Source organism: Uloborus diversus, chromosome 1 (genome assembly GCF_026930045.1).
Source record: "Uloborus diversus isolate 005 chromosome 1, Udiv.v.3.1, whole genome shotgun sequence".
Taxonomy (NCBI): domain Eukaryota; kingdom Metazoa; phylum Arthropoda; class Arachnida; order Araneae; family Uloboridae; genus Uloborus; species Uloborus diversus.
The window spans coordinates 17,048,130-17,336,487 of NC_072731.1; the positions used below are offsets into that span (position 1 = coordinate 17,048,130).

General features: G+C 35.5%; 2 protein-coding genes across 3 annotated transcripts; both read left to right on the plus strand.

Moving 5' to 3' along the window:
- Positions 1-10,256: 10,256 nt before the first annotated feature.
- On the plus strand, positions 10,257-152,073 carry LOC129228284 (zinc finger MIZ domain-containing protein 1-like). Of its 2 annotated transcripts, XM_054862959.1 has the most exons (19): positions 10,257-10,295; positions 30,342-30,479; positions 43,897-44,010; positions 50,182-50,287; positions 80,518-80,650; positions 100,598-100,858; positions 101,639-101,840; positions 104,119-104,397; positions 113,014-113,298; positions 114,950-115,088; positions 116,254-116,468; positions 123,394-123,528; positions 124,946-125,206; positions 130,534-130,601; positions 134,487-134,641; positions 135,934-136,095; positions 137,788-137,933; positions 144,192-144,461; positions 146,901-152,073. In XM_054862959.1, the coding sequence occupies exons 1-19, from the start codon at positions 10,293-10,295 to the stop codon at positions 147,060-147,062; spliced, it is 3,234 nt and encodes a 1,077-aa protein (XP_054718934.1). In that variant the 5' UTR covers positions 10,257-10,292; the 3' UTR covers positions 147,063-152,073. The 2 variants fall into 2 exon arrangements, with proteins under 2 accessions (XP_054718934.1, XP_054718942.1); XM_054862967.1 differs by lacking the exons at positions 10,257-10,295; positions 30,342-30,479; positions 43,897-44,010; positions 50,182-50,287; positions 80,518-80,650 and adding an exon at positions 85,344-85,563.
- A 26,817-nt stretch (positions 152,074-178,890) lies between these two features.
- On the plus strand, positions 178,891-222,628 carry LOC129228297 (ras-related protein Rap-1b). Its single transcript, XM_054862977.1, has 8 exons — positions 178,891-178,983; positions 183,074-183,160; positions 186,163-186,231; positions 193,218-193,274; positions 197,029-197,169; positions 202,458-202,601; positions 215,085-215,178; positions 220,332-222,628. Exons 2-7 carry the CDS (start codon positions 183,104-183,106, stop codon positions 215,172-215,174), a joined length of 558 nt encoding a protein of 185 aa, XP_054718952.1. The 5' UTR covers positions 178,891-178,983; positions 183,074-183,103; the 3' UTR covers positions 215,175-215,178; positions 220,332-222,628.
- The last annotated feature ends 65,730 nt before the right edge of the window (positions 222,629-288,358 follow it).

Sequence of the window (288,358 nt, forward strand, 5' to 3'; positions counted from 1 at the left end):
TTTTTAGCGATGCGATGTTTTTAAGATGCAATAGTTAAATTAAGCATGAACAATAGTGTCGTTTCCAATGTTTTAAAAGTTTTTTTCTGAAAGAACATGCTTAAAAACACAGGATCTAACGATTTTTTAAATAATTTGTTCAAGTTTAATATTTTTAAAAAGTTACTTAAATCGGTGATTTTTTATTGTTGCATTTCTTGCCGATGACATCACAAATGATAAAATGCCATTCTGTGTTGCCACTCATAGAGCAAAATATTTAATTCGCATCTTTACTCACGTGTATTGGCAACGATATGGTTGATACTGGATAGCAAGCGTAGAGTGAAATTTTAATTCGCTTCTTGATTACCATAACGTGGAAACGCTGTACAAAGATGCGCCAAAAAGCAACATTTGTGACGTCATCTAAACCACGCCTTGTTTGAAAAATCAAACATTTAAAAAAATTAATTAAAAAATAACTGTTGGAAAATTGAAAGAATTGTCTAGGTCCATGTTATTTTTTTTTTTTACTTATTGTATCAATTTCAGTGACTAAAAGTACTAGTTTTGACTGAAGGAAACAACCCCATTGCCAAATGCATCCTTCATTTTTTTTATTTTTGTTTATATACATAGTGAGTATCGAGCATAATTGTTTTTTGATAATGCTTCTTTTGACTCATATGTTTCTTCTTTTGACTCACATTTTGTTTCATTTCCTCGGGAATAAATTCAAAATCACGTACGCATTCAGTACCAAGTTTTTGGAAAGTCGTTTTTATAAGCATCGTTGTCCTATTTTTGAATCTGAAATCTTCTCCTTCCCATTGAATGTACTACAAGTACTACAGTCAGTAAAACAACATAAGTCCGTTAGTGCATTTACAAAATCCTTACCCAATATTTTTTACTTTAAGTAAAAAATATTGGGTAAAAATTTATACATAAATTGAATCGATCATTTCAGAAAGGGCATAAATCCAACTAATGCAGCTTTTCAGGAATCAATAAGAAGTGATTATTTCATTCAGAAATGGACTAAATTATACGAAAATTTTCATGACTAATCTAGCCACAAGTAGAATCATTACCTCACCTTAAATTACGTTTCATTTTGTCACTGAAATTGATTATTATTTTTTTTTTTACTTGGGGGGATTTGTGCCCTTTCTGCAATAAATATCCTGAAAGACTAGTTTACAGTGATGAAAATGTAAATCAAGTGAAGCAGATTTGTTTCAAACTGATTTATGTTAACAAAAAATAATATTACAAAGTGACAAAAATAATTAGTGAAGTCCGTATTCATTAATTCATTGTTTCAAGAAAATGCATCGTGTATTTTCCTCTTTCTCTCGTCTTGTTTTAGTTAAATAATAAAGTTTGGCATAAAAAAATAAAAGAAAAAAAAGAAACCTAACAAACTGAGATAAAAAAGAAAAGTTTTACATTTGTAAAAAACTATATTCATATTCATCATATACATCCTGCATGGACATTTTTTTTTTCTATCTTTCTCTTGTCTAGATTTGTGTACTAAGTTCGATGTACATATTAGTATGACTATGTTCAAAATTGCACTGAATAATCATCTTGATATTTGTAATTTCTTTCAACAATATGAAAATTTTCCCACTATAATCAATATTGGCAAAGGTAGTTCAACCGACAAACGTTACTTTGCAATATTCTCTTAAAAACCGTCTATGAAATAGCTATCCTGAAATCGTTCATTTGATGTTCTATCGAATATTTAAGCATCATGAATGTTGATAATTTAAAACATTTGTCGCCCAGTAGAATCTTTTTCCAAATTCTCAATTTGGGAGATAAGTCCTTTTAAAAAATGAAGTTACAGATTTCATTGTTTTCAACAAATTTGACGGTGAATTTTGATGTAATTTCAGAATTTCACTTATAAAAGATTGGATTTCACATGGTTATAATTTGTCATATCTGTTGAGCATTCGCTTAACTGTCCCAAGATCCCGGTAGCAAAGGACAAACGAATGTCCTCTCAGAGGAAAGTCATCAGCAATCCTGTTAAATTTCTTCAGTGTTATTACTAGAAACAGTCTCCTGCAGTGTTGTTTTTATTTTGACCAGGGTACATCTCACTGAAAGCATACAGTTTTTACGCAGTTCCTAGAGTGATGTTACTAAAACCCCTGAGAAATTAGCGAATTTCATTCGGATTCCGTGATTTCGAATCCCCCTTCCCCAACCCCCCGAACTGACGAACCTACCGTTACCAAATTATGCTAGATCAAAGGAGTTATTTGTTTTTACTTCATTACGCCATAAAATCTAGTTCTTCTATGACTTGCCATTGCGTCTTACTATTTCTTTCTTCGCGTTTAGTGCAGAAAGAGCCCAAGTCCGGGACTTACGCCCTTTCTGCACTAAACGAAAAATGTGACGTCTAAATAAAGTGCTTTGTTGTACAAGAACGGACTTCCCTGCTACACTAGTCGATGTCTCTTTATACAAGCATTGGAAAACCACAGCTAACTCAATTTTGAAAACAAAAATGTGACTTATGCCCTTTCTGCAATAATCGATTCAATTATGTTTGGATACGTCAAAATATTTGCTCGCTGCAAAGTATAAAATGAAAATATCAGTGTCACAATGCTTCACAAATACAATGATAGTTAACTTTGATACATTAACTGGATAGAGGAGAGTTTTCGTGTCAGATTCTTCGTGTACCGTAATACTGATCACGTCGGATACCGCTTTAGATAGGAGTATACAGTCGGATCGCGCTACAACGCGATCCGACTTACGCGAAATGGCTATAACGCGAGTTTTTCCTCAGTAATGATTTTTTTTTCCCCCAACGCCAACTGCTCGCCTGCAGCGCGAAATTTTTTTAAAAAGAGTCGCGGGGGACGAAGTTTCAATTATTGAAACTTCGAATAGCAATAACCTATGATTGGACCACTTTTGCTAGGACAACCCTATAACATCGGCTTCGTAATATTTTTCCCTAGTTTTTTTATAAGTGGAAACTCGATAAAGGAAAATTATTAATTTTTGAGCCTCTTTCCCCCTCTGACAACCCTGATTAGGGTCCAGAAGAAGGTAGGCAACCTTACTTTAACGTTTTCTTTACAGATTTTACTCTTTATTTATGACAACAATTTTTGGAAACTCGATGAAGGTAACTTACTCCTTTTTGGGCACCTTTTAGCCCCTCGTAACCCTGATTAGTTCACATGCAATAGGTAGGCAACCTTACTTAAGCGATTCGTTTACAACTTTTACTGTTTATTTATGATGATAATTTTTGGAAACTCAATGACGGTAAATGTTTCACTTTTGGGCACCTTTCAACCACTGGTAATTCTGATTAGTTCACGTGAAAGAGGTAGAAATTCTTACGTTCGCGTTTTATTTACAAATTATGCTCTTCATCTATGATAACAATTTTTGGAAACTCGATGAGGGTAGGTCAAGCCTAGTGGGATCTTAGACTAGGACGAGTTGCCTGATGTGCATGCGCTGTCACACGACTGATAACAGTCTGAACGAGCTGCATAAACCTTCTTCATTTTTTAAATTATAAATATATTTACTATATCTACTGTTCAGTGCTATTAAAATGCTGTAGTGCACATACTGTAAGAAACATACTGCTTCATTCTATGCTTCTCTCCCGCATTGATCATTAATTCTGTGTTCCTAAACAGTATTTTATGTTAAATAATAACGTTTTTTCCCCTCAAATACAGAAAAAAGTCAGTTATTTTTAAAAGACACTCTAATATATAGTTAAAAAATGGTTTGAAACAATTTGAGGGCTGTTTACAAATGTCTGAAACAATTAGGTATGCTTTTCAAATATTAGTAAACTAACCTTTTCCACAACGCGAAATTTCAACTTACGCGAGGGGTCCTTGGAACGCATCCCTCGCGTAAGTCGGGACTCGACTGTAAACCCTTTTGAAATCTCTGGAATGGAAGTCATATGCTGCAACGTCATCATTCCCTCACGTATTGAAATAGTTGCTGTACCAAACAAATTTACAGTAGTAGTATATTCTTTCAAATCTATTAATGATGCATGTATTTGTGGCAACATGCGAGAATACAACCTGGACATTGGACAATGAACTTTTAAAACACAAAACTGGTAATTAAAGAATGCTCCAAAGCTAACGCAAGATTTGAATTTGCCGCCATTTTTGCAGTAAATTCTTGGCAACCCTATAAAAAGAACAGTTTGACAGTTAAGATTTTAGGTTTAGCAAACATAGAGCAATTTGCGAACAACGACATGGTTTCTTTATGGAACAATCTTTCGAAAATAATGAAAGTTGAGGCTCGTCAAGAAGCAACTGCACTACTTTATTGCTCAATATCGTGACATGATACATAGTTCCAAATGGAAGCTATTGATGCGGCCAATATGTGGTTTCAACGAGACGGTGCCACATGCCATACGTCAAGTGAAACCGTTCAATTCTGCATGAGACATTTACTGGTTGTGTATTCTCTCGTTTCGGTGATCAGAATTAGCTCCCTAGGTTGCGTGATTTAACATCATTAAATTTATTTTTATGAGGTTATTTGAAGTCAATGGTCTATGTCAACAAGCCCACAACCACCTGAGAGTTTCCGTGTCGCAATATCAAAACCAGTAACGGCTACTGCTAGACCAGCCTCAACTTTTATTTTTTTTGGAAATATTGTTAAATGAAGAACATGTTGTGTCGTATAACTCTTAATTTTCTGCGAACCTTAATCTTTCAGCAGTCAAATTGTTATTATTGGCTGCAAACAATTTACTGCAAAAAATGGCGGCAAATTCAAATCTTGCGTTAATTTTGGGGCAACCTTTATAGTAAAAGCTACGGGCATGTTTCGGCATGTAGGCTCTCTTAAATTACCGAATGGCATTATGGAGTTCCGAGAAGGAACGTATAGTTTGCTTTAAGTCTATTTGTCTATTTGATTGCAAGTTTATTATGTTGTGTTTAAAATATACATTAAAAATATACCTTCAGAACCTGGTATTCCTATGCCATATATTGAAGCAGACTTGTCAGTTTTAGCAAGAGTTCAGTCACTTTTAAGAACTCCGGATTTAGGTGCTAACGTCTCTTTCATTTCTATTGCAGAAGACTGAGCAATTAACATTTTGCAGGTATTATAATTGAAATTGAACATCTTGTAAAGTTTTTAGCTGTTGGAGGTCAAACACAATCAAGCAAAGGGCATTCCTCAATTACTTTTCGCAAAAATTAAGCTCTTGGTTCTAGAACTTTATTTGGAGTTTGGAATTAGAACTTCTCTTCCAACATTACTCAAAACAGTTCTCAATGTTATATAATAAAAATTAAAAAAAAAACCCACACACAAAATTTTATTCGAACGATGCGTAAAATAAAAACTTATCATAAGAGAATGAAAAGCTTTACAAACTCATTACAATCGCTCACGATAATATTTTTAAAAAATAGTAATAATTCAAACTAATTGCCAAAACATGCTTACAAAATATCCTCTGGTAGAATTACGGTAACCGGATCACGGCGATAAATATTTCATTCTGGCAACCCGCTACCTCAACTTGGTGACGGAGCTATTTCGGCAACCCTACAACATAGCTGATTTGCTATTCGTTTGGCCAATCGGCGATACAAAAAATTGTAATTGATTTGACTGAAAAATATATTTTTTCTTTTTATTCCGTATAGAATTATTTTATGAATTTTCTGAAAGGTGATTTTTTTTCTAAAAATTGGCAACATAAACAATAATTTTTCAATTTTTAGATCGTCGAAACATTTTGTAAAATTTTACATCGTGGAATGCTTTTCACCCTTAACTATTTTAAGTTGTAGATTTAAAAATTCGTCATTTGGATACTTTTTTTTTTTTTAAAGATTTTGCACGCCCCGTAAGTACTTTGTTTCATATATTGTTCCATCTTTAATTAAAAAATTTTTAACTATCGTAAAAATTCATTCAGTATGGTTGAATTAAAATTTGCAGTTATGATAACGTTCTCTGAATGGATCCTTTAATGTGGTTTAATTTATCTAATAGATTATTTTAAGTTTTACTGTTTCACTTTTCCTGTACTTAATGGCGTTTAACGTTTACTTTACGAATTATTTAAAAAAAAATTTAGATCCAACTTTTAATGTTTTAAAATTTGGTTAGAAATTTATGTTACGTTTTAACGTTTCTTAGAATGTGTTTTAATGTAGTTTGGTAGGGTAATTTAAATTTTAATGGAAATGTTGAATCATTTATTTAGAATGTTATTTTACATGGTAACAAAACTTTAACGTTATTTTGCAATTATTTCAATTTATTCAGCAAATTTTTTGAATTTTAATTTAATTTTAATGTTGCATAATGTTTCATGTTCTTTATTTCGCTAATGGCTAGTTATGTATATAGTTCGAATAAAATGTGCAAGCTAGCCAAAAACAGCTTAAGTTATTTTTTTGCATTAAATTCTCTTGAAAAATTGTCAATTACCCATTCCTAATTTACACTTACCTCCTTTTTTCAAGTATTTAATTTTATCTCTCTAAAAATAATTGCTAGCTATGCTCTATGATTTCTTATTTTAGGTTTAAAAATATGTTTATTTGCATATTTTGCTATATTATCGTCATTTGAAAAAGGAAAAAGAATTTAAATATATTTTTTCCTTTATCAGAGAAAGAAAAGAATTAACAGATTCTTTGTAACCAAGGTGATAGTTTGAGAAGCTCCGCCCACTTTCTTTGGGTCTTTTCTTATTGGTAGATTTCCAAATTTGACTGTTGTTAAAAAAAAAAAAAAATCCGCCAACGCGATCCGGTTACCGCAATTCTACCTCTCCTCTTATATATAATAGCCGATGATCGAGTAACCCGCGTGTTTCAGCAATGAAACTCGCGCCATGGCATGACAATTTGATAATATGTTTTGGTAATGTTTAACATGCAGGGAAAGGTTTTATTGTTACAAGGCTGAACTCGATCGATAACTGAACTGTTTTACTGGTAAGACTGTGTCATTTCAGGGCAATGAAGAAACGAAAAAAATACTCAACAATGAACGCTACCTACTGCAATTTACGATTAATCCGCTGGAGTTAGGATTACCATTTTAACTGTCAAAATATCGAAAAACAGGAAATGGCTACGTTCAAAGGTAGAAACAATTTTCACCTGTCATACCTTGACGGGCGAATTTCTAGTTGTAAAATAAATGCAAGCAGAAGATGAATTAAAAAATTTGCCTGATTGAACAATTTTATTTCTTTTTACTTGGTTTTAATTTTTCTTTTTTAACACTATTACTTCTTGAAAACAGACGAATTTTTCACAACTGGTATTATCAGTATTTTGTTTACAAATAGAGTTATTTGGAAAAACCATTTCACAGTTCCACTTACTCTAAGTTACACGATATCAAATCTGTAGAGGTTTATCGAATATGAGCTGAGACAGTCCCGTTGTAGCCATCGTTTAAACTTACGGTACTTTATTTTCGCATTTGTATCGCCATGTTCGACATTTTTAAGAGTCATTTTTTAAAGCTGGACAAAGTGAATGGGGATCTGATAGTTAACACCTTCAATTTTAATGAAACTTTTAGGATATTTTACTAGTATTGTAATAAGAAAAAGTGAAGCTTCTTACCTCTCAAATTTCACTTGTTGGCCCTCGAGTGGAGGTCAAAGTTTAAGATCGTGAGAAAAAAAGAGCTAAATATATGATTGCTTTATTTCAAAAGCAATGAGTGAACCATGTCAATTATATTTTAGTGGCTCACTCATGGCTTTGAGGGCAAAGGTCAATTAAAACTGCTACTTTTTTTGCTTTATTTGGGCTCAGATATCTGCTAAAGCCGTGAGTAACCCTCAGAAATAATTATATGATTAACTAGTCACCACAGTATTGTACTAAGAAAACCATAAAGCAGCATTGGTTTCTCTTGGCTTAAATAGTTAAACGATCTCCAAGTCGATGATTTTTTTTTTTTTTTTAATGGCCAAGTTTGGAGGTCAATAATTTTGTTCGGGACGGGCTAACAACTTTGGGACACAGCTGTAGTTATAGTCCAAGTGGTGTAGTTTAAGGTCCAGATCAGAAACCCATGGCAACTAATCAACTTTTTTCATTTCGCGGTCTCAAGTTTGATAATTTGAAACAACAAGAATCAAAGTTTTAGGTCAATTACTTTAAAACGCCTGAGTCAATAACTTTGAGCAAGAGCTGTAATTATGTTCTACGTGGTGTAGTTTTAGACTCGTGTCAGAAAACCATGAGATCAATCATCTTACTCAATTAAACGGTCTCAAATATGATGATTTCAGTATAAACGAGCGTTTTTTCACGAGTTTTTATGCGTGCTACTCAAAATCTTATGAGCTCAAACTCACATAAATACTAGAACGAATCAACAGCCAAATGTACTTCAAGCTCAAGAATTTTCATGCTGCCATTGAAATAAAATTTTCTGTAACCTTGACCAAACATTCATGAGTGAGCCACCAAAATATGTATGCTAGCATGTACCTAGTATGAAGTAGTATCCACATTTAACAGAATTGGTTTTGAAATAAAGCAATCATATATTGAGCTCTTTTTTTTCCACGACCTTAAACTTTGACCCCTACTCAAGGACAAACAAATCAGGTTTTTAAAAAAAGAAACTTCACTTTTTCTTATCATAGTACCAATAACACATCCTGAAATTTTTACGAAAATTGAAGACATCAACTATCAAACGTGTCCAGCTTTAAAGAGAATAATTCTTAAACATTTTCAACAGTTTATTCATTCCAAAATTTTTGAATCAGCAATTATTTGTGTTTGAATGATTTTTGACTAAATTCGCGGGGATATGAGTTTGATAACGCATCCGATATATCATCATAAATATTCTTTGTATTATTAACTCCAGTGTGAAAAATATGATAGCTCTTTTGATCACAATTAGTCAATCTGTTAAATTTTACTTAAGAAAATGTAATCTTGATTGAGAACAACCGTTATTTTCAATAATTTTGTAGCACTTTATGGAAGGCATTGCATTACTTTTTCGCATTTTCCTTTTTAGCTCTAACGTTCCTTAACATATTGTTCTTTTTCACAAATATTAAATATGTATGGAAATTACAAGTGTGAGATAGGGTAAATAAGTGTTTCAGTCTCGGTTCATTCGTTTGAGTGGTGTTATCTTTCTGATTTAACCGCCTTCTGGTTCGATACATCTTTGTTCTGTCAGTAAAACACAAGCATTTTACCGACTGATTCGCGGTAACATGAGTTTCATAACGCATCTGATTTATCATCATAAATATTCTTTGTATTATTAAATCCAGTGTGAAAATATGATTGTTCTTGCGATCACAATGTTTTCCTCAAAAGACTATTATCTTGATTGAAAACAATATTAAGAGTAGAGTTCTTGTTTGAGAATACGATTGAGAGTAGACATCTTGATTGAGAATAAGATTGAGAGTAGAGATCTAGATTGAGAACAAGTTTGAGAGTAGAAATCTTGTTTGATAATAAGATTGAGAGTAGAGATCTTGATTGAGAACAAGATTAAGAGTAGAGATCTTCATTGAGAACAGACACTATCAGTGGCAGCCATAAATCATATGAGATGCTTTTTAATTCATCCCATTTAACGTTTACGCCATCGCTCACATAACACGGTAGTCCGGTCTCGGTCACAATGTACTTTAACTGGTGAATATGTTCTCAATGTTTCAAATGTAGTTAAAAACCAAAAATAAATCTGGTGTAATATTATTACCACCCAGCATTTTTACGTTCTTTAAAACACACATGTCGCAGAATATAGAATGAGAGTGGCGCAAGTCCTCCAAACCTTGTTTCGAGTAACTGCAGGTTTTGTAAAACATCAGCATAAAAATCAAGACTACGTATATTTTGATTTCAAGAAAAGGATGTGGATTTAAACATACTAACTTTTTCCCCTGCATTGTCCCTACCCTCCCCAGTCATGCTTTTTTATGTTCTTAAGTTCCGCAACTCATATTTAAAAAACTATTTTTCCTTTATTTTTTGAAATTCTTTTTGTATGTTTAATATCCAGAAGTCCCTTACCCAAACCACACTTGGTTACAGTTATTACGGGTAAGAGAATTTTACTTTTGTTTTGTTGCCACCCTGCACGTGTTGTTTGTATGAATGCTTGTGTTTGTGCTATGGCCGATTCCTTTAGCCATTTAATGCATTTTGTTTCGTTTTTCTTTTTCTTTTTAGGGAGTGCGTGTTTTCGTTTATTAAAGCAGCAGGAAATGAAGTGCTTGTGTGCAAATGGTATGTAAGTCTTAAGTTTTTTAAGGGGCTTTTTTTATGTCATATCGCCAAGAGCACTTGCAAGTTTATCGAAAAAATAAATTTGAACACTTATCTTCCTTTTAAATGACAAAAATCACCCAAATTATTAGCAAACTAGAAAATCCATAGACTAATAATAAGAGTAGACCGAGCTTTCTCAGACTTGCTGATGAAAAAATTGGTTCATGGATACATCATGTGACTGGTGGGAGGCTTGGCGAAAACTTTAGCAACATGGTTGCTAGATTGAAACATTATCTATAGTTTGGCACTCGACATGTATTTTAAGACGTAATGTGTTTTCATTATAATTTTTTTCCAGGTGCAGAGATTGAACTGTTTTTCTTTTAGTTATGCATTATTTTGACATTAGTAATTAGTTTTTGATCACAGTTTTCAGTAACTTTTATTTCATTTGGAACTGCTACGTCAGCGTTGGCGTGAACGCAATGGCTAAACGTTTTGCGTTAACGCAAAAATGTACTAATCAGGATCTTAAATTGAAATTGTAGGTAAAAATCTTACCGTTTGCCGATTCTTTTTGGGCGCTTGCATCTTTAATTGCTTAGAGAGTTATGGAAGTTGACTAAAGAAAATGCACAGTACTATATCTAAACGGAAAAACTCATTATATTAACAAAATATTTACAACTTAGAATAACAAATTTTAATTTTATTGGGGCGTTGATGTTGATCGTCTGCTACGATCAACGACCGCTGTTGCTAGGATATCCACCAGTCATATGGTTTGGTTTATGAGCAGCAAAAGGGTTACCACAGCTCGGTCTATTCTTATTATTAGTCTATGAGAAAATCGCCCTTCAAGGTATGACGAATGAAAATTGCTTCTACATTTGGGGATATTTTGATAGTTGCAATTTTGACCCTTACTCCAGAGGATGAACCCTAAACTCTAGTAGATAGCGTTCATTGTGACCCCTTTTTCGTTCCTTCATTCTCCTAAAATGACAGTTTAACCAGTAAAATGGTCAAGTTACCGGATCCAGTTCAGCCGTTTCAAAATGAAACACTTCCATGCGTGTCAAACACTACCGAAAAATACTATCAAACTATCTTGACATGTCGCGAGTTTCATTGTTGGTAAAGTCAGCGTTACTCGATCAGTGAATTCGCTATTATATATATAAGGATAATAAATTTGATTATTAAAAAAAGTTCACATGAGCAGAAATTTGCGGCTATATATAAATTTGTTAAGAATTATGTATATATGGAAAGTTCCTAATTTTTCCTTATTGAAAATAAGAAAATAATATAGCATATAATATTATAGCAAAATAACAATTAATGTTTTGACAATTGTCCTAAAATAAGATAAACATGTTTAGTCGGTGAACCGTTTATTTTATCAGCAGATACCATTAATTTTACATCTATTTCATATTCATATTGATTCATTATTTGTCATTTATCAGGGCATTATCTTAATATTTAAAGCCGTATATTTAATTTTTCTCTTCCTGCTACGTCATCCTTCTTCGAAGGTGGATAAATTCCTGAATTACTCTGCATGCTTTTTTTTTTTTTTTTTTTGAGGTAAATAAATGGCATACGTTTGTCAGATTATTACCTCAGTACTCGGTGATACGTGCGCACTAAAATTACAAATAAAATAATACAGAAATCGATCCTAAAGACTATATTCTGTTTCCTTTCTTAATTTTCCCCATTGAAAAATTCGTATCACGCGGTGTTTCCTTAGCTTATCTTATGTAATCCCTGTTCCTAGAACTGGGGGGCTCCGCCCCCGTTCACTTCGCATGCCAAACCACCTTCAAAAGCAAAAACACACAAAAAAAAGAAAAAAAGCCAGCGGTTCTTTCGACTACTCAAGGCTCCGGTCACTTTTCCGCTCTTGCAGTACCTTCCTAGCGATTCTCCTTTACATTTCACTAGCAAAAATACTCGGCGTTGCCTGGGTCAGTAATAATTGTGAGAAACAATCGCTACTTTCTTTTGTTTTCTGTTTTAACTAAAATAATTCAAAACACACCGCTTTGACGTCATTAAAAATTCAGCTTCATCCTTACCCATAAAAGTAAAAAAGCAATAAGTATAAAGAACGAAAGAGCATTCATTTAGAAACGAAAGCGCAAAGTGAAGCATATAAAAATTTGAAGAATTTCCAAAATATATCTAACAGAAACAAAGATCACTAAAAAAAACTGTGCGTTTTATTTACTAAAATATTACACAAACAAACAAAAAAAAAAAAAAAGAAAGAAAAAATGCTCTCTACTATGTTTACCTAAGTGTGCAAAAAGTGAGTTTCCAAATGTTTAAATGACTTTAGACTCATGTTTGCTCCGGAGAAGCCTTGATTCAAAATTTACATTATGATTACTTTTAATGTTGCTGTTGTTAGGCAACGAATTTTCGAAACAATGGGTTTTAATCTTTAAGCATTTGATGTGGAAATTACATGACATTTACTGCTTTCGATCACGACGCTCTTAAACTAAGTTTTTTAGCAATAAATTATAGCCTAAGTTGTTCCCCGATTATGTAGCTATCTATGGTGAAAAAAAGGTTAAAATATCTCCAGTAGTTTTGAAGTTTACCCCGGACATCCGGACAGAGATTAGCCCTTTATGTGTAAAGACGATTATGTAGCTATCTATGGTGAAAAAAAGGTTAAATCCCTCCAGTAGTTTTGAAGTTTACCCCGGACATCCGGACAGAGATTAGCCCTTTATGTATAAAGATTACCGTGCAAATCGGACAAACTGCTAGATCCATTTTCTCTAAATTCTTAGGTAGTTACTCTCATAGAGCTTGTGAATGTGTTACTGCAGTCGCAAGGCCAAAACATAGCTAACAGTTATTCAAAGTAGTCAAGAAGTTCGAAATCTATTTACAGTATGCCCACTACTAAAGTCCCTTGTCACCCTCTTAAGTTCGGAACGGCAACTAAAACCGACTGCGGTACCACCTGTTGAGGAGTTGAATTTCTATCTCAAATACGGATTGAAAGAGAGTGAAAAAATAATTTACAGAGTTGTAGAGCATCATCGATTGAGAACTAAAAAACACCTTGTGAACATCAATGCAAAAAATAGAACGCTAAAACACGCATTTGTTTTTCCGTTATTTCCCACACTGTGGCGCGAGAAAATGATGTAGATAGAAAAAGAATAACAAGCAAGCTGTAACATTGTATCTTTATTTGAAATTTCGGTATCACGTTTTACCCGGAAGATTATTTCTATATTTGTCTAAATCTCGTGACGTCACAGGAGCGTAAATCCGGGACGTTTACGTGAAATCACAAAAACCAAATGCACGTTTTAACCGTACTATTTGTCATGTTCATGTCAATGAGGTGTCTTTCCATACTAAATCGATAACGCTCCACAATTTCGATATTCACTTTTTCCCCTTATCTCAAAGCCTTTTCGAGATACAAAAGCTAACTTCGGAGTTTTCCAATAGGTGGCGCTGTGAGTGGTGCCATTCGGTAGCGCATATACTCGATTTACTATACCTAGACACCACGTTTATAAAGATAGCAGTAGCCGTTCGAAATTAAGGGGGTGACAAGGGACTTTAGTAAGCACACTGTATATAAAGACAGCACCTGGAAGCTAAAAAAAAAGGCCTCATTGCAACGCATTGAATGGCAACGCTTGCGAATTGACCAATGATTGCAGCTGAAAATGTCACGAGTTAGATCTAGCTGATATAGATCAGCTGGTTAAAACACGTTTTCAACACAGTTTCCTATATACTGTATATCTTTCTGTGTGACAATTAACTAATCTCAGGGGCAAACTTTTGCGAAAATTTGTGTCATGTTGAAAGAACTGCTGTTGTTGAAAAAAAAAAAACTGTGTTAGCATAGATGTAATATTAACTAGATACATAACTGGAAACCGGTTCTATGGGCTGCCGACACGAGCTATTGGACGGGCACAAGTCAGGGGCGGCATTTCAGCATTTCATTTGGGGGGTCAAGCTTCTTAAATATGTATTACCACAGTGCTGTCCCAAATACGCATTAGTTAACAGGAAGTGGTCATAAAATCGGTTTAATATGAATAAAAAATAGTGTTTAGGAACAATTAAAATTTTGAATCACCTCCTAATAAGTTATCATACAAAACATCGCGATACTAAAGTTTTATACCTTTTTGAAAAGTTTTAATGCATGATTTTTAGAATTTGAAAAAGGCAGGGAATCGTGTTACTAATCTATCAGTGCCCAGTGTCGTGCTGTTTTTCCGGTACATCTAAACATAAAAGATGGTGAAAAAGCTCATGCTCTTCAGCATGTATGACTTCGTTTGAATTTTTTGCCCATTGTGCTTCGAAAATAATTCTCTAACCTCCTGAGACATAAAAAAATCTTTCTCTACTAGCTGAGCTGATTGGAATAGTTGAAAAATAATTGAAGTAGCAAATTTATGTATGAAAACACTTTTTATATCTTGCTCTTCAAAATCACCCAGGCAACTTCAAAAATTGTGAGGGGCTTAATTTTTCATCATTGAATAATCTGGTCTCTTCGACACTCTCAGCTTCAATGAGATATCATCTGCCTCCAGCTCTATTATTCACTATTCCAGATTGATGAGTCCATAACAAGAACGAAACTGCAGTCTCTGGACATGATAACCTTTCTGTTAGTATATTGCTTGTAATTTTTCTTGCTTCGTGCTAAAAATTTTACTCATAATTGAAACATTTTATTTTTCGTTTCAAAAATCCGATCCAGATAATATACTAACAATACAGAAAAATAATTATCATCAAATCTTGCGTTAATTTCATTCGAAACTAAACCTATTACTTCATGCAAAATTTAAAAAATCAATGTTTGACTCCATATCATCATGTGGATCTTTGTCACTTTTGTTTTTAAAAATTGTCTCGGAAGAAGATTTTTTTGAAAAGTTAAATGGTTGATTGAAATATACATCTACAATATGCAAAATCTATTTTTAATTTCAATTGTAGATTGAACTATGGTAGTATGGTGCACAGATCAGTTGTAGATTGGACTGTGGCTTGAATAGTCCGAAAATTAAGGGTAGCGGATTGAAGATGTTTTGATAGAGTAAAGCATTTTTCAAAAACTTTCCTCAGTACAAACAAATTGAATAAAAATTCAAACGAATTCATCATGCTAAATAAAGGGCATGATCTTTTTCACCATTGAAAGAATCTTTTTGCAATAATTCTTCCAATCGTCAAATCACTGCTTTGAAGTTATAGAGTAATGTTTTTATGGTTTTAACTCTTAAAGACCATTTTTTGTCACTCCGAGATTGCATAATTACAGAGCCACATAACTGGTATTCGTCGATACGTTTTTCTTATTCAATAATCACATGCATTTTTAAGAAGCTTCTAAGAAAGCATATAATGCATTGAACAGATGAAACGTGTTTCTAGCAATACACTTAAAAAATGAGCGTAAAGGTGAATGTAAAATGGGTTGCATGGGGCTCTCATATTGGACATACCATCGTTACACTGGGCACAAAAGTGTGAAATACTTAGCCTATATGAGGCAATGTCTTCTTTAGTTAAAAATTAACCACGGTTCTCTATCAGTTTTCTATGTTCTGAAAAGGCCGGAAAATACTTCATAAAATTTCTAAGTTATCATCCAACAAACGAAAAACACTTTTTATAGTCTGGGAATGTGTCGTGTTTCATCAAATAGCTTCTGAAAACCAGCGAGATTTTTTTTTTTTTTTTTTTTGAACAGTGATTACCGACTTTCATAAATTGAATTCACCCATTTTCTATCATTCTGCGCAAAACATTTGGGGGTGCGACCGCCCCCTCTTGACCCCCTATTTGCCGCCCCTGGCACAAGTCCGAAAAGCGCATGCGCGCAAACAACTTTTGCCGTTGCCCAATAGGATTCGAGGAAAATCTTCAAACATTTACCCGTAAAACCTGTTAATTTTTTAATTGACTAGAGGACCCGACAGACGTTGTTCTGTTCAAACTTTGTAAATTGAAAAGTTGAAAAATTTCAAGAAAGTATCAAGTGTTTAAACCTTTTTGTTGACAAAAATAAGTGAAAAGAAAATGTTTTAAGCCGCTTGGTGTCAGAATGCGTATATTTATTACAACTTGATTTATCTAGTGCCCACTGAACAGCTGTTTTATTAACTATTTTTTCTCGTGTACTTGAAAGATCTTTATAAAATTTACGATTTGTTCCTTCAGTCATACTCAAAGGATAAAAATCGTCCTCAGATATTAAGTGTAAACAACTAACTGCCCATCTAAAACGAACGGCAAGTCCCGCTGCAACATCCCGCATATGAAAAAGAATAAAACAATCGAAAGGATATCATTTGAAAAAATGCTAAAGGTAAAAGCAGTTCCCGAATAAGTGAGAACCACTCACCCTTTCCCCCTCCCGATATAAAATAAACATTCTTCAACTTACATAATTAAACTCTTTAAAAACCAAAAACAATTTTTTGCAATTTAAAATATTTCGTTAAATAAAAAAAAATATAATAAATTACGTTAACATAGTAGCTTTAAAATGCAAACAAATAATCCCGAAACTCTATTGTTTATGGCCCAAGTCGCCAAGCCACCACTTTACTGTAATCCAGCCAATCAGTGAGCGAAGCGAACTCCGATCGATTAGCGGTCTGATCTTTTGAACGAAAACTTTTAAATCCCGCTCTCTCGCTGAGCATTTGTCTCACTTACTATCTTTCCTTGCGTACTTGAATGATCTTCATACATTGCCTAATTTGTCCTTTCCGCCTAAGATAAAAATCTTTCACTGCACTAATCTTTTGTATATAGAACTACCCTGTTGTAATTTATCTGGACGAAAATAAAATTTGTTTCGTCTTCAAATTCCACCGTCTTTCCTTTAATAATGTACTGATTTGTTGGATAATCCTTAAAATATTCTTGCCATTGGTGACAAAACTCAGATGGATTTGAACCGAGAAACAGATGATGTTAGGTACTGTACTTTCTGATCATTTGGTTTGTGAAAGAAACCCGATTTCTTACAGTACTTAACTTTAACATGGTATATCACGGGGCTTAGAATCGTTGCTTTCAAGAAATGAAGGTTTCTCTCTCTCGCTCTCTACGTTTTATCTATTCACAATTGACATAAATCACAGTAGTAAATTTAATTACAAAAAGCAGAGCTGGCTTTCTTATTGTCCTTTGGCAACGAATTAAATATTTATTTCAATTCCCGCTCAACAATAGGCTAAAATAAATATTAATCATCTAGGAGTTATACCCTTAACACAACTTAATTACACAAAAAAATTTGATCAAAATTGGTCCAGCCGTTTAAAAGTCTTATAGTGACAAACATCCGCACAGAAGACATATATATATTAACATATATATTTCTTGTTTTTGATCCTATCTGAAGATTTCGACGAGAAACTTTTTATTGACAAAATTGCGTCGGAAAAGAAGTTTTTTATTTTTTAGCTTTTTGGACTTGGATTTATTTGTCCGATAGAATGATCATTAGTTTTATATACTACTTATCAGGAAAATCCTACTATTGCATTGCCACCTTAGGTTTAGGATCTGTTTTTACTTCCTTTTACGGCTTAAAGGAAGTATTGTATTCGCAAAAAGTTTTCACCCAAAAATCGGTCTTAATTTCTATTTTGCTCACCTCCAAATGAATTTTTTTTTTTTTTTTAACCCGATAACACGTGGTTATATGCCTAAGAACGTATAGACGCCCGAAATATACATTTTGACGATCCCCAAATTAATTACAAGTTTTCTTGTGACGTCCGTATGTTCGTGTGTATTTGCGTATGTGCTTATATATATATCGCATAACTCGAAAACGGTATCCTAGAAAGTTGAAATTTGGTGCGTAAAATTCTGGTGGGGTCTAGTTGTGCACCTCCCTTTTTGGTTGCATTCGGATGTTTCAAAGGGGGTCTTTTACACCTTTTTGAGGGAAAATCATTGTTAATTTCAATGTAAACTCAAGTGGTGTTATAATTTGGCAAACACTTGGTGTTATATCGCCAAGTTTTTTCGTCAACTTGGCGACAAATTTGCGGTGTTTTTTTTTTTCTTTTTTTTTTAAATATATAATCTGGTTTTATTTTGGTCACTATTGGCGATATTTTGAGTTAACTATTGAATCACATTAAAATGTCGAATATTGAGAAAGTTAATCTGTATACAACGTTTTTTTACTTCAGTTCGCAACAAACTTGGGGTAAAAATATTTAAAGTGCTTCTTTGCTTACTCCAAGGCACTATTATCATTAAATTGGCGTAAAAGGAAGTCATGTGATGCACACATCAGCTCGTTTACTTGTGTTAGCTGCTTAAAACAGCGCGACAGTGAAGGATTTAACTAGGTTCTCCTTTCCCCTTTGACTGAAAAAAATGTTTGGCGATATTTCTTCTTTCGTGAAAGGACTAAACATGTTATCAACTCACTCAATAAAAATGCTGCATTCTTATCAACTAAAACTGCTTGGGATATTTTTTTTCCTCCCTCAAAAAGAACAAGCTTGGTATCATCCAATAAGTATGTTTCATTTCATTGTTGCACGAAGTCTAACTGTTTAGTCACTATGATTACATCGTAACTGCCGTTTAAGACTGTTGATTGCTTCGGGATTTCTGTTACGAAAGATCTACGATTCGTGACTTTTGGATCATAATTGCTGCGACAGAGTTTCTCATCGGCAATTTCTGGACCCAAGTTGATGTTTCGGACAGCGATCCGCGCTCACCGCTAAAGAGCTCTCTGCGAATTCGGTAACCGCCCGGTGTTGCCATCGACAGGCTGTTGACATTTTCTCCCCAGGCCATTTTCGGCAGATGGAAGGGAAGCCGTTGGGATCGATCCCCCGTTGCCCCTGGCAACCGGTCGCCTGCTCCCGCGGAAAACAAGTGGTCACCGATGCCCTTTTCGCCGCCCCCCACCCTATCATCCTCCCGCGCCGCCTCTCCGACGACCGCGATAGGGCCCCACATAGCTCTCCCTGGGACGAAAAACTGAGATCTCTCCTCTGCTTTTACCTCGCAGAAACGATTACAGCCAAACCCCCGAATTTCGTGTCCGGTTAAAATGAGATCCCAATATAACCGAACAAATAGATGGTTTAAGAGAAATTTATATGAAGCATCATAACCTTTGTTTGCGAGAAAAACTCTGCATTGGCATTTAGCGAGCAAATACAATGTTATAGTGCCCTGCAAACACGAGTACGGTCAAATCAAGGCCGTAGCAAGAAATTTTCACGTCGGGTGTAGGCGTATGTACAGTCGAACCTCCATATATCGAACTTCCGCATATTGAAATTTTCTATATATCGAAATTTCAGCAAATTTCTATGTTCATTACATAGAAAAATTGTTTCTATATATCGAAAAAATCTCTATACATCGAAAAACATTTCCATACATTCGTAGATTTTTTTTTTCCACTTCAGACTGTTTGTCTCATGAAAAATGAAAGTTACGGGAGAAAATTATGTTCACTTAAGTTTGCTACGAAACTCATAAGGTATCTGGGGTTGAGAGCTGTGTAGATAGGTCGTTGCTCCGTTCTGGAGTTCTTAAATTCTCTCAAGTTTATTTCAAATCTAAGTTGTAACCAGTAACACTGTAAAATCAGTTTCGAGTTATCCCTTTTGTCAGTTGATAATCATTCCTAGTTTTTTAGCTTCAGTAAAAATCATCAAGTGAAGTAGATTGATTTTTTACTTTTCTCTCGATTACACTGTCAAAACGAAAGCCCCCCCCCCCCCTAATGTTGCGAATCAAGTTAATTGCAGAAGAATGAAGATGTATGACGGCGCAAAAATGTAATTTCTGTTATTTTTTTTATTTTTCAACTTTCATTTAATCCGATGCTCGTATAAATTAGAAATTGGGTTTTATACACGAAAATTAGCTTTAATTTTAGTGATTTAGGAGATTTGTACGATAAAATAAGATCGTTTCTATATATCGAAATTTTTACATATCGAATTTTTTATCGGAAATTTGCTACTTCGATATATGGAGGTCCGACTGTATATTGTAACGGATCCGGTGCGACTTCCAACTTTCTTGAAAGGACGACACAGTTCTTGATTAAAAACACAGGAAATTTATTTACACTATGTACAGGAAAGAGCGTCAACAACTGCTAAATTAATCATCAGCAATTAAGCAAATATCACACAACACCGTAAACTCAACGGTTACACACGTATTTACTTCCAAATACGAAAAACAACACAGCGAAATGCCTCGCAATAAACAGAGCTAATACACTCTCAGTACAAATTCTCAATCGAAACTAAACTTTTTATCATGCGTAACGGCTTTTTATAACATCGAAAAGTTTCCACAATTTTCCAAATGCTTCTAGTATCTTCTTTTCATTCACAAACCTTATCAATGAAAAATAGGGGAACGTATACTTAAGCCTAATGTATAGGGTCTGTATATTCATTACAGGAAACTATTTACAGGTTACGTTACTACAATAACGTAACAACATCGTCTGATCTAGCTAGATTACGACAAATTAATCACAAAAATAATTACTATTTACAGAATCTGTAACAATATATTTAATCAGTGGACTTGCGCTACAGTGCGATTCAACTTACATGAAATGGATATTTCAAGCGATTTCTCATGATTAACGTATCTTAGAACTAACGAGAACTCTTCGTCCACAACACGACATTTTTCGAAAGCGAAGAGCGACGCGTAAGAGTAGGCTTCGTTATTGGCTACTAATAAATTTTCAATCCTTTAGCATCACTGAAGGAGGAAGTCTCCACATCCTACTAATCTAAACCTCTCTTTCTTAGTGTGAACGAATAAACACTGTACGGAGAAATGGGGCACAATGGTCCGCTTTTCTGCTTTTAATTTTTTATATCATCAAAAAAGTATATCGAGCAGTTAAATTTTCTACAATAAGTTTCACTAAACATTTTTCTTCATCCCCTCAAAATTTTTTGAAAATACCGAGTTGATTAGCTTTTTTCACATTAATTTTTTAACGGAACCTTGCAAAATGGACCAACGTGCCCCACGTGAGGGTCCGCCTCGTGGGGCACGTTGAACCGCTTTACGAAAACAACTTCTGTTATAATTTCAGTGATAAATATTACCCAATACTGAAACTAATTTATTTTCTTTTGTGCATGGAATGAAAAACAAGGTTTCAAGATCAATATAACATACTAAATTGATTGTAATTGATAAATCATCTTTAATTAAAAACTGCAGTAAGCATTCACCATTAGTACACAATTATTTTTTAAAAATCAAAAGAAAAAATAATTATTGAACATTCATGAGAAAATTAAACGGTTAACACCCGGTTCAGGAATTCGACAGATGTAGCATTTATAGTATTTCTTAATGACATACATAGGACAGACACGATTTTCTTTTAGATTCTGCCTTAAAGAACATGAAATTTATGTCAAGAAACAGGATTTAAAACGCTCCTCTATTGCGCATCATGGTCTTACAATCATATTTTCGATTTTTCTTCTGCCAAAATTATTTATAGGTGTTCTTCGATTTACGATTTAGATTTTTGGGAATCTTATTACATCTGATGGAAAAATTCTGTTTCAGTAGTTTAGGATTTGTCGAGAACGTCCCCTTTCCCTGGTGTTTGGGACGCAAAAAAATTTTCGTCCGCGACGTTTTTCATCTTTATAGGTGTCCTTGCTGTTCTGGTGGCGTAATAGTTTCCGGTTCCTTGTCTACTTCCTTAGCTTCCTTTCATTTTTCGTTCATTTGTCATTTGGTTTGCATTGGTGATCCATTCATTTTTTTAATGCACTGATGAAGGGGCCTTCATTTGATAGTTCCGCAACAGCTGTTTGCTGAATTTTTAACTCTTGAATGCTTTTATGTGTACTTCATACACGTTGTCATTTTACTTACATGAGGTACGTTGGTCAGGTCTAACGTGCCCCGCAAAGAGGTGGACCAACGTATCCCATGTTCTTGGTCCGAAAAAATGGTGTCATATTCGAGAATGGAATGGCCCGCCAGGCCATCGGTGCTCTCCCGCCTGTGCGCCCTCGAACGCCCTCTGTGCACCTTCTCACCTCCGTATATTTTTCTTTTTTTTTGGGGGGGGGGGGTGCGTCCTCGAATTTTTTTTTCTTTCGTTTTAGTTGCGTCTTCAAACGTGTGCCACTTCCTTTTTCTTTTTTTTTCTTTCTTCTTTTTTGCGCCCTCAAACCTGTGCGACTTTGTTTAGTTCTTTCTTTCTTTCATTCTTTTTTTTTTTTTTTTTTTTTTTTTTTTGCCCCCTTGAACCTGGGCGTCTTTGTTTTTCTCTGCCCTAAAGACCTGTGCACATTCGTTTTTTTTTTTTTTTTTTTTTGAACCTCAGTTCTTTTTCTTTTTTTCTTTCTTTTTGCGCTATCAAACTTGGGCGCCTACGGTTTTCTTTGTGCCCTCGAACCTTTGCGTTATCATTTACTTCTTATTATTATTTCTCATTTTATGCCCTCGAACCTTTATTTTTTTTCCATTTTTATTTTATTTGCGCTCTCGAACCTGTACGTTTTCATTTCTTATTGTGCTCTCAAACTTGTACCTCCCCGGTTTATTAGTATTCTTTTTATTTTTTGCTTTTTTAAACCTGTGTGCCTTCGATACCTTTTTTTTTCCCTCACACCTGTGCAACTTCGTTAGTTTCTCTTTTTCTACTTTTTTTTTGACGGGGGGGGGGGGGGGGGGGCTCAAACCTGTGTGCCTTCTGTTTTCTTTTTTTTTCTTTCGCCTCCCTCAAACTTTTATTCTACTTGCGTCCTCGAACTTATGCGCCTTTGCTCCTTATCGCGCCATCAAACCTGTGTGCCTTCGGTGTTTTTTTTTTTTTTTTTTTTTTTTGCGTCCTCAAACTTGTGCACCTCTTTTTTTTGTTGTTGTGCCTTATTAAAAGGAAAAAAAAATGCCGCCATGGTTACAAATCGTGTGCTTTCATTCAAGACTTAACTTAAGCATAAAACTTAACTCCGCGAACTCCACTGTCAACCGAAATCCGTCAGCGGTGCCGAACCTGGGTGATGGCGTCTACGTCCTCCACACGCCCACAAACACATGCCTACACTCATACAAACGCACATGCCTTAAATCATAATTTGAATTAAAAATATCAAAAATTCAATTTTTTTTCTAAAAATTTTATTTTGCATATTTATTTTCTCAAACGTGTTGCGCGCCTTTGTTTTTGTTTTGTTTTTCTTTTGCGCCTTCGTGGGGGTGTTTTTGCTCCTTCGTATTTTTGCGCTCTTTGGTAGTCAAAGTTGGCACCCTTTTGGGGAATCCAGTCCGCCCCTGGTCATATATATATATATATATATATATATATATATATATATATATTTTGATTGCGACAAAAAGTGAAAAAAATGCAAATAACTGTAAGCTAAACAAACTTACTTTAAGAAAGAAGTTCTTTTTTTTTTATCTGAAATCTTTATGAAACCCATTAAAAAAATAAAGATGCAGTTTTCTGAAAATTATTCAGCACTTTCTGGAATAAAATTCGTTCAGTATAATTGGACCATGTGATTTCCCTATAGAATTTGTATAGGGCCATAGGTGCTATTTGTTCATCATAAATTAAAATAAAAAAAATATGAATAGTATTAAAATAGATGAGATCGGTCCAACGTGCCCCTTCAACGTGCCTCATTTCCCCCTGCATTCAGTTTTTTTTTTTTTTTTTTTTTTTTTTTTTTTTCATTCTAAGTGGGAAATTTAACTAAACATCAGCACCTAAGCGCGCTGCTTCATCTAAACCTAGTGAATATGGGAAGAGGAAGAGGAAATTTCTTACAATTAAAGAAAAAACTGTGAATCATAACGATATTTTATGCTGAACGATACAGTTTTTTATTCTCGATGGGGGGGGGGGGCAAAAAGTGGCACACATAACTTTTTTCACAACGCGAAATTTTCGTTCCCATCACTCGCTTAAGTCAAGACTTCAGTAGCACATACTAAAATACCGGTCACACGGCGGGCACCATTAATTTTTTCAAATTGTTATTAAAGAGGTGTAGATAGCAAAAAGAAATACACAGTGAATTTGAAAAAAAGGTCAAGTTAATTTAAAAAAAAAAAAGATTTTTTCAAAAACGTTACATTCAAAATAAGTAAATACTAAATTATGAAAGCAAACTATAAAAAGTCCGAAACATAAAATGTACGAAGTTTAAAGTCAACATGATTTTCGGAACTACATTTTGTTTCTCATTGTTTCGTAATTAGTCTAGCAGGAATATTTTAAGGTAGTAAGCAATCGTCAAAGTGCTCCCCTGTACTGCCGTGGTAGATAAAGCACTGTATCTGCAGAAATAAGTTATGACCTCTTTGAAGAAACGTACTTTGGATTCCATACGAGCAATTGGGAAATGTTTGAATTTTACTGTTTTCTTCGTTCCTAATTTCCAGTAGATACCTAACAAATAAGCAAGCTTGCACAAAAATACAAATAAATAAAAAATGAAAAAATTGCAGTTACTGCGCTTCACCTTCCCAGGGTAGTGTAAGTCGTGATATGTACTTTGATTGTATGTGGCTTACTGTCGAATATTATGATTTTCACAAGTATACTAGAGGACCCGACAGAAGTTGTTCTGTTCAAACTTTGTAAATTGAAAAGTTAAAAAATTTCAATAAACTATCAAGTGTTTGAACCGTTATGTTGAAAAAAAAAGTAAAAAAAAAAAGTTTTAAGCTGCTATGGTGTCAGAATACGTATATTTATTACATCTTGATTTATCTAATGCCCAATGAGCAGTTGTTTTATTAACTCCTTTTTCTCACATACTTAATGGTTTGTTCCCTCAGCCATACTCAAAGGATAAAAAGCGTCCTCAGATATTAAGTGTAAAAATCTAACTACCCACCTAGAACAAACGGGAAATCCCGCTGCAACATTCCCCATACGAAAAAGAATAAAACAATAAAAAGGATATCGTTTAGAAAAATGCTAAAAGTAAAAACAATTGTCTGAATAAGCAAAAATCACTCATCCCCCCCCCTCCCGATTTAAAATAAACATATTCTTCAACTAAAATGATTAAAATCTCTTTAAAAACGAAAAACAGTTCTTTGCAATTTTAAATGTTTCGCCAAATAAACAAGAAATACAATAAATTACATTAACAGTAGCTTTAAAATGTAAACAAATGATAACGCAACTCTAATGTTTAGAGCCAAAGTCGCCAAGCCACCACGTTACTGTTTTCCAGCCGATCAGTGAGCAATGTCAACTCCGACCGATTAGTGGTCCGATCTTTTGAACGAAAACTTTTAAAACTTCATAGATTGCCTAATTTGTTCTTTCCACCAAAGATTTGTTCTTCCACACTGCACTGATCTTTTGTGTACAGAACTACCCTGTTGTAATTTATCTGGACGAAAATAAAATTTGTTCCGTCTTTAAATTCTACCATCTTTTCCTTTAATAATGTACTGATTAGTGTGATAATCCTTAAAGTATTCTTAACATTGGTGCCAAAACTCAGATGGATTTGGGCCGATAAACAAATGTTGCTATGTACTGTACTTTCTGATCATTTGGTTAGGAAAACGCAAAGCACCGATTCTGGTTACATGATTCAACTACGACGACAGAACACACGTTTTGCGTGAAACTTCCAGCAATTTACTTTAAAATATATCACATGACCTAAAATCGTTGCTTTCAGGAAATGAAGGCATCACTCTCTCTCTCTCTACGTTTTACCTATTCTCAATCGACATATCACAGTAGAAATTTCATTGCAAAAAGCAGGCTGGCTTTCTTATTGTCCTTTGGCAACGGGTTAAATATTTATTTCAGTTCTCGCTCAACAATAGGTTAAAATAAATATTAATCATTTGGGATATATAACCATCCAATGTTTAAATTAATTAATTAATTAACAAAAACGTTTCCGATTTGATCCATCGCACTTCAAAACCATGCATGCCACAACTTAATTACACACAAAAAATTTGATCAAAATCCGTCCAGCCTTTAAAAGTCTTATGGTGACAAACGTCCGCACAGAAGATTTTTATATATTAAGATGGGAGATATAACCATCCAATGTTTAAATAAATTAATTAATTAACAAAAACGTTTCCGATTCGATCCATCGCGCTTCAAAACCATGCATGCCACAACTTAATTACACACAAAAAATTTGATCAAAATCGGTCCAGCCGTTTAATAGTCTTACGGTGACAAACGTCTGCACAGAAGATTTTTATATATTAAGATATGAAAACGGAGAACTTTTAAATTTTCTAATTTTCTCTTTATTGTCTTTTAGAAATTACCATTTCATATAATGGATTTTAGGATTTTGCATGGTATTTTATTAAAACTGATTATTATTACTTTTTAAACCCTGATCGCAAGCGACGTGCACACGTGAAACGCTTGGCGGACACTATGGTGCCGGCATGCACAGGGTTGGGGAACCCTGTCTTAGCGCACACAGTCCGTTTCCTTCACAGCTACTACACCGACTCAAAATAATCAAGTCGACATTATTAGTATTCAATCGGGTACTCTTGAACATTAGATGCTTAATTGTTCTGCAAGAATTTCTTTCCATTCAGGGCTGCAGAGTCGGAGTCGAATTCTTTCCTTCAGAGCTCACAACTCTGCCAAGGGCTGCGGAGTCAAGTTAAAGTCGGACTGATTTTAAGATAAATGAATCGGAGAGTCTAAAATTCCCGGAAGCGGAGTTGTAACCGGCATTGGCCCTTTTCTCTCCGACTCCGCAGCCCTGTTTTCATTGTACATACATAGGCTTGCCAGATGTTCTGGTTTGACCGGAACAGTCCCGGTTTTCAGGTAAAATTCCGGCATCCCGGCCGGTTTACTTCACGTGCCGGAAAAAGATAAATTTGATTATAAATGACCAAAAAGGCGTAAAATTATTAAGTGTGAAGGATTATTTAGGGTAATTACTTTATCATTTGTAACATTGACTTATAAAGTTAAAACCGGGTTAGCTTGTGAGGATTTTTGCAACAAGATCAAAAAAGATTCTAGGAAAGTCCTATAAAATTATATCTAAATAGTGTTCAACTTTTTATTCCTAATTCAAAGTGTATTTTCTAACTGAAATAAATTGTAAATATTTCTAAGACGTGAAATGTTCAAAGTTTATCTGCTTATGTCATTTTTTATTACCTCTGTTTTTTGTTCATAGTTAGTAACCATTTATTCATAGCATTGAGTCCCTAAGTCATAACTTCCATATACTCCAAAAATCAGCCACGTGTGTGTACCCTTTTGAATTTTTGAATACTAGCTGGGGGGGGGGGGGTCATTTCGGTGTCCCGGTTGAACATTTCAGAAATCTGGCAAGCCTATCATACACTGTTCGACAGTGAAAATGCAACACCAAGAAGGCGTGGTTAGAAATGTATGCTAAATTTCAGGGTAGACGTAAGTCACTGACTTATGCCAATGATGTGAAACGCGCAGCTCCCCAACGCACGTGAAGTAAGATAAAAAAGAAGGAACTTGTAGAATGGGCAACATTCGTGCCGTTGTTTCTGCCAGACGAATCATCGAAGAAATTTGTTTTTGTCTCGTAGGAGGCGTGTAATAGGAAAGAATGAGAGGCCACCGACAATGGAGGTACGTCCAGCAGAGAGACGATTTTACGAGAGGAATGGTGATCGGACTGGGAAGGGCAGATTGATCCTTACATCAAGTTGCTGCTGAATACCAATATAGAAGCGTCCACGGTGCATCGCCTATAGCGAAAATGGTTGGAGCAAGGAAATGTGGCTAGTGTGATGGAGGACCATCCGTTAGATTGCGTTGTATTCTTTTTTAGTTAAGATGTTATTTCCTGCAATCACGAGTTCAATTACCACTTTAAACACTATTTCTGACGAATAGTTAGTTCATTGAATTCTCAAATACATTACAAGGATCTGTGCAGAGAGCGCAGCGGACTTACCCTAAGTCAACATTTCTCTGCTATCGGAGCTCCATCCACACGCGAGCAGCGCCAATCGTGGTCACGTCCCAACATCGGACTAATATCGCGTTCTCGCTTTAAAGCAAATAAAGCAAAATGATCCCAGTAAGCACAATTTCGGTCTTCTCGCTAATGCCATCTATCGAAGATCGAAAGCATTAGATATTAAAAGTTGCCCATCGTCATAGCAACGCCATCCATGTATTGCCGCTAGGTAGCGTTGTTTGTGTACCGACGGAGGATCACTTTTAAAGCAAATGTAATAGGCAGTTAGTATTTAGGAGGCGTTGCTTTGGACTCACCAGAGACGTTCTGCCTCTGCTCTGATTTGATGTGAGCTCCCTGTGCTGCTGGCGTCATCTAACGGGATGCTCCTGAAACGTACTTTAAATACGGATTTCTCAGCCATTTAAGTCTGAGGGGCGCAGGTGCAGCCAGCGTAATGTCAGATCGCATAGATCGACGCATCTGTCGACAAGCAGTGAAGCGACATGAATCTCCATTCTGATGCATGTGCAAGACACCCTGGATGTTCCCATATCGATCAGAACCATTTCCCGTCGATTGGTTGCAAGTGGCCAGCACTTACGGCGCGGCGTCCGTTAAGAAGACTGCTATTGACCCCATACCATAGACGTCAGACCCCATACCATAGACGCTTGGAATGGTGCCCTGCTAGAGCGACTTGGCTGACGGAATGGCAGAGCGTCGTGCTCTCAGATGAATCGCACTTCTGTTTTTCCAGTGACTGTCTCTGCACACGAGTGTGGCGTCGACGTGGGGAGAGGTGTAATCCGGCAGGAAATGTGGAGCACTGGTCGACGCCATTCTCATTTTGTAATCTGAATATCGGTTCAAAATAAAGATCACTTATTGTTCCTTGCTGTCTCTGTCTTTTTGTCAAATTTCATCCCTTCCGGACCACCCCTTCTTGGTGTTGCATTTTCAATGTCGAGCAGCTTCATTGAGTGACGCTTTCGTAATGGTATGAACCAAAAAGTAAAATGTAGTCTTAGAGTGTAAAGGGTGTTCAATAGCAAGAGAAGGTTCCACAGATTATATATATATATATATATATATATATATTTTTTCAATTTGCTTAATGAAATAGGAGTACAATAATTTAGCAAACAAAAAACTTTAATGTAAAACAAAAGAAAAGAAAAAGCGATGAGTGTTTTCCATTTACATTTTTGCAAGGATTTTGCATCATTGCAAAACGCTAACGACTAAGGGAAGTATACGACATCTGATAAAAGTCCTCCCAGCATTTTTTTTTACATTGAAATTATTTGTTAAGTAAATTATTTTATTTACTAGAAAAGTTACCAATAAATAGTTGTTAAGTAACTTTGAATGACTCACACCACTGTCAATCTACATTTATGAAAAGTTTACCGAAACAAAATCAAAAACATGCAAGGATTGTGAAGAGTTAGAACTACAAAGATTCTTAGGGGATTCTCCAACTTAGAAGAAAATTCTTCCTGCTGATCTAATAAACTAACTTTAATGCAGGAACTAAAGAGGAATACAAATCTATGCTCAATCTATGCTATTTGTATCATGTTTGGCGCATGAAACTATCATTCTATGCCTCCCGCATATCAACAACCTTTACTTTGTCAGAGACCATGCAAAAGTTTCGGGAACTGCTGATTGGCTATCGCGCAAAAACGTCATCCATCTACTTCATAACTTGTTTTGCATAATCAAGTCATTGTTTCAGTTCGGAACAAGACCTTATAGATATTATTCGAAATTGGGGTGGGGATTGAAAATATTCAAACGTGAATTCAAAACTTCTGAGAAACGAGTTTTCCTCACATGCTGTTGGAGAGGTAAAAAACATGGCCGACGCAATATTATCGGCCGGCCAATCAGAAGTCTCAAAACTATTTCAAAGTCCCTAGCTGAGTAAAGGTTGATTATATGCAATCTGTCCATACATTTATTAACTTATATTTAATTTTTTGCTTATTGTTATTGTTTTAAGGAAAGACTTTAGATTTTGCTGTCTGTTTTCTCTCAGTTGCAGTCGGTGAAGCAGGAACCCTTCGATGAGGCCGCCGTCGACCAAGGCGACGGGAACGATGGAGGCGGGGCCGGAGCCACGCCCATGGAGAGGCACGTCCAGCAGACGAACGAACGGCTGCACTGCATCCGGGAGGTAAGTCATAGGGTACCTTGCATCGTGTCGAGTACCTCCACCAAATCTTAGCCATTTATGTAGGGCCGCGTGTCAAGGACATCCCATCAGATTAGTAAACAAAAATTCGACCCTCACAAACACTGAAGCCCGTCAGATTAAAGAAAGATGAGTTAATTACTAGCTAAAATGTGTATATTTAGAAAATATGATGATTTGTGTGTAACTTACGTGTGTGAGAGGGTTACAAAGTTGCAAAAAAAAAAAAAAAAAAAAAGTTGTCTTGACATTCCAAAGCGGGGCTGATTTTTTTTTCTTGTTCTGGAGAAAAAATGCAAGATTCACAAAAATATGTAATCTGCCGATATGTACGAGTTAAAGTAATAAAAATCATCTATCAAGTTTAGAGCGTGCACATGCGCAGTAACTAGGACGGGTCTAGAATTCTTTCAAGAAGGGGGCGGTTGATTTTTAACTTACTACTAAGTGTGTGATGTACCCATTTAGAGGGGAGGTGGTGGCTAACACATCATTTTCCTCAAAAAAAAAATAAAATTTAGAACTTTATCCATGGAGGTTCTCGCACCTATTTGCTTTGCAGTTAAAAGAGGCAATCTAAAATCGTGTTTTAGTATTTCACCCTAACATCATCGAAGGTCGTCTAAAATTGCACTTTTTGAAACCGCAGTTTCGAAAAATTACCGGAGGAAAGTCACTGATTTCCTTTCTTACCCTAATAATATCTGAGATGTCTACAATCGTGTTTTTACAAAATGTCCAAAGGAAAGTCACCAAACTCCTTCTCCTAACATCACCAAGGATCGACTGAAATGCCTTTTCGAAACTTCAATTCCGAAAGTTTTCTGGATGAGATTCGAGCCGCATTTATTTCCTTAACGACATTAAAAATTGGCCTACACTCGAGTTTTAGGACTTTAGTTCGGAAAAATTGTCTATGCAGGTTCCCTCAAAGAAGGGATGATCGCCCGTATCGTCCCTCACTTGTATCCGTCCTTGCGCAGTAAGCGATTACACCTGATCATGAAACAACGGTCCTGTTAAAGCTTGGCCAACGGTAAGAAATGAATTGACAGCTGAAACAGAATACTTCATTGGTTAGTAGGTGTGATCCGCGAGATTTTTTTTTCTTGCGGTCCGATAAATATTATCCCATTAAAGAATCAACACTAAAGAATCAATAACATATCTTGTTTCACATGCAATTAGCCAACAGCTCAGTTATCCCATCCAGAGTTCGTCCTTTTTAATGTTCATCAGTCTGGAATAATGAATAACCGACCTGAAGGCACATGACATCTTATAGGAGCTAAGAATGCCAGCAAACTGGTAGATAAAGTAAGTTTATCGCATTAGCGAGAGTCCGAAGACATGGTGCGGTTCAGCTCGTAAATTGAAGACAAAGCTTGGACAAAATTAGTTAGTTACCGCCCATGAGCCAGGGCTAAAACAGAACTACATTTCCAGACCGATGAGTTAAACAATGACAAAACTGGAGTTTTGGATGGAACTAGCAAAAATACCCGGCGTTGCCTGGGTTAGCAATAATTATGAGAAGCAATCGTTACTTGCATTTGTTTTCTGTTTTAAGTGAAAGAACTTAAAACACACCTTTTTGACGTGATTTAAAATCTAGCTTCTTCCTTACTCATAAAACTAAAGTAGCAGTAAGTAAAAAGAGCAAAATAGTATTCATTTAGAAACGAAAACACGAAATTTAAGCGTATACAAATTTGAAGAATTTCTGAAATATGAAATTAAACTTTACATGTTTAAAAAGATTTATCAGTTAATACTTTTTTTTTTTACATGCAGTCCTACCTTCTCTGTATGTCTATTGAAGAACGAACTGTTTAAAAAAATGTAGCCGCGCGCCAGTGATCCCCTTAAACTTGCTTTAGTTATTTTGGAAAATTTCAATTATTGTGGGTTCTTGGTGCGATTCAAAATGTTACCGAATTTGCGGGAATCGTTTTGGGATACCTTGGATAATGCTCTCCCTCCTTACTTTGTAAAAAGGTATGTTACTAATTTTTGTTAAAGAGATATTGTCGCCATATCCTAAGATACTTTTGGTCACCATAAAATGGCGCTAAACAATTTCATCCGAAATGTTTCCATAATAAGTAGTAAAATTTGGCGATGGTTTGAATTTGTGCACAAAGTCACATTAATGGAAGTTTTTGTGCTGTTTATGGATTTGCCTAATTTAGTTGCTGGATTATTTTACAGTAAAAAAAGCTTTTAAAGATTCTTTGATTGACGATATTTTGTTTACATGGTGAAAGCTGACCAACATTATTACGTAGTCTTTGACTTCAAAAACCGCGACATTTGAAAAAACTGCCAAATGCATCCGCTACTGAAAACTTTCTGCATATATTTTCGCGAGGTTTCTGCTGTTAGATTGGATAATGATTAAAAAATTCAATCAGCACAAATAATTAAAAAATAACCCCATTAATTACACTAAAGTTCCGTTTAAATGGAAAATAATCAACCAAATCTAGTTATTATTAGCCAATCTTGGGGAAAAAACGTTACTTTAAAATTTGACTTGAGAAAAGTCTCAAACAGTCAGACGAAACACAAAAACATTCAACAACTCTATGAACTGGGAGTTGAGATGATACACTAAATAATGAATTGGATGGAGGAAAGCCTTCGAACATGGAACAAAAAAAGCTCATAACTCGTTTTTCATACAACTTAGAACTTTCTAACAGATGACATCTTCAGCAGAAAAATAAGCGCTTTCGATGGACACATAATTTTAATATGTGCACGTATTTTTTCACCGTCATATTGGGGCATTTATGCGAAAATTTGGACATATTAGAATAAAAAAGAAACTAACAATCGGATTTTTTTCGAACTGATCTACAAACCTCCCCAGTACCAAAAAGAACAAACGGTGAAAGTTTCAGCCAAATCTGCCGGGTAGTTTCTGAGATCTTAGGGAACAAATTTACCAAACTCCATTTATATATATATAGATAACCGAGCAGTCGGTACGTTGCATGTAGTGCCTTTTCCCTGGCTCAAAGGCAATAAATTACTGCTTAAGATATTATTTCGTTTTAATTGACAATGGTTATTTTTCTCTGTGGTTAAACATTAAAAAATCATCATAATAATCACAAAACTGAAATCATTTTTAACACGCCTTTATCAGCTTTGCCCGTATGTATTGTATCTTGTAACGGAATTTTGCAACTCAAACTTCGTCCACTTCCTGCAATCAGCTGCTTTTGAAATTTGGTCTGAAACCTCAGATACGAGGACAATGCAATATTCTACAATTAAATTCATTAATTAACTATTAATTATTAGTTTATTAAAATTTTAATAAGTATTTTTGTATAAATCCATTAAAATGAGGACGAAAAATGCTCCCACAAATTGGAATTAAATATAGGTAGAAGCCCTGATTGTTCTGCATCAGATAAAATTTGTTCCGATGTTCCAAGGTAATTAGAACGGGAATTATAATTTTTTAAAACTAATTTCAAGCCAAAGTGTAGGTAAACCTTCAATTGGCATTTCATTGTTAATCACTGTCATTGCTGAACAATGATTTAATTGAAATGTATCTCAAATTTTTAAAGTAATATAAATATGGTTTTGACACAAATGCATTAATGACTGGTATGGATAAGTTGAATTAGACAATTACTCGACAGGATATTTATCCGAGCAATTGTACGTTTTTTAAGTTCGGCTGTTGCACCATAAGGAGTATAAAGGTTCTTTTTGGAGTTCAAAAGATCCCCATTTTGAATGTTGCCTAAGCTTTTTAGTCGTTTTTTGGGAAATTTCTTGAATGTAAAATATTTTGAATCATGTTAAAATACATAGTTTTTCATAAAACAAGAAAAACTAAAAAAATAAATTTACGGTTTAAAAAACTAAAAAAAAACATGATTTTATAAAAATATGAACCAAAAAAATAAAAAAAAATCGCTAGATGTTAAATATGATAAAATAATTGACCAAAGAATTAGCTTTAATGCAAGCGTAAGGTGCTTCATATCAGTAGAGCAAAGTAAGAGATCAGCTCGCGGCGGCCCCGGTCCCATTCTTTGCATGTGCCAAAAAAAAGGTTTTTCCTCCGTCCTGTAAAATTATCATTATGTGACTTACCTCCTTCTAGCTCTGAGATATTTCAGTTGCTTTAGATAAAAATGTTGTGGCATCCCCCCCCACCCCCTCACCAAGTAACTCAGATGCGTAGTAGGATGTTAGGATGTCAGTTAAAAAATCATCACCCGCCTCCTTGAAAACTTTCAGGATGCGCCGTTGCTTCGCTGTATGATCGACAAAATGAAATGCAATTATTGTTTAATAATAGTATTTATAAATATATATGTAGGTGTGTTATTGAATTGTGCTATGAAATTAATTTATATATTTCTGAATACATCGAAATCGCATGCTTAACCGCGTTAAAAATTTATACTATATTGATTTTAACGAACGCCAGGAACAATGACCAAACACTCGTCAGTCGTCATTATTATATACGTCATTCCATAATTTGCTAAATTTAATATCGTTAAATGTGTACAAAGGGATGTCGTATTTTTAATAGAGACTTTTTGACAACATCATTATGTCTATTAAATTACCCCGTCCTCCTACTTAGTCACTGGATGTCATTAATGATTTATTCCATCGTTGAAAATGATTTTAAGCCCATAGGACCGCGGATTGTAGAGTTAGCTCTGACGTAGAAAGGAACAGGACAATTGCCGCTCTTCGTGTTTGCTCCAGCATTTTCTTTGAACATACTATATGACAATATTTTTTGTCGCCGGTGTCAGTTCAGCATTGCATGCTTGTGCCGCGGTTGCCATTGCTAGAGGTTTTGGGGATTAATAGTAGAAACGATGCTTAGAAAATAAAGATAAAGTATGATATGTATATTGCCATGGGCAAGTAAATGGCAGTATCTAGAGAAATGAGTTTTCGACATTTTTGAAGAAACGTGTTTTGGATTCAATGCTATATTAATAGTGAAATGTTGAAATCATAAGTTTTTTTCACGCTTTTTTTTCAGCAGAAACTAGATAAGCAAGTTTCAATAAAGTTAACGTACAATAGTTTACAGAAATGTAAAAAAAAAAAAAAAAAAAACACACACACACACACACACACACACACAAAACTATTGGAGTATCAAAGTAGGTTTGTTTCCAGTTAATAAAACTTTTATTATTATTATTATTATTGTCACAAAAATACATGAGTTTTTAATACTATGCATAAGTTTTTAAAAAACTCATGGCCCCTCAGAAAGATGGGACCCCAGGCCCAGGCGGCCTGCACACATATACAGACGTCACGAGAAAACTCGCGATTAAAAACTCGAATGTGATCAACATGGATATTTCTGTTGTATATAGACACATTCGCACATTTTTATGCACATACAAAGGTGAAGAAAAGGAGTCGACATTCATTCAGGGGTAAGTAAAATGGAAATTCAGGTCTAAATTTGAGTGGAAAATATGCTACGATTACTATTGTTACAAATCCTGTAAATAGTAATTATTGTAGTAACGTAATCTGTAAATAGTTTCCCGTAATGAATATACAACCCCTTTTCATATGGCTAAAGTATACGACCCCCCTATTTCCTTTTTGTTCATTGATAAAATTTGATAACGGTCTACTATTTTCCAGAAGCGTGTGGAATATTTGAGAGACTTCTTTTCGGTGTGTATATAAACCGTTACGCTGGATAAAGATGGGAGTTTCGATTGATATTTCGAACTGAGAGCGTATTTGCTCTGTTTATAGCGAGGCATTTCGCTGTGTTGTTTTCGTATTTGGAAGTAAATACGTGTGTAACCGTTAAGTTTACGGTGTTGAGTGATATTTGCTTAATTGCTGATGATTAATTTAGCAGTTGTTAACGATTTCTCCTGTACATAGTGTAAATAAAGCTCCTGTGTTTTTATCAAGAACTGTGTCTTCATTTTAAGAAAGTGGAAGTCGCGCCGGAATCCGTTACAATTGGCGCCCAACGTGTGGCTACTTCTGGACTTTCTTGGAGTAAGTGTGACTTTGGACATTTTTTTTCATAAAGACTTTTTAAATTTGGACTTTATTTTTATGGTGATTACTCGCGCAATGGATGAATAATTAAAACAACTTCTTGACGCAATCACCTCTGTGAAGAGTGATATGGCGGCTAATCAAGAACAATTGAAAAATGATATGGCGGCTAATCAAGACCAATTAAAAAGTGATTTGACTGCAAGTTTTACTGCAAATCAAGAACAATTAAAAAATGACATTGCGGCTAATCAAGAACAATTGAAAAATAAATTAGCGACTAACCAAGAACTATTAAATAGTGATTTAACTGCTAAAATTGCTACAAGTCACGATGAAATGAAAAGTGACCTAACGTCGATGAAAACCATGATGGAGAATCAACTAACCGCCATGGGAGATAAAGTCGATGCTCTGGAAGAAAAATTTGATACTGTGGAAGAGCGCATCGCCAATATGGAAAATAAGTTGGAAGAAGAAGACAAGAAATTGACTTCATTTAAGGAAGAAATAATTAAGGACGTGGAAAGCAGCTCTGTACAGTTTGGCGTTCCCACATCTGTTGCTCGACCGTCCATTAAACTGGCCACATTTGAAGGGAAAAGTTCGTGGCAGGTGTACAAGACCCAATTCATGATAGTGGCGGAAGCGAACGGATGGGACTCTGCTACCAAGGTCTGTCATCTTGCAGCATCCCTGAGAGGTGACGCAGCGGACATTCTTCAGACCCTTCCGGACAGCCAACGCCTGGATTTCGCCGCTCTCACATCTGCGTTGGAGCTTCGCTTCGGTGAAAAGTGCCAGAAAGATTTCAGCCGACTCCAGTTGAAGTCCCGTTTCCAGAAAACCGGGGAAACCCTGCAAGAGCTTGCAGCGGACGTCGAGAGACTGTCTCATCTTGCTTTTTGCGACTGTCCTGCGGATGTTCGAGACAACCTGGCACTCAACCACTACATCGACGGGGTTCGAGATCCAGAAATCCAGAAAGCTCTACGGATGGCGGATGTCAAAGACCTGAATTCTGCTGTTGTGTATGCGATGAGATACGAGGCCGCCCAAGAAGCAACCCATGTGGATCGCCATCTAATCCGGACTCAGGAAGCTGATGAGTCTGATTCCAGGTCGTCCCACCTCGCTGAACTTGAGAGACAACTCGGTGACTTAACAAGACATCTGAGCAGCATAACAGCCCAAAAGAAACAAGAGCAGAAGTGCTGGAAATGCGGTAGTGAACGACACCTGCGAAGGAGTTATCCGGCTCGCCAAGCTACGCGAGGGAAGGAAATCACCACCACCAGAGCTCTGCAGATTTCCTCTTCTAGTAGTGGCAGTGATGGACTTTTCATTTACGCACATGTAAACGGGAACCCCTGCAGACTGATTGTCGACACTGGAGCCAATGTGACAATCATTAGGACAGATGTGGCTCGTGAATTTGGATTGAAACTCTGTGGACATCGCCACGCGTAATTCTCCAGACTGTGACAGGTGACAAAATCGAGATTGACGGTAAAGTGGACTTGGAAATAGTGTTTGGGAATGCCACCTACCATCATACGGCATTCGTCGCTAATATCACGGACCCCTTCATTCTCGGATTGGACTTTTTGAAGAAATATGACTTCACTCTCGACTTCAAGACTAATGAGCTGCACTCGATGAGAGAAGACATAGCCGTTTTCCCTGCAGAAAGTGATGTAAAATCCGCTCATCAAATAATAGCCCAAACAGATTTATCGATTCCCTCAAGGTCAGAATCATTACTACCTGGCTCCCTTGAAGAAAGCAATAGTTTTCGATTTGGACTCATTGAATACCCTAATCTAAGCAATAACCTAAAAGGAGTGCTGGTAGCATCTACGCTTGTGGACCTTTCTAAGGATGTAATTCCTGTGAGAGTCACCAACGTGAGTGAAAGACTAAGGAATATCCAGAAAAGTGAAGTGTTAGCAACTTGTACTCCAGTAAACTGCATCATTAGAAGAATCAATTCCCCCGAGACTGTGTCTTCTGAGTCCTTGACATCGAAGTTAATTGGGAGTGCACCATTAACGAAAGATCAAAGAACTGCTGCGGAACAATTGGTGGACGACTTCAAGCATCTGTTTTTATCTACATCGGAGGATGTGGGCTGGACGAATTTAACGCAGCATAGGATCTACACTGGAGAACACCCCCCTATTAAACAGCATCCAAGACGACTACCGTTCGCCAAGAAGGAAGAGGTTGAGACCCTCCTGAAAGAGATGAAGGAGAATGATGTAATCGAACCTTCATCCAGTCCTTGGGCCTCTCCCATCGTCTTGGTCCGAAAGAAAGATGGCTATACCAGATTTTGTGTCAATTACCGACGACTGAATGAAATCACCAAGAAAGACAGTTACCCTCTTCCACGGATAGACGACACCTTGGACACTCTTTCCGGACACAAGTGGTTTTCGACCCTGGACTTGAAGAGCGGCTACTGGCAGGTTGAGATACACCCTGATGACCGAGAGAAGACAGCGTTTACAACTGGACAAGGCTTATGGAAGTTCAAAGTGATGCCCTTCGGCCTCTGCAATGCACCAGCTACGTTCGAGCGTCTTATGGAGACAGTGTTAAGAGGACTTTCCTACGAATCCTGTCTGGTCTACTTAGACGATATCATCATCGTGGGACGCAGTTTCGAAGAACATCTGGCAAATCTTAGGAAGGTGCTGCAGAAGCTTAAGGAAGCCAATCTGAAGTTAAGCCCGTCCAAATGTAATTTGTTCCGCCGGGAAGTGAACTACCTTGGTCACATCATCTCTTCTGAAGGTGTACAAACCGATCCAGAAAAGGTATCTGCAGTCAAGAGTTGGAGTCGTCCCGAAAACATCCATCAGCTGCGAAGTTTCCTGGGGCTCTGCACGTACTACAGGGAGTTTGTAAAGGGTTTTTCCAACATTGCACGACCTTTGCATAAGCTGACGGAGAGCAAGCAAAAGTTTGAATGGTCCAAAGAATGCGAAGATGCATTTCTACGACTGAAGGAGCTTTAACATCAACGCCTATCCTCGCCTATCCTCAGCCTGAAAAATCCTTCATCCTGGACACTGATGCGAGCCACGAGGGCATCGGAGCTGTTTTATCCCAAGAAATTGACGGCAATGAACATGTCATCGCTTACTGGAGCAAATGCTTATCAAAGTCGGAGCGAAATTATTGCGTCACCAGAAAGGAGTTACTGGCCATAGTGAAAGCTGTAGAACACTTCCATCATTACCTCTACGGCCGAAAGATTCTGCTTCGAACAGATCATGCCTCGTTAACTTGGCTTTTGAACTTCAGGAATCCAGAAGGCCAGATAGCCAGGTGGATACAGCGGCTCCAGGATTATGACATGGAGATCAAGCATCGAAAAGGGTTATCTCACGGTAATGCTGACGCTTTATCAAGAAGACCCTGTCCTGAGAACTACCACTATTGTTCCCGAATCGAGAAACAGTATGGAACGACTAGCCCTACCGCCTATCAGGTGACAGTGACTCCAACATCATCAGAACCTGATCCGTGGAGTGACGACCAAGTTCGAAAAGATCAACTTGAAGACCCCGACATAAAACCAATTTTGGAGTTCATGGAAAGTGACAGTCGGCGACCTAGCTGGCAGGACGTTTCCATCTTCAGTCCTGCAACAATAAGATACTGGGCTTTATGGAACTCGCTCCATTTACGGAACGGCGTGCTACACCGAAAATGGGAATCTGACGACGGCAAAACATCTAGGTGGCAGTTACTACTTCCCCGATCAAGGATTTCAGATGTTCTGAAAGAAATACATAGTAGTGCGACTGGAGGACGTTTTGGTGTCTTGAAAACCCTCAATAAAGTTCGGGAGCGCTTCTTCTGGAGCAAGGCGAAGGATGACGTGGAGAAGTGGTGCCATTCTTGTGACGCCTGTGCCGCTCGTAAAGGACCGAAGAAGAGAAGCAGAGGGAAGCTACATCTGTACAACGTTGGAGTTCCTTTCGAACGAATTGGGATCGACATCCTGGGTCCTCTACCAAGAACTGCTGATGAGAACAAATACATTCTTGTTTCCATCGACTACTTCCCCAAATGGCCGGAAGCATATTCCATTCCAGATCAAGAAGCTACCACCGTAGCAGAGACTCTAGTCCAACATTGGATCTCGAGATACGGAACACCTTTGCAGATTCATTCCGATCAAGGGAGGAATTTCATCTCTGCTGTGTTTAAGGGCCTATGTCAAATTCTCGGAATTGAGAAAACTAGGACAACACCACTACACCCACAATCGGACGGCATGGTGGAGAGATTTAACCGCACAATCCTGAATAATCTCTCACTTATGGTCTCCAGAAATCAACAGGATTGGGACAAGAAGCTACCTTTGTTCCTGCTGGCCTACCGCAGTGCTGTCCACGAGACTACCGGATATGCCCCATCTCAGATGCTCTTCGGACGAGAGCTTCGGCTACCTTGTGATCTCGTCTTCGGTCGTCCTCCGGATGCGCCTGCATCGCCTGAGGAGTACATCCAGGATCTCCAGGCCCGGTTGGAAGACGTTCATAACTTCGCACGAGAGCGAATCAACATCGCGGCGGAGAAGATGAAGACCCGATACGACACAAGGTCTACTGGACATGAATTCAACGAAGGCGACAAGGTTTGGTTATGGAATCCCATCCGACGGAAAGGTCTGTCACCCAAATTGCAGTCGCACTGGGATGGACCCTACAAAGTCCTTAATCGACTAAATGACGTCGTAGTGAGGATCCAAAAATCACCTAATGCAAAACCTAGGGTTGTACATTATGATCGGTTAGCCCCATACTATGGCCATAGTTCATGAGTATTACGTAAACAACAATGGTTGATAACATAAAAGTTGTAGATAATTTTTGCTTTTAATGTTTAGTAATATTTCTTGTTATTATTGTGTTTCCTTTGCACTATTGGTTATTATTTAATGTGTGTGATTGTGAACTTGTGATAGAAGTTTGGCACCCTTTCTGGGGATTGTACTGCCCGGGACGTGCAGTCCTTAGGAAGGGGGCAATGTTACAAATCCTGTAAATAGTAATTATTGTAGTAACGTAACCTGTAAATAGTTTCCCGTAATGAATATACAATCCTTTTTCAGATGGCTAAAGTATACGAACCCCCTATTTCCTTTTGTTCATTGATAAAATTTGATAACGGTCTACTATTTTCCAGAAGCGTGTGGAATATTTGAGAGATTTCTTTTCGGTGTGTATATAAACCGTTACGCTGGATAAAGAGGGGAGTTTCGATTGATATTTCGAACTGAGAGCGTATTTGCTCTGTTTATAGCGAGGCATTTCGCTGTGTTGTTTTCGTATTTGGAAGTAAATACTTGTGTAACCGTTAAGTTTACGGTGTTGAGTGATATTTGCTTAATTGCTGATGATTAATTTAGCAGTTGTTAACGATTTCTCCTGTACATAGTGTAAATAAAGCTCCTGTGTTTTTATCAAGAACTGTGTCTTCATTTCAAGAAAGTGGAAGTCGCGCCGGAATCCGTTACACTATACTTCCTGTGCTTTGTACAAGGAAGTAAAAAGTAAATGTAGTTAAAGAAATGTACAGGACTTAAGCCTAGCCGTCTATCCGCGCAAAGCACTCTCGCTTGACAGCGGTGTTTCAAATTTTTTTTTTTTTTAACGCGTTGACCGCCAACTACGAGATTGCGTTTTTTTCTAGGATGCCCTCTATAAGTTATCTTGTACTTGTTTATTTACCATTTTTGTACGGCTACGATTAAACTTCGAATATATCAGAGCGAAAATCGACAGATTGCATCTGGGAAAAGAACAAAAAAAAAAAAAAAAAATCAGTTCTGGCTTACGCGAACAGAAAATTTATCTAAAAAACGAACAACAAAAAAAAGAAAATTATGAAAATTAATTCAAATTCAGGAAATAAAATAATATTTTATTATTCGTGGAACTTCTTAAAACAATCTTCTACATAAAGGGCTGGCGTCCAGTCTTTACAGACTGGGCAGAAATAACGTGTTTCTCGCCGTTTTTCTTCTTGGGTACATACATATACGACATGGCTTTGTCGGAAGCTTTTTTTTTTTTTTTTTGTCTCGATAGGTGGTTTTATTTTTTATCCTCTTCAATAAGAACTTTGTTCTAGAATTAAAATTTTTAATATTATAATGTGATTAAATCAAATTGTCATTTTAGGCCAGATTTCTGAAAGTTGCCGTGGCAGTCAAAGTGTTAATAGCATTTTTTCAAAAACAGTCACACTGTGAATTGTTTGTTTATTTTCTTTCAATGGTGGCGAAAAATAAAACTTAATGATGCATTACTTTTGTAATTTTATGAAGCACTTTTAAGGAAGCCCTAAAGACAAAAACAACACCAACAACAACAACAACAACAAAAAAACTCAATAAAATATTATTCATGATACTGCGATTTACCATGACAAAAATAAATATTTTCTTTTCTGATTTCAATAGAACAGTACGACTGAGGTTCACAATCCGGCAGTGAGTTTAGACAGAGCATATATTCTCGGAAACTTGGATCAAGATTAATCCGAGGAAAAAAAGTTATTCAAAAATGGCAAAACCCACGACGGGATCGAACCCATGATGTACCCGTTTCTACCATAACACCCTAACGGCCTGAGCAAGACCGCCTCACTCATTAGGCTCTATGCATACATTAAAGAAATGCTTAGTAAAAATAAAAAAAAAAATAAAAAAAAAAAAAAAAATCCGATTTCTTAAAAAAAAAAATACAATGTGGTTTTTGTTTATTTTTCGCCGAAAGCGGTGAAAAAAATCTTTGAAATGATGCCGTACATTATGAAGTTCGATGAATAATTGACTTAGTTTCGGCGGTATGTCACAAGCTTTGAGAAATAATACACATGATACTCAAATCGTTCTGTCCAATAAAAAAGTTGTGGAAGAGATTAATTATCATTTTTTTACTAGAAAACCGCCCGTCAAGATATGACGGGTGAAAATTGCTTCTACATTTGAACGAATCCATTGCCTGTTTGGTGATATTTTGATAGTTGAAATTTTGACCCTGACTCCAGTGGATTAGCCCAAAACTCCAGTGGATAGCGTTCACTGTTGACCTCCTTTTCGTTTCTTCATTCCCCTGAAATCAGTCTTACCAGTAAAACAGTTAAGTGATCGGATCGAGTTCAGCCTCGTCACAATAAAGCCTTTCCCTGCATGTCAAGCATTACCAAAACATATTATCAAATTATCATGTCGCAACGCGAGTTTCGTTGTTGATGACGTCAGGAGCGTTACTCGATCATTGACTATTATTACTACCATTTGCGTATTTAACTTTGGTTGATAATCTACTTTCAGGCGCTGAGGAGTGCAGGAGCATTCCAAGGGGCCGCCAGGGAGCTCCTGGAATGGTGCGGAGATCACCGAGCCTTCCAGAAGGTCTTTGAAAACAACCTCATTGGATGTCTCACGGTAAGACCCTCCCATTCTTCCTGTGTTTGTCTCAGTTATTTGGATCATAAATTATTTGAAGGCGTTCAATAATTGAAATGTCTATCAGAAATTTACTGAGAAGTTCATCCAGAACTAGAGATGAGTACCAAGAAAAATTTCACGCCAAAATGTCTTTGTTTACGTTCTGCTTCTACGTCAACAGTTCTTTTCAGTAAAATTTGTCCGACCCAGGGAACCATGAGAATAGTCTGATAATGAAAAAAAAAAAAAAAAAAAATACAACGAACTAGTAGTTATCAAAAAAGATTGTTTTCTTTCCTTTGACGCAAAGCTTTTTCCCCCTCCTCCCGTCGTTATTGAGACATGAGGTCTTAAATTCTGCCGAAGTTAAAGAAAAGTACCAAATTTAAAGGTGTGGCGAGAAATTGAAGGTACCACTCGATTTCAGTCTACATGTGGCATTACAACCCGCCTGGAACACATTGCTTATTTTTCTCATTTGACTGTTTTGATGTCTTATGATTTTATTTTCCCACGTCTGCCTCTGCAGCACCACCGTCGATCGGCTGCTGCTCCAGAGAGCAGCGTCTCCAGGTTGCGTTCATATCCTACGCACACACGCACGCATACACACACACACGCACACACTCATACATTCACACAGACACAAATACATATATACATACACACACCTACACACACAGGCCCACACACTCATGCCTGCACACAGACGCATACATACACATACACTCATGCCTAGACACAAACACACACGCTACATACACGCACACACTCGTGATTGTGAAAAACATTATTTGAATTCAAGACGTCAAAATTCACATTAATTCTATTTTTTATTTTATTTTATTTATTTATTTATTTATTTATTTATATTTATTTATTTATTTATTTATTTGATTATAACACTATGGTTGGTTTCTCAGTAAGCAAATCCGCTGTTGGTCAAGATTTGCATTTTTCCCAAATTTCCACATAAAGCCTATAGTTTGGGGCAAACTTAACCTGGCAGCCTCGCAATACTGTGATTAGGATCTGCATAGTAGGGTGGTTCGAAAAAAAATCGATTTCTTTATTTTGGAATCGCGTTACTTCTCAAAAGTTGTAATTTTGGTATCCTCAATTGGAGAAAAAATATAAAAAAATTCTAAGTTGACATCTTCAGTTCGCGCTTGAGGCTGAAAGTTTGAAAAAATATGCTAAAAAATGAATTTTTCAAAAAGTAAAATTAGTTTTTTTTATATTTTCATAAAGCAACATCCATAAATTGTCAGTATATAGCGTTATTTGAACCTAAAAAAATATTTTATATCTTTTACATAAGATCTTCCGTTTTGCGCATACGCCGGAAATTGGGCTAAAATCTCTTGCCTAATCTAAAGGAGTATGAGCGAACTAAAGATCCTGTATAAAAGCTATAAAATATTTTTAGGTTCAAACTACGCTATATACTGACAATTTATGGCTGTTGCATTATGAAACGAGCTAATGTGTGCATCACATGACTTCCTTTTACTCCAATTTACAGATAATAGTGCCTCGGAGTGCGCAAAGAAGCACTTTAAATAATTTTCACCCCAAGTTTTTTACGAGACGAAACAAAGAAAACGTTTTATACAGATAACTTTTCGAAGTACTGGCAGTGATTCAGTGGTTAACTCCCTAAATATGGCTAAATTGCAACCAGATTTTAAAAAAAAGAAAAAAAAAAGGAACGCCAAATTCGTCGCCAAGTTGGCGACAAAACTTGACGACCAAAAGCTTGGCGATATATTGCCAAGTGTTTGCCAAATTATAGCACCGCTTGAGTTTATATTGAAATTAACAATGATTTCACCCCAAAAAGGTGTAAATAACCCCCTTTGGAACATCCGAATGCAACCAAAAGAGAAGGTGCACAACTAGACCCCACCTGGAGTCTATGTACCAAATTTCAGCTTTCTAGGAATTACCGTTCTTGAGTAATGCGAGATACATACACACATACGCTCATACATACGTACTTACGGAAGTCACGAGAAAACTCGTTGTAATTAACTCGGGGATCGTCAAAATGGATTCTTCAGGTGTCGATATGTTCTTAGGCATGTATCCATGTGTGGTCGGGTTGAAAAAAAAAATCAATATTCATTAGGGGAATATATAATTCAAAATGGAAATTAAGGCCGATTTTTGAGTGAAATTTTTTTCTCGAATACAGCAATACTTCCTTTTTTGTAAAAGGAAGAAAAATACAATATATATATATATATATATATATATATATATATATATATATATATATATATATATATATATATATATATATATATAAATAAATAAATAAATAAATAAATAATAATTTTATTATTTTCTGAAAATTTCAATTTTTAGCATATTTTTTCAAACTTTCAGCCTTATGCGCGAGCTGAAGATGTTAACTTAGAACCCTACTGCATAGCCTTCACAATGTTGCGAAGATAGGTTCTAAAACTTTACATAGTTGAAGGAAAATCTGTTGGTATTAAGAATTGAAAAGACTGAGGTGCCCGGTGAAAATCTTTCGTACAAAAAAACTTATTCGAATATTTATTTACTTTTTTTAATTGATTGATTTCTAGAGCAATGAAGATTGCTTATTGTCATTAATTTGCCCAAGGTCTGACGTTTTTCCTGAATCGTTCGTCTTTTTCAATGGTAGATAACTAGCCACATGTTCATTGTTCGCTTTGTGATTGATAGATAGCGATCGGTTACTTTAGCGTTAAGCAGCCCTTATGTTCTGTTCTAAGACACAGTTAGATACTTTAAGTATGAACTATTCTTTAAATCACATCTCTAACTTGATGATTACTTATACCATATTCAAATGAACTCATTTTGAGTGTTTTCCTCCTTTACTTTGTTTTAAAATGAATAGTTTTTTTTTTAAAGAAATTACGCTTTCTCTTTGTTTTTACTAGACCGTTGTTAATGTTTCTTTGATTTTATTCTTATATGCTAATTATGCAAACTCCTCTGTTCCACTGGCCTCCGAAACCAAGATCCTCCTCCTGGGCGATAGCGTCCATGTCGCCGGAATGAATTTTATTCGTACTCGACCCTCTCGACTTTAGACATCATCTCGACAGTCATTTGAATTTTGACGTCTTGTATTCAAATATTTTTTTTCCATTAATGACTACGGTAGTACTCATTTGTAGAAACAAGAAACACAGCGAATAGTGTAGTATCGTAATTCGTAACTGCGAAAGGTATGACTTGTATTCTAAACGTCTAGAATTTTCTATTCAAGACATCAAAATTCAAATGAATGCCAGGGGCCCCGATGTTGGGTGCTGTGTACAGGATGTTTCTTTCTATTTTTATTTTAATTAATTAATTATTTATTTTTAAACATTATCTTTCTTTATCTAATATTACAACTGAGCACACATCTTACAGCAAAGATCATTGATTTTCTTATGATTGCTTCAGGTATTAAGGCATAACTTGCAAAAAAATTAATATTTATTTCTGTTCTTTCAGTATGACACTTCATTTAATATGAATAAAAAAATAGAAAAGAGTAAAAATTAGGCAAAATTACATGTTTTAGAATTACGGAGTAATAAAACTTGGCTATTCTAAAAGAAAAAACAAGAAGGTTTCAAAAATTAAGAAAAAAGTCATGTTTCCCTGCCTAACTGCTACTTTGATTGCAAAAATTTCTATTTTTCAAAAACAAATACCTTTTTTTCCCCTTAATTTACACAGTGAAACCTCTTCGAGTGGCCACCCATCTTAAGCGGTCACCTCTCTTAACGGCCACTCTTTTGCGGCACGGATTTTTTAGCCCATTGACATAATGTTAAAAACACCCCTCTGAACGGCCGCCAAGTGGGTACATAGATCCCATTTTTAAGGAAAATAAAATTACTTCCTGTTTCTAATCTACAGCCTTTCAGTGCAAGGAGGAGAAGTCTTACTGGTTGTTAACGAATTCCGAGAATTTTGAAGTAAAAATGTTACTTACGCTTATTTTATTAGTTGGTCAGTGTGTGTGTGTGATATGGGTTGCAAACAACTGTCGAAGATCATTTCCATGAATTTCGAACAATGTATTGAAGTTCTTAGCAATATAAGCACGATGCATCGGCGAGAGTATTAATTGAGTACGATTTCGAATTCTTTCCAGCACAAAACAGCGATAGAATGCTCTGTTAAAATTACAGTGCCGACTGAGGGAAACATCTCCTGGTTAATGAGTTTGCGAAAAAAAAAAGCGTTTTTTAATAAAATCTATTATTGATTTGAGATTGGTTTAAGTTAACTAATCAGTTTGCTTGTGCATTATTAACGTTTTTAGAACAAATAAACTTTCAGTGTTGCCAACCTTGGAGATACAATTTAAGGAGCATCTGGGGTGATTTTGAGGAGCAATTTAAAATGTTGCGGAGCAGTTCGGTATTTTGTATAAAAACCAATAAAAATAACTAAAACTACTTGTCTAAAATTGTTTTAAAGCTTCAATAAATCATTTTAAGCACGAGTATAACAATAATTATTTTTAAATTAATGAAACAGCTTTGAACACTATTTCAATCTTTTGAGTATAAGCATCTTTAATTTTCCATAATTGCATGTTCGTTATGATAAAATAGCAAAATTTAAGCTTGAAAACTTTCGGCCGCTTAATGCGGGGCAAAAGAACTTTTTTACGGAGCCGCGGACTTTCGCCATTTTTACGGAGCGACTCCGCAAAGTGCGGAGCAGTTGGCAACCCTGAACTTCTGTGCCTTTCAATCACTAATTTGGTATTTGACCATCTATTTACTGTAATACGTTTTGTAATCATCAACAAGCTAAACTTTCAAATAAAGTTCTTTTGGGAATAATAAATAAAGTCATTGGAAATTCGGATGCAATGACAAATAAATTGGTTAAATATTTACCCTTTAAACTGACAAAACGAATTTGCTATCAATTTCTGGAGAAGAGTAAAAACCTAAGTTACAAATTGTAACCAGTCTTCAAAAAATGTAGACAATAATTAAATAAAATTCTATTTCTCCTTTAGAAAAATCTCAAATTTAATTTTATGGATTAGACTTGCTTAAATTATGTACTGTAGAAATTATTTTGCAACTGTAGCAAAAACCCGTTAAAGCGGCCACCCCCTCTGAACGGTTAAAATTTAACGGTACGGAGGGGTGGCCGCTCAAAGAGGTTTCACCGTAATACATTCATTTGCATTTATACTCTTTAACTTGCGTAACGTCTCGCAACACCTTTTGTCCCTCTGAAAACTACATTGTATTTTTAAGTTTATTTTCACGAAAAATTACGATCTTTTAATGAACTCTTCCGGAAACTATCCTTCTGAGACAATAGTTAAGTTTACAATCCGTATTTTGAAAAAAAAATCTCTTCAACTGTCATCGGTTATTGTTTCCAAAAATGTTTTATCTCCTCTTTCCTATCACTCTTAAAATTTTTTTTTTTTCTCTTTTATATTTTTCTACCTTGTAGAAATTATGAGGTTCTCTTCTAGCGTCGTCTTCAATCATAACCCTATACCGTTCAGGATTCAATTCAAACACAAAGTGGGACTGCTTTGCTGCTTTTACACAAAATTCAGTGTTGTAAAATTTACCACTTCATAAAACTATGTACCTTAAAATTAGCCAGTCCTTTGAGAAACTTTGGTAAAAACTAAAAAACTGGCTCCTTCATAATTTTTAAGTTTAACAAACGCGCCTGAAAACAAATTCTACTTTTAGAAAAAAAATTCATCAAAAAATGCGGTGGAAATTCCTAACCGTGTTTTTTCACCTCAAAAATAAAGACAAATCGCAAAAATATTTTTTTTTCTGCTTTTCACAAAATGCGGAGGCGAAAATAAAAACATCCTTCTGCCCTTGCCGGGATAAGCATGGGGTTCATCATGAGAGGAGTACGTGCTACTGAGAAAAGTAAAATTGTAAAGAGAAATAATTAAGGGGCCCAGTGTATTTTTGACTCAGGATTTCATGCATAAAAATGTCACACTCGCTACTATGGATATAGCATGAAATTATGTCTTACGCAATAAAAATTGTTTCGAAGACTTAGAATGCAACAACACAAAGGAAAATATTTTCATTTATTTTAAGAATTCCGTTTTGTGATCAGCTTTCTGAGAGTACTGACTATAGTGTGTCTCCGTTGCAGGTGGTGAGCCAAGTGTCTGCTAAACCCGGGTTCGACCTCGATCTCGGCTACCGGCTGCTTGCGGTGTGCGCAGCTCACAGGGACAAGTTCTCGCCCAACACTGCTTGTGAGTATACCACCTAAACCTTAGTATTTTTAACACCTTTCTTGCCCCCCCCCCCCCGAGAATCGCCCTACTACAGAATAACCACCATATGAAATTACTCAAACTTCCAGTCAACAAATATATATATATATATATATATATATATATATATATATATATATATATATATATATATATATATATACATATGTACAGTTGGCTCTCTGTTTAACGACTTTCAAGGGACCACAAAAAATCGTCCTTAAGTAGAAAACGTCCTTAAATAGAGCGTCGTTAAACAGAGAGCCAACTATATACATATATTAAACAGTCTTTTGGTTCGCCTGTATATTTACAAATAACGTATGGTGAATTTTCTCGCCAACTGGCTTGTGCCCATGTTATGGTTCCACGTTATGATAATTTCGTAATTTACTCGTAAATCTTATGATAATTTTGTTCTTAAAATTGGAATAGAAAAAGAACCACGTCGAATTTTCGAAAAATCGCTTCGAGGTGCACACCCCCATGCTGCAAACTAACTTTGTGCCAAATTTCATGAAAATCGGCCGAACGGTCTAGACGCTATGCGCGTCACAGAGATCCTAACAGACAGACTTTCAGCTTTATTATTAGTAAAGATAAAGATTGCAATATAAAATTGAACAAGAAAGAACGAAAATTTGGAAAAATACTAACATACCCTGAGGCCTCATCAGGGGGTTACTCCCTAAGGGTAGGGGGTAAACATTTAGATGTTTCGTGAGTGCTGCTGGTGAAATTGCCTAAGAAAGCAGTAATAGTCCCCGACATCTCACAAGCAATAGGGATTACCGAAAGTCGAGAATATAAACATGACAAGAAGTAATTAAATTGAACATTTACAAACTAAAAATACAAGCTTTATAGAAAGTTAATTAGAACAGTTTCATAACTAAATTAAACTACAAGAGATAAATTCACAATTGAACTCAATAGCAAAAGAAAGAACATGTAAAATCCAAATCCATGGAATAAACAGAATGACCTACTGCTTCTCTTCCATAAGCTTGCAAATGAAATTTTCCGTACGATGCTCCGGATATTGGTTTTCAGTAGGGTTGCAGTTAAATTTTGAATCACTGACTTCAGATTTGTTTTATTATTTCAGATTTTTTTATATCTAGTAATTTGTGAGATAATTATATTTTTGAACACTTTTTTGCTAACATAACTGTGAAAATGAATTAAAGAATATACTTCAAAATCAAAATCATTACCTTTATCATACAAAGCTATACTGGGATATTTATTATTTAGTTGAATGTTGAGATCTAGGAACTTAACTGACTCATCCTTATTTGTCTGTTTCAACAGTAGTTCCTTTGGGTAAATTTCTTTATATAAATTGTGAAAATCAATGTTGTTAAAGATGATGATGTCATCAATATATCTAAAAGCTTCTATAATGTTGTTTATTAAAAAGACAAAAATTTAAAATTTATATTATATATATATATATATATATATATATATATATATATATATATATATATATATATATATATATATATATATATATATATATATATATATATATATATGTACTTACTGATAAGCCAAAACATTATAACCACCCAGTCAATAACACGTTGTGCCACCTTTGGCCTGCAAAACATTTGCGACACGCCTTGGCATGGATACCACAAGCTCTTGGTAGACGTCTGGAGAAAGGATTGTACCCAATGTTAATGCAGCGGTCACGCAAAAGTGAGATTTCTTGACATCGGGGTGTTTCAGCTCTGAGCTGCGTTCCGTGAAATCCCAAATGTACTCGATAGGATTTAAATCCGGTGAACTTGGTGGCCAGGGCATTAATTGGAATACTTCATCATGCTGCTGGGTCCACTCCAACCCAATTATAGCCTTGTGACACATGACATTGTCCTGCTGGAAAATGCCATCTCCAGTAGTGAAGACCGACGCCATGCAAGGGTGCACCTGATCTGCCACGATGTTCAGACAGTCCACAGCCTTCATGATATGTTCTACTACAACCAAGGGTCCCAGAGCCAACCAGGAAAAGTCCCCCAGACCATAATAACCCTACCATCAGCCTGTTTACGACCAACGGTACAAACCTGGAGCAACTGTTGACGTAAGACGGCCTGACACAACCATCCATGTGATGAACCAGAAATCGTGATTCGTCGGACCAGGCAACTCTCTTCCAATCATCCAAGGATCAGTCTCGGTGTTCTTGCTCCCACTGCAGGCGTAGTAGTCCAGTCAAATTAGGTCATGACCCAGACATTCAAAAAAAAGAATGTGCACCTATACCAAGTTGTTCAGTATCATGAGGAGATAACGTACCAAAAAGTCCCAAGAGTTTGAGCGTCGGGTTTGCGAGTTATGGGGGGGCAAAGAGGGGGCTCAAAATGCAGATTATTGCTTTATTTCAGCTGTATTTCCAACACTATTCGTTTTAATGAAAGGGTGATTGAATAAAAGTTGAATATGGTACATATAACTAATATTACAAGTAATATTTTTTGCAAAGATTTTTGCAGATGGGGGGGGGGAATTCCCCCCCCCCCATTTTTGAGATATGCATTGTACAAATGAAAAAGTTTCCTTGCTCGTGTTTTATTGTTTTTAAAATAACATTTTTTGAGTACATTCCCTTTGCTACCCCTCCTCCTCACCCCCCCCCCCCATGTTAATGAAATAACAGGCTTAATCGGGTCAAAATACAAATTTTTGACGTGTTTCTCAGACATTTCAATGTCTATTTCTGACAAATATTATACCAGATTAAATTGAATGCAGGGAAATTTTTTAAAAACATGATCCAGATTTAGGTTTCATGTGGTTTTTAGCTTTGTCTTGTTCCTCACCATGTGTTTCCGTAGTTTGAACGACTCGTTCAAAAATGTTTAGTTTTGATAATTGAAATACTTTACTTCCTTATTATTCAGTCTTCAAAATTTCATAAAAGGTTTTAATTTCCTGGTTATTTGTTGATAAAACCACGTCTTTAACTCTTCATTGGCCGAGTTTATAAGACGCTGGATTTTGTATGAATGCCGTTTAACTTCTTAGTTAGAATTTCATAATTTAAATAATGGGAATTATATGCTTGTGACAAAAACACATATTTAGTGTGTCACTTTTTTCCCGATTTTATTTCACGTTCTACATTTTCTGCCATTTTAGCTCATTTATCTTTTGCTAACATTATAGTCATACATTCCGGACAAATTTTTCAGGACCACGAAAGAATGTACCGCAATGCGGCTTTTTCAACATTTTAATTTTGCTCTTCAATTTCATTTGTAAGCAAAACTTTCACAGAAATACCTTAATTTGGAGACAAAAAGGTTTTTACATTCTTTTAAAATAGTACGTTAATGGAAATGAAAGTTCAAAAGTGTAAACCTACATTTTTCTTGAAGTAAACAGAAAATATATTTATGTTATGTCCCCAAGAAAAACAGAAGCGGGTCGGATTGAAATGTAAAAAGATAAGAACAGACGTTAAACACACTTTGCCGAACTTTGACTGTACAAGCGATACAAGAATTGATTATTCATCAGCATTCGATTGATTATTAGTCTGAAATACTGAAAGATTATGAACGATCTCAATTAAAAACGTTGAGCGAAAATAGTACACTGAACTTCCGTAAATGATCGAATCCAAGTGTCAAAAATTGATGGCTACTTTTAGAACCGAAGCAGCACCGCTAGGGACATACTTGTTAGTATTTCAACCACAGGAAGGGAGGGGGGTGGAGATTTGCAAGTATAATCTTTGCTCTTGCCAAAAAAAAGGTTTTTAAAAAATCAGAGATTCTTTGTCATTTCCTTTTTTAAATGAAAGTAAAATATTTGTAATTTTTTCTTAAACCTTTTCAGAAATATAACATATTATACATTTGGAAGCAAAAGTCTTTGTTTTTACTTTTGAAAATGTTCCAAGGAAAAAAGCAATTCAAACTTGAAAAATGCCAAAAATTACGTTCGAAAATCAAAACAAACATCGTTTAAATGAGTTCTTTCCTATGGTGCATTTACTTTTTTTTCTGCACTCAACAGAGGTTATAGAAATAGAAGCGGCAAATCTGCAAAGTGAAGAGAAAACATAAATTAATTTTATAGAAGACTTTAAGCAGGCCCCGATTAACCTCTGAAGTGGGAAAGCTCCTTCTCATTTCAGGGCCTCACAAATTCTGTGTTGGAAATTTTTCTAAAAATTCAACGCACATTTAAATAAAATTCACTGTTGCTAGACACAGCAAAATTCAGATCAATGTTTAACCTCTCCTCCTACCCGACTGATAGAATTTTTGTAAATTACATACGTTTTCACTGAAATTCTAAACAATAAAGGGTCGTTAGTTGCTGAAACAGATTTGTCCTGTCACAAAATTGTTATGAAAGTACATTGTAATAGTTCGGCCAAATTTGATAGAACCAGTTCTAATGTTTGCAGTACCTTTAAAAGCTGAATCTGGAATTTTTAAGCAGTTTTTCAGTAATTTTTGGGCTTCCTGAAAGTTCTGAGGGGGAGCTCTAGCTTCCCGAGCCTTTTGGGTAATCAAGCCCTGCGCTTACGGCGCAACGTCTTACCTTTCAGATTTCAGAAACTAACCTTTTCTATACATTCAACATTCATTCCGACATCCGATTCACACTGAGACCCAAAAAACAGACGTACAGAGCAGTACCTACAATGCAAAACTGCAATCGCTAGACCACCAAATTTTCTTCTATTTTTGTCCTTCAAATTTTTAGAACCGATGTGTGTGTGTGTGCTTTCGTTTCTATATTTTAAAACTTTGAGGATTCCTAATAATTATATATATTTCTGTGCATAGTATATTTTATTATTAAAAGGAATTTGTTTCAAATTCACAACTTGGTGACTCCTGTTAAACTATTTTTATTAATTAAGGTTCGCTAAAGTTCATAAGTAATACTATGTGTTGAGTTTCTCTATATATAGTTCCTCAAATTTTCACTAAAAGATTACAAAAACATTTTCAGCTTTTAAATTTGAAGTATTGGTTTTTATTTAGTTTCTTAAAGTTTTTTGGTTTAAAGCCCCCCCCCCTTCACCGCCCTCCCTCCCCAACAGACCCCCGCATTGCTGGGTCTGCGAGTACGTAGATTCGAGCCTGCGTACAGGAGAATTAAATTTCAATGCCATTTTGACGCCATTTTAACTTATAACTGAAAAAAAAAACACTTTAAATACAGGATTACTATTAATATTCTTAGTATAATATCCATCGGCAAAAATAAATCTATGAAATGTCATATTCTATAGCACTTCTTTAAAAAATCCAAAGAGAATGCACTTCGGAATTTTTTTCTTATTCGATGAATAAATAAGTGTCAACGTTATTTGGGATTCAGATACGTATGATTAGGCCCGTCATTTCATTTACTCATGGGAGGGGGGGGGCAAAGGGAATACACTGGAAAATGTCATAAAAAATAATAAAATACCTGCAATGAAACTTTTGCATTTGCACAATGTATATATCTCAAAATCCGAAGGGGAGGGTGCGGGGGGGGGGGGTCAACTCCCCCCTTAATGACGAATGTGTGTAAGAATAGTACTTGCAGTGTTTGTAATTTGTTCCATATTCAACTTTTATTCAATTACCGTTTCAATAAAATGAATAGTGTTGGAAATACAGCTGAAATAAAGCAATAATCTGCATTTTGAGCCCCCTCTTTGCCCCCCCCCATAACTCCCAAACCCGACGCTCAAACTCTTGGGACTTTTTGGTACGTTATCTCCTCATGATACTGAACAATTTGGTATAGGTGCACATTCTTTTTTTTGAATGTCCAGGTTCGGCCCTTTTTCGACCTAATTTGACTGGACTAGTAGTTGGCGATGACGATTGATCAATAGAGGCACACGAGTAGGACGTCTGCTGCGCAGTCCCATATCCAACAGTGTCCGCTGAACTGTGTGTTTGGAAACACTTTCACTCGCAACTGCATTATATTGAGCTGTCATTTGATCAACTGTCTGCCTCCGATTACGGGACGCGGGAGCGTCCCGCCCCGCCAAGGAAACCAAACGTCAGCAGCCAACAGAAGCAAATCCACCGCCAAAGACGAAAGGAAATAAAAGCGACCAAGACCAAGATTACACGACAGAACAAGTTGGGGTTTTTTGGGTTTTTCACCCCTCTGTATCTGGGCCCCATGAAGACCCCCGGAGTTGATTTTTGGTACACTCAGTCTCTAGGGGCCCCTGAGTCCGTAAACCAAAATACAATCCCCTGGACCATCAGGGTTAGGAGGTATTAAAGTTATAAAATCGCTGTTCAAAAAAGTTTTCGCTTTCTTTGACAGGGCTACAGCCCAAACGAAAAAAGGAATCAAGCTGAAATTTCGCACACACATTCCTTGTGCCCTACTGATGTGCCTTTTGATCCCCTCCCCTTCCCCCCTCGTTTTTACCCCCCGAATTGTACCTTCCCGGGGTTCTATCACAGCCTCCCGGGGGGCTACGGTAATGATTTTTTGTATACGTATTCTTGGAGGGCCGTATCAACCCCCAGGGACATCATGGGCCGGAGAAATTGAAGTTTGAAAATCACTAATTTTTCCCTAAATTCTTATGTACTTACTCTCAGCTCATAGGGTTTGTTTATCTCGGACTGCAATTGCAAGGTTAGAACAGATCTAACAGTTATTCCAAAGTTGTCTTAGGAAATGAAATTCAATCAAGACTAAAACATATCCAACAGTTGCAACTAGACGTTAAATCGCGGATGTCACAAATTTGCCACAGCGACTGCGCATGCGCGCACACTTAGAATCTGAAAACAGAAAGCCCAATGAGCTATGTTGTTTGTTTATACTAAAGCAGACATGGGCGTCGGAAGCGGGGGAGCTTGAGCTCCCTCTATAATATTTCAGACCGGCTCAGCTCCCCCGGAAAAATTTTAACTGTATAGCTTTTTTCAGACATTGTCTACCTCAAACCTGATTTCAAAAATGAGTTCTACCTTTTTTTAGGAATTTCCACATAATAACCAACAAAGAAAAGCGAGAGATGGAGTGGTCAGTACGGTCAGTACATTTGGGTTTCCCTCTTTTCAAACCTCTCGATTCCCGAAAGAAAAAGAAAAGTATTAAAGACAAGTTATCTACATAGGGGTGTTTTCCGCCCTCTCCACTTTGAGCTCGTCTTTCTAAGTGTATTACACATTACACTGTAGCTCAGTTTATGTTCTTATTTTTGCATTCCATTTGTATTTCACACTTTCACTAAAAAGAGATAATCGTGAGCCAGTTTTGTATTTAAATATGAAAGTGCTCCAGACACGTATCAAAAAGAAGGTTTCTAAGGTAAACAACTTACTCAGTTTTAGCTTTACAGAGACTTATCTCATTTTAAATAATCTGACCTTCCGGACGCTATCTAAAGAATCTCGGGCGAATCCTTTTAAATTCGTTGATTAAAACAAACTTGCAAAATATGAAACGAAAGTTAAATTAAAATACTGAGTGTTCATATAATATTTTTGTTTATTGCAATTATTAAAAAAAAAGAGAAAAGAAAGAAAGAAAGAAAAAAAACAATGCTGAGGAAGAAAAGTCTTTTATTTTTTTCATTTCTTCGTAAAAAGTTCAGCCCCGACCAAAGAAAAATCTTTGGTCGGGGGGGGGGGGAGGGATTATGATCTTATGTTTCGGGTGTTAAATTGCACGTTTCGATCAAAAGATACGATCAGATTGCGAAAATATCATTATTCGATGGTCTATCGAAACCAAAAGTGATCTTCTGTCAGGGGACATAGACTAAAAGCATGATATACATATTCTTCGAACAAATTTTTAAAATTCTATAAAAATTATATTTATTATTTTTGATTGAAAATATTGTCAGAAGAAACAACCTAAATCAGCAACATACCCAGAAATTACTCTTGCGGATACATATCATTGCTGTGATAAAAAAAAAATAAAAAAAAAAAAAAACCCACACACACACACACACAAAATTTACAGAACTATCCCACGGCAGAAACTAAAAAAAAAAAAAAAACCTTTTTATCCATTATTTTGTTATATTTAAACCGTGAGGGATTGATTTTTTCATGAAGTTAAAAATTTGCAAAGACAAATATAATTTAAAGAATTCTAAGGTACTACGACACAGAAACAAAAATTCTTACTAATCAAAATCGGTGAAATCTCCATTAGAATATTTATGAAGAAAAAAAAAAACTTTAATAACTGTAAACACTGTTACGATGCGGTGCGAGTATATTGAAAACATTTTTTTTTTTTTTTTTAACGTTTAGACTTTATGAAGTTGCATTTCTCCTTCTTTTTTTGTGTTCTCAAAATTAAGCGGTTTTTTTTTTTTTTTTTGTCACAGATATGTTTTCATGCTAAAAAATGCATGTCGAAGAGAGCACTCGAGCACCCCTCAAACTGTTTGAGGTTCTGGGAAACTTTTTCATATCCATTTTCACGATTAAAAATGTTCCTTTTCACTTATCATTCTTAGAAAAAAGCACCAACAATATTTCATAGTTTCTCTGAAGCACTTTTACTAACATTTATCTGAACTATTCAACGAACGTTTTGTTTAAACACATTTCAGGCGCACTGTTTCTCTTCTCCTCTGCTTCTAGTTCTCATAAAAGAAAGTCTTCTAAATGCCACGCTGCAAAAGCGCTCCCCTACATCCTAAATTATTAAAAAGCGTTGCAATGTTCGTTTTTAGAGAGCGATTTCCTGAAAATTCCCAGAAGAAAACCCATGACTGAACACCTTGCCCTCCACAATATGGTAGATTATATAATATTCCGTTCAATTTCAAAACATTGCTATGCCTCTAACGTTAACAAATATGACCTATCTCGAATACTTTTCGGAGAGCGACACCCGAAACTCCTCTCTGATATCAAAAAAGAAGGATGAAAATTCAGTTTTTAAAACTACAATTTCTAAAACTTCAAGGGAAAGGAATCTTTTCCAATAACCTCATTGAGAAACGCTCTCTAAGACTTCAATTTCTAAAAAATTCCAGAGAGCCATAGAACCTCCCCCTTTCCCTGATATTATTGAAGACTGTCTTCAATTGTGTTTTTGGAACTTCAATTTTGAAATATTGGGAAAGAGATGTAAATCGATCGAGGACAATCCTTGAGTCATATCATTTTCCCTAACGTCATAAATATGGTCTGAATTCGCGCTTTAAAGACATAAATTCCGAAAAATATCCAGGGAGAGCATTCGAACATTTTCTCCCCTTAACATTACCAAAGACCGTCTAAACTACGTTTTTAGAACTAAGATTTCGGAAATTTTCCGGGGCTGAAGCCCCAGGACCCCCCTATTGATATGTGCTTATCTTCGAGAACTGACCGACCGCCTTCCAAAAAAACCAGAAGTTTTATCACCTCATTCTCTCCATATACTATATTGAGGCGGTGAGAAGCAAGAGGATGTAAGTAGCAAAATTAAAAATTTGGAGATAACCAGTACAGGGATTTGGAGATAATAATAGAGGAACCTTTCCTCTGTCTTGGGGTGAGAGATAATACTAGTAGCGCTGGTTGGTGCTGCTGTACAGCATGATTTAGAAAAAATATTAATGAATGCTTACCTGAGACGTTATCTTTAAACGCGTTTTACTCAAAACTTGAAGATGTCCACTTACATCCCTTTGTTTCTCACTGCCTCAATTTATATATTAGATATGATTGAAAACATAACTGGGAAAAAGGGAGAAAGACGAAAGGATCGACAATCATTTCAAATAAGAAAATTTTTTCAAGTGCTCCCCGCCCTTTCCCGCCAAAAAAAAAAAAAAAATCTGGTGGCGCTACTGCTACTGTCCCTTGGATCCCTATCATAAGCCCCAGCTCCCCCTACGTTTATATACTTCCTACGCCTCTGAAAGCAGAGAAACAAATTAATGAATGAGATTAGAATGCTGTCCCCCCTCCCCGCTAAAGTTTTGCCGATACAAAATTTCCTTCCCCCTCTTTTTCAGCTTTTATATATTTATGGAGGGAAGAAATTTTAAATGTCGGCGCGAAACTGGGGTTAAACCATTACAATATTTTACGTAACAAATTAAATGAAACTGTACGCATATGAATACGGCACATATAACTTTTTAATTGAAAGCGAAAAATAACACTTTTTTATTGGTTTGCTTATTTTCTAAATTAATGGATTTTTCACAAACAACACATAATGAATTGAAAATATATGAAATACGTGTGTGGATATCCGTGCTTTGTAGTAATTTGTTAGCTGAAAAAAATTTTGCAATTAATTTAAGCAAGACTTTTAATGAGCTTAGTCCGCACGCAACATGCGCATTCGCTATGGCAAATTTGCGATATCCGCGATTTGACATCGAGTAAAGTTGTATAGATCTTCTGACACATTCAAATTTAAAATATTTAATGACTTAGTTTTTTTTTTTTTTTTTTTTTTTTTTTTTTTTTTTGCGCTTGGTAATAACATGTGCTATTTCGTTTTTTAAATGAACTTTTAAACAAAACTAGGTATTAAACAAGACAAAGACTTCTATCAAGAAAAAGGTAAGTCACCAAACAATTAAAATTATCCCATAAAACGTAAAATAATCCACGATTTAAGAAAAAATGTAATTAAACAAGAAAGTGAAAAGCTAGATTAAAATAGCCCTCAAGCTGTAAAACATTTTAAAGAAACCTTCATGAAAATGTTGAATAATCTGTCAGATAAAGAAACTGTAGTAGAATTTATTGCGAAGTTGTAAAATACTCGAAAACAATATAATTTAAAATATAGTATTTTACTATCCAAGAAGTTCTCTTTGTACAGAGAGGATACAAGAATTGCAGTAAAATTTAAACCGTCCAATTCTAGCAAAATGAACATAGAATCTTAATAGTCAGAAAATAACTTAACGTAAAATTAGGCTAGCCATTATTGTTCCTTAAAAACACAAACCAGCGTTGTTTCAATTGAATATTTTCTGACTTGAAGTTCTCAATTCTAAAAATACAGACAAAGTAATAATATCAATGAAAAAGATGTGATATCTCATCAAAAACAACCCTGTTGTAAAAAAGAAAACCTTTAACTTTTCCGCACAAAAAAGAAAACCTGCATCCTAAACCCCAAAACCCTCAGCCATAAAAAGTTATGATATCTAGTTTGCCCGCCAAGTATCTGCCAAACTATCATCCTCCCTCTTCTCCTCTTTCATCACAGCTACTTCCATTAGAACCTCCTCCCACCTTCAACTCCTCAGAAATATGGATCGATCTTTTAAATTGTTTATCTTATTTGGCGGGAAGCTTTTCAAAGTGAAGTGGTTGCTTGGTGAGCAAAAAGCTTTCCGCCAAACAATATAAACAATTTAAAAGATCTATCCATATTTCTGAGGAGTTGAAGGTGGGAGGAGGTTCTAATGGAAGTAGCTGTGCATAGGCGGATTTAGGACTGAGTTCTTGGGGGGGCAGGATTTTTTTTTTTTTTTTTTTGAACAAGATTTTTAATTGCCCTCCCCCTCCGATGCTTTTGCCTGTTTTCTGTGATGCGTAAGGCCATTCTTTACTTTTTTATGTGTCGTTTTCATTACTGTGTGTAATCATGCTGTCCTTTTTAAATTGACCTTAAAAGAGAGGGGGCTGGTATTAAGAGAGTGACGCAGTGCTCCCTTTTAAGTGGGATATAGAATATCTAAAGTTTTAGGGGGGCCCGGGGGTTACTCCCCCGGAGGAAATTCTGCATTTTGAAGTCTTATAAGGGTTAATTGGAAATAATAGGCAAATATATATATATATATATATATATATATATATATATATATATATATATATATATATATATATATATATATATATATATATATATAAAGTATTACGCTTTAAAAGTGCTTCGTGATGCAAGTTAATACTTTAAAGAAATGGTGCCCGATTAAGAGAATAGGTATCAAGAGAGTAACATACTACCCATTTGAACAATTCTTAATTTATACACTTGATAAGAAATAAAATTGAAGCACTCTTTGCTTAGGAGTTTCAAAGACTTGTCTAATAATTTTCAAGGTTTGGTTGGTTAGATTGGGGTTTTGGCTCAAGAGCCCTTGTAGGTTTTACTGCGCCAATTCTTTTCAGGGATTTTAGAACCTATTAATAATTTGCACTTTCCAGTCTCTGAAAATTTCCTATTCAAAAAAGAAAAAAATCATGATATTTTTTTGTTATAAGATTTTGGAAGATAAGTTGTTACTATATAAACTCCTCGCAAAATTGGGGGGCATTGTCCCCTTTGTCCCCCCCTATAAATCCCCCCATGCTCTTCTGAACTATTCAAAAACGAAAAAAATAATGATTTTTTTTTTTTAATTTTTGGAAGATGTGTTGTTGCTACATAAAGTCCACCCAAAACTGGGGGGGCATTGCCCCCCTGTGACCCCCCATAAATCCGCCCATCTAGCTGTGATGAAAAAGGAGAAGAGGGAGGATGATAGTTTGGCAGATACTTGGCGTGCAAACTAGATATCATAACTTTTTATGGCTGAGGGTTTTTGGGTTTAGGATGCAGGTTTTCTTTTTTGTGCGGAAAAGTTAAAGGTTTTCTTGGTGGGGAAATTTTTACAACAGGGTTATTTTTGATGAGATTTTGTTTCACCATGCGGCCTAGTCTGCGACGTCTCTCATCTTTGATGACGCGTTGCCGTCTGACACCTTTACGTCTACTGTTGGTTTCACCGTCGCATAAGTACTAACAATGATTGATCATGTACAACCTATCAGTCTTGCAGTTTCTGAGACACTCGTTTCGAGTCTTCGGACCATCACAATCTGCCCTCTATCAAATTCGCTGAGATCGTTACCCTTTCTCATAATTCACCTGGGTTTTGAGGTGAAATAATGATTGCTGAGACAATATTTTTTTTCTTCCTCATTTTGAAGTTTGAATAAATTAATTAATTTATTTTTTCTTGGCTACGGGAATGATAAGTAAACTCGGATTACTTTATTCTTAACAGAAAAAAATAGCACTGCAACCGATTTGTAATAAAATTATTTATTTAAAAGGACATGTTATTATTTAGTTATTTGTATTATGAAGTATTCCGTTTTTAAAAATTTTTGACAACGGTTGAAGAAGGAAACTCGTGGCGCTTCAATTTACTCAAAAGAAAGAACAAACGTAAATTGAATAAAATTTACTCTTTTTCTGTGCTTTTTATTTTTGATCTTTTTTTAATTCTTTTTCGAAACCGATGAAAAATTTTTTTTCTAAGAAAAAAAATGTAGTGGCTGCATTGTTTGAAAGGAAAAAATACTTTCCTTGTTCTTGTTATTATTATTATTATTATTTTAACGTTTTTATTTCATGTGATGAGAGAGGAATATTTTGTTTGAAATCAACTGTCAATGTAAAAAAGAATGTTTGACATAATTTGCATTTCTTGCTAATTAAGAAAGTAGGCTCGTTTAGTTCTGAACGGAACTTCTTGTTTGTTCTTCCAAGGGTTCATTCCGGCCGTTGTCAGGGGCGTAGAGCGAACTCGGTGTGAGTGGACAAACACAGCGGTGCATCGGCACACAGGCAGCGGTCGGTCGATTCGCTCGCTTTTCCGTCCCGGTATTTTGATACTTCCTCGCGACGCATGTCCTCTCCGTCCATTGCCATGGCAACGGGGGAGTCAAGTTCGTGAAAACGGAAGCTCTCTTACGTCTTCGGATCTCTCTCTTTTCTCACGCGCGGAAAGGTAGAAATGGATTTGCATTTCGACTTAGATTTGAGTATTATAAGTAGTGATGTGGATTGGGTACATACCCAGCGGTTAGGTAAATATTTTTTGGGTATTTACCCAAGGCCTGGGTAAATACCCAAAAACTGGGTATTTTACGAAAAAATGCAAAAAGTGAATGAGAATTTTTTTTTTTCAAAATCTAAATATGAAATAATTGGTAAAACTGATACATACATATGTATTACACAGTTTGTAATATTTTTAATTGAAAGACTTGATGAAATTATGAAAGAAACATATTGTGAACCAAAGAATCTTTCTTTTCAATGTCATAATTGGAGAAGTATAAGCAATTCAATGATGAACTTGGAAGAATAAACAGAGAAGTTATTAAGACTATGATGTTATTTATTTATTTTATTGCTGTTTAAGTGATACAGAGAATATAGCAAATATAGAAACAGTTTTCACATTAATAAGGGAAAAAAAATCAAAATATTGTTTTCTGTTGCCTTGCGCATTTGCTCCCCGGTACTTCATGATGAAAATTTATTCAAACTATTTTTAATACGCCCAATTAGTGATGTAGGATGGGAAGATAAATATTTTTTTTTTCGGTATTTATCCGAAGGCAGGGTAAATCCCCTAGAAATTGCGCATTTTGCAAAAAAAAAAAAAAAAAAAAAATTAAGTGGTATCAAAAGGCGATGATTTTTTTTAAAACATAAACCAAAAAAGGAATGATTAAAAATATAAAACTTTATGTATTATAATTTTTTTAATTAAAGGCTTAATGAAATCTAAGGCTTAATGAAAAAGTGATATGCAGAATACGCGTGAACACTTGAACTAGGTTTGGAGGAAATTTCTGTAAAAGATATACAGTGGCTGCCAAAAGTGTTCGTACACCTTGAAATTTTGTAGTAAAACCAAAATAACGCAAAACTGAATTCGAATATGAAGTCCAATTTTTTTTTTCACATCATTCCTATGCCATTCTGAATAAAACCCAGCAGTTTTTTTCAAAATATTGCCAGATTTTATTTTTGAAATTTTTCAAAAAACAAAGAGACAGAGAAAAAATACGCCACAAAAGTCATCGTACACTGAAATATTTTCGAATAAATTCATGATTAAATTTATCATATGTGGTTTTTTTTATTGTTTTTGCATTGTAATGACACTGTAAAGTCATTTGCCTTTCTTTTTTTGTTTATTTATTCCCCAATATTCTGCTTATTATTTTTAAATGGCAGGTATGCGTAGAAAACAACAAACACGATTCGAAATTTGATTTTTTTCTCATCCCAGTAGACATAAATTGGTTTAAAATGTCTCTAAATTAGTTAATTTATACCATTCTATAGTGAAGTGCTTGATAAAATGATTTAAAGACAAGAATCGGATCGAAAACAAGGAAAGAACAGGTCAACGGGCAAACTTAACAAAGCGTGATCGGAGGTTTACAGTTAAAAAAATTATGAAAGATACACATTTGAGTGCTGAAAAAGTTTCTACAGAATTGAATGAAACATTTTATGTTTAATTTTCACCTAAAATTGCTCCCCAAGTTCTCGGATTAGCTGGATTAAAGAAGACCTCTTCACGCAGAAATTTTCTTGTTCGTGCAAAAAACAGTAAGCTTACGCTATCCATCGTAAAATCAATGATAAATAAGCTCAAAACGTTTTGGAACAACGTCTTACTTATGGATGAAAATAAATTCAATATTTTGGCTTAAATTGTTGTATATCTGTCAATAGAAGAAAAAATGAGGAATTTAATTTTAAGAACTTAGCTGGATCAGTTAATCAGGACGGTGAAAGTGTTCGTGTGAGGGTGCATAACTGCATCAGGACTTAGAAATTTAGAACTTTTAGAGGAAATAATGAATCATGCTGTTCATTTAAATATTTTAAAAAACAATTTTAAACAATTAGCCCAAAATTTGGTAATCGGAAACAACTTTGTTTTTTTATCAATATAACGATAAGAAGTACACGTTTGCGTTTGGTGCCTCAAAAATTGTCCTTAAACTTAGAAATATCTCCTCAATCGCCAGATTTAAACTTAATGGAACATATTTGGAGATATCTGGCGACTAGATTACGAAAATACACCATTGAAACAAAAAGCGAACTAGAAACAGTAAGACTCGAAGAGCGGCTGAACACTTACTCAGAAATTGCAAAAAAAAAAGAAAGAAAAAACAATGAAATCTATTCCCAAACGTTTAAAAGCTGTTGTTGATACTGCATGATATTCTACTCAATAATAACTTTGTAAAAAATTAGATTTTTTACCGATTTTTTGACATTCTTTCAAAGTGTACGAAGACTTTTGTGAGATAAAATTTCCGGCAATTTTTGGTTTTTGTTATTTTAAAAATTATGTTTTAATGATTTATTAAAAATTTTCATGTAGTTTTGTTAAAAATAGATCATAGATCTTATAATAAAATAATTATTCCGAAATATCAATTCTAACCAATGGATAATGGCCAATTTCCTTGAAAGTCGTAGGTGTACAAAAACTTTTGGAAGCCACTGTAGGTAAATAAATAGTAATAATAAATTGAGCGACATTTTGATGTCATGTAGGGACATACATATTACTGGGTTATAAAAGATTAGGACCTTAAAAAAATTGATGTTTTTTTTTTCTAACCAGTTAAGCTTTTTACTTTTTGTAGAATGGCTTTTTATATCTGAAATTTGGCTATCAACGTTGATTAGGCATATCCAACACATTTAATGTGAATATCATATTTGATTGCTAAGTTGTAGGACTCGACCGATGCATCGGCCTGGCCGATGCATCGGCGCCGATGGTTCGACAATTTAGCCATCGGCATCGGCATCGGCGGCCGATGCTAACTTGCATGAAACATCGGCCCATCGGCCTTGAAAAACATCGAAAAGCCGATGGAATTGGCCGATGTTTTTGAAAAAAAAAAGGACCTTTGTTGTTTTACTTGTTAATACAAAGTAAAGGGAGTTATTGTTTTCATCGAAAATTGTTTACTTAAATTTCAGTATGAATTTCTATTTTAATTACCCCTGAAAGAATTTTTAATACTGCATTCAGGTACCAAACAAGTTATTTACTGCGTTGTTTCTTGCGGCTGGATGTACGTATGTATCTCTCATAAGTCGTAACTCAAAAATGGTGAGCTGCAGAAGTCTAAATTTTCGCATATGGGATGTGCGTACGTTCCAGTTGTGCACTTCCCTTTTTGTTTTCGATCGGGTGTTCTAAAAAGCCTATTTACTCATTTTTTGTGGCTATTAATTACTTATTTCAATGGAAAATTAATATAATTTTTAAATATAATTTTTAATTTTTCGATATTTGTAATATGAATCACAGTAATGCAGTCTTTTCTGTATCGCTTCGGCGGAGCTACAAGTTTGAAGCCCGTCGAAATACATTTTGGGGCCCTATTTCTCTATCACAGAAGTCCCTATGGTTATGGGCTTCTCGCGCAATTGCAACGTTTGCTATTTTTTAAATCCGCCACTGCACGTCAAAACAAACTCGGGTGCAAGTTTTAAAAGGGTTTTTCTGCTCAATGTTTATGATTGTTTTGAACTCTATTTTTATGACTATTTTTTGTATTTCCGAGAACACTTGCGTGCCCCTCCTCCCACTCCCTTAATTTCTGAAATTAAACTCTAGGTTGTACTTCTTAGTTGTTTAAAACTAACACCATTTTTAAAATTAGAGATTTTTTTTTCAAACTTTATATATTGTTTAGGAAGAATTTAGAGCATTAATCCCTTCAATCGGAATTATGAAATATTGGACCAAAAAGTTGATATTTCGTACACAGTGTACTATGGTAATGGGTATCTTATTGACAAAATTTTGAGTTTGTAAGAGAAAAATTAAAAAAGTTATGGCACGTCCAATATTCCTGACTTATATTTTTGAAATCAATATTTCATATACAAAAACGATAAAATACCGAACAAACTTCATTATAAAATGTTCTACAAACAATTATGAAACATAATATAAGCGTTTGAAACTATTAATTAAAGATTGCATATTTTTAAAAAAATCAGGAAAAAACCTCGCTTTTCAAATGAAAATTTATTGTTGAAAAAATGAGCCACTCTCTATCTCTCAAATCCTTATATGTCAGTGTTGTCAACCCCAAAACGAAAAATTACTTCAAATTATAATAAGTAGAATGTAAAGAGCCAACTACAAAAAAAATCAACTAATTAAATCAATTATTAAATGATTAGCAGCTGTTTAAAAGTATGTCCGGTATACCGGACACCAGGTCTGAAGGGGTTAATGTAAGAAATTGATTAAAGACGTTTTGAATGGTGACATAATTCGGAAATCAAAGGCACTTTTGAATTTTTTCTTCGGAAGTGCTGAAGTAGATTCAGAAACTCTCCCGAGGCGTTTATGGTAGCGATCGTGTATTAAAAAAATGAGACTAAAGTTGGGGCGTAAGTTTAATGTTGTGAGTTACTCCAAAATCAGAGGGTGTCCCCCCAAACCCACCCTCGTCGTTTCAAGCATTTCTTAAATGTTTAGCGATTGTGCACAGGTCTACGCACACACAAGCCTACATATGCATGCGCGCCTACACACACACACACACACACACACACACACACACACACACACACACACACACAACTATACACACGTAACCGCCAAGGAGAAGGGCAGGTTTGGGGGGTCAGGAGCAGTTTCTGGAAACAATAACTCCAATAAGTAGGGTCCTGTCGCAACTCGTGATTGCAAAAAACATAATTTGAATTAAAAATATCAGAATTCAAATTAATCTTTTAATTTTTTATTTTTTTTTTTTTTTTTTTTGCCATCGGCCATCGGCAATCGGCCATTTGGAGGAAAACTATCGGCCATCGATCATCTTTGAACAATCGGTCAACAATCGGCATCGGCCCATCGGCCAAAAAATGCCATCGGTCGAGCCCTACTAAGTTGTTTCACACAATGACTCTTTAAATATGTGATCAAAATACAATTTTGGGCAAAAATTTATTGTTTTGTATATGGTTGGTTATATATATACATAGTGGAATACATACAGAAAAGTATTTCAGTTGAATATAAATTTTTTTAAAAAATACCCGGGTAAATACCCATTTTGGGTATTTACCCGGGTATATACCCTGGGTATTTACCCCTAAAATTAAATACCCGGGTATTTTACATCACTAATTATAAGTCACCAAAACTCTTGTTTTAAGATAAACTTTTGGATGGTGAGGAAAAATAGTAAAAACTGTGTTTCACAAGCTTAGCCTAAATTGCAGATTTACTGATGTAACCATTATATTCTACAGAAGGACTGGGCAATATAAGAATTTTAATACCGCGATATATCGTTCTCCAGATATCAATATTTTCGTTATATCGATAAATTCACGGAAGAATTCAAAACTTTCCGGGGGGGGGGGGTGCAAAGGTTATAGTTCATTGCATATTTTATCGAAAAACAACAGAAAAACATATCCAAATATAATTAATGCAGTTGTTTTTCTAATTGAAAACTTTCCTTGGGGGGGGGGGTGCAAATGGTATAGTTCTGTGCGTGACAAAAGTGCTTCGCAACGAAAACGTTTTAAACATTCAATTCAATATTTTGTTTAAATATTTTAATTTGAGCAGTCTTAATAATTTGAATATGCGAAGAACTATATTTCGTATTGACGTCTTAAATAGTTTATTTTTAGTGATTCAATAACTCTTGCTTTAAGACTTTTTACTTCTTAGATGAGTAACATTAAAGTAAAATAATAATAATAAATCTTTAAAGAATGCAGCTACGCATTTTGGAAACAATCACAAAATACACCCATTAAGCACACAGAACTATGAAAAATACCTTTACTAATGTATATGTCATTAGCTGCATTAATCGACGTTGCACGGTCTAACTCGAAAATATAAGTTTCGTCTAGTGACACATGTTTAACAATCAGGTTTAAAAAAGAAGGGAAAAAAAAAGTATACATACATTTCTCGTCATTGTGTAGAAAGAAGAATTTTAAGACTCAAAATTTAAATTTAGACATCATTGATTTTTTCGTAATCGTTCCGTTTCACGGATTTTCTGGCGAAACGCCCTGGTGGTCCCTTCCCACACAACCCATTGGGACGAAAAAAACTTATGTGAATTCCTGAGCATGAAAGGACCGTTGTGCCATGTTTGGAAAAAATCCGACGAAAACTGGATTTTTATTAGGAAAAGCCCCCGTATGGTGTATTCGCACCCCCCCCCCCTTTCCTCATAGGTAGGCGAAAAACCCTATGACAAATTTTGACCATCAAAGAACCGATGTGCCAAATTTTGCAACGATCCGACTAAAACAGTGGATTTGTATAAGGAAATCCACTGTGGGAGGGAGGGTTGCTCCAATTGCAAACTAAAAGCACCCTAAGTGAATTCTTGAGTATCAAAGACCCTCTCTGCAAAATTTTGCAAAAATCCGACGTAAACTGAATTTGTTTAAGGAAAACCTCCGTGGGATGTTTTCGCACCCCACCCGCCTCTCTCATAGGTAGGCGAAAACCTTCCTATGAATGAAAACTCCTAAGCATTAAAGGACCGCTGTATCCAATTTGGCAAAGATCCGACGAAAACTGAATTCGTAAAAGGAAACCCCCGCACAGTGGGGCGAAAACGCCAAAAAGCGCTTAAAAATGTTTTTGAATTTCTCTCGCTTGTTTGTTTACACAGGCTTGTTATTATGGAGTTTATTCGATTTGTTTGGGCTCAGGGTTCAAAGTTCGCGGGTTTACGCAGCTAATTCCTTTTCAGGGTCTTTCTACATACCATTTATGACTAATTAATATTAATTTCTAAGAGGACATAAGAAAACATTTTTTTGTAGTGTTTTGAAAAAAAAAAAAAATGAATTCCCAAGTTTTCGGTGCTGATCAAAACCGATTTTCGGTTTGAGAACTCGATGACTCATTTTTTTCGTCTATTACTATCGTTGGGACACGAGAGAAATTAAATATACCCGCCATTAATAAGAAACAAAAATTATAGACTGATTAAAAGCAATTTTTGTAAATTCCCGCACTCATAGTTCTTCAACTTTCTAAAGGCTCCCTTCATCTTTGTAGTGGACGAAGGGCTCTAAAATTCCCGTTCTGATTGCCTAAGAGATAGGCTTGTGCAAATTTATTAATCCTCAATTGGTTTAATATAGGGGAAAAAAACCCATTTATATACGCTTTTTGGCGTTTTCGCCCCATGTGCCCCGGTGGTAGGGGCGTTCCGATTACGAACGAAAGCTGCCCTATTGGAATTCTTGACCATCAAAGGAACTTTGTGCCATATTTGACAAAATCGGACGTAAACTGTGAATTTGCACCAATAAAATCGCTATTTGGTTAGTTATAAAATATATAATGCATTTAAAACTATTGTTTTCCTAATTGTTTTTTAATAATACACACATTTTTTAACATTGATTTTAAAAACGCAATTGATTTTTCTTCAGCAGATCTAATCTAAAATGCATATAATCTGGTAAATCAATTATCCCATCAATGTCATTATTTCACAAGCAGTTTAACCGAAAAATAAATATTCCAAAAATTTCTTCACTTTTTCTATTCCGGTCTTAAACTGAAGTCAAAAAATACCAACAAAAGAGTTGCAATGAACTACCGAAGTAACGCAAAACCGAAAATACTCTCGGATTGGTATCATTACGGCTTCAAATTAGTGATGTTCCGGATATCCGTATCCGTAGATATCCGTGGGAAAATAAAGATCTATATCCGTATCCGTTACTTTTTTGACGGATCTTAAACGGAACTCTTCTATTTTAAAAATTCTTAAATATTTGAATAAAGACTCTTAAATTCTGTTTAAATTAGGTTTCATTCCCTATTTTAATTATAAGGTATCATTTATAATAAAGTATTATTTCAGAAGCCAATTTGTACCACCGGTCGCAAAAAAAGGGGTAACAAGTTTTAAAAGTGTATATCTTTGTGTCTATTTGTGGCATCGTAGCTCCTAAACAGATGAACCGATTTTGATCCTTCTTTTTTCGTTCAAAAGGTGACTTGATCGAAAATGTTCTTAGCGTAGCCTCGTTTTTGTAGAACTTTAATTACCAGAGACATTAATTAAAACCGACTTAACGTTTTTCACAATTATGGTAGCAAAACTTACTCGTATGTTAAAAATATTGGCTCTAATTGAAAGAACGAAGTTTTCTGCGTTTGATATTTGTTTGGAACTTCCAAAATATATACAGTAGGAGCTATAATCTTAAGTAAATTTTAAATTCAATTCTGAGCCTTTATACGCGAGATTGGTAGCGATTTCATAGTCAGAAGATAAGGAGAAAAAGTTCAATAATTGGCAATTTCTATCTGCTGTTAGTTCATATTTGTTAACAAGGTGTATTCTGACGCACGAAATTCATCTTAATATGAGGTTGGCCCGCTGTGATACTTTTTTTTTTTAATTTTTAATTTAATATTAGTTTTTGTTATTGATTTGGGGTTTCTGTTATTCTTCATTTTCGTTTTTCTCGGCATCCTTCAAAAAAAAAAAAAAAGAGAGAGAGAGAGACAAAATTCTCTATTTGTTGTTTGTGAAGGTCTTCCCGGCTTTGTTATTTTGTCGGTCGGAGTAAATTGGGGGAATAGGTCAGCGCTGCGTTTATGCTGAAATAAAACGTGAAAAATGATTTCTATCCTGTCCATCAGTAAGCAGTTTTAACATTTTTGCTCCTGTATCCTACATCTACTGAGCAAGCTAGAAATAATTTTTCATTCTATTTAAGCATTAATGCAGCGCTGACCCATTCCTTCCAACTCTCCCTCAATTTTAACTGAGATTTCTTCAAAGAGTAAATCATAGTCTTGATTATATTTTCACCGTAGATGACATTTTTTGAAGAGACTGTGCCATTATTCTGACAGGAATACCTTCTGTAACAAATTTTACGCTTAGATAGTTGAATTGGGTAAAAAAAAATTTGAGGTCCGTATCCGCGGATCTTGAGACTAATGATCCGGATCCGTATCCGCGGATCTACTTTTTTAACGATCCGGCACATCATTACAGTCGAGTCCCGACATACGCGAGGGATGTGTTCCAAGACCCTTCGCGTAAGTTGAAATTTCGCGTTGTGGAAAAGGGTATGTGTAAAAACTTTTATAAACATAACCATACGATTAAAGACACTTGTAAACACCACCTCAAACTGTCAAAAACCATTTCTTAACTATACATTGCTGTTTCTTAAACAAAAAACGTTTCATTTAACACAAAAAACTGTTACAATGCACAAAATCAATGATCAATGGGAAAGGAAGACGTAAAATAAACCACTACCGTATGTACATTATGTAGTAAGAAAAACAAATGCACTATAGTTGTTGAAACTTTCTCTTTTTCCTTCTATCTTCACGAACTTTACATAAAACAGCGCTCTTAGGTGTCATTATATTTCATCAACTTTCCCATATATAATGAAAAAAATAAATGGAAAATGAGGAGTAGTTATTTGTATAAGCGATGTTTAGACTAGTACGGTGTAGGAACTTCCGCTCTCAGCGATGCCTAAGGGATGAAGGTCCATTCACGAAAAAACCGCGATTCCCTTCGGAAAATTTTCATGTTGCCGGTGAAGAATTCGCGTTTGGAATAAAATTATTTACCGGGGGAAAAATCGCGTTTTAGCCATTTCGCGTAAGTCGGATCGCGTTGTAGCGGGAGTCGACTGTACTTCAAATCCGTTAATGCGTAGATCTTACATAAAAACCCTAGTTTCGCGTGCATGAGTCCATCATTTCCTTCAACTCCGAATATGCCGCTTGCTTGTCTAACGACAAGAGAAGTTAGGAAGTTTCACAGTTTCGTTCAGAGTTCGGGGCTGCCAGCGATAGCGAGTTATCATCGTTTTTCCTCTTAATTTCGGAATTAAAGTCATATTTGTTCAGAACAAAAACTGAAACAAATGAGTTGCGCTCCCTCTAGTGAGATAAATATGCGACAAGAGTAATCTCATTAGGATTTTTTCGTTTTTCATTTTTTTAAATAAAAATATTTGCTTAGTATTTTTCTTAAACCTTTTATTGAGCGCAATATCAATGATTTATATTTAATTTGAACTATGAATCGTGTTGATACCTCAATTGGTTCATTTTTAATTTTTGCATTAAGATGCTTTCTTGACTAACACACATTCACTTTTAAGGACCCACGAGAGGCCATGTCAGCTTTGGCCATAAGCTTGAGGCCATGTCAGAAACTAGGGGTGCGCTCCTTGGAAGGGCCCACTCTGAATCGTAATAGTATAAGTTTTGGAAACTTCGTAGGGGGAGGGGATCCGGAGACCAAACTGACAAAGGGGCCCACATGTACCTTTGGCGGCCTTGTTAATTTTCCCTTTTACTATAATTCAAAATTAAATATGAAGTAACTGTTTGAGGAATGCAGATAATATCTTGAAATTCCAAATTCTCACCCATCACACAGAGCTGTGAAAGATTAAGTATTTTAACTTCACCGTAATTAAGTCCCGTATTTCCTTTTCAAATGATATATCGGACGGATAGAAATCTAAATATCGTTATCGCGGAAGTAGATAATATATCGATATATGAAGGTATATCGGTATATCGCCCAGCTCTATTCTACAGCTGATTAACATCGTGAAATAACTGATTGGCGCTCAAAAATTTATTCAAATGTTTGAAAAATGTATAAAAACAACAAGTACCATAGCAGTAAGATACCGCCCCTATGCCAGGACTAAGACAAAACCACATGCAAGGATGGGATAACCGAACTGTCTGGTGTACTGCATCTATGTATCTGTTGAACAGAATCATCTTCAGATGTTTTCAGAATAAATTTTGAATCATGTTAATTTATCAAACATTTTAGATTTCAGCTCACAGAATGAGATGACCGTTGAGTTTATTACATCTCTGCTAAGCAAACAGCTTTCTTGTATTTATTTGCATTATTCTGCGTTATATATTTGAAGTGAATCGCAATATTTTCAATGATGTCAGAATTAATGACTGCAGAACTTAGATTTCCAGAACCTTTTCCAACACTTATGAATGTGTGTTTCGTGCTTTTCCGTGGGAAAAGCGTCCCCACCCCCCGGTGAGAGTAGAGGTAAAACAAGCGGCGTAAAGCTTTATTTAGCCAAAATTCCCGTAAAAGTAAAACTAAGAAGAAAAAAGCATGATTTATTTAATTTTAATTTACCTCTTTTATTGTTGGAAACATCAAAAGAAAATTCGGGGTGCTTTATTTTTTATTGAAAAGAAAGCTGTGTAGGCGATTTTGACGAAAATTATTTATTCAAGAGGACATTTTATTATTTATTTCCCAACGTATACTTTTTTTCATTTTTGTTAATAGGGTGGCGGGGGGGGGGGGGGGGTAAAACCCGTGGCGTTTTTACACAAAAGAAAGAACAACAAACATTTTTTTTAAACAAAATGTTTTTTTTTTTTTTGATGTGCTGTTTTCTTTTTATTTATTTGAAAGCGATTTTTATAAAAATTACTTTAAAAATTGTACTCTGCATTGTTTAAAAAGTGCTCTTTGTTTCATCAGATGAGAGAGACATATTATGTTTTCAGAAACCAACTTTAAATGTTAAAATGGTATGGTTGAATTTGCATCTTTAACTAATTAAGTGAATATTGACCAGATGCTAGAAAGTCGATGTTGGCATGCGAGAAAGTAGGTTCGTTTAGTTCTGGATTTTTTTTTTTTTTTTGCTCCCTCCCCCTTCAAGCATTTATGTTTTTTTATCACTGAAAATCTCCCACCATGAAATAACATGATTAAATTCCCTCTTCATTTGCTCTGCTGAATTCTTTTACGATGGATTCTTCGTCAATATTCATCGTAAAAAGTATCATAAACTGATTCATGTGTGTAAGATATAATATAAGCAAAATTGTTGTAAATACTAACATTCCAAATTTTACATACGGAGTTCCACAACCATTATCTACACAAACATAGTTCAATGCTTTCTATTCATTGTAATTCAGTAACCATAAAATTCCCAACTTGTCTCATGTAATTCAAAAGATGAAATTCCACAGCAAATATTTTCGAACTTATAATAAAACCAAGCTTATCAACTGCCGCCAAAACAAATTGTCAAATTTTATGAAAACGATTGCAGTAAATAATCAGATGTATCGTCGTAACCTTTGATAAACTACCTGCCCTGTTATTCAGTCTCTTTATGAATAACCGATTGTGTCTCTTTTTAAATTTTCAGTTAATTAAGGGACATCTATTCAATCAAATTCATCATATCGTTCCCAAATTATACTCCCGACATAAAAATTTGGTCATCAAAAAAGAGTTGACAAACTGAAAACAGGGGTGCCCGGTCATGGCACAGACTGCGCAATTGAAATTTTTAGGGAGGGTGTTTTGAGGGGTATATTTCTTATTTTGGGGGGACTCTTGCTTTTGGTTTTGGGTCTTCGGGATATTTAGGAAGGGTGCGCCTTTGCTGTTAGGGAGCTGGGCACCCCTGATGAAAGGAAACTTTACATACAAAATGACTACAAGAAAGGGATAATAGAGAAAATCCTTAATGAATGGATATTTTAGTAACTAGCTGAGCCACCTCCAAGGTGGATACACTAGGCGGTACAAGCAAGCATCGTGGCAAGAAAGTATGATACGATGTCCTGCGTCATCTCTTCCACGGTTACTATAAACGTGCCACTCATTTGATCAAACTCGTTGGCTGGCCAACTTCAAAAGTGATCCCAGATATTAACAATCTGTGACAAATCAGGGAATCGAGCTGGCCACAGAAGGTGACAATCTAGTGGAAGAACTTCTGTGACACACATGCTGTGTGTGAGAGTTGTCCAATTGCAAAACGGCCCCGAAAACCGCAGCATGACACGAATGCATGTAATGGAGTTGTGGATTAATATTAGGGGCGACCGTGCAGGTAATGCAATGGTATCACATAACATCGCACCAGCTGTGCGTAAGGTGGGCCGCTAAAGAGCAAAAAGACCTATTAAGGCGTTCATTGTGTCGGGCTTCGACATACGCCCACAACTGCTTAACGTACACAACTAAATCACTGCTTAAACTGAATATGGATCCGTCAGTGAAGATTGTCTGGTTTCATTCGGTTGTAGTCTTATCCCGTCGAACGCGAAACTACTTCAAAAGAAGTGACAGTTTGTAAGTTCTAACCCTGTCTTGGTTTTCAGCGGTATACCGAACGTACAGCTGGAGTGATGTTATCGGACGCCATCGCGTACGATACAAGGTTCCATCTAATATTAATTCTCAACACCATCGCAGCGCAGTGGTATCCTCGTTACATGCTTCGGTCCCTTGTGTTGGAACTCATGGTCGGGCTCCCTGAAGCCATTTTCAACAGGAAAACGCTCGCTCACGCACAGCATTTGTGTCATATGATTTCCTCCACTGGATGGGCATCTTCTCTAGTCTGCTCTACCCCACGATTTACCACAGATAGAGCATGTTTGGGACCGCTTGGATGCGATAAGCTGGACAGCCTACGAGTTGAACGAATTAGTGGCATGTTTACGGTAACTAAAACGTATGGAGTAGGATATCGTAGAATTCTTTCATGTCTCAATTCTCGCCTCTATCGCCACGTGTATCGACACTAGAGGTGGCCCAAAAGGTACTAAAACCTTCATTCATTTAGGAGGTGGGGGAAGGTTCCCATGATAAATGATTTTTTTTTTACTTTCATTTTGCAATCACTTGTACCACTGTTGTCCTTTTGCGTTTGTAAAATTTCATTTTATTCTGACTACTCTGTTTCTAGCTGCACATTTTTTTAAAGCAAAGGGTACAATTATGATAATAATTATTGTAAATAATAAGATGTATCAGTGACTCCCGCTTATAAACTACCAGTTCTCCTTTTATAAACTACCAGTTCTGTCTCTTTATAATCTGCCAGTTCTGTCCCTTTATAATCTGCCAGTTGCATTGAGATTGTGGCTCAATTCTGCTTGATCAACTCAAAAGTTAAATCAAGCTCAAGAATCCACATCCCTTCAATAAATCATAAATAGGTGAGGCGTAAAAAAAGCCTCCTACTCAAGCCGCAAACTATTCAAGAGGCGATCCGAAGCGTCCTGCTCACCCCGAAGGATTTTCTGACCACTGGCATAGGCAAGACTTCCTTGCGTGTCTGAAACTACTACTGCTACTGATGGTGATTTGATTTCCTCCTCTACCTCCTCTGATGGTGTGTATTCAATCGGCAGACTAAACTAGAGGTTCTAAAACACATTAACTTTTGCACTCAATGGTTACTTGGGGGCTTGCGGGGATGGAGCTGATCAACCTTGATTGGGGGGAGGGGGTCTTGACCCCGGAATCGATCCGCAGTGCGTGCGAAAGCCCCTTTTCCTTCTTTATCCCGCTTTCAAAGCAGAGGAAGGTATCTTCCGGCATCGATTTTTCGACCGGCTGAGTTAGGTTTGACTGCCGGATATGTGATACTCCCTCTACCGGACATTGAAAGGCCAAAATCTGGAGCAACCGACATTTACATCAGATTTGCTGGCGATCTCAGGACTCAGTGGAATGGCTAAGTTAGATGGGGAGATGTGGGAATTTCAGCCCCTGCTATGATAAAAGAAAACTGCACGGAGTTTCAATGAAAATTACTATTGAACCTGTTAACCAGTTATGACGAAATATTTCGACATATCCGGACTACTATTGCAACTGGCATGACGGAGCATTTCATCACACGATGAAGATTCTTTATAATCTCCATTGTGAAACGAGTTGGACAAAGGTCTATTATTGCTTGGTTAACAGGTTAAAAGACCCGGAAGCGTTAAAATAAATATTTCAAAATGTAGAGTATCACCTTAGGGATGCATCAGGACTGTTTATTGGGTGTCGTCTCCCCAGTTTCGCCCCGACACAAAATCTCCCCCCCCCCCTGTTTTTCAGTTTCAATCATACCTTTTGATATAGTAAAGGGGGGGGGGAGAGATTTGAAACACGCAGGGTTTTCTCAACAGGAGCTAATGTCGGATCCAGTCAATCATTTGGGGAAGGGAAAATGATTAATGCATTATATGTTGGGAGGGGTGACTTGCAAAAATAAAACAAAAAAGAGTTAAAGAAAAAAAGCATGTCAGTTTTTCTTTATAAATAATATATATTTGAAGTGATTAAAGAAAAGTTAAACGTGTTTTTAGTGTCGAAAATGAAAATTAAAAAATAAATAAAAATATTTTTTCTGGATCTATTATCGAACTCAAAAACTTTTGATTCGTTCGAGGACTCGGGGATTTTTTTTTTTGCAGTCATTTGAACCTTTAATATGGGTAAACTCCCTATAGTACTTCATTTCCTTGTAAAAGAAAAATTCAATATCAAGATGTCACCTCTTAATACCAATTTCGCATAGAACGTAATGAAATAGGCAGGGAGAATAATTATTACAAAAATTGGAATAGTAAATACAATTTGATGAAAGACATGCATACGACAAGTGATTAACCTGTTTAATACTTGCGCATAGATAGGGTATTCTCCTCCTTTACACGCTAAAGGTTCTTCTCCCCTTTAGTTTCAAAAATGCAACTTCCAGTGGATGTTTGACGATATTGGGGGGAAGGAGGTTCGTTCTCTATATAGTAGTCTTACTATTAGTAGTCTTAAAAACGCTGTTGACCGTCTCTGGAATCGACAAGGAGAAAATGCGGTTCAAGAACTCTCCCCTCCCTTTTTCGATATTGAAGGCAAAAAAAAAAAAAACACACACACACACACACACACACACACAACTTGAGATGGTTTCTAATGACGTTTCGGTAGGGGGAGGGGGGGCCACCCTCTGAATTTTTTTTTTTTTTTTTGGAATTGAAGCCCTAAAAAGGCGTTTGTAGGCTATCTTTGATGACATTAACAGAATGCATGAGGTGTTCATCGCTCTCTACCGGAAATGTTTCCACATTCATGTTGCATAATTGCAATTTTAGACGTCTTTTGTGATTTTAGTTAAAATGAAGGTTCTGTGGCCTTCCGTGAAAATATTTCAAAATTGTAGTCTCAAAAACGTAATCGTTGGCCAACATTGGTAACGTTCCCAGAAAGGATGTTGTCCAGGGACATTCCACTGGTAATTTAACAAAACTGAAGTTCTAAAAACGAAATTTTAGACGATCTTCGATTATGACAGAGAAAAAAGAGTTTGGGGGCACTTCCCCGGAAATTTTTTAGAAATTAAAATCCTAAAAAGCAATTTTAAGCTATTTTCAATGACTTTAGAGCAAAGGTTTTCAACTTTTTTTGGATCTATGCCCCCCCCCCCCCGTTTTAAACTCCTAAATTCTTTCGTGTCTCCCCGCGAATATGAAACGTGTATGTGGGTCGCACGGGCATAAAGAATAATAGCATTGTAGTTGGAGATTGTGATGTTTCATTTAGATTGAATTGTGATTTTATTTTTTTTCTTTTAAAAACTTGCAGCCCTTTTGTCTTCGTGGTGCGAGGAGCTGGGCCGTCTGCTCCTTCTGCGGCACCAGAAAGCTAGAGCTGAAGGTGAAGAGGAGGGGGAAGAGACCGCGTCGATGCAGAAGAACAGGTTACCACAACACCAGAGGTGGGTCATTCAATTTCTCGTCAATATCTACTTGCATTTTGATGAGTATCTTAATGCAAACGACAGTTTAAAGTAGAAGAATGTTGTAGAGAAATAGTTATAGAAATGCCTGTTGTATCTTGATGCAAAATGAGGTTTAAAGTAGAAGAATGTGTGCATACATTTTTGATTGGATTCTTTTTCCTATTCGGTTTTCGCAAAAACTCGTCAATAGTCATTATAATCAGTAGCTCTGACAAAACTACAATGGAGTCCTTTCAGTCTGAATCTCTGTCACCTCACTAAACGAAGGTAGTGAGCAGTCAGCAGTCAAAGAGTTTCCTGTATTTGCAAGTCGGTGGGAATAAGAATTTAAGATCTAAAGCTATTATGGGTGACATCAATGATGTACTTAGTGTTTCCCATTATAGGACGTAGGTTTTCCATCATGGATGAGTTTACGTGAAGAGTCCGAGATGATCACTAGTTCCATGTTCCAGAATGAGTGACAGTTCACCTGGCATATCTGACTTATGCAGAGCAGAAATGATTTCCAAGGAGTAGTTGGTACATACAGTTCTGAATGGATCAAATTTTTTAACTTTTCAATTTACAAAGTTTCAACAGAACAACGTCTGTCGGGTCCTCTAGTGAATAAATAAATAAGTAGGGGTGATGGGAGAAAACAGCGGTTATATTTGGATCAGAGGGAGGGTCGCGTTTTACATAAGAATCAGAAAGAATGGTGTTCCCCTAATTTTTAAAAAAATATATCGAAAACGCTGTATTTTTTATACTAGAGTTTGTTTTCCTTTTTTTTTTTTTTTTCGAAGTAAAACCAGGGTTTTGGACTCCTGTAAGCCCCGTGTCCAAAAAATGTTTTCCGTTGCAAAAAATGTTTTAAATAGGGCATAAAAACACTACATGTTGCATTCGAGCCGCACCACAGATTTTCAATAAAGGGATACACCGCCCCCATCACTATATCAAGAAGTGTTAGCAGGCGGTGATTATTAGTGACGGCGATCCGTGAGCTATGGAAAAGCAGCAATGTTACATTGCAAAAAAACTTAATTTCATTTTTAATCTTAATTATTTGATTAGAATAATTTGATTAAAACATATTTTTTGAACATGGGGCTCATAGGAGTGAGTCCGATACTCAGGTTTTACACCAAAGAATTACTAAGTGAAAGAATTGTAAAACAAACCTCTAGGAAAAAGATATTTTTCATGATCGTTTGAATATTTTTGGGGGAATGCCTACGAGACTCTCACCTTGCTCCAAATACGCGTGCTTTTGAACGTTGCACTTCTCTAAACCCTCATAGAAATGTTTATGGTTATTATAATACTCCCTTCTTGTCCAAATAAAAATTATGGCCATGAAACTGTCCAAAACTGAAAGAAAAGGGGAAGGGGGTGGAGATGGGGCGTTAAAACTAATCCCCCTTCCAAAACCTTACCCTTTTCCAACCTACAATAGTCTAATACCGTACGGAGCTGTAGATTGCGTAGAATGTAAGAATAAAGAAAATGTAAAAATGTATTATTTATGCGTGTGTTACTTTAAAATAATACATGTGTGTATGTAGTTTCAATACGTTTTTTCAATTTCAAAAAATCTCCTAACTTTCTCAAAATGTCTTTTAGCAAAATAAATCTTGCATTTAAATGCTTTTTCCCATCGTTCAGAAATGGTTGAAAACAGTAAAGACAAACTCATTGCAAAACTAAAGTTTCTTTTTGTTTCAAATCGTAATTTCTCTCTCTCTCTGAAAAAAAAAAACTCTTTCCTAACTCAACGAGCCGATTCTGGAAGTTTTCTGTCTTATAGCGAAGCAGAGGGTCTTCCTAAAAGCCCCGGGGTGACCGCAGGCGTAGTAAATAGTAAACAAGTTAAAGCAACAAGGGGAAACCTCAACGCCTGAAGGTTGTCCATTATTGGGATGGCAGCTAATAAATAACATGTGAGGGGATCCTAGATTCAGTGTCAATTCCTTCTCTGATTGGATGCTCGTCTGTCAATCATGTGAGCTTAGCACATGCCTTCTCGCCATGTCGAAAAAGGATCTGAAGTGAAGCGGTGGGCAACTTTCAAATTAGATCTTTATCCCGCGGCACCTTAAAGAAATTCATTAAACAAGCATACTAGGAAAGGAACGGCGTAGATAGCTAATAGCTATTACAGAATGTTCCGCCGCTAGCTGGTTACCAATGGCACTTATTTCCCTATTAGTCGGCCTTTATATGGACCCAATTAGTTCTATTTTTTTAAAAAATAAAAAGCGAGTCAGTGAAAATTAAAGAAAAAAAGAAGCCCGGAGTCAGAGTCGGCATGTTTTCTGACGACTCCGACTCCTCTACTCAGTGAAGTAGCTAGGGTGGAGCGGAGGGGGCGGTCCGCCCCGGGCGGCGCTATTTCGGGGACAGCAATTTGACACATTTGATGCAAAAACAAATTCTGCCTAAAATTGCGTGTTTAGTATGTCATTTTCAAAAACTTTCCAAGAAAAAGCCGTCTGACTGTCCATTTTTTGGTGGGATTTGGCCACTCCTTAACACCCCGAAAAAAATATTCTACAGTTGTGTAATTAAAACTTCGGTATCGAAAAACTTCTAAAGAAAGCCCGTGAACTTTTCTCTTTATTTTGGGGTTACCAAGAGTAGCCAAAAATTGATTTCAATTTTGAAAATACAGTGAAACCTGTGTAAGTTGACCACTTGCGGTGCACTACTTTAGTGGTCAACTTAAACAGACGGTCAACTTATAGAGGTTGAATTATATGATAAGATCTAATTCTGTGCTGAAAATAGCGGTCAACTTATACAAGTGGTCAACTTACAAGGGTGGTCAACTTTACAGGTCTTACTGTCTTTGGGAAGAAGCCCCTGTTTCCTCATGCCTAAAACAGCGCTTTTAACACTTAGGATATTTCGTAAAATTCCTTTGAGGATCCGTCGACCCTTTAACGCCACCAAAGAAGGACTGAAACTGACTTCAGCTTCGAAAATGAAAAGTGGAGGAAACTCTAATCTTCCTTTCCTAATTTGCTAGAAATTTGCATCACTAAAATTTGTCTAAAATTGAGATTTTAGGCTTAACTTTTGAAATTTTCGATGAAGTCACGATTTTTTTTTTTTTTCATCTGTGAGAAAAATATTGCAATAAGTTTTCTTTCGTCTTAAATTTTGTTTCATTTTTATTTAAAAAGTATTAACTTTTTCTCAGCAAAAGAGCGGCAAATTGAGGAACCGCCTTGGGCGGCAAAATCTGTAGCTACGCCGCTGCCTCTACCCCAAAATCAGACTCCGACCATTCGACTCCGACTCCACAGCCCTGCCTTTAAAAACAGAAAACGAATACAGTGAAACCTGTGTAAGTTGACCACTCGCGGTGCAATACTTTGGCGGTCAACTTAGACAGGTGGTCAACTTATAAAGGGCGGTAATGATTGTTTTTATTTTCTGTCATTTCTTGTGTCACCATGTATTCATTTTTTGATGAATTCACCCTTACACTTTCTGTTCAACTCACTTCCATTGTTTAACATTATAAAACACTAATTAAAAATACTATTCAAATATTTTTGTCATTTTTTCCTTGTTTTCAACCATATTCTAGAAATTCCATATGCGCCCAGCTACTTTTCTCTGGTTTTCTTCCTTCTCAATTAATTTTCATATTTCATACTTTTTATTAATCTCAAGTTCAGTTAACTTTCTTTTTGAAGCCTTTTTATAAAACTTATAGCAAAAAGAGCAACAAGTTCGACTCTCCCAGTAAATAAAGGCAAAATTAAAATGTCCTATCTCTTAATCCCTTGCACCAGAAATATGTAACTTTACTCTTCAGCAGGCCCAGATCTGCGTACCCGCAGTGCGGGGTCCACGTCCTTAAGGGGGCTAAGGGCGATAGAAATTGAAAAAAAACGAGCACTAAGACTTGTTAACTTTACAAATAGACACTGCTGGCTACTAGGGAGAAACCCCACACATTTTGTTGCCAGGGGACCCAAAATTTATAGATCCGGGCCTGCTCTTTAGCATAATTCCAGTGTTGTCACAACATATTGCAACTGAAAGAAAAGACTTTGCACTTTTGTACTCACACCTATTTTCTTTGAACAGAGAGTAGGCTATCTTAAATAGAACAACGAAACAACGAATGAAAAACAAGTTTGGATAACAGAATAAAGAATAGCATAAGATTTATGCTGCGGTTTTATTTAGTTAGTAAAATGCTAGTCTGTTAGTAAAAGCATTAAAAATTTTCTTGGAAAGCTATCAGAAAGAAAAAAGATACATAAATAAATAATAAAATATAAAATAATTGCTGAAGAAAGTTTTGAAAAATAAACCAAGTGGTCAACGTACAAAGGGTTTTTTTACAATACTCCAAACCAAATTTGGTGTATATTAGTGGTCAAATAGACAGGTGGTCAAGATAGAGAGGTGGTCAAGTTACAGAGGTTTTCTTTCAATATATAAGATAGGACTAATTCCGTTCTTGACAAAAGCGGTCAACTTAGACATGTGGTTAACTTACAAGGGCGGTCAACTTTACAGGTTTTACTGTACCTGCCAAAGAAACGCGCCAGCTTCGAGATATCGTCGCCATCGTGACAACCCCTCTCCGTCACCGTCATTCGCGTTCCGCGCTTCGCACTCCCAAGCGCAGCACAACACACACACAAGAGCGACGGAGGCCGGCAGCGCCGGAAGCCTCCCATTCCGTCGAAGGGGCGAGGGAGCGGTTATGATGTGATTATGTCCAGCTTCCAGGAGAAGTGGGACCCCCAGGGCCCCGAAGGGGGCCCCCAGCACGGCGAGGTGTCCTGGCAGACCGAATGCAAGGTCGGCTTCGGCGCCGAGCGGGACGGATTCACTTTCAGCGTATACAACAATGCTGGGGAGAAAGAAACACTGTATAGGTTCGTCGCACGCATTTTTTTCCTTCCATTCATTAAATCCCTCTCTTTTCTAATCTCAAAAGCTTTCTTTTCCTCGAAAGTGTTACGTCTCACTTTATTCTCCTGTTGTTGGAACACAACTGCATTATTTGTTTATTTCCTGAAGCCCGGTTAAAGCGTTCTCCCTTTGGAACGGGGAGAAATTTCCAATAACTTATGTCGCATCTGTTTTGAAAGTTTTTAACTATCTGTCCGCAATTTCAAAGATACAAGAAAGAAAGAAATCTGTAAAGCCGAGGGGATAAGGGGGGGGGGAAGATCGGGACGTAAATCAAAATTATCTTTTCCTCTTTATATTTTCTAATAAATTCTCAACATGCTGGATTACTCCCGACGTTTTTATATCGAGTCCGAAAAGAATTGAAATTTATGGAGCAAGGAAAATCTTTTAGTCTCCAGACGAATTGTTTCTCTGAGTTCATATTCATTATTTTTTGTCGTTCTGGTTGGAATTGGTCCCCAATGTAATTTTTTTAGTAGCCCTGGCATTTACGCCTAGGCCAAGTTTTACATAAAATCGTTCATAACTTATATTTGTCTTTTCTATATTAAACAAACTTTAACTTTCGTGAAACCATATGAAAAAAAAAAAGTTGTTTCTGAATAGTGTATAACTGTCTTTTTTTGGGGGGAAGGGGGGAGGACACCACAAGTTGCCGTTCCGGGTGTCACTCGTGATCGGTACGCCACTGTCATAGGTACAAGGAGGGAAAAAATTCTGAGAAGAGATTCCTTAAATCATTTGACCCGATATTCATCGGTCTTTTTATATATTTATTTATTTATTTGTGTACACACATACGTATGTACATGTGTATTTATGTACTCCAAATTAAGCCGAGTACATGCTTCCCTTGACGGGGGGAGGGGGCGCAGTGCACTGTCATCCATGTAAAAATTTAAAAAACGCTCCTCTTTTGTCATGCTTGTTTCACAGTTGTTTATTCAACGAGCATGTACAAATGACAGACCTGGCTGACCGATCACTCAAGGATCGGCCATACAAGTGCTTTCTTCTGAGTCTGAAATTTCCCTTTTACTTTATGAATATTTTTCGGTATCAAGCTCTTGGTCTACTATGAAGTCAAGAGCACAGTCTTTTAACATTACTAATAATAAATGGAATTTTCTTTTCAATTCATTTAACATTAATCTCTGAATGGTTGGAAGGAAAGCTTTTGATAGTGCTTTAACAGCGTCTAAACTCACTGCCGTATTGTGAACCTCAGTCGTACTGTTCTACTGAAATCAGAAAAGATTTTTTTTTTTTTTTTATCATGGTAGATCGCAGGTACCATGAATAATATTTCATAGAAATACTGGTCTATTTTGATCGACGGGTTGCCGACCACTGCTTTAAGCCAATACAATATTTTTTTTATACAGTACTTGAAAACGAACCGCCGGCGCCGAAAAGGTTAGAAATGATAATATCCACCTTAAATGAAAATCCAATGGTAATATATTTGTACCTAATTTGGAGAAAAAACTTAAAATTTTGAAATATTTATTAAAGTTCGTGATTCTAAAGAATTAGGATAAAGTTGTGGGCTGAAAACGAGAAATCCGACCTGAACTTATTCAGTTTTGGAAATTGACAAAAGACTCAATAGTACTACAATTATTTGTCCCCCTCCCCCCCCCCCCCACCGAAAAATTGAAATCTCCTCCAAAGCCAAAGCTTGGGTGAGAGTCCTTTATTTTAAAAAACTGGATTTTCGGTTCTGCTTACACATCACCAATGTCACACTGTTTAGGCAGGGGTACCCACCTAGGGGGTCATGGCGCAGACAGCGCCATTGAAATTTTTAGAGGGGCTGTTTTGAGGGGTATTTTCTCTTTTTAGGGGGTCTTCACCATATTTAGGGGGGAGGGTCGCCCTGTATGTACTAGGCATTTAATTTGTAACAATTACAAGTAATGAACAAAGCTGTAAAGAATTTTCAACAAGAAATTGGACTAATAATGTTTTTTAGTAACACGCATCAAGAATCAGTATGAAAATCAAATCCGAATTAAAATGAAAGGTTCAATAACGTGAACTTCATTTCGACATGAAGGTTATAAAATTCGTTTCAAAGAGTAAAGAATTAAAGTGCGATATTTTGGGTGCCCATATACCATTCATCCAAAATCAGAACGGTTCTTACAGAGACAACACTTCTGAAGACATTATTACTCCATCAGCAAACCTATAAAACGCATTTGGTATTCGACGATACCTTATGGAGCAAATTTTCCTGGCTCAAAATCTTTTTAGTTACACATTTTGCCACACATCGAAGAATGATGCGACTTAACTTGAAACAAGCAATTGATGGTTTTAATGTTCAATTGATTTCAATCAGTCAACAAACAAATATCAGGCATTACGCATATACGTTAGAAAATCTGCCTCAAAATGAACAGACCGAACCTAAATACAGACGGTACAAAAACGCTTTCATTTAATATTCACAAAAAAAAAAAAAAAAAAAAAACTGAAAGGGCAGGCATTGAAGGATAAACAACTTGTTTCCTGGACGTTTAGTTTCGTAGGATATACTTTGATAGCATGGAAAGAAAGAACTGTGAAACCGACAGAAAAAAAAATGCTTTAGTAAATTGTTGCTTTTAATCACAGACATTAATGTATTGTTCTATCGTATGGATTAAAAAAAGATTATCCTAAAATTTCACAAAAGTTCGGGGAAAATCAGGGTAAGATTTCGAATTTCAGGACGAAAACAGGACAAGCTTCTAGAAAAATCAGGGCAATTTTGAGAAAATTGGGAAAATCTAGGCATTCTATTGACATATTACATTGATTTAACTAAGTTTTCTGTATTAACTGAATAAATAAACACTTGCTTACCCCTTATTAGCAGATCCCTGTCAACTTGCACCAACCTTGGCATGTTTACTGGTTGTGTTATAGTGTACTTTAATATATAGTTGGGCTTGAGTATCACGCAGATTCCACTTATTACAGATTCACCCGCTATTGCAAGATAATACCCAATGCGATATACCCAGCTTTTCAAATCTATCTTCTACCCAATGAGCCATCAGCTCAAAAATCAAAAGAGGACTGCGTACTCTTGCGCCTAGCCTCTAACGTTTAAAAAATTTATAATTTGGTCACTAGAGGGTGCGGTGTTGAGACGGCGGAGGGATAAGACGCTTTTCAAATCTATTCTATTCTATTCAAGAGTCACAACTGACTTCAACTGTATTTTTTGTCGAGGACTGCATACTATGTGCCTTGCCTCCATTATTTTATATACCGATAGATGGCAGCACCATCATCGGATCGAACAGTTAGTGAGAATTTTGAACTAGCCCAAGAGCTAATAGCTACCTAGAACTAGCACCCCCAGAGGTATCGTTTCACTTGGAGGACATTGAGACCACGAGCATATTTAACGTCGCCCAGTCCCCATTAATGACGACGGTGGGTCTTCGACCAGCGAGGATCGAACCCGAGGCCCTCCGGTCCCGAGTCCAATGCCTTACCGATCAGGCTACCACGGCCCCTTTTCAAATCTGAATGGATTTGCAATCTCGTCGAAGAGTTGCCAAACGTAAACCATTAAGAGTGTTTGTTGCAGGGAAACGATCATTTTTACCTCGTAATTCATTTTAAATTTCATGCGTGATAATTATTCCGCACCACTTTATTTATTTGTTACTAGAAAACTTTATGTGCTTCTTCTCCCTTGAAAAAAGAAAAAAAAAAAAACTACAGAATTTTTACTCTGCTGTGTGAGTACTACACGAAACAGATGGTTTAAGTCAGAGTGGAATTTGCACCACGAAGAGAAGAATTAACCCACGGCTCCGGTAGAAATCAAACCCACGATCCCCTTAACTGTGCGTAGGCAGCTTTCAGAGCTGGAGCTTTACACCGCTCAACTACGAAGGATCTCACCCAATTAAATGATAATTTTATTTATTTATTTATACAGAAGCTAAACAACTTCACATACATTAGAGGACTGTGTACAATGAGTCTTGCCTCCGAACACACACAGGAAAGATTTACAACTCAAGAGAAGGAAATAACACCCAAGGCACCGGCGGGAATCGACCTCCGGCTTAAAAGAAGAAGCTTCTACCACAAAGCTACGGAGACCCCTTTGGTTGAGAATTAAAATCCAAATTTGGAGCGACTGTGTTTTCACAATATATAGAATTTTGCTAATGTTTTGAATTTTTTCTCCTTTTTTTTAAAAAAAAGTTCAAGTTGCTGAAATGCGCGTATAGTGTTACTGTTACAAGTTCATCATTTACGGTGCTTAGAAGAGTAATACCTCCCACTTCACCGGTTGTGGTGGTGTCTGATTTAGTACATATTTGTGATATGTTTTAACGTGGACGTACTTGAGCTTCAGCATTCGCTCTTGTCAATGGTGCAGAAGTAATGACCATATGTTAAGCGGCACCAACTAGCCGACCATCCCTACCCCTAACACAGTAACTGTTACCGTTTCAAACATCGAGAGATGACAGCACCAGTTGCCTATACAAGCGCAATATGAAAAGAAGATCATTGCTCATCTCCAACACCCCCCCCCCCCGTCCCGTTCCATGAGGGGACGGGGAGAAAAAATAAAAGGTTGCTCACGCTGAGCTGAGCTCTCTAATTTAATAATTACCTTATCATTAAATCTAATACCCGTTTTAAAAAAAAACGGTGGTGTGTTCTGTAATTGCTCCCAAGACCGTTGAAATAGACAGGTGATTTACACGGGGAATGTCTTGGTTTTGAGTAAATACAGCAAAATATATGAACTCAGATCAAAGACAATATGGAGTACGCCTTCCAAATCATATGCAAGGTAGCAGCCGGCATTTTTTATGTGTTGTCATGCTTTATACATTTTATCTCTTTTTTAATTGGTATCGCTAAATCGAAAGAATGAATGTTAATTTTTTACGTAGCAATTTGGTTTGTGCCTTGAATCTCGGTTCTAACTTCTCGATATCCTTATTGCTCCCCCCCCCCTTTTTTTTACTCAGAGTAATTGATTCAAAGACTTGCTTCTTTGTAGTTGGTGTGCTTTGACAATTAAAGCATAACATTTATTCGTTATCATCCAACTCTTTGTGTAAATTTTTGATAAAGTATTTAACACTGTAACACTTTCTAAAGCTTCTTTTCGGAGTAGATACCAGCCCCTCCCCTCTCCCTCCCCCAGACCACGCCACTGGGAAAAAGAAACAAACCCGATTCCAAAGGTCCCCCCTTTTTTCGGGCCAAAATAAAACGACGGCGTGCAAACACCTCTACTCGCTTTTCTCCCTGGCAACCCTGGCGTGAGTGTCGTTACGTCACGTTGCCATGGCAATCAGCTGTTCCGGTTGTCTCCGATATTGACTGGAATGGAATCACCCGGGGGTCATCCAGTCCACGCAGATCTCTCGCTTCTTGGAGATCTCTGAGTATCTCCATAGCTGAATAGCTGACACACTAATAAACTACAAAAAATATTGAGTAGAATTTTAAACAGTAGATTACTAATCAGTTTTTGGAAGATCGCGACTTTTGAATGAGTTCGAGTTGTTTAGTTTTGACGTTGCAGTCCTAAACAGAGATATGGTTAACTTGACATTCTTCCATATTTATTTATTTCTATATTTTTTACAACATTACAAAATTATTTTAATTACAAAGATTTTGTTTGTTAAGTAATAGAAGATGGCAGTAGATAAAAATTTTAAATCATCACGATTTTTCTGATCATTAGCCAACAATTAAATCGCGTCAAAAGCTTTCTTGAGCAGATGACATTTTTATATAAATCATCTTTCGCCTTTGTGTATTAATTAAGGTATTTTTCGAACAAATTAAGCTTTTTATGAAACGATAGCAATGTCAGCCCTCCTTGGAGCGATTAACGCCAAAATTGAATCTGCCCTTCGTTTATGTGTAGGTTCACTTTTTTTTTTTTTTTTTTTCAAATTTCATCTAAAACGAAGCATTACTTCTTGATGAACAAGAAAGAAAGTTCGATAACACCACCTCCTTTTGACCTGTTGTCGCTGAGACCGAATCAGCTCTTGTAACCCCGCTAAAGTCTACCTGTCCATCAATTTTTGCTTGATTCCATTCATTACTTCTCGAGATATAGCAGTCATAAGTAACAAGGAAAAACATTCGATTTCTTAACCCGTTTTTGAGCTATTGGCACCAAAATTGAATCAGCACCTGTACCTAGGCCTATCGACCGCCGCACCCAGCCGTGCGGGGGGCCCGCTACGCGGACCCCCCGGGCGGTGGAACCTAAGGCCTACGGCTAAGAGGTGGGGTGCGTGCGGAGAAATGTACCTAGGCCTGGATTTTTGTACTAGCCAACCAAACTATAGTTTAGGGTCCCCGCTTTGTTAGGGGCCCCCAACTCCCGGAAATTAACATGACTCGTTCCAAAAAAAGGAAAAGTACTTGAAAAAATAAATTTCGTTTTCTAGTGCTTGAAAACATTGAAATTTGGAAAAGTGTGATTGCAACCCACAAATGGTAGGGGGTAGGGAGAAGAAATGTTAATATATGCCACATTCAGCTCCTTGCTATATCCTGCACCAAAAATGTAAAAACCATGGTTCTCACGTTTCTGAAATACATTACAAATTTTTGCGACTCACATTTTTTATATCTTGCTATTTATATAATTCAGTATATTTTGGAAATTCTTTTGTTATTGCTTCCTTTTATCTTACTTCTTCTGCATATTGTCAGTCTGTTTAGCAGCGGGGGGGGGGGGGGACACTATCTCTATTCCTTTTCGTTTTCTCCCCCACTTGCAACTGAAGCATAAAATTGTTGTCATGAGAAATCTATAGTTTCTTTTAAGTTTAAAATAGCTTTTCTTACAAAGTTAGAACTGGACTGTAAAAATTTACAATCACGTACTAAAATATCAGAGACTGGAAAGGACAAATGAAGTGTGTTAAATAATTTTAACTGTTCTATAGTCCTTGAAAATCCTACGTAAAGTACTACTAAGTTAAAGTGGGCTCCAATTTTATTTCTTATCATTATGATTTGTTCGAATGAGCAGTAACTCTTGTTACATATTTTGTAAAACTGTGCACCATTTATTTTAAAGCATTTTTTACTATTGATCATTTTATATTAAATTCATTGTGGTATTTCTCGGGGGGTTGGAAGGGTGATTAAAAACTCATTGTACCGAAAGCTAATGTGAGCAAATAACAAGTCTTTTCTCTTCCCACGCTCTTTCTCACTATCAACTGCTGTCATTGATTTGTCGAATCAAAAACAATTTTTTCTGTGTGTTATTTTAATTTTCGGAAGAGTATATAACTTTAAAAAAGTTTTGTTTGCATATTTTGTAGTTCCAATTACATCTTATACGGCTTCAAAATTCAAAATCTTATATCTATTTTTCAAAATTTCTTGCGAACATTCTATACTCCACTTAAAGGGGCATCCTGCGTCACTCTCTTGATACCATTTCCCCCACTTAAGGTCAATCCAAACAGGACATCGGGAAAAACACATTAAAACACGATCAACTAAGTAAAAGTATTGCTGTATGTATCAGAGTTACGAGACAAACATAGTAAAGGAAAAGAAATAATAAAATGCCTCTTACATCACCGAGAGAAACGTTGTTCAAACTACGAAAGGGGCCCCATACCTGAAATAGCTTAGGGCCCCGTTAAGTCTAAATCCGACCCTGCCTGTACCCTGTAAGATCAACATATGGGTCAAATTTTGTTAGATTTTAGATTCCGCCCATTACTTTTTACGATATAGCAGGCACGCATAACGGAGAAAACGTTCGGTTGTTTCATCCCTTTGGAGGAATTGGCGCAAAAACTAATGAGCACCAATTCATATGGGGGTACATGTGTGTATAAAATTTCGCTCAATTTCATGCTGTAGTGTAGTGTTCGCTCTAGATTGGCTTCAAAAACAGTCACACACAGACAGACAGATATTTTCTGAAAATGGTGAGTGGACTCAGCACAACGTGTGGGTGTAAAAAGGCGAGTTCAACTGTATTTTTCATTCTTCTAAAAGCGCATTTCACGCGTTTAAAATCGGTAACATGCCTCAAAAATGTATTCAAAAGTATTTTCAGGCTTTGCATTTGAAGCAAAATGCAAAGTGGAAAATTGAGGGGGGAAAAGAGGATTTTCAAAATATTGTATTTCAATACATTTTAGAACTTGAATTCTTTATTTTTTACTAGTGGTACCCGCACGGCTTAGCCTGTAATAGAAAAATTAAAAGGTCTTTTGATTTGCCTGTATATTTACAAATAATGCATGGTAAATTTTCTCGCCAATTGACTTGTACCCATGTTACGGTTCCACGTTATGATAATATCGTATCCCGCCAATTGGCTTGTGCCCACGTTATGATAATTTCGTAATTTACTGGTCTATCTTATGATAATTTTGTTCTTAAAATTGGAGTAGATAAAGAACCACATCGAATTTTCGAAAAATCGCTGCGAGGTGCACACCACCATGCTACAAACTATTTCTGTGCCAAATTTCATGGAAATCGGCCGAACGATATAGGCGCTATGCGCGTCACAGAGATCCTGACAGACTGAGATACGGACAGAGAGCCTTCCAGCTTTATTATTAGTAAAGAAAATTGTCATTATTTATTTATTTATTCATTCATCTATGTTTTGATTTTTTGTTGAAGATCAAAACAGGACACACATTTCTTCTTTCCCTGCCATCTTCCATTTCATCGTTAGAAAGTTAGTTTGGTTATGGAATTGATTGCTATTATTGTCTTTAGTTTTCTCACATTTCACATCTCTAAAATGAATTTCGCTTTTGTAAAAAATGTCAAGGGGTCTTTTCACGCCTTGATAGAAACTTCAGTAAAATCCATCATCCTGAAACTTACCGAACTACAAAAATTACATTAAGGAAGTAGAATTGATTTTTTTTTCTTTTTACTTCCTTTTACAAAAAAGGAAGTATTGTATTCGCGAAAAAATTTTCACTCAAAAATCGCCCTTAATTTCCATTTTGCTCACCCCCAAATGAATGTTGAGTTTTTTTTTCGATTCGACCACATGCGGAAAAGTGCCTAAGAATGTATAGACACGCGAAATATCCATTTTGACCATCACCGAGGTAATTACAACGACTTTTCTCGTGACGTCTGTATGTATGTGCGTATGTGTGTATGTGCGTATGTGCGTATGTATCTCGCATAACTCAAAAATGGTATGTCCTAGAAAGTTGAAATTTGGTACATAGACTCGTAGTGGGGTCTAGTTGTGCACCTCCCCTTTTGGTTGCTTTCGGATGTTCCTAAGGGGGTCTTTTGCACCTTTTTGGGGGGAAATCATTGTTAATATCAATGCAAACTTAAGTGGTGTTATAATTTGGTAAACACTTGGTGACGTATCGCCAAGCTTTTGGTCGCCAAGTTTTTTCGCCAACTTGGCGACGATTTTTTTTTCTTCTAAGAGCGAACATCCGGATCTGATTAGCTATTTGGCCTATAAAACCCTCCTTAGGGCCCTCTAGTTTCTGGGGCCCTCGAAAATATTAGACTATGTAGAGAATTATACCAAAATATGACTTCGTTTTTTTTTACTTCCTTTTACAAAAAAGGAAGTATTGTATTCGCGACAAAATTTTTACTCAAAAATCGACCTTAATTTCCATTTTACTCACTCTTGAATGAATATTGAGATTTTAGTTAAAACGAGTTTTCTCGTGACGTCTGTATGTACGTTAGTATGTATGTGCGTATTTATGTCGCATAACTCAAGAACGGTATGTCCTAGAAAGTTGAAATTTGGTACGGAGACTCCTAGTGGAGTCTAGTTGTGCACCTCCCTTTTTGGTAGCATTCGGGTGTTTCTAAAGGGATCTTTTGACCCTTTTGGGGGGGGGGGAATCATTGCTAATTTCGGTGTAAACTCATGCGGTGTTATAATTTGGTGGACATTTGGCGATATATCGCCTGTCTTCTTCGCCAAAAAACTTGGCGATTTTTTTTTTAATTTTTCTATTTGGCCACTGTTGGTGAAAGAGAGGGTAAACTATTGAATCACATTAAAATTGCCAGTAATGGGGAAATGACATTAAATTGGAGTAAAAGGAAGTCATGTGATTCACACATCAGCTCGTTTACAACTGCACCCAAACCTGTTTCTATGCGTGGAGGGACCACATAAAAAAGTCTCACGTACAAAATAACCCAAAACTTACAAAATAATCTTTAAACGAAATCGAAATAAACCAAGTGATGATAATTTTTGCCAAGTTGTCGGACGAAATTTCCCGAAGAAAGAAATTTATGGGAGGTCACAGTGACTACCCCTCGGGATGCCTATGTCATCACTTGAAGATACTACCTCGCACTCGTTTTAAAAATAATTTCATCAATTGAATCGCAATCTGATTGACACTTTAATATACCGCACAAAATAAATAAATAAATAAATATATAAATAAAAAATAAGAAAATCGCACTAAAATAATCGCATAAAAAACACCGCATAAAAACAGGTTTAGGTGTAAATGAATGAATTATTAGATTTATTTCTTTTGCGTGTCTGTTTTGAAAAGTTGGCTCTTTTTCTTTCTTCTCCTTCTTCTTTTTTAAATACTATATAGTATTTATATCTTTATATATTAATACGTGTAGGAAATCCTTTCGATACAATTCCCTCCTCTGTTGGCATCGATTTTTCTTCATTCTCTTTAGCCTACTTTCCCAGTAAAAGTCAGAAAAAGAAGAAAAAAGCATGAAAGAAGGCTTAATGCATCTTAAAAATATCCCGAAAAACAAAAAAAAGTCAAAAATAAATAAAATAATTAAATAAATATCGAAAAATTAAAAATTGGAAAGTAGGGTATTGAGATGGGGAAAAATGTCTGTCGGTCTGTCTGTCGGTCTGTCTGTCCCCCCCCCCCCCCCCCCCCTAATAACTTTTGAATGAATAGTCCGATTCGAACAAACTTTTTTTTGTTCGAAAGATCTCGGCAAGGACACCTCATTCCCATATTTCACTTTTTGGTTTGAACTATTTTTTGTTCAATTTTGAACAGTTCAAAAAAACTTAACATTAGCTCCTACAGGGAAATTCAAGGCAATTCCGAACTGTGAGGCGAATTTGCTTCAAACAAACTTTGTAGGAAAAAGCTTTTGATGAAAAACTTGTATATAAAATATCTTTTTGATTTGAACAATTTTCTGTTCAATTTTGAACAGTTCAAATCCCTTAACATTAGCGCCTACGGGGAAACTGAAAGTCAATGTAGATTCCGTACTTGAAGGCGGATTTACTTCAAACAAATTTTGTTGGAAATAGCTCTTGACGCCGAACTCCAGACTCCGACTCCGAGAATTTAGGGGCACCTGAATCCGAATCCGACTCCTGTGCCCGACAATTAATCGGACTCCGACTCCCCGACTTCGACTATGACTTCCTAGCTTTGGCAAAAATTTATACACGGACAAATGACTGACTCCGATTCCTGGATATTAGACTCCGACTCCTTCATCCCAAAATTAGATTGACTCCGACTCCGACGCTATGGTTTTAACTGTGAAATAATTATTGTTGATGTGATTTGTTTTTATTTTAACGTTAATGTTTTTATTTAGTTATTCAGTTTTCGGTGAATAAACTCGAAGTCATTTATGTTTCTACATAAAGATACGCGCAGACGATTTTTTTTTTTTTTTTTGACAATAAAAAGTATTTCTTTACGTTGACATTTTATTGTTTTTATTTATCTTGATAAGTGCATTAATTCATTTAAAAAATTATTTTTAGCAACAGTTGAAAAATAAACGATTTTTTTTTTTTTTTTTTTTGATAGGATGTATTTATTTTAATAAGCTTATTAATTTTTATTATTATTATTATTTTTTTCGTTTTGAAAGCTGTTGAAGAATTTTTTTTTAATGGAAAAAAGTGTATTAGCTGCTTTGTTTAAAAGTTGCTGCTATTTTATTTGTTCGTTTTTTTTTTTTTTTTTTTTCTTTTTTTTTACGCACCTAATTTTTTTAGATGAGTGAGGAATATTTTATTCCTAGAAAGTAGCTTAAAATATTGGAAAAAATATGTTTGAAACAATTTGCGATTTTAGCTATTTTGAGAACATTGATCAGGTACTAGAAAGTAGTATGGGTATACGGGAAAGTAGGCTCGTCTAGTTCTAGACAGAACTTCTTGTTTTGTTCAGTAATGGGGTTGTTTCCTTCAGTCAAAAGTACTACTTTTAGTCACTGAAATTGATAGAATAAGCAAAAAATAAATAAATAAATAAATTAATTAATTAATAACATGGACCCAAAAAATATTTTTATTTTCCCAACCGTTATTTTTTAATTATTTTTTTAAAATGTCCGATTTTTCTTTATGACGTCACAAATGATGCACTTTGGCGCATCTTTCTTGGATTTTTTTTATTTTTTCAATTTACAAAGTTTGGACAGAACAACGTCTGTCGGGTCCTCTAGTATATATATTATAGTGAGACCTTTTTTTGAGCAATCACGATTGCTTATTGTTCTCACTTGTCCGTCTTTGATGCCAATTCCTTTTTCAGCTTGAACCAGGGGCTTCTGCAGCACCACCGCCCACCGTATTCTGCAGGCGTGGCTCCTCCGGTTCTGAGCAATCCGCTTCTCCTGGTCGCGGGCGTCGATGTCCTACACACACGCACGCTCACATACTCACAAACATACACACACACGCGTTCACACACGCCTACGTGCATACACACAGGTCTACGCACACACACAAGCCTACACATACACACACACAAACTGTACACACGTAACCGCCCGAGAGGAGGGGCAGGCTAGGGGGGGACAGGAACCGTTTCCAGAAACAATAACTCCAATGAGTAGGGTCCTGTCGCAGCTCGTGATTGCGAAAAACAATATTTGAATTCAAAATTTCAGAATTTAAATTAATTTCCTTTTTTAAATTAAATGATTTTGCACAGTACTTCGTCAGTACCTGTAAAGACCTACGACGGTGTTACTTTTAAAACCATGACATTTTGACAACATTTAATTTTCCAGAAAGATAACCAAGATATTAAAAATATGAAAACCTATAAAATCTGTTGAAGGGCTCTTTTGTCAAAGGCACATTTCTCTTAGCACGATTGAAAGTAATTTCAATCTATGAAATTGAGTTGAATCATTTTTTGAGCAATCACGATTGCTTATTGCTTTCATTTGACTGTTTTTGGCGTCCTTTGATTTTATTTTCCCACCGCCACCCTCCGCACCATCACCGTCGACCGGCTCCTCACGATGCTGCTCCTATAGCGAAAGCCGTCTCCAGGTAGCGTCCATGTCCTACACACAGACGCATACATACACAACTACACACACACAAGCACACATATACACCTACACACACAAACACACACATACACCTACACACATACACATACATACACGCACACACATACACCTACACACATACACAAACACACACACATACATACAGACATCTACACATACACACACATACACACAACTACCCACACATTCATGCCTGCACACAGACACAAACACATATGCCTACACACACATACACATACCCCCCCCCCCACATACATTCATACACACAACTACCCACACACTTATGCCAGCACACAGACACAAACACATATGCCTACACACACATACACATACCCCCTACACACGCATACACATACCCCTACACACAAACACACATACCCCCACACACAAACACACACGCCTACATATACACACACAAGTGATTGCGAAAAACGTAATTTGAATTCAAGATGACAAAATTCAAATTAATTTTTTTTTTTTTTTTTTTTGAGCAAGGACATTGTTAATTTCAGGTCCTATCTGTGCCGGCGTCGCAGCGGTTGGAACGCAGCCTGAAAAGGTGTTTCGCTGAAACGATTTGTTCTGTTCGCAGTACTGTAAAAGAAAAGCATCCAGTTCATCTTAACGACTGGTTCCCCACAACTAGCCATGCATGTGAAAATCCCTTCTGCTTGCTTCTTCATCCAGTCTCATTTCCGCCCTATGTTCCAGAATTTTTTTCTTTATGTATATAGTTCCCACTAGTTGAAATATTGCTTGGTTTAGATAATAGAAAAATTATATCTGCTCTTCTAATCCAAAATTTGCGAGTTTTAGGAACAGTAGAATATTAACTAGTTGGGACCACAGTTGGTTGAGATTTTCAAATTATTCGGATTTTTGAAAATATTCAAGAAAATGCCATTTAGAAAGATAGTATGCCTTTTAATCAAATAAAGTGTTTATTTTATATGTATGTACTATGTACATAACATACCATAAAGTTCATAATGCAACGCAATACATTATATAGTCATTACATTTTTTAGCAAAAATCAATTCCCATGATTACTGAACATAAAGGAAAATTAAAAGATATTTACAGTACTACTGTATGTAATCAGTGAGGAAATAATAAACAGTAATTAAACAAAGAAAGTTGGCTTGGACAAAAAGGTAACTTTTGCTGTCTCTCCAAAATACACTACTGAACCTATTCCTCACTCAGAGAGTGATAGGTCTCGTCGTTTTTATCTGGAAAGAACTTTTTTTGTAACTAAAAATTTTCACTGTTGAACTTAATTTATTTTCTGCTTATCCTGATGTCCCATGTGGTGAAATCCGAACCATTTTGCATAGTAAATTCCATCTGCATTTCGTATATGCCTAATATCATTTCTTTAATCGTTGTATATAATTATTTCACGAAATGGATCAGCAACTGTCGAGCAGTTTGATTAACTTCATGGGATTGCATTCAAATTTTTGAGGTTTTAGATTTTTGAGACTCAGCTTTTTAGCGTTCGGATTTTTGACGCTCGATTTTTTGACGTTGTACTCATAACTTCTTCGTCAGACTGGCATTTTCCCAATTTATACTAATTCTGTCTCATTTGGAGGCATTATTTTATGTTAAAATTCTTAATGCTTAAAAATGTATTTCATATTAAAGTTGTCTTATTTCTGTTGCAGTGATACGATGGGTCCTGGTGGCTGGCAGTCTTCGGCCGGGGGCCCACCGGGAGCACCCCCGGCTCCGCAAGGACCCCCTCAGCAACAACTGTCCGTCGTGACTACTGTGTGGGGAGTGGCGACGACCACACAGAGTGGGCCCCCCTTCGGGGCCAACAGCAACACATATGGGGGCGGGGCGACCGGGGGCCCCTACCCCCCGGGTAAGCAAGTATACCCCCCGGCACAGAATCATCCACGGCAGCAGGGGTCCAATTACAAGTAGGTATTCTTTGTGCAATGCAGTGATTTATCGGTCTTTTATTTAAAAAAAAAACCACACACACACACAAAACAAAAACAAAAAACAAAGTGTTTATAAAGTTTTGCACTAATACAAAAACTTTTAAAATATGCATATAAAACTAATTAGATTATAAACAAGATTATTTTTTTTATTTTGATTCTTATCTCAAAATTATTTTTCGACAAAGTCAATACTTACTTCTACGGGTGCACTAGGGTTGTGTTATTTCTTTAAAAAAATTTTAGCCAGTAGTAGAAACGAATGAACTTTTTGCTCCAGAAAAAAGAACTTTGTGTTGTCCATTGATAAAATGAATGCAATAAAAAGCGAGGTATAGTTGAAGAAATTTTAATGTCTGTCGGCGAGTAAATTGGTAGACTTTGCTGTACGCAGGGGCGTGCAAAGGGGGGAGGGAGGCGCATCTGTTCGCCCGAGCCTGAAGGTGGTCCAATATTTTAATATATGAATTAAAAGGCTTGGTCTGTTCCTTGCCTGACTGTATTTTTTATTAGAGAATCTAGTACATGTACTGACTACTAACCTACATTTCCGGTAAAATGCAATTTTCTTTATGAAAAATGTTTTGTTCGAATTATATTTCGCTATAAAAATATATATTTGTTCTATTTCTAACGCTGATAAGTCTTAAGTTTTCTCTCTAGTATCTTGTTTTCTTTGATTATGCTTGAAAAAATCGGTGCTCATATCATTTTTAAATTTGAAAACAAACTGATCTGAAACTATTTTATATCCAGCTACAGTCCGAACCCGGCCGTGGGTGCGGGCCTGGGTCCTAATCCTCAGGCTGGGCCCGAGTTCCAATCTTCGTCGTCAGCACTGAGTGCCGCTGCACTAGTGGCTGCCGCTGCCACAGCCACCGCCACCGCTACGGCCAGCGTGGTGGCGCTGCAAGAGAGGCAACAGCAGGAAGTAGTCATCAACAACCAGTACAACCAGGTGAATTTTTTTTACTTTCTTCTTTATCTAATATATATATAGAAAAAAGTATTGGATTCGTGCAAATTTTCGAATTTTGACGGATTCGAACGTTTTGAGGTGTGCTGAGTCCTTTTCGACCATTTTTGGAAAACATCTGTCTGTCTGTGTGTGTGTCACCTATGTGTGTGACCAGTTTTTTGTGGCCGCTCTACAGCAAAAGCTACTGCATGAAATCGAACGAAATTTTGTACACATATGTGCCCGTATATGAACTTGTGCCTATTGGTTTTTTGGCGTGAATTCCTACAAGGGGTGGAGCAATGGGACGTTTCTTGAGTTATGTGTGCCTGCCATTCCCCCGGAAGTAACTGGTAGAACCAAACAAAATTTGGTCCATATGTTGCCCCTAACACGTACAGGTGCTGATTCAATTTTGGTGCCAATAGCTCAAACGATGGTTGAGCTATTTTTGTCATCCATTGTGATTGCTCTATCTCAAGAAATAGTGAACGGAATCAAACAAAAATTAATTGTGAAGTAGCTCATAGAGGGTATAAGAGCTGATTTTATTTTGGTGTCAACAGCTAAAAAGTGGGTAGGGAAATCGAATGTTTTTTTTTTTTTTTTTTTTTTTTCATTGTTAGCGCCATATCGCAAGAAGTAAATTACGTTCTGGATGAAATTTGGAATAAATGTGATTCCATATGTAAGCAGGCGTTGGTTCAATTTTGGTGCCAATCGCTCTAGTGGGAGGGGAGGCTGTTTTTTTTTTCCTTTGTGTATAAAAGTAGCTTTATAATGGGATCGTTTCCAAAATTTTAAAAGTATTTTTTTCTGAAAGAACATGCTTAAAAACATAGGATCTGGCCATTTTTTAAAATAATTTGACTAAGTTTAATATTTTTTAAAAATTACTTTGATCGGTGCGCTTTCATTGTTTAACGCTTCCGCCGATGACATCACAAATGATGAAATGCCATTTTCACTGTTGCCATTCAGAAGAGCACGATATTTAATTCGCATCTTTACTCACGTGTACTGGCAAAGATACGTTGGCTTAGAGGCAATTTTTAATTCGCTGCTTGATTATCATAACGTGGAAACGCAGTGAAAAATGCGCCAAAGGACATCATTTGTGACGTCATAAAGATCACGCCTTGTTTGAAAAATTGGGCATTTTAAAAAATTAATTAAAAAATAACTGTTGGGAAAATAAAAGTATTTTCTGGGTCCATGTTTTTTTCCCCTTATTCTATCAATTTCTGTGACTAGAAGTAGAACTTTTGACTGAAGGCAACAACGCCATTGCAACAATAAGAAGGATAAATCGTAATAGACTCGTCTGCATATTTCGCGTGATTTCAATTGTTGGAAAAGGACCAGAAAATCGCGATGATTTAAACTTTTTAACTGTTGTCATCTTGTGTTTGTTAACAACTAAATGTTTGTAATTATTTTAAGCAAGGCTTAAAAATAATTTTCATTTTTCATTCTTTGCTTTGTTTCTGAGATAAATCGGGAATTGGTATGGTCGTCAAGTTTTGGCGTGTATAATTTTGTTTTTGTTGGAAATATTGCTTCCCTGTCAACCATGCGGAGGGATCAGAATTATAAGAAGGATATAGAAGGAAGTTTCATGATGACCACATTATACTAGTTTTCGTTTTTTTTTTCCTTTTCATCCACTAAAAAATTAGAAAAAGTCCCTACTTAGAACATACAACAAAATTGCCAATGCGTATATTAAGAAAAATCAGCTGAGCCTACCTATAACTCATTTTACCCCAACCAAAATAAAATGAAATAAGAAGAAAAAAAAATCAATATTTTCTTATCTTCCTGCTTTTAGCGGATGTAATAAACTTCTGATATAAAGAAATATCTTTAGTTTGCCCTGTTATTAAGTAAAATGTAAAATATTTTTAGAAGTTTGTCAACTGCGAATTTTACAAAACAACATCTGGTGCTGTTTTTTGGCTTGTGACGGACCAAAAAACAGCAGGGGACGCTTGGGAATTAGAGAAATGCAAAGAAAGGTTTTTATTTTGTCGTCATGCTCATGAGGGAAACCTCTTTAAGGTTAAATTGTTGCTAATGAACTATGAAATATTATCATAAATGTTGGTTTTTAAAGAAAAATTCATTTTAATTATGTTCTCATTGAGTTAATTACAAACAACTTATTTTACCTCATGACCCATTTTACCTCACCTCACCCTTTCAAATATTTAAAGCCAATAGTTGAATTTGGATTTATTTTAGTGTAATGCTTAGCCTCTCATTTTTTACCGTCTAGGGCATGCCAGGGGGCCCACCTTTCCAACCGTCCTACGATTCTTCTCATCAGAGAATGGGGCCCCACCCGGGCATGGGCATGCCGGTGGGGGGAGGGAAGGTGCAGCACCCCTACCCGGGTAGTCCCCAACCGGGCCGAAATCGGAACGGACCCTACCCGGGCCCCCACGTAGGCCAGAAGAGGCCCTACACCATGATGCATCATCCGCCGCAGCAGCAGTACGGTCCGGGCATGCAGTCCTACAGCCCTGGTCCACAGCAAGCCTATGGTGCCGGACAGGTGAGTTATCTCTCTCCCTCTCTCTCTGTGACTTTGTTTTTAATTTTTTAGGTTTTGTTGAACCGAGAAGTTCTCATCTACTTCACAAGGGTAATCAAATTCATTATACTGAAATTTACAACTGAAGCGTGATACTATATGATCATTGGCTACATTTTTCGGTACTGAGGACGAAATTTGTCTTCATAAGAAAGAAAAAACGCAGGACGCATTTATATCCTTTAATTTTAAGACTATATGTTTTTTCCTGTTTTTTTTTTTTTTTTAATTTTTTTACGGGAAAAACATTTTTTTTATGAAAAAATCCTTTAAAATAGTATAATATTCGAGTGTTCATTAAGATATTTAGAAGAAGAATCTCAGGCGATAATTTTGCATTCTTTCGGTATTGTGGTCATGAACTACTGTTTCCTTCTGTCACACACTGCCATGCCAGCTTAAATGCTGCATGAATAGTTCTGCCACCATACAATAAAGTTGCTGCAATGCCAAAAGATGCTTGGGAATTAGTGAAAAGAGAAATGTTTTCTTTGTTCCACCTGGGGTGCATCCAAATCTTGGGGGACACCTTTGTCTTGCCGAAAATGCCAAGGGTTCCATTACAATGTCTTTATCCAGTTTTTTTTTTCCTTTCTTTTTCTTATATTGACCTTTTTTTTTCGTTTTTTTTTTTTACTTTGGCATTTGAAAATTTTTACCCTCCTACCCGCACTTTCCTTTTTTAATTGCTAAATTCCCAATGATTGTAATTGAAAATCATTGTAAAAGCCTTGCTTAAATTAATTACAAACATTTGTTTTGTTAACAATTAGAGGTAGCAACATCTAAAAATTTTAAATCACTGAGGGTTTTCATTGTTTTACCAGAGGTCATTTTGACATTTGTAACAAATTTCGGATATGAACACCCTAACTACCTAGCGGTATTTAATATACTTTACGACCTATTCTCATACCTACCAAAAATTTCACAAAAATCGATCGAGCCGTTTTTGAGGAGTTCAAACACAAACACTATGAAATGAGATTTTTAAACATTAGATTTAAAAAATTTTTGTTGCCATCTTCGGTTTGTCTACAAATAAAATGTTTGTAATTAATTCAAGCAAGGCTTTTACAATGATTTTCAACAATAGTTTTCACAATGATTTTCAACAATGGTTTTTTCAATTATTTTCAACAATGGTTTTTACAATGATTTTCAACAATGGTTTTTTCAATGATTTTCAAAAACAAAAAATTCTGGATAGGATTACCCTGATTACCTAACGATATGAAATGTACTTTATGTCCTATTTTCATTCCTAACAAATACACATAAAAAATTTCATGAAAATCGGTCGAGCCGTTTCGGAGGAGTTCAAACACTAATACCGCGACAGGAGATTTTGATACATTAGATTTTAACCACTGGGCTATACTGTAACCAGGAGCTATGGGGATCACAGTTTAGCGCCTATTATCCGAATTCCAACTAATCGAACTGTTCAATTACCCGATTTTAAATTCTCTCTCACCTTTACAACTGAGCACGTAAAATCGAAAACATTCCCTCTGTGTATGAGAGAATATGGACTTGGAGGAAGGGGGTCATCAAGGTCAAGAAAATAGACTTCCAACAGCCTAATCTTAGCCTGGATCTCTGCATCAAAAAGATTTGTTTTGACCCCTTTTTATACATTCAAGCATCCCTGAAGTTGCTTGCCCAATTATTGAAACGTTCCTTTGAACTTGATCCGGTCTCATCATGTCAGGAAAACCACAACTCTACAGGGTGCGGAGAAAGTTCCCACAATTTTATTAGATATTTCAATAGGCTGTAACTAACACATAATTCAACAAATCAACAAGTTAAAGCAATAAAAACTCTTTATTGAAACAATAATAATATTAAACAAAAAAAATTATAACAATTGTTCAAAACTGGCTCCTTGGGCTTCAATACATTTACGGAGCCGCAGTCTGAAATTGCCAACAATGCTCGCGCACGCATCCTCCGTTATCTCATTCCAGGCACGCCTCAGAGCCGTTTTGAGTATGTTGACCTTGGCGTATCATTTTCCCGAGATTTTTTCCTCCAAGATTGACCACACGGGCCGTGGTAGCCCGATCGGTAGAGTGTCGGATTCGGGGCCGGAGGGTCCTGAGTTCGAACCTCGATGGTCGAAGACCCACCGTCGTCATTAAAGGGGACTGGGCGACGTTAAATATACTCGTGGTCTCAATGTCCTCCTAGTGAAACGATACCTCTGGGGGTGCTAGCACCAGGTAGCTATTAGCTCTTGGACTAGTTCTAAATTCTCATTAACTGTTCGATCCGGTGATGGTGCTGCCATCTATCGGTATATAAAATAATGGAGGCAAGGTATGCAGTCCTCGACATAAATACAGTTGTAGTCAGTTGTGACTCTGAATAGGAATAGTAATAGGAATTGACCACACCGAGTAATCCATCGGATTGAGTTCCGATGAGTTAGGTAGCCAAACATCCTTGCCTCAAAAACCTGGGAACAAATCTTCGCAGATGGCAATCGTCGGTCAGGCCGAATGCGCAGGAGCCCAGTCTTGTTGGAGAGTGAGTCCATTTGGGCCAAAATGTTCTGTTGCCCATGGCCTCAGTACATCGCATAGAACCCGCTGCTGATAGCTCGCAGCATTAATTTTGACGTTTCTGTCAATGAAAACAAGCGGCGTCTTCCCAGTGGCACAAATGCCAGAGCAGACCATTACGGAGGCTGGAAAGTGACTGTGTCCGATGATTTCTGCAGCAGCGGTCTTCTTCTGACCCACTGAGAGTCTGAAAGATTCGGATCTAATGTTAACCTACGGGGAAAGTTGGAGCTTGTTTTACAAATTCCTGTAAAGTTTTCGGATCCGTTTTTTTTTCTGAGTATTTTTCAAGACCATGTCTGTTTCTTTTAGTTTTTACTTTTTTGATGTGTCCATTCTCCGATTTTTTAAAATTCGAGAAAAAATGAATTTCTTCGAAAACGAGGTACTGTTGGACATTTCGCTCTGTAAAACATCTGCAACTCGTGCTATCGAAATTTTAAGAACGCCCTGACACGCAAAATATTTCCAGCTCTCTTTTGAGATCTTGTTTGAAATAATGCGACCATTTTTTAAACAAATATCATGTTCTAACTATTGAAAAAAATTTCAAAATACGTTCACTTTTTGCATTTGCCCCGCCCTAGAATAGTTACCTCCCCTTTTTGAGGGGTAAAAGCTAATGGGGTGTAAGATTTATTACCCTCTCATTAGTTCCCCTCAATGACCTCCGCTGGACGTCCTTTCTTCTTTCCTCTTTTCCTAAGGCTTTCGTGAAGAATCAAGTGCTTTTGAAAGTGAATCCATGTAGATGCGTGCTATTAGCTGTTAAATTCGCAACATCTGCTTTTTTTCAAATTTGTGGTTTGAAAAGAAATAGATTTGAAAGGAATATTTCTGAGTCAAATTGTTTATTTACAATATAATGAACATTGTTACAATGCTGTCGAATGCGAAAAGTTGACATTTTTCCCTTCCAGTAGAAAAATATTTTTATATATAGATTAAATCGTATTCCAGATACTGGGTATTTTGCATCGTTTTACATGTGTTTTATGTTACTACAAATGGTACACACATAAAGTGCTTTCCACAGCTCAACAAACATTTTTGAAAATTATTTGTGTCTTTAAGAGCCAGACTCGTCAAATTTCTTTAGAAGGTTTGGGAGGTGGAAAATTCAATAGCGGAAAACATTCCGTACACCAACATACTCATTAAATACATAGAAAATCATGAAAAATATATTAGCAATTTAATATGATTCAGTTAATGTAAAAAACACACCGTGGTAGAATTACTAAGCATTGTATGTATTAGTTTTAATGACGTTTTCAGCCTTATGTTGCCGACAAAGCTAACTAAAATGTGAACAATATAGAATGGGGGTTACAAGTTTTCACTGTTTTCTATTTTCATTCTCAGAAGCTAGATCAACATTTTAATACAATGTAGAAAAAATTAATTACAGGCATAAAGGTTTTCAGGTCACATAAGCACCCCCCCCCCTTAAAAAAACATCATTAAAGATCGTCTTAAATTTCGTTTTTATGGCTTTAATTTCAAAAAATTTCGGGAAGGGAGTTTGTGAAAAGTCCTTCTTTGACCATAAAAAAAAAAAAAAAAAAAAAGTCGTCTAAAGTTGCATTTTTGGATTTCAAAAACCTGCATGTCCCCAACGTTAATAAAGATGGCCTACAATCATGTTTATAACACTTTAAAAATTTTGCCTCCCCCCCAACATCACACTAAGACTGCGTTTTTAGACTATTTCGAAAAATTCCGGGGAAAGCTTCCGAACTCCCCGTTTCCTAACAGAATTGAAGAACCTGAAATTGTGTTTTTGGCGTTTCAAGTTCAAAAATTTGCTGGTGGAAGATCACAGGACCTCTTACTTACTTCCAAATACTACCAGAGATCGTCTAAAAGTGCATTTTGAAAATTTTTATTTTCGAGAAAATTAAAAGGCATAGCCCCCAAACAGAGTGCTTGGGAAAATAGGGAGTATTTCTGAGTAAATAGTATGCTTACGATAAAGATCATGTTAATTAAATATAGAAATGGTTCCCTCTCCTAAACAAGAAGCTAAATCCTTTCTCTCGCTGTATTTACATATTATTAGGAGTCAATAGAATAGAAAATGTGGGATCTCAAAAAAGATTTTTGTTCTATACGAATGAAAATTACTTGATAATCATTGGATTAGAACATTCATTTTATTCTGTGACTGAAGACAGGATACGATAATTTTTCGGCACAGAAGTGCGTAACACAGAACTTAAAAGAAAAAGTTTGTCTTGTTTGTTTTTTTTTAATTGTGAACCCTTACTTGTACCTATAATTGCTTTCCTAAATGTAAGCTGTTCATTTTCATTTTTGTTTCAACTTTATGTATTTCCTGCAAATCTGTTTCTTGCCCTTTTTTATATTTTTTATTATTGATTCATTAAATGCAAGATGCATGAAAACGAGGCAGAGCGATAAAAACTTTAAAATCTGGCAGAGCGAGGCGTTGAGATTTTTTTCATCTAAGTATTTCGAGATTTTTTTTTTTTTTTTTTTTTTCAGGCAGATATACATGTAGGTAATATTTTCGTGCCTTCTGAGAAAAAGGACAACCCTTAATATTTATTATGACAACTAACGAGGATCAGACACCAACAAGACTCATTAGAAAATTTTAATAAAAACTCAATGTGTTGAAGTAGAAGCACTATATACACTATATGACCAAAAGCATTGGGACACTTTCAAAAATTCACATGTTTAGGGATTTCTCGAGAAATAATTGACCAATTGCTCTATAATTTGTTTCGCATAAAATGTATACTCTAGTTGTCATTTTCCAATAAAAATTAAGTCTGCTATTCATTTAGGGGACCGACAACAAATTGAGTAAAAAAGTTTTTTGATAATTTTTCATTGCAAATTGCTGGGAATAAGCTATAATTTTCAGAAATGAGTTAAAAATCTATCAAAAACTTATTTTTATATTTTTGTGAAAGTATCTCTTATACCCATGGAAATATAAGCATTTCTTTCAAAAATGCAAAATTTTTTTGAAGGTTTTCGCCTTATATTACGCAGAGTATTTCGTCAAACGTTACTAAACTTTTAAAATATTTGACAGCATTTTAGAGAAACATAATAATAAAATTTGAAGTTAAAATATTGAAAATTTGTTGAAATATGAACAGTTAAAGCTATTAATTTTTCACTGCGCAGACACGAAAGATAGCAATTTATAACGTTCATAATTCAAAGCTCAGATACATCCTACAATCCATGAAAAAAATTCCACCGCAATTTCTTTAAATTTTAAAAAGTTATCAGCAATCTAATGAGCCGAATTTCTATAATTCTAGGATAGGCGACGAATGGTAAGGAATTGTTAGCAAACTGGCAACACTTTCCTGCCATCGTTATAGAGTGATTCATGATAAGAACAGATTATTTGTTGCTGGTCCCCTAAATGAATATCAGACTTAATTGTTATTGGATTTGACGTCTGGAGTATACTTTTCATGAGAAAAAAATTACAGAGCAGAGAGCAATTGGTCTTTTATTTTTTGAGAAATCCGTAAAATTGTGAATTTTTTGAAAGTGTCCCAATACTTTTGGTCATATAATGCATGTAATACCTCATGTATTTTGCCGAATTTAGTAACTGGGAATCTGAGACTCTAAAAGTGCTAGGTTTAGTTTTATTGCAAAATTTCAACGCAAGATAGTTTACAAACATTGAGAGTGGGGGAAGGAGTGATTTTTGCCTTTGAGCTTGGAGCAGGGTGAGCACCCTTGCATACAAAGATCAGAGAAAAATCTTTAATTTTTCAAATTCAGGAAATCCTTATCCGTAGCCGTCCGCGACTTTGCCGTTGTTATGCTCAATTTGAAAGAACTTTCACCATAACAACCCCTTGAGAAATGCTATCGTAGCCTTCTCATCTGCATATAGTACTTAGATAAATAAATAAATATTTTTTCAAAAAGAAAAGGATTCAAAGATAAAGATTAGGGGAATTTTCTGGTCACCAGTGGTGAGAAAAGGCATTTATAGTAGCCACATTTTTTTCTAGTCGCCACTACATTTGTAAAACAGGTAACTAACCAACAAAGTAGTATTTAATTTAGCACTAAAATATAAATATTATCAGTTCAAATAAAGGTTAATGTAAGTAATTAGTGGCATTAATGTTTATTGTACAATCAAGTATTAACTATGCAAAGAGGATCTAGTTTCATTTTTAAGAATGTTTTCTGCTAACTCGGATGGGGTTGGGGAGAGTGGCAAACAGGCAGAGGAAGTGAAAGAATTTCGCCAACCGATAACTAGTTAGTCCCCACTTTTATTCGGCACTCGATTTTTCAGATTTATTAAGTAGGATCATCCATTTTTAAAGAATATTTTTTTGTTAGAATTTGGAGTTCATTTCGTTAAAATTCAGTGTGGTCATGTAGGCTGTCTTTTTTTTTCCTTCCTTTCTTGATATTATCAATTTTCAATAACGAACATTTTTCTAAAAATAAAACGAATTTATAAATTTATTTATTGCAAATATTCATTCATTCGTTAATTTTTCCTAGATGATATCAGGAACCGTATTAATGGGGAAAAAAATCTTCGTTTCAAAAATTAATTTTAGTGCGAATGCAAATAAATTAATATCACAAGCGGGATTGCAAAATGCCGCGCCTTTTACACTGAGTAATTTTTCTTTTACCTATGTAGTCAAGACTCAAGAGGGAAAAAACTAGAATTTCCTTGGAAGGGTCTGTAAAAAGCTGCGGTTTCATTATGTCATTGAGGAAGTGGAGGCGATTGATCTTGTAAGAACGAAGTCCCAATTTGTTTTTCACGATGGTTCGGACGCTTTTTTCGCTGATCTCCAGTTCTTTGGCCATCTTTCGCAATGAGCGCTCTGGATTGCGACGGATGCGACAACGGATCTTCTGCACATTCGCTGCAGTCGTTGCAGTGGTTGGACGACCACTCCGTGGACAGTCGACAGTCCCTCCAGTCTCCTTGTAGCGTTTCACAGCGTCATAGACTGTTTTACTCTTGAATCCAGTCGTTCGAATAACATCGGCTGTTTTCATTCCCTTCTTGTGTAACTCAACGACAGTAATACGCACATATTCACGATTCATAACTCACTAACTCAATGAACTAACAAAGAACAAATGATTAAATCTCAAATACTAATGCCAATAAACAATATGTGCCAAATAAATCGCCAACATACAATTTTAACGCCAAAAAAAAAACGCTTTAAAAAAATTGTGGGAATTTTCTCCGCACCCTGTACTATAAAATAAGAGTGTCTGTCAAAAAGTTAGTCGTACTGCTCAAAACGAAAAAAAAAAAAAAAAATAGAAATTTAGCAATAACTTTATTGGTATTTTAAAGTTCCATTCAAAATCCACTTTTCAACGTAACCACCTCCGTTATTTAAGCATTTGTCGAGGCATGGTACAAATTTTTCGATGACTCCTGCAAAGAAATCCCGTCCGATAACCATTGTTTGGTTAAAGCTTTCACTTCGTCTTCCGGATGATATCGTCACTTTGAAAGTTCTTATTTCATGTGACCAAAAACATGGAAGTCAGGAGGTGAAAGGTCTCTGCTATAAGGAGGGTGATCCCACACATCCTAAACTTGGTCTTCTTCGCGCTTAGCGTCGTCAATATTTGCACGTCCATTCTCAAACATGTTGCACAATTTCCTGATAGCTTAACGTGACATTGCTTTTTCACCATACGCTTCAAGCAACGCATATAATTCTCAGTGAAGTTACATCTTTCTTCCCCACAAAAAATGAATCACTGCACGCATCTCCAATTTGGACGCTACTTGCAGCTGTCGAGATACGTTTCTGACAGATTAAACAGAAAAACTAAACTTGCATCGAGGAAGCCGCTACGTCACATGATAAAGGTACATGTCTGAAGTGTTGCCACACGGTGTCATTAAAATAGTCTTAGATGGAACATATTTACGAAACAGTGCAACTAACTTTCTGGCTGACCTACGTATATATTCATCATGTTTCTTTTTCTACCGCAGGGTTGTGTATGCTGCTCCCAGTATCCCCGTGGTGGCAACCCTGGCCAGTACGGATGTCAAGTTCCAAGGTACGGAGGCTATCCTCCTCAAACGGGCTACTCGCCACCCCAGCAGCAAGTCCGGCCCGGCATGCGACAGCCCGGCCAGCCCTACGGGCCGTCCCCGCCCTACTGCTACCATCCTCAACAGCCGATCAACGGAGCGCCTCCCACGCCAACGCAGTCCCAATACGACCACTACGGCTCGCCCGGACAATTCCCGCCCACTCAGCCCTCCGCCATGCAGGTAAGAATTTTTTTGTTTTCATCAATATTTTAAGTCAGCTGTTATTTGTATTGATACAATTATCCAAAAAAAATTTTATTGATAGTGATTCCATTCAATTACCAGAGCAAATAGTTTTTTTTTTTTAATGAACATGTAATTGTAGTGCCAATTGTTTATTCATTGATATTTTTCATTTCGTCGTCAACAATGACTTTCAAACGGAGAAACATGGCTTATAATGTAGCTTTTGTGATTTAACATAGTCGCACAAAAAGAAATACAGGGTTTGTACGGGTCATGGAAATCCTGGAAAGTCATGGGAAAAAATAAACAAATTTCTCAAACCTGGAAAAGTCATGAAAAATTAATATTTTTATTAAAAGTCATAGAATTTTACGCTACTACAGAATATATTTTATAGTCTGTAGTGCTCTGAAATAACATGTTCTTAATTTTTGCCTCACTCACTCGAAAAGTAATTCAATTGCATCTGAGTTCATTTCAACCATTCCTTAAAAAAAAAAAAAAAAAAAAAAATATTAGAGCATATCTCAATTTGTTGAAGGTTTTAGAAAATCAATACTTTTGTCAGGGGATAGAACACTGAAATAGGGGAATTCTAATACTCTAAAATAGTGGTGCCCAACATACGGCTCGCAAAACCGATTCATGTGGCCAGCTGAAAGATCTGGTTTAGATAAATGACCTGAGATAATAGATAAATTTACTGAAAAACGTGGCTTTACTTTAAAGAACGAAAATACTGTCAAGTTACAAGGATGCTTAGACGCATCACTGTTGACACCTAAGGCACTGTTGACACCTAAGGGCAATATTTTTTTTAAGTAAATTTATTATTCGAAACTTTAATTGCTCATACAAACTGTGTCCCATTCATTACTATTCTGCCTTTTTTAGTAGACATTTAAGCATCAGTATATTACATTTTCTATATTTTTACTTCACTTAAATTTATATGTTAAAGACAAATAAGAAGTTTATAATTAGTTTCTATACTGTGCACTGATATTTTTTTCAATCACAAGCACAAGTAAGCTCTTCGATGAGGTGGTGGCATTCGCGTAAAAGGTTTGCTAAATACGCATTTCCGAAAATTAGAGAATTTGACATCTGAACTTTAAAACTTAATGTTTCATGCTTTTAACGATGAATTTCAACAATGAAAAAGAGTCAAAATTAAAAATTTTGAGTTTCGCTAATTAAACAACGCTAATAATTTCTTTACTAGTGGATTTAGATTATTGGACCTTGAGCGCCTTGACAATTTCTTCGTTTGGAGTACTTTTGAAAGACCTTTCCAACCATATCAAATTCGAAAAATTGTGACCATCCATTCGTGTAGAAAGAGCCATTTAGGACAAAAATGCGTTTTTAATTAATATCTCCGTTAATTAGCTTCTGATTTGAAAAAATAATATTGATGACCCTAAAACTCGGCAATAGATACAGAACAAAATAGGAACGATGAAAGTCGGTTCACAAACAGAGGAGAAAATGGTACTGAAGAAAACTGCTTGCCTATTAGTATATAAAAATTTCATCGTGCTTCGTACACATGAGTATTTTTTTTTTTTTCTTTCTTTCAATGTGTATCGAAATGAGAACTCATTTATCGTTTCTCGTCTGAAATCAAGTCTTTTTCTTCCAGCGTAATATGAACTACCAGCCGCTCCCCATCCCAGGAAATCCCACCCCACCGCTTACCCCCGTGGTGCCACCCTACCTGCCGACCAATGCTGACGTGAAGCCCAATTTTACAGAAAACAAGACGCCTCTGCCTATACCCAGTAAGTAACGTTTTCTTGCCTGCAGTCCCAAGATTTATGGTAAAGTAGGAAATTGCGTCAATTCCTTGAATATATTCGAAAAATAGATTGCGATCAGTTAATATTAAATACAAACAAGACAGTAAGAAAAGAAAAGATTGGCGCACCAACTTGATATCGTCACATGTGCATCTACACTATCATACGTACGACTCTTTCTTCTTTGCAAAGTATGGCAAAGTAATTGAGCATCATTGCAATTCTAGATTCGATAACAGAACCGAGGCCTCATTTTGTTCAGTAAAAGAAGTAAGAATCAATGCTGGGGGAAAAAAAAAGAAGCCACACGACTCAGTTACGTTTGGAGTGTGCAACGGAACTTGTTGATGAACATGGATGTCAGATCAACTGCAGCCGTTACTTTTGTTTGCAGCGCCATTGAAGTAGAAGCAGGACCTGATTACTGGACAGGCCATCTAGACCATCGCTTAGGGCTTCTGCTTTTTAGGAGCCCTCAAATGGTTAAAATTGGTTTTGTCAACGACTAAAATTGTAAGGTTTAACTATAGAAGGGGGAGGGGAGAAAAAATGGCCTAGGGCCTCTCGATATCTTAATCGGACCCGGACCATGAGTAGAAGTGAGCCTTTTCAGTCCACACTACCTGCTAAAGCAATTCATCTTCAAGTCATCCAAACAATGAAAGTCAAAGCAATAATGTTTTCCCCGTCTCATTATCAGCGGAAAACAGTTCGCTGGTTGAGGAATGTTGTCTATTGTCGAGTGGATAAAACTTCAGAGTACTTTCAAATCTTCATGTATATGACATGCCATGTCACGCCTAGCTCATCCGGTATCGCATAGGCACTACAGCTGAGGAGGAAATGTTGGATGTATGGCTCATTTTAATGCGCATTCGGAAGTTTTTCAATCACAAACATATTAGGTGCTCGGCAACTTGCTTCCTTCGATTTTGACACTACAGAAAAATACCGTGCCAAGTAGCCGCAATGTTTGGTCGTCCAAGTAAAAGTACTAGGTTTGCCATATAGATGTATATTACCACACCTTAAGGTTACCGACTTGAAATTTTATCTACAATATTTGGCGCCTCTTCCAAAGTTTTTCAGTTCCCCATATTTATTTTTTAACGTCTTTTTTTTTTTCTTTTTTCTCACCACTGAATAGAAGAAGACGAGCTGCGGTTGACGTTTCCGGTACGGGACGGCATCATCCTGGCGCCCTTCCGGCTGGAGCACAACCTGGCCGTGAGCAATCACGTGTTCCACTTAAAGCCCTCGGTGCAGCAGACGTTGGCCTGGCGCTCAGACCTTGAGCTGCAGCTCAAGTGCTTCCACCACGAAGACCGGCAGATGGCCACCAATTGGCCGCAGTCAGTGCAGGTAATGCGGATTTCACTTAAGAGGAAATATAACGTAGAGTGCGTCTTTCAAGGTTGAAACTGCGTGACAAAAGTAAAGGTTTTGGCCGCGAAATGTGGGGATGAGAGTGCGTTCTTTTCATCCTGACGATGATCTTAAATGACTTGTTTAACTAAATTTGGTGTGATGTCTATTTTAATGTGATTTACAAACTTAAGGCGTATTTAATTTTTTTCACTGAAATATGAAACTGAACGACACAAGTTTCTCCTTTCAAATATCTTCCTTAGTATCCAAATACACTTACCGTCCTTTCGTTCCATTTGCCTTCAGTTTATGAGCTGAGAAACCATTTGGCTCAAAATTAGATTTTTTCGTTATTTAGAGGTAACATAATTGTAATGCAATTGTGGTAAAAAAATCTTTCATAATGAGTGTTAAGCAGATAGTCCGGTAAAACAGTTTTAAAAATCAACAAAATCAAATTCATGAAATACATCGCCAGCTCAGTCAATTCCAGTCGAAGACTGCAATTTCGTGACTTGCCTTGCCTTCAATATTCGAGTTGAACCGAACCATTGTTTCGGTCACTCGTCTGGTCAGTGCTAATTCTGTATTAGCTACCAGTTTGTTTGGCACTCTAGGCTTCCTTAAGAGGTTTTCCACCTCCAGCCCATTCATTCCTATGCCGGGGGGCTGATGAGTGCTAATAAGCACGAAACTGGACTGGAATTGACTGAACTGGCGGTGTATTTCATGTATTTCTGCCTTAGCCCTGGCAATAGCGCGGTAACTTACTGAAAATCAAATATTCCTACCTTATCTATCTATTCTTCTCTCCCAGGCATAACTTGCTTTTCTAAAAAAACTCCAACACGAGCTGCAATTAAATCTGCTCAGTTCTTGCTAATAAATGAAAACTGATATCTTAATTGAATTTAAAAACATTTATACACAGTTCAGTCACATTATAATGACCATCTGTCAAAAGCCAGAATAACCACCTTTCTCAGAGCGGACTGCTGCGAGACGTGCAGGAAGAGAGTCACTTGGGTCCCTGAAGGTGTTCTCTGGGATGTTGAGCCATGCCGACTCTAATGCCGTGGCCAGCTGCGCTAGATTACGCGGTTTAGGATCCATGGCGCGAACAACTCGATCGAGATGGTCCCACAGATGCTCGATTGGGTTTAAGTCAGGTGAGTTTGCTGGCCAGGGGAGGACGGTAAACTCATCCTGGTGCTCTTCGAACCACGCACGTACACTGGCAGCTGTATGGCACCTCGCATTGTCCTGCTGGAAGATGCCATCATCCTGAGGAAAAACAATGCGCATGTAGGGGTGGACATGGTCCGCAAGGACAGATGTGTACTTGTATTGATCCATCGTGCCTTCCACAATGATCAGTGAACCCAGAGAATGCCAGGAAAACATTCCCCAGACCAGAATGCTCCCGCCTCCAGCTTGGACCGTTCCGGCAATGGTTGCAGGGTGGTTCCTTTCAGAGGTTTCACGCCTTATACGCCAACATCCATCTGTCCGATGGAGCATAAAACGCGATTCATCTGAAAACGCTACCTGTCGCCACTCAGTGGACGTCCAGCTGCTGTACTGGCGTGCAAATTCTAGCCTTCGTCGTCGATGAACAGCAGTCAGCACAGGTGCACGAACCAGACGTCTGCTTCGGAGGACCAGACACAGCAATGTTCGCTGAATAGTAGTTTGGGAGACACTTTTGGTAGCCCCTTGGTTCATTTTGGTGGTCAGTTGCTCAACGGTAGCCCGTCTACCTGCCCGAAGCATCTCCGCAACCGTCGTTCGCCTCTGTCATCTATGGCCCGTGGTGCACCACCTTTGCCACGTCGCTGATTTTGGACAGTCCCATTTCGCCATGCACGGTACACTTTTACCACGGCGGCACGCGAACAGTTCACAAACTCAGCCGTTTCGGAAATGCTTCCACCCTTGGCCCGAAAGCCAATGATCATGTCCTTTTGGACGTCGGATAAATCGCTTCGTTTCTGCATTACACCAACGATTGAAATGTTTTCCGAAGCCCTCACACACCCTTTATATACGCTCAACTGCACTGTGCTGTCTTCTGTGATTGGTTATTTAACTCTGACGTGGAAAATACGTGGTGGTCACATTAATATGACTGGACTGTGTATATAAACATCTATACTACATTTCTAATCTCTGAAGTACAACACAGTTTACTTTGTATTACACAGTTTCGTTTTATCACCAATGGCCATTGGCAGAGTCCTGTCCATAGTTCGTTTGAACTAGAGTGCCTTGAATGATCAGAGTGACGACAACACACCCCCCTTGAGAAGCGGGGAAATGCCTCTGTCCGCCGGAGGGCATCTTGACGAAAGTCTCGTAGACTTAACATGGGAAGATTGGATGGGTCTCAGAAAAACGCTTTTTTTGTGAATAATCAGTTTTGTACTGACATTTCACCTTATGTCTCAAGTGCATAAATGTATAGGCTATCACTTTTTATCATTTTTGGAACTCTAAGCGAGAAATTGATTTAATTATAGAGCATTGATCTTGAGATTTTGTATTCCGATAGTATTGGCGGGCTTTTTGGCTTCACTAACGTTGCGGCAACCATTCTCCGCTTCAGGAGCGTTTGATTTTCGGGTCTTAGAAGTTAGTTTTGCTTGTAAATGGGTTTCATCCCGTAATATTTTTGCTCAAATGAAATAATTATCTGAGAATAAAATGCATCTTGTTTGTAAGAAAAAGAAATACATATTAGTTGTTATATGGAAACTATTTAAAGTTTATTCTATGAAGCTGCTTGTTATTTATGATTCATTATAGAGAAAATTGAAAGTGGTGCACATTTTTACTGTTTACACACAGAAACCATAAAGGGGGGGGGATGTGAAACTCAATTCCAATAACTCAGTGTGAATATTCAAAATTAAATAAGTTTAAAGTTAATTTTAAATCATTCATATTTCGGTATATCCTAAAGTACGCAAATTCAACTCGGTATTTCTCATATTGTTTCGAAAAAAATCAAGGGATTAGTATCTTTTCACGAAATTAATATATCATTAAACCACCATTTCGTAAAACATTCAACTTTGCCCAAATTTGCAGTTACCTAGTTGTAGCATTCAGCTGACGATATACTTTTAATTTTTTTCTAATTTCTTCGAAGATAGAAGGGTTTTTTTTTTTTTTTAATATACGTTGCGATAACCATTCGAAGTTAATTGTTTATTTTGTTCAGAATTTGTCTGCATTTATACAGTGAGAAACTATAATTGAATTATTTTATCAAGAATTCTCAATTCAACATTTTTAAAACAGTACATTTCAGTATAGCTAATAGTCTGTTTTGATTTTTTCAATTCTTATTTTCGTAAAAACTGGATATGGTAGAAATTAGTTAAACTTATTCGTATGCATGTATCTGTACCCGGGAGGGAAAGGGAATTTAGTCACAAAAACAAAACCAAGAGACGAGTTAGAAATTTTTCTTTTCTAATAATTTTTATTACTCAATTGGATTGCCGTTTATGAGCTTATAGAATGAAAATTAGTTCATTGAAATCTTCGCATATAATTTTCTTGTACTTCTAAATAGAGTGTAAAATGTTGAGTAAGATAGTGCAAAAGACTCGTGCAAAGATCTTGAATCGGGTGATTTGCCTTGAACCGCCCAGCTATAAATATATTATTTTTCCAAATTTGCTTCAAGAGGAACTTTTTTTTTATTGCACGTTACAATAAGCAATGGAAATTCATTATTTATTTTTCGAATTTTCTCTCGTTGAAAAACAATTATCATAGCTTTTTTTTTCCAAGAAGACTCATTTTTAACACCCGACAAACAATGGAAGGGGGTTATAAGTTTGACGTGTCTGTGTATTTGTGTATCTGTGTGTTTGTCTGTGGCACTCTAGCGCCTAAACGGATGGACTGATTTTGAAAAAAAAAATTTGTTCGAAAGGAGAGCTGATCGATAGTGTTCTTAGCTAGGTGAACATTAATTAACGAAGATATTAATTAAACCCGTCTAAAAGGTTTTTCGCAATTTTTGCAGTGAAATCACTGTTAATTTTTAAAAATTTAATACCAAAATAAAGAGAATTTTCTTTCCGCGTCTGATAGGATGTGTTTGGAACTTCCATATTTCATAGAATTCGGATTATAACGTTTTTCAAAAGCAGATTTTAATAACGACTAAGCCTTTATTCACGCGATTGATAAACGAATTCATTGTTGGCCGACAAGAAAATTAAAAGCAATGATTTAAAATGATATTTTAATATGTTGCCAGTTTCTATTCAATAGCAAATAAAATACTTGACATTGATTTTTAATAATATAAGGCTTTTAAAAGGATTTTCAATTTTCCCTCTTGATTCTACAATTGCGACTCAGTCGGGGGGTTTTAAAATTTTTAAAGTAATGGTCTTTCTTCTCTGATTCGTTTCTCCTGTGAAAGTTAAAATTTGTCATTTATTTTGTTTTCATTCACGCACACATAATATGTGAAGAAAATGATGATGTTGCTTATCATTTTCAATACGTTTTTCTTAGAAATCTTATGTATGTATTTGTTTTTAGCGGATAAGTGAAAAGAAAGAATGGAGAGAAACTCAGTAGCCTCTGCGAATTGCTTCAGAAACTGAAGCCATGTCTGCTGCCAAAACCGCGATAACGATTCACACTTGGTGGCAAATCGCCAATCGGTCAAAATTTTCTCTCGTCGCATCTGGACGAAAGTTGTGGCCGCGCTTGTCCGGGGGGAAAAAACACCGCTGTTGTCGCCACTCTGTTCTCAAGGCACTCTATTTACCCAGGAGACTCGATCCTCATTCTGATGGACACAATTGAGGACTGTTCAGCTAATTTTGAACCTCACTCCCTCCAACTCCCGCGAGTTTTCGTGTTTGTTAAACCAGAACTTAACACATCACATCACGGTCTGTATCTAGATGGCACTAAATCTCGGGGTGACTGGAGATTTAGTGCCATAGGCTGACTGCCTGAAACGTCTTTTTACGGCTGGAGAAGACATGCCGTCGGCCGACACGTCTGCCATTTTGGATCAAAGCACGTGATTGTATTTTCTACATGATATCAATTTTTGGCAATGTTTCACAGCCAGCAATTTTTTCGCGATATGGATTTTTAAATTAAATAAAATATATCAGCTTTTTATACTGTGTTTTGGCGAAAGATTTGATTTAAGCGAAATCCGCTCTCTGTAGTGCTCTAACAGTCAGAGCTTAACAACCCGGCATATTTTACACTATAAGTACGCACACGTACAAAAAATATTAAAAATTTTAAAAAAAGGAAATTCGTTTTGAAACTCAAAAATCTGTTCCATTGAGATGGTTTAAAAGTTTTTCTGACATTTACACTTTAACCAATTTGGCGAGATCAGTCAATGTCCTGAAACTTCACTTTGGTTACTCTAGCTTTTCAACAATGAAAAGTTTGTTCTAAAATGCCTGATGCGGCGCTTTGGCTTGATAATGGCCCTAACCAGGAGTACCCAAAATCGCTTCGGGAACTTCTTGTTTTTAGGCAGATTTTTAGTGTCAGTTTCGCTTTATCGTCGATGATCAAAGACCTGTCAGTAGTCGTTCTGAACGCAGTTCCCCATATGTTTTTTTCCCCAGTCCCACGACGGATTCTCTCAATGACACTTGTAAACAGAATTTCATTTAACACCCCGTTACTAATCCGAAGTTGTTTACCACACTCGACGTCTCATCGTAGTGGGTCTGGAATTTGAGGATTGCCTGTCACAGATGTTCCCAGATAAGTTGCACAGTATTTTCAAGAAGGTATTTCCTCAACCATAAGAATTAGTACTCTTCCACAAAAATGACGCACTTGACGTTTCTTTCAAACTAGCGAGAACGTTAACATTGCACCTTTCAAGCTTGTGTCGCGAAACAACTTTAAACTCTCTTCTGCCACGCGGTTATAACAGATACATGAAACCAATTAACTTATAATATTTTATTGAAGAAAAATTATGAACTAAAATGAACAAACATAAATTAGAATCATAACAGAACTAACAGAACCTGAACATGAATTCACTGGGTATATATGCAAACTGCTTGGCTAATACTGTTGCCATTTTAATTAACATAAAAGTTTTTCCACAGCTTGCAAGCAATTCAGGGCCTAACTTTTGAGCGCTTCATCCTACACACAGTGCTGTAGGAGGCGGGACCCCCTTGGTTTCCCTAAATATTTGGTTTTTTATTGTGAAAATAACGCAAGTGTAAATGCAAATAAGTTTTGAACCACATTTTTTCCTTTATCGAGTCCCCTCAAACATTTTTTTCCACCTACAGCGCTGCCTAAAAGCCTTCCCACCCTCTTTTTAAAGAACCCCTCAGTGCCCTGAACACTAAGAGTCGAGTTGCAAATTTAGCCCTCTCCGTGGAGGCCCTCTGACAAGGAAATTCTTATTCAAGAAATTTTAAGTAGAAAATTTTTAAAGGTAATGTGAAGAACTTTCTATTACTAGAAATGTGACATCCTGGATCAGGAGCAGATCCAAAGGGATGGTCATGCATCCTTTACCTAGGCCCAAAAAGTGACACTTTTAAACCCTCCTTTTGGAAATGAGCACCACCAAAACCAGAAACTGGATCCGTCTTCATCCCAAGATTACCAATTTAAAATGACGGGCCAGAAAATCGACCGACGTACGCTCGGAACTGCTATTTCCCACTTTTATTTCACAGACGAAGATTATTCTTTTCCAAAGTTAAATTAAATTACTTATTTCCAGAAATGTTTTGGAGAGAGGAGAGAGGTTCTTTTGCATTCTGAATAATAATTAAGACATCAGAAAATGTTCGGAAGAAAAATTTTTCAACTTTCAATATTAGTGAAACTTGTAACTTATTGTGGTCAATCTCCCTGACGGTAGATTTGTTCTTTTCAGGTGTCAGTAAATGCATGCCCCCTGACCATCGATCGTGGCGGAGAAGGGGGGAAGACTCACCGGCCTCTGCACCTAAAGGAAGTGTGCCAACCCGGAAGGAACACCATTCAGATTACTGTCACCGCTTGCTGCTGTGTAAGTATAGAAGCTTTTATAACCATTGCAGTCGTCACTGTTATTATTACAGTACAAATGAGCCAGCTGGATGGCGTACTGGTTAGGCAGCCTGTTAAGCCCAAGATCACGGTTTTAAACCCGACTCTAGTCAATGCATCGATCAACGCTATCATGTTTTGATCGATCGTTAATTTCGAACGTAAAAAAGCGGAAGGGCTTTACTTTTGAAAGTCAGGGAGTAGCTGTTGTCTTTCAGGCCGCCTATGGATAGAAACCCATAACATTACTCCTGCTGCAGATGCGGTGTGTCGCTGCTGACGAAGGCAGGATTAGTGCCTTCACACAGTTTCCTGAAGTAGTGTCGGAAATGGAATGCAACTAAATGGATCTAGTTCGTCTTTAGCAAAGAACAGATTCAATTTGAGAAAATTTGTCCAACGTTTACTTGTGTAGAACCCGTTGTAATTACCCTAATAGTGCCTTTGCTTTTCAGCGGCAGACCACACCCACAGCTGGGGTGTGTTATGGGGTGCTATCGTATACGAAACACAGTCACTCCTAACATTGATTCACAACACCACGACAGCGTAATGGTAGATTTGTGGCATGTTTTCAACTCATGAGTTGGCACTATTGGTACACATAGGAGTCATTTTTAACAAGACAATCTTCGATCACCTCCGTAGAGAGGGACTTCCTCTTCTACATTATCACCTTCCCTGGTCTGCTCGATGCCCTGTTAGTCAACCTATGTGGAATTAGCGGCGCGTTTACAGTAACTGTTTTACAAGATGATGTAGGACATCTTAATAGGATGTAATGCCTGAATGTTTACCAGTATTACTTAATACATTCACGATAAAGCTGGGTACTTAAACTTCCATTCATTTGAGGTTTTCCAGTAATAAATAATCATTTTGCTTTCAGTTTGTAAAAATTTTCGAAAATCACTGTTGTCCTTACGTAAGTGAAGTTTTGTTTCATTCTTACAATTCTCTCCAGTGCTTCGATTTATTTATTTTTTTTAAAAATGTATATAGTGAAAAAAAAAAGTTTTTGAAAACGCTTAAACTGACAACTTGACTTAAATCAAAAAAAGCTTCGAAATTTTGTATTATTTGAAAAGTTTCAACTATCCGAAATTCAAATCTATGCTTTGAGTAACCTAAGTGAAGCCTTCAAATTGGTTAAGATTTCAACAACATTAACTTTTTAATTGCTTTTATTTTTCTCTGTTTTTGGCCACGATTAAAAAACGGAATCGACAAAGTAACTAAAACTCTTCTTTCTTTAACGAAAGGCAATGCAATTCTCGTTTTGTTAACATTGTTAATAAATATTTGAAATCATTTATTTTTTAATAATTACCGAAGAAAGCCGAATTTAATAAGATTGTATTTGTTATCTATCTCAAACTCGATGTCTTTCCCCGCAGTCCCACCTGTTCCTGCTGCAACTGGTGCACCGCCCCACCGTGCGCTCCGTGTTGCAGGGCCTGCTGCGCAAGCGCCTGCTTCCCGCGGAGCACTGCGTGGCCAAGGTGAAGCGCCATTTCTCCTCGTCAGGGGGCGCCCCGTCCTCCGGGGGGACCGAAGACGGGGTGGAGCAGACGGCCATCAAGGTGTCCCTCAAGTGCCCCATCACTTTCAAGAGGATCACCCTGCCTGCCAGGGGGCAAGACTGCAAGCATATACAGGTAAGTTCTCTTCCAGTCCCATGAATTAATTTTATCACTTAACTTTATCAACTATATTAAAATTTAACCGTCTTCTATCTATGTATCTATTTATTTATATATTTCACTCGAACTCCTGAAGAACAAAAGCAAGTTGAATCTCAATTAAGGTGCCGAAAGAATGGTAATTTTTCGGGGAAACTCATAAACCCTGTTCCACCTTTGTATGACTTTATTAGCGAAGATCTTAATTAAAAAGTCCATTCTCGCTGATGTTTCATGCTCTTCGAAATCGCAGAACGCGGCTTTCATCTTGCCAATAATTTATTTCTCCGCTTCGAGTGGAAGTGGATTGAGCAGACGCGGAAGGAAATTGGATCATGGCCCAGGGGCCGTGGTAGCCTGATCGGTAGGGCATTGGACTCGGGGCCGGAGGGGCTCGGGTTCGATCCCCGCTGGTCGAAGATCCACCGTCGTCATTAAAGGGGACTGGGCGACGTTAAATATGCTCGTGGTCTCAATGTCCTCCAAGTGAAACGATACCTCTGGGGGTGCTAGTACCAGGTAGCTATTAGCTCTTGGACTAGTTCTAAATTCTCATTAACTGTTCGATCCGGTGATGGTGCTGCCATCTATCGGTATACAAAATAATGGAGGCAAGGCACATAGTATGCAGATCCCTCGACATAATACAGTTGTAGTCCGTTGTGACTCTTGAATAGAAATAGAAATAGATCATGGCCCAATAACTCTTGGATCGAGCGATTAAGTTGGACGCGCATTGCGGCGATGAAGAGGATTAATTAATGTAGTTCTGGTTAAATAATATATCGGCGCTGACGGCAAGTAGGGGGCGAAGCCTCCGAAGTACATCGCCGAAGGCTAGGTACTCCAACTTGCCTCAAGTGGGTTGTACTAGTCGATGTAGGCTGCTAACCTAGCCTCCCTGGAGGATAGTTATTATTTTAGCAAGTATATTTAATCGATACCAGTCGTTTTGAGCAGTTGACGTAAAACCTCGTTTTTGCTTGCCCTTGACCTACAAAAATTCGTCCCCTTTGGAGAGCAGGCCGACTTATTCTATATTTTATTTCCAACAGGCAATTGGATTCAACAAACAGGCCGTCATTTTGAAATTTTCCTGGGGGTGGGGCGGCAAATGGTGTACTCTCTATCTAAATTTTATCGAAAAATAGCCAAAAACAACGTCCGCTTATATGTAAAAATGATAACTTTTCAAAGCCAGGGTGACAATTGACCACTCAGTCCTTTGCAATTTAGAACCGATTTGTCAGGACTTCAGAGCGACTCAAAATTGCGCGATTTTGTTTACGTTTTGGGCTCAGGATGAGCCCCCCCCCCCCGCCCCCCATGAAACGCAAATCATGGGCTTCGTCGGAAAAGTCTATATGTGTATTAAGTTTGTATTAAGTTTCAAGTAAAATTTCACTTTTGTGCTTCTTTCACGAACTACGACGACCCAGGAATCCTTTTCACGACTTTTCTTTGCAAGAGAGAGAGCTTGTGGCCTTTGCTTGCATTCCTATTGGTTCCTTTTCGGTTTATAATTTTCTCATCGGTGTTTGACTAATCCGCTATTTTTATCTTTTAAACTGCATGCTGCTGCTCTTGGCTTTTGTCGGTCGTTTTTCATCCATAAGCTCATTACTTTTTGCATTGAAAAAAGTGTTACCAGTAACGCCGAAACACGTGTCTGCAGTAATCTGCAAATTGTACTTTTTTGACGTTGTTTTTTCTTACTTTATTGTTCAGCACAAAAGTATTTATATATCTTACACCCTTACTTGATTATCGTTTATTGACATACTTTCAATTATTGCATTGTTAAAAATTGTTTTAATGCCGAAGACTAGTGTTGATTCTTCTTTAACGTAGAATGGAAAAAAAAAAGCTATCGTTATTATTGTAAAATCCTCGCTGCAGTCCATACTAACAATGACAGTAACAAACAGTGGCGTAGCTAGACCCGACTTTCGGGGGGGGGGGGGTTACTTCTTATATATATATATATATATATATATTTAATCGCTTGGAATTTTTTCCTTTTCTTCTTTTTTTTTTCTTTCTCTTCTCTCTTCTTTTTCTCTTTTTTTTTGAGACTAACTTTTCGGGGGGGGGGGGGTTGTCCCCCAACCCCCCCCCCCCTTAGCTACGCCCCTGGTAACAAAACGCTTTGTATCTATCCCAGCCAGCATTGAAATAATCCAAGTTCCTACTTTTACAATTATGCATCTCTTGTGTAATAGTTTAGCTCAGGGATTCTCAAACTTTTCCGATTCACGGCAATCTTTAAAGAATACGAATTTTTTCACTGCACCCTGCTCTGTCTCTCTCTACTATTTGTACTATATATTAAACCACGGACACTTCGCGGCACCCCCTCGCCTCTCCGTGCGGAAGCATGGACCCCAGAATGCCGGGACACCTCCCTTGGGAACCCCTGGCTTAGTTATTTGTCTAAGAGTTTTAAATTCAAGTTCTAAATACACTTATGTTTGTGAAAATTACAACACCATGAAGGAAGAAAACAAATGAGATCATGCGTACTTAGAGTGTAAACTAGCATGTGATATGTAAGTAATTAATGTTTCAGAGTGAGTGCTTGCTATTTGACAGAAGGTGCATATAAATATACTTGTATAGAGCAGTATAAGGATGTTTTAAAAATATTTGTGTCTGTTTTGGGTGTAACACTTACTCTTAAGGTAGCACATGGCCTCATCGACGACAAATTGTCCCGTGTTAGTTACTGAATTTGAATGAGGGCGAAAGATTGACCTGAGTGATTTTTATTACCGTGGTATTAGAGCTTGTATTGAGCGTAATGCCTCTACTGTGGTGCGTGTGTATAGAGAAGCAATGGACTGAGGAGCACTGATGAGTGGACAATATGGTTGTGAACACTCAATATTATGTCAGCAGAAGATAGCAGACACTTAACAAGCATGACAGTGGCGGACTGTACAGCATCGTCTCGACAGTTGCCACAAGTGTGTTGCTTTTTGCTTCTACCATTCGCCACCAGTTGCTGCTTAGTAGAATGCAGGTACGGATTCTTTTTGCGAAAGACTCCCCTGATCATCAACAGACACATTGGAGTGTTTATTGGCAACTAATTGTCTTTTCTTTTGAATCTAGATTCAACCTACACTGCAACGATGTTTGAGTTTGCGTCGAATGTCATTGACATGTCCACTGTGATTCAGAATACACTCTCTAGTATTATACCTGACGAACGCCAGCCGCGATAGTCTGGTATACCTGTGGGCATTATGCACGGCTTGGCGTCTAAACTTTGCGGCCAAAACTTCGCCGATCCATTACCTCGCGCAGTCAAAACTTCACGTGGACAAAACTTCGCAGGGTCAAAACTTCGCGTGGACAAAACTTCGCGTGGTCAAAACTTCTTAGCATGGACAAAACTTGCGCAGTCAAAACTTCGCGCGGTCAAAACCTCGCCGATTCATAACTTCGTGTGTCTAAAACTTTGCCGATCCATAACTTTGTGTATCTAAAACTTCGCCTATTCAGAACTTCGCGTGGGTAGAACTTCGGGCATTCATGTAACAATGAACTTCCATAAACATATCATATAAACTTAGCAAACAAGTAAAAATGTTTTTTTTTTTTTTTTTTGGGAGGGGTTGTTATTGTTCAGTGATTTCCAGCAACGATATAAAAAATATAAAAAACTAATTTTTCGTAATGAATTACTTGATTGCAAGTTAACTGAGTAACTCCTAAATGAGTTAAAGTATAGCAAGTTAATGAAGTAATAAATTGACATAAATTTGAAGATTGAATTGATATTAATTGATCACTTTTCTAAAAACGATTAATTGGTTTTATATTAACAATTTGTTGTTCTATAGCTAATTAAATGCAAAATTTTTGATGATTAAAAATTTTGTATTTTATTTTAATTTTTTTTCATCATTTATTCCTGATCCTGTTTTAACACTAGTTTTTCAAAATTTGTCAGTCCGCCTATTAATCAGAGAAATTTCACCGATTATAAATAATTGGCAAAGTGGCCGATTAATCATCACTGTCGATTAATCGGCGCATCCATATTTACAAATAATGTACAATATCATCCACCCCATCCTATTTTTAAAAATATTCTACGATCAGAAGTGTAAATAAGCACTTATTACGTTTTTAAACTTGACAAAAAACTCAAACGAAAACTATTCTTATCTTCCTTCTCATTTCAACTTTCATGCATAGTGCATTGAAGTTCCTGAACATTTAATTTATCATTATAATATTTATTTTTAAATCTAAACTGTAAAGTTAATATACATATAAATATATACATAATTTAAAGATTTTTTTCACATTCAAACTAAAATAATTTTATTTTAAGAAGTTTTATTTTAGATGCGAATACACGGATGAAGTTTTGTTTGTGCAAAGTTTTGAATGCACAAAATTTTGACTACGCGGCGAAGTTTTGACTTCGCCGCGCCTTTTATACAGGCGAAGTTCTGGCCACGCGAAGTTTTGGCCGCGCGAAGTTTTGACCGCGCGAAGTATTGTCCACGCGAAGTTTTGACCACGCGAGGTTTTGACCGTGCGAAGTTTTGTCCATGTGAAGTATTGCCCAACGAGGTTTCGGCCGCGAAGTTTTGACCCATTACTATCATAGACGACTTGTCTTTTAAGAGTTTTAGGTACTCTCAACAGTAAAAGTTATTTAAGGGATCTTGTAAACACCGAAGTCGTGCTATTGTTTTAACGCATTCTTGAAGCTGTATTCCGAAAGAACAATGCCAGTCCACATATTGCTTTGAAGACTACACCTAAGCACAAAAGATTAACTCCTTTCTTGGACTGCATGCATCCAAGAATAGACATCTTGCATTGCCTATTGAAATTGAACATACCTGCGATTTGGCGCATCGATGACTTGCTCGCCACCCTCGTCCAGCTGTCAATAATGTATTTAAGACAGGATGATAGAAGCAACGTGGAATAGCATTCCTCTAACACAAAGTCAAAAGCTATTTAATTTTATTCCACAACGTGTATAAGATATTTTTGCATCGCATGGAGAGGTTTCATCAAATACTGATTTTTATCACTTAATATGGTTATATACAGATGATTCGTTCATGCTGGTGCAAGTTTCTTAAAAATGAGTCTCCAGTTTATTTTAAACTTGAAGAAAAAATCGTGCGTTTGAAATATTATTATTCTGTGTCAAGTTTTAATCAATCAGTCGAGTAGCTGCTTTTTTTCTCCTTTAATTTTAAATGTTAACACAAACTAGAACTAACCTGTGCTATTTGTTGTGATTAAATCACTCTCTTTTTATTTTATAGTGTTTTGACTTGGAATCCTACCTACAGTTGAACTGCGAGAGGGGGGCTTGGCGGTGTCCAGTCTGCAAGTGAGTAGTTTTCCATGCGAACCTTTTTTTTCAGCCTCTTTTGTAAAATACCTCGACTTTCATACATGTTAAAAACCAGGGTCGTGCATAAAAATTTTGAATCCCGTCAGAAATGTCTTTTACGCCCCCCCCCCTCCCATATTGTTTACACCCGCGTACCTGCATATATATCACCCCTCATTTTAAAATCTCGCGGTCGGGCCAACAGGTATGTCTCCCCCTCCCCCTGTGCACGCACGCCCCTGTTAAAAATACTACACTATAAAAAAAATCCGAAACGTTACTGAGTATTTCCGTGTAACGTTCCGGGATTTCAGTGGTTTTTATCCACTTCCTGGAAAAATCAAGTATCATCGTCAAAAAGTTTCCTGAATTGCTACAAGTCACACGAACTTAGATTTCTCACTGCGGTAAAAAATATTTTTAGCTCCCAGTTTAAAGATTAACTAAACGTGTTTATAAAATGTATCGGCTTCAGCTCGATTGCGGCCGGTCCAGACTGATATAGCATCCAAAGGGTGCAAATCAGGATATGGACTACGTTACTTTGCAAGAATTGCAAGCGAGTAAAATTCTTGATACCTGTTTGCAATTCTGGCTTAGCTTTGGCCATGTTTACAATACTGCTTTTGGAGTTATTGCATTACACCAAACTAAGTTTACTCGAAAGTTCCAGAGACACGACTGGCTATTAACAGGACGAAACGTTCCTGGCTTTTATAAGATATGTTACTAAAAGAAAATGGGCACATCAGCTGCCCAATATTTTTCAGAAACGTTTCTGAATCGTTTTTACAGTGTAGCTTTCATCCAAGGTTCAAAATAATTTTGATTTGGGCCAGACGATACGCATTGCGACTTGGCTGCAGGGCCGTGCCAAGCCTGATCGGCCTGTCTTTTGAGCGCTTTTATACTCTGGCGTTCAGGGAAATATAGTTAACACCTGAAAAAAGGTTTTGTAAACAAATATAGAAAAAAATACGTTTGGCATTTAATTTATTTAAAAAATAATGTGTGAATATTTAATTTTGGAACATGGTGTAGGTTTTTACTTCATATCTCGAAATTATTTAGAGTTCAGCAGCTCCTCTGATATGCTAATAATGCATTTTGGAAAAAAGAAAATTTTTGAAATATCGAAGTTCATGCCACTGTTAGTATCTATCTAATCTGTAAGTGATAAATAATTAATAAAACAGTTATGCCTGTTAAAACATGACAAACGGAGCAGTGGAAAAATTAGAAAATAGTTTTAGTGGGGCACATTGAAAAAATAATTCTCTTTTAAAATTTTTAGTTTTCAAAACGCAATTTTAGACAGTCTTTGGCGGTGATATGGGGGAAAACAGTGCATGGGGTTCCGCTGAAATTTGTAGAAGTTGAAGCCTTAAAACTCGATTATAGGCCATATTTATTGACGTTAGAATAAGAGATGAAACTCTAGGATTCTACCCGATTTTATTTTTTTTTTTTTTTTTTTTTTTTTGTGAAGCAAGTAGAAATTAATTCCTTCTCTCCCTTCCAATTTTTTGAAATTGAACTTTGAAAAATGCAATTGTAGACAACTTTGGATATTTTTATGGGAAGGAGATTTTGGAGCTCCTCCTGGAATTTTTTTCAAAATTAAAGCCCTAAAAACGTAAGCAATACTCTATGATATTAGGAGAAGAAGTTTAGAATATATTTAACTTAAATTTTACGTAAGTCATGTTTTAAAAACCTAAATTGTAATGATATTAAAGGTAGGCGGTTCGGAGGGCCTTGTCCGAATGTTTTCTGAAATTGAAGTCTTAAAAACGCGATTGTAAGACCATATTTGGTAACATTAAGGCCGGCAACCTTTCGAAATTGAAGCGCCAAAAACACAATTTTAGGTGATTTTCGAACGCAGTTTCAAGCGACGTTGCTTGGGTTCGAGGACTTTACCTGGAAATTTTGCGAAATTGAAGATCTGGAAACGAAGTTTGAGATGCTCCGTAATGCTTTTGGTGGCGGGAGAGGGAGAGAAACGGAGGAGTAGCATTTTGAAGACAATCTTACTTTCAGACGAACCAGAAAAAAGAAAAATAATAAGGAAAAAAGAAAAGAAATAGGGCGGAGTAGCTGGAACAATTAGCTGTAACTACTGAAATTTTTTAATTCAAAGATTTCTTTTTGAAAGAAACTTAAGTTTTTCCCCCAACATCATTATTTTTTTCTTTTCAAAATCACTTTGTTTTCCTAAGAGACACGTTTTTTTTTTTTTTTTTCTCTTCAATAATAAAGAACATTTTTGAAAAACATCCAACTCATCATTCTGGAGGTGCATAAATTATAATACGAGATATTCACTGCAAGAACCAAAATGGGGAATAGCAAATTTCTTGCGCTTCGTATGCTCAACCTTGTGAAAGTTATAGACATACCAAAATAGCATTCACGGCTCCACATATAAAGAAAAATAATCATGTATGCATAAATTAGCATCATGTGTTTTCAGTGTAAAAGATTACGCTTTTGAATAGCATGTTTGGACTCAACAAGGCAATATTTTTTCTCTTAGAAAGGCAGCGAAGAGAATTGCTTGTTTTAATGAGCAGTATGATTTCACCATTACTACTGGATATAATGAAAAGTTCAATTTTATTATTATTATTATTTTTTTATTTTTTTGGTTGGAGATTTTTTCCACTCATTTGGAGCATTTTTGATTGGTAGAACTCTGCGCCATTTTGACTCTGGCGTTGTTGTGCGTAGCACGACCTTGCATCGGCACGACCCTGCCTGGCTGCGCCACGATATTCGATGCTTATCACCTAAAAATTTCACGAGCTTCCAAATGTTACTAATCCTCATAATACATTGCGAATTTACTCTAATAATTCGAAAGAGACAATTTCCGAAAAACTATGGAGGGTAGACATTCAAAATAATAAAACATTTTCTTCCTTGAAACTTCCCTGTTTTTTTTATAGCATTATTAGATTTCCATAATTTCTTGCATTGCATAGATTATGACAATGTAGAGGAGAGAAAAGTAAAACCACTTTTAATCAGCATTCAAGTGTATTTTCCAAACAATGATTTCAGAATTGGTTGGATTGATAAAATGATCTGTGTACAGTGTTACCAATTCATTTCTTGAAATGAAAAGTAGAACACTGACGTCATAACCTCGCTAGCGTTGGGCTATCGGCCGTTTATTTTGATGGCTAGTAATCTAATGAATTGTGCTCAGTCAGCCCCATGTGGTTCAAAAAAAAAATCCGTAAATGACTGATGTAGTGACTGACAGCTGCTATGTAAGGCAATCTAATGTCTTATGCAATTCAAAGACCCTACGAGGCAGTGAAAAGCAAAGGGATGTAAGTGGACTCTTTAAAGTTTTGAGTAAAATGCGTTTAAAATTCAGATCCTAGGTAGTATTTCATTGATTTTTTTTTTTTTTAATCATGCTGTATAGCAGCCCTTATCAGAGCTACTACGCAATATCAGCTCATGCACCATAATAGAGAAGAGGTTCTCCTAACATTTACCCTAGTTGCCTCGAAATTTTTGGTTTTGGTACTTACACCCCTTTGCTTCTCTCCGCCGCATTCATATGCATTCCCCGAAAAATTCTGGACGCCAGGTTGCCCTGGCGACTAAAAAAATATCTAGTCCCCAATACCTTGGCGTCTAGTTCTTTCAGAACAGAAATTGTTTAGAAGCCGTGTAGAAGCCCACTGACTTCTAAACTGTTCCTGTTCTGAAAAACAGGGTATGGAAGAGGATTTTGCTTGAGAAGTATTTTGTTTGGCACCTAAAATTATTTCCTAGTTCCTAAGAATTTGCAATTCTCATAATGTTTATGCGTGTTTATGTAGAACAGTGATATATTTTAATTTGATGGTTTCGCCCGTGCAGTAAACCCGCCCTGCTAGAGGGCCTAGAAGTGGACCAGTACATCTGGGGCATCTTGACGAACCTAAGCAATTCGGACATCGAAGAAGTAACCATCGATGCGACGGCCAGCTGGAAGCCAGTCTCCATCAAGACTGTCAAGGAAGAGAACGATGGAGGTACTCCCGCTTCCCTTCCCTTTCATTCATTTGTACACTAAGTTATTATCGGAAAGAGAACGATAGAGGTACTCCAGCTTCTCTTCCCTTTCATTCATTTATTTACTTAGTTATTATCGGGAAGAGAACGATGGAGGCACTCCTGATTCCTCTCCCTTTCAATCATTTATTTACTTAGTTATTATCGTGAAGAGAACGAGAGATACACCTGCTTCTCCTCCCTGTCACTTATTTATTTATTTTGTTATTATCGGGAAGAGAACGATGGAAGTTCCTTTTATTCCCTCCAGGACATTTATTTATTTACTTAGTTATTATGAGGAAGAGAACGATAGATGCACCTTCTCTCTCCTCCCAGACATCCATTTATTTACTTAGTTATTATAAGGGACTTTATTTTAATTAGTGTTTGATGAATATTAGAAAATCCATATTAGGTTACGCAGTTGACTACTGGGTAGATCAACAAAACAGTATAGAACCAGTGGTCAATCTGCCATGGGCGACTATTGGAAATGCATAAGAATTCAGTACCAATGGTCGGCCACCCCTCTAAAAATAATTGAGTCGAAGAAGGAGTTTAATTTTTTATTGAAACGTAATGTTATACTATCCATTAAAACAGGGCTGTCCAACTGGCGGACCGAAGGCCGTATGCGGCCCGCCAACACATATTGTGTGGCCCGCATCGATGTTAAAATACATCGATGTTGATATTCCTGCCCTTGTAAAGAATGCGGATGGGCCTCAGTTTTCCCATTAAAATGTAAGCAAATCGTTTTATAATCCTTCTGTTTCATTGTTTCATAATAAAGAATTCAACTATTAATTGTTATTGTACAAGAGGTCAAAGTTTATTGTTCAAATTTTTCAAACTGCGGCCCGCTAGGTGATCAGTGACCGGAATTCTGGCCCGTGGGCTCTTTGCAGTTGGACAGCCCTGCATTAAAACATAAGTAAAAGTGAAATTTACATCAGAACGAAAAAAATAAGGGTACTTAACATTTAAAGATGGTGTGTCTTCTTGAGAAAAAAATAAGCAGAATCAAACTAGGATGATGGGCACACCATTTAAAATAAAATGACTCATTACTACTTAATAAAATGTACTTACAACTTCACTGTTGGATGATAATTGGGGACAGGTAAAGGAATGTAGGAATGCATCATATCCGATTTTGAGTTAAACATATTCTATTTATAAGTAGTTTTATGTCTTGGTGGTTAACTACTGGAGACTAGCCGACTACTGGAGCACTTACCCTATTAATATTTTTTCGCTCTCTTTTCAGTGGAGTCGTGCGGTGCGAAGCGCTTCAAGGCCACCTCTCCAGGCAGCATGACGATGCCGACCACCTCAGCTTGGGAGATGGGGCAGGGGCTTTCCTCCTCCTCCTCCTCCCCCTATCCCGCCACGCCCACTAGCCTCGCCCCCCACTCAGCAGATATGCAAAGTGAGTATAAACTTCCCATAATATCCTCGCTTAGTTGTTACGTCGTCGTAGATGGAGACTTGGGTGGGGGCTTTGACGTTTTTTCACCTCCAACATTTGAGAATCTCGTTAAATTTTTTTTCAGTGAATGTACGAATCTGGTAAGTGCACTGTATAGCCAAAAGTATTAGGACACTTTCAAAATACCGCATTTTTGCTAATTTCTCGAGGCATAAGAGACCCAATCTTTTGCAACTTTTGTCACACAAAAGGATGTTGACGTTCTCCTAAAACAAATTAAATCACCCATGCATTTAGGGGACCGGCAACAATTTGAGGAAACAAAAAAAAAAAAATGTTATTATTATCCTTCATTGTAAACAGTTAAGAATAAGCTGTGAATTTCAGAAGATACTTCCCAAGGACAATTATTTTAAAGATTTTCGTGAAAGTATCATTCCCCTCTTATCCTTTACTACATCTTTGTCATGCGAGGCATGACCAACGACATGAAAAGCGGGCATAACCCCTATCACCAGGGGTGCCAGATTTAAGAACAGTAAATACGGGACAGACTTCTAGGAGTGAAGGGGGGGGGGATATTTTTGAGGTTGTGGGTAATTACTGGATATGGTGTATTTTTAAGCGGTGCTTTCCAACGTAGAACGTCTCTTCGTGATAAATCTGAAATATTCAATCGTGTTTGTAATAAATCATTAAATCTTACAAAATGTCGCCGATCAAAGTATAAAAATTGTTTTCATTGCGATTGACGATATATTTCTAACATTAGTCATGAGCAAAGAGGAAGCAATCATTCGGCTCCTCATAGTCTGCCACCAAAACAAAAACTACATTAAAACAAAATAATTTTTGTGTTTGTTGCCACATGATTTTCTTATTGCTCTTTGTTTCACGTTTTCCGTTTTACTTTATTCTTTTCCCTTAAAATAATGTCTTGTTTTGTTAAATATTGTTATTAGCTAGAATACGGGACTTTAGTTGTCCCGTATGGAAGTTCCCCGGGACGCGGGACAATTTTTCAAAATACGGGACTGTCCCTTGAAATCCGAGACGTCTGGCAACCCTGCCTATCACCTACCCTTTAGATTCGCACATGGCATGTTTGGACGTCATAGGATCGTTATTACTACATTCATTTACCCAAAAAGGTACATGTTTAATTTAACCTGCATTGTATTTTCCGCTCAAAATACTGGCGCCTGGCACGACCCGTTAAAATTGCCATTACACAGCAACACTATTTTGGGCCATGAATCAGGTCATACATTCTGGACGTTTGGACACAACCCTACGCGTACCTTCAGTGATAAAACTCCCGTGAGCAGGTAAACGGCAGTATTTGCAGAAATGAGTTTTCGAAATATTTGAAGAAATGTGTGTTGGATTCAATGCTAACAATCGGGAAATGTTGGAATTAGATGTTATTTTTTTCAACTTTTTTTCAGCGGAATAACCAAATAAGCAAGCTTGTACAGTAAAGCTAACGTGCAAAAGATAGCAAAAATGCAAAAAAATGAAAATTTTGCAGTTACCGCCTTTTATCTGCGCACGGCAAGGGGAGGCATAAACAAACCCCTTTCCACTGCAAAACAATGCAAAGTTAGTGCCACGTTAAATGGTTTAGTTTCTGTTAAAATTAATTTTTAATCAGACACTTTAATGTTATCTTTTTTCTTTCTTTTTTTGCAGCTCCAGCGAACAGCTCTCCCGGCATTCCAAACGGGGGATACGAGTTCCACTCGCAGGCAAGCGATTTCAGCCCACTCTCTCATCTCGGAGAATCCGCCCTCGACCCCCTCGCTGCCATGGAGAAGTCACTCAGCCAACACGAACAGGTAAGTAGGGGAATATGGGGCAAAGTGAATTAGAAGGGCAAAGTGAAAAGGTGAAATGTTTACTCTGTGTTTAGCACCACCTATCTGGTAATATTTTAACAATGTGGTTGCACATATAGTATATTCTAGTCAGGAAAAAAATACCTCCGAAGAATGAAGCTTATGATAATATTTGCAATTTTCAAAAATTGATACGCTTGTTGTAAATCAAAAATTATGTTTGATATTATCTATACTAATATTGAAATGAGAGAGAGTGGATTTTTATGTGTTTTTATATCCGAGGTAATCTCCCGAACCCCTGCACCTATTTGAAATATTCCTTCACTATATGAAAGGTGCTTTCTTACTGACAAGGAGACGGCACGACCGTGGGGTCGGAGATTTGCGTCATTTTTTTTTTTTTTTTTTTGTGGTGAAAAAGAACCCCCTAGTACCTTACATGGTTAAAGTAATACGACGCAATACTCAGAAAATTATGAGAAAAATCGATTTAAGGTCGCCATGGAGTCTCCTAGGCGCCTTATGAGTTTAAATGTCGGTCCCTTTATCAGCCGCCGTCAGCCTAATTGGTTAAGGCGCGATCTTGTTTACTCATGAGATAGCACGATCGAATCCCACTCTGGTACTTTTTCTTTTCTCTTTTTGTTTTGCTACCACAACAATTAGTGGTAACGAAGAAGAGGTAGAGGATGAAAAATATGAATTGTTTTAAATTGTTTTGCTGAAAGAAAAATAAAATAATTTAAAAAAATGATGTAAATAAATTCTTAAAAATTATATAGGGAAGAGAGACTATTTTAATAATTGCTGTGTGATAACCAAAAAAAAAAAAAAAAAAAAGATCCGAATGTCCTATGAGCAGATGTCCCTTATAACCGTAAGGGGACCACAGGTCAAAAACCTTTACTTGGCAAAACAAACCGTACAGAATAACGAGCAAGAATGTTTTTCAGTGAATAGAAAAGTGTGCGATCCTTGGCAAAAAAATATTTCAGAAAGTAATACAGGGGTAAAACGCGTTACCACTAATTGTTGTGATAGCAAAAAAAAAAAAAGAGAAAAGGTCCAGATCGGTATTCGATCGTGCTATCTTTAGAGCACAAGATGGCGCCTTAACCAACTAGGCTAGCGGCGGATGGTCAAGATACTGACATTTTACACTCATAAGGCGCTAGGAAACTCCATGGCGACTTTAAATCGATTTTTCTCATAATTTTCTGAGCATTGCGTCGTATAACTTTAACCACTTAAGGCACCAGGGGTCCTCTTTCACCAAAAAAAAAAAAAAAAAAATTGACGCAAATATCCGACCCCACGGTCGTGCCGTCTCCTTGTGAGTGACATAGGCTATAATTTGAAAAAATCCGATAAATATAGTTCTTTTTTTATTCCAATTTAGGCCCAAATTTCACTTAAATTCCCGAATATGGGAGTGAAAAATTATTGCACTTATTAATATTATATATCGTTGAAAAGGGTAGAATTTTCCGCGATCTAAACAATTTGTTTCAATGCTCTAAATTAATTACGAAGGGAGTAATTTGCGTTTTTAGCTCGAACTGTTTTAGGCTTAGCTGAAACTTAAGCACTACTTCTTCATTAAAAATCTATCAACAAAAAGTGAAGGAATTGTCCCACAATTTTCTTTTTGACACCATTGGAAAGAGCGACATTTTTTACTCCAGATCTCTCTCGACCTGTGGTCGAAAAACTTAGCTTCTATCTTCAAAGGAAAAAAAGTTACAAGCGTTTTTAAATCAATTTCGGAAAATGTCATTTTGATTCAGGTTGTCAACCATTTTATTTTCGCATTTCCACGGTTACGCTTTGTGGATCCATTGTTTCTTTTCTTATTTTGCTTTTAATTTCTTAAACTCATTTTATTTCGTGTTTCCATGGTTACGCTTTTAAAATCCATCTTTCGCATTTTAATTTCTGAAAAGTATTTTAATATCTGTCGTCATAGTTTGGAAGGGTAATTTTGCATGGTGTTTCTTTTTTTTTTCTGATTGTTGAATATATATGCACTTGACACAATTTTTATCCTTAAGGTAGACCGGGCAAAGCCGGGCAACGCAGCTCTTAATATATAAAGATTTGAAAGCTACTGTTAATGTGATTTTATACTTTTTTGTTTGTTTGGCGAAACATTTATTATTGCCAAAGAAAAAACATCCGCTTCACTCTCAAAAGGGCGGGGTTCCGGTAGCGTGGTCACTTGGCGCGTTAGGCGCTAGCAGTTCAGTCTAGGATTATTGTTTTAAAGCAACCGAAAATGTAATTCATTGTTTTAGCGATTTGTTTTGAAAGAAAAGAAACTTTTGATTTGTTTTTATCCGAGTGAAATGTGCGACAGTTTCTTCTTTTTTTTTCTGACGATGATTTTTGAATGATCCACGGAATGGTTTTTTTTTTTTCTTTTCGTTAGACGGATGGATTATGATAGCGTGGTTGCTGGGCGAGTTTGGCGATAAACAATAGAGTTGCGAAGTTATTTTTATATTTGAAAGATATTGTTACAAATCCTGTAAATAGTAATTATTGTAGTAACGTAACCTGTAAATAGTTTCCCGTAATGAATATACAACCCCTTAACATATGGCTAAAGTATACAACCCCCTATTCTTTTTTTTCTTATTTCATTCACTGATTTTATCAATGGAAGTGTAGTTGTAGAACGTTGTAGCATTTTCTGGGATACTTGAGAGATTTCTTTTCGGTGTATTTAAGCCGTTAGCGATGGATAAACAGTTTAGTTTCGATTGATATTTCGAACTGAGAGCATTTCTGCTCTGTTTATAGCGAGGCATTTCGCTGTGTTGTTTTCGTATTTGGAAGTAAATACGTGTGTAAACGTTGAGTTTACGGTGTTGTGTGATAATTGCTTTATTGCTGATGAATAATTTAGCAGTTGTTGAAGATCTTTCCTGTACATAGTGTAAATAAATTTCCTGTGTTTTTATCAAGAACTGTGTCTTCATTTCAAGAAAGTGGAAGTCGCACCGAATCCGTTACAATATTATATGATGTCTTTTTTTGTTTATTTGGCGAAATATTTTAAATTGCAGCAAAAACTGCTTCACTCGCTAAATAGAGTTTTAAAACAACTGTAAATCTAATTTAATGATTTGACGAAAAGTTTTAAATTCCAAAGAAACTTTAATGTACGCATTTTATGCAAAGAAAATTGATCATTTCACATCAGAGGGGGAGGGAGCGTCAATTTTTTTTAATTCAACGGACTTCCATTAAATTTTTTCACTGGCATCGCCGTGCGAGTACTGCTAGTAAAATAATAAAGTTCTTGTTATTGACATCTTAAATATGAATTGAGACCTCCTAAAACGCGGTGCAATATTTATTTAATTAATATTAAGCTATTTGTATTTTAAGTATTTTGCTGAAGTAGTCGAGTACATGCGGGGCAAGGTGAAATAGCTTGTTTCGTTTATTCACTCAATCATTTAAGTATTCATTTATTAATTAATTCACTTGCATTACTTCATTTAGTAAATCACTCTTTATTCATCCATTCAGTTATTTTCTTATTCATTCACTCTTTTATTTACTCATTTATATTTATTTTTATAGTAATTAATCATTTAATTAAATTATTGGTTTATTGTCCCACTTTCTTTTCATTTATTCATTCAAAATTTTATTAACAGATTCGTTTGATCAAAATTACTTTTTATAATCAAATAGAAAATATTTCATTAGAAAAAAATTTCATTTTTCACTTTGTTCCATAAATAAAAAGTGAAAATTTTCCACTTTTTTTTGAAGGCTCAAAACTACTGCCAAAAATAAAAAATAATGTTTCAATGCAAGTCTTATAAAATACAATGTTCTTTCTTTTTGTACTGTAATTTTTAAAACAAATTTCCTACTGGTTCATTTTGGAAAAGCTCAGTCATCTCAGCCATTTCACTTTGCCCCACACTCCCATACTTCCATTTCAATATCATTATTTTTGGAATGGCGTGGTGTCTTATATTGACAAACACTGGTTTATTTTCACCGCCGTGTGAACAAACGCGTTGTCATGATATAGTAACCTATTTCTGAATAGTAGCAATATCAGGTAAATATAATGCCACTGTGGCGTACAAATTGCGTTGTGTGTGTTCTTAAATAGTCGAACATGAGAAACGTAGAGAGAAATGACAGTTGGAGTCATTGTATCACTTTGAACAATTTTATTTACAAGACTAAGATATAGACATTTAAATATTGAATAATCCTTTTAATTCAGTGCATATATAATCCTTCATTTGATTCCATTAATCTTTTTTGATAGATGATCATAATAATCATTTCCAAAAAGCTGTGCATTTGTATGCTTATCCTATTAATTAAAAATATTCTGTCGTTAATTATGTAAAAAATCATGAAACTTTCATAGTTAATTTTGTTTCTAAGGATATAACAAACTCTCAACATATTAGTAAATTAGGAAGTGCTTATCCAATGCAAAATGTTGTTAAATATATTATACTGACTGAAAAATGAGTTACTTTGAAACTGCATCTTCAATATACAAAAATCCTTAGCTATTTCAAAAACATGGAAACACACACACACACACACAAAAAAAAAGTTCGAATTTTGAGATCTTAAATTCAAATTATGTTTTTCGCGAATTGCGATAGAACCCAACTCGTTGGGTTTCTTGTTTCTACTTATAGCTTTTATCGCAACCATAATTTGAATTCAAGACGTCAAAATTCAAATGAATGTCAGAGGCTAGATGTTGTGTGCTGGACACTGTTTTCATGTAAAAAAGATTGAGTAAAGTCGAGAAGGGTCGTTTATAAATAATTCGATACCGAATCACATGGACTCTTGCATTATTAGCACAGAAAATAAAATCAAAGGACTGATGTCTTTCAACGGTCAAGTGAAAACAATAAGCAATTCGTGATTGCTCAAAAAAAAAGTTCATCGAAAAAACGCACACCTAGCGTGAGTGACCTAAAGCCAATAACTTTTTAAATAATTTAGCTAGAACGTTGAAATTCTTTCCATAATGTTTGAAACAATCTGAAGTTTTTAAATAAACAAAAATCAATAGTTTGGTCACTTTTGAGATATGAAGAAATAACATTTCTGGGCTTATTGGCCGTGGTAGAAATGGAAAGGAAAATCTTTAATGTTGCCGCTACGCCTTTAAGGACTTGAAGCGATGTACCGGATCGAACTGAAATAATTCAAGTTTGTTTCGCGATAGAATACTTTAGCATAGAAAATGCATAAATTAAAGCCTATTATACGATTAATACTTATTACTTAAGCTATATCAGAACAAAGAAGAAAATTGAATAGATCTCACCCAACTGAAGCTGTTTTGTAAAAATTTCGGACAAATTCAGAACTTCTACTAGCACCACACTCAAAACCAACTGATCTGTACTGTGTGCTACTCGAAAATAAACTCACCATTCAGAAATTCCACTCATATTAGTTCCAAGCAGAAAAATTAATAAATAAAAATATGCATGAGATGCGATAAAGCGATAAAATTGTAAATCCCTTTAGCCGCTTAAGATTAAAGACAAAAGAGGGACGGAGGAAAATAAACCATTTTTTCAGTCACTTGGGCTCGCAGTGCCCAAGTGCTGCCCCCCTTCGAACTGCTGTTTCGTACAAGTGACGTGCGTAAAATCCATCCCACCTACTTTTGCTCTTCTGCTGCTTTTGGGTGAAGATATTTTTCCAAGAGCCATGAAACTCATGAAACTGGTGCCCTTGCAGGGGGAATCGGGGTGACGCGACTTGCGGTTTTGGTTTGTCTGGTTGAATCATCTTGATTGGTAGGAGCGGAGGTGTGGCAGGGGCCACAGTCGAAATGCCCCAAAGAATCATTCTCAAAGCTTGCAAGCGCGAAATTTAACAGATGGATAACTTTTAATATTTTATTAGCGACATGCAGAGTGCTAGAGATTTAAAATCTGTTTCACGCTCCCAAATCGTTGTTGTTGTTTTTTTAAACTGAAACACAAAAAGTTATTTTTAAATAACCTTTTTAATTGTGCACAATTTATCTGGGCGGGGGGGGGGGAGCAGACCTACCCTGCCCAAAGTGACGAACCGCCCCTGCTTCTTTATGATAACTTGTTAACATAAAAAAAAAGTTTAATTACTTTTGGTGTTTTTTTGTATAGAGTTTTTTTTTTCCTTTTTTTACATGTTTGTCACTATTAAACGTGAAAATTGCTCAAAAGTTCCTCTTTTCCTGATCTCTTCTTCTTGCAGCAAATGGGCCTGTCTAATCTACACGATTCATCCGCCCCTGCCCAGCGCGGCACGACCGTGACGTCATCCGCGACCACGCCCATCCAGGGGCCCCACACGCCCCACTCGATGGGGGGCCCTCCCAGCGTCCCTCCCTCCGAGGGAGGCAACAGTCAGCCCGCGCCCGCCACCCGGGACGCCGCCCTGGCGACCGTACCTGACCTTGGTGACCTTCACTTCGACCCCGCAGCGGTGATTGAGGGCGAAGGTCAAGGCCAAGAAGGGCTGAACGTAAGTATTTTTAATTTAATGTTTTTCTTTTTTTGGTTTAATTACGCGGTTACGCCTTCGTTCCCAGCTTGCTGAACCTTCGAAGATTGATTTGAAACCTTGTTTGGTTCGAGAGGATTTAAATCGTTTGTTAGGAAGAATCAGATTACAATGCGCGTTACGAATAGAACAAAATGAAAATCCCGCTCTCTCACGCGTTGAAAATAGAATTCATGTATAAAGCTCTTTATAATTAGAACAATATTAAAACCCTCTCTGACGCGAAGAAAAAAAAGCCTTGATGAAAATCAGGCCCGGATCTGCAAATTTTGGGTCCCCCTGCAACAAAATCTGTAGTCACCTACCGTCTGGTAAAATTTGTTTGGAACTTCCAAGTTATGTAGAATTGGAATGATATAACCTATTTTAGCAGACATTTAATGCAGTCGAAGCCTTTAGTCACGATATTCCTAACCATATTATTCCAACGCCCCCGTAATACTAAATGCCTATCGCTTTCTCACTTTAAACATAAAGCCAAATTAACTCGAAACTAGGGAACGAGTTCAAGTCAATATTTGTACGGAGGCCACTGCCATCTATCAGAGAGGTTAGAAATTAATAGTGAAGAAATTAACAATTATTTAATTTCTAAATTTAAACTTAGAAATTAACCAGTTTGCAATTTGATTGAATTGTTTGGATCTATCGCCATAACAACGATTTTGTTGGATGGCCGCTGGGTAGAGCTGTTAGCTGTTTAAAGAATTATTACCATATGAGGCAGTGAGAAGCAAAGGGATGTAAGTGGACATTTTCAAGTTTTGAGTGAAACGCGTTTAAAGATAACATGCTAGGTAGACTTTCATTGGATTTTTTTTCTAAATCATGCTGTAGAACAGCACCTACCAGGGCTACTATTGCCATCTCTTGCTCCAAGACAGAAGAGAGGTATCCCAACTATTTGTACAGGTTATCTCCAAATCTTTAATTTTGCCACTTACATCCTTTTGCTTCTCACTGCCTCATATGTGGATCTTCACCAGGCGAATGTTTGAATCCATCGTCATTGGCTGTGCTATGGTTGAATTGCTGCTAGGTAGCGTTGTCCTTCAAACGGAAGTTCACTTTTTGAGGAAAATACGATGGGCATTTAGCATTACGAAGGTGTTGGTTTTTGTTGGAAAAAAGCTCAATGATTTAAAAATTTTATCTGTTGCCAGTTTCTTTCTGTTGATAAATAAAATAGTTGAAATTTATTTAGTACTTCCGGATAAATGTTTTAAAGGGATTATCAATTTTCCCTCTTGATATTACTTTTGCGGCTAGAAAATTTTACTAGGTGTGATTACCTTTCCTTTCCGTGTTTCTCATATCATCTAGAAAAAAAAAATCGCATTTAAATTTATAAGTACATATCAATATAAAATCGTCAACCAGGATCTTTTTTATTTTTTTAATTTAATATAATTACGTATTTTCGAGAATCGGCGCCGCGGCGCATACAAGGAAAAAAAGGAAAACATTACCGGTGCGGCGAATATAACGGGTGCGGTGGATACAATCTTTCTTTTCAAGTAAAAAAAAAACAAGTTTTTAAAAACGTTGAAACTGCTGGAAATAGATGGCACCACATCGTCCTGCTGCCGGCAGTTAGCACATAACAAAACGATTAACGTAGAAAAAGTACGTCAGTCACGTCAAAGTACGTCAGCGTTTCAATATTTTTTTTCTAACATGAAGCAACGTTTTACGGTGTTTTCAATTTTCTCTACTATGCTTCTACAATATTACTATATAAACGCTTTTAAAATTGATTTCAACCGTCGAAACAAGCAGCAAAAATGACTTTTTAAAATCAAATCGGCAAAAATATATTTCGATACAATTCTATATGTTTCAAGAACCTTATCCGTTATTGAAGAACCTTATTGTTAGATATTCAAACGTCGACCTATGAAGTTTCTGCGTCGATCAATATTTTTGTGCTACTTGGGCCAGAGAGTTTGACATTGACGAGGCATTGAGGAGAAGGGTCTGCGTCCCTTACTCTGGATAGCCAACCAATGTCTGATCCCAAGATAAGAAAGTTATATTTACAGCAAAGTATACATAGTTCAGTTAATTAAAAATATTTTTTTCATTTGCATTTCATTCCAGCTTTGATTACTACTAATTGTGCTCTTAAGTTGTTTAATGGCAGGTGCGGCTCTTATACCGGGTGTGGCGAATACATGAATTTTTTCCCCTTGAGAATATATTTCGATACCGCGCCTACTCCTGAAAATACGCTGCTTGTTGTTATGTTATAAAACTGAAAAACCCCTTTGCCTATCGCTTGGCAAGCTAAATGAAAATCAAAATTGCATTTCCTGAGTATTATAAATGAAATAAAATAGTTTATATTCTAACATTTTTCTGGACATTATTTTTTATTGTTATACTTGTATACTATTGCAGCTACTGCCCGAGAGCGTTGTGGACCCGATGGAACTGCTTTCCTACCTCGACCCCCCGGAGATGTCCGGCAGCGGTGCATCCGCAGCGGTGACGCCGGGCGTCGCCTCCGGTGCAACCTCTTCCGCCGGAAACGACGACCTGCTCTCTCTCTTCGAGTCCTGAGTCATGGAAAAAAAAGAACTCCACGAAACTCGGTCTTCACCTTTTAAACAGTGTGATTTTTACCGATCCCCAAAGGAAGCTACAAAATTGTTTATACTAGTCAGGTGATTTCGAAAGGGGGGGGGGCAGTGAAAAACAGAATTCTGTCGAGCTGCAGCAAATTTATCTTACCAGGAAGAAGTAAAGAGCTGATTTAAGGGCACATTCAACTCTAATAGAATTCAATCGAATCGAATACGATCAACTCCATCTACCAATAGCGAAGCCAAAAATTCCCTTTGCCTTATCCATAAAGAAATTTCTCGCTGCGCTACTGGTAGATTGAATTTGATCGAATCGAACAAAATCGAGTTGAGTGAGCCTTTTAATCTGAATCTTAAAAAAAAATTTCTAACATATAAGAATGCATCTTGAATTGATGGAAAACCATACTCCTACGCTGTGAATATAAACTGGGATTTTTTAAAAACATATTTAACAAGTGAGCTTGCATTATGAGTTTGAATACCATTTCCGAAATGTTCAAAGTAATTCAAGAATAAAGTTCGACATCGGATAGTTTCATCTCCGTCGTCTAAATATATAATCTGAAATTGAGAAGCACTTATCAACGTCCAAGAATTTAGTCATAAATAGTCATGTAAAAAAGCTACGGAAAAGAGATCCTTTTATCCCTCCCACAAGTAACTTAATCTATAAATAACAGGTTTATTATTTTATTTATTTAGTTATATTTCCTTTTTACTTGAAAATCAGCAACACATTACAATAAAAGTGAAAAGCAGATCTATGTTTCCAGATTTTATTGCTGCAGCTAAGGACAGTAAAAAAAATCCTGAATTAGAGGTGCTTGTTGGGTACAATTTTGTAGCTTCTAAAAAAAGAAGGGATAAAATTCAAGACGGAGGTGTCATTGTTTGGACATGTTTTTCATCATTGAATCTGAAGCTCTTACAATATGAGTCAACGGTCCGCCATTTTGTTATTCAATGTACACATATAGCTTTTACTATGTGTGTTATGCGATATTTAGTAAGATTTTGTAAATATGAATTTTGTAAAAACGATAGAAAATGGAAAAAGCGTCAAAATTGTTTGTGATGACAAGTAAGCCATTTTAATTGCTCGAAAGGTTGCATTTTTTTAAGGTTGAGAAATAAAGCGTTTTATCTTTAGGCGCAAAACTTATACGATAAAATAATCATTATTTAAGAGTAAAATTGTGAAAATAATCTACATACTTCATTCGGTGAAACAAGGAATTCGCTTTTCTGTGCACAAAAAATTGTTTAAATCCAATTTAAAAGAAATTTTATGCCTTGTTTTCATAAAAGCATACTTGATCTTGATAGGTCATAGAATAATCAAAATACTTTCATTTCTTATGTATTAAAAAAAAAAGGTTCAGAGTTTGTTATCACTTGAAGTCTTTTAAAAATAACTCTTTCAAATAGCGTTAATGTTATCAATTTTTCTTCAATTGTTTAACTGTTACAAAAACTGTAGAAGCTGAAAGATGCCATAAGGTCGGGTGGGTCATTGGCAACCATTATTGTGAGCTTGCTTCTTTGGGCAACAAAATGGCGGACAAAGAAGGCCCATATCCATACAGCTGTTCAATGTGTGATTCGTCATCAGGTTTGGAACGGGACAACGCTAGTCAATATGTATCAAACAACAATACACGTATCCGGGCAGCCTCGCGTGTGTACAGTGTGTACCAGTCTTCATGGAGAGTGCACAAACTTCATACAGATCCTTTTTCCTCTTCACCGTCATGTACAGATTGGATTTCCATGAAAAAAAGAGAGACTTGTTCTATGGAAAAACCTTTACTTCACACCACTTTGGTTCGTGAGGACATGTACAAATTCATGTGTTATTCAATGATAGGTTTTTCCATAGTTTCTTTTAGCAAACTGAAAAAATGAAAGAACTCAGGATCGGGTGACATCGAACATCCTCGGGCCTTTCGAAGTTGGAACTCTTGAAACAAAATCCTTCTTAAACAGTTAAACAATTAGCCCTGTGGTGTAAAGAATCTGACCCAAAAGAAAAGTCGTCGGTCGTAGGTGTTTAGCGGATTATTGGGACAAAAAGTAAAACGAAATTAAGATAGTTTGAACAGCTACTAAAAATTCTTCTGTGCGTGGGGGGTGGGAGCACTTTGTGAATGTACAATATCTTATACGTATAAACAGGTATAAAACATATGTACTCGCGTTCCACGCATACATAATACATATTCACATACGGTACGTGGGAATCGGTTAATACATTAACGACCCGAAATGTTCGATGCATCCGTAAAACTATTGTGACCACCTGAATAAACTACTTTTTAACTTCATAGCTTTCAACCAAAGTTTGTAAACATTTTAAATCTGTGTATACAATCCTCCATTCCAATTTCTGGAAAACATTTTCAGACTTTATGCATAAGGAGAAGGGGGAAAAAAAAATCTGCCAAATAGTATAAGCCCTGATTTTTTAAATGTATTTTTTAAAATGCAAACAACCTCTTTCGTGCTGGAATTTGCTCTTTAACAAAATTTGTTTTTTGTTGGAATATCTCGATTCATCGTTGTTCACTCAGAGTAAAGAAGAGAAATAAAGAGTACAATGCAATCTCTGATAACTTGAACCCCTTTGGACGAAGGATTAAACGATTCCATTTGCTGAAATATTAACCAGTATTAACCCTCCCCCCCCCTCCTTTTTTTTTAAAAATAAACTCACCCAACGTCAGAAGTTTTGTTGTCAGACCAATATCAGAGAGGATTTTTCTGACTACACTTTTCAATCTTACCTGTTTCTTCTTTTTTTTTAATTTTTTTTTCAAATTAAATAAAATCCCGTTTGGATAAAAGTCTCAATTATTTCGTGCGTTCTTAAAGACAGACTTAACATGATTATAGCTGCATAGAATAATATAATAATCATCATCTAATAGAGTAATATACAACATGTTATGGTACCTTAATCCCTTGTGGTATCTTTAAGGTAAAAACGTCTTCTAATTTACAAAACGTTAGGAAAATGATAAAAATTGAAAAATAGACACTATCTACTAGAAGACGGCAATGAATTCAGTAACGTGGGAAAAACTTGTATTCTGTCAAATTGATGTTGCAATAAAATTAATTTGCAACAAGTTTCGCTATATTTTTTTTAACACAACTTGGGACTTTCATTAAAAGAAGGTAGAAAAAAGTTAGCTTTACAGCAAATTTTTACCTTCTGAGCAATTATAGAAGCTCTTTATTTCTCGCCTTTGCTCTGTGCGTGTTTTCTTAATTTTCAACTGCTATATGAAACGTGTAGCATTGTTATGTTCTTTCGTATTTTGGTATGCATTGAGAAATAAATTTACGAAGACAGTTAAAATATGCAATATAATACTTATATGGAGTATACAATATTTACCCGTTTCTGGTTGTATACAGTAATATGAGGTTGGACTGAGCCTTTGTTAGCGAACATTGTTTTGGACGGTGCCTATAGAAAACTTGAAAACCACAGTACGAGTAATATGAAGTTGGACCGAGCCTTTGTTTTTGAGAACTGATTTGAACAGTGCCTACCTGAAAACTTTAGAATCACTGTAATCTGAGGTTGGACTGAGCCTCCGTTTTTAAAAATTGTTTTGAAAGGTGCTTACAGAAAACTTGAGAGTCACAGTATTCTGAGGTTGTACTTTCCCTTTGAAAAATTGATTTGAACGGTTCTTATTGAAAACTAAAGAACCACTGTAATCTGAAGTTGGGCCGAGCATTCGTTTTTCGAAATTGGTTTGAACGGTACTTATCAAAAGTGTACTCCAGCTAGTTAAATAATTCAGTGATTACTTGTTGACGTTTTCGTATTTGTGTCGAGTTTACTGTTTAATGTTTTTTTCTGGAACCTGCCGACGAAAACCCTTTTCACTGAGAAAATTATATCCATTCTTCGCAATTCTGTGACTGTAATGAGCAGGAGTTCATTGAGAGAACGGGTTGATATTGGGCTCAGTCAGAATAGATGTAGAGGAACTCTCGGTTATGACTGTTTTGCTAAGATTGGGAAATTTCAGCGAAGAAGTTTCACTATGACAACTCTACAAAACCGCCAAACGTGGCGGCTGCATAAAACGAATCGGTCTTGGTTGTTGTCTACACTGAAGTAAGCAAGTTACGAATTTCCAAAAAAATATTCGTTTAACTAGCTGCGTAAGTAACTGTAAACTTGACAAGCATACAAGAACTGGCAGCTAAAACTTGTTTTCGACACTACGTGGAACAAGTTTGCTAACTTGAGTTGCTGTTTACATTAACAAGTAGGCCATGATATCCAACGAAATTCTAAATTCAAGCAAACACTTTTTTTCAATTAAAGGGTTAATGGGGAATATTCTATTTGAATTGTAAACATTTTCTTTGAACTGATAATACGAGTAGTATTTGATTTAGAGAATGAAAAGAATTGTTGCTTGTTTAGGCTATACGCTACCTTAGTACATGCGTATCGCTTCGCGTGAGCAAGCGTTGCTGGTTCGACCTTACATACTAAAAATTCAATGTGTCTTCAAACGACTTACACAAATAAAACACTTCGCTCAAAATTAACTTACTGACGCTAAAAATTTGCACGTACATTCGTGCTTGTTAAGCTTACAGTTTTGTCTGTAGCTAGGCCGAAAGTCACCGTGGGATTTGGTTATTCAACAGGTATTTTTATTAGGCATCCAACACACCAGTCCTTCTATAAAATGTGATTTAACATGTAATTATTTTCTATGCAACAGACTCTGGATTCCAGCGATTGAACATTTTTCAGCGGCAAGTCGTTTTTAACTTCAAAGTATTACCGGGGAAAAAATATATAATTTTGCATTTCGTTCATTTTCTTCAAGATATGTATTTTGAACATTGTGAAGTGTATATATGTATATAGGATTGAAAAATGTTGAACTCATGCAAACTGTTATACGAGGTGAGATGAACTGTTATATAAAGTAATAGTCTGCTGTTAATTGTGTTTTCTTTTATTTGCCTGAACATATATGACATCTTTTTATAAAAAACAATTCCAGGAATCCTCCAGGGTTGCTTAACCCAGTTATTCCCAAAACAAGCCTCTATAGATTAGGGTTCTTAAAAATATGATTTGGCATAATGCGGGTGGGCCAATACGTACAGCGTAAACTGACCCATTGATATTTTTGAGAGATCAAGTGTTTTTAGGAGTATTTTCTCTCCTTTTTTTTTTTTTTTTTTTGGAGAGGGGAGGCAAATTTTTGAATTTCGAACGTTTTGAAGTGTGCCGAGTCCATTTCTTCCTCCGAAGGACTTTTGATAACGTCTGTCTGTGTGTGACCGGTTTTCTGTGGCCACTCTTTAGCAAAAACTACTGCATGAAATTGAACGAAATTTGGTACACATATGTGCCCCCATGTCAATTGGTGCCCAATAGATTTTGGCGCCAATTTCTTCAAAAGGGGTGGAACAATCGAATTTTCTTCAGCTACGCGTGCCTGCCATTCCTCATGAAGTAACAGGCGGAATTAAACAAAACTTGGTCCACATATTGACCGTAAAGGGTACAGGTTCTGATTCAATTTTGGTGTCAATAGTTCAAACGGTGGTTGAGTCATCGGATGTTTCTTGTCATTACTTGTGACTGCTGTATCTCAAGAAATAATAAACAGAATTTTAAAAAAAATTGTGGAAAGGTAGCCTTTAGAGCAGGGGTTCTCAAACTTCCTCGACTCGCGGTACCCTTTGTAGAATTAGAATTTTCTCACGGCTCCCTAGTCCGTCTCTATTTCTTAGAAAAGTGCGCTAAATAAGGCTAACCTAAGATTAAAAACCTCTAATATCTTTCTTCTTTATGATTGATTTGCTCCAGCTTTTGCATATTCATTAGATGACTCATAAAGAAAAAGAAAAACCAAATGAAAATTTAAGTTTCGATTGTGTTTCTCCTCAGTTTTTTCAAGGAAAAGCGATTTAACCTTATGTGGAACATAGGCCCTAATAAGGAAACCTCTAGGTAAAGATTACTTCACGCAAAGTTGAAGGCAATAATGCCAAAAAGTATTATAAAACTAAAACGAATTGAATGAGTCATAAATATCGATATATATTAATCCACGTTTGATAACCTCAAAAACGTTACCAAAAAGTTCCACGTTTACTTCCATGGAAAGGGAAAAAAATCCATCGTCATATTCGGGGCAGCTGATAATTCGCTAATTTCTGTCTCTCTCTCTCTCTTTTTTTTTTTTTTTTTGTCACTCATGGACTTATGTCATCACTTAAGGATTGAGATTCCTATTTTTTCCCCTGACACAAGTCATCTACAGTTTAATTTTTCTTTTAAGCTTAAAACAGCTGTTTCTTACAAAGTTAGAACAATACTGCAAAACTGTACAATCTAGTATTAAATTTCAGACTGAAAAGTGTAAATAAGGTACCTTAAAAATTTTTAATTGTGCTGGAATCCTTGAAAATAATTAGATAAGTCTTTGAAACTCATAATAGTACAGTAAAAATAGGGGTCGGACACAAACATCCAAAAAAAAAAAAAAAAACCTAAACCTGGTGCAAATTGTCGATTACCCTCCCAATAAGAACAGGTAAAAAGTCCCACATCATTGTGCGTCGGGTTTTGGAATGGGGGGCATCTAAAAATTGTTGTTTTGAGTATTTTTCCAGGATTTTTAGAGTAAATTTAAAATGAGAATATTATGCCATACTAAATTTAAAAGCATAAAATTAAAGGTGTTTGCCCCCCAAGAGGGATGACATAACCCACCAATGCTACAGAGCCCCCCTATCCCTGTAAAACGAAGCAGTATCCCCGAACCCCCCTCCATAAATTTCATGTGGAAATATTATTTTATGCAAAGTTAAAGTTATTAGAAATCAAGTGTGTCCATCCTCCAAGTGCGATGGTGCATTTCCTCCCCAAAGCTACAACCCCCCCCCGCCAAATAAAATAATACCTCAATTCCCCCCCCCCCTTCCATTTCTAGTAGAAGTATTATTTCATGCAAATCTAAAATTCATTAAATCAGGACTGTCCAACCCATAAGAACAGTAGCTCACCTCCCAAAACGAAGTTACCATACTGAAAGACCCCCCCCCCCCCCCCCCCCCTCTGATGGCGCACACTTGATTAAATGGTCAAAACAATTACACTGAACTGTTTTTTGCTTTTAAATGATTTCTCCTAAGCTTGTAACAAAAAGGCTTCGTTATCAAGATCTTTTTTGGAATCCAGATCCTCAACAAAATCGTTATTGTTGCAACTATGTCTAACACAGTTTGTGCACATAATTGAGCACTTCAGTCCACTTTCAGACATTTCAAACCTTCACTATATCCAATGAACCCCTCAGAGGAAGCACAAGATTTGAGGCGCAGAAAGTCTTCTAGAGCAGAAGGCTTGACTGTTGAAATAGGACGGAGATTATATTTCTATGGTGCTTTCTATGTACCATCAAAAATGACACTAGCTTTCCCATAGTTACCATTGACCTATACACTGTATTGCTGGCATACTTCCTTGAAGCTTGCAGATCATTACCAAAAAGTATGATCGAGCAGGTATCTTCCATCTATTACACATGAGGAGTGAGAAGCAAAGGGATGTATGTGGCAAAATTAAAAATTTGGAAATAACCAGTACAAATGGTAGGTGAACCTCTCCTCTGTCTTGGGGCAAGAGATGGTACTAGTAGACCTGGTAGTTGCTGCTATACAGCATGATTTAAAAAAAAAAATCAATGAAAGCCTGCCTAGGAGCTAATCTTTAAACGCGTTTTACTCAAAACTTGAAAATGTCCACTTACACCCCCTTTGCTTCTCACTGCCTCATATATGACACCAGCTGTTCGTTCTGTGATGGTGGATGAATCTTTTGCTTCAGATAATAGCACTTTAACGATACAGATTTTTTTTTTCCTTCTGAAACCAGATTCATCGAATACTGATGGAGGATCACCGCATAACTCATACTAGAAGTTTTTAGCAATTTGTTATTCCATCTTTACTGTTCATATCATTCGGTTTAAAAAATGGTTGGGGCTTACACATCTTTACAGATAGTAACTACTCTCGTAACAGAAGCTAAAGACATAACGGCTTACCTCCTTTACAAAGAAATGCCACCAAATTGTTTGCCTTCCATATCCTTTAACGTTACTACCCCAACGTTAAAAGTCTCTTCACAACTCACTTTATCATCAGCGACCGACCAGTATCAACGAGCAATACCACTACCAACGAGCAATACCACTACCAACTTGAGTCAATACACATAGAGAGAGAAGAAACTTCTGGTGGCTTTAGAGACGGATTGTGATCTCCAAACCGAGAGACAAAAAGGTGTAAATATTTAGCATTCCACTGTTGTATTGCTCATTGCTCTCCTCAAGACTTGTTCTATCGTTGAATCACTGCAGGTTCTGGATCGCCTGAATATGTTACTTCGTTAGATCGTTGGATAACTGACGTTTTAGCTGATGTTTGATGTGATCAATTTTTTTTTAAATCGCATAATGTACTCAAAAGTTTGAGATAGTGTTGCAAGTATATGTCCGCATATTTAGCATAATTCACATAACCAGCTGTGTAAAAGAGAGGTAGCATGGTGTTTGCAAATGAGAACCCCCACGGACTTAGAGGATGCAGAATTGCAGCATTGCCCGTCTCACTGTTGGCAATTTCGGTTTGTCCCCGCTTACGATGATGGCAAAAGATTGTAGAAAAGTTGAAGTAAGTTAATCAAGAAGAATTAGGGAAACTTTGGTCAGTTTGGGCTTTTTTTATGCTGCACAGGAATTTTGTTTTCCAGCGCTCTAAACAGTTTAACAACTCCAATCACAAATAATTTGGTTACTGAGCTCGCTTAGATCTTTTAGAATTATACTTCTGACATTACTATATCATTGTGTGGCATTTTGTACTTCGGAAAAGTTGAAATCCGGGAAATTTGTTCGTAAACGTAACTGCAATCGTTGATTATAGAATGCAAATTCAGGGTCAGCCCCCCCCCCCTAAAGCGATGGCGCAACCCTTAAGTGTGACGGAGTACCCATCCAGAATAAAAGCCCTCAAAAAAGAAAGAAATACTCCTTGAAAAAACTGCCTTAAAAATTCCAATGACGCAAATCTGCTACATGGATCCCCCTCCCCCCCAACTGTGCAAGTGCACTCCTGTTAATTAGAATTTTTTTCTGTGAGAGTTTATTATCTTACTATTATAGAGTGGTTTCTGCGAGGTTTGAGAATTTTTTTTATAGAATTTTTTTTTTTTTAAATAGAGGATTATTTCGTCTCCCCCCCCCGTTTCCCCCCAAAACCCGACGCGCAAAATGCTGGGACTTTTTACCCCTTCTTGCTGGAAGGGTAAGAAGTAATTTGCAACAGGTTTCACCTTTTTTTTTTGGATGTTTGAGTTTGGCCATTTTTTGGCCTAATTTTACTGTACTATAAGGAAAGTTAGCTTCATTTTTTTTTTCTTACCAAGTGTATAAATTATGAATTGTCTAAATGGGCAGCATGTAACTCTCTTGTTACCCATTTTCTAAATCTGCACACAATTTCTTTTAAAGCATTTTTTACTATTGATCATTTTATATTTAATTCATTGTTGTATTTTTGTCGGTGGGTTGAAGGTATTATCAAAAACCATTGTACCGAAAGTCGATGTAAGCAAGTATAATACATTATCTTTTCTTCTCCCTTGCTCTTTTTTTCGCTCTGAGGACAGCTGTCATTGGTTTGTCGACTCAAAACAATTTTTCTAGCGTATTATCTTACTTTGTAAAAGAGTAAATAAATTTAAAAAAAAATTAATTGCCTATATTTTCGCCAGATTTTTGTCATTCCAATGACCCCTTTTAAGGCTTCAAAGGGCAGAATTTTATGTCTAGTTTACGAAATTTCCCTCGAGGGTTTCTCCCCTGGACCCCTTGAAATTGGAGGTATTCTGCATACTACTTAAAAGGAAGCACTAAATCACTCTCTTGATATCATTCCCCCTCTAATGGTCAATTCAAAAAGGAAAGCGAACAAAACATTAATTAAACGGCACAAAAAATTTAAAGCATGGCTTTATGTGTCACATGCAAAAGAAAAAAAAACTTGGGGGGGGGGGGAGGACATTTTAAAAATGACACCACTAACAGAAAGTTGTTGAGACTACAAAAGGGACCTCACACCTGAAATACTCTATAACAAAAAAATCGGGGAACCAAGAAGGAGTGATCCGACTGAGACGAAAATTGGGGGATAGGAAGACAATGCACAGAATAGTAAATGATTAAATTCTCAGAACAATTGAATACTTTATGTCGGAGTTACACAAACAAGTTCAGTAAGGTATTTACCCGCCTCTAGCCAGGATACAAGCTGAATAAAGGCGTTGCAATGATCAATAAAGCTCCCGGAAGGTGTCCTGCGGTATTTCCTGCCAAATTTGCTCCAATTGTTGACCGAGGTTATCAACATTCCTTGCTAGTTGCAATCGCCATCCCATCATATCCCAGACATGCTCGATGGGAGAGAATTCTGGCTACCTAGCAGGCCACGGAAGAATTTGACAAGCTTACAGACAGTTCACAGCAACAAGTGCCGTATGTTATCTGGCATTGTCTTGCTGAAAACCAACCTAGGGTACTGCAAAAGGAACGGCAGCAAAACAGGTCTTAAGATGTCGTCGACTTACGGCTGTGCAGTAAGTGTACCACCGTTTTGAAGCAATTTTGAACTGTTTCAGTAGATACTATGTTCCATGCATTTAACAGGGTTCATACACTTTTGGTTAAAAAAAGTTCCCTGACTTTTCCAGGTTTTCCAGGTTGTTTTTTTAGAAAATTCCAGGTTACTCGCTTCATTCAAAATTTAAGTTTAAATAGTAATATTTTCAAAATAATTAAAATTGTTTAAAGTAGCAATGCAGAAGAACTGAAACTTCTCCCCTTAGATTTAAAAAAAAAAAACTGAGAATTTTTTTTCCCTTTGTTTTGTCTGTTAAAATTTTAAGTTTTTTTTTTAAACATTTTGTTCAAAATTGTTTTAATTTGTTTACTATTTGTTGAAAACAGAGTACTTTCAACTTATTTTAGCATTTCTTTGATGTCACGCGTAATATTATAGCGTTTTGCTGTAGTCCTGCAGCAACCTTTTAGCATCCACTTTTGATTTACAATACTTCCTTTTATTTTCTTATTAGTAGGTTACACAAAACATATTGAGCAAAATGCAAAGCTAAATTTCAGTATAAAATATGATTAACTTGTTGCATCGATCGGCATACATTATAATGCATAGTAACAAAAATCAACATCCGCCGATCTTTAAGCCAATGCCAATAATCTTTTTTTTTTTTTTTTTTTTTTTTTTCACATATTAAAGGACACTTACATTAAAATTTCAAATTTTCTTTTCCAGAAAGTAATAGTCAATTTTCAAAAATTCATAACTTTTTGCACATTTAATGTTATTTTCAATAGTACACATGATATAAACATCCAATTCTGTTTCTGGAAGTTTAAGTCTACTTCCATTGTGCAAACGATCAAATATGGCGACAAAGTGAAAAATTTAAAATAATAAGTAGATTTTTGGATTTGTAGCATAAAAGTAGTAATAAATAGCTAATAATCCTTAAAAAACTACAATAAAAGCAAAATAGTCAGTATTTAGCACATAAGAGTCTAAATCAATTAAAACAAAAAAATGTTACGAAGATTAAATTTTGCATTTTTCCAGAAAATAATTACAAATTATCCGGAAAAAAAGGCACAATTTGTGTTGTTTTCAATAGTTTACATTGCAATCAACATCCAATGCCGTTTTCGGGAACTTAGGCACTTAAAAAGTCGTGTGTACTTCCATCTTGGGAATGACCAAATATGGCGACTATGCCCAAAAATAAGAAATAACTTTTTTAATTTGTCGCATGAAGACTATTAAAAAATAATAAATCTTCATGAAACTACAATTCATTGAAAATTTTTTATCACATTTGCGTCCGAGGCAGTGAGGATCGATAAGATTAAGTTTTAAGAACAAAATTTTTCATTTCTCAAGAAAATTATTTTAAATAATAATAATAACAGAAAAACAATTTGCAGACCATTTTCTGTTATTTTCATCAGTTTTCAATTAAAGAAAACAACCAATTCTGCTTTTTTTTAGAAACTTAGGCATTTTAGGATCGTATCTACTTCTATCTTGTGAGTGACCAAAGATGGCGACTACGTTTCACACGTAGCTGAAATGATTTTCCGATCAAAGAAGAAAAAAAAACGACTTTTCCCGATCGACCCTCCCATCTACAGGTTGTGCTTCCGAAGCAGTAAATTGTCTTCTCAACTGTTCTTGGGAACTACTGAGAGCCAAAAATGGCGGCTGCTGAAGATTTTTTGGATCGCCACTTTTTTCATTGCTTTAAAATTGTTACAATTTTTTTTTAAATACATCGATAAAAATGAAGATTAGATCTCATAAAACCAAATTCCCTGGGAAAAAATTGGGAAAAGAAAAATTTTGGGGACACATTTGGAAAATTCCCTGACATTTTTGACTATGTCATTTTCCATGATAATTCCAAGTTTTCCCGGAGCGTACGAACCCTGAACCGAATAGAATGTTGTGGCAACCCATCTAAAACTTTAGGCAGTAGAAAGAAATGCGTTCCCCTCACTGACTCCATGTAAGAAAATCTTCGCTTTTTTGGCGCATTTTTCGTTGTGAAAAAAAAACGTTCCTTTTTCGATCGCAGTTTTTAAGTGCCAGCGTCGGTTTAGATAAAAATTTACAATTTTTTTTTGTGAAATCACAATAAAAACGAAGACTAGATCTCATAATACTTAATTCCTTGTGAAAAAAATGGAAAAAAAATTTTTGATGGACAAAATTTGAAAACTCCCTGACTTTTCCCTGACATTTTTGACAGTGTCATTTTCCCTGACAATTCCCGGTTTTCCCGGAGCGTACGAACCCTGTTTAATATCATGTGGAAGGAATCTAGAAAACTAATGGAATTGGCAATATCATTTGCTGTTGCCGCTGCATTATCGTCGATAGACTGAAGGACTTTTAATCTTATATCCTTGCGATAAAGAGTCTTAAAACTGTTTATTATACCCTGATCCAGAGGCTGAATAAGGCTTGTGGTATGGGTAGGAGAAACACAAGTTTTATATTTTTTAGCTTTAAAGTGGGATGAGCAGAGCAGTTGTCGAGTAATACCGCAATTCTTTTCTTACCTTCAAGTTCTTTAACACATTTTTTCATTAATGAACTGAATAAAACACTAGTCATCCAAGCTTTCGAATTATTTGTGTATTCTACCGGAAGATTCTTCACTCCTTTGGAGCAACGTGGGTTTTTGCAGTGTTCAATAACAAAAGGGCATTTTCAAACAGTTCCGAACATATTGCAATAGAGAAGAACGGTTATTCGAGCCTTGATTTTTTTTTCCACCGAAACGAGCTTTGTTTTTTAACCTAGTTCAAAAAAGGAGGTTATAATATCGGCTTGCGGCTTTTTATGTAAGTTTTCGAATTATTCCAACACTACTGGACCGATTTGAAAAATTCTTTCTTTGTTTGGAAGGGTATACTTTTCAGATTGTCAAATGATAATTAGGCCTGGATCTGATAAGGGGTCCCGGAGAAATCCAAGAAACTTTAAATTTCACACGTTGTGGCTACGTACTACAGCTTACGTCGACGGCCGGAACACGTCACGGGTCACGTGGTTTTGCTGTGATCGGTGTGTTTTCGCACCTAAGGTTTCGGCTTCCTCTTGAACGATATTTAATTCTCGCGGCACATGGATGAGCCTGCTTTTATTATATGTGTTACTAATGTATTTATTACTACGTAGTTAAGCAGTAAATGAAATATATTTTGCTACTTTAATAGTTGAATCAATTACCTTAATATTTTATTTACTAATAAATAACTTTATTTAGGCACTAAAATATAAAGTTCTTTATTTAATATTTCAGTTTTTAAATATATTTAGTGTTCAATTGAGGGGAAGAGAATACAGAACACCCCTCCCCCACGATTTAATTAATATTCTTTAATAATATACATTATAACTGGTGTATGATTTCTGACGTTTGACCAATATTCTAGATTTACTATTTCACGATGCCGCCAGTTCAACTTGAAATTAGGTTTATACTAATTAGCAGGCTTCAAAAAAGGAGGAGGTTCTGAATTCGTCTGATTTGTTTTTTCTTTGTACAATGTTCCATAAATACTCGACGACACCTGTACCCAGGGCCGTGCACAGGGAGGGGGAGAGGGACACCTGTTGACCCGGGCCCGAGCTTGAAGGGGACCTAATATTTTTATAACAAGTGGTGAAATATATATGGGTAAACAATATGGAGAGGGGGCCGGAAAAGTCATTTGTGTCGGGCCCCAAAATTTCTGTGCACACTCCTGCCTATACCGATAAGGGAAAATCTTTTTTTGTTTGAAACGGTATACTTCCCCAGGTCTAAAGATAATCAAGTTCAGGTTTGATGAAATTGAGGCAACTCTTCAGACATCATACTCACATTTAAATCAATTTGTACTTCATTAACTTTGTATCTCGTCTTACTTAGTAAATCGGTTTTTATGATTCTTTTGCTTAGTGGTAGTTTTGTTTAGGGGTGGTCTAACTTAGGTTCCAAATCTTTGATTTACCCAATTTGTTCTTTAGGGATAAGTTATGGGTAAAAAACAATAAATTTCATGTAATTTCCCTCACAAACGGTTAAATATAAAACCCATTGATAAAAAAAAGCCATAAAACAAAAGTATATTCTTTCTTTACCTATAGTTAAAGAAAGTATTAAAAAAATTATCATTAAGAGTAATCATTATGAAAATTTTGAATCAAGGATTCTCTGAAGCAAACATCGGTGTTTTATTTAGTTGATTTTTGTACTGGTATTGTAAAATAAATTTCACTTCTAGGTTTGGGTAGGAAATAGTACGTAAGTGTAATCAGTTATTTTTTGCTTTTTAGCTCCTAGGTGTTTTCTGAAGGTTTTTTTTTAATTTTAAAGTAATTTTTTTTTTTAAATCTAAGGGTATATTTGCGAATAAAAAATTGTTTGCTATCTTTTTTTTCTTGAAGAGAAAGGATGAGATTCAGGAATTCTCCCCATTCGTTTAGTGATATTAGAGGTTCAAAAAATAAAATTTTACGTATCTTTAGTGATGCTAAAAAACCAGGGGGTTCGGGGCTATCCCCCGGAAAAAATTTCGGAATTGAAGTCTTAAAAACGCAATTGTAGGCCATTTTTGGTAATGTAGCAGAATACATGGGGTTCAGAACTTTTCCCCAGAGACTTTTCGACGTAGGAGTTCTCCAGAAACGTTGTTTTAGCCGATCTTTGATGATGTTGAAAGATGAGGAAAGAAGGACATGGGGGCTCCTCTCCGGAAACTTTTCGAAACTGTAGTCCTGAAAACGCAGTTGTAAGCCATCTTTTATGACGCAGAGGGAAGGAACGGTGTTTGAAACTTTTCAGCGGACATTGTTCGAAATTGGAGACTTGAAATGCGATGGTTGGTCATCTTCGGTAGGGTTAAGGGAAAGGATGGGTTGAGGAGCTATCCCTCAACTTTTCAATACTGAAGCTTCTAAAACGTGCTGATAGTGGGTCTTTATTGATGTTTTCCCCCGGAATTTTTTCGGAATTGAAGTTCTAAAAATGTAACCGAAGTTCTTCGTTAAACGACGTTTTCGAAAAACTTTTCAATTCCGGCGATTTCTTCCAAATTAAAGATCAAAAAGTTCAAAGTTGTGACGATTTTCAACGACATTAAAGAGAGGGGGTTGACTGGAAAAGTTTTGGAATTAATGTCGTAAAAATATAATTGTAGGCGATTTTTGAGATGTGTTGGGAGGAGGAGGAGGGGGAGAGTTTGGTGATCTTTTCACGGAAATGTTTCGAATTTAAACCTTTTTTTTTACAACCCGCCGTGGATCCGCCACTGATAGCATTCTTACTTTAGGATAGATCTAACTTAATCTTAAGTATTTAACTTATTAGGAGAAATTTTATTTATTTATTTATTTTTTTTAAATCAGCAGCAAATTTCCTGCTTTTTCTGAGAATGACCCATCGATCAGCTGCTTCTGAGTCTGCGTCCTGTTTTTTGTAAACAATGTTCTTTCATTTCTTTCCAGCGTGTCAAACAGCCGTCAGTTGCTTTAAAACCCCTTTATCCCGAATCTATTGACAAATTCATCTGTTTTCAGAACTAAAACTGCTCTAGATATTGGAGCATTTTTTGATCTTGCAGCTTTAAACCATTCAAATAACGCCTCTTCAATATCTTCTGCTTTCAAAACTCTTGATCGCTTCCTGTTTAAATTTTCATTTGAATTTGCTCCTTCTATAAAATGACTTTTTTGTTTTATAAGATGACACAACGTTGGCTAAGTTAATCCCAAAGCTAAAGCTGCATCTCTATGACTACATTTTGCTAAAGGGCAATTCCGTTGTGATGTGTGACATTCAGATGCTATTTTTGATGGTTAAACCAAATTTTGAGCATTAAATCAGTTAACAAATACTAATAAAGTATTTTAATCATGTTTAACTATGCATTTGCTTGAATAATTGAGTTGAAGCAAAACTGTAGGACTTTTCAATTTTTTTAAAAAAAAGTTTAAAATCTTATGACGGGTGTGACGTTTGCGAGACATGAGTTTTCACATGCACTCATATTTCTAGAAATTCCGGTGAATAGTTTAATGTTTCATGACTATAGCATTTTTTTTCTATTAAAAGACATTCAAATGAAACTTAATATGTGACATTTATGATGAATTTAAATTGAAAAAACATTTTCAAAGTAAAAAAACATTTAGGTATTTGTGGCCATGTATACACATTTGGCCTAAATTGTATAATTTTCGTCAAAAAATTGATTTTTTTTCTATTTATATTTTTTAAAAAACGCATATAATTTTTTTTAAATATGTAGATAAAAAAATATTAAACACATTTTCAGATCAACACTTGCAAGTGGATAATAAAAAAATAATGTATTTAAAATTAAAAATTTATCTTAACCTTGAAAAAATCCATATCTTTGAATACTATGTGGGAGAGCAAAAATTTCCGTTTAACGCTAATTACCTACTTTACTGTTAAAATTTTTCAGCTTGATAGTTTTGTAAAATTTACCTAACATTCTTAAAAAATATGCACCGAAAAAAAATCAATTTTTTTTGAAGAAAATTATAAATTTTAGACCAAGTGCGGGATAACTAAACATTTTTTAATTTGAATAAACGTTTTAGTGGTGCGTGTGGGGTATAGGTGCAATGTTTTCCAACAAAAATTATGAGTTTAAAAAAAGTTATATTTATTTGGCCTAGCATTGCAAGTGCTGGTTCACACTTTCAGGCGGGGGGCACTGGTTGCCGTTGTTCAAATTACATGAAACTTTTTTTACAATTGTTTTGACGTAAAAGGAAAAATTTAAGAGGGTGTGTGACTTGAAAAGTAACTTGTTTTTTTGAGACACCATATAATGCACACACGCAACATAGGAGAATTGAACGAAAAAAGGTTTAGATACATAAATTAGCTCATCTGAACTTGGAATATAACAAAGAATTATCTATTATTTCTTTTTCAAAAATGTCCGTTACCATGTCTTATGAAGGTCATTCTCCAAAAAGTAACTTTTTGGTCACACGCCTTTTACAGTACAAACTTAAAGTAACAATTTATTTAACAATGATTTTTAATTTTATCAAAAAAATATCTATTTAAACCTGCCAACATTTTTTTAATAATAATTTATAATTTTTATTTTAGTATATTTTTGGTTCACAACATGTGAATTCTCACCTTCATGACATGTCACACACCTGGGGTGACTGTTTATGTTGCTTAATAATTGCAGAGCCGTGTCCAAGGGGAGGGTTTTAGGGGTTACATCCCTCCCATTGAAAAAAAAATCAATGAATCATTAAACGATTTTCCGAAACGTATTTTAAGTTTTAATTAATTTTAGAGTTAAACTCTGATACGGTATTCACCCTCTTTAATATTTCCCCATCTTTAACAATTAACATTTTCCTCAATTGTAGGATTCCCAAGCACCTTCGCTTCTAAGTGCTTAAAAAAATTAACGATGGAGGAATGGCTAAAGAGTACGGCAATGCTGTAAGCATGCAGGGGAAAAGTATTTAAAAGAATATTAGACAATGATGTAGCCAAAAAAAAAAACATAGGGGCAGGGAAAATGGTTACTTTGCTTACTATTAGGTTTTTTTATGGTACGTCTTTAGTGTTGGATGAATTAGTCGTTTCACACATTAGAAAAATGTTTCTATGCGAAACAGCAATTTTTTTTTATAAAATTTTTATTATCATTAAATTCCTCTTCAATGTTATTTGATGGAAAAACAAAAGAAAAAAAAAAGAAACTAACGTTAGGTGGCATAAAAGGAATATGTGTGCCTTTTTTACCGCTTTTACAAAATGTTCAACTGTACAAATAAGATTTCTTTAAAAAAAACATACACAAAACGTTTAAAAAAAAGCCTAGTTATCGAACTAAAATTAACTAATTAACACGTATAGTTAGTTTTCCTTTGACAACGTAAGTTACAAAGGCAAAAAGTTTCAACATTTCCCTTTATGAAATCCTGGACACGGGCCTGACTTATTTATTCATTCTTCCTTTCACAAGTGTCTCAAATATAATTGTTTAAGTATATTTAATTTTTTTTATAATGTGTTTTAGTTTGTTATAGTAGGACAAGGAGTCATGTCACACAATAAATTCTCACCTCCGTTACATAAACACAAAATGCCATTCCTCATTCACACGTGGCAGTAATGACATCAAATTTTATTTTCCATGATACAAGGGATCCCCTTTGTTTATTTTCAGCCATAGTTGAAGTTGTGAGATATTTGTTGAAAACAAGATAGATTTTTCTTTAAAAAACTTAGTGTGGTTATTCTGATTTCTCACCTCCATAACTTAAATTTCAGGGACGTAAATTAATGTAAAAAAATAAGTGAACACGTTTTCATAAGCTTAACATGTGCAGATTGTGGAAACGAAGGAAAAAATTTTTTCCCTGAAAAATGTAACCATTAGGTAAATATTAATGGAAAATTCCTCACCTCCGTGACAGACCTTATTGATGTCATTATTTCTGAGGTGAAAATAAATGATGGAGGGGAAATACATCAATATTAGGCATTCTACCAAAATTATAAATTGCCTGTATATCCTCAAATTTTCTAAACACTATTTTTTAACATACATTTGAAACTACTACTTAAGACGTACTTTAATTAAGAGAGCTTAATATTATATTCCCATGAATCATTAAAATTGCTGATTGTTTCTACAAGTAATGAAATTACTACTTTGATATTAAATTGGCCTTGACTTTTAAATGTTAAAAGTTTTTTTTTCCGTGAACAAGGCATTTAATGATTTTTTTTTTAAAATTATGAGTAAAATATTTGTAACTTAGCTGGGTCATTGCTCAAGGTTACTTCTAGTAAGTAACACTTTCATGTAAGAATGAAAAAAAAAAGAAAACGATATTGTTAAAAACGAAATTGAAAAATATTTGCATTTAAAAGTAACGTTTTCTGGAGAATGACCCATAAACAACACTGTAATGCTCGTATTTATTGCAAGCCAGCCAAAGCAGTTCAATACGGTCCTCTTCAACAATTCTCTGTTTTCTTCATCAAAAGAAAAGAAAAAAAAAGCTACACCATTGTAAAATACAGTAAAACCCCTCCTAACAGACACCCCTCTTATGCGGACAATTTGTAATTCCCCAGTTCCATTGAAAATAACATTATTAAACCCCTGTCCCGCAGACACCTCGCTATTGCGGACAAAAAAATTTGTCTCGTTAGTGTCCGTATTAGAGGGAAATATACTGTAGTAGTTTTGGGAAATGGTTAGTTGTTTTTGTTTGATTCATATAAGAACCGTTTGTAATTCAAATAAGCGGCAATTTTTTCATGTTAATGCTGTATTTCGTTCTGTTTTTGACAATTTGATTCATGAAAGTGGCTGATTCAATTAACCACTGATTCATTTAACCCGCGCTCACTGCATATCAAAATGTCGTAGCCCGACAAATAGTAGCAAAACAAGAAAATTCTCGAAAAAATACATATTTAATTCATTTAAATTTGCTTTACAAAGCAAAAGTAATTCATTTCTGCATTCATTCTATAATTGAATGATATAAAAAGTAACATGAAATCAAAATCTAGGAAGTAGCTTTTTAAAAATAAATTGACAATTTTTTCTCAAACTACCAAACTTTTCCCCCACCGAATTCATCATTCAAATTGAAGAGAAAATGAGCGATTAATGATATAAGAACTAAATATCAGTTCTTGATTTCAAAAGATCTCTATTATCAATCCTTCGAGTTCTCGATTATCAATCTTTCGGGTTCTCGATTTCAAAAGATCTCTATTGTCAATTGCTGAAGTTCTCGATTTCAAAAGATCTTGATTAACAGAAATACTCGATTCCTGAGATCTCAATTATCAAAAGATCTCGATTATGCTCATCACTATTGCCTACCCTATAAACGGGTTCTTATGGCATGTGTGCACTATGGAAGTCAGACTTCACACCAAATTAAGTTACGGTTGGAAAAGTAAAACAGCACATCCCAAATTACCAGCCTAGCTGGCACATGATAACAATAACATTCTATTACACCATCGTAAATTGTATGAATCAATGGAAACCCACTGGATATTTAATTCATTTTGTACAATTTGTTTAACCGACGCAGACTTCGTACAGAAAAGTGGACGAAATTGCAAACCTGGGCACAATGGCGCAACTTATATTTGCACCACACAGTACAAGCATGCTTGCACCAGTCTCATGGCCGTCAGAGCTCAGCCAGGCTCCACCTCAATTATCCGCATGAGCAGATTATGCACATGAATTTTATTTACTTCTTGACTCTGTAACAGTTTCAAGTCAGGTCCCAAGTTCTGAACATGGGGTCCCTGATGAATATGCACATACTTGGTACTCCTTCTATTCTGCTTGCATGAGCCTGGACAAAATTCCTTACTAATGCTAATTTATGCTTGCCCAAAAATGCACGAGTCAGGAGCGGATTTACAGTCTAAATTCAAGGGGGTGGCGGTTGAAAACAGTAAAAGCCATTCCTCCCCTAAACCGTCATGTGGGGGGGGGGGGGGGGCAGGGAGTCAATTGCCCCCTTACCCTGTCCTTTAAATACCAATTGCCCCTCACGAACTTATCGCCCCCTTGAAGTGCCAAATCTCCCCTTTGGGGGTTATCACCCCCAGGGTTGGAAACCTGTTCCAAATCATAGCAATGTATTATCATCCTAGAATAGTGTTTAGTTGATGGAAGAATAAGGATGGAAGACACATATAGAAAAAAAAAAACTATCAACGTTCAAAAAAGGGGGGAGAAGTGAGGCTAGGTTCAAATTCAAAAATGGGTAACGCCATCCATCCTCGACTACACTACCTGTCTAAGCTTAATTTAAAGCAAATTTGTGGAATGTACTTGATTGAAATTAGTAGCAATTGTTAGTAATTCCTTCAATTCTATATTATTGTTTTTAGAAAATGACATTCACGGACTCACCCCCACTGCCCCCCTAGCAAATCCGCCACTGGCTTGAGTGTATGTATGCACTTAAATATTGTTACAAATCCTGTAAATAGTAATTATTGTAGTAACATAACCTGTGAATAGTTTCCCGTAATGAATATACAACCCCTTTTTCATTTGGCTAAAGTATACGACCCCTATTTTCTTTTCTTTTCATTGATAACGGTCTACGCATTTCGGGAAGCCGAAAGAAGCGTGTGGAATATTTGAGAAATTTCTTTTCGGTGTCTATATAAGCCGTTAGCGATGGATAAACAGTGAGTTTCGATTGATATTTCGAACTGAGAGCATTTTTGCTCTGTTTATTGCGAGGCATTTCGCAGTATTGTTTTCGTATTTGGAAGTAAATACGTGTGTAAACGTTGAGTTTACGGTGTTGTGTGATAATTGCTTAATTGCTGATGAATAATTTAGCAGTTGTTGATGATATTTCCTGTACATAGTGTAAATAAATTTCCTGTGTTTTTATCAAGAACTGTGTCATCCTTTCAAGAAAGTGGAAGTCGCACCGAATCCGTTACAATTTGGCGCCCAACGTGGGGCTACTTCAGGACTTTCTTGCAGTAAGCGTGACTTTGGACATTTTTTCATAAAGACTTTTTAAATTTTGACTTTATTTTTATGGTGATTACTCACGCAATGGATGAACAATTAAAACAACTGCTTGATGCAATCAACTCTGTGAAGAGTGATATGGCGGCTAATCAAGAACAATTAAAAAGTGACTTGACTGCAAGTTTTACAGCTAATCAAGAACAATTAAAAAATGATATGGCAGCTAATCAAGAACAATTAAAAAAATGATATGGCAGCTAATCAAGAACAATTAAAAAATGATATGGCGGCTAATCAAAACCAATTGAAAAGTGATTTAACGGTGCTGAAAAATGACCTAGTTCCTAACCAAGAGGAAATTAAAAACGATCTTACTTCGGTAAAGACCGTGATGGAAAATAAATTTAATGAGATAGAGCATCGAGTTGATGCTATTGAAGGAAAGTTTGAGGCAGTTGAAGGCCGATTCATCGCAGTGGAAAATAAAATCGAAGAGAAATTTGAAGAAAAATTAAGTTCCGTTGAAGGCCGACGCAATGCTGTAGAAAATAAACTGGAAGAAGAAGATAGAAAATTTCATCAACTTAAAGAAGACATCTTTAAAGACCTGGAAAGGAGATTGGCGACCGCGGAAAGCAGCTCTGTACAGTTTGGCGCTCCCACATCGGTTGCTCGACCGTCCATTAAACTTGCCACCTTTGATGGGAAAACTTCGTGGCAGGTTTACAAAACTCAGTTCATGATAGTGGCGGAAGCGAACGGATGGGACTCTGCTACCAAGGCCTGCCATCTTGCAGCATCCCTGAGAGGTGACGCAGCGGACATTCTTCAGACCCTTCCGGACGGCCAGCGCCTGGATTTCGCCGCCCTCACATCTGCGTTGGAGCTTCGCTTCGGTGAGAAGTGCCAGAAAGATTTCAGCCGACTCCAGTTGAAGTCCCGTTTCCAGAAAACCGGGGAAACCCTGCACGAGCTCGCGGCGGACATCGAGAGACTGTCTCATCTTGCTTTTTGTGACTGTCCTGCCGATGTTCGAGACAACCTGGCACTCAACTATTACATCGACGGGGTTCGAGATCCGGAAATCCAGAAAGCTCTACGGATGGCGGATGTCAAAGACCTGAATTCTGCTGTTGTGTATGCGATGAGATACGAAGCCGCCCAAGAAGCAACCCGTGTGGTTAGCCATCGAATCCGGACTCAGGAAGCTGATTAGCCTGATTCCAGGTCGTCCAACCTCGCTGAACTTGAGAGACAACTCGGTGACTTGGAGAGACATCTGAGCAGCATAACAGCCCAAAAGAAACAAGAGCAGAAGTGCTGGAAATGCGGTAGTGAAGGACACCTGCGAAGGAGTTGTCCGGCTTGCCAAGATACGCGAGGGAAGGAAATCACCACCACCAGAGCTCTGCAGATTTCCTCTTCTAGTAGTGGCAGTGATGGACTTTTCATTTACGCACATGTAAATGGGAACCCCTGCAGACTGATTGTCGACACTGGAGCCAATGTGACAATCATTAGGACAGATATGGCTCGTGAATTTGGATTGAAACTGCTGTGGACATCGCCACGCGTAAGTCTCCAGACTGTGACAGGTGACAAAATCGAGATTGACGGTAAAGTGGACTTGGAAATAGTGTTTGGGAATACCACCTACCATCATACGGCATTCGTCGCTAATATCACGGACCCCTTCATTCTCGGATTGGACTTTTTGAAGAAATATGACTTCACTCTCGACTTCAAGACTAATGAGCTGCACTCGATGAGAGAAGACATAGCCTTTTTCCCTGCAGAAAGTGATGTAAAATCCGCTCATCAAATAATAGCCCAAACAGATTTATCGATTCCCTCAAGGTCAGAATCATTAATACCTGGCTCCCTTGAAGAAAGCAATAGTTTTCGATTTGGACTCATTGAATACCCTAACCTAAGCAATAGCCTAAAAGGAGTGCTGGTAGCATCTACGCTTGTGGACCTTTCTAAGGATGTAATTCCTGTGAGAGTCGCCAACGTGAGTGAAAGGCCAAGGAATATCCGAAAAGGTGAAGTGTTGGCAACTTGTACTCCAGTAAACTGCATCATTAGAAGAATCAATTCCCCCGAGACTGTGTCTTCCGAGTCCTTGACATCAAAGTTAATTGGGAGTGGGCCGTTATCGACAGATCAAAGAACTGCTGCGGAACAATTGGTGGATGACTTCAAGCATCTGTTTTCATCTACATCGGAGGATGTTGGCCGTACGAATTTAACGCAGCATAGGATTTACACTGGAGAACACCCCCCTATTAAACAGCATCCAAGACGACTACCGTTCGCCAAGAAAGAAGAGGTTGAGACCCTCCTGAAAGAGATGAATGAGAATGATGTAATCGAACCCTCTTCCAGTCCTTGGGCCTCTCCCATCGTCTTAGTCCGAAAGAAAGATGGCTCCACCAGATTTTGTGTCGATTACCGACGGCTGAATGAAATCACCAAGAAAGACAGCTACCCTCTTCCACGGATAGACGACACCTTGGACGCTCTTTCCGGACACAAGTGGTTTTCGACCCTGGACTTGAAGAGCGGCTACTGGCAGGTTGAGATACACCCTGATGACCGAGAGAAGACAGCGTTTACAACTGGACAAGGCTTATGGCAGTTTAAAGTGATGCCCTTCGGCCTCTGCACTGCACCAGCTACGTTCGAGCGTCTTATGGAGACAGTGTTAAGAGGACTTTCTTACGAATCCTGTCTGGTCTACTTAGACGATATCATCATCGTGGGACGCAGTTTCGAAGAACATCTGGCAAATCTTAGGAAGGTGCTGCAAAAGCTTAAGGAAGCCAATCTGAAGTTAAGCCCGTCCAAATGTAATTTGTTCCGCCGGGAAGTGAACTACCTTGGTCACATCATCTTTTCTGAGGGTGTACAAACCGATCCAGAAAAGGTATCCGCGGTCAAGAGTTGGAGTCGTCCCGAAAACATCCATCAGCTGCGAAGTTTTCTGGGGCTCTGCACGTACTATAGGAAGTTTGTGAAGGGTTTTTCCAACATTGCACGACCTTTGCATAAGCTGACGGAGAGCAAGCAAAAGTTTGAATGGTCCAAAGAATGCGAAGATGCATTTCTACGACTGATGGAGGCTTTAACATCGACGCCTATCCTCGCCTATCCTCAGAATGAAAAATCCTTCATCCTAGACACTGATGCGAGCAACGAAGGCATCGGAGCTGTTTTATCCCAAGAAATTGACGGAAATGAACATGTCATCGCTTACTGGAGCAAATGCTTATCAAAGTCGGAGCGGAATTACTGCGTCACCAGAAAGGAGTTACTGGCCATAGTGAAAGCTGTAGAACACTTCCATCATTACCTCTACGGCCGAAAATTTCTGCTTCGGACAGATCATGCCTCATTAACTTGGCTTTTGAACTTCAAAAATCCGGAAGGTCAGATAGCCAGATGGATACAGCGGCTCCAGGAATATGACATGGAGATCAAGCATCGAAAAGGGTTATCTCACGGTAATGCTGACGCTTTATCAAGGAGACCCTGTCCTGAGAACTGCCACTATTGTTCCCGAATCGAGAAACAGTATGGAACGACTAGCCCTACCGCCTATCAGGTGACTGTGACTCCAATATCATCAGAACCTGATCCATGGAGTGACGACCAAGTTCGAAAAGATCAACTTGAAGACCCCGACATAAAACCAATTTTAGAGTTCATGGAAAGTGACAGTCGACGCCCTAGCTGGCAGGACGTTTCCATCTTCAGTCCTGCAACAAAAAGATACTGGGCTTTATGGAACTCACTCCATTTACGGAACGGCGTGCTACACCGGAAATGGGAATCTGACGACGGCAAAACATCTAGGTGGCAGTTACTACTTCCCCGATCAAGGATTTCAGATGTTCTGAAAGAAATACATAGTAGTGCGACTGGAGGACATTTTGGTGTCTTGAAAACCCTCAATAAAGTTCGGGAACGCTTCTTCTGGAGCAAGGCGAAGGATGACGTGGAGAAGTGGTGCCATTCTTGTGACGCCTGTGCTGCTCGTAAAGGACCAAAGAAGAGAAGCAGAGGGAAGCTACATCTGTACAACGTTGGAGCTCCTTTCGAACGAATTGGGATCGACATCCTGGGTCCTCTACCAAGGACTGCTGATGGGAACAAATACATTCTTGTTTCCATCGACTACTTCACCAAATGGCCGGAAGCATATCCCATTCCAGATCAAGAGGCTACCACCGTAGCAGAGACTCTAGTCCAACATTGGATCTCGAGATATGGAACACCTTTGCAGATTCATTCCGATCAAGGGAGGAATTTCATCTCTGCTGTGTTTAAGGGCCTATGTCAAATTTTCGGAATTGAGAAAACTAGGACAACACCACTACACCCACAATCGGACGGCATGGTGGAGAGATTTAACCGCACAATCCTGAATAATCTCTCACTTATGGTATACAGAAATCAACAGGATTGGGACAAGAAGCTGCCTTTGTTCCTGCTGGCCTACCGCAGTGCTGTCCACGAGACTACCGGATATGCCCCATCTCAGATGCTCTTCGGACGAGAGCTCCGGCTACCTTGTGATCTCGTCTTCGGTCGTCCTCCGGATGCGCCTTCATCGCCTGAGGAGTACATCCAGGATCTCCAGGCCCGGTTGGAAGACGTTCATAACTTCGCACGGGAGCGAATCAACATCGCGACGGAGAAGATGAAGACCCGATACGACACAAGGTCTACTGGACATGAATTCAACGAAGGCGACAAGGTTTGGTTATGGAATCCCATCCGACGGAAAGGTTTGTCACCCAAATTGCAGTCGCATTGGGATGGACCCTACAAAGTCCTTAACCGACTAAATGACGTCGTAGTTAGGATCCAAAAATCACCTAATGCAAAACCTAGGGTTGTACATTATGATCGGTTAGCCCCATACTATGGCCATAGTTCATGAGTATTACGTAAACAACCATGGTTGATAACATAAAAGTTGTAGATAATTTTTTGCTTTTAATGTTTAGTAATATTTCTTGTTATTATTGTGTTTTCTGTATCTGTTAGTTATTAATTAATGTGTATATTTGTAAACTTGTGATAGAAGTTTTGCACCCTTTCTGGGGATTGTACTGCCCGGGACGTGCAGTCCTTAGGAAGGGGGCAATGTTACAAATCCTGTAAATAGTAATTATTGTAGTAACGTAACCTGTAAATAGTTTCCCGTAATGAATATACAACCCCTTTTTCATTCGGCTAAAGTATACGACCCCTATTTTCTTTTCTTTTCATTGATAACGGTCTACGCATTTCGGGAAGCCGAAAGAAGCGTGTGGAATATTTGAGAAATTTCTTTTCGGTGTCTATATAAGCCGTTAGCGATGGATAAACAGTGAGTTTCGATTGATATTTCGAACTGAGAGCATTTTTGCTCTGTTTATTGCGAGGCATTTCGCAGTATTGTTTTCGTATTTGGAAGTAAATACGTGTGTAAACGTTGAGTTTACGGTGTTGTGTGATAATTGCTTAATTGCTGATGAATAATTTAGCAGTTGTTGATGATATTTCCTGTACATAGTGTAAATAAATTTCCTGTGTTTTTATCAAGAACTGTGTCATCCTTTCAAGAAAGTGGAAGTCGCACCGAATCCGTTACAATATTGTTGGGCTGAAGTTAAGAGAACAACCTCCTCGGTTCCCCCCCTTTATCTGGGGAGAAGAACCGACTCTACTAACTACTTGCCACAGTACCAAGGCAACAGTAACACTGGCCGTGTGAGAGAACTGCTGAATACTGTTGTCTTTCACCCGGATGAACCAACAGGGCCGATCCTAGGGTGTCGGCCGCCCGTGTGCAAGGACCTAATATGCTGCCCCTCAAGAGTAATTTGCATATTTTGACTAATCTTTAACGTCTATATAAATCTTTCTTTAAATTTCTACACCAAGTTTGAATTTAAAAAAAGGGGGGGGGGAAGGAACAGAAGAATGATCTTATAAAAAGGGAGAAATTTTTTATAGTAAGAAAATATGTGCAATTTATATCTTTAAAGAAAGTTATATATATACCAAAATTTACTAGTCGTAAAAACGCATTTTATAGTAAGATAAATAAATACCTTTGTGCTTTTGTAAAGAAACGAAAAGTAACAACATATAAAAAGCACAAATTCGCAGATTACCATCTGCGAATTCGTGCTTTTTTTTGTACGTTGTTACTTTTCGCATTTTATAGTATTTCTTCGGTGACATCAGAGAAGGGACGAAGGAAGGGGAAGCGTGGGGAGAGGTGTCAGGGGTTCAGGGGAGGAGGATTGCTCCAAGGAAATTATCGAAATTGGCGTAATATTTTTAGTTGAACTTTAGTTGTGTTTGGTTGCAAGGACAAAAGAGTCAAGTATATTCAAGGTGCATGGAGAAATTTTCAAAATTGAAGTCAAATATCGCAATTACAGGAACTTTTTCGAGATTTTAGGTGAAAGTAATGTTGTAGTTCTTTCCTAAAATTATTTCAAAATTGAAATCAATTTGAAGCTATTTTTTAAGACCGTAGCTTAGGAAGGATCGGCATTCTTCCCGAAAAATCTCCGAAACTGAAATTTTAAACCTGCAATTTTGGGTTATCTTTGTTGACGTTGCAAGAGGATGGGAGATTCAATAGTCTCCCATCGAAAAATGTCGAAATATAAGTTTAAAACGCAAATTTAGGCCGTCTTTGGTGACGGTAGGGGATCTGGCGGCTATCCTCCAATAATTTCTCGGCACTATTTTTTCAAAAACCCGTTTTTGGCTAGATTAGAAAACAATAGGGGAAACGTGAAAATATTCCAAACCAAAATATTTTTTTGGAACTGAAATCCATTATAGGCTATTTTTGGGAAAGAAGGATTTTGGAGCACTTAAGCGGATATTTCTAAAATCGCAATTTTATATTATCTTTGGTGACGTTAACAAAACTGGGAAGTTTTTACAGATCTTCCAGATATTTTTCAACTTTAATATCTGAAAAATATAACTATAGACTTTTGTCCACCTCCCCTCGATGATCGATGGATATGCCCTAGCGCCGTGAAAAGTGACATAAGCCTGGCAGTTCTCCTCCGGAATTCTTTAGAAATAAAAGTCCCAAAATCCTATTTTATACATTGTTTGATAACGATGGGACTAAGAGTGGGCGGGGGTTCAGTGTGCCCTCACGAACTGTGTTTTTGAAACTGAAGTCAATTTCAATTTAGGCAGCCTAGTTTAGCCAGGAAGCTGCGGCTCCAAGGAACCGTCTAAAAACAAAATTTTCAGGTATAGTGATTGCGTTGGAGAAAAGGGGGATCCGGGGTCTTTCCCCAAAAGTTCTTGAAACTGATGTTTGAAAAACGCAATTTTAGTTTCTTTTTCAATACGTTAAATGAGAGGGGGTGGAATTAGGGGCTTCTCTAAAGACGCTAATTGAGACTGTCTTTGGTAGTAATGTTTGCAAATGGATTTCGGGGTCCTCCACTGCAAAAATTTCGAAAAATGCCAAAGCAATTTTATATGACGTTTGATGATAGGAAGGTTGTCATCTGAAAACACGTTTTGGATTTTGGAGTCAACATTTTTAGGCTATGTTTGATTAAGTTAAGGTGGAAGAGGTGAATCAGAGACTTAATTGGATCCTTAGGATCAATGGTTCAACCAGCGAAATTTTCCGAAAGTTAAGTCCTAGAAACGCAATTTTAAGCCTTGTTTAGTTTCGTCAAGGAGGTCATGGCATCCTTTTGGATCTTCGTTTCGGAGCTACATTTAAATTTGCTTCCCGGGGCAAGGGCCCTGTCCTCCTACCTGATCTGAAACCGGGCAGTTCATTCAAGATTTTAATCGGAAAAATTGTCGTAAAAGGGGAAAAGTACAACATCTTGATTTGTCATGCATATAAGTTACTCTCAAGGGAGTCGCAATTTTCCACTTTCTCTCCACGCATCCACGATTGTTAAACACAGAGTTTGTTACGTAGTTTGTTGTTTGAATTGCTTGCGAGAGTATCTAATCAGTATTGCTTTTTTTTAATAAATAAAATATGTCTTCATTGTTTAGGTCTATAAAAATTCCGGCGGTAAACATTAGTGGCCGCCCTAGGTTCTCTTTTTAGACGCCACCATTTCATGCTTCAGAAGGGGGCTTTTCTCCTCCCCTGTATCCATGCCTGATTACAGGTTCTGTCAAACTTTGCAACCAAATGAAGCATATGCGTTAAGAGTACATAGTAATGGACAATAAACCAACACAATGTTCCCTAACATTCTATTTTTTTAAAACTATGCTATGCTGTCGGGAAATCGACACATACTTTGATAGTTGAACATTTAAAAATCAGCATATTTATTCTACTAATTATAAGTTATCATGTGAGAAATTCTTGAGGAATTTTGCTTGATTATAAGAACTATATGATGCGGCCTGCAGCCGCCCTTGTGCGGCGCACACTGGATCGGCCCAGTGAACCAAACTTGATCTCCGGTACAAATCATGGGAGCTACTCACCGCTTTTCCTTCATTATATCGCAAACCTAAGGTTTCAAGTTTAAAGTTGCAAAAATAAGTAGCTTTTTCGGTGGGTTTACACAGATACAGAAGTATGAAACAGCAGCCATTTATATTCTGCTAGTGTAAGTTTTAGCCAAATGCAGTGGTTTTCCAGTGCAAAAGGGCTCACGATCTCTACACTAGTATAATAACTTTTCAATTACTATTGCGGTAAACAATAACACTGATTTCTCGTAGTTTTATCAATGTATTTTATTGAATTATAAAACTTCCCAATTAATGCTTAAAAATAATTAAAAGGGAAACTTTGTTGTTTAAAAACATTGCAATGATGTTTAAATTACACGAAGAGATATAAAACTTGCAGACAGGATAAAATACTTTTCAACTTTTCGCATTTGAGGTAAATGTTTTAATTATAACGTGGTTTGTTGGTCAGGGGCAGAAAAGGATGCCTTACAAGCGAAGCACTAATACTGGTGAGACAAAAAACAATGCAATAACTATTGACATGAAATATTTTCGCTGTCAACTTACTCGAAATAAAATAGAAACATGTTTACCAGTTTACCAGACGCGATCGTTGTGATTCGTGATAAATGCGCATGCGTGTTGTGACATCTTATCGGTCAAAATTACAGTTATATATTGTTATTTATATTTAATGAAATTTCTACTTATCGTTTTTGATTAATTTTAAAATTGAATGATTTATCTTAAAATTTTCAAGAAAAAGCCTTTTTTTCTTGTTACTTCCTCATGTTTAACAAACAAGAAAGAAATATACTATGATATTTCTGTTTTTTCTGATTTCTATTTTGCTAAGTCTGTTCTTGGAAAAAATTTGCAAGAAAATTACCTTTTTTTCATTATGAACATTTTTTCTCCTCTTTCTTCAAAGTTTACGAAATCCTTAGCATACTTTTATAAAAAGTGACTGCAAAATTCAAAATCATGAATATCAAGAAGAAATTTTAGCTCTGTTAATCTGCCTATAATTATAAAAATTCATAAAGAGATGTATTCCAATTTATTTTTCAATTAAACTTTTTTTCATATCCGGAATCTGCCAGTTACGTCACCATTTACGGAAGTGAAGTAGCCATCGCCCATCTACCGTGAGAGTTGATTATCGTATTGACTTTTTTAGGGTATTTTTTCGACTCGTGGGTGAGTTTTATCCCTCTTGCACGAATTAAAATGCTTTAATTAACTGTTCACTTTTCAGTAGAACAGGAATAATATTGGTTTGTGCTTGCTTTTGCTTACGAGTATGCTAGCGGCTAGAATTGAAATTTTAGCAGCTGACAATTACATATGATTGACACCTACAAACCAATTTTTTTTTATGAAATGCATCCGATAATGTAAGCAACCAGCGAATTGAATTGATTCAGCTCTTGCATCGAAACTGGTGGTAGACTCGTTATTTTACACCAGATGTACTAAACACTTTTATAAAACGAAAATTTCCTCGAAGCCTTACTAATACTGCAGATAAAATGCTTTGGAACCTTCTTCGAGCATTTATTATTTAAAAATGAACTTTCGAATGGTTCTGTTGTGCTTTTTAGAGAATTGCATTATCATCTATGTAGTAAATTCATCTTTATCGTTCTAATTAAAGAATTAAGTTTTGTAAAAACCACACCTACTTGACTGAGGATCTAATTATTTCTTTAGTTTGAAGGTGTTTGTCACGCGATCTCTAGTGCATTGCAAATTACTTTAGTATTAAATTTTTTCTAACTGATTGTATTATCAAGTGAAGCATTTTAGCTAAGGATTGCATTTTTTACATAAAGGCTTTGCATTTTTAATAAATCTGTTATTTTAATGCAGTTTTGTATTTTTGCTTAAACTTTGTCATTGTACAAAAGGATATATAACAGTATATGTTTTATTCTTCGAAAAAGTAAATGTAACATGATCTTTGTTTTTTTATTCATGCATGGCATGGTGTTTTTCTTTCGTTCCTGTAGCTTAATATAGTATGAACTTACTGAATTGTTACTTAAAGAGATTGGTGAAGTGTTTCCATTTTTTCAAAGGATATTGGGAATAAGCAGTTGTTAATCTTATTTTAAGACCAAAACCTCTGATTTGACGCCTAGATTTCTGAACCTAGTTCCCAAATTTGTGTTTAAGTTTTTGATTGCATTGAAGTTTTTTTTTTGTTCCTGACTCATTATGATTGAGAACCTCAACTTGCATGTCGAAATCGATTTCTGCATATTTTAGATTAAAAAATATATATATGCTACTGGCAATTATAGTATTTTTCTTAGTTAATGATTTTTTAGACTGATATGTAACTAATGTCATATACTCCACCCTTGGCAACTTTTTCCTGTTGGTGCCAAGAAAGCGTCGCCAAGAAAACGATGTATGACGACATATGTCATACATCGTTTTTAGCGATGCTTTTTTATCAACAAGAGGAAAAATTCAGATAAAAAACATACTCAAAGCTCTTCAGACAATAATATATGTAAAAACAACATAAAACCACAGCAAAAAAACATTGTGAATATTTGTTTCAAAAATACCCGAAACTAGAAAGTTTTTGCACACACAATTACTATTAGGTATTTAAAATCTTAAATTAACGAATTATTATCACAGCTCACCAAAGAAATATGTTCCAATAGAAATAAAACCTATTTTCCAACATGCATTTCGTCGGACAAAAACAATTCCCATACTCTACTAAAAAAGAGCAAAGCGATTCATTATGCAATGTTTAAAGCAGAAAACATCCCCAAAATATAACTATTTCAGCCAAAAAAAAAAATGCTTAGTTATTCAAATTTTGATGTATGAAAAGTAAAAATGTCTCGACAGAACATCCCAAACATAAACAATACAAAAATACCGTACATTAATTTGCTATCCAAAAATACTTTCAAAATACCTACTAAAAATATCTACTATATTTTACATAAAACAACACCTTCACATTTTTATAAAATCGTAGAGTCAACTTATTTTCAGAAATTCAGCACCTAAAGGAGGTACGTTTACAGAATATGCTTCAATAGTTCTTGGCATCAATAAAAATTAACTTTTAGAATAAAATAACTGTATTTTTTTGTAAAATAAATTTACATGCAGTAAATATAAAGTTAAAAACTACAAGAAACCCTCAAGATTTTTTAAAAACATAAAGAATTTCGGAAGTGAGTTTTTTTTAAATTATAAAATAATGACTTACGATTTTGTTGTATAAATCCTCACACTCAGTCTGAAACAACATGTGAAACAATGCGCCTTACCGATACACACCCCAAGTTGGATTTTACTCTTATTTAACCATAGAGTTTAAAGAAACTGGCATTTTCTAATATTTGTTCATAAAAACACAACATCTGAATCTAAACCAACGTAAAATAAGCTTTCCTATAAGGTATATTGCACAAAAAAACAAGAATCTATCCAACATGGACCGCTAACAAGTAAACAAGTTTGAACAGATCTAAGATTGCCTTCTGGTTGCCAAGCACAGGTTAGTTTAGCCAGGGATACCATGCTTTAAAAGTTATCGCCTCATTGGAGAGGAAAATATTTTCAGTTTTGTGTAAAAAATCGGATGTCACCAAATGGGGGGGGGGGGGGGGGTATATCATATCTGGTACCACTGATCATTAAAAAAGCACCTAGCTTGGTCATTTTCAAGCTTAGAAACATTTCTTTTAGCACTATTGTAACATTTTAATTTAATTTCTTGTCGTATTTCTCCGCATCAGCCCACATGCCAGAAATAGGTGAGGTTGACCAGTGTATAGGAAAATTCCAATTTTTATGTCAGATAATTTGGAGTTCATTTTTCAAAAAAAAAAAAAAAAAGGCTGAAATAATTTATTTAGAAGAATAATATTTATGTGAGAAAAAGATATTGCTAATATGTGTTTGTAATTGATGCATAGCATTATGGATTTAGTATTATGCCAGTGAAATGATAAGACTTGGTAGCAATGAACGTAAGTGTAATTTTCTAAAAAGTTTCTTTATAAATCATTTCAAGTTCCATTTAAAAGTGTTAATTTATTTTTTATTCATTGAGTAACTATTTAATTCTCTGTTTAATTGTGAAATATTTTAATATTTGCTTCATTTTAATTAATTAAAAAAAGAAAACTAAGTTTCCTTCGTAAAAGATCTTTTCCATAAAGTTTGTTCTAGGCAAATCTGTCTGTAAGAAGATGATTTATATAGAAACTTGAAGTGTCACATTGGCTCTAACATTGGCCTTTTTTTAATTGTGCAAATTTTGTATGAAAAATTGTCCCATGTGAGAAAAGTGAATGTGAAATGTAAGAATCTCATGTCCAGGGCGCAAACTTGTATGCATAAAAGCAAATTGATTCAAGTAGAACTATTCCCTCAAAAAATATTAGACATCTTGTTTCAAATTTTCTATTTTTAATGTATATGAATGAGAAATATTTATTGTTTACTTACATTAGTACTTAGCCATATTTTGAAAAGATCTTACTTTCTTTCACTCTTTTAAAAACATTTACAGAAAAGTAGGCTAAGTATAATTCTCAAGTTTTGAAAAGAAATCTGATTTGTGGGAGGAGTAACTCTCTACCTCCATTATTCAACCTGTGAAACTGCCACTGGTTGTATGTTTTATCACACATGTGGTTGTTAAAGGTTAATTCAAATTATAAATTTAATCTGAATGTTCCTATGAAGATATGAAAAATGAGTCATGAGCAAATGCTCGAATGTTAGGTTGCTTTAAAGATGTAAAAATCAAATGCATATGAAGATATGTAAAAACTTTGCTTCGTAAAATGAGAGAATATAATTTTTTTTTTTTTAAAGGAATAAATACTTAAATAAAATTGTATTAACAATCCAAAATGTGTAAACAAATATAATTTAAATTCTTCAAATCCGCAAAATTCATATAAATCTTGGTTCTAAGCTGTGAATTTAAGACAGTTGACTAATTTTAATTTGAAGCATCAAAATTAGTAAAAGGAGCCAAGTATGAAGAAATATCATTTGTTTTGTGCATTGAGTTAGCTATTTCTGCAGCCATCTTGTTGTGCTGCAAACAAGGTATTTGTAATTTTTCTCTTTCACTGGTCTTTTTACAAGCTATTTACGTATACCTAAGTTTTTTTTATTTTTGTGTGTTTTTAGCATTTTTTTCATAAAGTATAAACTTATTTTCAATATTTTTTGTATTCTTCTGAGTTCAGTCCACTTCTTTTCCAAAATGACTAACCTTTATATGTATTTGCAGGTCTTGAAATTAAATTTCACCACGCCCACAATGCGAGAATATAAAATTGTAGTTTTAGGCAGCGGGGGTGTCGGCAAAAGTGCCCTGGTAAGGCTTTCCTTTTTGAATCTTATATTAATGGTTTCCATCTTGACTTCAAAACTTTTCACAATCTATGTTGCTTTTTTGCTTACGTAAATTGTCACCTTATTCTAAAATGACTACTGTCTGAAAAAAGAAAACATGTTTTTAAATAAAGTACTGTAAGTAATTGAAAAATGAAGTCCTATTTAGTCAAATATGTTGAATTGTGAGTCATGCCATCTACTACTAGACCATGTGAACATTTATTCATATGTTTTAAATGCATCAACAAAATAACATTATGGAGAAGTTTTACTCTGCAGCAAATCCATTCCAGATAATCAGTCTTTGTACATTTTCTGTATACAGTGATCTTGAAGTTGCATCCATTGTGGCCTTATTCTCAATACTGTCACACCACGGAGATAAAACTTAGCTCCCCAAATCTGAGATCTAAGGAAAAAATCGTTTTGAACGCGTTGCGTAGTCTCCAAGTTGCTTCAAGCACAAATTACGTTAGCCGAGTGTTAACTGAAGTCGAATGAAATGGCAATCGTCATTGGGTACAGTGACTCACGTGACATTTTCTTCCCTACTGCATTCCATGTGGTAGCTAAATTTGCATGCTGAAGAATGTTCGACATAAGAATTGGAGTAGCAAAATGGATCTTATGCATGCAATTTTTTAATCACTCAATTTGTAATTTAATAAAACTAAAAGGCATTTTTTTTTCTGGAAAGAAATGCTATTAAGATGAGATAAAAACTAATTTATTCTTAACATCTGACGCTTAATTCAGTAATATAGTGATATTCTTGGCAGGGGCGGATGCACAAATAATTTTTGGAGGGGGCCCAAGTAAAATGCTCAACCCCATTCCCTTTTAATTTTTCATAGCGAAGTTTTCATTACTTTATTTTCAAATGTGTTTTTTCTTTTTCCAGGATGCCTTAAGGTCAACTAATATACTTTTAAATACATAAATACTGTGCACTTTTCTACTTAGAATAAGGAAGTAAAATATCTTTAACATTTCAAGCCAATTAAACACTAAGTGCTATATAATTTCACTAAGATGCTGCAAAATGAGCGGCTTTACTTATGATCATTTTCATAATGATTATGACATGAGGACAAGGTTATTAAATAAATCCATACCTCATTTGATTTTTTTAAATGAATTTATATTCTAACTAGAAACTATTATTTAAATAAGAAAAGTTATAGCTTTATAATAGGTTTTGTTGAAGAATTCAGAAGCTACTTTGAATTTCAAAGCAGTTGCTGATTTGTTCTTAAAAATTTAAACACTATATCAGGGGTGGATACAGGATTTCATTTTAAGAATAAGATATTGCATAAAATATCAGAAAGTATGTCATTCTTATTACTGTGCATAAACTAGACAACACACACAGTTACACAAAAAAGTTTTGCAAGTGTAAATTATTTAAAATTAACTTTTGGCAACAAAATCTTTACAGCTGCTTATATTACCTTTTCTTGTACTTTGAATGCAATTGTATGTCTGGTTTAAGTTTTTGATAGTTAGTGAAGAATATGGATGACCGTTAACATGCCACAGTGTGGCACATTGGAGTACTAACAGTGGCATTCAAAAACTACTGAAAAGTTCTAAAAATTAAAAAAAAATGACCTTTCTTGCACAAATTCCTTCGCCATTTAACATTCTAACTCTTTATGCTGATTTGCCATTTTATTTTATCTGTTGCTACTGTCTGTTTTCTTTAGCTGACGACCAAACGCCACGACCTTGAGGGTCACAGATCTAGACGAAATTCTGGGTTTAGGTCAGTTAGCACTAGATAGCTGCAATAGGGGTCCAAAGTTGCTAGTTCAGCTTGAGAAGTGTAATAGCATTTTCTTTGGAATTGTGAAGCTTTGGCACTAAATTTGCTCTCCTAATATCTTTTGCGTCTTTTGTTAATACAATATAGGGGCAGGGAAATTTATTCTGTATTGTGAATGCATTCAGTTGGGTGATAATGCAATAGTAAGAAAAGGCTATAAAAGTTTAATTTGAAAGGAAAAACCATTGTTTTTTTTAGTGCTAAACTAGCAACTTTGGACCCCTATTGCAGCCAAACAAAGGCCTATGCAGTCAAACCGCTTTACCTAGGTTCATATGTAACGAGAGTTGACCTAAATCCAGAATTTTGTCAAGATATATAACCCTCAAAGTCATGCGGTTTGGTAGTGAGACCTAGCGCCCATTTGTGCATGGGTCAAGTCTGCTCTTATTTTATCAAAATAGGGAGGGAAACCCGGAAGTAAAAGGTGCAAAATAACATGCTCAACTGTTCTTCCAAAGTAGCGTTGAAAAAGACAAACATAGCAAGTGTGCGAGCGGAAAGTGCCCATCCTCAACCTATAGCCTTAAAATGGAATCTATCCTGAGTGGTAGTCTTTGCTTTTGAGAATGAACAGTACTTAACTTATTTGTCAATAAATGAAATTCTAGTAGTAATTGTTTGCAGGGCATGTTCTAGGGGTTTTCTGACAACAATTATTTTTAGTTTTCTCCTTAGATCTTCTTTCATTACTAAATGTTTATTTTCTGGAGCAGAGAGACGAATTAATAAAGACCCATTTTATTTTGAAATTTAAAGGTACATTTTAATGTTATCCTTGTTCTAAATTAGGTTTATACAGAAATTATACATAGCACCAAATCTTAATTACAATTCCTGGTAGTTTGCGTATTTATAAATGTACAGAACCTGGTTTTGTGATGGCCACAATAATATCAGTTTAGTATGTTGGAGAGATTCTTTTGTTTTAGTTTGTAACATTTGATCTTAAGTTTATATCATGTTGCTCTTATTATTTGCTAATTAAAAACTGCTCAGTTGGGCATTCAAGAAAGTGCTAACTTTGATTCTAGTATTATGTGTTAATGAGTTTTTTATGTATTTATTACAAAGTAAGCTTAATGATCGCTCAGATTTTAAATTTAATGTGCTAGTTAGGTGTTAATATACATATTTATTTTTGTTCCTTGCAGACAGTCCAGTTTGTTCAAGGTATATTCGTAGAAAAATATGATCCAACAATAGAGGACAGTTATCGTAAAGTAAGGACTATCTTTTTATTTTACCAATGTAGATTGTTTTTCTAATATTCTGTTCATTTTCTTGAAATTAGCATTCACCCCCTTGAATGCTTTGAGTTAAAAACTACAAATGTGCTGCAGTTTGTTTTATCAACTTTCAGTTATATTATGCATTTGTTTTGTACACTCATTTACTTTGTATATATTTTGGTAAGTTTACAGAGTATTCACTCATTTACCATGGAAAATCGTGATTTTCCATGTAGAATGTTTAAAAATCACAGAAACTGATGGTCAATCATAAATGTTGGGTTTGGGATCTTATCTATCTATACTACTCTTATAAAGATGAAAAATTATTTTTTGTTTGCTTGTATCGAAGAGGCTCCAAAACTACTGGACCCATTTTAACAGTTTTTTCACTATAGAAAGCTACATTATCAGGAAGTAACATAGGCTGTAATTTATTTCTAAAAAACTTCTATAATTTCTAAAATGCAGCATCGCATGACTTCCCAGCATAGCCGAAGTTTTGCGAACTTCAATTTACGATGACGTTAAGTGGCAATGGTGCCATAGCTACGTGATCTAACTGCAGTTCTTGCTTTTGCTTATTTATTTTTTTTTTAATTTAGGGATTTTATTCCTTTGTTCCCCCCCCCCCCCCACCTCAGACGTTTTGCTGTGATTATTTACCTTAGCATATTTTTGTGCTTATAATTTAAAAAAAACAGTGAGTTTTTTAATCTTTAGCACACTGCAGGGAACATAGAGGCTTTTTTTTAAATGCTATTTTAATGCGTGTGATTTTTTGCATGATCTTTGTTTTTTGTAAGGGATTAGAAGTTAGGTTAAGATAAATAGACATAGATAAGAAAATTTAGAGATAGATCATAAAAGTAGATAAATAAACAGATAAATATAGAGGTTGATATAAGTAGCTGGACAAGAAGAGATATATAGGTCCGTCATTTAAATTGGCACTTTTCAGGAGAGACAAAACAATATATTTTCTTTCCCATCTGAGTCTTGTTAACTTTTTTTCAATGTTTCAATGTAACAGATAACTTTAAGTGTAAAACTTTCCTTTGAAGTAGTTACAACAAGTAGATAGCCTGTTTTTTGGACTACAGCAAACATCAAAATTTGAATAACCCCATATTTCATATTCGTTAGTTTGGCGTGCTGCCGACGATATATACTTCATTGCACCAGGGCTGTGGAGTCGGAGTCGGACTGATTTTGGGTTAAAGGAGTTGGAGTCATTAGAAAGCATGCCGACTCCGACATTTTTTTTTCTTTCATTTTCACTGAGTCTCCTTGCAATTTTGTAAAAACTGACTACCAATTGAAATGTTAGGCAACAAAACATGTATAAAAAGCTACTAATAAGAAAATAACTGCCATTATGGCAATCAGCTAGCTTGAGTGCTTACCAAACTTTCTGTAGCTGTCCCTCAGTTTGCTTACTTTTTTAATTAACCAGTAGCAACTGTCAGCAAACGGTTTTATTGCCTAACATTTTCAAATAATCACTTTGAAATAAAAATAGAATTATAGTGTTTTGTTCGATGTCAGTTATAAAATAGTAAAAGGAATGTAACAATTTAGTTAGTCGAGACCCGTAGCTCAGGTGGAAACTTTTAAGGGAGATCGGCAAATTCAAATAAGGTCTGGCGGGAAAGCACGAATCCAAAAGATCCGATGAAATAATCTGGTTTTTTTTTCTTTATTAAGACTATTTCTATAAGCTTGGTTCTCACTAAAAGTATGAAACAAAATAAGTGTAAAGAATTTCTTGATTACAACACTCAATAATTGCAGTTAATCTTAAAATCTTCATAAGACATCTTCCTAAAGCAGCCAATAAAATTTAAATTAAAAATTTAGCGAAAAGAAATATAGGTATAGTAAAAACTATTCGTACAAATTTGTATACCGCCACATTTTGTGTAAAATTAGCTCCTGACGTATATGTGCCCTATTTTTGTTGAAATTTTATTGATGAAATATAATTTAAAATGTATTCGAGAAAATTTTCAGAATTAAAATATTTATATTTTTTATAAACTCCGAAACTAACTTTGGGTGTTGCCTACCAGACGGGTGTCACCCGGGTCAAACAACCCCCTTTCAAGAACTTGGACTTTGAATAAAAGCATTTTTTCTCTCAAGTTACAGCTTTCAAAAATTGAAAGCACACGATTTGATCAATATCTATTCATTAAACATTAAAGGGGGAGGGGGCAAATTACAGCTAATCCTTTTCAATTTTTTAAAGGGATTTTTAAGTCATCTCACTTTTAAGCTCGTAACTATCAGGGCCGGACTGGACAGTTAAAACAGCCCGGGCGTTTACACAAAACCGGCCCTTATCTGAGGGATAAATCTACCCCCCCCCCCCCCCCGTGTACACAATCTTGCAAGTTTAAGGATTTTTCTAAAATAGTAGGAAAAAGAGCAATAAAATGAATGCAGGTCGAAAGGTCAAAAACTAGGGGAGTGTATGAGTTTGGTGGTACCTTAATTTTTAACGAATTTTAACAGAGAGAGAGCGAGAAAGATTTCAGCTTCTGATTTAAGAGGTTGTCGTTGCAAGACTGAAATGTTAGCAATATAAACCTAATCATAAGTGTAATATTCTCACAAACATAGGGAGCTCGGCGATTTCTCACCCAGGAAGTTTTCGAAATTGTAGTTTTATAAATGCCGTTTTGGACAATCTTTACACTAGTGTGTGTGTGGTGGGGGGAGGGGTTGAGTTGAGAGCCCTCGCTCGTATTTTTTCGAAGTTGAAACTAGGTTGAAAGTTAGGGATCTCTATCGGAAAATTTTCGAAATTGTAGTTCTAAAAACTCAGTTTCAGACAATCTTTGATGGTGTTTGGGGAAAAGAGATTTGGAGGCCCTCCTCCGGAAATGTTTTGAAATAGGTTTCTGAAAGGATTTCGAAATTGAATGGCGGAGTTTTCTGATAGTCTCTTCCCGGAAATTTTCCGGAATTGTAGTTTCAAAAGCGCAGTTTTAGAATTTCTTTGTACTGTTCATGAGGGGAGAGGTTGATTCTCCGAAATCCTAACAATATTATGTCCCAGGAGCCGAACACAAGGATTGTTTGACCTAGAATTTTTTTTCTTTTTTTTAATAGTTGGAAATATTTTTTGCGATGTTATTCCATTCTTATGAAAACAATAACTCATTTATTACTCCCAACAAAATTTTTTGAACACCCAGAAAGTCACTCTTTTGGCGTGTCCTCATTCGTTTCTCAAATATCGTAAAACCGTAGAACATTAGACCAGGGTTGCAACTTTAGGCTATTAAAGGAATCTGGTAGTATGTGCCATGTAGTGGTCGTTAGAGCAAAACTAAAGTCTTTAAAAAAAAAAATCAGTAGGTTCGCAAGTGTTGTCCAGAGAAGGTCATGTTGTTTACCCCAAGCTCCAGTGTTATCATTCTTGTGTGTCAACATTCATTTGTGTTGGGAGGTTTTTTGAAATTTTTGCTTCAACTCTCAAAGTCTCCTTCGAAACCTATATTTGCCGATTGAATTCTCCGGAGGTAAGTTTATTACTTAGGTGTCTAAGATGATTTAGCCTTATCGGCGAATCCTGATGTTGCTTTGTCTACCTGTCGTTTCGAAGTAAATAAAATCCGGGAATTCAAGTTGCAACTTTAGACCACCCATTTTAACTATCGTTTGTCAATATTTTGTGTTGTCTTAAGCAGTTTTTTTAGTTTTCGAGTTTTCTTTAGTTTTAGACATGAATCCAGCGAAAAGAAAGAAGATAGGCGGCCGTCCTTTACCTCAACTATTTGCCTGATTTGAAGGAAAAGGTTATCCACGAAATAGTAACAACCAAATTTAAACAAGGAAAACAAAAAAGGATAAATTTTGGGGTTGGCCTCATTCTCCCGATGTCATTTGATACAAAAAAAAAACAAAGAAAAAAAGATTATTGCGACAACGAAGAAACCTACACAATTGAGACAAAATTTCAATCAATTCCTTATAAAAAAAATATAAACAAAGATGCCCTTGTAAAAAAAAAAAAAAATTAATTAATCAGTAGGTACCTAATAATTGCTTTTCATACTATCTAACGTTCATATTTATGTATCTGAATAAACCATATTATTTTTCACAATTGATTTTATTTAAGAGAACCTGAAATTGACTCAAAAAGTATAAAACTATAAATCGGAAAAAGTAAGTACATTTTTTTTTTAAATATAATTTTTGGCAGTGTACGAGATTGGAACAGAACGATCTATGCATTGTAACTTTAGACCGGAGTGGTTTAGTGGTGCATATCAAGGAAAATAGGAGGTGGTTTAAAGTTGTCACCACCATGTGCAAACTTGATACCGATATACAAAAAATTCCCCCTCCCTTTTTTGTGCAATTTAGAATTTTTTTCGAAGCGTCACACTGCAGCTGAAATGTATGGTAGTGTATGGTTAAATGCAAGAGCGCCTATATGCAAAATTTCAAGGGGGGCCTCAGATATTTTCCTCATGGTTTAGCAGGATATTTTCCCCACAGAAACCAATTTCAGTACAGAATAGTTATTAAAATTTTACATTTTTTTAATAACGTATTCATTAATTGCTTGAGAAGAAATGATTTTACATTTTCGCAAAGAAAAAAGTACTAAAAGCAAGGAAGTTCTAATTTAAAACGGGGGCTTGAGCCCCCTTTTGCCCCCCCCCCCCCATTTGGGCGACCTTGGTTAAATGCTCAACCTTTTTTGGCAAAGAATGATGAAAATATGAAGAAAAATACACATATAAAGTGGTCTGAAGTTGTACGGTTTTACGATACATTTAAATTATCTAAAAATTTTACATCAACATTCCACAAACTTAATTTGTAGTACTAAATTACGCATACTTAAAGGTTTAAAATAACATTCTTTAAGTAAATTTAATTATTTAAATAATCGAGGAACATCATTTTTAAGTTTGTCTGCAGGTTTTCATGTCTTTCTCCAGTCCTAGGAACAAGTTCAACTATTATAGAAACTTTTATAGAAAGGAAATTTTAATCGGCATTTTTTTTAGATTCTTTGAGTATTTTGTTAATATAATTTGTTTGTTGTTCTTACTAAAACTAAAGTTCACTAATGGGTATGTAGCCCCTCCCGCCTTTACTCACCGTGGTCCTGAGTACACTCAAAAAATACCTTACGCTAGACACTTCTGGTATTAAACCTATATCCTATACCTGGTTGCCTCTTAAGCTCCCAGGGCTCTATTAAACGTAGGCCGGGTACAGGCACCACCAAATTTGATATTCCTTCAAATTTGTATTTATGAAGAGAGTGCTGCAAGTAAAAAAAAAGTGGGGAGCTTAACCATAAATCACTACCAGCCCCGGGGTTCCAGCGGCCCTTCGGGCGATCGCCCGATTGGCCAGTCCGGCCCTGGTAACTATTGGAAAATTTGATTTTGAAATTGAATTTCTAACGTTTTATGCGTCTTGGGTTTACAATAACAAACAAAATAAGAAATTTTCATAAAAAAAGAATTAATATTTAAATCTCCGTTTAGAGGTTTTTCCCCTTCCCCTAAAGGGAGAGAGGGAATTGAAAAAGTTTAATTAAATAAAAAGAAAATCAGGAGTTGGAGTCGGGCGTTTAAAAATCCAGGAGTCGGAGTCAGCCATTTTCCTTCCGACTCCGCAGCCCTGCATTGCACAAATCTTTAGTATATAGCACTGGGAGATGGAGGCCAATTAACTCAGTTGGTGAAAGCTTCATGCTAATAATACAGTTCTCACATGAGCTAAAAAATTTATTTTTTGAACAACTTAATTTCCGTAGTTGAATTTTAATAAAATCTTAACTAATGTTGGGTAAGATTTCAAATCACGTGTTGTGTTGTTACAGTCAACCCTTATATATTGAGGTTAATCTATTTCAGGCTGTACCGCGATGAGCAAATTTCCGTAAAGTTCTTTTTTGTAAGTCAAATATTTTCCATTTGAAGCTGAAAAAACTTATTTGACTCTTTAAATGTGTGTTTAATTTCATTTGAGCATTCTTAGGCATGAAATAACATATTTTAGTCATTCTTATAACCATATAGCTCATTATATTGCACAAAATATCAGAAAGTATGACATATTAGCTGTTAAAAAAAATTCATTTTTATTATAGTGCATAAACTAAACAACACACGTACAGTTACACACAACTTTTTCAATACTTTGTTAAACTTCATTAGAAATAATTTAAATGATTTTTTCCACCGCTATCAGCGGAATATAGACAAACATGTCATATTTTGTCTCTTTAAAAAAGTAATATATATATATATATATATAACACTGCTTTTGAATTCATTTTATTTAGCACGAATGCTTTGCTAGTTTTAATTGTCTTGGAAGTTGGAAGCTGTTTTAACAAATACTACTTTAAATCTGACTTTCATTTCAACAGTTTATACTTTCGAAATTTGATTTTAGTTATTATATAGTTCCTTTTCTGTGGGAAATGTACTAATTTTTAAGGGAGTGCTCTCATAATTGTTCAGTTTTCAATTTGCAGTGCTTGTGCTCTTTAAAAAAATGTTATTAGCTTTGGGGGGGGGGGGGGGGGATGTATAAACCTCTAGTTGAAATATATGGTAGTTGAAGCAGGTAAATGGTTATTATTTTTATACATATAATCTGAATGAGAAAATCATACGCTGCAATATAAATCAAAGTTGCATTTTTAAGTTCTAAATTTTCCTGCTATTACTCCCCAGTACTTAAAAAAAATCTTTAGATTAACTATATTGTGTCGGATATTATTGCAGCAAGATTTTACTGTATTTTGGTAACATAGTTTGATTAAATTTACTTAACAATTATCAAATTGAATGAAGAGTTCCAGAAAATATGCTTACTTGTTATTATTTGATAGTAAAGTTGCATTTTATGAAGCATCTTTTTTCTTAGTTTTATGCTTTTAATGCAAGAGACATATATATGAGTTTATTTATTTCTCTATTTCTCTTTAGCAAGTTGAGGTGGATGGGCAACAATGTATGCTAGAAATTTTGGACACTGCCGGAACAGTAAGTCTCTTTCATTATTCTCTTAATTTTTTTTTGTGTTTTGAAATGGAACCTTGCTTGATTTGAACACCATTGTGGTATGGTGTCTTCAATACAAGTGGTGTCACAAGATGCCAAAGCATTTTACTTTTGACTGTACTTAGTTCATAGTTTTTAGATTTTACTGACTTAGTGTTGACTTAAATTTTATGATGCATAGTATATATAAATTTTTCTTATGCATAATATGTAACTGCTCCTGTGCTATAACAGGAGGAGTAGCTTCTCATTACCAAACATTTTATTTGAACCTTAGTGTTATTATTTAATGTCTAGTTAATTTTTATGATCAGTTTAAGCCTTGTTTACTGTCGACAGACTAAAGACCAATGGATTAAGTGCTGAGATCTTGATACAGCACTTTCTAGCATTAGTCATATAAGGAAAGAAGTGACATTTACTTTGATATTTAAAATTGTTTTTGAAAGAATTAACAATTCAGAGTGAACAAAAAATTAAAAAAAAAAATCACTTTTTATAAGCAAATATCATTTTACTTTTTTTTAAATTGTAATTCTACAGAAATGTTTGCAAATCCTGTATTAATTGTATCAGCTTAAGAGACATCAATACTGGTCTTTTAAAAGGTTAATTTATTATTATATATAATCTGTGCGTTCCTAAAATCTTGATTAAAAAAAACATTATACTTTTTTTAAATCAATTGATATTTTGCATAATCACAGTATATTCATTAAATATTAGAGAAATAACAGTAGAAAGACCTTACAATTGTATGACATAAAAAAAAAAAAAAATATGGAGACAGTTCACATCACTATGGGTTTTCTAACATGTTTATTTCTTACTTTAAGGATTTTTTGCACAAAACTATTTCAAATAAAGATACTAAATAAGCATGAAAACATTTGTTATTTAATTACTAGTTTTTCAGTGTTCATTTTTAGAATAATTTCTTATTATTTATTAAAAAGAAAAAAAAAGTTTTTTTTTTTTTTTTTTTTTGCCGAAAGCGACTCAAAAAATTGAAAATTGTATTAGAACTTTGCTTTAAAAAAATCTGCATAAGAACTACGGGCTGCATTAAGGTTTTGCAACAGTAAGGGGCGTTTCGGAAAACTTGAATTTTAGACCGTAAGTCTATTTTTGATCATTAGCCGGCCTGATAAGTTTTAAAATGAGAGGGGAATTTCTTCAAGAGATAAGAGAGATGTCATATACTGACAGGAAAATGATCCACAGAATTAATATATAAGATAAGATATTGAAGATAAGTGTTTTTATTTTTTTGAAAATTTTGTACAATTTATTATCGCAGGCTGCTTGAACCGTTATGGCTTAGATGGCAGCACATGTTCATCATTTAACCGAATGGTTAAAATACAAAATTAGTTGAACTAAGTTCGTTTTTCAAGCATAGCTTTTGGAATGTAGTAAAAATGTGACTATCTGTTTGTTTTTTGCCGAAAGAAGAAGAAAAATGATATTTTACCCATCAAGTTATTAGTAAATGTTTTACTTCGTATTCTAATAAATATTCATAGTTTAACTAAATGAAATGCGTAATTTCAATTATTATATAGTTCATATTGGTAAAAAAAACAAAATTATTTGTACAAAGGGTAAAAAACTCATTAGAATTTTATTTCAGTATATGATTTATTTTTTCTGAACAAAAAACTATTCCATTGCTTTAGCCCTGGCTAATGGGAGGTAATTTACTGAATATACCTTGCCTCGCGTTCAATCTTCGAGTTGAACTGAACCATTGCTTCGGTCACTCGTCTGGTCTGCTAATTCTATATTAACTACCAGTTTGTTTCGCACTCTTGGCTTCCTTAAGAGGTTTTCCATCTCCAGCTCAGTCACTTTCCTATGCCGGGCTGATGAGTGCTAATACGCACGAAACTGCAGTCCTCGGCTGGAAATGACTGAGCTGGCGGTGTATTTCACGTATTTCTGCTTTAGCCCTGGCTAATGGGCGGTAATTTACTGAATATACCTTGCCTCGCGTTCAATCTTCGAGTTGAACCGAACCATTGCTTCGGTTACTCGTCTGGTCTGCTAGTTCTATATTAGCTACCAGTTTGTTTTGCACTCTTGGCTTCCTTAAGAGGTTTTCCATCTCCAGCTCAGTCACTTTCGTGCTAATAAGCACGAAACTGCAGTCCTCGGCTGGAAATGACTGAGCTGGCGGTGTATTTCACGTATTTCTGCTTTAGCCCTGGCTAATGGGCGGTAATTTACTGAATATCCCTTGCCTCGCGTTCAATCTTCGAATTGAACCGAACCATTGCTTCGGTCACTCGTCTGGTCTGCTAATTCTATATTAGCTACCAGTTTGTTTCGCACTCTTGGCTTCCTTAAGAGGTTTTCCATCTCCAGCTCAGTCACTTTCCTATGCCGGGCTGATGAGTGCTAAAAGGCACGAAACTGCAGTCCTCGACTGGAAATGACTGAGCTGGCGGTGTATTTCACATATTTCTGCTTTAGCCCTGGCTAATGGGCGGTAATTTACTGAATATATTCCATTGTAGTCTGAAATCTTAAACCTAATACTTGTATTTTTGCTTACATTATGCTTTAGCTTTCTGTGAGCCAAAGCTTTAAAAAAAAGAAGAAAATTACAATTAAGAATCAATATAGCTACATGTTGCATCAAGTTTTCGTAATAGCAAGGAGCATATCCATCTCATTAATTTTTTTTACCTCATATCCTATTTATTGATTTAAGTGTTCATGTAATGCGTGATATTTCCCTATTTTTTTGATGCAGATTGTCCGGACTTGGACCGGAACACTCGTTTTTCTGGTTACCAGGCAAACGCTCTGCTGATCGAGCTATTCAGCTCTGTTGGTCACAGTGCAAGTTAAAGTTATGAATTTAACTGAAAACCTCATTCTGGTACTTTAAAACAGGTTTTTTGACAGAAAAAAAAATTTTTAGACCATGGGTCTTATTTTTCGTCATTAGCCTGAACGATAAGCTTTGAAATGAGGTGTAAATCCAAGAAATTGATCAAGAATTGAGGAAGATCTCGCGTAGGAACAAAAAACAGGCTACAGAAATAATATATAAGTATGTTAGAAGCAGGAAAATTCATATACGTTTTTCCAAATATTCAATAATGAATGTGGTCGAATTTCAACCGCTGGGCGAACCCTAGTGTATAAATAAATAACTGTTGAACTATAAAAAATGAAGCAGCAAGTAAATCCCTTAGTAACTAATGAGAATAATTCATTCCATTAAAATTTGCTAAAATTAAGAATGTATTTAAAAATGCCAAACCTGTAAATGGTATTTGCTGAAAAGTTATATTAAACATATGTATATTGTATTTGAGTGCACGTTGATATTTATAAATTTGATGTTTCAATTATTTTTTTTAATGCAAAATAATTCATTTAGAGTGTTAGATCTCCAATTAATGCCTGCAAAAGCACTTGTTGCTTCCGAGAAACTTCCAAATAAGAGTTTAGACTCATGTAATAAAAATAATCGTATTAAGCACGGAATTTGTTGCCAGTGCTTCTTCAGTCCTAACATGGTAATTTACTGTTGTGGGGTTGATTAACTGAATGACTTAGTAATTCATAATTATAATTACATTCTAATTCATTAAAAAATAAGACTCCATTTATTTTAATTCTTTCGTTTTTAAAGCAAGAGTGTGCAAATGCTGCTTTATTCAAATTATTCTGTGAGAATTGCATTTGGTTTTAATGGAACTGTGACTCTTTCTATTCATAGGAACAATTCACTGCAATGCGTGACTTATACATGAAGAATGGCCAGGGATTTGTCCTGGTGTATTCCATCACAGCACAATCTACCTTCAATGACCTTCAAGACCTGCGGGAACAGATTCTCAGAGTCAAGGATACTGATGATGTGAGTACTATTCTCACTTGCAGCTTATCCAACACCATTACAACAGTCAATTCTGTATCCACAACTTTCAGCCTTTTTAAATATTGTTCCCATCTCCCCCCCCCCCCCCCCATGCACCCTAATATGGTGCAGCAATTCTACTGTAACAGATGTACCAATTGTTGCTCAAAATACCCTATAGACTTACAATGTGCTTGGATTCCTCGTTTCATTGCATCAACTTTACAAAGAACATTGACGCAATTAAAATTTGAATGGACATATTGCATAAGATACATCCGTCCGTCAAGGAGCTCAATCGTCATGCATTGTCCTCCCAAATAGTTTCCAATCCTAGCAGCACGTATTAGATCATTTTTTTCAGATGATAACGGGAATAGAATATTTGTTAATTGGGGGGGGGGGGGGTGATGCCTGAATAACTGGCGATTTTTTGATTAAGGATAGGAGACTCAGAAAAATGCATGCTAAATTTTTAATATAAATACCAAGAAACAGATTTTGATTACAAGAAAGCTGGTAAAACCTGTTTAACTGAATGCTTTAATTATTTAAATTTGCTCCTACCTTATTTTCATTAGTTCTTTATAGAAGGCAAAATGGTTAGGGACCCTTGGAAAATAAATTATATTGTAAATAATAGACAATTATGATATTATAAGTCTTTTAGAGCACAATGATAATAGCATACTTTTAGTTAATATTGTAATTTGCTTTATTAATTGCAAAAAGCTCAAAAAGCAAAATTATTAAAGTAATCCTCCCTAATAGCGGACACCTCCCAATAATGAACAAAACTTCCGGTGTTGTAACTGTCTGCTATTCAGAGGTACTACTGTATTTACAGGGGTACCCACCCCCTAAAAGCAAGGATGCACCCTTCCTAAATATCAGATCCCCCCCCAAAAAAAGAAAAACACCCCTTAACCTCCCTCCCCCCTAGGTGGGCACCCTTGGTATTTAAATATGTTACCTAGAAATTTTTAAAACTTGATAATTTTTTTGTTAAAGTATATTCTATGTTCTTCATAAAGTTGATGAAATGAATAGGGTGGAGTGAAAAAACTTTTTATTTTTATAAACTTGTATGTGGAAAACATGCATTTTGTGTATAGTAACAATTCTGCAAAATCACAATTCAATATTTTCGGACAATTTTTTTGATCTTCCTTCACCTCACTGTAAAATTGACATTTTGAGATTTTATGTCCAAATGCTACATTAAAAGACTTTGTAGTGCATTTTTAATGCTCTACAATTATTTTTCTCATTTTTTGTGCAGATGGTTTTTAAAATTAACATTGTTAAATGATTCATTTTATTTTCAAAAGATGGCATTAGTAGTTATCCAGGAAAATAAGGTTAAGAAAAAAAATCCTCGGTTGAACAGAAATTTTGAAACAATTTTGAACCGGACAATTCAGCATTGAAGAAGACAATTTACTGCTTCGGAAGCACAAGCCTGAAGATAAGAGGGTCGATTGGGAAAATATAGGTTTTTTTTATCGGAAAGTCTTTTTAGCTGCGTGTGAATCGTAGTCGCTATTTTTGGTCATTCACAAGATGGAAGTACACATGATCCTTAAATGCCCGAGTTTCCAAAGCAGAATTGAATGTTTTCTTTCTTTGCAAACTTATGACAATAACATAAAATAGGCTGCAAATAGTTTTTATTATTATTATTATTTTAAATAATTTTCTTGAGGAATAAAAAATTTTGTTCTTAAGACTTAATCTTATCCTCATTGCCTTGGATGCAAATGTGCTAAAAACTTCAACTTAATGGAACCGTTTCCAAAATTTTAAAAATATTTTTTTCTGAAAGAACATGCTTAAAAACATAGGATCTATTTTTAAAATAATTTGTCATAATATTTTTTAAAAATTGCTTAAATCGGTGCTCTTCCATTGTTTACATTTCTTTCCGATGACATCACAATTGATGAAATGCCCTTCACAGAGCGAAATATTTAATTCACATCTTTACTCATGTGTATTGGCAACGATATGGTTGATAGCAAGCATAGAGCGCAATTTTAATTTGCTCCTTGATTATCATAACGTGGAAATTCCTTACAAAGATGCGCCACACAGCATCATTTGTGACGTCATTAAGACCACGCCTTGTTTGAAAAATCGTATAATTTAAGAAATTAATTAAAAAATAACTGTTGAGAAAATGAAAGAATTTTTTGTTGCTTATTCTATCAATTTCAGTGACTAAAAGTACTACGTTTGACTGAAGGAAACAACCCCGTTGTAGTTTTATAAAGATTTATTTTAAAATTGTTTTCATGCTACAAATTCAAATTTTTTCTTATTTTTAAGCGTATCCTCCATATTTGGTTATTCCCAAGATGGAAGAACACAAGACTTTTTAAGTGCCTAAGTTCCCAAAAATGGCATTGGCTGTGCAATGCAAACTATTGAAAAAAAACTCAAAATGTGCCTTTTTTCCAGATAATTCGTAATTTTCTGGAAGAATGCAAAATTTTATCCTCCGAACATTTTTTATTCTAATTGATTTAGATGCTTATGTGCTAAAAACTGACTATTTTGTCTCAGTTGTAGTTTTTTAAGGATTATTGATTTTTTATAACTACTTTTAAGACAAATTTCAAAAATCTACTTATCTTAAATTTTTCACTTAGTCGCCATATTTGGTCGTTTGCACGATGGCAGTAGACTTAAACCTCCAAAAACAGAGTTGGATGTTTATCAATGTAAACTTTTGAAAGTAACGTAAATGGTGCAAAAAGTTTTGTATTTTTAAACATTAACTATTACTTTCTAGAAAATAAAAATTAAATTTAAATGTAAGCGTCCTTTAACATGCGAAAGAAATAATTATTGGCATTGACCTATGATCGTCGGGTGTTGTTTTTTTATTATGCATTAATATAGTATGCCGATCGATGCAACAAGTTAATCATATTTATACTTAAAATCAGCTTTGTATTTTGCTCAATATGTTTTATGTTTTATAAATAAGAAAATGAAATATTAATCCAAAAGCGTATGCTAAAAGATTGCTGTGCAACTACAGCAAAAAGCTATAATATTACACGTGACAACCAAGAAACGCTAAAATAAGTTGAAAGTACTGTTTTCAACAGGTAGTAAACAAATTAACACGATTTTGAACAAAATGTTTAAAAAAAACTTAAAATTTTGACAGAGAAAAGAAAGAAAAAAATCAGATTTTTTTTTTAAATCTAAGGGCAGAAGTTTCAGTTCTTACGCATTGCTACTTTAAACAATTTTAATCATTTTGAAAATATTACTATTTAAATTTAATTTTGAATGAAGCAAGTAACTTGGAAAAGTTGGGGAATTTTTTTAACCACAAGTGTATGAACCCTGCAATAGAAGCAATTTTCACCCGTCATACCTTGACTGGCGACTTTCTAGTATGTAAATAATGTCAAATGCAGAACAACTTTGGTTGTCGGAACCTCTTTTTATCCAAAACTCTCTGTTAACCAAAGTTTATTTTTAAGCATAAACTGTCAAAAGAGACTGGAGAAAACCTGTTCCAAGTCCATCCTCTGAATTTACAAGAAACATTATGGATGAAAAAGAAAATATGCTGCTTTTGTGTGTAGTTCTCTTTAAAAACATAGAGTAGGTCTCTGGTATCCAAAGAAGGGCATTCGTAATGCATTTTGCATTGTTGATTTTTGTTTTAATAAACTCTTAAATTTATTTTCCAGTCAAACTTCAAGTGGCCGGAGCTTAAAACTTCCCCCTCTGTCTTATGTGCATATCCCTTTCTCATTGAAAAGGAAATCGTTGTCATTATCTTTTTTGATAGCAAAAATATTTTAAAACAACTCATTACATCAAAACAAAGACAAAAAAATATTGGAAAGGGACACTCGAATTAATTCAGATATACAACAACTAAAATACTTTTGAAATTTGTCCTTCATCAAGTCAATTCGCGATAACTCGAAGTTTTTATCAAGTCCTGACCCCTTGTCTTTAATTCCATGCTAATTATTCTCAATATCTCAAAGTTAACTTCATTTAACTCGAATTTTTTTCCAAGATGACTCGAAATTTATTTCGAAAGAACGAAAAAAAAAAAAAAGAAACAAGTGACTATGAGAGAAAAATCATTTTACCTTCACTTGCAATTCCTGCACAATAGACCTATAAAGCAAGAGCACATTGTGCAATAAAGGAGTTACACGTGCGGAAATGAGTTAGCTTGTTTTCTTCTGTTGTACTGTACTGTTTACACTTTGTTGCTAGACTACGAATTTGCTGCTAAGCTGTCAAGTTGTCACGTCAGCTGATTGTACCTTTATTCAAAGGCTGACCTCAGTTAAGATGCATTCCTCTTCAGTATTTAGTTTGATCATTTGCTAATAAGTACCTGAGAGACAGAGTGAGTTTTTTTTTACTATTAAAGATGTCTAAGCAAGTACTCTGCCACTGATATTAAAAGAAAAAAAGAAACTTCGAAAGCGCTTGAATCCATGAATCTGAATTGGAAACAAATGAAGATGTGCACCTTTCCTGAAGTAGAATCAGCTCTATTCAAGTGGTTCCAGCAGTATCGAAATCAAAACTATGCTTTTGATTTTTTTCTCTCAATATTTTTGGTTAAACTACATATTGTGCTTAAAAACTTAAGTTCTGTAATTTTGTCTGTTATATGTGCATATTAATTAAAATATTTGATGGTTTTTAATATTAAAATGTCGAAAACTGAAACTAGAGGTAAGTCGAACTTCCGATAAGTCGAAAGTTTTTCGTTGGTCCCTTTAGATTCGAGTTATCGCGAATTGACTGTATTCGGTCAAGGCAGGCTCAAATCATTTGAAGAAACAGCTCATACATCTTTTTTTTTCAGAGTTTAATAGCTGACAGTGTCATGTGTCGTAATAGCAATTTTTGAGTAATGTTAAAATTCGATGTATATAAAAAAAATAAAAACTGCAAGATCTGTGTATTGTTTAATCACCCTAAGAAAGCAGGCTGCATTCTGCTGTGCTAAGCACAAAAGTGGTATGTTTTCACTTTTTATCCAAATTGAGTTACGGTTACCATGTAGTACTTTGCCGCGCATTTCACCTAAAAACAATTTTTTATGATCATTTGTGAATGGGAAACATTTAAAAAAAATTCTGAAAAAGGTGCATCTGAATCCAAAACATGGAGGCGAGAAACTGTAAATGGCAGATTCGGCAGTTTTGAACTCGGCTGCAGAAGTGCAGATGTGACTTTTTCGCTTAGCTTGCAGCATTATGGTCAGTGGTTAATTTTTTGTTTTGTTTAAGGTCCCGATGATCCTGGTTGGCAACAAATGCGATCTAGAGGACGAAAGGGTCGTAGGCAAAGACCAAGGAGCCAACCTGGCTAGATCTTTCAACAACTGTGCTTTTCTGGAGTCTTCGGCAAAGGCGAAAATCAATGTCTCTGAGGTGAGTTGATCTTTTGATATTTGTAAAATAGATATTTTATACTTTGTAAAAACTTGAATTTTTGAATTGTTAACTTTCAAAAGGTTGTGCAGTGTGCACTTGTTTTGCTTGAACCAGCAGTAGTATGTTACTTTGGTACCATAGAATTTAGAAAAACTTAAACTGTAATGGCCGATGAAACAAAATTTTCTTCCCATTTTTCTATCCAAAGAGTTTTAGAGATTGTACCTTTTTAAAACTTTTTGCTTTTTTCGGGCAATGCTGAAATTTCTTTTGCAAAACAAAAATTCTTTTTAAAAAAAGATAAGTTTTATGCTGCATTACATCATGTCGTTTCGACCATAATTTTTTCTGCATCTAAAAGTAACACAGATTGTATTTTGTTTCTAACATTCCATGGCATATAAAAAGCTGTGCTTTCTATTTCCTTCCCCTCCCCAATGCTCGGATGTGTCAGTTGAAAACTGCCCTTGACTCCTTTTGTTAGTTTTCCAATAATTTTTTAAGTCTCTTTATTTATTAGTTATTACTATGTTATCGGGTTGCATGAATAGAATGGTGAAATTTTGTACTTGCTGATCCTTAGATCAATGATTGAATTTGAGATTTCTATGAATGCAAAGAAAACACAATGCTCCCCTATAAAATATATGCTCCTTAAATATTCGCAACTATTAAAAAAGTGACTTATTTCTTAAGACTTGTAACACTTCTCAAATGACTTACCAAAAGTTGTTAAATTAAATGTTCAGTCATAGTATTAATAGAAATTTAAAGCTATCAAAAAATTTAGTCTGCCATAACACTACAAATTTTGAAAAAATATTAATCATAGTCAAAAATTATATAAGTTTGAATGAGGCATAATAAGTAAAATCTTGTTAGTCTAGATTTTTCCATAGCTTAAAAAAATATAATTACATAGGAATACCATAAAGCATGAGAGTAGGCATAATTTATTTTAACAATATTACTTTTTTTTATGACAGAAATAAATAATTCGGCAAACATTTAACGTTGCAAAAAAAAAAAAAAAAAAAAAAAACATGTAAGTTATTGACACAAAGGAAAGTGTGGCTGTTGGTCTGTGACTGTCACAAAGCACAAATAACAGTAGAATCTTGTACTGCAAATCTAAAACCTCTCTACTTCTTGATTGTCCTTTCCAGTTAAATTCAAGAATAAGCACATAAACTATTGATTTAGTGGAAATTAATCTAAATTAAGTAAATGATTTGTTGGAAGTTACATATCGTACTATCATTTAAGCTTCCTTCATATAAGGTGGTTTAATTGATTCAACTTTCAAATATGCAGTGTAACCCGAGTTATCAGAGAATATAACCTGGTAGAAAAGTGTAGAAATTGCCTGAACCCTTACCAACTGCAATCAACTCATCAGTCAAATCTGCTGCTAACATTTTCATTCTGACAAATGAGACAGTGAGAAGCAAAGGGATATAAGTGGACATTTTCACGTTTTGAGTAAAACACGTTTAAAGATAAGGTCCTTGGTAGGGTTTCATTGAAAAGTTTCTCCAATTCATACTGTATATCACACCTACTAGGACTTCTAGTACTATCTCTTGCCCCGAGACAGAGGAAAGGTTCCCCTACTATGTGTACTTGTCATCTCCAAATTTTTAATTTTGTTACTTGTGTTCCTTTGCTTCTCACTGCATGAAATTGAATCTACTAATAAAAAATTGCTAAACTTTCTCTACTGCTTTCTCTACACCAGTCAACCAGTTGATTGAATTCAGTTCAGTTTTGACAACATTGTAATGGACACTGTTGCATAATATAGACGAACGCGCGAACGGCATAAGCAGAAGATTTTTGGCTCTGCAGAAATTTTTTTTTCAAACTGCTAATATTGATTTTAAAAAATAAATAAATAAAATATATATATATATATATATATATATATATATTTTTAAAGGGAATTTTTAAAAGAATCCCAGTTTATATCTGTTAAAGCCTTTCTCCAAAAGCCTTTTAAATCACATGTGTAAAAAAAGTAATGGTTTTGGCAGTTTTTTTCAGTTGGTGAAAAATAAGCAATGTTATTGTAAAAAAAAAATTAAATGATTTAAAGCACTTTTTTTTTTTGTCTCTTTCATATCTGAATATAATATTTAATTTTTTATTCAAGGGTGAGTTAGGCAAAATAATTATTTGTAGAAAATTTTCCAGTTAGGATTTGTGTTTGCAGAAACCTTTTCATTTTATCTAAGTCTGGTAATGGAAATATTTTTTAACCAATTATTTAGATAATGTGTGCTATTTTAACCCCTTAGCTGTATCAATGAGAACATTAATAGAAGGTTTTCACTTGTGCAACTATTATGTAGGTTTTTTTTTTTTTTCTAAATATAAATAAGTATAGATGCTTACTCAATAAAGTATTCCATAAAGATCATGTTCAAAGAAAGAAAGAATATAAAACCATTCAAAGAATCTATTTTTTTTTTTTTTTTTTTTTGAAAGTCTTTTAAAAAAGTGTTATGGAATATTGAAAAATTAATCCCATCAAAGTGAACAAAAATTGCCATAAAAAAAATTAATGCAGTCACCTGCTTTTTAAACACAGCCCAAATTAACTTAACCGAAAGTTTTTGCTTTGGTTTAAAAGAGAATGCTACTTTATTTATTACTTTACTATTTCTGCCTGACAAAGACCAATATTTTGTTAATTTTATACCACCTGTTGTCTTTAAAAATATATAGGGTTAGCATAAAAGAATATCCCGGTTTTAAAATTTGTTTATTAACTATTACATTTAGCACTATGAATGATACATAAAAATATAGATAAACAGTGAAAGGTTTTTTCCACTCGCAAATGTTCAATGTGTGCACCATTCGGGAGGTAAAAACAACTCCCCATAGGTCTTGGTTTTAACCTTGGGGCCAATTCTAATACAGTAATGAATACTGTGTGTAAGGACTGTTGTTACCTAAGAAACCCTTCTGGAAGGAATTTCTGGCTGCGCTATTTGCAGTACGAGCACGTTTAGGTAGTTACTTACGTAAAAAAAACAGTTCAGCTTTATTTTTATGTATCATTTAAAGTGGTAAATGTAGTAGTACAAATTTTTAAAACTGGGATATTCTTTTTTGCTAACCCTGTATATTCATCTTACAGCTGTCTGTTTCTAACTGTTTGTTACCATTTTCAGTTTCTGTTTTGAATTCTGAACCCTCACCTTTTGTTGATTATTTTTGAATCTGTGTCATTTCAGAAAGTCTTTACATTTAAAAAAATCAAGTAAAGTACATTTTAAGTATTTGTTGCAGTACATTTTAAGTAACTGAGAAAAAATAGTTTCAAACAATCAAATCTTATCTAATATCCTTAGACTTATTTATTTTTTCAGTTCACTAGTTATATTGATTTTTAAATTTTTTCACTAGCTGGAAAAAGTTAAAATAAAAGTTTCAGAATGTAATCATTATTAAAGAAATAGAAATGCAAGTAAAGCCACGATTTGTTAGTAGGATCAATACTTGAATGAAAAATATTACAACTTTTAAAATGTGAAAGTTTTCTTTAAAATTTAATTCAATTCAAACATTCAAGAACTTCCATGTTTTAAGTTAACGAAATAATAGTAATATTTAACTTAAATTTAATTTTTTATCTTTCTTTAAAAACTTATAATCTGGGAAAGAAGGTAAGTAAATTTATATGTATTCAATTTATGGACATAATTTATGTTCTTTAAAAAATACATTACTGAAGTTTTACTGCAAATACTGAGGCTTTTTTTTTAAAGCTAGGCAATTATTCTTAACACGAAACACCTAAATCCAAAATATGGAAAATATATTCCTTTATGACAAATCGAAGATTGTGTTACCATGACCAACTTTAAGAGTGAAATACTAACGCCTCTTAAAATTAATTTGTTAATTATCGTTATCTTTTTTTAAAAATATAAATGATGTTTAAAGTTATTAAAAGCTGCAAAAATAATGTGCCATTCTGCTAAATAATAATAATATTGGAATTACGGTGGCAGAAATGAAGGTGAAAAAAGTTCCTAGAAAGAAGCCTTCTTGGTGAAACAATCCTTACACTTGATTTTTTTTTTTTTTTTTGAAAAGAATTACAGTTCTTGGTAGTTAGTTATCTGGAAAAACTGGTTCTGCTTGTGCGTGATAGAACACAAATGTCGTAAAGACCCACGATAGTGATGAATCTTTTATCTTTTTTTTTTTTTTAACTTTCTAAACTGTCAGTTCACTTGCAAGTTTTCTCTCACGCCAAGCTCTTCTTATTTATGCGCCTGACTTAGGCATATTCACAAGAGTTTTATATTTTGACAAAGAAAATATAGAATTGTAAACAATGAGAAAACTAAACATCACTCGAAATCTGCTTTTTAATTACTGCTAAAAACAATGAAAAATAATAGTAGTTATAAAGTTGAATTTTTTAATAAAAGTTATCAAACTAAACTCAAGGTTGAACCTTAGCAATGTGGATTACACTTTTAAACTGGCGACTTGAATCAAAGAAATCTTCGAACCTGCATTATTGGAAACGTTTTAAATTCCCAAAATCCACAAATATATGCTTGTTTAAGTTTAGCTTTGAAATTAACTTGTTAAATTTATTTACAAAACTAACTTAAAATGACTATCATATTGCCTTGTTTTTGGCAACAATTAAAAAACAACTATGTCACTTCCGTCACACAAAAAGGTTGGGGATCAGAAATTCAAAGCACTTGCATAAAAAGTTTCACTTCAAAACAAAGGAGAAAACAATAAAATTTGTTCATAGAAATATTAATTTTAAGACAAGGTATAAGTGCTTACTTATCAAGTCCAAAAAACTAAATAAGTCTTTTCCCAAAATGTTCCATTTTCAGAGTTGTGCTTGTCACACATCATATTTTGAATCAATATTCATTTCTATTACATTATAAGCAAAAATGAGAATTATTCTGCATGAAAAATGAAGTTTAAGATTAAAAATAATGCAATACATTGTTTTTACAAGAATATCTACCAAAACTTTAGAGAAATTGATAGCTAAATTTGATGTAAATGTTGAAGGTTGCGAAAATATTTCGTTCGTCACAGTATAGTAATTTAGTTTTGAAAACCAATTTATCTGATTTTTACTGTGTTTTCTTGTATGAAATATTACACAGAAGTTTTATTCTTTCACAGAATTTGGAGAAACCACAAGTAAAATGATTATTAAACCTTCAAAACTTTTGATGTGCAACAAAACAAAATCTGAATGTTACGTTCGTCACGATGGAATGACCCAAAATTTAAAATTCACATTAAAAAATGAACGTAACTTTTTTTGGACGTTTCAACAAGCTTTTTTCTTTGCCATATTGAAGCATTTCCCCTTGGGCAAAGTAATAGTGGACATACAGTGAAACTTCGATTACTCGAAGTTGCAGTGAACGCGAAAAAAATTCGAGTTATCGAAAATTCGACTAATCGAAAACAAAACCAAAACTATAGAAGAAAAAGAAAATGATACCACTAAAACTCAAAAAATTTATAATATGCTCAAAAAAGTGATAAAATGATGTACCAGTGATACTATATACATACATGACATAATTAACATATAATTGTAAAAATTAAAGAATTTATGTAGGTTGAAAAACAAATTTAAATTTGTATGCATAATGAACAACTTTTTAACTTACCAAAAAAGACATAGGTATCATTTTTTAAAAAAATCTGTAATCAAACATTGCTTTTGCACGGATATTTGTTCTTTCACTAAATAATCTTCGGATACTTTTAATGCGTCAAAGAGAGAGTCTGGAACATTCGGACGCGATTCTACAAAAATGCGCAATATATCTGCTGCTCGTTTTGCATCTTGAATCGAAGGTAATTTTATCACTGGCTCAAATACTTCTACCTCTTCATCACCAGAATCTTTTTTGCTTTTTTCCGTTATGCTTGATAAAATTTCTTCATCTGTCGGGTATTCAGTCACTAAAACTCCGTCATCAACTGACACAAAATCCATAAAATCTCTGTCGGTAGGAATGTTCATTTTATTTTGTAAAACACTGCACTCACTTTGAAAATTTATATCGTCCATATTTTCGTCTTCTTCGTATTCATTATCTAGCTCCAAACAAGATGTATCTTTTACAAAACCAGCCTTTTTAAAACAGTTAACAATTGTCTGTTGTGTAACATCACCCCATGCTTTCCGCAGTTCCCGGAGACTGTTGAGCAGAGTAATGCAAGGAACCGAATTCTCTTCCAGACACTGTAGAATTTTTAATACAACACGTTTTCTGTAGTGAACCTCTAAATTTTTTATGATGCCCTGATCCATAGGCTGCATGATAGAAGTTGTGTTCGGAGGAAGAAATTCCAATTTAATTGCAGTTAAGTTATTTGCCGCTGCCTTGGGATGTGCAGGGCAATTATCAATAAACATTACAATTTTTCTTCCAGCTGAGATAAATTTATTATCTATTTTTTTAAGCCAAGAATTGAACACCTCTGAAGACATCCAGGCTTTACTATTGCTTGTGTAATCGACTGGCAAAGACTTGACGCTGTTAAAGCATCTCGGCTTCTTAGCCTTACCGATAACAAGCAAAGGCAGCTTCTCCGTGCCTGACATATTGCTTGCTACCATAACAGTTATGCGTTCTTTGCTCCGCTTTCCACCCGAACATGTGTCACCTTTTATAGTAAAAGTTTTGTCAGGGAGACATTTGAAAAAAAGTCCTGTCTCATCTGCATTAAAAATATAATTTTCATTGTACTACATTAGAATAGTTTTTAATACTTTTTCTTTCCATTCTTTGCAAATTTTTTCATCCACTACTGCGCTTTCGCCACAAATGGTTCGGTACACAATATTGTGTCGAGTTTTAAATTTGTCTAGCCAACCTGCGCTAGCTTCAAAATTTGAAATGCCGATATTTTTTGCGAAAGTTTCTGCTTTTTCACGTATGATTGGTCCAGATAACGGAACATTTTTCTCTCTCGCTACTAGCATCCACTTTACTAAGGCCTCTTCAAGCTCTGGATACCTTCCATCTTTAAGGCGTTTTCTTTTTGCATTAAATTTTTCGTCAGCAACCGCTTGGAGGTAGACATTTCGGTTTTTTAAAATTGTTGAAAGCGTACTTGGAGGCACACCAAACTTCAATGCAATGTCCTTCTTTTTTGCAATGCCTAAATCGACTTCTTTGATCAGCTCAACTTTTTCTTGCAAATTTAAAATTTTAAGTTTTCTCTTAGCCATTTTTTTAAGGTCTAAACTTTGAGGGATAAGCGAGATAGCCCCTCAATCACACGCTTTCTTTAACACATAAAGAAAAACAGCAAATTTTAGAACGACCTTACAGCTTTGTAGAACAAAACGCTAATTCGAGAAAGAATCCCTTCTGTCGAGACAACTGTCCCCGCCCGACCTTTTTTCCCCAAAAGTGGATATTTCAGTCCTAAATGTACCGCCTCCCCCCCCCCTTTCTCTATTTTTTTCTGTCTCGGACTCCGCAAAGTAAGAGCTTTGGTTTCCCCCTGTGCAGGTTTTTCTTTTTAAGAAAAAAAAAATGAAGCAAGCAATACCTTTAGGAAAAAAAAAGATAAAACATTTACAAGGTTACCTACAAAATATCGAATTCCTATTTATTAGATCTACTTGGTCTAGACGCCTTTTGATGCAATGCAGTGGCGCCAGCTTTTTTTTTTTTGTTCATACTAGAAGAAAAAAAAACGATTTCGACTTATAGAGTTACATTAGCATGGAAAATTTGACAAGGTCAGGGGGAAAAATTCGGCTCATCGAATATTTCGACTCAACGAAATTTGGTTTATCGAAGATAATTAACATGCATTCTCCGTTCAGTTGGACGGGAATTAATAACCAATTAATAACCACTTCGGCTTGTCGAAGTTTTCGAGCTCATCGAAGTTCGACTTATCGAAGTTTCACTGTAGTTGTAAAAAAGTGCTGGTTTCCCAATTTTGTAATACTGGATTAATCCCTATTTTTTGTTCTTTTTCTGATTTTTTTTGAAGGAAAGAAAACACAAGAAATACACTTGTTTCCTTGGGCTCTTAACATAATACTGATATGCCATTTGGCAAAGTTGATTCAACTAACCACTTCATCTGAAAGAGATCTTAAATACTTTTCATTTCAAAATATTTTGTTCTATTTTGAAGATAATAATTTTTGTGTTCTTCTACAATTATCTAGCCCTTCAATTAATTTTTTCAGCTGTTGAGTTTTATTTTTGGAAACTTGCTATCTAGCACGTAAATTGTTTTTTTTTTTTTTTACAATTTACTTTTTAAATTTTCTTACACTTTAGTTTTTAAATTTTTTATAATAGTTACTTTTTTTTTATACAATACTAGATTTTAGCTGCAAAAAAAGCATTCAAATATTTAATATTCTTTTTTTTCTTTTGGAAACATCTTATCGTTTAAAAGATAAAAGATGTTTTCAAAACTTCTTGCAGGTACAGCCAATACTCCATTTTAGTCCATCTGCGTCTTAACTGTTGACCAATAAACTTTTCGTACATAATTTTTTTTGCAGAGTAATTAGGCAGGTAGAAAGTGACCCCATGAATCTTTAATAATATATATATATATATATATATATATATATATATATATATATATATATATATATATATATATATATATATATATATATTAATTTAGATTCAACCAGGGAATAAAGAATAAAATGCTCACTTAGGATATGCAAATGAATATTCCTTATGATATGGAGCGTCCGAAAATTTTACTTGAGTTCACCATCACTCCTGGTCACCCCTCATATGTTTGTTTAATTATACCCTAAAAGTAATATTTTGCTGCTAGTACTTCAAGATTTTGAGAAATTGATCTTGAAAATGTGCTCTATGTCGTAGATTAAAAAATGTTGTGCACACTTCCCTTTAACTTTTTTTTAAATCAAAGGCTTTAATGACTAACTTGTAATAAGAAAAAGCTTGTGGTAAGAACATTACACATCTTATATCTATAACTTCTAAGTAGAAGTTGCAGTTAATTTTGCATATAAAATGACTGGTATTAATCTGTATACATAAATGGCTACTTCTGTATTTATGTATGTATGTCCGGGGTAATCTTCAAAACTTCTGGACCGATTTTAACCATTTTTTCACCATAGATAGCTATATTATCAGGGAGCTGGGAGCTACATAGGCTATAATTTATATCTAAAAAAAACTTTGTTTCAAAAATTTATGATGATTGTTATGATGAAAATTTATGAAATTTTCCATGTTTAATGATTAAATACAGAACCCATTGTTACAAAAATTCAATGCCTTACAACATCAATATTAAAAGAAGGCTTCTCTGGAGCAAGCATGACATTTATTGCTTTCTTATGATTTTTATCCTCATCTATATACGTAAATGGTTACTTCTGTATGTAAGAATGTGCGGAGTAAACTTCAAAACTATTGAACAGATTTTAACTATTTTTTCACACCAGATAGCTACATTATCAGGAAGTAACATAGGTTGTAATTTATATCTAAAAAACTTAGTTTCAAAAAGTTATGAGGGAAAACAGTAAATTTCATGTAATATCCCCAGTAAATGATTAAATACAAAACCCATTTTTACAAAAATTCAATGCCTTACAACATCAATATTAATAGTAATCATATTGAAAGTTGAATCAAATTTTTAATATCTTAACTCCGCATCTGATTTTGAACATTTTTGCAATTGGAAGTATGCATCTAGGACTAACGGTTGCGAAAATAGAGGTTTTTTGCAGGTTAAAACGGAACACCCTGTATATATATAAACCAAAATTACTATGATTGCTTTGTTACTATGATCCCTTTCAAAATAAATCTCAATTTAGCTCGCATGTCGAAAAATTCAAAGTTTCCGGCTTGTTGGTCAACCTCACTTATTTCCTGCATGCTGCATTCTGGGGTAATAGGGTACTTATCTTGATGAATGTTCAGTTATTTTCTATGGAGAAACTACTTGTCTTTGATTATGTTTTAATTAGAGTAATTTTAGTAATTGATATTGATTAAATATTCATAAGAAGTAATTCAACTGTACATAAACATAGACTTGTTTTCTATAAAATTTTGCTTTTAAATTTTCATTTATTGCTTTTAATTTCTTTACTAATAATAAAGCTCAAAATCTCTGTGTCTGGAGAATGTCTGGACCTCTGTGACGCACAAAGCGCTTAGACCGTTCAGCCGATTTTCATGAAATTTGGCACAAAGTTAGTTTGTAGCATAGGGTTGTGCACCTCGAAGCGATTTTTCGAAAATTCGATTGTTTTCTTTTTCTATTTCAATTTTAAGAACATTTTCTGGAGCAAAACCATCATAAGATGGACAAGCAAATTATGAAATTATCATGACGTGGAATGTGAGAGCGAATGAACATAGCCAATTGGTGTGAAATTCGTCATTCATTACTTGTAAATATACAGGCGAATCGAATGACTTTCTAATTTTCAACTACAGGCAAAGCCGTGCGGGTACCACTAGTTGATATATAAATTGACAGCAATTATCTATTATTTTCAAAGCTTCTTTGAAATAAATCATAACAGCTTGCAACCGTCGTTTTATGATTAGGAGTCTTGTACAGCTGCTTGAAGAATACTTTTAAATTGATGTAGTAACAAGCTCTTAATATTAAGTTATTTAGTATCAGGTACTTGATTATATATGCATGATATTTGTGTTATTATTATGTGAATAACATGATGTATTATGATTATTGGAGATGTAAAATTTCTGTTAATTTTGAAACAGATTTTGGATTTTTTTATTCAACGGACTTCCTTTAAATTCTTAGCACGGGCATCGCCATGCAGGTACTGCTAGTGTATATATAAAACTCTTTTGCATTTTCCCCCATTTTCCTTTTTTTCCTGTAAGTTATGCAATGATGCAAAACATAGTAAATAATGCTATGGTGTGCATGTAAATTTATCTTGCAGCTTGCATTGTAAAAGTAGTGTTTTCATCTGGAATATTGAACACATATTGAAAAATATTTGAGCAGAAAAAAAAAAAAAAAACGATGGAATGTAAATACAGTTGAACTCTTCAAATTTGTTGGTATTAGCCATTATTCGTAACAACCATGAATGATTGATACTGTGAAAAAACAAAATAATGCTTACCTATGTTTAAAAAACAATACTAATAATACACACACACACTGATCTAACTATTAGTACATTTAGAAAAAAAATCAGTTATTTCTTATAAATAGTTTTTGGAAAATATTAAAAAAAGAAGATGATAATCAACAATCGCCGCATAGATTGTAATCCACAATGGAAGATGAACAGTTCTCTGAGCAAATTGAAGTGTCCACTGGTAAATAAATGTGCGGGCTTTATTTTCGATACAAAATAGTTAATATTTTCTTTTCAGTACACAATAGGACTTCTACCACCTAGAAAAATAACTAATTTCTGAAAAAGAAAATTACAATACTCAACCATGAACATTTTAAGTAAAGAGCACAGAAATTTTTGTTTGTCTTAGCAAAGATTTTTAGTTTAAAGTATGTATCATAACTGAAATTTTTAATCTAATTAGATAGCAAATCAAACTTAACGAACAAAATGTTCGGTTTAGCCGTGATTTCGTATTAAACATGATCATATTAAGAGAATTCAACTGTATTATAAATTTCTGAATACATAATTTTGTGAAAGAAATTTCAAAAATTAAATTCGTCTCAAGTGGAAATTATCTTCTCAAAAAGGGAGAAAACCCCCCAAAAAAAACTAGATTTTCCCCCAAAATTTCCGGGCTTCCACTGATTTGACTAGTACTAATGGTAGTTTTTTTATTTATTTTTTTTTTCACTTTTTTTTTCTTTCTTTTTAAAAATTCTTTGTTTTTTCTTTAAAGTTACTTTGTTCACAAGTTTGGATTCGTTATAATTTTCACATAATTTATTATGTGTATGGCATTTCTGGGAGTTCTTTCTTTCGAATCTGAAAGGTATTAATTTGACCAGTAAGTAAATTCTCAAACACAATTTTACTTTCAGAAGTTAATATCTTTAAAAAACATTTGGTACGTAATAGTAAAAACATTTTTATTGCTATATGAAACTGTTATATAAAAAAGAGAAGGGGGATATAATATGGCTCTGTTTCAGGTTTTAAATACTTATCTTTATACAGTAAATTCTCACCTTAATTAAAAAAAATATACAAGCTTTTCATTCACTGAAATGTGTGTTTACATTTTTGTTATGCACAGTTTGGTTGTTATGCTTATTTTCTGACTTGTTCATGTCTTTTTGCTGTCATGTCTGAAATATGTAGTAATACAGAACATTTGCCATACTGATTTTGATTTTTTGTAAATAAAGGGAATTGAACTGTTGAAAGGCGTCAAAATTTTTGAGAGGAATGATATTTGAATTTTTTGAAATTCTGTATCTTTTCTAATCGTGAAATCTTTTTTCCAGATTTTCTACGACTTGGTTCGGCAAATTAATAGAAAAAATCCCGATAAAAAGCCACTTTCAAAAAAGAAAAAGACATGTTCACTTTTGTAAATAGGTAATTATGTTTTATTCTTGTTCGGAAAAGTTATTTTGCTATTTGTCCAGAAATATGCTAATTTGTTTTATTGCATAGTTTATCCATACATAGTTTTAATGTTGTCAGACATAATTTTAAAAAATAGACTAAATTTGAAAACCATGGAAATTAGAAGTTGTGGGCAAGTACTATTAGTATTCAATGATAATTGTAATTTTTTTTTTTTTTTGGGGGGGGGGGACTTCTCTAAAACTGATAAAAATAGAAGGAGACTGCTATTTAATCATCACCTTCTGTTCTCTATTCCTTCATGCTTAAAAGGTTATAAAACATTGTGCATTTTGATGTAAAAGAAAAGCATTGATGCAGTGCAAAACTCTGAAATTGAATTTCTGAAATTACTTTCAATGTATAATTATGTTGAACCAATTCAAATTATAAGTTTTTTGAATATGCTATTTTTGCTTTTATTTTTTAAAATCATTTTGAAATATTTATGTCTTCTATGGACAATGTTATTTTGCTTATCTTGTCCACTTTTTTAGTAAATTGAAAGTTCTTAGTTAAATATTCAAAGTTTAAAAATAATAAATAAATACTATATAAATTCTTCCCACTGAAGTAATATTTGAATGTCAAAATAAGATACATAAATATGTATATAAACAATTGACTGTAAGATATTTCAAAGTGAAAATGAAAAAAATAAGATTGGTTAAAGATTATGTAAGTGTGTGCAAAAAACAAATGAATATTAATAAATTATAATGCATGTTATAGCATTTACAAAAACAATCGCATCAGCAGTAAATTTTAAGACTTTTATCTGCCATATAGAAGTTTCATTGCCCATAATAAATGCATTCATAAAATTAAAAGGTATAAATAAAAAGTTTCAAAAAGTTGTTGTCTCAAAATATAAAAAAAACATATGAAGAAAAAACCCTATTGATATTAATAAAGAAAATGTTACCATGAAATGAAATGTGTTCCTGAAACACAAATACAAATGTAATGACCAGCAACAGGCTCTGGGCCCAGCTAGGCTGATCCTAATCAATTTGTTAGTCCTCAATGAAGATCAGTAATCCTTTTAAAGCTATCTACTCCCTTGCTCATTACAGCCTCTTCAATGGCCACAACCTTACTAAGGTAGTAATTTTCCTATTTTTTATGACATTAGCATGCAGTGTACATAACTTATGTAATGTTTAATTTTTATACTTATAGACCTGTAAGTCTGACTTTGGTTTATAAGATTTTTGAAACAAGATCAAAAATCTTATAAACCAAAGATAAAAAATCAAAATTAAGATTATTAATTTCTTAGAAACTAATAGTCTGTTGACCAGTTTGCAGTATGGGTTCAGGAAAGGTATCTCGTGTGCTACTAATTTATTGCATTTCTATGACAAGCTATCTACTCCCTTGCTTGCCCTCTACGCCCTTGACTTCAGATAACAAAAAATGTGTGGATGTTGTTTACATGGATTTTGAAAAAGCTTTTGATAAGGTACCGCATGTTGTTATTCTCAGCAAACTAGCTGATATAGGAATAGGAGGAAAAACTTTACTTTGGGTTAGAAATTGGCTGACTGGAAGGAAATCAAGAGTAGTTGTGTGGGGAAAACATTCTAACCCCCCCCCCCACCCCCCATAACCCTAGCTAGAATAGAAGACTACACACAAACACTTAATCATGATGTGGACTGCACTATCGAAATTTTTGAGAGAAGGTATTTTAAAAGATTTTACTCTCAATTTTAGGAGGCACATTTTCTGGGAGAGGGTGCGGGTTTGCCTTTCCTCTTGGGACATGCATTCCTAGTTAAAATTTTTGCATAGGGCAGCAATTGACCATTTTGTTAAATATTTCAGCAATTTATTCTAATAATTATAGTTAAAGCAAGAGTGTTGACCTCAGCTGGGAGGAGGGGGTTGGTGGCTCATATCAGGTAGACTACACCATTAAAATTTTTATAGAATATACTTTAAAAAGGATTTTTGTCTCATCAGGCGGTGGATGGCGCTTCTGGCGGGGGGGGAGCCGGAAATTTGCTCCATGACCCTTGGGAAATTTCCATAGATAAAGCCTTTTCTAGTGATATGCGATAGCACAATGGCATAGTTATCTCTATTAGCTCAAAAATATGAAGCAGTGCTTGAGCCATTTTGAATCTCCTTTGATCGAAACATGATATCAGAAGAAGGAAAAGCATCAATAAAATGTTTGAAGGATTCGTACAGAAATGATACAGATGCCTGCAATTCGGAAAATGAATTTGATCATTTTATTATGTTTCTCCCAGAAAACAAGGATGCCTTCAAAGCAACACCAGAAAATCCAGACATATTAGGTCTCTCTTGTTACAACATTTATCAAGCAGCTAAAAGAATGTTTTGTACCTTTCCAAACATGGAAACATTTTTTAAATTTTTTTAAACAATTCCATTGATGAAAGCATCTGGTGAAACAATGCTTTTCAGTTTTCAAAAGAGTAAAAAATTATTTACGAAATAAAATGAAAGAAGAGAGACTGAATAACTTGGCTATTTTATACATAGAGCAGGAGATGTTAAACCGCATAGACACTAAAAAAAATAATTGATAATATTGCTTTTAATTTCTGTTTACACTGTATTTTTTGTTTTATTGAAACTTCTATTTTTTATTAAAGTTTGAAGGGCCGCAAAATATTTACCGCTTAGGGACTCCCCTTCACTTGATCGATCTCTAATGACACATTGAACTGCTAACACGGTTTCCAGTTTTGGGGCCTGAAAACCAGTCTATTTTGAATACATATATTTCAAAAAAGCTTAATACATTAAGAGTTAAATCCATGTGATCAATAGAATAGATGAATAGTCAGAACTATGTATTAAAAGATTAAAAACTAAAGTAAAAAATAATATACATAAGCAAAAATAATTATTTGCTCAAATAACTATTATGATTTCTTGTTATCTTCAGAGAAGCCAACTGGTCTTAAATATAATTGTGTACTACTTGTTGTGTTTATAAAAATAAAAGAGAGAGAGAGAGAGAGAAACTGCAGCAAAGTCTAAATTATTTCTCTCACCCAAGTTAGCAGTCAGTGTAGTTCTGGAATTGGATCGGTCTTTTCTATTTGTAGAACAATGGTAAAAAAGTGGTCTTCATCGTCCTGGAAATACATTTTTGTTTTCTAAGACAAGCTTAAAAAATGTGGCTGAATTGGTAAAAATCAATGCTGATAGAAGTAACAAAAATGCATTTTATGTGCATTTACTCACCTCCATAACTGAAGTATATGTAAAATAAGTGTTTAAAGAAAAATAAAACCTTATAATTATTTTACCATGTTTACTGAAAATATTATTGCATATGTTTGCCAGTTTCTTTTTCATAATTTTCTGTCGTATTATGCTAATATGCATGATTGAGTGCAGCAACAGGTATTATAAGCTGATGTTCATTGATTTCATAAAAAAGCAATGTTCTGAGTATTACAGGGTTCGTACGGGTCATGGAAATCCTGGAAAGTCATGAAAAAAAAAATAACAGAATTTCAGACCTGGAAAAGTCATGGAAAATTGAAATTTTCATTGAAAGTCATGGGAATTTATGTCTAGTCATGGAAAAATTTCCTGGACAAAGAGAAAGGAACAGGAGCTAAAGGAGCAGTAGAAATCTTGAGTTATTTAACAGTATAACACATAAAAGCTATTAAAAGCGGAAAATTGAACGATCCGAAAATTAAATCTGAATTTTGAAATCTCATTGCATCCACTTCTGTCACAGCCGCTTGCCATTTTTGCGATGTGATTTTACTGCCTAGACATCACTTATTTTGAATTTTCTGTTATTTTCAACACTTCTTTTGTTTCATATTCTGTAGTAGCAAAATTTCACGTTCTTAGTTTTGCCACTCCCACTCAAAAAAAAAAAAAGCAATTCAATTGCATGCAAGTTTGATTCCATCACTCTTAAGGACTTTATTATTAAATTTATCAAAATTTAACTTAATTTGTTGAATGTTTAAGAAAATAAAGATCTTAAGTCAGGCGATAGAATACAGAAAAAGAAGAATTCTAATGTTCTAAAACAGTAGTGCCCAACATACGGCATGCAAAAACTAATCCATGCGACCCACTGCTACATTCAATATCGGGAATTAAACATGTTCTGGAATTTCTGAACCTATTAATTTATATACATTTGAAAATATGCAAATTTGTAAATAAAACAAATATACTTTTGAATCAGAAGATTGATTCATTACTGAATGGTTTTTTAAAAAAAGATCTGGTTTAGAAACAAAGAGAGAGAACTAAACTATGTGGCTTTACTTTAAAGAACCAAAATACTGTCAAGTTACGTGGATGATTAAAGGCACTGTTGACACTAAAAGGTAACTTTTGAAGCAAATTTATTGAAACTTAGTGATGACTCATTCAACCTTTGTCCCATTCAATATCATTCTGCCTGTTTTTAAAAAATGTCAGGCATTTAAGCATCATCATATTCGCTTCACTGCATTTTTACTTTACTTAAATTTATGTGATGAAGACAAATAAGAATAGTTTAATTTTTTAAGTGTGCTCTTGCATTTTTTCCATTACAAGTAAGTGCTATAATGAGGCTGTGGCATTCATATCGACGTTTTGCTAATGCTCATTTCCATATATTACAAAGTTTGAGAATAAATAGTGCTATTCGCTTCGTGTAACGTGGTCATGAAAATTTTCATTGAAGTCATGAAAAAGTCTTGGAAAAGTCATGGAATTTTTTCATCCAAATAGAGTATGAACCCTGGTATTAAGAGGCTACTGAACATTTCATTTTTCAGGTTTACTTTGTGTTACAAGTAATATTTCTTCACGTTCTCTTTAATTTTCTTTCGAGTATACACTAAAACCTGTAAAGTTGACCACTTTTGTAAGTTGACCCCCTTTGTCAGGTACATAATTAGTCTTATATCATGTATATCAACCTCTATAAGTTGAGCACTAAAATATGGCACCGCAAGTGGTCGATTTTTCCCTCCAAGATAGTACAAGTTTGTTTTGTATGTTTGAGAAATTGAACCTTAGTCACATTTTTTATGCAACTCAATACTAATGAGTTTGAGTAGGGTCCATTCAGGGACCTGAGCAGACAGTCATGTCATGTTCATTTTCTGTTTCAGGTAGCGGAACGGATGGGTAGCGATGCTGTACAAAAGTCCCCTTCAAATTTGTGTCTCAGAAAAGAGTAAAGGATATCGTGCGGAGCATGTGTGTACGTCTCGGCGGCAGAAGAGATTTTTGTGCATTCTGTGTTCAGCATTCGTACTACTACCTGAAGAACTGCAGCAGCAGGGGGCCATGATTCTTCATATTCTTTATTATATATACATACATATATATACATACAATGTTCCTCCAAATATCGCCACACACGCTTCCGGAAAGAAAGAGACTCTCTCCCCCCTGCCTGCCTGTCTGTCTCCCCTTTTTTAAAAACTATTATTTAATTCTTCTGATTTTTGGAAGCTGGAATTTATCGTGTGATTCGTTTCTCTCTCTTTATCTCTGATTGTAACACGAAACGGAGGACCCTCTCGTCCCCGGAAAATATCTGGAGACGCAACGGATCTGTGCGACCTTGGTCGCGACCCCTGTCCCGTAGTCGATGTCCCTCGATGTGCACGCCTCCCGTCGGACGGCTCAATTCTGAAATCTGATTTGTTTGTTCAAATATTTATTTTTTGTGCGAAATGTCCGTGGGACTTGCATGTGGCGGAAATGATGCAAGATTTTCAATTCAGATGGAGGTCTGTCGAAGGATCGAAATGCCGCGTTTTGTCTTGTTTAATGAGAAATACCTGCACAATGTCATTTTTATTTATTTTCTAGATTTGTGCAAAATTGGTGTAAATGTATTTTTGGAGTAAAATAGTTAATTGCCTCCATCAATTAAGCCATTTATCTTGCATTTCAAAGCATGTGGCTATTTTTCTGGCAGCAGAAGCAAACTCTTTCCTGGGATAGTTCAATGATTGGGATTTTAGCACAATTGCCAAATTTTAAATTGATTTTATTCTTGCAATATCTTGATTTTATTCTGGCAATATCTGCACGACCGGAATACATTTATCTTAGCGTCTAAAATTTTGGTTAAAATTGTTTAAATTGTAAGAAACCCACTTATTGAAATCATCCCCTCTTTCCCAGTATTATGGATGATCATCTTCAATTCCGAAGCAAATCAAATAGTAAAAAATTAAATTGCTAATCAGCGTTACTGTGAGTGCTTGTAGTTTCAATTCATTTTAAGGGATAGAATTGATATAAAATCAGTAATATGTTTCTAAGTTTATTCCACTGTGGATTATGGTTTCTCTCTTTTGTTTCCAAGATGTTCATGTAGTAAACTAGATACCCGATTAGAGTTTATTGGATTCAAAAACCATGTTGAAATTGAGTTCAGTGGTGCACTCTTAGAACTACTGATTAACCACAAAGGCTGATTGCATGCTACATGGATACTTAAAATGATTTACCTCGTGTTAATTAAAGTGTTGAAATATAAATAATTGATTGAATTTTTTAAATAATTCCTTTGCAATTGAAAAAAAGATCGTTTTTGAGATAATCATTCCTATTTATAATAATTGACATTTTTACCACAATGAATTGAAGCTCAATGAATGTGTATCATGTAGAATTTACAATGAATTGATATTAAATCTCCTCAATGCCGTACCACTCCGTGATCAAGAGAATTGCCAAAAGTTTTTTGTAATACGAAACTACATACACAACATTTTTTTTTTCTCCCCCAATTACAAGTATGATAGTCAGTGATAAAAATTGATGTATTTTCTTGATCAGTTAGTTTCTACATTCTCTCATCTCAAAGTTTATTTTGCTTTTGACCATTATCCTTGGGGCAAAAGCAAAATTTTACCGAGTGTTTTCATTTCCAAAAAAAATGAAATTGATGTTACAGGTGAAAAGTAACATTTTGCTAATGATTATTTGTTGTAGTTGTAAAGACGATATAAGTGAGAAAATGAATAAAAAAAACTTTTGAGTGCACAGCTTACATAATTCATGATTAAAGCACTATGTACACTTAAGTTCTGTTACAATTGAAAACAAAATATTTTTTATACCATACTGTATAGAGTCTCCTTCTCAAAAAAGTTCATATGCTCATATTGAGTTAAAAATATATTAAAACATGCTTCAAAATTTAATTTTAAAAATTTGGGGAATACTATGGTATTTTCTTTTCCCAAATTTTGAATATCTTGCATCATTTCCAGATAAAAGCTTCATGGACACTTTGCTTAGTTATGATTGAAAAAATAATTTTTATTCCCTATTGTATAAATTCTCCATCCAAAAAAAAAAGGAAAAACACACATATGCTCATTATATCAAAATGAATGGATTTGAAATATATTAAAGCATACTTCAAATTTTATTAATGATTCAATATGTGCTGAAATGTTTTGTTGTGAATTTATTTTCTTCGTCTTTTTATCATGCCCTATTGTAAAATGAACTGAATTCAAGAGAAAAAGAGGGAGGTGGGGGGGGGGGTACATTAATTTCAACAGCTTTTTCTGCTTTATGATTCTGAACTTCATGCACACTTTGTGGTACAGCTGGATGCTCATTCAGGGTTGCTACGCCACAGGGAAACCTGAAGAAACAGGGAATTAAAAAAAAGACAAGGAAAAATCCAGGGAATTTTGAAAGTTTTCTCAAAAAACCTGGAAAATGCAGGGGAAATATTTTTTTTTTAAATTGAAGTTGCAAAAATTAATGCCCAAATATATAAACTATCAATAGATAAATAAATTACAATGAATAATAAGTTTTATAAAGTTCAGAAAAAAAATAAAAAATAATTTTGCTTTTTTTTTGTTTGTTTAAGTGAACACTAGTCAACCCGTGCGGAACTCCGCACTATACTTCGAATCGTTTCATAAGGCATTTCGCTTTTTAAAAATTTCAAAGGAAGAACATTATGAAGAAGAACCGAAAAAAGTAAGCACAGAAGAGAAGGCATGTAATTTAAAGACATCAGTAACGAAACCTCGCTAAATACAACGCTGTGAGAATTTGATCATCGCTCACCTTTTGGCCGTACGTATTTTCAATGCAAACATAAATATCATTAAAAGTGGCTGAGTAGTGACTCGTGAAAAAGCATTATTTGTGCATGTGAAAAAACAGGTTGTGGCAAATACAGTCTTGCCCATGTGAGCATCTGACAGGAAAAAAGAGACACATTAAAGAGATATTCATTGGCACAGATTCGAATTGGCGCCATTCAGATTAACAGCCCGACACCCCAACAAACCTAGCAATTGCGTCTTCCTTTTCGAAAACTATTCATTGAGGGAATGCGTGGTAAAAAACAGCAAAAAAGCTTTTTGCCTAAAAAAAAATAATAAGATCATGCTTCTATATTTTGTCATTAACCAGCATGATACGATTTAAAATTATTCGTAAAGCATGGAATTTGATTAAAGAATGACGAAGATCTCACGTAGCGATTGAAATAAGCATTCTAGAGAAGTAATAATTTAGATTGAAAATAAGTGTTTTTATCTTTGAATATTGAACTATTTCACATAGAAGATTGCTTTAACCGTTACGGCTTAAATGCCCGCACATGTTTCTCTTTTAATAGAACACTTAAAATTCAAAACCAAAACCAGTTGAACTGAGTCTGATTTTTAAGTGTAATTTTTCGAACATAGACAAAATGTATTTTTTTTTTCAGCAGAAAGCAGAATAGTAGAAAATGATTTCTTGCTAATGAAGTTGATGATAATTTTAATGCTTTATATCGTATTTGCGCGAATAAAAAATTAAAGGTTTACTGGGTGAAACTCGTAGTTTGAGCCAATGAATGGCGCCAATTCGAATCCGTGCCAATGAAGATCTCTTTAATGTTTCTCTTTTTTCCTGTCAGATGCTCACATGGGCAAGACTGTATTTGCCACAACCTGTTTTTTCACATGCACAAATATTGCTTTTTCAGGAGTCACTACTCAGCCACTTTTAATGATATTTATGTTTGCATTGAAAATACGTACGGCCAAAAGGTGAGCGATGATCAAATTCTCACAGCGTTGTATTTAACGAGGTTTCGTTACTGATGTCTTTAAATTACATGCCTTCTCTTCTGTGCTTACTTTTTTTCGGTTCTTCTTCATAATGTTCTTCCTTTGAAATTTTTAAAAAGCGAAATGCCTTATGAAACGATTCGAAGCATAGTGCGGAGTTCCGCACGGGTCGACTAGTTTCACATAAAAGGTTGCTTTAACCGTTACTGCTTAAATGTACGCACATGTTTTTCTTTTAATCGAACACTTAAAATTCAAAACCAAAACCAGTTGAACTGAGTCCGTTTTTTAAGTGTAATTTTTCGAACGTAGACAAAATATATTTTTTGGGTGAAACTTGGAGTTTTCATTTGGCATAGAATTTTTTTCATTTGTATAAAAGGTCGAACACTGCTATTAGAAAAATCTACATTTCAGCGTACAAAGAAAATGTTTTTCTGCACAAAAAGGATTCCCTTGAGGTAAATTTAATACTTTTTTATGCTTACATTATGTTTAGTGGTCTGGACGGAGTCAAAGCTTAAAAAAAGCAAGAACACCCTTCGATTAACAGTCAACTTATCCGAATGATAACTGTAGCCTGCATAAAGGAATCGAAACACCAAGTAACATTCCCACTGCATTTGTTTTATTACGTGTGCATGTTATGAGTACATGTAATGCGTAATACTAATATAAATTTGATATTATGTCGGACAGCCCAAGCTTGCCCGAAGTTCAGATAGTTTATAGCCGAACACTCGACCGAAAAAAACTTATCGATTTAAACGAAATACTAAGTCCAGTGCTTTTAAGCTTTATTAAAATATAAGCACACACAAACAGGCTTTTTTTTTTGCCCAAAGCGACGTAAAAAATTGGAAAACTGCATTAGAACTTTGCTTTAAAAAAAATGCATAAGAACTACAGGCTGCATCAAGGTTTTGAAACAGCAAGGGGCGTTTTCGAAAACTTGATTTTTCGACCGTAAGTCTATTTTTTGTTGTTAGCCAGCCTGATAAATTTTAAAATGAGAGGGGAATAATATATAAGGTAAGATATAGAAGAGAAATGTTTTTATTTTGGAAAATTTTTACAATTTGTTACCGCAGGCTGCTTGAACCGTTATTACTTAGATGGCAGCACGTGTTCATCATTTAACAGCACGATTAAAATACAAAATAAATCGAACTATTCTCTTTTTTAAGAGTAGCTTTTCAAATGTAGTAAAAATGTGATAAGCTATTTTTTTTTTTTTTTTTTGCAAAAAAAAAAAAAAAGAAAATATAGGTATTTTACCCATCAAATTGAGGTAGTAATTTTTTTATTTGTACAAAGAGTCAAAAACTCATTAGAAGAATATATATTTCAATATACGATTTATTATTTTTTTCTGAACAAAAAACAATTCTATTGTAGTCTGAAATCTTAAACCTGTTACTTATATTTTTACTTACATTATGCTTTAATTTTCTTACCAGAGCCAAAGTTAAAAAAAAAAAAACGTACAATTCAGAAGTACTTTAACACAAAACCACATCAATTTTTCGTAACAGCAAAGTGCGTTTCCTACTCATTTATTCTATTCCCTCATATTTGTTATTCACTTAATTAAGTATTCATGTAATGCACGATATTTCTCTAATTTTTTGATGCAGATTGTCCGGACGTGGGCCCGAACACTCATTCTCCTGGCTACGAGGAGAACGCTCTGCCGATCAAGCTACTCAGCTCTGTCGGTCATAGTGCAAGTTAAAGTTATAAGTTTAACCGAAAATCTCATTCTGGTTCTTTAAAACAGGTTTTTCGGCTCAAAAAACAATTTTTAGACCGTGGGTCTATTTTTCGTCAGTAGCCAGCACCATAAGCTTTAAAATAAAGTGTAAATCAAAGAAATCGATCTAGAATTGAGGAAAATCTGGCGTAGAAACCAAAAACAGGCTACAGAAATAATATATAAGGATTAAAATGTCTATCACAAAAGCAAAATCTTTTTCTTGTGTTATTTAGCATGCATCTTGAATTTTATGATAGCTTAATTTAGAGAGCATGAAATTAGAGGTCAATATTCATTGTTCTCCTTAACTTTTGCTCTTTTAGGTCGAATTAATGAATGATAAGGCTTTTTTTTTCTTTGAATCAAAAGTTAAATGAATTCAATTGCCATGCTATTGTTTCAGTTATCATGAACTCTTCTTCATTTCCCCTTATTATTTTCAAGGGGGAGGGGTCCCCTGTGATGGTTGCATTTTCATACAGGGAAAACACAAATTTTTTTTTCCATAAAAGGAGTGGCAACCCTGTCATTGCTCAATCCATTAGCATGTGTATGACATTTTTGCTTATATCTTTGTACATTATTTAAGCTTAAGCTTTTAATTTTGGTACAGTTTACTATTATGAATGATTACTTGTTGATATTTTATATTATGTTTCATAATATTAAGTACCAACTATCTAAAAAAACGTTGTTGTACTTAAAATGTTTTTAATTTGTTGTGTGTGACTGCGAGGTCACACCTGCAACAAGTACACATCATTATTTTTTAACCGCAAAATTTTTTAATAGAAAGTTTATTCTATATATTATGACACAAAATTGTTCCTTATTGTCAAATGTATCAAAATTAAAAGCTCAAGTTTAAACTTTTGAGAGTAAAGTGCATACGTATAGGTAAGGTCATATACATGATAAATGGATTGAGCAATGTCTAGGAGGCTCGTATGGATGTCATTATGGTTTAACATTGAGAACATCATTAACTCTTTTCGCTAGCTAGAAATTCACAGAAATTCGTACTGAAACAGTCTACCGCAATTCACTCCAAGTCTTCTTGGCTTTTTTTTTTTATTGAGTATAACATAAGAATCAAAAAGTTGTGTACTGTGCACAATCTTCATTTCTCTGGTAATTGTCTGCCTATGTGTAGAGTAGACTGATTAGTGAACAAACACATGAGCATAAATTTATTTTCAAAAGTTCATAACATCTTTATAACAACTTTTTAAGGGTATGCAGAAAGGTTTTTTTTTTTTTTACAAAATTGAAATGAACAACCCAGTAATTGAACACTTACAGCCATTCGACAGGCACAATTTTTTTAGTTTTCTTATTTAGAATTTTTTAGAAGGATGTTACTGTACCCAATTCATCTAAAATAAACTTTTTGAAGCCTTATTTTTTCAAAAAAATTTAAGCTGTTCATTCACTGGAGTGTGTTCATTCAGTGCTCAGTCTACCCCATAGCATGTCATTGCCAATTTTATGACAAAAGCATCTTTACATTAGTGGTGCTGGTAAAAGTGATGAAACACTAAAAAAAATGTCTATATAAGCTTTAAAACTGCATTTAATGTTTTCAAGATTATTCAAGTTCCTTCATTTTGTTAGAAGCAATTTCATTTTTTTTTAAGCAAGAACAATCAAATTCATTAGTTATATTTAATTAAAAATATTTTTATTTGAGAAAATCATTAGTTAATTGAAAGTGGAAATTTTAATTGTTGTTGAATTGAGTCATAAAAAATCAGGTTATTTATGAGTTTAATAAATTTTAGAAAACAATATTTCCACATTTTATTATGAATTAAGTTTTGATGCAATTCAAATATTAAATTTTACTGACAAATTTTATGCATCCTTTTGCTGAAATGAAATGAATCAAGCAAAATGAACTGAAAAAAAATAATTTTTATATATTATAAGATTGCAACAAGATAAAAAATGAAAAGAGATGGGTATGCAATCAGTGCAAAAACAAGGTTTAGCAAAGATTATAATCACAATAAAGCTGCTTCTTAGTGGGTGGAAGTAACCAGCCTGTAAAGTAGCCTGGAAGTAATGCGCCAAGCCTGGTCGGTGCCATCGTGCAAACATATTTTGAGCGCTTTTATGCAGTGGCATTCGGGAGAAATCTTGTTAAGACTTGGAGTGAGGTTTTGTAGTCAGATATAATGTGAGAAAAATTGGTTTGAAATTTTATTTATTTAAAAAAATATGTAAATATTTAATTTTGGAATACAGTGTGTTTTTACTTCATATCTCAAAGTTATTTCAAGTTCAGTATCTCATCAGATATGCTAATGCATTTTGGAAAAAGAAAAATATTTTAATATTAAAGATAACGCTGCTCTGAATATCTCTCTAATGTCTAATTGATGAATAATTATTCAAACTGTTATGCTAGTCAAAACATAACAACATGGTATGGATTATATTTATAAATTGAAGCATAATAATGTAGAGGATATACCACCTTAAAAACTGAAATTGAAATTTTTTCTTGCAAAATAAATAAAATACTAAAAGTACAGAATCGTTGAAAAGGCATTGCATTTAATATCTAAAATAAATGTATTATCCAATGCTCTTTTTTTAATTTAATACACAAATAGTTGAAGAAAAGGCATGGGGGGCGGGGAGTAGAGAATCAGGTACTTATGGTGAAGTCGTTACTTTAGGGAACTAAAAAGTTAACCTAAATGTTATTCACGAGTAAATAATATGCAATTGTGCTTACCATAGTTTTATGTATGATAACATGAAGCAATCAAATTGCCATGTCCAATAGTTGAAAATCACAAAATACGTATTGCACAAATTATAATACAACATATTCGCCACAATCAGTGGGGTAGCCAAGAGCGGATCCAGGGAGAAATGAGTAAGAAACTTCAAAATTGGAAGATATCCGTCTTTTATACAATAATTTTCCTGCATAGTACATAAAAAAAAATACAAATTTGAGTGAATAGAATTCTATATATTTCCTCTACTTATATAATGCAAGGATTAATCAAATTTTAAAACAAACTTCTTTCAAATTTTCGCATGAAAAAACGTAATTATTTCCCAAACAAAAGGATGTTACGACTAAAGGCAAGTATTCCTCCTGGTAAGAAGTAACAGCAAAGCCAAAGCATGGTCTAAGAACGCCTGAAATTTTAAAAAATATTTCCTATTGATCATAAAACATTGTAAATAGGTAAAACATGTGGTAAAGAACAACCTAGTGACGGTTACTGTATTTTCACAAAAAATGCAGATACGACTTTTGTGCTTAGCACGGGAGTATAACTTCTTTGCCACCTTTAGATATGTTTTTTTTTTTGACAGATTTTTTTCCTCCAGTTGGAGCATTTTTGTTCGGTTGAGCTCAACGCTTTTTTGTCTCTGGCACCGTCCTGCGCCGCACGACATTGCACATAGGGACGGTGTGACCCTGGTAGTAACATACCCTAAAAGAGTCTCACAGGTTTCGGGACTCATCACGAGCTAGCAAGTAAGAAAATGCAAGCAGCGTTAAAAGTGCAGCAAAAAACAAATTGTTTTTTTTTTTTTGCTTTCATTGATGGTCTGCCTTCATCAACACAAATAAGATTTTCATGGCTTAATTCTTTGACTAGTATTGGTGAATAGAAAGATGCTTTTTTCATTCTCGTCCCCAGTCGCCCAGACATGTCTATTAAAAACTGCCAATTGTCATGTAAATTTTGTTTTGCACATTTCTATCATTTTTTCATTTTTTAAAACCAGGATCCAAGAACAAACTAAAGTGTATGGATCAGGAAAATTTTGTAGTTATATTGTCTCAACCAATAACAAAAACCTCCTCCAATAAAAAAAGCCAATAGAAGTGTGAAAAAATGTTTCACACAAATGTTTGGTTACAATATTAGAAGTCATTGATTGAATCAAAATGAAAAGTTTGCATGTGTCGACCTATCGCACAACGATGAAAGTGTAAACGAACCAAACTTGTACACTTACGCAGTGTTTATTTTGTGCAACCTAACTCGAATATTTTTCGTGAACAAAATTTATGCTGGGGAAAAAAGCATTTTTTTTTTTGGAATAGAATATAAACATACAGTATAACCACGATTTAACAATTGTCATGGGACTGGAAAAAGTTATCCTTAAATCAAGGTTATCATTAAATCTAGGAGCATATACATTCAATGCAATTAAATCCGGATCAGTGAAATGTATCATTAAATTGAGGAAATCCATAAATCTGGTGGTGTTAAATCAAAGTTATACTGTATTTTTTGGTTAAAAAAACTCGTTTTGAACATTAGTCTTGCATTGCAACTTCATTCCATAATTGTTAGCAATGATTGTTAATAGAAATAAAATGCTTCAGCATTTTTTTTTATACTAACGGACCTAGATTTAACAAATTCATCGGGACCGAAACTTTTATATGTTAATTTGGGGTTATTTGTAACATCGTGGTACAAAAAAAAATTACACTTTATCTGAAAGCCCTAATAAGCAACTGCGCAAAAATATCCATAATTAGAAAGTGTACACTTCTTATTCTGCGACTTATTACACACTAATTAGTTTGAAATTTTATTGCACCAAGTGATAGAATTTGACAATTTTCTTGATACTACTTGACTCGAAAAGTTCTCTTTCTTTAAAAAATATTGTATCACATTTACAGCCTTCAACATGAGATCTGTTTTTAGTTTCCATTCCATTTAAAGCATTAGAAAAATTAAGTTTTAATGAGAGTTTCATTATCTCTTTCTGCATCAGAAACACTATTCTTTGGTTGCCATCTCGCTTGTCAAACATTGCCGATTCCAAGAAAAGTCTTTTTCTGCTGCGGACAAGACTGATATATCATTTGGAAAACAATCCAATGTTGCCTAACTCAAATTAACTAAAAAAATTTCTGCTGTTAAAATAATTCGTTTATTCTGGCTTTATTATTCGGTAAATCAGGGTTTTTGCTTTCATTTTAGTCAGGGGGGGGGAGAAAAATTTGCGAAATTTGTTAAATAGAGGTTCGTTAAATTGAGGCCCGACTGTAGTAGGCGTTACTGCTGGTGTATTTAGATCAAAGTAATGTTCTGTTGGATTTAGATATTGGAAATTTCTCATATTTAAAAAATGATGCATCATTGCAGTTTTTTGGCTTTTGTCATATTTTAATACATTTTACTGCCAAAAATCATTCCTAAGCTAAACTTTTTGCATGAATATGATGGTATAAATAAAAGTGATGTATAAAGAATAATTAAGAAGTTTTACAATACTCAATAAAAATCAGAACCCCGTTGTTTAAAAGTAACATCATTGATATTTCAAAACATAATTTTAAATTTTATCAATTAAATTAATGATATTTTAATGTACCAAAGTAATTACATATTTATTGCTAAAATTAAATATCTAACATGTCAGTAGCATATCAGCATACAATCTTACAATAAAATTTTTTTACTAATATTGTTACTTTTAAATTTTTTAAAAACATTTGTCTTGTATTTCGTTATAAGTATTTTCTAATTTAATTATGCTTTATATTAGCAGTGTATTATATTTTTTCTACTCCATACCAAATATCAAAAGTCGCTGTTTTGAGCTTATAAATTAATCTCATTCAAAATCAAAAATGCAGCCAGAAAAAACCTCAATCCCATTTATTGCACTGTATGGCCTATTTTAGAGTCAAAGCTCTACCCTAAACTACACAAAAGTTTGGACTCTCTAAACTAATTACTTTAGAGGAAATAGGATTAAGGTAAAAGACTTGCGACTCTTGAACGAAAATTTCAATAAGCGGTTGCACCTCTATATTACTGCAAAAGACTGCCAGTTTAAAAACAACTAAATTTATTGATTGCTAAATTTCTTCTCATATTATTATTTTTTATGTTTTGTTAATTTATTTATTTTTAATAAAGTTACATGAAAAATTGCCTGTACGTGTTTGTTTGCCGCACCTTGTACATTTGGTTTGCACAGTCAGCAGAAACATAGGTGTGTGATTAAAGTTATGCTTGTTTGTTTCATGAAGACGAACAAGAAATTCTTCACTAAGGATATTAGTTTCATTTTTCGTGCAAAAAGTATTAAATGTTTTTTGATCTATATGCAAATTATATGATCATACAACAACTTGCATTATCAAAGTTAGACAGTATTTTAACATACAAGGAGGTGTGGGAAGGATATAGCATCAGATTTTAAATATGAGAAATTTCTAATTTTATTACTTTTTGCTGAAAATTTCTATTGAAACTGCCTGAAAAGTTGAAAAATTCAATTTTTCCGAACTGGAAATAAACCCCTTCGAAAAAAAAAACCGTTTTTTTTCGTAAATTTTCCGTTTTTTTCCGACTGTTTTCATCTTTACTTCAAACACATGTTTTTCCATCGAAAATATCAAGTTTTGCATTGTGCAAATTATCACATTCGTTGGGGGACTTCATTATGGTTCCATGCTTTTTCTATCGCTCCTTTAAGGTCCTTGTTCAAAAAATATTGGCTTCTATTTTCATAAAAATTTCCTGCTAGATGTTCCCACACATTTCCCATTGGATTTTTGCGACTAATTCACTGCACTAAGGTGGACTAAGTGATATGCAGTCCATGACATTGATACTACATATTTGTTATGTTAGGCACATTAGTAGGTGCTTTGTCTTTCTGAAACTGAGTGGTACTCCCAGCAAATCCTTCATCAGAATAAAATGATCCTCTAATATTTGCTGATAGTAGTACATTTTCTTGCTAGAAATTGCCAAAAAATGCTTGTCTATTGAATCCAAAAGCATCTTAAGTCATTACTTATCCTCCATATTGCCTGTCTACAAAAAGAAAGAAAGAAAACTTTTTTCGTTTGCTTTTTAAATTATGGCAGTAAAATTTTTATACATCGGGTCCATCTACATTCCACTTTTTCTCAGTACTAAATATTGTTAACAGCCATTTGTCACCATAAGACGTCATTTTCTTTGCCGGGTTTAAACATAGGGTTTGTTGTGGTATTCAATTTAATTGACAAACGTTTTTGGCGATTTATAACAAGAAAATGAGTTTTCTCAACTGTTAGCGAGTAATAGAGGATCATCTTATTTCATACAGAATTTGCTGCGCGGACCAAACTATATTTCAGCAAGACAAAACGCCTACTGATGCATCCAACTCGGAACAAATCTGTAGTTCATCATTGTCATGTTGGGAGAAACAAATTCTATCAGACGCAGAAAAAATTACTCTTTATTTTGGTACTAAATTATTACATTTTTAAATATTGTTACAAATCCTGTAAATAGTAATTATTGTAGTAACGTAACCTGTAAATAGTTTCCCGTAATGAATATACAACCCCTTAACATATGGCTCAAGTATACAACCCCCTATTCTTTTTTTTCTTATTTCATTCACTGATTTTATCAATGGAAGTGTAGTTGTAGAACGTCGTAGCATTTTCTGGAATATTTGAGAGATTTCTTTTCGGTGTATTTAAGCCGTTAGCGATGGATAAACAGTTAGTTTCGATTGAGGATTTCGAACTGAGAGTGTGTATTTGCTCTGTTTATAGCGAGGCATTTCGCTGTGTTGTTTTCGTATTTGGAAGTAAATACGTGTGTAAACGTTGAGTTTACGGTGTTGTGTGATAATTGCTTAATTGCTGATGAATAATTTAGCAGTGGTTGAAGATCTTTCCTGTACATAGTGTAAATAAATTTCCTGTGTTTTCATCAAGAACTGTGTCTTCATTTCAAGAAAGTGGAAGTCGCACCGAATCCGTTACAATTTGGCGCCCAACGTGGGGCTTCTTCTGGACTTTCTTGGAGTAAGTGACTTTGGACATTTTTTCATAAAGACTTTTTTTTGAATTAGGACTTTATTTTTATGGTGATTACTCGCGCAATGGATGAACAATTAAAACAACTTCTTGACGCAATCACCTCTGTGAAGAGTGATATGGCGGCTAATCAAGAACAATTAAAAAATGATATGGCGGCTAATCAAGAACAATTAAAAATGATATGGCGGCTAATCAAGAACAATTAAAAAATGATCTGACTTCAAGTATGTTGGCAAATCAAGACCAGTTAAAAAGCGATTTAACGGTGCTGAAAAAGGACTTAACGTCTAACCAAGAAGAAATTAAAAACGACCTTATTTCGGTAAAGACTGTGATGGAAAATAAATTTAATGACATAGAGCATCGAGTTGATGCTATTGAAGAAAAATTTAATACCGTTGAAAGCCGATTCAATGCTGTAGAAAATAAATTTGAAGATGAAGATAGAAGATTTCATCTACTTAAAGAAGAGATCTTTAAGGACGTGGAAAGGAGATTGGCGACCGCGGAAAGCAGCTCTGTACAGTTTGGCGCTCCCACATCGGTTCCTATTCCTATTCCTATTCAGAGTCACAACTGACTACAACTGTATTTATGTCGAGGACTGCATACTAAGTGCCTTGCCTCCATTATTTTATATACCGATAGATGGCAGCACCATCACCGGATCGAACAGTTAATGAGAATTTAGAACTAGTGCAAGAGCTAATAGCTACCTGGTACTAGCACCCGCAGAGGTATCGTTTCACTTGGAGGACATTGAGACCACGAGCATATTTAAAGTCGCCCAGTATCTCCCACATCGGTTGCTCGACCGTCCATTAAACTTGCCACATTTGATGGGAAAACTTCGTGGCAGGTTTACAAAACTCAATTCATGATAGTGGCGGAAGCGAACGGATGGGACTCTGCTACCAAGGCCTGTCATCTTGCAGCATCCCTGAGAGGTGACGCAGCGGACATTCTCCAGACCCTTCCGGACAGCCAGCGCCTGGATTTCGCCGCCCTCACATCTGCGTTGGAGCTTCGCTTCGGTGAGAAGTGCCAGAAAGATTTCAGCCGACTCCAGTTGAAGTCCCGTTTCCAGAAAACCGGGGAAACCCTGCAAGAGCTAGCGGCGGACGTCGAGAGATTGTCTCATCTTGCTTTTTGTGACTGTCCTGCGGATGTTCGAGACAACCTGGCACTCAACTACTACATCGACGGGGTTCGAGATCCGGAAATCCAGAAAGCTCTACGGATGGCGGATGTCAAAGACCTGAGTTCTGCTGTTGTGTATACGATGAAGTTAGACGCCGCCCAGCAAGCAACCCGCAAGGATCGCCATTCAATCCGCGGCGTGAAAACTGATGAGCCTGATCCGGTTTCGTCACGTTTTGCTGAACTGGAAAAGCAAATAAAAGAAATTGCAGGAATCCTCAAAAGGACTTCGGCTCCCAAGGACCATAATGGACAATCACTTAAGTGCTGGAAATGTGGTGGCGAGGGTCACTTACGAAGAAACTGTGAAGCTCGTCAAGAAACCAGAGGGAAGAGCACCTCTCCCTCGCAGGTCCAGGAAAACTAAGCCATGGCAATCTCGCGGGGCGGAGGTCGCCAAATTGGAATGAGCCCCATCGTAAAGTTTTCCAGATTTCATCGACGAGTGGCGGCAGTAATGGACTGTTTGTTTACGCATATGTAAACGGGTTTCCATGCAAACTGATTATTGACACTGGAGCCAATGTTACGATCATTGGAACAGATGTGGCTCGTCAATTTGGACTCAACATTCTGTGGACGCCGCCCTGCGTTACCCTCCAAACTGTGACAGGTGACAAGATCGAGATTGAAGGTAAAGTGAACTTAGAAATTGTGTTTGGAAATGCCATTTACCATCATACCGCATTCGTTGCTGCTATCATAGACCCCTTCATTCTCGGATTGGACTTTTTAAAGAAGTATGACTTCAACCTCGACTTCAAGACTAACGAGCTGCACTCGACGAGAGAAGACATAGCAGTCTTTCCCGCAGAAAGTGATGTAAAATCCGCTCATCAAATAATTGCCCAAACAGATTTATCAATTCCCTCAAGGTCAGAATCATTAATACCCGGCTCCATTGAAGAAAGCAATAGTTTTAGATTTGGACTCATTGAATACCCCAACTTAAGCAATAACCCAAAAGGAGTGCTGGTAGCATCTACGCTTGTGGACCTTTCTAAGGATGTAATTCCTGTGAGAGTCGCCAACGTGAGTGAAAGGCCAAGGAATATCCGGAAAGGCGAAGTGTTAGCAACTTGTACTCCCATAAACTGCATCATTAGAAGAATCAATTCCCCCGAGACTGTGTCTTCTGAGTCCTTGACATCGAAGTTAATTGGGAGTGCACCCTTATCGAAGGATCAAAGAACTGCTGCGGAACAATTGGTGGACGACTTCAAGCATCTGTTTTCATCTACATCGAAGGATGTTGGCCGTACGAATTTAACGCAGCACAGGATTTACACTGGAGAACATCCCCCTATTAAACAGCATCCAAGACGACTACCGTTCGCCAAGAAGGAAGAGGTTGAGACCCTCCTGAAAGAGATGAAGGAGAATGATGTAATCGAACCGTCATCCAGTCCTTGGGCCTCTCCCATCGTCTTGGTCCGAAAGAAAGATGGCTCCACCAGATTTTGTGTAGATTACCGACGGCTGAATGAAATCACCAAGAAAGACAGTTACCCTCTTCCACGGATAGACGACACCTTGGACACTCTTTCCGGACACAAGTGGTTTTCGACCCTGGACTTGAAGAGCGGCTACTGGCAGGTTGAGATACACCCTGATGACCGAGAAAAGACAGCGTTTACAACTGGACAAGGCTTATGGTAGTTTAAAGTGATGCCCTTCGGCCTCTGCAATGCACCAGCTACTTTCGAGCGTCTTATGGAGACAGTGTTAAGAGGACTTTCCTACGAATCCTGTCTGGTCTACTTAGACGATATCATCATCGTGGGGCGCAGTTTCGAAGAACATGTGGCAAATCTTAGGAAGGTGCTGCAAAAGCTTAAGGAAGCCAATTTGAAGTTAAGCCCGTCCAAATGTAATTTGTTCCGCCGGGAAGTGAACTACCTTGGTCACATCATCTCTTCTGAAGGTGTACAGACCGATCCGGAAAAGGTATCCGCGGTCAAGAGTTGGAGTCGTCCCGAAAACATCCATCAGCTGCGAAGTTTCCTGGGGCTCTGCACGTACTACAGGAAGTTTGTGAAGAGTTTTTCCAACATTGCACGACCTTTGCATAAGCTGACGGAGAGCAAGCAAAAGTTTGAATGGTCCAAAGAATGCGAAGATGCATTTCTACGACTGAAGGAGGCTTTAACATCAACGCCTATCCTCGCCTATCCTCAGCCTGAAAAATCCTTCATCCTAGACACTGATGCGAGCCACGAGGGCATCGGAGCTGTTTTATCCCAAGAAATTGACGGAAATGAACATGTCATCGCTTACTGGAGCAAATGCTTATCAAAGTCGGAGCGAAATTACTGCGTCACCAGAAAGGAGTTACTGGCCATAGTGAAAGCTGTAGAACACTTCCATCATTACCTCTACGGCCGAAATTTTCTGCTTCGGACAGATCATGCCTCATTAACTTGGCTTTTGAACTTCAAAAATCCGGAAGGCCAGATAGCCAGATGGATACAGCGGCTCCAGGAATATGACATGGAGATCAAGCATCGAAAAGGGTTATCTCACGGTAATGCTGACGCTTTATCAAGAAGACCCTGTCCTGAGAACTGCCACTATTGTTCCCGAATCGAGAAACAGTATGGAACGACTAGCCCTACCGCCTATCAGGTGACAGTGACTCCAATATCATCAGAACCTGATCCATGGAGTGACGACCAAGTTCGAAAAGATCAACTTGAAGACCCCGACATAAAACCAATTTTGGAGTTCATGGAAAGCGACAGTCGGCGACCTAGCTGGCAGAACGTTTCCATCTTCAGTCCTGCAACAAAAAGATACTGGGCTTTATGGAACTCGCTCCATTTGCGGAACGGCGTGCTACACCGAAAATGGGAATCTGACGACGGCAAGACATCTAGGTGGCAGTTACTACTTCCCCGATCAAGGATTTCAGATGTTCTGAAAGAAATACATAGTAGTGCGACTGGAGGACATTTTGGTGTCTTGAAAACCCTCAATAAAGTTCGGGAGCGCTTCTTCTGGAGTAAGGCGAAGGATGACGTGGAGAAGTGGTGCCATTCTTGTGACGCCTGTGCTGCTCGTAAAGGACCGAAGAAGAGAAGCAGAGGGAAGCTACATCTGTACAACGTTGGAGCTCCTTTCGAACGAATTGGGATCGACATCCTGGGTCCTCTACCAAGAACTGCTGATGGGAACAAATACATTCTTGTTTCCATCGACTACTTCACCAAATGGCCGGAAGCATATCCCATTCCAGATCAAGAGGCTACCACCGTAGCAGAGACTCTAGTTCAACATTGGATCTCGAGATATGGAACACCTTTGCAGATTCATTCCGATCAAGGGAGGAATTTCATCTCTGCTGTGTTTAAGGACCTATGTCAAATTTTCGGAATTGAGAAAACTAGGACAACACCACTACACCCACAATCGGACGGCATGGTGGAGAGATTTAACCGCACAATCCTGAACAATCTCTCGCTTATGGTATCCAGAAATCAACAGGTTTGGGACAAGAAGCTACCTTTGTTCCTGCTGGCCTACCGAAGTGCTGTCCACGAGACTACCGGATTTGCCCCATCTCAGATGCTCTTCGGACGAGAGCTCCGGCTACCTTGTGATCTCGTCTTCGGTCGTCCTCCGGATGCGCCTTCATCGCCTGAGGAGTACATCCAGGATCTCCAGGCCCGGTTGGAAGACGTTCATAACTTCGCACGAGAGCGAATCAACATCGCGGCGGAGAAGATGAAGACCCGATACGACACAAGGTCTACTGGACATGAATTGAACGAAGGCGACAAGGTTTGGTTATGGAATCCCATCCGACGGAAAGGTCTGTCACCCAAATTGCAGTTGCATTGGGATGGACCCTACAAAGTCCTTAACCGACTAAATGACGTCGTCGTGAGGATCCAAAAATCACCTAATGCAAAACCTAGGGTTGTACATTATGATCGGTTAGCCCCATACTATGGCCATAGTTCATGAGTATTACGTAAACAACCATGGTTGATAACATAAAAGTTGTAGATAATTTTTGCTTTTAATGTTTAGTAATATTTCTTGTTATTATTGTGTTTTCTGTATCTGTTAGTTGTTATTTAATGTGTGTAATTGTGAACTTGTGATAGAAGTTTGGCACCCTTTCTGGGGATTGTACTGCCCGGGACGTGCAGTCCTTAGGAAGGGGGCAATGTTACAAATCCTGTAAATAGTAATTATTGTAGTAACGTAACCTGTAAATAGTTTCCCGTAATGAATATACAACCCCTTAACATATGGCTCAAGTATACAACCCCCTATTCTTTTTTTTCTTATTTCATTCACTGATTTTATCAATGGAAGTGTAGTTGTAGAACGTCGTAGCATTTTCTGGAATATTTGAGAGATTTCTTTTCGGTGTATTTAAGCCGTTAGCGATGGATAAACAGTTAGTTTCGATTGAGGATTTCGAACTGAGAGTGTGTATTTGCTCTGTTTATAGCGAGGCATTTCGCTGTGTTGTTTTCGTATTTGGAAGTAAATACGTGTGTAAACGTTGAGTTTACGGTGTTGTGTGATAATTGCTTAATTGCTGATGAATAATTTAGCAGTGGTTGAAGATCTTTCCTGTACATAGTGTAAATAAATTTCCTGTGTTTTTATCAAGAACTGTGTCTTTATTTCAAGAAAGTGGAAGTCGCACCGAATCCGTTACAATATGTTTTCACTGAAAAAATCGCGAAAAACCTTTTAGAGGTTTTTAGTTAATATCTTCATTAATTATTGTCATCCAAAGACGTAACCTAGCTAAGAACACTCGATCAACTCTCTTTTCGCACAAAAAAAAAAAAAAAAAAAAAAAAATCTGTTTATGCATTTAGGCGCTAGAGTGCCACATATAACACAGACACGTCAAACTTATAACCCCCTTCCTTTGTGTGTCGGATGTTTAAAAAAAGGCTATTTTTTTCTAATTAAACTTCCCCTTTATATGTATTTCTTTCAAGCAGAAAGAGATGTGTGGATTTCATATATATTTTAATGGTTTACCCTTTCCAGGGGTTCCCAACCTGAGGGTTGCGTTCCCCAAGGGGGTCGTGACATTATCCCTACATTAAAAAAACATAGTTTTAAAAATTAAAATTAAAATACATAGGGGGAAAATAGCATAATTTTAGAGTAGCATCAATACTTGAGAGCAGTGGTGAATCCAGAAATAGGGCTATGGGGCTGCGGCCAGGGCAATGGGGCAGAGTACCTGATTTCCTAACGTCCTGTAAGATTATAATCTTAAACTTTGATTTAGGAACTTTAATCTCTACAAATTTCCGTGAAAGAGTTCCGAATTCACTCCCTCCCCCCTTCATCGTCATTTAAAATAATCTAAAATTTCGTTTTATGAACTTCAGTTTCGAATAAGTTCTATGAGTTATTCCCTAAACCCCTACCCTTATCTTTGTCCTGTAGTTGCGTTTTAAGGACTTAATTTCGGAAATATTTCGAGGAAACGCCCAAATCCCAACCCATCCGCTAACTGCTTCAAAAAATAGCCAAAAATGGGTTTTTAAGATTTAATTTTGAAAAAATATTCAGGGGATTGCATTCTGTCCCCCTTGATATAATTAAAGATAGTAAAAAATTTCTTTTTTTTTTCTTTTTTTTTTGAAATTAAATTTAAAAAAAAACTGCATGTGAGGGTCTTAGAACATTTACTCTTGTCATCAAAGACAACCTATTATTCTGTTTTTTAGATTTAAATTCCAAAAATTCCTTAGATTTAAAAGAATTCCCTCAATCCTCTCCCACCACATCATTAAAACTCATCTAAACTTTCGTTTTTCAAACTTCAATTCCGAAAAAAATTCCTCGGGAGAGGCTCCGAATCCAAACATTTTCTCTAACGTTTACAAAACGGGTTATAATTGCGTTTTTAGAACCTCAAATTAAAAAAAAAAAAATCCGGGAAAGGTCACTGAATGCCTACTCTGCTCTTAACTTCATCAAAGAGGGCCGACAATTGAATTTATTTAGAGCATATCATTTTAATTTTCGAAAAATTATATAGCATCCCTGATCCACCTCTTCCCTCTCTTATCGTTAAAATTATCTAAAACTTGCCCTTTAAGGACTTCAATTTCGAGAAATTTCAAAGGCCGAGCTTGAGGCGCTCATAAAATTCCCGAACGTCACCAGAGATCGTGTAGACTGCAGTTATAGAACTACAGTTTGGAAAATTTTCCAGGGGAGGACCTTCGCGAATTTTAGACTTATGACTGTAGATTCAGATTGTTTATTCCCTTTCTCCGGTTATATATTTCTCACGTGTTATTAATGAGCCCCCTCCAAGCAAAAAATCAGGACTCTCTCTTATTATGTGTGAAAATACATTCGTGGCTGATAAACGCCCTCTCCTCACAATTTATTGACAGCGTGACTGCCTTGTTAAAAGAAAATATTTTCCTTCACTTCAATGTAAGTTGGAGACACTTAAGACTATATAAGAATTTAATGACACCATATCCTCCGAAAACCAAATCCTGCATTCGCCACTGCTAAGACGCAGGAATTTTGAAAGTGTCGAAATGTATGTTTAACATTATAGAGAATCCTTTTTGAATTATTATTTCTGCAATTATTGTAGAATTGTAGAAATATATATAAAAAACTTTTAAGCATAAATAAAATAATTCAAGCACCTTGAGTTATTCTGCTGCGGGCAAGTAAAGGGCAATAACTGATTTTTTTTTTTTTTCATTTTTTTCATCTAATGTACGGTAGCTTTGTTGTACAAGCTTACTTATTTGGTTTCCGCAGAACAAAAAAAAAAGGGCGAATAAAACATCTAATTCAAACATTTCCCTGATGGAGTGGTTTCCTTCGGTCAAAAGTGCTACTTTTAGCCATTAAAATGGATAGAATGAGCAAAAAAAAAAAAAAAACATGGACCCAGAAAATACTTTGATTTTCCCCTACAGTTTTTTTTTAATTAATTTTTTAAATAGTCCGATTTTTCAAACAAAGCGTGGAAACCGTAAATAATGAAAGCGCTCCGATTTAAGTAATATTTTAAAAATATTAAACGTAAACAAATTTATCAAAAAATGGTCAGATCTTATGCTTTTAAGCATGCTCTTTCAGAAAAAAATACTTTTAAAATTTTGGAAACAATCCCATTGTTAGTGTTGAATCCAACACACATTTCTACAAATATCTCGAAACCTCATACTGCAGAAACTGCCGTCTACCTGTCCACGGCAGTATTATGTGAAAAATATATACATATGGCCATATGGGAGACACATAGGGGGTCGCGGGTTGTTTAGTTGGTGAAAAAGGTGTCGCGACGTGAAAAAGGTCGGGAACCACTTACGTTCCAAGAAAAACAGAGCTATTAAGAAACCCTAGTTTTATTCATAAAAAATAAAGTTTTCCAATTTTTGAAGGAAAAAAAAAACATTTTTTTTCTTCACCCCTAAATTTCCAGAAATTTTACATCTCTAGACATGCACAGCAAAACCGGATCGAAGATTATATGTGCTGATCTAATCTGAACTTCGGATGCGGCGTGCAAATTTGAACGTTACTGAGCATGACATTAAATGTTGCTTTTTTCTATTCACTAATGAGCAGGTAACGTAAGGGTGCCCAACTCCATAAGAGCGAAAGCATAATTTTTATGATAGAGGCTTCGCTTAAGAGCGAGAGGTGGTGGGTTCGATTCCTGTCGGTGGCCTGGGTGTTAATTCTCTTGTGTTGTAAGTCTTTCCTGCGTTTGTCCGGAGGAAAAGGCACTTTGTTCGCGGTTTTTTATGTATGTGGAGCTGTTTAGCTTCTGTATAAATAAAAAACTATGGATTAAATACCCAGAAAGGAGACTTAGAGCTCCTTAAAACACCTTTAAAATATTTCAATGGTCCAGGCTGTGCCTCATCACGTTTCTTTCGGGGGGGGGGGGGGGGTTCTGTGAAACAAAAATAAAAACAAAATTTTTTGGTGCTCAATGGGAAAAAAAGATAAGTTTCGCAGCGATATTTATTCAGTCCCCCGTGCCACTTGAAAGCGTCCCAAAAGTGCATGTGATTGGCAAAAGTTCGGATAGGATCAACGACGCTTCACAAATAGGTTGCTACGCGGCGTTCCCTTCTTCAGTGGTTGACGTCAGCGGCCTTCGATTGATGACGTCACAAGCCCTCACCGGGTGGAAGGGGCGGCCCGGTGATTGGCTTCGTTAGTTCGTAGCTGACGTTCGTCCGAGAGCTGCCCCTGGACGGAGTAGAAATCGTGTATGAAAGTGGATTGGGGGAAAGCCCCCCTCCCTCCCCCGCCAATACTCGTCTTTGATTTTCTGAATTATGACTCTTAATAAAGGCCGGAGGACAAAAGTCGGGGAAATGAAAAGGCTTTCACCGAATTTGGAGGTGTGGGCTCTTTTGGGAGGCAGATTTGGGAAAGTGCGAAGGAGGACAAATCCAAAAAGAGAGCATTTAACTTTCTTGGAATAACCCCGCAGTCAGGATAAATTCTTACTTCTAGCTTCAATAAAATGTGTAAGTGGTTGATGAAAAATATTTTTGGAACTGCAAGAAATATTAATTCTTCATCAATAATGTTGATTTCTTAGCTTTGTTTTGTAATAAAAGTAACCTAAATATGCTCAAATGATATACATGTAGTAGGGATGGCCAGGACCTATAGGCCACCTATGCCGTGGTCTAAGGCCCTTGCATCTCAGGGACCCACTAATGGCTAAAATTATTTTGGCAAATGGCCTAATTTGTTTGACTGCAGTAGCCCTAAAGAAGTTTTTGGCCTGTGCTTCTCCCCCCCCCCGGAATCTTAATCGGACCCTGGAGATGGCCCACCTGCAGGTCAGTTGCAGAAAGATTTCTAGTTGATCAGCTTAAGTTCTTCGGTTTTCAGGAAACTATAGCTTATGGCACAGCAAGACAATAGAATATTGGTAACGTTTGGGTTTTCCTACTTAAGAATAATGTGTCCACCCGCATGCTTTTGAATTTTCCGCGTGAATGCTTGTGGCAATTTAAACATGATCAATAAGATTGGGACAGATTATTATTTTTTGAAGAGTACTTATCAATAGTTCGTAAAATATCATTTGGCTTAAAATTGCCTCTGGCAGAATGGCATATTTTGATTGATTCGGGTAAATGATCATTCCGTTTAATTGGCGAAAACATTTAACATTGCTGAATTTGCAGAAGCCCATGCTTACTCCTCGTGTTTTAATTTTGCATTTTAATGCGCCTTTTCACATCGTGTGCAGAATGCTGGGTGACTATATTGAAGGACTGTGAAACTTGATGCTGGTACCACTTTCTTAGTAAATGAATAGTTGCCACTATTAAAAATCGAACCCTCGTATGGGTATGTAGGTTAATAGATTTATAAGAATAACTTTTCAATTTTCACCGGGAATATAGCTTTCATTCCTGGTTTTCCACCATCTCTTCAAAGACAGTTCGAGAAATTCTCGATTTTATTGGGCCTGTATACTCAACCAAAGAGGAGGCTCCGCCATTTTGGATCTTTTTTTTTTCTTTAACGCCAATTAACGTCTGCCGCATTTATCGTAACGCATATTGAATTAATAAACGACATCGCGGGAGAGAGTGGAGTAAAAATGTAATTAGCTCCCCAAAACAATGCTCCATTTTCCATTGCAAAATGGTCCTTTCCGTTCGGGAGGGGGGCACCAAGCACTCGCGCTTTAATGAGGGGAAGTGGCTTTGTTGGAGCGTGCACCCATTAGCCGAAGCAGGTTCCCTTGTTTTATCGAAAAGTTTCCTTCCAAGAAGGAAATTCTGAACGTACGACTTCAAAAGATCCCGGATGTCAGGGGAAAAAATTGGAGAAAAATTTTTTTGACTTTGAATTCTAGGTCTTGTGGAGAACAACGATTTAAGGTCTGTATTTACAGTATGTTTCTTCCCCCTCCTCTCTCTTTCTCTCTGTCTAAATGTTCAGACGCACTTACTTTTGTCGCCTTATGATGTGAACTAAGTAAATTTTTATCTTTCCTGTGTTAACAGCACTTAGGCATAGGCAGGGGCGTGTATAGTGGGGGAGGGGGGAGAAGGGATACCTGGTGGCCCGGGCCCGAGCCTGAAGGTTGCCCAATTTTTTTTTAACTAGGGGTGAAATATAGAAATAAACAATATGCAGGTGCGCCCGGGAAAGTCATTTTTGACGGCGCCAAAATTTCTGTGCACGCCCCTTGGCATAGGGAAACAACTCGAGGAGAGCTGCTAGGGTCAGCTTCTTCCGGCAATCTTTGGCATTATGTCATACTTGAATAGGTAGTTGTAGTGGGAATAGGTACTTGAAGGGCGCGTAATAGGAACCCAATGATTCCCGGAGGTGGACGTCAGCGAAGACCTGCGCCTTAGACCGCTTGGCAACGAACGCTGATAAAGTGGTGGAATGTACTAACAGAAATAAGCCACTAGGTCTTAGTCCAAAGGAGAATTACTCACAAACATACAAGTGAAGCCAATAAAAGCGTGTTTAAAATGAAGTGATGATGATTTATGCTCCATGATCAGATCGTTATCTAATACATTTTTAAATACGGTTGCTTTGCCTTTTCTTTAAAGCGTTTCCATTTATGACAACAGCCCATCCTCCTAATCTCTTTAATTCAAAATACAAGAGCAACAAGAGATTGAAACTAAGTTCTGAACTTTTACGGATTTTTTCTTTTTGTTTTGGCTTTTTAATTGTATGTGTTGTAGATTCACTCATATTTGTGCCGAGCTACCGTTTGGTAGTTGTTCAAGTCTATCGAGAATCTTAACCCCCCTCCTTTTTTTTGTCAGAAAAACTTTCTTTTTCCTCCCATCTTCAAACTTTAGATGAAACAGTTGACTAAGATGCCATTATATTTCATTAATTTTAATATTTAGAATTAAAACAAATAAATGATAGATACTGAGTGGTTTTTTGATGCACTAAGAGCGCGATGTGTAGACTAGTTTGTTGTGGGAACTTTCGCTGTCAGTGATGCTGAACGGATGTAATAGTATTCCCGAAATCAGTATTTAGTAGCCATAACGAAGTTGATACTTTCTTCAAAACCAATTCGTGTTGTGGACGAGGAATTCGCGTTAGCTATAATTTCGAAAAATTCGCGTTATAGCCATTTCGCGTAGGTCGAATCGCGGGAGTCAACTGTAATCTGTTTCGAGAACTTCTACCCAGACACTTTTCGTTATTGAAGTTTCCAAAACGCAGTTTCGGACAATCTTTGTATATCGGTGTAGAGGGGATGGATGGATCGCTCTAAATCCTAAAAATGCAACTGTAGAGCATCTTTGATGGCGAAAAAATGAGACTCACCGCTGAAAATGTGTGATATTCAAGTTCAAAAGCGCAGTTTTTAAGACATTTTTTTTTTTTTTTGTGATGTTAGGAAGATTATAGGTTCTATGATCTTCCCCTGGAAGTTTTTCGACATTGGAGTTTTAGAAATGCGATTTTAGACCTTCTTTGTTAATGCAGTGGGAATATATGGGTTTCAAGTTATCTTTCTCGGTCATGTTAAGAAGTAGAAGTTGCAAAACACAAAATTTTGGACGCTCTTCGACGCCATGATAAAAAGATCTCGGCAGCTCACTCCCTGGAAAAATTGTAGAAATTCAGGCCGCAGAAACACAGTTGCAGACGATTTTTTTGTGTTGTTGTGGAATGAGAGGAGAGTTTCAGTGGGCTTCTTCAGGAATTTATAAAGCTTTTTCCAAAACAACTTGGAGGCTCGATCGCCCCCTGTAGATCTGTTCCTGTTTCAGATCTGATTATACGGATTCAAACTTTAGGGGGGGGGGGCATGGGTTACTTATCTCAGTAGGAATTTTTCGGAAGAAAAAGGCATTACTCCTGGGAATGTCTTGACTTGAAGCTGCCTCCCTTACCCATCTTCCTTTAAATTTCCATCAAATTTAAATTAAAGAGAGAGAGAGAGAAAAAAAGAAAGAAATCGAGTGAACTTTTAAAACATTTGATAAGTTTAAAACTAAAAAATTCCTTTTTGTGAAATTTATTGTTTTGAACGAAAGATTTCAAAAGTTACCCGCCCTAAAAGGCCAATTTTATGTCGCCTGCTGAATGTCAGAGAAAGAAGGGAAGGGGAAAGAGAGAGGAGGAATCGCAGATCGAACGAACTTCTCTAGACATTTTTTAAACGTAGTTTAAGTCAATCTTTTGTGTAAAAAAATTTCAGGATCAGGATTTTCTCCCAGAGAATTTTTCTAAATTGACGTCAAACATCGCTAATTTTCAGCAAATGAAGGTTTGGGGGTTTCTGTCCAATTATTTTTCAAAACTGAAGTTAATATGAGATAACCTTTGGGTGAGGTTTGGCATTCGGGGACACTTTTAGGACATTTTTCAAAAATTAAACTTTGAAAACACTTTTTTAGGCTATCTTTTATGTTGTTAAGGGAATTCGGAAAGTTCGGAGGTTTTTTTCGAGAAATTTTTCGATTTTGAGCTCTATCTTTGGTACGTTGTGCAGGGAAAGAAATTTGGATTCGATGATTTTCATTGAAAATTGTATTGAATATAAGCATTTAAGACGTAATTTCGCCCAACCTATCTTTGAAAAGGGGGAATTCGGGGTTTCACCCTCGGAAAATTCTTAAAATTTTAATTCTTTTTTTCTTTTATGCTTTTGAAAATTTTAAGTTATCAGTGGTGAAATTAGGAAAAGTTGTGGGAGGGGTAGGATGTTCCACAATATTTCCAAAACTTAAGGTCAGAAAACTCAATTTTAAGCTACTTAGAGACGTTAAGTGGAGGAGAATTTAGAGATCTCCCTTGAAAAGTATTCCAAATTTGAATATTAAGGACACACATTTAGGCTATCTTAGCTACGTGATCTTTTCTGAAAATTTTCAGTTTTAAAAATGCAATTTCAGACAAAATGTTGAGACGTTCGGTTAGGAGGTGAGTGCTCTCCTTCGAACTTTTCGAAATCAAAGGTATGAAAATATATTTTTAGGCAATGTTTGGTGACGCCAAGGAAAGGGCATTAAACTTTTGTTCCTAATTGATAAAGACTCCTCTATAAGTCTTTATATCAAGTTTCAACGAAAACACCCGAAGTAGGGTAATTTTCTACCCCCAGAAGTTCCGCCGTGAACAAGTGCTATGGCTTGCTTCCCCTAGATCCGTCAGAATTGAATTTTTCACTCCCGTAGATTTTTCGAGGACACATTTATGCTTTTAAAAATGTTAATTATTTTCTTTAATAATGGTTTTAAGTAAACCATTTGAGGCGATTTCTGCAAAATTTTACTTTTGTCAAAAGGAAAAATATAAAGGAAGAAAGGGGCGCCATGAGAGGAGGGCTCACTGGGATTCGTCCCGGCGGGCCAGCACGGGCCTGAATGACATCAACCTTCAGCATGATGTACTTGAAATTATGAAAGAAGCTTCACACACTTTGAACCTTTACCCACAGACAATTGTAAATTTAAACCTTCTAAGTCTCTGCACTAAAAAAGAACCTGTCTCGGTTTTAAAAGAAAAAAGCGACATACCATTAATACAATCACCACCCAAACTCAAAAACTGATAATCGCCTACACTGACTGCTCCTCAGACTCTAATCTTGATAGGGAAGGTGCAGGAGTATTTGAGTATTTATAACAGGTCCAGACGATGAACACGAGTGTCTAAAAATTTCAGTGGGGAAAATAGCTTCCAACTACACATGTGAACTGGTTGCTATTAGAAGTGCGCTGGAGATTTTCCTCTCCAAAAGCATCCACAGTGCCAGTGGCATATTTATCCTCCCTGATTCAAGATGGGCGCTGCAAGACATTCAGAAGGACGAGTGCACACTTAAGTCAAGAAATCATCCAATCCATCAACAGTCATTGTAACCAAGAAATCTTGCACGTTACAATGGATACCAGCCCATGTAAATATCCTTGGTAATGAGAAAGCTGCTGAGTTTGCTAAGGAGTTTAGATCCTACCCCCAATCATCGAACCTCACTTTAATCGATGCCAATGCTATGGCTTGCCGTAGACTTATCAGCAATAATTTGAAATCTTCTATTCCAGCCCTAAACTGTAATCGCAGACTAACATCGATAATAAGCAGGCTTCGAACAAAACATGTAAAGGGCATGAAAATACCAAGTGATGGAGTAAGAAACAACTCAATTCAATGCCCTCACAGTCCTGACTTTCAACTGTCTCCTCAGCATATCTTCGGCTGCCCAGCAATTCAGGCCAGCCTTCTCAAGATCGACCTGGATGATCCAAATGACTTAATATTTTCGGAAAAGGCTGTGGAGGTCGCCGAGGCTGTCTTCGACAGCTTCGGAGTAATCTAGTGCTTTTAATTGCACATCATAGACAAAACAACAACAACAACAACAATCACGCATCTTTAGCTGTAAAAAATACTACTTGCATGATTGTCGTTAGAAAATCCAGCTTCTTCGGGCGTCTGAAGAAATGCATAGTAACTGAACCATTTCCTCCCCAAAGAAAGAGCAAATGTAAAAGAGAAAAGAAAAAAAACTCCATAATAGAATCGGTTCCTACTCTGAAATAGCATTATTAGACCTACAAAAATTAGCCAAAACCTTTACCTTATGAGGTTGCCTATTGAAATTGATGTTCATTGTTCGAGACTGCAGCAGAGATCTTTCACTCTTTTGGTTAGAAGAGAAGTTGGCGAATGTTCAATATTCCAAACACAACCACAGAAAATATTTTTTTTCCCCTTTCTTTCTTTTTTTTTTGTTTTTTTTACCCCCATGGAATTGTGCGTTTAGTTCGATTATCTTTGGCTCTTTGGCATTGCTGGAAAAGGTTACTTTCTCCTCTCACATAAACAAGCTAGAGAATTGTTCAATATGCCCATTTCTCATTTAGACTAGTTTTAAGAAGTCAAAACTGACATCCAGATGACATTAAGACAGACAAAATTGCTTAGGGGATCCACTGGAGCTAGCTGGCAAACAAGTTGAATGTCCCCGCTTATGTCATCTTTGTCCCAAATAATTCGAACACCATAGTAACTAAAACGGGCCTGCTTACAATTAATGAATACATTCGACATCATGAAAATAAATGAAATAATGTTTCAATATTACATTACTGTCCCCAATTGCTCCGAATCGTCAGTCAAAATTTGTCGAATGAAAATTTTTTTTGTTAGGTCATAGTAGTCCCATCAGGGCGCCACTAACTATAGATTTACTTCTAATTTGAAAAACGGAAAAAAACCTGTATCATAGAAGGGAATTTTTTATCCTCTTTTTTTTACATTCTTAACTGTCACTTCACTCACACGTTTTCTCTCACGCCAAGTTCTTGTTCCTTCTGCGCCCGACTCAGGCATAGTCACAATAAAATGATGTATTTTAATGAAGAAAATAGATAATTCACAACAACGAAGAAACTAAATAATACTTGAAATCCGCTTTTTTGTTATTGACAAAAACAATGAAAAATTTTAGTAATTATTAAGTTAATTTCCTTAATAAAAGTTAACAAACTAAATTCAAGACTGAACTTTAGAAATCTGGATTACACTCTAAACTGATACCTTGACTTGAATTAGATACTTGCTTCATTTCAGCTTTGAAATTAATTCGTTAAATTTATCAACAAAACTAACTTTATAATCGCTATCATTTTTCATTGTTTTTGGCAACATCTAAAAGCAACTACGTCACACAAAAAGCTTGCGGATCAGAATTTCAAAGCCCTGGCTGGCATTGGCATAAGATGTTTCACTTCAAAATATGTTTACCTACTGCAAAATTACTTCTTTAATTTGAAGATATTTTCAGAAATTACTCATAAAGTTCGTCGCCTTTGACTGCCTGTCCCTTGCTTTATGTGCCCTTCGCGCCCAGGAAGATCGACCGCTCACTGATCGGCTGCCTCTTCTCGGGTAAAAATCTTTCTTGCACCTTAGCGTGGTTCAAAAATACATGTGGAAAAAAAAAGTTTTCTCCTAGATAACAGGACTCAATATTTTTAGATGTTTGTGGATAGTAATACACTGGAAGAATTTTAGCTTCCTATTTCAACTGCAAGAGGGTGCTCCCCCGAACAACATAAGTATCGGGAGGGGGGTTAAAAAATACATTAAACTGAAAAAACAATGCTACATATTATAATATATACTTGTAATATGCAAATACATTGCAATAAAATAATTATTTACCGAAAAGAAGCTGGGAAAATTAAATGTTTCTAAATACGTGCGTGGCATTTCCTATGGTACTGCTAATCTTTATTTTCTTTATCTTTATTATTTATACTAATAATAAAGCTGAAAGTCTCTCTGTCCGGAAGATGTCTGGATCTCTGTGACGCGCATAGCGCCTAGACCGTTCGGCCGATTTTCATGAAATTTGGCACAAAGTTAGTTTGTAGTATGGGAGTGTGCACCTCGAAGCAATTTTTCGAAAATTCGATTTTGTTCTTTTTCTATTCCAATTTTAAGCCCATTTTTTACAGAAATTTAATAAAATGACGAAGAATTTGTTCTGAAAATTATTTTTCTTTATCTTTCTTTTCTTTACTTCTTTATCTTTCTTCTTTTCTTTTCTTTTTAAATAACAAACCTGAAAGTCTCTCTGTATGGATGTTTGGACCTCTGTGACGCGCATAGCACCTAGACCGTTCGGTCGATTTTCATAAAATTTGGCAGAGTTAGTTTGTAGCATGGGGGTGTGCACCTCGAAGCGATTTTTTTTTAAATTCGATTTTGTTCTTTTCTATTCCAATTTTTAGAACAAAAATATCATAAGATGGACGAGTAAATTACGAAATTATCATAACGTGGAACCGTAACATGGGCACAAGCCAATTGGCGAGATACGAAATTATCATAACGTGGAACCGTAACATGGGTACATGCCAATTGGCGAAAAAATTCACCATATATTAATTGTAAATATACAGGCGAACCAAAAGACCTTTTAATTTTTTCTATTACGGGCAAAGCCGTGCGGGTACCACTAGTGTTACATAAAGGGGTCATTGAGCACCCTCTTAAAATTTGAGTAAGAACCTAAAACTTTTACAGCATAATACACTTAATAAGTGTAAACGAAATAGGGGGTGTCCTGAACTTTAGCTGAAAAAAGTTCTTTTGGACCACCCTATTGCACCTGTAGATCAACATTTTCTTGCCCTTGGTCTATTAGTTATGTAACTTGATAGAAATACCATGAGAGTGGTAGAAGTGCACTGAGCGGGTTTCAGAACCCTCCAATTTAAAGGATCTTGTCTTACTCCGCACAAAAAAGGTTCAAGAACTCTGATCCTTGGTACTGTTGCCACAACCTAAAACGCCAACATGTGAGAACAAACGAAAATGCTTTTATGAGGGAAGGGAGAAAGCTTTTAGAGAGAGGAGGAGAGTTGCATAGAGCGCGACGTGAAACATCGCAGTGCTCAAGTATTCAGCAGACACTTTTTCGCTTTCTATCTCGGAAAATTTAAGATAAAAAAAAAAATGAGTCAGGGCACGAGAGGCTTCATGTATGAAGCTTAAAGTCAAGAATAATTCAAATTATTGAAAAAATGCGGAAAATTGTTAAAATAGGGTGTTGATTGGAGCAATATGTGTCTGTCGATCTGTCCCCTCCCTCCGACTCAAACAAGAGATTTTTCATTCGATAAAGCTCGGTCAGATCAACCCATTCCCGAATTTCATTTTGAACAATTAATTTCGAACACATGAGTAGAAGAACGTCTTAACCCTTCCGAGGATTTTTAAGCATACATTAAGTCCAAACGAAAAGGTGGTTCTGTAAAAACTTTAAGGAACAATTCATTTAACAATGCTTTTTAATTTCATCAAAATTATATCTATTTAAGCTTGCCAAAATTTTTTTAACAGTAATTTTTATTTCAGTATATTTTTGGTTCACAACATGTGAATTCTCACCTTCATGACATGTCACACACCTGGTGTTTGACTGTTTATGTTCCTTAATAACTTGTTTAATTGAAAGTGTATACTTATTTATTTATTATTAATTTCACAAGTGTCTCAAATAGCAATTGTTTAAGTTCATTTCATTATTTAATATTGTGTTTTAGTTCGTTTTAGTAGGATAAGGAATGATGCCACACATTAAATTCTCACCTCCGTTACCTGAACACAATACGCCATTTCTCATTAACACGTAGCAATAATGACATCACATTTTATTTTCCATGATACAAAGGAGCCCTCTTATTTATTTTCAGCCGTAAAAAAGTTGTGAGATTTTTGTCGAAAAACAAGAAAATAGATTTTGTTTGAAAAATTAAGTGTGGTTATTGTGAACTCTCACCACCGTGAACTAGATTTTCAGGGATGTAAATTAATGTAAAAAAAGAAGTATACATGTTTACATTTGCTTAACATGTGCACATTGTAGCAACGAACAAAAAAAAATATTTTCCTGAAAAATGTATCTATTAGACCTATATTAATGGAAAATTTCTCACCTCCGTGAATCTCACCTCCATGACAGATCTTATCAATGTCATTATTTCTGAGGTGAAAATAAATGATGGAGGAGAAATACATCAATATTAGGCATTCTAATAAAATTATAAATTGCCAGTATATTCTCATATTTATTAAATACTATTTTTTAACACACATTTGAACTAAAAGTATAACTAATAATTAAGTCATTCTTTAATTAAGAGAGCTCACTATTAGATTCCTAATCATTAAAATAGCTCATTGTTTGACTCTAATTATCAAAATTACTACTTTGATAATAAATTGGCCTTGATTTTCAAACTTTAAAAGTTTTTTCTTTTTTTTTCATTGACGTGAACAAGGCATTTTTTAATTTTTTATTTATTTATGAGTAAAAAAACTAGAAATTAGCTGGGCCATTGTTTATGGTTACTTCTAGTAGGTAACACTTGTAAGAATGAAAAAAAAAGTTTCGAAATTGAAAAATATTTGCGTTCAAAAGTTACATTTTCTGGAGAATGACCCATTTACGCTGATAGCAGGGACGCCTCGATGGGAGATCACTGACGGTCACTGTGACCTTCCAAAAAGTTCCACATTCGGCAAAATTATCATCATTCGGCAAAAATTTGGAGTTCTCTTCGGCAAAATTATCATTTTTCGGCGAGATTTGGAGCTTCCATTCGGCAAATTGAGAAAAATCTAATAATCCCTTCTAAATATTTTAGTTCAAGTTCGGGGCCCCCCTGGCTGTCAGTATTTTTTAATCTCACCAATTCTTATAATTAATTTTTGTTTCTTTCGATGTCGACGATTTTTTTAAATAAAAATTAATAACAAGGAAGTAATGTCACTTTTGTTCGTTAGACGCCTTGTTCTTGGTAGGAAGGGAAGAAACGCAACAGGTGGTGAATCATCCAATATCGAAGGACGTGGGTGTTGATGACAAAGATGTGATTGTGTCATAGAACTAGACACCTTGGGATGAGAATGCTTTTTGTTTTCTTTAAAGGAAGCAATACGTGTATTCATTCGGAAGTGGATGGAAAACTATTATCTCCTTCTCTCCCCTAGCAGAATTTTAGGTTTCTCTAAGCAACATTTTAATTCGAAATCGATTTTTTTTCTTTTCTTTTTATTGAAGCAAAGGAATGTAAGTGAACTTTTTTAAGTTCCGAGTAGAACGTGTTTGAAGTTCAGATCCTAGGTAGGCTTTCATTGAAATTTTTCTAAATCATGCTGTATGGCAGCACCCACCAGAGCTACTAGTACCATCTCTTGCCCTAAAAAATAATAATAATAATAATAATAATTTTAATTTTGACCTTTTGAATTCAAATTATATTTTTCGCAATCACAAGTGTGTGTGTGTGTATGTAGGCAGGGCCGCGCCAAGCCTGATCAGCGCCGTCGTACAAATGTCTTTTGAGCGCCTTTATGCAATGGCGTTCAAGCAAAATATAGTTAACTCCTGGGTTCAGGTTGTGTAGACAAATGTAATATGGAAAAACATACGTTTGGTATTTAATTTAATTAAAGAAAAATAATCAATAAATTTTTGCAATTTTTTAACACAGTATACGCTTTTGCTTCATATCTCGAAGTTATTTCGAGTATGGGCAGATGTAAGGGGGCGATTGAAATTAACTTTTGGAATCTGACTTTTTCTTTTGGAAACCTTGCATTGAGATGCCGTTAAAAAAGAGATAGCCAGTTACAGTTTATCAAAGCATTTTACTCCAACAGTTAAAAAAAATCTTGGAATGTGATCGAAATAATTATTGCTCACTTGTATGCAGCTTAAATTTCTAATACTTGATATACTGTCCAGAAAGCAAGATGTCTATTTCTAAACTTCATATTGATCAATATTTAGTTTGTTTCTGAAGAAAATGTTTTAAAATATAGAAAATTATGAAAAACTCACTTTACCGAGATAGTGGGTTTTTTCAAGTATTCCTGCCCGAAAAAAACCAATCGGGGTTTTTTCAGGCTGGGTCCGGTTTGATGAACCCTGCCCTTGATATGCTAATACGTTTTTGGGAAAAGAAAATATTTTAAATATCAAAGTTAGATAACACCGCTCTAAATGTCTCCCTAATTGATAAACAGTTATTCAAAGTGTTAGGCCAGTCAAAACACGACAACAGAGTACTGAATAGATTTCTAAATTGAAGTAGAGGATATTTCCTCTTAAAATCTGAAACTAAAATCACACATTTCCAGTAAAATCAGAAATTCTAAAATACGGAACCATTTTAAAAGGCATTGAATTTTTGATCCAAAACAAATACATAGTCTATCCAAAGTTTTTTTTTTTTTTTTTTTGTAATTATTTAATGCACAAATAATTAAAAAGATAAAAAGGAGGGAGGAGAATCGAGTAATTATGGTCAACTCGTTACTTTCCGGAATTAAAAAATTAACCTAAATTATTGTCTAGAATATGTAAATATTACGCACATGCAAATGTGTTTAACGTATTTTTTTAATGTATGATAACATGAAGCAGTGGAACTACACCGAATTAAAAATCACAAAAAGACTATGTTTGCACAAATTATAATACAAGATATTCACCGCAAGAACTAAAATGGGGATAAGCAAATTTCTTGCTCCTCGCATGCTCAACCTTGTGTAATATAGACATACCGAAATAGCATTCACGGCTCCACATTAAAAAGGAAAATGCTAATGTATGCATTAATTAAAGTCAATTGTTTTCAGTGTAAAAGATAGTGCTTTTGAATAGCATGTTTAGACACAACAAGTCAATAATTTTTCCGTTTAGATTCTCAGCGAGACGGATTGTTTCAATGAGCAGCATAATTTCACTGCCTCCATTAGATATAATGAAGAATTTCCTTTTACCTTTGGTTAGAGATTATTTTCCTTTCATTTAAAGCATTTTTGATCGGTAGACCCTCGGCGCCTTTTTGGCTCTGGCGCCGTCGTGCGCCGCACGACCTTGCACATAGGGACGGCGCGGCCCTGTATGTAGGCGTGTGTGTTCGTGTGTGTGTGGGGGGGGGGTAAGTGTGTTTGTGTGTAGAGGCGAATGTGTATGTGTGTAGGTATGTGTGTTTATGTCTGTGTGCAGGTATGAGTGTGTGGGTAGTTGTGTGTATGAGTGTTTGTGTGGGGGGGGGACGTGTATGTGTGTAGGCATATGTGTTTGTGTCTGTGTGCAGGAATGAGTGTGTGTAGGTGTGCGTGTATGTGTAGGTGTCTGTATGTATGCGTGTGTATGTGTTTGTGTGTGTGTATGTGTGTGTAGGCGTATGAATGTGTGTGTTTGTGTGTACGTGCTTGTATGTATGCGTGTAAGTGTTGGATATTGACGCAACCCGGAGACGGTTTTCGCTAGAGGAGCAGCCTCGTGAGGCGGCCGGTCGATGGTGGTGCTGCAGAGGGTGCTGGCGGGAAAATAAAATGATAGCATGCCAAAAACATACAAGTGAGAACAATAAGCAATCGTGATTGCTCAAAAAAAAAAAAAAAAAAATGAAGAGATTATCCCACCATTTGAACTGATTATCTTTAATTTTTTTTTTGGCGCTTACGTCCCTTTACTTCTCACTGCTTCAATTATTTCCTTGTACGAAGTAAAGGAAGTGCTTTGTTCCCGAAATATTTTCACGAAAATTTTTATTTTGATTATCCCTGACGACGGGACGGCTATGAACTTGTTTTTTAGAGAAAAAAAAATTAGAACATGATTCTTATATATAGTTAAGCGTCGTTTATACGTTTCTCAATAACACGTAGTCAACATGTTTACATCATTTTCATAAAGTTCCGATTCATTCCTACTCTGTTTAATGCAAAAGTGCATCGTTTATCCCTTGCGAAATATTCGTTATATGTCGTTTCTCTCTTCCTAAAGTTCGAAAGTTTTCTGCTTGACAATCTTTTTCCGTTTCTAGAGGAGCGAAATCTCTCAAGTATGAGCAAAATGACACCTCCTTTCTGTAAGACGTTATGAATTGTAATGATAAAGTTAAAGCTTATTTTGTTTCTCAAAACTCAAGTAATAAAACATTTCATTTGCCCAATTCACTATAAGTAATGCTCAAAAGCAATTACAACGTCAGATGAAGATAAAATAACCGCATAATATAATTACATTAATATTGAAAAACAAGGGGAGCATTTAGGATGTGCATTAAAGGTATGTTTTACTTAATTTTTAGAGTTATTTTGATATATCTTAATATCTAAAAATCTTTTGTGCGGACGTTTGTCACCATAAGGCTTTTAAACGGCTGGACCGATTTTGATAAAAATTTTTGTGTGTTATTAAATTGTGGCAAGCATGGTTTTGAAGCGCGATGGATCGAATCGAAAACCTTTTTGTTAATCAATTAATTAATTTAAATATTGGATGATTATATCTCCCAAATGTTTAATATTTATTTTAACCTATTGTTGAGCGAGAACTGAAAGAAATATTTAACCCATTGCCAAAGGACAATAAGAAAGCCAGCTCTGCTTTTTGTAATGAAATTTCCTACTGTGATATGTGTCAACTGAGAATAGATAAAACGTAGAGAGAGAGAGAGAGAGAGAGTAGTGAAGCCTTTTTTTTTTTTCATTTCTTGAAAGCAACGAATTTAGGTCCCGTGGTATATTTTAAAGTAAAGTACTAGAAGAGTGTGTTTTGTCGTCGTAGTTGAACCATGTGACCGGATCGGTGCTTCAGGTTTTCCTAACTAAATGATCAGAAAGTACCGTACCTAGCAACATTTGTTTCTCGACTGAAATCCATCTGAGTTTTGGCACCAATGTCAAGAATACTTTAAGGATTATTTAACTAATCAGTACATCATTAAAGGAAAAGATGGTGGAATTTAAAGACGAAACAAATTTTATTTTCGTCCAGATAAATTACAACAGGTCTTTGGTGGAAAGAACAAATTAGGCAATACATGAAGTTTTAAAAGTTTTCGTTCAAAAGATCAGACTGCTAGTCGGTCGGAGTTGGCTTCGCTCACTGATCGGCTGGATTACAGTAACGTGGTGGCTTGGCGATTTTGGCTATAAAGAACAGAGTTGCGTGATCATTTGCTTACATTTTAAAGCTACTGTTAATGTAATTCATTGTATTTTTTGTTTACTTGGCGAAATATTTCAAATTGCAAAGAATTGTGTTTCGTTTTTAAAGAGTCTTTAGTCATTTTAGTTGAAGAATGTGTTTATTTTGTATCGGGAGGGGGAGGGCGGGGGGGGGGGGATGAGTGATTTTCGCTTATTCAGAGAACTGTTTTTACCTTCATCATTTTTTTAACCGATATCCTTTCGACTGTTTTGTTCTTTTTCATATGGGAGATGTTGCAGTGAGGTTTGCCGTTTGTTCTAGATGGGTAGTTAGTTTTTTACACTTAATACCTGAGGACGCTTTTTATCCTTTGAGTATGGCTGAAGCAACAAACCATCAAGTACGGAAGAAAAAATAGTTGATAAAACAACTGCTCAGTGGGCACTAGATAAGTTAAGTTCTAATTTACATATTTTTACAACTGATAGAAAGGAAAGAAAGTAAAAGAGGAAAGGAACTAAAGTCACACCTGAGGCTCGAACTCACAACCATTGGGTTATTAGCTAACCATTCGATTCCTCAATAACTATTTTCTCAAACATAAACTTCTTTCTTCCACAGTCTATGATGACCTGAGATTCTTTCAAGAAATCTCAACCAAGGATGACATTAAGGCTACATTTTGACATAACATATATATTAAGGTGGTCCTTATTTTTGAAGTTGTAGATATTTTATGCGACGCCTCCTCAATTTGTTCCATTATACAAATAAATGATCCTTGCAAATTTTTAAGTCAATCCATGAATATTAACTCGTGCTCCTAGGGCCCCCTTTTTTGAGTTTCGAAGAAAAAAATTGCGGATTTTCTCATTTTTATGTAAAGATATTCTTACGTTTCATATTTAAAGAAATTTTGAACCTCAGTAGATGTTGTCACTTCCAGACCAACCATTCTCCTACTTTTATTCTGTAAACTTTTACATGTTACAGAGGGTGCAAGTACACCAACGGCCTTGGGCCAGGCATACCGCTATTCTGCTCAGGGGAACATTTCTTTCCACCAAGATGGACACAAGGTATTCTAAAGACCTTTAATGAATGATCTTTAACAACAACAAATTGCTTCCCCCAAGCTTTGAGGGTGTTGCTTTACAAAAATTCCTATGTATGAAATAGCTGTGGCAAATAGGGTCGCTAGATTTCAATGCTATAAATATAAGTAATGGCAATTATATTTCAGTTCGCTGTTCTTTAGTTATAAATTAAATGTTTATGCAATTCTTAGTTCTTAAAATATAAATTTTGAAAAATTCTCGATTACTCTAACATAAAAATATACTGTACATGTATTTTCCATATCTAAAATATAAATTAAAAAATGCCAGATCGGAATAATGTAAATATTTATGCTTTAAATTAATTTTCTTCTATTTCAGTACATACTCCTTTATTATCATCATGCTTCTTTCAATTCACAAGATTTAGAAACCAAAATGGGTATCTATCTTGACCTGTTGAACATTTTTCTATATCTGGTCTACCATAACTCAGAATAGTTTGACAACTATTGATACCTGCTCGCCTTTCATCACTGTTAGACAAATGTCATATTAGGAACAAAGACGCTGTTTATTTATTTACAGCCTGTGTAGATGCAGTAAATTTTAATCCAAATGAGCTTGTGATCAATCGTTCATCCCTTAAGGGGCCACAGTACCTTTCAAGAAATTTTTTTCAATTTAAGTAAATTCTATTTTTTAGTTGAAACCATAGCATGCTTACTTACTTTGCAATCAATATTATTTTTTTAATTTTAAAATATTGCTTCCTTTTTTTAAAAATTCAAAACATTTAGAAAAATTTCAATTTTTTAAAATCGCTAAGGCTTTTTTGTTTTTAAACTAATATAAATTTTTTTTTTGCTAAACGATTACAATCATCATCTCTAAAAATCTGTGCATTCATTTGCTTTTGTGTTTACTAGAAAATTTTCTGTGATCAATTACGGAAAAAATTGCAATTTTTTTCAAAAAAATTTGGTTTTTAAAGGTATAACATGCTTTAAACATTTGAGTAATTTATAAAATGCTTATCTAATGCACACTTTTGTTAAATATACTATCGTAATTGTAAAATGTATTACTTTAAAGCTGTATCTTTATAGAAAAAAATCCTTAGGGATTCTTATGACACGAAAACACACACACACAAAAAAAAAAAAAAAAAAAAAAAAAAAAAAAAAAAAAAAACGATCATCGAGAAAAATCAATTTAAAGTTTTCTTTTTGCATAAGAACACATAGCGAGCATGACCTAAAACCATTCATAACGTTTTAAGTATTTGAACTAAAGCAATGAAACTTTTCCCCTGTGTTTGGACTAGTGTTTAGTTTCGAAAAAAGCAATAAAAATTTTTTTGATCGTTTGGTCATTTTTGAGGTACTGTAACCCCTAAGAGAGCAAGAGAAAATTTTCGAGGTAAAATCAAATTTAATGAATTTAAATTTGGATTTTTTAGTTATTCACTGGGATACAAAGATACATCCAGATGTAACAGGAAAATTAAAGAAACCGCCGATAGGCTTACCATGATCCAATGTTGTACAGCTACTCGGAATCCCTGAGATCTTTCTTTAGTCGTATTTAGTTAGGTGCAATATCGTGCAATTAGGTGTATAAATTGTGCATGCAATTTTTTAGAGTAAAAACTGAACGGTGATTACTCACATTATATTACATTTGGATTGCTATTATCAGGCACTTGAAATCGTACTGCAGAGTATGTCTTCAAAGAAGTTCTTGCCTTTCTTAGTTCTAGACCCGATATTCCATTATTTAAAGGGATTCAAAATTTTGTGGAAAGATCTCCATCATTCAGAACTTATAACATTTCAATCGAGTATACATACCAATTAAATTCTAAAAGACGAATTTGATGACATATTATTTTTCGTAAAAGACGGAATTGAGAAAGATTACAAAGAATTCTCATAACTTGTAATAATATTTCCTGGTGAAGTCCCTCCTACAGGGATATGTTTTCGGCAGCCTGGAGCTTATCCCTGAGCCAGATGAGTGGCAAAAGAATTTATTGTTTGAAAATTTATACATTTAGGAAACAATTTAAATCGACCTTACATGAAGAGAAAGCTCGTAAATGCTGTTTTACAGTTAAATGCTGTATAAAGATATGATTTTTCGCAGCAACACAATCTAGTTTCCTTTAAATAATATAATCTATCAAAAAAACTAGTAGCGTACAAAATGATGACAAACATGCACCAGAAGCAATGATTGGAAAATTCATAAATCACTTAAGGTATTTAGGGGATGAACTAGTTGCTTCATCCGTATTGGATGAAGGTTGCTTTGAAGCTAGGAAAACACTACTCCAAAAAATGCTTGCTGATAAGGAAGACGTGTCTGGTGACCAGTGGCGGATTGGTTGAAAAAATCGACCCTGGCATTAAGAGATGTAGCAGCCCCAGAGCTCTTATAGATATTAAATTTTACCTAACGATTGGGATATCACTTAAATATGAGGTAATTATTCTTAACAACTGAATTTGCTCTATTTAAACAAAATTTGACAGATAGGAACGCTTCTGCGCTTTAATGGTGAACAAATTGATACAGTATTAGCTAAACAATAATTTGGAGAAAATTGTGATTGTAATTGTCCATTTAAATATTTTTATAACGCCCGGAACTTGATTGATTATTTTCGTAATGATAACACTGCTTGGCCAGTATGTCCTTTTCTGCAGTTATAATAAGTAACTTAATTGCCCTGTTTTATGAAACTGATCTAGCGATGTTCATTACTGGACCCTGTCATAAACATTCCCTTTTTTATACTGCCATACCCTGACGACCCCCAGACTCGATGCGAGGTCAAAAACCTGGTGGTAGGGGTCGGGTACGAGTTTGGAAGCTCCTTATTTTATTTATTTATTTATTTTTTCAAACGCATGTATCAATACAAAGAGATAGAGTGGACTTAGCTTTCTGGCTTCTGGGAGACATTAAAGTATTAACATTGAATCTGAAAGGGGGGGGGGGGTGCGGGGTCCTTTTCCTCGGAAAATTTTTGAAATTGCAGTCTTAAAAACTCAATCTTAGACAGTATTTGGGGATGTTAGGGGAGCGTAGGTTCAGGGTTTCTCCTGCTGCAATTTTTCGGAAGTAGAAATCCAAAAACATAATTTTAAATTATCTTCGAGTATATGGTATAAAGAGCGGTTCCGGGGAATCTCCTCTGAAATTTTTTTAAAAAATATTAGCTCTGAAAACGCAGTTTCAGAAGTTCTTTGGTGATTTTAAGTCGAGATAGATTCCGATAGATTTTCAAATTTAAGTCTTAAAGGCCTTTTTTGGTAAAGACTAGGGTTAGACAGTTACTCGAAAGTTAAGTTTCAAAAACGAAATTTTTGCTTACCTTCAGTGATATTAGGAAAAGGAGTTTTCAGGAGGCTCACCCCGGAAAGTTTTCGAAATTAAAGAACTAAAAACGAGACTTAAAACGTTCTTCACTGATGATGCCGAGAGAGAGGAGGGGACGGGGCACTTTCCCAGAAAATCTTTGATACTGTTAATTTAAAAACACAGTTTTAGACCATCTTTGGGAATGTTAAAAAAGCGGGAGAGGTTCGAGTACTTTCCTCCAGCAAATTTTCGAAGCTGGAATTCCATGTTATGGCGGGAGTGGATTCGGCTGTTCTCTTATGAAGTTATTCAAAATTAAAGCCAAAAAATTTAAATTTTACACGATCTTCGATGATATTAGGAGGGGGGACAACCGGAATTCTTTTGACATTGGTTTTTACTTCCTTTTAGAAAAAAGGAAATATTGTACTCGCGAAAAAAATTTCACTCAAAAATTAACCTTAATTTCCATTTTTCTCACTCCCGAATGAATGTTGAGTTTTATTTTTGACCTGACCACACGTGGATATATGCCGAGGAACGTACAGACACCCGAAATATCTATTTTGACGACCCCCGAGTTAATTACAACGAATTTTCTCGTGACGTATGTGTGTATGTATCTCGCAAAATTCAAAAACAGTATGTCCAAGAAAGTTGAAATTTGGTACGTAGACTCCTAGTGGGGTCTAGTTGTGCATCTTCTCTTTTGGTTGCATTCGGATGTTCCTAAAAGGGTCTTTTGCCCCTTTTTGGGGGGAAATCATTGTTAATTTCGATATAAACTCAAGTTGTCTTATAATTTGTCGGACACTTGGCGATATATCGCCAGTCTTTTGGTTGCAAACTTGACGACAAATTTGGTGATTTTTTTTTTAAAATTTGGTTTCACTTTGGCCACTGTTGGTGATATTTAGAAAGTAAACAATTAAATCACATTAAAATTGCCAATAATGGGGAAATGACATTAAATTGGAGTAAAAGGAAGTAATGTGATGCACACATCAGCTCGTTATCAACTTATTTTCTTTTTAAACTGAAGGGCCCGAAACCGTGAGTTTGTACAGTATACAGAATACTTTATGTCTCGTCAAAAAATGTTTGAAACTCACATTTCGGCGGCCTTTGGCCTTTGATTTGATAATCTTAATAATGAAGTGCTTTCATTCTCCTCAATGGTATTTTAAAATTGCATTTTTTAAAATAATTTTACTTAAAAAAATATTTTGTCACTTTTATTCCAATTGTTATAAACAGGGTTGCTGAGAGCAAAAGCAGATCCGGGAAAAAAATGACGTAGGTCAATTGTTTCACAGGCCCCCTTCTGCACCTTTCACCATTAGGATACTTTACCCTCTGCACGAGTTCAATTCCGAGCCGGGCCCCTATTCTCCAAGTAAGCTGACATGACCTCACGTCAGGCCTCGTTGTAAGTTGCATTTTTTTTACAATTGTCAATTGTCATTTATAAATAAAAGTATCAAAGAGACCAAAAGTATTTTATCTTTTTTCGACCGCTAAGGTTTCCCTGTTTTTTTTTTTTTAGATTTATTCATTTATTTTTTTATTACACTACTAAAAATATATTGGCAGTTCCAGGGCCCGAATAACTAAAACTGAGGTCCTAGGCCCACATTAATTTGGAGGCCCCATGAAGACCCTGCAATGTTTGATTTACATTTTTAAAGCACGAATGCACTTTTGGAGGCCTCTTTGTCTAATCACACAACTATGTATAGATCAATTATGTGCATTTATGAATCCCCTTTGGGCCCCTTCATAATCGTGACCAAGTAAATTCGTTGCAGACAGAATTATTAAAAATTCCCCTTTAAGTTTTTTTCTAATTAATAAGTCATAATTTTTTATTTTTAGGGAAATACATGTATTTTTCATATTGGTGCAATGCTATGCATAATTTTTAAAAAAAATTTAGGCCCTTTAGGAATATGGGACCCTAGGCCTAGGCCGACAGCCTGTGCAGTAATCAGGCCCTCGATAGCCCTTTTTCAGAAATCCCTCATGGTGACGGCCCTGCCTCCCTCCACCCGCAAGCTTTAGCCCAAGCGTAAAGAGGAGCTGAGGCTGTGTTTTGCGAATTTGCGGTACTCTAAACACATGCACGCAAAATTTACATTTTGCTGTTAGCAGACAGGCCCGAAAGACTTTGCTGTTAGTTGATCGGCCCGAAGCATGACCGGCCCACCGGGCAAATGCCCGGTTGCCCGCCGGCTGTATCCGCCACTGCTGGTGACTGTATAAAAAATTTCAGATAACAGTAGATGATTTGGAATACTTTCTTAGTAAAGATCTTCCTCTTTATAAATTCAATTACAAGTCAATAAAACTGTTTGATATGATAAGTTACAAACACCAAAAGATGTTTTTAAATTTGATCCCGATTCATGACAAAATGAAGGAAGCTATTCAAAGGGAAGAGATAATGTTAAAATGCTAAAAGTTGTGAATGATACATCAGAATGAGGAGCACAATTAAACGAAGAATTTCACAATCAATTTACCAAATATGAGTCACAATAGCAATTTATTGTACAGATAGTCCAAGAATATTGGGAAAAAATGCACACGATTGAGATACATTGAGAAAAACGTACGATTAAGGTAAAGTTCCTAAAGCACTATTTCATTCTTATTCAATAAAAATCTGTAGACGATATGAAGTAATTAATAAAATAATAGTTTAAAAAACTAAAAAAACACGCTTTCGTAGCAAAATGAACTAAAAAGTGAAAAACAATCTTTGGATGATAGTAGTTGACCAATCACTCAATTTTAATGTAACACAAAAAATCGTGGGGTGCTGTCTATTTACATTTTTGCATGGACAACAAATGGAAGAAATTCAAGACAACTGATAAGAAGCCCCGCACACTTTTTTGTATTACATTAAAACTAAGTGATTGGTCAACTACTATCATCCAAGGATTATTTTTCACTTTTTAGTTCATTTTGCTACGGAAGCGTGTTTTTTCAGTTTTTTAAACTATTATTTTATTCTCTTCTTTTTAGTTTAACTTGTTTTACGAAAACATATTCATTTAAACATTGTTCAAAATCTTTTATATTCATGAAATTTGTCCAAAAAAAGCGACTAAAGGTCTCGGTTGGCATTCGAAACGTGATCTCCCGAACTCCAAAAAGAGCAACTGTACCCCTTAAAGTGTAATAGCCGAGCTCTAAAAACATTCAACTTCGCTGATAAACTGCCTGTGGAGTAATTGTCTAATTCAGCTAATCCATCTCAGTCAGCTAAGTACGTGTGCGGAAATCATATCTACATTACTTTGAAAATTCGAGATGCATTTGAATAAAAGTTTTGTTCAACAATAGTCTGATCAGCAATGAATTTCCAATTGAAGGCTCACCTAAATTTTGGCATTAAATTAGTTAAAAACAATTATATTTCATGTTTTAACTACCTTGGAACATTGGAACAAATTTTGTCTGATGCAGAAAAATTAAAGGTTTTTGTAGATATTTTAAAATAATTTTTGCAAGCATTTTTTAATGTATTGTTTTTAATTTTTCCTTTTTCACATTGTTGGATTTATGCCAAATTATTGATTAAAATTGGAGGAAACTAACGATTAAAAGAGTTAATTAATTAATTTGATTATAGAATATTGCATTATCATCGGGTCTGAGGTTGCGTGCCGAATTTCAAAAGAATTCGATCGCGGGAAGTGGGCGAAATTTGAGCTGCAAGATTCCGTTACAAGATACATACATACATACAGGTGAAAATAATAAAAGCGTGTTAAAAAGATTAATTTTAGTGCTACCTCACTAGTATATTACTGTAAATAGGACTCGTTGGTGCGGGGTCTAATTTTTCTCAACTTTCCCCGTTTTGAAGACATAAACGATTGAAAACTAGCACACATATATGTATATATAATGGTATATTTCAATGGGGTAGTTCTAACTGACTGATAGATGAAGTTAACTTTCGAAATCCGTGTGAACCAATGTTTCAACGAAACCTGTTTTGAACTTACTTATTTTTCCTCTACTTCATACTCTTTCCTTCCTCATGTGGAGAAGTAGAGTAATTAACGGTGCTTGAAGCAAAATAAAGGATGAGATTTTGTTCCGAAGAGACAAGATTGGGCATTGTAGCTCATAAAAGTTTTGAAAAAAAACAAAACAAAAAACCCTCTTCGTGGCTTATTTTATTAAAGTATCTGAAACTTTGATTTTCAAAAGTGATGGTGCCGGTTTTACTAGGTGGGCGTTTAGAATGATTTCACATAAATGTGAATCCGATCCTTTTCAATGACACGACTGGTTTTCTTGAGCAATGATTTTAAACTTGCGAGGTTGTCTCTTCTTTCTGAAACTTATAATTTAAGATAAATTTAAAAACTGTATTCTTAATCAGCAGTGTAGTGATTTTTAATCTTTTCGGAAGGAGCACCCCCCCCCCCCCTTGTTCCCTATGACACAAGACAGCAGTTCATTTCCCAGCCAGGAGGGTAAGAAAAAAGCGAAAAACTTTTCGGGGGGAAGATCTTCGGCTCAGGCCGCCAGGTGCCTCTGCCGCCCCTCACCGGATCGAAGAATATTTTGATTTGGACCGCACAGACATCCTCATCCCCTTGCAGACGAGGTGTTTACCATCTTTCGGCTCAGGGATACATGCTGTGGGAGGACGGCGTGGTCTGACAGGTAAGGCAGCCACTGTCTTACACTTGCTGTCCTGTTTGTGCATGAGATATTTTATTGTTTGGAAATACACATTATCAGGCTGGGGTGTACAATCCAGAAGCATCAACTACATTGTGAGCAAATACACACGTGTGTGCTAATCAGAAGCACAGCCGGAGGAGGATAGGGTGACCCCTTACCCCTAATAAATACATATATATGTATGGTGTTTCATAACTTTTAGTAAATACTTAAGGGGGTGATATAAGAACTCATGTGGAGCACAAATCCACATAGATACCTTGGTCATCCTTCAACTGTTCTCATTTTATTGTGGTAGACTACAAAAAAGTCTAAATTGCAATAAATCTCTTATTTCTAAATTTACTATGTCTTCACAAAAAATAAGCACATTTCGATAGAATAAAAGAAATCCTATAATATGACATTAGACTTATTGTAATTGATATATACATATACATTATACATATGTGTGTGTGTTTGTTCCTAATGCAAATCCAGTTTACGTCGGACCTTTGCCAAATTTGGCACAGCGCTCCTTTGATGCTCAGGAAGTCACATAGGGATTTTTCGCCCTCCTATGGGGTGAACTCCCCCCTCCTCTTCCCTTGAAAATCCCTGACACAATGTTTGTGCTTATTTATAACAATGACTTTTTAAAAAAATCCAGAACTAAATTTAAATTGTGAGTAATATAATTGCTTTTTTCTACATTTCCACGGGAAATTTTGCACTATTTAATTTTTTTTCGTTTATTTAAGGGGGGGGGGGACCAGTTTAGGTGGCCGAAATTTTAGTGTTTTTCATGATTTTTTTTAACAAGAAAGATATAATCAAAGTTTCTTTAAACTTGGAGGATATTTCCTTCATCTTTTGAAAAACACCTTGTAATTTCCTGAAGTCATTTCCACCAGAATTAGTGGAGAGGAAAGATAAGCTTAGTAAAAGAAACCGACGGTTATTGAAGCGGATGCATAAAAAGTGAATAGCAGCAAAAGTTACCACAACACTCAATCACTAACTGTATTCACCAGTGTGAGTGATTACAGTCAGAAGGCACCTTTATTAACAGAACATTTACGACAGAGTAGCGATTCCCAACACACCTGTCACAGATGTTTCCATTATTTTCATAAATACCTGTATATTAGGCGCGTATTTAAGAGTTTCGTTTTCCTTCTGCGCAAAGAAAAAAATATGTATCTAAAATGGAAATAATAACTGACTTGCGAAAATTTTTACCCCCATAGACGCACATGAGGGTGCGCACCGGATGTAATTGACATTGTAATGTTGTAAGTCGCATGTTAGCGAACAAACCCATGTAAACCATGTGCTAGTTTTTTACTAAAACGTTTTTACTGAAGTGACATGAACGTAATCCATGATCTACAGGTAGTTATCAAAATAATGGAAACACTGAGACACGTGTGATGTTGGGAACAGGGCCGATCCTAGGGTGTCGGCCGCCCGCGTGCAAAAACCTAATGTGCCGCCCCTCAAGAGTAATTTGCATATTTTGACTAATCTTTAACATCTATATAAATCTTTCTTCAAATTTCTGTACCGAGTTCTTATTTAAAAAAGGAAAAAAAAAATGATGAACTTATAGAAAGTAAGAAAAGTTTTATAATAAGAAACTCCTTAGGTACAATTTATATGTTTGAAGAAAGTAATACATACCAAAATTCTTAGTTGTAAAAACGCATTTTATAGTCGGTGACATCAGAGGAAGGACGGAGGAGGGGGAAGCGGTGGGGGATCAGGGGAGGGGATTGCTCCGAGGAAAGCATCGAAATTGGCGTATGAAAAATAGTTTTAGTAAAACTTTGGTTGTGTTCGGTTGCAAGGATAAAAGTGTCGGGTATATTCAAGGTGCATGGAGAAATTTTCGAAATTGACGTCAAATATAGCAATTTTAGGAACTTTTTCGAGACATCAGGGGAAAGTAATGTTGGAGTTATTTCCTAAAATTCTTTCAAAATTGAAATCAATTTTAAGCTATTTTTTGTGACCGTAGCTTAGAAAGTATCGGCGTTCTTTCCGAAAGTTTTCCTATATGAACTTTTAAACACGCAATTTTGGATTACCTTTGTTAACGTTGCAAAAGGGAGGGAGATTCAATCGTCTCCTACCGAAAGTTTTCGAAATTGAAGTTTAAAACAAATTTAAGCTGCCTCTGGTGACGGTAGAAATTAGGCTGCTTTCTTCCGGTAATTTCTCGGCACTATTGTTTGAAAAACCTATTTTTGGCTAAATTTAAAAACGATAGGGGAAACGAGAAAATATTCCGAAGCGAAATATTTTTCGGAACTAAAATTCATTATAGGCTATTTTTGCGAAGGAAGGGTTTTGGAGCTCTTAAGCGGATATTTCTTAAAGCGCAATTTTATACTATCTTTGGTGACATTAACAAAATTAGGAAGCTTCTACGGATCTTTCGGATATTTTTCGATATTAATATCTGAAAAATACAACTATAGACTTTTGTCCACCTCACCTCGACGATTGATGGGTATGCCCTAGCGCCGTAAAAAGTTACATAAGCCAGGCAGTTCTCCTCCGGAATTTTTTAGAAATTGAAGTCCCAAAATAGTATTTTAAGCATTGTTTGATAACGATGGGACTAAGAGCGGGCGGGGGTTCAGTGTGCCCTGACGAACTGTTTTTTTTTTTTTTTTTTAACTCCACGGAATCATCTAAAAACGAAATTTTGAGGTATAATGATTGCGTTGGAGAAAAGGGGGATCCGGGTTCCTTCCCCAAAAGTTCTTAAAACTGCTTACGGTTCGTTGTTCTTAAAACAGTTAAAACTGTAAACGATGTTTGAAGAACGCAATTTTAGTTTGTTTTTCAATACGTTAAGTGGCGGTGGGATTAGGGTACTCTCTAAAGACGCTAATTGAGACTCTCTTTGGTAGTAATGTTTGCGAATGGATTTCAAGGCCCTCAATCGCAAAAATTTCGAAAAAGAAATCCGAAAAAAGTCATTAAGCAATTTTTGATGACATTAGGAAGGGCTGTCCTCTAAAACCACATTTTGGATTTTGGAGCCAACATTTTTAGGCTATGTTTGTTAAAGTTAAAGTGGAAGGGGTGAATCAGAAACTTTATTGGATCCTTAAGATCGATGGTTCAACCAGCGAAATTTTCCGAAATTAAAGTCCTAGAAACGCAATTTTAAGCCTTCTTTAGTTTCGTCAAGGAGGTCATGGTATCCTTTTGGATCTTCGTTTTGGAACTACATTTAGATTCGCTTCCCAGGGCAAGAGCCCTATCCTCCTACCTGATCTGAAACCGGGCAGTTCATTTGAGATTTTAAGTAGAAAAATTACCGTAAAGGGGTAAAATTACAAAATTTTAGTTCGTCATTCATATATGTTTGACTCTAAGGGGAATCGCAATTCTCCACTTTCTCTTCACGCATCCACGATTGTTGAACACAGATTTTGTTGCTTGAAATGCTTGCGATAGTATCTAATCAGCATAGCTTTTTTATCTATAAATAAAATATGTCTTCATTGTTTAGGTCTGTTCTGTAAAAGCTTGGGGGGAAAACATTAGTGGCCGCTCTCGGTGCTCCTTTTAGAAGTCACCCTTTCATAATTCAGGAGGGGGCCATTTCCGTCATTTCTCCTCCCCTGTATCCATGCCTGATTACCGGTTCTGTCACAAATTTTGCAACCAAATGAAGCATGTGTGTTAATAGCAGATACTAATGGACAATGAACCAACACAATGTTTCCTAACATTCTATTTTTCTTAAACTATGCTATGCTGTCGGGAAATCGACACATACTTTGATACTTAAACATTTTCATACAGCATATTTATTCGACTTAGTTATCTTGTAAGAAATTCTTGAGGAGTTTTGCTTGATTATAAGAACTATGTGATGCGGCCTGCGGCCGCCCCTTGCATTGGCCGCCCGTGTGCGACGCACACCCTGCACACCTGCTAGGATTGGCCCTGGTTGGGAATAGTACTCTGCCGTAAATGTTCCGTTAATAAAGGGGCCTTCTGACTGTAATCACTCACTCTGGTTAATCCAGATGATGATTGAGTACTGTGGTCACTTTTGCTGCTATTGTTCGCTTTTTAGACATTACAATCCGCTTCAATACCCGTCCGTTTCTTTCGCTGAGCTTCTCTTTCCGTCCAACTATTTTGCTTAGCCGAGCTTGTCTTACCGCGCTGTGTGTATGCTGTTATGACTTTAGATACTGTACCTCTAGAAACACCAAAAAGTTGAGATGTTTCAGTTACACTTGCTCCAGCTAGACGTGCTCCAACAATTTGGCCTCTTTTAAAATTTGAGAAGTCGGACAATTCACGCGTGTGAAAAAAATTCAAGACTTCCAGAACTGTATACCATTTATCCAAAATTCTATGCCATTTATACAGTTGTAAGTATGATGTTAAGGTCTTCGATGTATTTTTTGCAAACGAATTAAAATTTATAAAGTCGTCAAAAAGTTCAGCAATTATGAATCTGGAACAGATGTGAGACTGCGAGAAGCCATGAATTTTTGTAACAAAATTTAAGTTTCGAGTAGAACAATTGCAGAGCTGAAACCATAGGTTTTCACTGATATTATTTCCCAGATCATTATGTATAGCAGCACCTACTGTTACCTTTTCTTTGACACAAAACAGACGAGAATTTTGCACTTCCCAATTTTTACTTTTTGGTATTTAACCCGTTTGCTTCTAGGTGCTCCTTCACTGTAAAAACGATTCAGAAATGTTCCTGGAAAAAAATGGACAGCTGATATGCCCAATTTCTGCAAAAATAACACATCTCGCAAAAACTAGAAACTTTTTCCGCTAAAATTCAGCAACCTACCTGAAATTATCCTGGAAGCTTCCTGAAAAATTCTGAAATCTTCCCGTTTAGGCTTGGCACCTTCCTGATTTATCAAGGAAGTTCCAAAAGCAGTATTGCAAACATGAGCAAAGCTAAGACAGAACTGCAAGTAAGCATCAAGAATTTTACTCTACTGCAATTCATATAAAGCTGCTCTCTGCAATTCATTACTCTACTGCAATTCATACGCAGTCCGTGGGCTTATTCACCCACTTTGGGAGCCTAAATGGGCTACCCTTTGAGTCCCATTCTAAGTGATTTGTACATGCACTATTTCGCACTTAAATTATTTAAAATTATACAATTTGATTTTTACGTCAGGTTCGTTGACGACATTTTTGTGCTTTTGGACTCGTCTGTCAGTGACCTTGATAACCTTTTATCCATCCTAAATACTATTGACCCACATATTCAATTTACTGTTGAATTGGAGTCTGGAAATCATCTTTCTTTTCTTGATGTGTCCATCACTCGTCATAACAATATGTTTACAACTACTGTTTTCCGTAAACCCTTTGCTGTTTCTCTTCCCCCCCCCCACAAGTTATCCGTTCACCCTCCTAAACAAAAATTGGCTGCTTTTAGATCTTTTATTTACCGTGCTTTAGCCATTTGTTCAAATTCCAATTTACTTTCATCAGAACTGAATTACCTACGAGGTATAGCGGTTGATCGGGGATTCACATCAGATATTATTGATACCATTTATAAGAAGCTATGTAGCTCAACTAACAAAAATCAAACACTTGCTCCTGTGAACTATTCGAGTTCCGTTGTCTTACCCTTTTTTCCTAAAATCAGTCTACAAATTGCCAAAATCTTAAAAAAGTTTCAATTTTTCCGTCACTTTTTCTCCTGTTAAATTAAAATTTTCACAGCTTAAACACCCTGTTCAGAACCTTGACAAATGGGGCATTTATAGTGTTTCTGCCAGTGCAAATTGGCCTACATTGGGCAGACTCGACGATCCCTCAAATTCCGGATAAAAGAACACGAAAATTACGTCAAAAAACAGGATCTCAAACGCTCCTCTATTGCTCAACATTGTTGGTCTTGCGGTCATAATTTTATTTTTTCTTCCGCCAAAGTTATTCACGAGTGTTCGTCCATTCATGATTTAGATTTTTGGGAGTCATATTACATATGGAAAAATGCTAATTTAATCGTCAATGATTTGTCTAGCACTCCCCCTTTTCCTAATGTTTGGAAGTCTGTTATTTGATTTATTTTTTATCTGTGACGTTTTCTCCTGAGTGCAACTGTCCTCTGTAGTTCTGACGTAACCTTGACGTCATCGTTTCCGGTACTGCTCTCATATCTTTTACAACTCGTCTCTCATTCCAATGTTCGCCTCGACTATGTTTTAGTCGGGTTGAACCTGTCTTTGTTTTTAATTGCACTGATGATGGCACTTGTATTTTAGAGTGCCGAAACAGCTGTTTGCTGGTTTTTTTTAACCTTTTTTCATTCTGAATTTGTACTTTATATACGTTGTCATATTTTATTCACTATGCAGTACAAAGTTTTCGACTACTTTTTATGTATACGCTCAATAAATGTTTAAACTGGGAGCTAAATATATTTTTTACAAGAGTGAAAAGTCTGTATTCGTGCAACTTGATGCAATTCAGGAAACGTTTTGACAATGATACTTGATTTTTCCTGGAAGTGGATAAAAACCATTGAATTCCCGAAACGAAATACGGAAATACTCAGCAACGTTTCGGAATTTTTTTTACAGTGTAATACTGCCGTGGGCAGGTAAACGGCAGTATCCGCTGAAATGAGTTTTCGAGATGTTTGAAAAAACATGTTTTGTGTTCAATACTAACGTAAGAGAAATGTTGGAATTATACGCCTTTTTTTTTTTTTTTAGCGGAAACCAAATGAGCAAGCTTGTACAAATAAAGCTGAGGTAAAATAGATGACAAAAATACAAAAACAAAAAATGAAAAATTTGCAGATACTGCCGTTTCCCTGCGCACGGCAGAATAATAATGCGTACGCAAAACAGTAATTAATCCTTAATTTTCTTTTAAACTCTACTGGACTGGTCCACCGTCACGTGTAGGGTAACCAGACTCAGTAATTTCACCAACATTTTGTTATAGATCTTAGTACTTTTATTAAATTGAAATCTAAAGCCAATCTCTTGAAATTTGATGTATGTATTATTTGACATTTTTGCTTTAATTGCAATCAAGAAATAAATTGTATATTTTGAAAGCCAAAATTTCAATGTGAAAGAAACATATCTCGTTTGTTGATAAATAATAACTTAAATCGTTGAAAAAAATTATGTATGTGGCCACACACATTCCCAAAAAAAAAAAAAAAATAGCCATTTTGTACCGCACGTGGCAGTTTATATATTTAATTAAAAAGTAACAATTAAAAAAGATAATGTCGAACTTTCTTGCTTAAGAAAGCGCACATACGTTTATGATTTCTTAAGCAACAAAATTTTGATCATTGCCTTTTTAAATTGTTTTTTTAAAGGAAATATATAAGGCGTCACGTGCGGGACAATAGACCGTTTTCCGGGGAATGGTACGGTCTACAACGACAGCTTCATTTAATCAACATAATTCTTCCAACTTAATTATAAACAAATTCCTCGAAATGACATAATTGAATTATTGTTTTATTCTCTGAATCAGAGTGCTAAAACTAGAGAACCAGAGAACTCGTACAATAACAGGGTTATGTTGGAAGCTTTCTCTCATTGATCTAACCATTTATTATATTCTTTCTCTTTTCAACTAATTTTCCTTCAATTCGGTCGTAGTACGATTGGTTTTTACTATATCTAATTCAATTGAGGGTAATTTTAATCCACAACTCGTCTAGTTTTAATTCTCCATTGATGTTTTAATCTATTGGCATAAAATGACAAAAAAGTTTGAAGTACAGGGTGCGGCAAAAAGTCGGACAAATTTTCCATCATCGAATAGGAGTAAATTAATTTATTTCTAATGAGTATGTCCATTTATTTTTAATTAACTCTTTAAGTAGAAACTATTTTATAATGTGTTACCTAGTTTACATGTTGTTGTTTTGCCTTTTTAACCGACTTCAAAAAGGAGGCGGTTATCAATTCATACCGTATGTATGTTTTTTTTTTTGTTTGTCCACTCATAGCGTCTCACCTAGTGAACCGATTTTGATCATTCTTTTTTAAATGGATAGGGGATGGCTCAACTTAGGTCCCATTACTTTGTTTGACCATATTTGTTCTTTAGAAAAAAAGTTATGGGCAAAAAAACAGTAAATTTTATGCAATTTCCCTATTAAATGATTTTGTAGCGTTCGCACTTTTCATCCGTGGATAACGGTGGCTCAGTGGTAGAATTCTCGCCTCCCACACGAGCGACCCGAGTTCAAATCCAGACTAGGAAAAAGTGAATTTTACTAAAATTTCGTTTCTACTGTTTCCCGTATTTTATCGAATTTTCTATTAATTTCTGTATCTTTCCAAGTCTGGAAAGTTCCAGCACTTTCTCAAGTTGTATATAAGGAGATGTAACGTTCATTCGTGGTTCTGAATAAAGATCTCGAGTTGAGACTAACGAGTATTCGCTTCATTTGGCTTTCATTGTCTTCGCTCTCTTCATCTACGCGACAATAGGAAACTCATTGTTATAAAAGTTTGGTGCCATATAACAGTAACATTAATAGTAATTGTAATGATAATTTTGAATGAAGGCTTCTCTGAAGCAAGCATCAAATTTCTTCAAGGGATATTTCGATAATGGGGAATCTGGTGCTGTCGTCTCATTTTTGGCGTAAATAATTTTATTTTAGTAACCCTGCTGATTTATAGTAACCCTATGTGAATTATCAAAATCTTCTTTTCTTCAGTGCTATTGCTCCATAGGAGGGGTAAACCTAACTTGGAAGCGAGGTGATGCAGTGATTAGGATCTGCTTAGCCTTCACAATGCTACCATTAGGTTTGACTCAACTACTCTGTAGTATTTTTATCATTATCATCTATGCCGATAACAGATGATCGGGACTAAGTAAGAAAATACAGGATTGCATCATGAGCAACATAGATGCTGTGGAATGTAAATTAGTTAGGAAAAACGTAATACTTAAATGGTTATAATTAAATTAACTACGCATGATTTCCAGAGAGGAACAAAGATAAGTTTTTAGTGCCAATCGCTTAAAGTTTAACGCGTGTCAATAGTTTTTTTTTTTTTTTTTTAGTATGGAGCATTTTTAAGAAAAAAATGTGAAGTTTCGTGATGGTAACTTCTTATTATTTCTGAAATACCTACATTTACACTAAAAAGAATGAAATAAAAAAATTTTGAAAAAAAAAATAGAACCGACTTCAAAATTGCTCTAAAAAGTGAAAAATAATTTTATTCTTTAAACACCATCGATAATAAAGTCAGAACAAACAACGTAAGTAGAAGCACAAATTTGTAAATTACCGCAGACACGTGTTTCGGCGTTACAGGGAACGCCTTTTTCAATGCAAAAAATAATGAGCTTATGGATGAAAAGACATCCGACAAAAGCCAAGAGCAGATAAGCATGCAGCTTAAAAGATAAAAACAGCGGATTAGCCAAACACCAATGACAAAGTTATAAACCGACAAGGAACAAATAGGAATGCAAGCAAAGGCCAGGAGCTTTCCCTTAGGTACGAACCCAGAAAGAAAGAATTCAATTGGACAAGGATTAAGCCGAAGCTTAAACAAAAAGAAAAGAAATTGTCAGTAACCGTGAACCGCAAGAAAGGAAAAGCAGAATGGAAAACCATGAAATAAAATAAACAGAAACAAAAAATATTCGAAAAAAGGAAAAATAAAGATAAATAGAAGAAAATTGGGGGGGGGGGGGGGGGTCAATCAAGACAAAAAGGTAAAAATAAACAAAGGAAGATAGATAAAGATAGATAAAAATGAGTGGGAAAAAAGGGGGTATTAAAGATATGGGAGCCAAATGTTAGAAAAATATGGAACTGAACTAAGATCGTTAACTAAGTTAGAACTGTTCCTCAAAATATGAAAGGATTCCCAAAAGTCAAGATCTGATGAATTGGGGCATTTTTGGATAATCTGATAAGAGTTAAAATCAAAAGAGTGATTCGAATCCCAACAATGTTGAGCAATACTAGACTTGTTTAATTGTTGTTTTTTCACATAATTTTGATGCTCTTTCAAGCGAATTTTTAAAGCACGCCGAGTCTGTCCAATATAGGCAAGTTTACAACTACAATTAATTCTATAAATTCCACAACAATTAAGAGGGTGAATAGGATCTTTAAGAGAAGAGAATGAAAGTTTATTAATAGGAGAGAACACCACCTGGAATTGGAAACGTTTTAGAATCTTAGCAACCTGATAGCTTACAGATGGAAAGAATGGCAAAACAACCAAATTCTTTCTGATGAAGGTTCGGTTAAGAACATTAGTTTGGGATTTATTTAAAAGTTTTTTATAAATGGAGTCAATCAAAGTTGGCGGATAGTCTCTATCAATTGCCACAGCTTTAAGATAATTAAGTTCCACTTTAAGAAGTTCCGACGAAGAACAAATATTAATTGCGCGATAAACAAAAGAATTGAAAGCAGAATATTTTTGATTTGGAGGATGAGACGATAGTCTATGAGGAGGTAAAGAGACAGCAAAAGGTTTGCGATAAACAGTAGTTTCAAAACCAATTTCAGTACGAGAAACAAGTACATCAAGAAATGAAATGCAATTATTCCGTTCTTTCTCACAAGAAAACTGAATATGAGGATCAATGGAGTTTACAATAGATAAAACCTCATCACTCTCAAACTGATTCTGGTTCATTAGAACAAAACAATCATCAACATACCGAACATAAAATTGGAACTGCAGTTTTTGGAACAGCTTAACCTCAAAATAATGCATGTAAATATCACTAAGAATGGGGCTAAGTGGGTTACCCATAGCCAGACCATCTAACATAATATAAAAATTCCCATTAAAAACAAAAGAACATTGCTTAAGACAAGTACGGGTAAGGAAAATTAAATCCTCAATTTCCGTATTGGTGAAATGAAATTCAGAAAGTCTTCTACGAAGGCATAACAATGAACCCTCAACGGGAACGTTCGTAAATAAAGAGTTAACATCAAAAGAAGCCATAAAAGAATTATTTGGAACGAAACTATGAATTTTTTTAACAAACTCAACAGAATTTTTAATAGTAAATAAATTGTGACTCCTAAGGGGAGAAAACACAGAGACTAAATATTTTGCAAGTTTGTACGAAGCCGTACCAATATTGGAAACAATCGGCCTGAAAGGAATACCAGCTTTATGCACCTTAGGTAAAGCATAAAATCTAGCACAATTAGCAATAGATGGAACAACAGAGCGTTTAACATTTGAAGGAATAGACTTAACAGACTTGACAGCAGACGCAATAGTTTTTAACTCTTTATCACTAGGATCATTAGAAATTTCAGCATATGGCCCAGAAGAAATCAAATCATTAGTTTTATTAACATAAGATGATTTGTCAAGAACAACAATTTGGCCACCCTTGTCAGCTTTGGTAACAACCAGATCAGAATTCGAAACTAAGTCTTTAACAGAACGGCTAACAGTATTAGCAAATACAGGTTTAGAAATTTTCGAGTTAAAGTCAATATTAGAAGCTATAAGATGCCGAATCGAATCTTTTTGAGAGGAAGTTAAGGCACTAAATTTAAAAGCTTTCTCAACAGGAGCAATAAGCTTTGAAAAAGAAGGATTAACACCAACAGCAAAATTATCATTACATTTTAGAGCCTCAATTTGAGAATTACTTAATGGAACGCTAGAAAGATTAACAACAACATTCAATTAACAACAGGTAAATTATCAAGAGGAACAACATGAGAAGATTTACAAAGCATAGCTAATTTCTTTTTCAAAACAATTTGATGTTTATCAGAGGAACGAAGAGTTCTAGACCAAGAATTTCTGTCAATAATGTTAAAGTTGGGAATGGAATTAGAAACCGAAAGATGTAAATCATAAAGTTCACGTTCAATAAACGATAAATGTTTCCTAGTTTCCTGGATCGAAGCTCTGAGTAAAGCCAATTTCGACCGAAAGATTACTTTGTCAATTTTTACAGAACGTGGTAAATTACATTTCAAAGAAATAAACTTCGGAATAATTTTCTTGCGCCTACACTCTTGAAGAAATCTTAAATGGTTCAAAAAACGAAATTTCTTAATCCGAAGATTGGCAAACCTATTGATTTGAGACATAATCAAAAGCAAAACCGAAAATAATGAAAATAAACAAAATCAAACAATAACAGAATGAATAAGAAACAAGAAGTAAAAAGTGGGAAAGCTCCTGGCCTTTGCTTGCATTCCTATTTGTTCCTTGTCGGTTTATAACTTTGTCATTGGTGTTTGGCTAATCCGCTGTTTTTATCTTTTAAGCTGCATGCTTATCTGCTCTTGGCTTTTGTCGGATGTCTTTTCATCCATAAGCTCATTATTTTTTGCATTGAAAAAGGCGTTCCCTGTAACGCCGAAACACGTGTCTGCGGTAATTTACAAATTTGTGCTTCTACTTACGTTGTTTGTTCTGACTTTACTATTCAGCACAAAGGTAATTATTTATCTTACCATCGATAATGCTTTTAAACATAATTTTTGAAGTTGGCGCAAAAACGATAGATAAAATCATTCACAGCCATAACTCAAATACAACTATAAATTTAACCAGGACCAGTTTCTTCACTATCACATACATTATGCTTTGATGACGGCATATTTGAATAGCGATATAAATGTTTCGTTCGTAACTTTGGATGCTTTTCTGAAAAAAAATATGAATGAAGCATGGTTACCCTGGATTTTACGTTTTGTTTTTGCGCCAACTTCAAAAATTATGTTTAAAAGCATTATCGATGGTGTTTAAAGAATAAAATTATTTTTCACTTTTTAGAGCAATTTTGAAGTCGGTTCTATTTTTTTTTTTCAAATTTTTTTTATTTTTTGCAATGTCAAGAGAAAGATATTAAGCTGTTTAAGCAAGGGGAAAGATATCGTTTGTTTCATATGCCTCGGTAAAGTGTCTGATGCAATATGTCGTTTTAAGACATTCGGAAATGACGGTCGACGTCCAGGAAAGTGAAAAAAGTGCAATGAATGCTTCAATTAATAGGGAAGTTGCGACCTATTAAATGTTCATATTTTGACTATTGGATATTGTTAATTGACCCTCAATACTAAAAAATTCACTATCGCCGAATTTTAAAACACCGTGATTGATTTTTAATGAATTTTTAAAAATCCACGCGCTAAAGTGCGCTCTTTTGAAACGTCACGAGCTTACGTCACAGGGCACTAATGGGCAGCCTTCCGCCGAAGATCCCTTGCTTTCGCAAGGGACATTTTGAGCGCTCTGATATTTTTATTTTTTAGAAATTCAATAATCCTTTTGAACACACTATGTAGACCGGATTCGTTAAAGTACAATCTAATAATCTTCCTCAAGTAACATCAATGATGGTATTCGAATATTTCTGAGAGGATGAGAGGTTTAATTTTCCAGAAACGCGAGGAGTTAAATACGAGGAGGTAAGCCTTACGTTTCGTCTTCGAAGTCAACTGCACGTCCTTCGGCTTCTCCCGCGGAAGAGCGCATGACGTCACTTCCTGTGCCATTTGACGTCACAACGCTTGCACTTTAAAAATTAATTTAAAAAAAATACTTATCGCATCTTAATTTTTTTTTTCACCTATGATATTCATACATGTTACTCTATCATATAAAAATGAAATTGAAAAATCGAAAACTTCCCTATTGTAAGGCCATCAAAAAGCGAGTTCAACGAAATCTATGGATTTCCACCAGAAAGGTCGCTCGTGGAATGAGAAAATAAGACCAATCAGTGCGGCTGTTGGCAGAAACGGAGCTTGGACAGAAAACCTTACGAAATCAGCCCTTCCCTGAAGATCCAATTTATTTTTGGAGTATAAAGTAGAAAATTTAATTCATAGTCTTCCCTGCAGAATGCTATGAATATGAATGTCTATGCCTTCGACAACCTTACTTCCAAGTCAAATGCTAAAACGCATGAAATGGTGCAACGTTAAACCACATGGTTAAAAATTACTTTGAATGACTAAACTAAACCTATTGTGCGATGATCACGGAAATTTGCTTTTACTCTTCATTGACGCAGAATCGTCAACTCCATTTTTATTTCAAACTCGAATCGATCACCTTCGAGAAATTTTCCTCCAACGAGCGGTGTCTTGAGCGGTTTAGAAATGCCCCTCTCCCCCCATTCTCTATCTGAATTCCCAGTTTTTCATTTCTCAAAAATAAAACGCATGATGGCAGATATGGAAATTGCGTTTTGTATGGAAGACTATTTTATTTCGTTTCGGCAACGGATGAACGCTGCGCAAAATTAAATTTTCTTTTTTTTCCAGCATTACATGACGATACGTCCATGTATTCATGTTTTGTTTTTGGGGAATAAGTGTATAGCACATGTTTTACGCACTATTTTTTTTTCGAGCAATCATTAATTGCTTATTGTTTTCACTTACCGCTGAATGACTTCCGTTCTTTGATTTAATTTTTGTGTGCTAATAATGCAGGCGTCCGTGGGCCTCAGAATCGAAATATTTATATGCAACCTTCTCGAATTTACAAAATCTTTTTTACGCGAAAACAGTATCCGGCACACAACATCCAGCATCCCAGCCCTTAGCATTCATTTTGAATTCTTGAATTCAAATTATGGTTAGGATAAAAGCCAATAGTAGAAACAAGAAACCCAACTAGTAGCGCTCTATCGCAACTTGTGATTGCGAAAAACTTTATTTGAGAATTCTAGATCTCAAAATTCAAACTTTTTTTTTCATTGTTCTTTTTTTCAGAATATCGGTATTTTGAACTCTAAGTACTGTAAAAAATTCAAAAACATTTAAACAACGCAAACTTAGCGCTGTAACCTGCAGATCACAAGACCAATGAGAGCCTAAATTTTCGTTTTTATGACTTTAATATCGAAACCAAGAGAACCCCCTTTTCCCATGCCCTTTCACAAATGCCTTGATATGTAGCAAAAAATTGCATTTTAAGTCTTTTATTTGGAAAAAATGTCAACGGAAACTGGCTTATCCAGCCCTTATCACTTAACTTGCTTTAAAGCAACTTAAATGAATTTTTTTGGGACTTCAATTACAAACGAGTTTTGATAGGACCCCTTCCCTCCCTAGTTTATAGTTATAAAGCAATTATAGATACAGCGTTAGATGGTTTCATGTAAAATGTCTTCTAGCTGAAAAATTCGAATGGAGGGAAGACTTATTTGACACCTCACTTAGTACTTCAAATGCTAAACTTAAAAATAAATAAATAAATAAATAAAAATAAAAATTAATTTAAATTTTCACATCTGGAATTCAAATTTTGTTTTTCGCAATCACGAGTGTGTGTGTGTTTGGTTCTGTGTGCAGGCATGAATGTGCGGGTAGTTGTGTGTATGAGTGTTTATGGTAGAGGGGGGATGTGTATGTGTGTGTATGCATATGTGTTTGTGTCTGTGTGCAGGCATGAGTGATTGGGTAGTTGTGTGTAGGTGTGTGTAGGCATATGTGTTTGGGTCTATGTGCAGGCATGAGTGTGTGGGTAGTTGTGTGTATGAGTGTTTATGGTAGAGGGGGAATGTGTATGTGTGTGTATGCTTATGTGTTTGTGTCTGTGTGCAGGCATGAGTGAGTGGGTAGTTGTGTGTAGGTGTGTGTGTAGGTATCTGTATGTATGCGTGTGTGTATGTGTTTGTGTACGTGTGTAGGTGTATATATGTGTATGTATGTGTTTGTTTGTACGTGCGTGTATGTATGCATATAAGTGTAGGATATGGACGCAATCTGGAGACAGTTTTCGCTGGAGGAGCAGCATCGTGAGGAGTCGGTCGACGGTGATGCTGCAGAGGGTGCTGGCGGAAAAATAAAATGATAGCACATCAAAACAGTCAAATGAAAGCAATAAACAATCGTGATTGCTAAAAAATACTACACCCTGGTGACAAATTTCACTTCGCACTGTATTAGGGGAGAGTGTTGTACCTTGGGACACTTTTAATATTTTAATTTTTAACTTCAATTATTTAAATCAAATTTAAAATCCAAAAGTCACATTAAAATAGCCCAACATATTTCTGTGCAATATATTTTTTAAAATTCAGACAGTCTGAAAATAAAATATTGCCAGCCATTTAAAGTAAGAGTTCCAAACCGTCCCAAGGTACAACATCCTATTTATTGGACCTTGAGACACATTCTGTTGTACCATGGGAAAGTCTTCATGATTCAGGAAACAGCCATATACTTAAACCAATTTTGCATCAAAAAAACAAAAAATAAAAATTTTTTTTTTCATGGTCATGAATTAAATCATGAATAATGAATAATAAATTATGAATAATGAATTATTATCTAACATTACATGTGTTTTAAAAGGCTTCATAAGATTAGATAATTTTTCCATGTTCTTAAACATATATCTCAATTATTAAGAACCATGCATATGTTGTAGCTTGGAACGTATCCTAAGGTACAATATGTTTGGCTGTCACAAGGTACAATTACCACGTGGTTTAAGAAAAACCAAAATGGTGTGAATCTAGATGCACTATCATTCTTTTCTCATAACCAAAATATTTCAAGTACTTCCCTATTATAACAAAATAAAATTCATTTGATTAGTTTTACAAATACAAAGACAGAAAATGAAACAAAATGAAAAAAATATTTCCTTTAGAGTCACAAAAATTTCTTTCTCTCACAAAATCGTCAATTTTACTCATTTGATGCTGATTGCTACTATAGCACCATTTAGTGGTGAAGGTTACTATTAGAGATTACAAAAACATGGCTGCTAAAAATAGATTCTTAAAAACTAGTAGTGTCCCAAGGTAATTAGTACTCTCCCCTATAATGTTCTCCGCTTATAATTTGGCCCAACTTTCTCCTCGGAATTGTAAAATGAATGCAAAGCTAGCAATCGAGCCGTTAACTGACGCATTCACTGAATATAGAAGTTTAGTCTTTATATATAAAAATGAATGTTTGTCTGTATGTCATCCATGAACTCAAAAACTACCCGGCAGATTTGGCTGAAACTTTCACCGTTTGTTATTTTTGGTACTGGGAATGTTTATAGACCAGTTCGAAAAAAATCCGATCGATAGTTCCTTTTTTATTCCAATTTAAGTCACAATCCATTGGATAAATACGAATAAAATTATCGGCTGCAGAAATTAATTCGCGTGAAAGATCTCATTGATAAGAAGTTAGCTGTTGCCATTTTTCTTGAGTTTGAACAAATAAATTCTTTCTTTATTGTTTTATGGCTTTTCATGCAACGGGGGGATTTAAAACTTTTTCTATTTTATATTTTTCGCGATTGATTGATCTTGCAAACTGCGTGACTACAAAATTTGAGTATAGTCACGACTTCACTTGATACCTGGACCGATTATTATGAAAATTGTTATATATATATATGTATTTTCCCACGGAGAAGGTGCATAATATGCTCATTGAAGCCACTCGCCACCAGGCGGCACTGCAGAGTAGCAACTTCTGCCCCGTTCAACCGATTGTCATGAAAATCAGTATAATGATGTATTTTTTTGTTGGCGTAGCAACGCGCGTCGGGTACAGCTAGTACTTAATATATTTGCACTAAAGTGAGGTACCATTAGATACACTCCACTCTGCTCCAGAGGCTGCCGTACATTCCACAACGCATAGTTTATCCGGTTCGATGTGCCACTGAAGAGAGTTCTGTTTTTGGATCCAATCATTACTTGAATCTATTATTTCAAAAAGGGCATAAGTCCTATGGAATCCGTAGGACTTATGCCCTTTTTGAAATAATCGATTCACTTGAAGTCTACTGATCTCCAGTGCTGTACTTATTTCGTTTAGTAATAAGCACGCTTTGATTTTAAATGTTTGATACAATTTGTCAGTAGCACATGGGGCAAAGTGAAATGCTAGTCCTTATCTCTTGCTTATTTATTCATTTATTAAACTACTTTCGCATTCATTCATTAATTAATGCATTTACATTCCTTCATTTATTAATTCGGTTCATTCATTCGCTAATTTTCTTATTCATTCTCTAGTTTAAGCACCCCTTTTTTCCCATACACTAATTAATTTATTTATTTTTCTGTACTCGTATGGCTTTAATTTTATTCATTCATTCATTCGTTCGTTTATCCATTCATTCATTTAAGGAAAAAAATTCATAATCAATTTGAAAAATTTTGTATTTTTTTATTTTACCCCATACCAAAAGAAAGGGAAATTTTCCCACTTTTCTTTGAAGGTACAAGTTTACTGCCAAAAGTGAAAAACCTTATTTTAATGCACGTTTTTTTACAAAACAAAATTTTCTTTATGTAGTGTAATTTTCAAAACCAAATTTCAGTTTGCTCATTTTAAAACGGTAAGTTATCTTAACTATTACACCTCCCCCACATCCCCCTTTCTACGTTTAAAAAAGAAAACGCAAGCGGTCCCGAGGCATGATCTGGCGTGGGACCCCCCCCCCCAAATAAATATGGCGGGGGGGATGCTCGTCACTCCAACACGCTCATGGAGTTTACCTCATGGAGCTCACCTTACCTCACTAACTCGCATTACCTCATTACGCTCATGGAGACACGGCAATAACCCCCCTCCTTTAAATACATTTTTCTTCCCCAACCTGCAAAGATAATTTTTCATAACGCACAATTTCTCCGATATTCCGTAACGAGATGCAGAATTCGCATGATCTCTGTATTTCGGTTTTGCTGGCAGGTGGTTTAGCAGGGGATGACCCGCAGATCGAAGCCACCGGAGCTTCTACCTGGAGGGAGCGAGTGCTAAAAATAGATCCTCTCTTCCTCCCGCCCTTCTCTTCTCTCACTGCCTCTTTTCCCTTTCACTCAGCTCTTATTTTCCGGCAGATTTCTTTTTTACCCCTTCCCCTATTGTCGCAGTTTATCGACGCGCATTTAATTTACTCTCTCCTTTACCCACATAGACATATGCGTAATTATATATATATATATATATATATATATATATATATATATATATATATATATATATATATATATACATATATATATATATATATATATACATATATATATATATATATATGTATGTGTGTGTGTGTATATATATATCACAGGTGACATTAAAGGCGGTAATATAGAGTGTCCCCCCCTCCCCCACAAAAAGTTGTATGTTCTACAAATAAAGTTGTTATAGTATTGAAAAACAACTTTTTATGTTTTTGAGGAGTAATGAAAGATAAAAAAAAGTAGGCACTGGACGAATTATGTTTTGAATATTTTCCAATCACCAGGACCACCGAGAGCAAAGACGGGCCTCTGGTCACTTTGTTTGCTGGACTCCCTCTCCCCTTAAAACTTTTATACCACTACTCCGACTCTGAGTGGGGCCCCTGCAAGAGCCGGGCCCATGGTTTCTGACTAGGATGACATGGCCTCTCGTCAGCCCTGCCCTTCACATTTCATACTTGAATTAAATTAGTGGCAATGTCTAGCCATAGAAAACCTAATAGAATGTATTGTGAGTAATTGCAGTAAATTTAATTAATGTGATACCATATTCTATGTATAAAATCGTTTTAGTGCCGCCGTAATAGCAAAATGAGAAAATAAAATGTCAATCACTTCTTATTCAAAAGTGACAACTTTTGTTTACGAAAAAAGAAAATGATTAGTGCATATTTTCATGATTTTTAGTGCATATGATCCAGACTCTGGTTTTAGGAATGATACACAACAAAAAGTTATTACTAATTATCTCTTATTAACCAACGCACACCCAAATACAGTGAATTCGTCACAAAGCAATCTTTTCAATCTAATCTTACATTGGGTTTGAAATTAAATCTTTACTGTGAAAAAAATTCGTTACGTTTTCTATGCCTTTTCCAGTCGCAAACGAAAGAAAAAAAAAGCTTTGTCACACATGAATCAAAAAACATTTATAAACACACATAATTCTAAATGTTTCAAAAGGCTATAAAAATAATATTAAAATAAAAATAATTAATTCTAAAAACTATTTCTATAAGTTTGGTCTGCGCTAAAAAAAGATGAAATATATATGATTTCCTGATTACGACGCTCAAAAATTGCTGTTGATTTTAATATTTTTATATTTAGGCCAATTCTAAACCAGCCAATAGAATTTAAATTCAAAATTGAGAGAAGAAATAATATAGGCGGTGCAGTAAAAGCTATTCTTACAAAACTGTACACCGCCTATATATTTTCTCATATTTTTGATTGAAATTTTATTGGCTGCTTTGGAATTAATCCACTTAAAAGGGTATTAAAATCTGCTGAGTGTTGTAAACAGAAAATCATGTGCTTATTTTATTTCACTTTTTTCGTGCGAACCAAGCAAATAGAAATAATCTTTAGAATTAAAAAAGTTTTAAATATTTTATTTTAAAGTGTTTCCGTTTTTGAAATTTATTTGAGATTTTTTGAAATTTAAAACATATTTACTTGGTACCTATCCTTATTACAAAAAGAGAAAAAAAGGGGGGGGGGAGGCAAGGGTGGACATATGCAAAATTTTAAGGGGGGGGGGAGCTCAGATATTTTCTCCATGGTTTAGCAAGATATTTTCCCCATAGAAACCGAATAGAACTTTATAACTACTTTTATTTTTCATTATGTTTGGCAACAATGTCAATTATTTTACGCTCTGTTTTTTTTTTTTTTTCCGGTTTATCTCCAGTTTCGCTGACCGTTCAAATTTCTCCCCCCGCCCCCTTA

What these genes read in the sequence shown, in the direction of transcription:
- LOC129228284 (XM_054862959.1), top strand. An exon ending in GGCTGCACTGCATCCGGGAG is followed by an intron (nt 30,480 to 43,896) that starts GTAAGTCATAGG and finishes ATCTACTTTCAG; the next exon opens with GCGCTGAGGAGTGCAGGAGC. An exon ending in CAGCAGGGGTCCAATTACAA is followed by an intron (nt 100,859 to 101,638) that starts GTAGGTATTCTT and finishes TTTTATATCCAG; the next exon opens with CTACAGTCCGAACCCGGCCG.
- LOC129228297 (XM_054862977.1), top strand. Translation starts at nt 183,104, where the DNA reads ATGCGAGAATATAAAATTGTAGTTTTAGGCAGCGGGGGTGTCGGCAAA. An exon ending in GTGTCGGCAAAAGTGCCCTG is followed by an intron (nt 183,161 to 186,162) that starts GTAAGGCTTTCC and finishes TGTTCCTTGCAG; the next exon opens with ACAGTCCAGTTTGTTCAAGG. An exon ending in TAGAGGACAGTTATCGTAAA is followed by an intron (nt 186,232 to 193,217) that starts GTAAGGACTATC and finishes ATTTCTCTTTAG; the next exon opens with CAAGTTGAGGTGGATGGGCA.